This window comes from Arvicanthis niloticus, chromosome 2 (assembly GCF_011762505.2).
Source record: "Arvicanthis niloticus isolate mArvNil1 chromosome 2, mArvNil1.pat.X, whole genome shotgun sequence".
NCBI lineage: Eukaryota > Metazoa > Chordata > Mammalia > Rodentia > Muridae > Arvicanthis > Arvicanthis niloticus.
Genome location: NC_047659.1, coordinates 144296654 through 144529067, shown reverse-complemented (window position 1 = coordinate 144529067; position 232414 = coordinate 144296654). Strand labels below are relative to the sequence as shown.

General features: G+C 47.9%; 1 protein-coding gene across 5 annotated transcripts; it reads right to left on the bottom strand.

The window, feature by feature from the left end:
• Window positions 1-2177: 2177 nt before the first annotated feature.
• Window positions 2178-221359, bottom strand: Phactr3 (phosphatase and actin regulator 3). 5 transcript variants are annotated; one of them, XM_076930348.1, is made up of 13 exons: window positions 221205-221359; window positions 73760-73921; window positions 70184-70261; window positions 61453-61635; window positions 54803-55012; window positions 49732-49906; window positions 48796-49043; window positions 32622-32775; window positions 10218-10273; window positions 6590-6651; window positions 5251-5391; window positions 4135-4211; window positions 2178-2733 (listed from the first exon to the last, which is right to left on the bottom strand). In XM_076930348.1, the coding sequence occupies exons 1-13, from the start codon at window positions 221305-221307 to the stop codon at window positions 2718-2720; spliced, it is 1665 nt and encodes a 554-aa protein (XP_076786463.1). In that variant the 5' UTR covers window positions 221308-221359; the 3' UTR covers window positions 2178-2717. The 5 variants fall into 5 exon arrangements, with proteins under 5 accessions (XP_076786463.1, XP_034352439.1, XP_076786464.1 ...); XM_034496548.2 differs by lacking the exon at window positions 221205-221359 and adding an exon at window positions 191823-192075; XM_076930349.1 differs by lacking the exon at window positions 221205-221359 and adding an exon at window positions 140166-140268.
• Between the last annotated feature and the right edge of the window lie 11055 nt (window positions 221360-232414).

Below are 232414 nucleotides of genomic sequence, written 5' to 3'. Positions count from 1 at the left end.
ACTTGCATTAAGTGATTTTGCTTTATCACATTTTGTGAAAACGTAAGCAAATGATTTGTAAAGTTGACACATATCCTCCTCTGTGCCATTAGGAAGGAAGGCCTCTAAGGCAATGGATATACTTTTCTTAGGCCTCTGGATTTGAAAATCAATTTTTTTTTTTTTTTTGGTTTTTTTTTGGTTTTTCGAGACAGGGTTTCTCTGTGTAGCCCTGGCTGTCCTGGAACTCGCTCTGTAGACCAGGCCGGCCTCAAACTCAGAAATCTGCCTGCCTCTGCCTCCCAAGTGCTGGGATTAAAGGAGTGTGCCACCACTGCTTGGCATTGTTTTCAGGCTCAAAGTGTCATAGGTAATTGCATATGCGTAGCACCATGGCCATATGAGTGGACTGCTCTGTATAGTGTGAACCTCTACTTTGGAAGATGCTTGGGGTTTGTTATACACTTAGTCACTGCAAAGTTAAGTAGTTTGGCTGGTAAACATACTTGATTCACGTTTATCTATCAACCCTCCTAATTCCCATTATGATACTCATAGGAAGATGAAACATAGAAATAGTTATGATCAATAAAACTAAAATGGTAGAAGTTGGGTACTACTGCCAATTCCTTAATTAAAATGAAAATTTCTAACACTTTTAGTTATATTGCAGCCTCTGAGCTTAACCAAACTTAAATCCTTCCTTGGGTCTTATAATTTACCTTAAAATTTTACCAGCCACTACCTATGAGACTTGGCTGGAGCAGAGAAAGGCTCCACTTGGCTCTGCAGAGTTAATCCCCTGTGGCTAAGTGCTATTTCTAGAAAAGCAGCAGATTCCCCCTTTTCCTGTAATAGATATGTGGGTATTTCTGAGAGACTGAAATTTTAGTGTGTGTGTGTGTGTGTGTGTGTGTGTGTGTGTGTGTGTGTGTGTAAAACTTTGGCCCACTCATGTTTTAAACTAAGTAAAATATAAACTTGGAGCTCTCGATATGTGTCTTGAACTAGGAAAATACATGCTTTGATGTTAACTGGCCACAACCAAGGAATCAATAGAAGCTACCATATTCAAATATTCTATATGCTTATGAAATTCAGTTACTGGTTTCCACCTACAAAAAGTTTTAATTCACACACACCATAGAACAGGTAAAGCTAGAATCTTTCTGCTATAATTTCTTACTTAAAAAAAACTAATTCAATTAATAGAATGTTTGCTAGTATCAGAATTGATCACCAGTCTCTTTAACCAGAGCACTACCACAAATGTCAAGCAAATTTCATAGACAACACAGTCTATAAGAAGTCTTTTCAGATCTTGGAGAGCAGTGGGGTATGGTAGATGTGCGAATTTGTTCAGTACACTTGGTTGGTCTCAGTGCTCTCCAGATAACACACTGAGTGTTGAGAATGTGCTTGGTTTGTGCCAGCGTGTTAGTTACGACATATGACAGAAGGGTTGAGATCACCCTAAAGAGCAGGTCATGTGCTTGCAGAGCACGGAGGCCTACATTTGAGTGTAGGTCTGTGAGTCCAAGCCATTGTTTACTGTTGACCAATGTGCTGGGCAGTGGGTAGGAAGGCTTTCTTCAGACACACCAGAAGAGGGCATCGGATCCCATTACAGATGGTTGTGAGCCACCATGAGGTTACTAGGACTTGAACTCAGGACCTCTGGAAGAGCATGACTGCTCTTAACCACTGAGCCATCTCTGGAGCCCCGGAAGGCTTCTTTCTGAAAGTAAACTTAAATGCAAACAAACAAATTGAATAAACAAAAACAAACAAAAAAACCCAAAAAACAAAATTTAGGGGATTTTTATTGCTAGTTAGCTCATTTCTCCCCTTGTACGTTAGTAAACTACACACTCCCAATCTTCTTTCCACCTAAACCTTTTATAGTAGGGTTTGATAATGCAGACAAATGAAAACTTACAACTCTCCTTAAAGAGGGCATAGGATGATTTCCAGTTAAGTTACTTCTAGATTAAATGTACTAAATATTCTTTCATAAATTTTCAATTAACTTGAAAAATGGTAACTAATTTTTCAAAGCACAAGCCTTTATATATTTGACAGAATCTACAGAGAACCAAATTGGCATTTCCTTTCTTGTGTTTAGATTCAAAAGTGTTGACATTTTCAAGTCCCCAGCTATACCTCATCCCAACCCCAAGAAAGTAAAAGCCTTTGTTCATTTCCTGTAATAAGTAATCATTTAATTAAAGAACAAAATTAACAGGAATCAAAATGTTGGAGCTGTATTTTTTTTTGTTAGACATCATATAAAAAAGAGAAAGTATAGTACAGTAAATCACTCTATAACATGAACTTAGTTTTCAAATCATTAGGATAAAAATGTCTTTTCAACAAAATACTGAATGACACTGGGTCACATGTCCCTCATGGCGGAGGCTGGGAGTGTGAGCCTGCACATGCATGTCGCCCATCCTCCATGACGCTGCAGAACTGTAAAACAAGGTTGAAGGCAAACAAGTTTTCTTCTGGGAGAGTTACTCTGGGCCTAACGTGACCCCAACAGTTCACACTCCTCAGACACCAAAGAGGGGAGTGTGTCCTCTGGGTTGCTCCTCTTATAGGTAAGTGATCAGGATTGCGTCTCTGTGATTCTGCTCTTCTCACAAACACAGCAGTTAGTCTTGAGGAAAGTTCCCTGATGAATGTTCAGTGTTGGTATCAAAAATTAAACACAAATTCTTCTCAGAAGAAAATCTCTATGGCCTGTGGAATCTAGAAATGATTTTTAAAAATTAGATATTTATAATAATTATAACTGCCCCAAACAAACAAACAAACCAAAACCCTAAGCCAAAACCAAAAGCAACCACACAAAAATCCCTTCTGCAAACAAATGTACTGCTATTCAGGGTGTCTCAAGCTGATCTATAGAACCTCAAGGAGGGGCCGCTATGGCGGAATGGCCTCAAAGGACTCTATGACTCAAAACAACCCTGTTTGAAAGCTGCCAGTAAGGCTCTAGGACCTGGCCTGGGTGATCAGATTCCTCTTAAAGATAACTGCAGTTTAGTTAACATGTTCATAGCAACACTTAGTACACTCAAGAAAATTAGGCAGGACTGCAATTCTGTGTTGACTTTGTAAAGCTGCTATGAAGTACTAAAATCTGAATTATGTTTAGGTTTGGGGGCCCATACACAGGACTGTCCATTTCTTTAATAATAAAATAAGCATTAAAATGTGTTTTACAAACGAATTTTATTTCCTAAACTCGCATTAAGAATAGTAAGAGCTAAGCGAACTTGTCAAGTAAGACAGAAAACTTTAAAATTTGTTTACATCATTTTCTTCTTTCCATACAACCCTAACACAAGTGTGTAAGGGGTGTAATTAATAGTTATTTTCTGTTCCATAGCCCCAGTCAGCTTGTAAAGCAAATCTTTTAAATAAGAGCAGTAGCCATGCGGGATCCATCACAATAGTTCACAAGGCAATGTACAGAAGCAAGGTTGCTTCTTGTTTTGTATTAGGAACTTGAGAGCATCCTTCAAGGACGAGGACAATGCAGTTGCTCGTACTCTGTGTTCACAATAGTTGAGCGTCACTAGGACTTATAGGCATGTAAGAACTTAGCCAGAGAAAAGGACTTTGAAAATATACATAGCACAAGAAGGAAAGTTTCTTCTCCAACTTCTGTGCAATAGGGTGGGCATAAACTATGCTGTCCAACTTGGTGGGAAGTCAGGCAGAACACCCTGGCTGGCTGCCATCTGCTCCAGGAAGGCAGGAGCTGCTTGTGTATATTTCACTGTCACATCCTCAGCCACGGGATTGCTACACAGTAGAGTCTCAAACGTATGCTGAAGAAATGAATGTGCCTGTGGCTTGGTGAACAATGGCTCGTGTTAGAGATTAATGTCAACATAGATAATGGAAAGTGATTTCACAGCAAACTAGATATAGTGGTAAATTCTATAAGTTATTTTTTATTATTGGAATTAAGTGACTAAGGAAAATTTGAGACCAATTTTCTTAAGCATGACAACTATATACTGTCATACATATCCCCTCTCACCACCAATCCCTACTTAGTAACATTTTTCTGAAGAGGAGCCGAATATAAAGCTTCTTGTGATGAGACTCATCGTGCAGTTCAGGCAACAGAAAGCTCACCTTGTCAAGTGCTTGCTGGATGCGTGTACCTCCATTTCGTTACTTTTATACTCGTTTAATTCTTTACGAATTGCTGCCTGGGATTTAAAAAAGGATAGGGTTTCAAGTCAAATTATTACCTTTACACATTGTCACCCATTATTATGTGCTGACACTGTGGTCAAAAATCAGAAAGAAATGACTTTGTTGTGTTGTAGTGGGGCAAACAACCCTTCCTGCACTGGGCAGGTGAACCTAGCACAGACTTGGGAACCAGTGACTAGCAAGAGCAGTGCTTGGACTCGCTCACTATTGTGCTATCAGAAAACCAGGTCATTGGGATATAGTTTTGTGCTATAGTATATAATTTTGAGCATATAGTTCAGTTTTGTGCTATGGCAGAAGTAGAGTGAGCATGTTTTAGGGCTTCTAGTCTTGCCCTCTTTTAGCTTCTCTAAACATTCTACCATGACAGTCTCTCATGTGAGCCCTTCAAAGTCCAAGAGACAAGAATATATATTGGAGACATAAAAAGCTTTCTATATTCAGATAACACTAGCTTCTGAAGACATTCTTTCCCTTTGATCATCTAAGCATGTCCAACCCCATTAGAACAGCATTTCTCCAGGTTGGTGTATGCTTAGAAACATTCACAGTTATTGTAAGAACAAACAACTAACTGATTGCATAAATTTTCTCTTCCAAGAAAAATATTCTGAAAGCCTCCTTCACACTTCTGGGCTTACGTCCTCCTAGATGATAGCATCTGACCATGGATGGTTACTTACCCCATGGGCTTGGGTCATTTGAGTTTTCCTTATACCATCTGTACCAAATTTTGCAGTTCGCACATCCATGGCATTTGAAAACTGACATTTTTAGGGGGATCTTCATGCACTGTGCAATGTCCACCCATTGGATATGCCAGACACCATTTGCATTGACAACCCCAAATGTCTCATGATACTGCCAAATGTCTTTTAGAACAGAACTGCCCCTTAGCTCAACTTACTCCTAAATTATCTTCATGAAACCAACAGAGTGTAGGGCATAGTTTACCTAGTGGTTCACATTGTCTAAGAGAGCCCAGCCTGATCATAAGATGTAATACCCCAAACCAACACAGAAACAGTGTACCTTATCTGCTGCTGACAGTCTTGTCCAGGGCTTGTCTGCCCTCCTGTCATAGTCCTGTGCTCTTGCTACTTCCACATAGTCACTGAAACGGATCAGAATTTTTCTGTCTCTCAATTCATCAACAGTGGGTCTCTGATTAAGCTAAAATAAAAGATGATTATCGTTAGATATCATACGCCACAGTTGTTTTCTTATAGTAAGCAGTATATAATAATCTACAAACAACTATGCTTGCGAGTTACTGTGGATTTTCTCTTGTATGATTTCAGAATGCATCAAATAATCCTCATATAATCTCTTTCTTCCAACACCCACCTGACCTGACAGAGCACATGGACAAGGAGTGGTTGATGGAGCCACTGACTAAACTACATGTGGTCAGCAGTCTGTTAGGCTAACCTCCACTCTAGTGAAGAGCTGGAAGGTTGCTGTGTTAGTTCTAAGCTCAATAAAGCATGAGCCTTTGTTGAGGGTCAGCCAGACAGTGGAAATGATCGGGAGGAAAGGTAGACTTAGGTGCCTGGATTTACTTCCTAGACTAGCCATTGTAAATATAAACTGCTGTCACACAAACGGAATGGAGACCAACAGACTGCTATTCCACAGAAGCAAGCAGCAGCAACCTGCAGTCTGTATTCAAGGAACAAGATATATTGAAGGCAACTAAGAATGACAAGTCTAAAAGGTATGGTTTTTTAGTGTTAAAAAAAATGCTATTGCCTTCTGGGATTTTAAGTGCTATTTGGGTTTCACTGCCTTCCCAATGGATTGCCATTAGGGCCTCACTACCTTGGATCAGTTAGACACTAAAATATTTACAAAAGGCACTGCGCTTAGAGCAACTAACCCCATGTTATCTGGAAAAGCACACAAAGTCACAGTATGCTTTACACTATCCTTCCAAACTGCTGCAGAAGCTTTGTCTAGTACACACCTATTTACAAAATAAAATGCTTTGGTTGTAATCCTGTGCAGATTAGTTTTGTCAATTTGACATAAGCTAGAATCATCTGGGAAGAGGGAAAGCCAGTTGAGAAATTTCCACCATCTGATTGGCCTGTGAGTAAATCTATGTAGACATTTTCTTGATGAGTGATGGGGGGAGGGCCCAGCCCACTGTAGGTGGTACCACCCCTGAGCAACTGTCCCTGGGTTGTATAAAACAATCCGAGCAAGCCATAAACAGCATTTCTTCATGGTCTCTGCATTAGTTTCTGACTCAGTTTCCCTCACTGATGTACTAGGACTTGGAAGTACAAGCAAATAAACCCTTTCCTCCCCACATTTTCTTTTTGTCATTGTGCTTAACACAGCAACAGAAAGCAGACTAGGGCAGTACCTTCCTTGTTAACCTTTGCTTGATTTCCCTCCTTTCTTCTTGCTCAGTCTGATCATTCCTCTCTGTGAAAGAGACAGAGAAGCAAGTTAAGCATTTCTTGTTGCAGAAGCAAGCTTTACTTTTACTAGCTTTCCTCGGGCCCCTTCACAGACGACACCTTTTGACATATCACTATCTGTGTTTGCAATTACTTTCCCAAAAGCTGCTCAGGGCGTCTGGTCTGAGCTGTCACACGTGACTATCCTTTTCAGGCGGATTCTCCTCTGCCCTATACAGAAGAAGTATGTTTTTGCTGCTGCTTGCCTTTGTGGAACAGTTGTCTATTGGTCTCCATGCCACTCAAATATCTGGTCTGTATGTTTATATCTAGGAAAACATGGAGCATACAGTTCCATTTGCATAATACTCAAGTAGGAGTTGCCATTAGGGCCTCACTACCTTGGATCAGTTGGACACTAGGATATGTATAAAAGGTGCCCTTAGAGCAACTGACCCCATGTTGTCTGGAAAAGCACACGAAGTCGCAGTGTGCTTTACACTACCCTTCCAAACTGCTGCAGAAGCTTTATCTGGTGTACATCTATTTTGTCTTTCTGTTTTACAAGGGTGTAAAATGGAGCTTTTAGACAACTGCCCCCAAACATGAACTACATCTCTTCTAATCATGGGCTATGTAATATCAAATATGGACACACCTACATCCCAGAGGCTTTTCCATTGTTGAAGCATACATATATGCGGCTACCTTCTAAGGGGCCAACAGCCCTCAGAATTGGCTTTGCCTCTTAGGTTGTGTTCCTATTATACTTGGCAGCTAAAGGTAGGCCAGCATGTTGAAATACTGTAGTAATGTAAGCCTGGCTCAGAGATGCAGAGAGAAAAAAGAATACAGTCCTATTTCTGGCATTCTAGGTGCTAAATAAAGCCTCAGGTCCCCAGCCTTAACAGACCTCCTGCCTAAGAAATAGATCTCACCCACCAGCACACAGAACAGCAACACAGTCATTTTTTGGAGAGGGAAACTCCTGCAACCTACACCTAATATAATTCTCTATTTTATGCTTTTATTTAAATGGTGTGTTTCAAACACTAGCGTATTGGGGGGAACTGGGTGTGTGGGTGTTTAATACATCTGAGTATGCTTTCCAATAGTCTTTTTATTTTAAAAGCTATGAGACTAGAGAATTTTAGAGAAAAACACAATAACATTATATGCTTGGTTCTTCAGACATATGTGGTAGCAGAAAATGCATTGTTGTCAGCTATAGTGACAAACTAGTGAAACAACCAGGAAACCCTAAAACTGTCATCAGGCCAGCCCTGAGAAGCTAAGGTATGGCATGGAAGTAGTTCTGATTTCTTACAAAGGTCCTGGACAAACCCCACGTGGAGTCTCCTTGTGAAAAGACGGAGGAAAAAGCAGGATATCCCCACCTAAACCCCCTTTATTGTGAAAATGTCATTATTACCAAGGTATAAAAAACAGTTTGGAGAAGTTAGTCCAGCACCTCGGATAGCTCCATGTGGCTCTTAGATGGGTATCTAGGAAAGTGTGATGGCTTCTGATGTGGTGACTAAGAGTTTGGCAGCCCATAAAGGCAGCCCAATGTTCACATGTTAAGAATGTCACATTTCCTCAGGGCCTGAGCTGCTTCACTAGTAAATTGGGGATAAGAGCACGACTCTCAGATTTGTGGTAAACATTAAGGAACGCACACAGACTGAACCCAGTCAGTCATCATATTCAATTAAACCACAAACACATAGAATTCTGAGTGTATGTCAGAGGCACTGACATTTCATAAATCTCCTACTGAAGGGGTGCAAACACAGAGTTCAGTCACAAGTGCAACTACACGTAGTGTGCTGCTCTGTGCATTCCACGTGTGGGGGCCATTTCCTTGCCACGGGGCGGGGGTTGCAGGGGCAAGGAAACAGAACCATACAAGTCAAGCAATGGGCTCCTCAGATCCTCCCACTCAGAACACCTAACAAGGCTTCTGAGCTAAGGAAAAATCTGGCTTACTGGCAAACACACTGTGTTTATGATGCGTTGCCATGACCATCACAGGGAAATCCACTTTCGTCGGCTTGCTAAAGGTTAGTGTAGTCAGTTCCAGATACTTGCTAGGTCTACTCACACTCACCAAGCAGCCTATTTTTAAGACTTTACTGCTTATTTTAGATAGTAACACAATTAGAATCACAGGTATGGGAACCTGGCTGCCCACATGAAAGAAAAGGAGGAGTGGGAACAGGTTAGTCTGGGCCATGGGGGCTTTTTTCCTGTGCCATAGCACACCAGAGTACATCCTAGATCTGGAACATCCCTTGTTGAAGCACAGAGCACAGTTTTGAATAGTATCAATGACATAAGTTTGAATTTTAAATAAGTAGCTTTATATTTTAATATCTAGACATTTGCTGACTAGAATGACTTGACTGCTATTGACTTGAACAAGTGTAATGCCAGAAACAGTCTATGCAACAGAACAAAACAGTAGCACCACATAAGTTTAAAGAAAGAAATCTTTGTGTGTGTATGTTCTTTCTGTCATTGTTCATTTCCAAGCTTGTTCTGTTTAATTATCGAGACTCTATTGCATGTATAGTAAGTACAGTGGCTTCCAAATGTAGGCTCCCAAAAGAAGCTCTAACTATTTAAAAAAAAAAGAATCCTACCATTTTCTTTAAGAATTCTTAATCTTAGGATTTTACCCAGTAGTTTACACAAGAGGGGGTAGGTAGTGTTAAGGCTAAGGACAGTATTGAGGCTAAGACAGGGGAGGAATAGGTTTGAGTTGCACGTTCAGATCAAGACTCTAGCCTCTCTGATAGAACCAGGTCAATCTTAGTGCTGTTACAACTCTGAAAAAGATGATCACAAACAAAGAACACTCAAGTAGAGTGTGCAACACACAGCAAGAGAAAAGCTTAAGATGCATACTACTGGACTGATCCAAAGATGACAAACACATTTTGTGGAAAACACTTTAAAAACTAGTCTTGTGGACAGGCACTACTCGGGGTTCACCTGAAGGCTGGCTACCTTCCATCATTCAAGACCAGGAAACGTGCATACAGTGGACATTATTGCTGGACACCTGGGCTCAGTACATTACAGTTACATACCTAATTGGGAAAACTAGGCCAGAGGTACAAAAGGTGCTAAAACCCCAGGTTCTGAGCCACAGAAGCTTCCCTGCTCCAGTGAGCTAGCTATTTATTTCTTCCAGGTGGGACAAGTGAGGGGTGCACCCAGAAATCCCTGACTGGGTCTGTAATTTCTAATGTCCATAGGACTCCCACTGCAAACTCCCTGGAAGTTCTGCTTGGCACCCAGCATGCACAGGGTTAATGATTTATTTCCCTTGGGTCAACAGGTCCATCAGTCTGAAGATAAGAGTGTCTTTAATTATACTAGGAAGAGAGCTATTTTCATTTCATTTTAGAAGGAGCTTTCTGAATAGAGCCACTTTAAGGCTTTTCTTTCAGAATCTCTTAACTGCTCTGATTAAAGGAACCCAGCGTGTTCCTGTAGAGCTGGGCTGGGTTGTGAGAGCTCAGATTCCTGCAGCAGCCATAGTACACGTGAGGGAAACCTCCAGGGGAATCGCCTGCTACTCACGTTTCAGGATATTTCTTCTCTCGAGTTCCTCCACGGCGGGTCTCTGGCTCAGCCTTCTGCGGAAAAACACTAAGATTATGTTTTGCACCATGGTGACTGCCTGGAAGTTCTGCCCAGGTCTGTCAAGTGAGAGGTGCCTGGCATACACCCCTGAAGTTCAAGATCACCTTCCAAAGGGTAGAAAAGAGTGGACCACAAGAGCCTCTTGCTGGCAAAATCAAGTCAGACTTCCATATGGGAGGGAAAGCCAGTCCACGGAGCCAGTGCTGAGGAAGTCCTTGCTCCACTCCACACCATCACTTGCTCCCTGCCCGGTGAGTGCACTTCACCCAGCCACATGCATGCTTAAGCAGTGCAGAGATTCATTCAGGAAAAACCTTCTTCCTGCCCACTAGCTTAGGAAGAAGCAGGCAGCACTACTGCCGGGGTTTAGGCTTCTGCTTGCAGCCATGCCCCCAGATCCTTGCTTCCAGGCATCAGCTCCATCCTCCATCCTCAGGACCAGGAGATCAGCCCAAGAATACAGCCAGTTGCCTGCCAGACTGAGAGGAGCCTCCTCTGCCCTGCCCCACCCAGGGGGAGTGTCTAGGACCAGCTGAGGGGCCTTGCCTCCCATCAGTGAGCACACAGCTCTAACACCAATGACAGTTGGGGATCTCCCAGCTAACTGGGAAGGGAGTCACCCACGCAGGCGCGGGCCTCTCTCCTCCCTCCTCCCTCCTCCCTCCTCTCTCCTCTCTCCTCCCTCCAGCAGCTCAGAGTGTGCCAGTGTGCTGTGTGAAGACAAATTACTATTTCCTTTTCAGATGGTCTCTGGCTCAGGGAATTGGAGGACGCAGCACCCCCAAAAACATCAAAACTCCACAAAACATAAACAAAGGGCTTGTCGGGAGAGGGAGGCATAATTAGACAAAATCAATGCCAAGCTCCAATTATTTCTATCTAAAATAATGGCCTTGGGTTGAAGCCAGAAGCCTTCCTACTTCCGGATCCTCAGCCACTATAGAGAGGCATCAGGGCTGAGGCAACGAATACGCAGAGTCAGGGGCTATAACATTTTGCCCCTGTAAAAATGCTGTCTCCAGAAATACGTGTCTATTTATAACCCCTGCCCCAGCACAAAACCCGGGGCGTGGTGTGTCTGCTCCACACCTCCCTCTGCACTGGAGCACAAGTTTGCTTCAGCCTCCCCAGAGCGTTCTCTGCCAGCCCTTTCAGGGAGGGGGTAGCCTCCACCTTACTTCTAATGTTCCCTGAGATTTGAACCTGGATCCTGACAACTTCTGGCTGGCAACCAGAGTCAAGCATTTCCCCATCTATCCTAGGTAATGCCTGCCAAATGTGGCCCCTGCTCCCTAACGCTATGGCCCTAAACCCTCTCAAATGACCATGGACTACCAGCTATGCATCATATACTGTTCTAAGCCCTGCGAACATATTGTTGAGCCTGGAAGGTTTGGGGGAGCTCACTGTCCAAAAGGAAAGGAAGATGAACAAGAAACAAAAATCACCAGACATTTTATAGAATTTACATAGAATAACATAGAATTACATAGAACAGTTGAATCAAGGGGTAAGGGGCCAAGCAAGGCAGAGGAACCTGGGGAAGGTGCAGTTGCACTGAAACCCTGGTAACAAGAAGCCATAGGAGATTACACTCTTTATAGAGACTTTCCTAATTGCTCACTTGCTGGGCTTGAAGACTAAGGGAGGAAAGAGAGACCACATGACAATCTGCTGGAGTTAAGCCCATAAGGTCTTAGAGGATATGCTATGTGAATAGACTATCTTGTGGGAAGTGTGGAGCCAGAGATGTTTCTGGGGCTGGGGGATGACCTGGAATAAGGTGTCCTCCCATTCAGTCTGTTCAAGAAGCACTCCATTGGCAGGGATTGTTTAAGCAGGTAATGGCACAATAGGCAATATGACAGGACAGAAGAAGATGGGCTTTGGAGAAAGGAAGACAAACCCTAGTGATCAGAGCTTGGGACACGTCATTTCCTGGCTGAGTATGTGTAGGCAGGGCACTTGGCTCTCCTAGCCCTACTTCTCACACACGGTGAGGACTAAACAGATCTTCAAGGAGTTGCAGAGACTGAGTCAACGTAAAATGACACTTTGTAACATTTGCTTGGAAACAGAAATCTGTCAAGAATTCACACCACCTCAAGGGTGACCGCGCCCAAGGGCTGTAAGGTCAGGATGACTGACTGACCAAGGGCTTTAAGGTCAATGGCCAAGGCCTTATAAGGTGAGAATGGCTGTGGATGAGGCTTTAAGGTCCTTGTGAAATCAGGATTCAGCTTGTCAATGCATACCTTCTCTGACATTTATAAGTGAATATTTTCTCCAGAAAAACAATCCTAGCAGGACTTTGTTCTCTAATACCTGATGACTTGTGTTACCTGTGTGAAGTGGTCGCCCATGCCAGGTACTTCCTCTTAGCATTCTTTAAGTCTACTACCCAGCAGAAGACAGAGACTATAGAAACCTAATGCATTGGCTTGGGCCTGGAAACAGTCAAACTGCTCAGATTCTCCTCAACCTGTGTCTAGGACCCCATCAATGACTATGAACAGCTGCACCAAGGCAGCTGAATTGCCACAAAGCCCCTTGGCTGGCTATTCTAAGAATCTCATGGGACCAAGCACATATGGCTCTGGTAAGCTACAGGCCCATCTGCCAAGCCAGGAATGAGAGGTCCGAGTCTTCTTCCCACAGTACTGTACTCACGAGATAAAGTGTGGAAAAGTTCACCACTAAGTCGGGTGAACTTAGCAGGTATAAGCAGCCCATTGTTTTTGCTTTGATCATTTGTAGTAATTGTAACCTCTGTTATTAGCTTCTCAATGCTTATGGAATTAGATGGAGGCATTTAAAAAAAATAGCATGTTCTGCCCAGGCCAGGTACAAAACCCTGGAAGGAGATGGTTCATAGAGGCATTTAACCAAGTGAGCTTTAGGGAACAAAGTTAATGAAGTCTACCCCTGCCTCCACCCCAAACCAGGCATCTGAGACTGTGAAACTGGAACAGCATAGGAGCCTGACACCTACCAGGTCTGCATGTGACACACGAGAAACAGCCAAATACCTGGTCTCAACCCAGGCCCCAGGAGCCCCGAGAACAAGAACTAGAACCCACAGCTGGATCCAAAGCAGGGAGAGCTGGGATCATAGCAGATGGGGCAGCAGCTGCAGGAAAGACAAAAAGCCTGACCTTCAGGGCAGATGGGAAGGGTGAGGGTAGAGAGAGCTGTTCCCCATAGTGGAAAGTGAGGCACAGACGCCTTGGCTGTGAGGTAGTGGCCACTCAGGCCATGAGGACATGGTCATTTGTGGGCGGAACCCCAGCCTTGGAAAGGAAGGCTGTGCTGAAGGGGCTCATTGCTCATGGTCCTATCACTCCCTGCGGATGCGCCTGGAGCACCTTGCTGCCAGTGAACCTAGACAAGCAGGTGTTGGTGACGGATGAAAAGAATGCTGCCAGGTCTTCTCTCATTCCCTGGACTAGCATTCAGTCTGGACAGTGCTACTAACTTGCTGCCATCATCTTAAGGACAAGGAGCCAGGAAACAGCAAGAACAACTCTGGAAGCCAAGGAGCACGGGAACACTGAGAGGTGCAGGGAAGGCCCATGGGCCTCACTGTCCTGTGGGATGCATAGCTCTTGGCTTTCATTGCCACTGCCCAGAGCCCATGGTTTGGTGACAGTGACTTACCACCTCGAGCTGACTCCCCACAGTGAGGCTTGAAAGGCTCCAAGGAAAGAACTACCACAACACAGTAGCTTCCAGTCAAAACAGAGGAGAGAGTGTTGGAAGGCTGGAGCCTTTCTGCTCACCTTCAGCTTTAGACCATAGGGTGCATCTGCCAAGAGCCACTGTCCTCTCCCAAGGTACCTTTCCAGTCTCCTGTGAGTTCCCTAGAGCTGGGAGCATGAGGTGACTCCTGACATTGTGGAAAGAGCACGGGGGGGGGGGGGGGGGGGGACGGGGGTCTACCAAGTGATCTGTGCAAGATGGCTTGACACTCCAAGGAAACACATCCAGAGACACCCAAGGGGCAAAAAGACAATTTCATGTTTCTCCTCCTTATCCAAGTCCCCAGGATGCCAACATTAACACACACTTTAAATAACACAAGGGCCACACCATGAGCAGGCTTGCTTGCTTTGTGCACTCCTCTGAGACTCTTCACTCTTCTATAAATGAACTGCCTAGGGTCAGGGATGTTGAGAATGCTCTCAAGATCCCCCAGACCACAAGATGGGATAGTTGCACCACCTAGGGCAAACGGCTCAGTCATTGGCTCAGCTGCCCTAGACTAGAGATTGTCCTGGCTCCAGTTAGCAAAAGCCTCCAGCAAGGGTAGGTCATTTTTGCAGGGTGGAAGTGAGGGCCCCAGCCTGTTTGCACACAATGACTGTGGTCACTGAGTTGTGCAGGACTCAGTGTGTGTGAGCTCCTTGTGGGGGCCTCTGACCCTGTTTAAGGGTTCCACTTGTCAGGTGAACCCTCAGACTAAGCCAGAGAGAAACACTATCACAGGCCTCTCCAGATGGCCTGGCCAGGGTTTCTGTTCACATTTAGTGGGATGCTGGGACCCAAAGCTAAGACCAAGGCTGTCCTAGAAGAAGGTCTTGATGTGGGCCAGACGGCGCTTAACTACACTGGTTGAGGTAGAGCAGGTCAATGCTGGGAGCTGCCAAAGAAGTACAGGCTAGCTTCCACTTCCGGTCCCACAGCAATGCTCTTTTAGACTGATACTGGAGAGATCCTGTGAGGAAGACACTGGGAACAGCACTGCCCATCTTAGTCAAGATGCAGAATCATCTGTGGTATCCTTCGATATGGACGGAGGAAATGTGGACTGCAGAGATGGTTTAGTCAGTGAAGTGCTTGACGCACAACACAAGGACATGCTCTTCAGCAACCAGGTAAAACTCCAGGTGTGGTCAATGCATGCCTATAATCCCAGCCCTGGAGAGGCGGTGACAAGCGGGTACCTAGCATACTTTGCGAAGCAAAGGGGATGAACGTCTCAGAGATGAGTGCACCTCTGAGCATGATACCCGAGGTTGTCCTCTGGCCTGCACATGCGTGAACACACAAACGCACGTTAAAAAGGGAAATTTGAAATACATGTATGCATAATTAAATACTGTTCCACTAGAAAGAAGCCAAAATCCTGTCGTTCCTGGCAACATAGAAGGATCTACAGATCATTGTGTTTAGTTAATAAGGCAGACACAGAAAAACAGATACCCTGATTTCACTCATATGTGCAAACTACATCTTAGTTCACAGAACCAGAGTGTAGACTGGAGTGATTGCTGCCTTGGGACAAAGCCACAGCCATCATGAAAGAACAAACACTGGTCTCCTGCCCCTCAGGATGAGGACAGTGAACAATAGCATTTGTGTATATCATGTGTAATTCAAAATCACTAGGAAAGACAATTCTGGGTGTTCTCTCTCTCTCTCTCTCTCTCTCTCTCTCTCTCTCTCTCTCTCACACACACACACACACACACACACACACACACGCATGCGTGCACATGCACACACATATGTATGCATACAACATCCCAATGTATCACTCTCTCCAAAGCTGTTGTCTGCCCATAAAAACCATCCCAAGACATACATATCACTTATCCAAAAAGCAAGAGATCAGATTTTGTGGACAGAGAAGTCTCAATGCTTTTCTTACTATAACACATTCCATGCTGTTACATGTAAACACTTTTCCACCATGTATGTGAGAATGACAGGAGCCTTTGTATGAAGACAGAGCAAGCCTTGGGGATGGCTCTGTGGCACAGACCCTTCCCACTGTGTGCTCACCCCAGCCATGGCATCCCAGGCTAACCCTAGAGGAGCCCTGCCCTTCTCTGAGCCTCATGGCTCCATATAGAGAGCACTCTGCATGCGTGCCTGCCATCTTTGTCTGCTGCAGCTTCTACTTGTCCCTCCTCCTTACACAGTTCCCCTGTGACACCTTCCCCAGGTCACCATATCCATGCCTTAATCTTCCATGTGATCCTAATGCATATGCCGTGTCCATCTCTAGGCAATGGCCTTCCTTCACCTCAGCTCTAAGCTCTCTGGGTAGCCTCTGCTCACATCAACATGCAGCTTCCATAACTCTCACTCATCCTCCTGTATGAGAAAGACCTTGGTCCGAGGCAGAGACAGGAGTAAATGCATTTGAAAGCTGACTGCAGCCTTGCGATATTGATAAGGTACCTATCCCCTCTGATGTTTGGTTTTTCTTCTGAACAGTGGGCAGATGCTATGGGTTCTACATCAGGACCAACTGAGACAGAAGCACGAGGCAGCACACACGAGGCCCTCGGAAGACAGCAGTCTCTAAGTCCTCCTTGGCACATGGTCTTAGCTACCTGGTGCTTCTGGTCAGATGACTGCAGGTCCACAGGAAATTTTGAGAAGCCGGAGGCAAGGCTCAGTGGGTCTGGCTTAAGAACAGATGCTGAGGGCTGGAGAGATGGCTCAGTCGTTAAAGGCTTAAACCAAAAAATATAAGAAGGGATGCCGAGTTACCACTCCATCAGCTCCATAAGCATCAATTCACACAGCTATCAGTGTCAGTGTCATCCCAACAAGACTCCACTTAGGGTCTCCTTCCAGGTCAACTAAGTGTTGAATCAACATTGAGAGGTTCCTTCTAGAAGAGGCAGACACCTCCTAGAGACAGGCTGCCGCTGGAGAGCAGACAGTGCTGCACCCCCAGAGCCTGCATCTATTTTGGGAGGCAATCCTGCCCCACAGCCAGCCCTGAGTCACTGTGAAACTGGGATTTCCCAGTGAGGGTGTGCCAAACACCACCCTTCAGATCTAGAGCCAGGGAAGTAGAAAGTTCTTTTCACTACTGCCTGCTATCCTCAAAACAGCAGTCTTCTTCCCACATGACAAGAGCAAGCAGCCGAGAGGAGACCAGGACTGAGCACCTCACAGCGGTCCCTGCCAGCTCCAGACCTAGAGAGGAAAGTGTGTGCCCACACCGGGATCACACCCCTCTGACCAGTGGACTCTTCACTTAGCAAAGGCTCACCTAGGGAGATGCCAGCTGCTAACATGTACACATACACCTGCTAACACACACACACACACACACACGCACACGCACATGCACACACACACACACATGCACAGTGATCCTGTCACAGCAGCTATCTGCACCAGCTCCCTGGACACAAGGATGAGTATGGACCCAGCGTCTCCATTCCCACGTCCAAAGCCAGCCACTTTTCATACTTCTGGCTTGTTCAGTGTCCGCTGCCCATTTTAGAATTGGTTCCCACTCAGTAATAATCTGTTTCTAGTTGTATTCACTCCCAGTACCTCAGGTGTCTCCACATCTGTGTGCGTGCCTAGGATCCACCAGATCCAAGCCAGCAGCCTGTCACTTGAACATAGTGACAGCCATCCAGAGTCCCTTTCCCTTCTAGCCCCACCATAAGCTGGCATCTACGAAACCCCATGATGAACTCAATCCAAATGTCCTCTGCAAGGCTGGGCAGTCCACGATGATTCCTTCATCACTTCCTCTTCCTGCACTGTGCCCTTTGCCATGACACAGCTACAGCTTCAGATGGGCTCCTGGGGCTGGGATGCCCAACTCCCAGCCCTCCTAGACCTACATCCCTTTGTGCAGCACACACTGCCACCCAGATTTACCTCCAATCAACCTTCACATTTACTCTAAAGCATAACAGGGGCTAGAGAGAGCTCAGTAGGTAAGGTTCTTGCCGTGGAGGCATGAGGACCCGAGTTCTGATCTCCAGCACCTATGTAAATAAATGGGTCACAGCATCTCATGCCTGTCATACCACCATTGGGGAGGTGGAGACTGGAAGACCTGCTCAAGCTGAGTCAGCGGGCTCTGAATTCAGTGTGAAACCTTATCTCAAAATTAAGGATGGAGAGAGACAGATGAAGACACCATGGACCTCTGTCCTACACACCACACACACACACACGCACTCGTGCATGCACACACGCACACATAAAATCAATGTTATGTCATATTCAGAAATGAAGGGAAAAGGAAAATTAAGTTTCCATAAAATAGCACACGTTCTATGCGGGAACTCAGACACGACCTCATTAGGGGACGGGGTGAGAACTGCATTGCTACACCTACACAGATATCAGGATGACATCAGCTGCTAATGAACCAGGCACAGAGGGATGCTGTCACGTCTGAGTAGATGCTTCTGGAAACACAGGGAAGATTCTTAGTAAGGCTCTGGACAGAACAAGGCTTTTTTCCCTCTGGTTCCAGAGCCTTTGCCTTCCAGGAAGCAGTCTGCACGCTATCTCAACAAGGTGCATGGTGTTTGTCCATATGCCTCAGCCCACATTCTTGGGAGTATTGGGAGACACTTGAAGTCAAGTGTGCATGGGTGAGGAGGAAGGAAAGTCTTCACTGCTCAGAGGCTGGCCCTTAAGCTTCAGGACACTTCCTGGTGCCAGGAAAGAAGCACTGGAGGGGCACCCACCACTGACCCTCCATGATACTATCCCAGAATTCCCAGAGGCTCCAAAGATGGCTGACCTGCCAATGGCTACCACGAATCTCTGCCCCAACTGGTACCTCTCTCCGTTTACAGTGAGGAGTGCTGACGACAGAGTGTAAAGGTTACATGAAGCCAGGTACCGATGATGTCACCTGGGAGACTTCCTAGTTCCTTTGTCTGGCACTGTTCCCACATATCCTATGTGGGAAAATGTTTTCCAGATTTCCAGGCTGCCTTCCCCTTGAGGCAGGAGCCAGAGCTCCTGGGGTACTAGGACTGGGTGGGTCCTGCTGGGTAGATACCTGACAAATAGGCAGAGACCAGTAGCCAAGAGCACCTGCCTCTCTAGATGAGTCCCAGAAGACCTGGGAGGCTTCAGCCTGGCCTTTTCTGCTCTGCTCTCCATTGTGATACAAGTACTCAGAACAGATACAGACCCCAAAGGGGCACTAGAGCATCCTGTATGAGGAGACTCTCAGGCCCCTGAGACAGAAAAAAAGATCTGTGTTGGGGATATGTGGAGAGGAAAGACAGGTTGCCCACCACAGGACCTAATATGTAAGCTTCCTGTGGAAAGATATTTCCTCTCAGAGAAGAAAAGAAAACCATTCTAAGTGTCCTGTCAGGTACTAATTCGGACTGTACTACATGGAGGAGAGTGAGGAGCACATGTGTCAGAAAGTGAGGGCAAGGTAGAGCAAGGATGAGTGTGAGCAGAGCTGGATGCCAAGACAGCGCCATAGCTGGGTGCTGATACAGGCCTAGCCTGTGCACATCATACATCAGTTACTAGAAAGGTGCACGGGTCACACATGGTCCCTCCTGTCCTCACGCAAGGGACAAAACAATGCACAGGCATGCCTAAGCTGGTCAGCAAAGCTTCATGTAACCCTTCACACTCTGTCGTCAACACTCCTCACTGTAAATGGAGAGAGGTACCAATGCAGGCAGAGATGCGTGGTAGCCATTGGCAGATAACAGGCAGAGGGCAAAGGATATCCCACACATGGTTATGTACCTGCTACCCCACTTGGTGCTCTGGTCCCAGACAAGGCAGAGTCTAGCCACAAAGAACCAACACTGGCCCCACAGGAGCCCAGGTCAGGGTTACCACTTTATGACAGAGAGCCTGAAGGAGACCAGGGGGACATGCAGCTGGCTGGCAGAAAGCACTCCGAGGGGCAGTGCTCCAGCTCTACCTGTGCTGCCCTTCCCCACCACCTCCCAGCCCTCTGCTGGCTTCTCCTCTGGTCCTTTTGCTCTTGGTCTGGCTGACCTGCCCACTTACTCTGTCTACCATAACAATAAACCACAACCAGAGAGGCCGGCAAACAGCAGAGATGCACGGCTCACATTTCTGGAGTGTGGGAAGTCTAAGCTTAGGAACCAGTGCATGAGGATGAAGCACATTCACTCTGCTCGTGCGTGGTGGGAAGGGCGGGCTCCCTGGGCCTCTGTGATAGGAAGCTGTGATAGTTCATCTTCATTGTTAGCTTGGCTGGATTTGGAATCACCCAGGAGACACACTGCTCTGTGTGTGTGTGTGTGTGTGTGTGTGTGTGTGTGTGTGTGTGTGTGTGTGTGTGAAGATGTTTCCAGAAACCTTAACTGAGATGGGAAGACATGAGACATGCCCTGAATGGTGGACGGCACCATCCCATGGACTGTGGTCCTTCACTGAATAGAAATGAAAAGATGAGCTTATCACTAGTGTTCTTCTCTCTGCTTCCTGACTGACTACAGTGTGACCAGCTGCCTCACACACCTGCCACCATGGCTTCTCAGCAATGGTGATTTCCCAGCAATGGAGGGCTACGCCTCTACACTGTGACCGAAAGCAAGCCATTCCTTCCTTAAGTTGCTTTTTTTTTTTTTTTTTTTTTTTTTAGGTGTTTTGTTTGTCACAGAAAAAAAAAACTAATGCACACACTGATCACCAAGGAGACCCTAATTATCTTCCCAAAGCTGCACCCCAAACAGCGTCTCACTGGGGGGCATGTGAGTTTGGGGGCAAACACTCAGAAACAGCGCTCACTGAGGTTGCTCCCACCTCAGGGCGTGTGGCACGCCGGTCCCTCTGCCCAGGAAACTGTGACTGCAGACATTCGCAAGGCTCCGAATGAGGAAGCAGAGCAGCCCTGACTACTCCTGAAATCACAGCTGGCTACTGAACGGCCACCAGCAGAAGGCATTCTGTGGGTAACACAAGAGAGGAGCAGATCTGGCCACATAGACGTGCGAGCCTTTGCCAGGGGCAGGGACTCTGTCCCTCACTGTTAATCCTTTCCCCCCTTCTACAGTGCTAGCCCTGTGTAGGGAGGAGTGACCAGGACACTGCCATGTGTATGGTCTCATGCATGTGGAACACAGACAGCATGGACTGTTATTAAGTCCTACAGAGGCGCCTGCAGAGCCCAGTGAATGGTCCTGGCCACATGGAGACATCATTGCATTGCAGAGCAGCAGACAACAGCAAGCTGGGGATGACAAGACTGCCAAGAATTGGGACAGGGGTACCCCAACCACAGCTGCCAAGAGTGGAGATGAGACCTTCTGCTGGCTCTGCTGAAAACATAGCTGTTCCCCTCACATAGGGCAGAGATGGGGACATCCCATCATCACTGCGTGGACCGTAACATGGGCCATGTAGATATATTCTCCTGTGGTCATAATTCTCCACTGTCAAAAGTGACAAATGTGACCAGGCAAGGTGTTACCCACCTATCATCCTAGAACTTAGAGGGCTGAGACAGAAGCATTGAGAGTTCAAGGCCATCCAAGGCTACATAGTGGGATTCTGTCTCCATGAAGCCCACTATATTTATATACACAGTATATATAAATATATACTGTGTATATAAATATAGTATTTATATATATAAATATAGTATTTATATACACACCTCTTCTCACCACCAGACCCAATTCTAAGAATATGTTTTCCAAGTGTCTTAAATAATATCTCACACATCCATATACATTCTACATACACACACACACACACACACACACACACACACACACACACTATAGTGAAAATGTAGTGTCTAAAAAGCTGAAGCCTCTACTTTGGCCCTAGTGTGGAAGGCTTGACAGATAAACTCGAATAAACAAAACAAGACAACGAGTGCCTATAGCAGCTCAAGCCATGCAGAGTAACCTGTCAGGCCTGGGGAGGTGGCTCAGCTGGAGGCACCTGAATACAAGGGCCTGAGTTCACATTCCCCTGAACCCAGCTATGCTGATCTATTTACTATTCAGGTATCTGGAAAAAGATCCCTGGGGCTTGCTGGCCAGCCTAACCTAATTGGTAAACCCCAGCCCAATCAGAGACCCAAAGGAGGTGATCAGATGACATCCCTGAGGGGTGACAACCAAGGTTGGCCTCTGGCTTTACATAAGTGTATACATGTGGACACACTCATACCCCACCCTACCCACACAGCCACAAAGAAACCCAGGCTCTGGTGAACCTTTGCCTCAGTGCTGGCCTCTCCAGGAATTAACTGCGGAGTCCTAGCTGCCCTGGAACTACCTGCCCATCTTGTCCCTCTGATGGTCAGAGTTGAACAAGTCAGAGATCTCAGCCTGGCAAAATGGTCACCATCGCTCTCCCCAGTTACCCAATCAAATGCCCAAAGAATCAAGTGGCAGGGTCCAGTAACCGCAATCTAGCCCAGACCAGCTACCTCAGTGGGAAGCAGACTCTGAGCTTAGTGTGGAACCCCCAGTGGGCCAGACACAAAGAGGCAAAGGCCTCAAGCAGACAGACTCCTGAAGCCGGAGGGAGCCCACCCATGCACACAGCTGCAGATTTGCCGGAGAGGCCAAGCTGTGCTCAGGGTCTGTTCTCTCCCAGGCCCAGACCTGCACACCAACGCCACCTACAATGACCCTGCAGCTCTGTTCTCGCCATCCACAGGTGGCAGCTGCTGTTCCCAGCCCTCGGGTACCAGCTGTGCTTACTGCTGGAATTAGGTAATTCAATTAAGCTTTCTGTACACTGACTGCTTGACTTGTGGTGGGTAATAAAGAAACTTGTCCACTAAAGCCAAATGAAACATTCCAGAGCCAGAGCAGAAAGCTTCCAAAGCTGCTGCGGGTGAGTGTGGGGCTGGACGTGAGGGTGGGATGTTGCAAATGCCCGGGGAGGCTGTGCGGACTGCTCTGGGTGTCCATTCTCTCACACCTATTGTGAAAGATGCATCAAGGCTCTTCCCACCAGAAACTCTCACCTACCATACTTGGAACTCAAGCACTTCTGGGTGTGTGGCTAGACACATCATCTGATGCACGGGCAGGCATGTGTGATTTCATGTCCTAAGAACCCTGTGGTAGAACTCCAGGGCTTGGAGCTGAGGAGTGGGCTCTGAGCTGCAGCCATGTGCAGCACAGAGGGCCACACAAGGGCACTCAGGAAGTCTCTGTGGCCGAACTGAATTGAAGTGGTAATGGGGGAAGGGGTGTCTCAAAAAGGGGAGGAGGCACTACTGGTCCAGTTGCCTGGTGCCCTCAGAGTTTCCTCATCTCTTCCCTCCCCAGCTTCTCCTAGATACCCACATTTTATAAGAAAGCAAGCTGAGCAAGGCAGGGGAAGCAAGTCCATAAGTAACATCCCTCCATGGCCTCTGCATCAGCTCCTGCTTCCTGACCTGCTTGAGTTCCAGTCCTGACTTCCTTTGGTGATGAACAGCAATGTGGAAGTGTAAGCTGAATAAACCCTCTCCTCCCCAACTTGCTTCTTGGTCATGAAGTTTGTGCAGGAATAGAAACCCTGACTAAGACAATACCCATCCATCAGTCAGAGTTTAGCTGGGAGCCTGTTTCTCCAGGCACTGAAGATAAAGCAGAGTCCACCTCACACATGGGAATCATGTAAGCTAGAGGAGAGCTCCACTGAAATCTTAGTCAGAGAACAGGGATGGGCCAGGGCTCGGTGCTGCTCGGAGAAACAGGCAAAGGACCAGGGTCAACTCTTGTCTGTTCCCAGCTGCTGACTGGCTATAAGCAATCCTTCTTGGGTTCTTGTATACAGCCAGAATGATGAGGCCCCATCACTCAGGAACTGAAGGCCACCATGCACATCACATCCTCAGTACAAACCAAGTGCCCTGGCCATATGGGGCTCATGAGAGGAGAAGTTCGTGGTGGCACAGGAAACATCCTCCCTCTCAGAATGTGGAGCCCCTAGCAGATTCTCAAACATAGGGCTCTGACATGGAAGGGGCTGCTTGCAGCTTTGGGGCCACTGTGAACCATTGAAAGCACTCCCTCTGCCTGACCGGAGTGTCTTCTTCCTGCTGATGGTATCCAGCTCTCAAGCTGTTTTTCCAAGGGCTACTTGGGGAATAGTGAGCTCTGTATTCGTCTACTCAGTCACTAATCCTACAGGCAAATTCAAAGTCCAAGTGTGTGGATATACTTCCACATACCAGGAAGTCATGTGTAACCCTCCAAGGAGTGCCTTGCATGCTGAGGTCTATGCTGGGGATGGTATGCCTTTCCTGCTAAAGTCTGAGCAGTAACAAGGACCCTAGGGAACCCTTTGCACATCATCACATCAAGTTTGTGAGCCCCAGGCCTCTGACCTTGAACTCAGTCCATAACCCCACTTCCATCCCAGAAGGACATCTCAGCCACCATCATTCTGTTTATCCAAACAGAAGTACATGTCTCCTCCTCACATGGCAAACCTGAACTCTCTCCTCTCTCAGGAAGAACCCCCAATAGGACCCTGCAGGTTTCCAGGATAAAGAAACATGCATTTCCTGGGGTTCTGTGTTAAAAGGAAGCCATATGCCACAGTTTCCAGGAGAAAGACAGGGTGAGTAACCTGAGCACCTTGGAGCTGGTTCTAGTCCCTGCAGGAGCATAAACAGCTGGCAGTCCATCATCAACATAATGATGTTAGACCAGAGTGAAGATGCTAGGAGTCAGACTGCCAACAATGTGAGGAAATGAGAAATCTAACAAAATGTCAAGATGGCCTGCGGTGCCCTGATCCCTGGCTCAGCTGCCTGAGTGGCTTCACTCTACTTGGACAGAGCTCCCCAAGCTATGGCAAATGCCAGAGCCCCAACACACACCTAAGTTTTATTGTCCCTTATGTAACCTTCCCCAAGCCTCCATCCTTTTCCCTGCATTCTTCTCTGGCACAGGCCGTACTATGGCCCCAGGCTGGGAGATCTTCTCAGTACTGTTTCTAGTCTTCTGAGTTCTCAGTGTGTAGCTATGACCTCTGAACTGAACAGCTCCCTCCCAGAGAGAGGCTCCAAAGTCTTGAGAAGCTTCTAAAACTTAAACCATCCACAAGGCCCCTCCTGAGCATCCCATACCAGCAGTACGATTGCTGAGGATGGAGGGAGGAGGGGAGAGAGACAGAGACAGTGAGACAGGAAACATACAGGGACACACACACACACACTCCTCCCAGTAGCAGGGACTGTTAGAACCCTTTGGGTAACCTGCCATGTTTCTTAGCCCTTTCTTCACAAGGATGCACCATTTTTAAGTACCTACCTAGAATACCAAGTCCTTACCAGGAGACAAAATGAGCAGAGTCCAGCTAACATGCCCAGACTGAGAGTGTTACAGGGAGCTGTGACAAGGTGATGGAGAGAGACAGAGTGGGGGCTGTGTCAACTGGGGGGAGGGACAGTCCAAAGAAGTCTCTCTGGTCAGTGGTGTTGAGCTGACCACACGTATGCACCTGGAGCCTCAGTAAGCTGTCACACATGGAACCCTCTCAGCAGTGCAACTTGAGCAGGGCAAGCACAGGCTTCCATGCCCCCAGGTGACTACAGCTTTACCCTCCTGCCCATCAGTCCATCACTTTACCATAGCCCTTCCTTTTTGTTAAAACTCAGCTTGAGTGTCACACCTGTCCCCAATGCTCACTGCAACTCATTTGGGGATTGATCCTTACCCCTGGGGCCTTCTGAAGGCAGCTGTTCCATCTGGTTTGTTGGATGCAGTGACTTACTGACACTTGTGGGAGCAGCCCCTAGCATCCCTCGTCTGCACACTGCATGAACTTGGACCTTCTGTAGTTGGGTGTATACCAGGACAGACATTCAAATGCAAGGGCATTAGAAACTGTTGGGCAACCCGGGTCCACTCTGCTGCACCTGCACCTTCTCCATTACCGTAAGCGATGGAGAGCAACCTGTAACCTGAAGGCAAGCAGTGCTGTTTTGGTGGCATTCCGAGTCAGCAGAGAAAGGCCCTGTTGCAAGATTGTCACCTGCGACTTGTGCTCATTCCTCCGTGGGAGCCAAAACAACAATGTAACAGGGTGTTGAAACATTATTAAGAACACATGTCTGATGCCCCACCCCATGCTGCTTTGGGAGCAGAGTCCCAGACTTGCAGACACTGGTAGAATAACTAGTGAGCAAGGATATGGTGTTAGCAACCTCATTAACACAGCCTGTATCAGACTATGGGTTTTAGACACAGAACATCATTAGCCATCTGAACACAGATGTGTACAGAGCACCTGAGGCCGCAGCATCCGTGGCTTCTCAGTGGTTAGGAGCTGGGCACTGGGATCAGAGGTCTGAGATGCTGTGAACATGTCCTCTGTTCCTTTCTTCCTCTACAGAGCATGAGAGGTGCTTCCCACACAGGGCTGTGGTCAGAGCTAAAGACCACTGGCACCATACCAGCCTGTAAGAGGATTGCTGTGGACATAGGTTCAGCTACAAAGCACCCGCAGTATCAAGACCCTGTCTGGACACAGATCATCCCCTGCTAGGCCTAGTACAGACAGTGCCTCATGTTACAAATACCTGGGGGAGGCTGTCTCCGGTGTGTTCTGTCCCTGGGTATTAATGGGCACTGAGGCAGAAGCACAGAACCAAGCTGTTACACTGTGTCCTGCTTCTCCAGAGCATAAGGACAATTGTGGGATGTTAGGCCACTTACTTCCCAGTAACATTCTATTCCCATGGGACCTCGAACTGCAAAAGGAACTTTGGAGAGATCAAATGAGAAGCCAGTGTGTGGCTGGGCTGCACATTCTATGCATGTGTAACACCCATGTCAATGCAAGGATGTAACATGGGACCGGGAATGGACTGAATCCACACAGCAGTGAATCCAGAAGACATCAGGACAACTTAATGTGAGGACTCTTCTCTCTTCAAGTCTGGATTTTGAGTCACCATCATCCACACTCACTGCCCCAGCTCAGCTCAGTGCTAAGGGAGTGTCAACCTCATGGGCTTGCTCTGAGACTCCTCCCAGTACCACCTGGTGTTGACCTCTGTACAAGCCAAGAATCCTGAAAAGCTCAGAGACACTCCTGGGCCAGCCCTGTGAATGATAGAGTGGCTACAGCACATGGGGCAAGCTCAAAGTTGCTGATTCTGCTACCAACATCCCTTCATGTTCCTCAGAGACTAAAGATGAATGACTGTGACCATCCTTCCTTCCTGCAGTCTCTCCTGCTTACCCATTCTTAGCTTCTGGGGTGTAGGTGAGTTAACACAAACTGTCCTGACTCTTTGCGCTACGGACAGACAGCCGTGCAGCTCAGTGGTGAGCTAGGAAGGTAGATGACCTGGCTAGGCTGGGTGCTGTTTAATTCCCTATTACAACGTATGTTCACACAGCACTGCCCAATTTACATTTAAGGATCTATTGTGTAAGTGTCTTGTAAACTGGGCAGGAGAATCTCTCTGCCGTTATATAACGTTTAGGTTCGAAGTTATCAGGGTGGACCATCCACACATGCCTTTAGGAAACCTGCCCCTGTCCTCATCCATGAGCTACTGTAGTGTCAATTAGTTCCTACTTGTGTCTGATTCCTTTCATTTTTTTCTTACTTTTTCCTTTTTTTAAAAATACATCTGGGTTTTGTTCTAAATATTTTCAACAGTTAGCATTGCCATTTTAAAACATTTTTATATCTTATACAAATAATTCCTAAAGAGATAAAAATATAAACCTCATGGTTATGTCCCCAGATCATCAGTGTAGCCTTATCTAAACTGTGAGGTCCTCATGCTGTGATCAGAAGCACACTGACACTTCTGTCCAATCTAAAGACACCACAGCATGATTACCAATGGACATCTGGGGCCGGGCTCTAACAGGGAAGCCTTGTTCCAGACGAGACCAGAGGGCAGAATGTTCAGTACACTAACACAGCCTGCATCACAAAGGACCAGGTGTTCCCCACTGAAAATTTTAAATATAGGAAGAGACCTCGAAACTATACACAAACTACTTTCTCAACTATAAAATGAAGCAAAAAGAGCACACATCAGGTGCTTAAACACAGCACACACTTAACACAATGCAACACATTTGTCATGGGCAGCTGTGCACTCTGCTCTGAGCTTCTTGGTGAACAAAGCAATAAAGGTTAACAGATTAATTATAAGGCGTACATTATCCTTAAAATAGCAACAGAAATGTAGATCACTTGGACGCTAAAGCCCAGAGAATTGTCTCCCAGGGGTCTTAAGGAGGCCATAGTAGCATAAAGGATGAAGGACACTGGGGAGGGGGACCCCTCCCCCTTTCTCTCTGTTAGAGAACAGATCCTGGGGAGATGGCTGGATGGTAAAGCACTTGCCCACAGCATGAACCTGAGTTTGGGTCCTCAAAGCCCACACAAAGCTAGACACAGGACACATCAGCAGTCAAGGCACTGCAGTGAGATGGGAGGTTGAGACAAAAGAATCATTGGAAGTTCGTAAGCCAGCTAGCCTGGAGTAAATTTTCTCTCTCCCTCCTCCCTCCTCCCTCCTCCCTCCTCCCTCCTCCCTTTCCTCCCTCCTCCCTCTCCCCCTCCCTCTCCCTCAACCCCTCCCCCTTTCCCTCTCCTTCCTCCCTCTTACTTTCTTCCTCTTCCTCCTCCCTCCCCTCTTCCTTCTCCCCTTCTCTTCTCTCTCTCTCTCTCTCTCTCTCTCTCTCTCTCTCTCTCTCTCTCTGTCTCTCCCAGTCTCAGAAGATGGGAAGAAGGTCTGGAGATCTGCACTCCACATACCTCCCTTGGGAGATATGACACCAGAAAGTATCAGAGGAACAATTACCCACCAATGTTCCCTGCCTTGTAATTCTGGAGACTGCACTGGGATGGCCCTGTGAAGGGATGAGAGGCTGAAGCCCCAGGGGACAACAGAAAGCTGCTGAGCCTCAGAGTAACATTGTTTCACATCTTTCAGGATTGATGGAAGCTGCCACCTTGTGCCTCCAACCCTTTTCTGCACACCACTTGGCCCCATGGGGGCTGGGGGCAGTGTTGAGTTCATGCTTGTTGACACTTCAGCCCTGGCTCTTCACACCACTAACAAGCCACCTGTTTCCATGTGGCTTGGTGCCGTGTTCATTCTCCTTGTGTGAAAACTGAAGCTATTCGGAGTACCCACCCCAGGACACCTGTGCAAACCTTCAAGGGGACCACAAGTGCACAGCACCAAACAAGCCACTGGACTGCAGAAAGGAGTCAAACAACAAACTACAGCTACCTTAAGACCATGGCTGTCTCCAAGGTGATGCCCATGGGACTTAAGATGCCCATGGTGAACTGGGCTCACATCCACTCTTGAGGGGAGAGAGAGAGAGAGAGAGAGAGAGAGAGAGAGAGAGAGAGAGAGAGAGAGAAGCAAAGATCCACTAAAGTTTGTTAGGAGTGTAACCCCTGCCTATGCAGTGAATGTGTATACTCCAGATAGGACCAGCTTTTGAGAAATTAGAAGCAGCAAATAAGAACATGTATTTTCATAGTCCCTCATCCACAAACCCAAGAGTTTGCATAATGTCCAGCCTCCTTTGCAGCATCTGAAGCCTCACATCATCCAGTGAGGTAGCAGTGCTTGGTTTCCACCCCACTCTTAGGAGCATCACGCAACCCCTTTGTTCAACTGCAGAATTCAAGGTGAGCAAGCTGGAGACGTGGCTGTTCTGTTTGGCGGTACAAGTGCGTCTGGCGCTGTTTTCCTTGAGACCCTGTGTTCTCTGCGGCCCAGTGGTGGCGGTCTGTTCCGGATGCATCAGAACACAATGTGCAGAGAGAAGCTGGGGATCACTTAACCGCTGTGCTAATGTGCTAAGTGCCAACCCCTGAAGGATGCTATTGAGCTTTAATCAGCTTCTCACTCAGCCCCAGAACAAAGACCTCCCCTAGGGAGCCCAAACAAGAAGCTGTACAACCCATCACTCCAGAGACGCCTGTCCAGAGACTTGGCCTAGGCAAACCATCAACTAACTGGTCAGGGACAAGGCTGTCATCTGCATCACAGGGGGCTCTAAGGGAACTTGTGTTACTAGTCCCTGTGGCCTGCTTATTCGATCATGTTACCTACTCTTCAGGAGGCCTGCTGGTGGCTTCTATGCCCTGTGTCTATGACAAACAGCCCACGAGGACACCTGGCTATGACAGTAGCAGTTCCTAACCAGTTCCTCCTGCCAGGAATGGGATCTTATTCCTTTAAGTGACCTGGAATCTTTTTTAAAAAGCAACCAGTCCCACTGTCTCCTCTTCACAAAGTAGGAGTGACCCTGGCCACGGCTGTGATGGAGGACTGCTATCTGAACTGACCTTTCTAAGGCCAAGCTCATTCCCGGATATCCTCACTCTAGGTGATCTCCACATCTCTAGACGATGTGGGGGAGAAACTTTTCATTCCTTTAACTGTCCCCCATGGGTGTCGACATCTTTGTACCAAGTATAGTGTTTTGGCCCAGATTCTGAACACACTACATATGACGTTAAAAACCCACAGAAGATAGCCTCAAGCAATGAATTAAAATAAAGAACCCCAGAATTCCCGGCAGGAGGCGCTGTCTGAGAATTGTTACTGTCCAGAACACTTCCCAGAAGGCTGGCTGGGTATTCCCTGACTGATTTCTACGTCCACTTTTCCTCCCACAGCATCCTGGGTAAGACATCTCACCCTCCCCCTAAAGCGTAATAAACCATAGCCAAGTACATCTCTCAGTCACTTTGAGGGGAGCAGATAAACAGCTCATGCTATGTGCTCAGTACTTAGAGGTGACAGCCAGCAGGTCCAGTGGCACACACTTGTGACTCCAGCTGAGGAGACTGAAGCCCATGCTACAGTATGAAATCCTATCAATGGTGTCTTTGTATTTAACGTTCTTGGGGGGAGGGGTGGACAGTGCCAAGGGGGCACACAGTCCTTTGCAGGTTATTCTCAGGACACAGCCCCATGAGAAACCAGGACTGTGCCCACTCACCCACATATATTTGGAGAGCAAGCTTGGCAACCCTGCAGGAAGGGACTGGCAGTATCATACAATTTTACCCCTGCAGAGGGGACCCCAACCTCATTGTGGAACCCAGACCAGACATACAGGGGATGTCATGCGTGGAAGATGGGAATCACTTCTCTCAGAGAAGCCATGGAGCACACAGAAGAGAAAAAAAAAAATAAGATTTGGAAATAGCAAAATAAAATGCTATGGAAACCCCAAACATTCTTGGGAATACTGTAGATGATGTGTTGCCATGGCAACCGGAGGCTGAATTATTCAGCAGTAGAATGTAGATGGTCCTAAGGAGGCACACAGGCAGAGAGCCAATTAGACCATTCCAGTGGGGAAGACACAGAGACACCAGAAACCACCTCTGACCTCCTGGGGAGACTCACAGCCTCCTGCTCTTTGTGTCTAATTCTGGGATCCTTTTCCATTTTCAGATGTAGTGACAAGAAACGGAGAGAATCTGCTATATTACATCCTAGAGTCTAAAATTAGTTCCCAGTTCTGTGAGCGAAGGGGAATCCTGGTCCCACAGCCTTTGTCTTCCATACCTCTTAGACATTCCCAAACCAAGTAGCTCCCGCAGCTTCCAGGCCCGCCCTTTGGAGCTAAGGTGCTTACTGGTGACCCACAGCACCACCCTCTGACGTTCCTGCCACTCCTGTGGGTGCCCTGCAGCCCCACCCTCTGCAGGTGACCCACAGCCCCACCCTCTGACATTCCTGCCACTCCTGTGGGCGCCCTGCAGCCCTGCCCTCTGCAGGTGACCCACAGCCCCACCCTCTAGGACCCAACCTAGCCAGTCCTACATTCTGAATGTGCATTATAGCCCCGCCCCTTGTAGCTCCACCATCTAGAAACGCTCTTTAGTCCTGCCCTCTGAGGTCCAACATGGGGCAGTTTCCCTCTGGCCTGACACGTGGCCCAGACTGCTGAGTGACCATCACCTGGTGGACCCCAGGGAGTCTAGGAATCCACCATTTGTTTCCAGAGGCCACAGCCAGACTTTGAGGCAGGAGGAGAGCCTGGCCCCGCTGTGACTGAGTGTGGAAGGATGCTAGTGTAGCTCTCACCCTGTAGCACGTAACATATGGCGCACATTCTACCCCACAAAGTGTGACAGTGGATGGACACATTCGTGTGAGCATGGATTCTCCCAAAAGACTCAGGCGATCAAGCAAAGTTGGACTTAATTCTTAAAGGGAAATAACTGGATAGAGTTTATGAGGAGCTGTATGTACCAGAACTATCACAGCAAAGACACGTCCACAGTAATTTGGTCCACACCCTCTCTTCTGTGTCTCTCCCTTCTTCATACGTCTCCTTTGGCTTGTGCAGACCACTGGCTCACCAAGGGGTATTTTGGTGATATCTGGAGAACGTTTTGATTGTCCCAGGGAACACAACAGGTAGAGGTCACGGATGCTGCTGAGCTACAGGCACACAAGCAACCCCAAGAGAGAGGTATGTATTCCCATGCAATGCCAAGGGCGAGCAACCTGCTTCAGATCCCACATCCACTTGTGAGCCCAGTGTGACACTGAGGGAGGGGATCCCAGAGGCTAAGACATGTCCACGTGTCTCCTGGCAGAGAGTCCTGGGCATCAGTCTGCACATGCTCACTTACTTGGACAGCTTCATCTCGATCTGCTGTCGGATCTCCTGTCTCTCCTCATCGGTCCTCCTGGGGAAGATGTTCCGGTCCTCCAGCTCCTGCTTGCTCGGCCGGTTCCTCAGTTTCACTGCCAGCAACTCCTTCTTGCATTTCCTCGGCAGTGTTCCTGTGAGAGCCACCAGGATGAGAAACAGGTCTTAGAGAACTGGCTCCCCATCAGTGGATGGGGTCAGGAGTTAGATCAGGGGCCTAGTGCTAAAACTGGATGAGCCATACACGCTGCATTGTGCTGTTTCCAGAGGCTCAGTGGGCAAGGTACGTGATACCACATTAGGCTCCCCGTCACATGCTCCACCACAGTGGGTATCACACATCCCAAGTGTCCAGAAACTAGACACCTGGGTGACCATAGCCCACATCCTCTTTCAAAGCCATCTGAATGAATTAGAGTGACTCTAGCTATTGTGGCTGTGACTCTAGCCCCAGGTAGCAATGACTTCTCTCCAGTGTCTTCCACTTTCTAACCACATACATGTGCTTTCAGTACATACAGCACACCACCCTAGACACTCTCGTGCCTACCCCCTGCCTTGCCGGCATTGCTTATACATGACATCTCTCTGATCAGTAGATGATCAGAGAGACCTGCCGGGTCAGGGTCTCCATCAAGAACTGGCACCCTGTCTTATTTCCCTTGACTGGCAGCTGCTAACCACTTCTCTGTCTCCTCCTCTGAAGATTGGTTCAATGACAGCCACTCTCCCCTGAGAGACATGTGGACACCAGAGTCAGTCATTCAAGACTGTTACAAGTAAATACACAACCAGGTTGGCTCTGGGTCTGACTGACTCGGTTGCATCTTAGCGTTTGGACATATGCATGCAGACCATACGAAAGGATAGAAAATCAACCCCCGAGACAGAGCCTGGCCCCTCTGAACATCAGAAACACAAAACAAGGCAATATACAAAATGTGATCCCTTAAGAGGGATTTGGGAGATAAAACACAAGTCTGCTGAGGTCTGAATGTCTAGTAGGAGTCATTCATCATGTGCCTTACAGGGAAAGAAAAGGTTTTTGTAAGTGGCTCAGGCAGAGACTCCATCCTGAGTCTGCCTTACTGGCTTTGCAAACGATGGCATCCTGGATGTGGTGGCTCATAGTCTGAAGAAGCCATACACACAACAGTTCCAGTTGGTGTTTTCTGAAGGATGTGGTGCCTTAGTGAACTGGGGGCATTTCAAGGATCTAGGGAGGAATTCTTTGTGAATGTTGGGGTTTGTCACCTGGTAAGGGAAAGGCAGCCATTCTCTGGGCACTGTGGCACGCTCAACCATAAGGGTTCACTGACTGTGTGGCACCCTCACAGAAGAGTCTGGAAGACACCATGAATGCCCTCAGGGTCATCATCACAAACCTGATTAAACTCACTCTTAACTGAGAGAGCCTGTCACAGGTACCTCTAGTCAGGAGTGGAAAGTTTCCCTGCGTGAGATCTTTGTGAATTAATTTTCATCTGTGTATTCCAAGTCTCCAGAACTGCCACAGGACACACAGTAGGGCCACAGCAGGAACTTCTGATTTTTCTTCACTGAGGTCTAGTCTGGAGGTTACCAAGGTCTGATACTTAGCATTCAGGGGGCAATAACAAGGAAGGGAAGGCTCCAGAGGAGAGGTGTCTACAGTAAAGACTTCTGACAGGATTGGTCCTGAGGAACATGGGATGCTGGCTTCTTCCTCAGGTACTGGAGTGGTCTACTGACCACAGCACGAGACAGACCACAGCATGGGGCTGCACCTGGCCTTCCACTCTCCATGCATGCTGCAACCCCCATGAGGCTCAACATGCTCCCCAAGTTTCAGTTTCATTAGCCTCCATGATTCACCCCAGAGGAGGGAAGATGGGTAATGGGCAATCTCTGCCTCCACCACTCTGACATCATGCAGGCACAGATACCCTCAGCTGCTACCTGTTCTGTCCTCCCAGGCCACAGAACCAGCCATGTGTCCTCCCAGCTCTGACATGCCTGGCCCTACACACACATACACACACACACTTGTGTGCTCAGGACTCAGACCTTTCCCTGTGTGTCTGCTCAGCTCCTGCGTACCTCCCTCTGCTTCTGGATGCTAAGCTCTAGCTGCTGAGGAGAGCTCATTATCTCCATTGCAGACCCGACTTGCTAACACCCAAGCCGAAGAAATCAGCTCCTATCCCTGTGCCTGTACCTGTACCTGAGTGTAGAAAAGGTATGTCTGCCTTGGTTGGCACAGAAGCAAGCTGCTGGCACCCAGCCAGACCACAGAGACATGAGTGACAGGCCAGAGGGAAACCCAGGGCTGCCCCAGCATCCATGCTTCTCAGCATGACACCCATGAGTCAGGGTGTCATGTACCTGCCTCACTCCTGGTACCTAAAGGCAACAACAAGGACAGAAAGGGATGGGACAAGAGCAGCTGTGGTGGCCTCAAGTGCAGCAGGTGGGCTCTGCTGTGCATCCTTCCTGCAGAGCATTCTGTATGCTCTCTTGTTTAAAGAGCCTGAAGCATACTGACTCAGTGGAGAGAAATGGATCAAGTGAGCCCGGCAGTGGCGAGGACTTTGCTCACTTGTTCTGCTACATTTGAACTTGGACAACGTGTGCAAGGTCATACTGCACAGTGTGTGACAGAAGAACCCTATGGGGATCTGGTCCAGCCTGAGCTACATCATGAATCAAAACTAGCCTGGGCTATAGATGATGCTGCCAACAAAAAAGAGGAAGGAGAAATGAGACCATGAGTGTATCTACTTCTGCCTGGTGTGCATGGACTGGATCCTCTTTTTTCTCCAAGCAAAGTAGGAGTCAAAGTTTAAGTGATTTTCAGATGCTGGAAATGAGCAGAAATGGAAGGAAAGCTAGAGAGAAGGGCATTGAATGAGGGATACCCCAGGAGTCCAGCCGATGCCTTAGGATGGTTGTTGGGTTGCAGGGACCTAAAAAGAGCCTCAGAAACTGAGTTGAAGTTGAGATGGTGAAGCAGAGAAATCCAAGAGGCCCACAGCTGGAATCTGTGGGACAAACAGCTGGAAACCCTGAGCAAGAACCAAGAAACCCAAGGTGTGTACAGTCTGGCATCTGCCTATGAAAGAGGGCCAGGGACCCTGCCTGGGGCCTGAGGACACTGGGAGACCCAGCACTGTGCCCCATGACCATCAGTCAGGCTGGAACATGCTGTGATTGTTCAGACACTGGGATGGGTTCACAGATGGTCCTGGTCTTTGGAACAAACAGAGATAGGCTGGATGGAGCTCAGTTCCACTTCTGTCTATGAAATTGTAAAAACCAGACCAGGATGCGTGAGCTCGTTTCCAAGTAACCAAGCTGCTTCCCAGAATAAACCTCAACGGATTATTTATAGGACTGGAAGAGCATCCGACAACCAAGAAATAGATTCACGATGTGTGTCAGCCAACCGAAACTCCCCACGCCTACAGAGATGCGGGAAGGGCTCGGCCAAGCTCCAACAGCAAAGAAGCTCACGTGGAGCCTGTCGTCACCATGGCTGACAGAGAGAGCACCTCAGTGGCCTTCATAGACAGACAGGCACACTGGGGCACAATGAAGGGACCCACAGTCACCCAGAAGCTACACAATGAGATGACATTCACTGGAAGACCACTTAGGCGATTCACCCTCAACACATGCTAAAAATACCTCTCAGGATGAAGGCAAACACTTTTACAGAAACTAGAATGCAGCAAGAATCAATGGCTATAAGAGATGGCAGAAGAAATCCTTTAGGCGGTAGGGAAAGAGCTGACTTCAGTCGGAATCCTAAAATCTGAACAATGAAAGCGGAGGCACGGGGTGGTGCCTGCAATTTATAGACATATTTGTACTTAATTCTCTTGAAGGAAATCTGTCTTTTAAAAAAATACTTTATTTTTTAATTGTGTGTATTTGTGTGTGGGTCTATGCATGTGTGAGGATAGGCCTCTTTGAAGGCCACAGAGGAAGACATTAGATCCCCTGGAGCTGGAGTTAACAGGCAGTTGTGAGCTTCCCAACATTGCTAAGAACTGAACCTGGTTCCTCTGAAAGAGCAGTGCTCTTAGCTGCTGAGCCGTCCCTCCATACCAGGAAAACCGAGCTATAAATAATAGTAATAATAGTAATAATAATAATAATAATAATAATAATAAGAGCAGCAGTGGAGAGGCAAAGAGCTGTAGTTACTGAAGGTGATTGCCCCAAATGGAAGACAGCATAATCAGGCTTCCAGGTACGGCTCAGTGAGCAGACTGCCTGCCCAGCAAGCATGAGGCCCTCAGTTCAACCCCCAGCACTATGTAAGAGTCAGTCACCGTGGCAACCACCTGCTATCCCAGGACTAGAGAATTGGAGGCAGAGAAGCGGGAGAATCAGGAGTTCAAGGTCATCCTTAGCTACATAGTTAGTTTTGGGTCACCCTAGACTACATGAGTCCCAATCTCAAAAACAAGACTGGAACGATGGCTCAGTATTAAAAACACTGCTGTCTCTGCAGAGGAACTAGTTTTGGTTCAGAGCAGCCACATTGGTGGTTCACAACCCTCTCAACTCGGGTCTAGGAGATCTGATGCCCTCATATGACTCCCTGGGGCTTTTTCATACATGTGGGCACATAAATACACCCAGACATGTACACATATACATAAAATATTGTTAAAACTCCACATACCCACATGTAAATTGAAATGTGAAAAATCAATCATATTCATGTAAGTATTCTGAACACTCTAAATTAAAAAAGTATAGCTGAAAAGCAGGATCAAAGTGCATGCTGCCACTAAGTAACCACTAAGAAAGGGGAGGGAAGGGTGCCCCCATTCTCATCCCAGTCAAAGAAACTTGAAGAAGGCCTATTTATAGACATGAAGAACCTCAGAGCAAACACGTTTGTCAGAGACAGGAAGGGTCACTCCACTGTCATAGAGAAATCACTCCACATGGAAGTCACCAGGAGTCTAAAGCTTCTTTGAAGCTTCTGAATACGTAAATTAAAGCCTAAGAAAAACATGTAGGTTGTAACTGTAGCCGTGAGTCTCAGAGGTCTCTCCTCCATCATTCACAGGAGTTATAGGGCAGACGTGAGCACACCCACCAGCTCCACCAGGCTGACACAGAATTCATGCCCAGAACACCTTCAAAGATCATGTCCTCCTCCAAGTACATGAACCCTCTGTTCCAGGACAGAGCCTGTTCTGGGCCATGAAACAAGTCGATAGATTTCAAAGATCTTAATTCATATAGAACATGTTCTCAGACTAGGGTGGAACAAAATTGGAAATCAATAACGAAAAAGATCTCTTCAAAAATAACCGGACTAAATTAAAATATATATTTAACTTCTGAGAAGCCCAAAGTTCCAAGAAGAACTCGCAACTGAAACAGAGGATTTTGAAGCAAATGGAATATCTCAAAATGATGCTTCGGGGATGCTTAGAGCCTTGAGTGCCCTTACTAAAAAAGAGGAAATAACTCAAACAATTGGCCATCGAGCCTAACTCAATAGTCTAGAGAAGGAATGAAGTAAACCACGGAGATGGACATAAGGCAATGCTGGAGTTCAGAGTGGAAGCCCGCTAAAACAAAAAGTCCATCAGTGAGAAGGTTGGTAAGACTCTAGCACAAGAGAAGGAGAAGCAGAGAGAAAGCAGCCAGCATCAGGAACACAGGAGGTGGTACACGTCACCTGAGTCTGCAGATCTTAAAGAGATAGAACAGGCCATCTCCAATGACATCATGCTAATAGATTGGCGATTTAGATGATATAAACTTATGATAGTTTTTATGTCAGCTTCTCAGTGTCATCTTGGAAAAGGTATTAATTGAGAAATGTTCCTCTTTAGGACTGGCTTGTAGCCAGGTCTATAGAGCATTGTCTTGATGGATGATTGACAAGGGCCAGCCAAGCTCACAGTGGGCAGTGCCACTCCTGGGCTGGTGGTGGTCCTGGATGCTATAAGAAAGCAAGCTGAGCAAGCCATGAGTAGCAAGCCAATAGGCAGTGTTCAGCCATGGTCTCTGTTTCCGTTCCTGCCTCCTAGTTCCTGTCCTGGCTTTCCTGGATGATGGACTCTAGTCTGTAAGATACAAGAAATCTTTTTGTCCCCAAGTTGCTTTTGGTCCAGATGTTTTCTCACAGCAATGGAAAAGTAGCTAAAAACATAATTTCTGAAGCAAAACAGATTACCAAAACTCACTTGAGCAACTGTGACCAGCTCAGGCTATGTATATTTAATACAAACAACTTTTAGTTAATTCTGTGGGCCATGGTGACCCCTGGTGTCTTCCACCTCTCTGCCTCCTACAATTCTTCCTCCTCCTCTTCCTCTTCCCTGAGCTCCAAGGGGAGGAACCTGGTGGAGACCTCTAATCTGGGCTTTCTCTTCACCTAGTGTTCTGTTCCCATCGGCTGCTGCCGGAAGCCTCTCTAATGACAATTAGGCCAGGCATTGACCTATGAATACAGCAGAATATCATTAGGAATTATTTTATTACTGTTTTCCTATCCTAGGTTTATGGGCTATCCAGCATCTGTTTTCTGGTCATCCAGGTAGTGTCAGGGCATGGGCCGTCTCTCCTGGTTTGGGCCTAACATTAGACCAATCATTGGTTGACCACTCTCACAAGTTCTATGCAAACAAGGCTTATAGGGGCTCATAGAGACTGAAGCAGCAGTCACAGAGCCAGCATGAGACTGTTCTAGGTCCTTTGCATATATGCTACGGCTGTTGGCTTTGTTTTTGTGGGACTCCTAAAAGTGTGAGTGGGCGAGGGGTATCTCTGACTCTTTCGCCTGTTCTTAGGACCCTTTTCCTCTTACTTGGAAGACTACCAGCCTCTGGGTATGGACAGTGCATTGGATTCCTATACATGTATCCACACAGGCATACATGCACATGACGGTATGTATGCATTCATGTAGAGGCCAGAGGTCAACCTTAAGTGTCTTCCTTAGTCTCTCCCCATCTTATTTTTTGAGAGATGGTCTCTCACTAAACCTGGAGCTCACTGAATGTTCTAGACTGTCTGTCTAGCCAGACCCAGGGTTCCTCTTGTCTCTGTCTTCCCAAAGATTAAAGGCACACATGCTATCATACCTAGTTTTTTTTTAATGGATGCTGGGATCATAACTCAGATCCTAGAGTGTGAAGGGCAAGCAAGCAGTTTACCCTTTGAGCCATCTTCCCAGCCTTTGTCTGTTTCCTTCAACCATTAAATACCTTTGTACAACCCAGAGATTCTACTCTTTGTATTCCCCCAAAGAAACAAAAGTGTGTACACATGAAGGTTTGCACACAAGTAGCTGCCAGGGCTGGGCCCATGCTAACTGCATACCACCCAAGTGTCCACCGGCAGCTGCTATAGCCACACAAAGACTAGAGACTAACCAAGTATTCAACAATGGAAAGTGGGCTACTGACTCCTCTGCAACCTTTGTGTGCCTCAGAAGAACTGGGAAGAAGCCAGATGGAAGCATACTTTTTCTCTGTGCCAGGAATAATCTAGAACCCCCACCCATCCAAGGGGAAAACCTGGGCAAGCAGACGTGCTTCAGAGAACATGGCTCTCTATACGGCTATTGTCAATTAAGACGGTGCGACAGCCCAAACATGACTAAGTCACCAGCTCTGTCATTAGGAGTCTTGGAGCAAACCGTACATAGAAGGAACCATGATGTAAAAACCCTGGCTACAAAGACCTACAAGATGGGGGTTCCCTCCTGAGTCTACACAGGAAAGCTTGCATTCCAACCTCATGGAATTCACACAAATAATCCAGATACAGCCTGGTTTCTTGTTTTGGTTTTTAAAAGCAAAATACCACAACATTAGAGAAAACAAGAGAATAGCTTTATGACTTGAGAAAACTTTTTTTCAGTTTGTTTTAGGCTAACACAACTCTCTGCTCAGTGTGGCATGTCCGTACTCATGTGTCACGCTATGTCACAAAGCATACATACATGCTTTGTGCTCATCTATGACCCTCCATACATGCATATTGACTTTACACATAAGAGCCACAAGATACAAGCAAGCCCATAGTCACATAAGCTTGACTGAGATTCCTGGGAATGGGGCACAGATGTGCTGGGGAAGCCAGAGTTGAGCAACATTACAGGGGGGTACAGGAAGTGACGGGAAGCCATGCTGTCTCGATTGTGGTAATAATGTATAGATACTGTTTATGTTTTATGTGGCCAAGTACATCTCACTGAAGTTACATAAAAAGTGATTGAAGACATCCTAGCATGTAGTTCTGACAAACTGGCAAAACCATGATTTGGAATGCTTTTGTGTATCTCCTCTCAAAGGTTCAGCCATTACCTTGGATCACCTGTGGTTCCTCTCCCTGGTGCTCCCAGAGCACACACACAGTCTGTACCCAGGAGGGCATCTCAGCCTCTGTACCTTCTCCATTGCCTACTCTTCTATAGAAACTTCCTCTCACTTCCTGGAGTACGTCCAGGTCTGTCTAGTCTTTGTACCAGCTGTTTCTCATGCTCATAATTCTCCCTGCATGACTGGTTCCTTCTTGAAACACCTTAGCTCCTACAGCACCCCCTGGGGGCTACCGTGCTATGTGGAGTGAGTCATTACTCTCAGGCTCATCAACTAGGTGGTATCCATCACAACACATGCCCTGCTTGGTAACTTGTTTGCTATCCTGTGTGTTGTCTGCAGTACTCCTAAGCTATGGGTTCCAAGAGAGAAAGGAATCCTATCTGCCTTTGTCACTTGATCCCAAGGGCCCAAAACAGGGCTGGGCATATAGAAGATGCTCAGATAAATTGGCCAAGAGAGGGTGGGTCTAGACCTGCCCATCTTTCCTAGACCCCTAGTCTGCTCCCAGCTGCACCTAACACCACCACCACCCCCAGCCACCATCATGACCAAACTGGCAGCTTCTGTCTAGAGAGAGAAGAAAAGTATTGGATTAGCTAAACCTGGCAGGAAGGAAAGGCTCTCCCTGCTAGTCCTGTGTGGTGGTGGATATGGGAAGGAGCAAGGAAGGTAGGGGACTGGTCTCACGTGATCTCATTTGCAGGAGGAAAAATCTTACACATGCACCTGAATCTGGATATGCATTGAAGGTGACCTGCTCCTCCATGGTAAGTAAGAACAGGACCCTGGAGAATCCCCTAAGGAGGCAGCTGTACTTGGGAGATGGAATTGGAGGTGGTGCCTTTTAAACTGAAGTGGGGTGGACTTATCACCTGTTCTCACACAAAAGTAGACATGTCATCACATGGCCCCCAGTCTCCTTGTTACCAGGCAACTCTCTTTAAAATCAGGAGTCCCAAGAGAGCCAGACAGGGAGTGATTTGTCTCCACATGGAGCTGCAGCCAGGCCACTCCTAACAGTCGAGAGGGCTTGTTCTAGCCCCTGGAATTAAGGCTGAAAGGAGACCAGGACTTCATTCTTCCCCAGCTAACAAATTAAAAGAGACTGGTGCCAATAAACAACTGTTCTGGGCAGTGGCCATCTGAGAGCAGAGTTGGCCACCTTCTGTCTCAGAGAAGAATGAACTCTGCTTCAGATACAAAATGTCTGTGTACTTGGGTGCTGCAAATGTTTTAAACTGACAGTAGATGGGATAAAAGCCATCTCCTTCCCAACCTGCATCTCAGATCTAGAAGAAACTATAGTCCAGGCTGGCCTGGGTACCACTTTGCGGAAGTGCCGTGCCTGGATGCTTACTCTGGCAAGGACACCCGAATAAGTGGGAATTTAGAAATTATATGTGTTTGTGTATATACCTGAGTGTGCCTGTGTACCACATGCATGCCACGCCCTGGGAGGTCAGAAGGGGTTCCAGATCCCCTGAAATGGAGGTTCTGAGCTGCCTGTCTCAAAACAATAACAACAAAAATGCTGTTTGAGTTGCTAACTTGGAATTTAATTTAAAATAAACAAGGTTGTTTAATGAATTTTGGTTTGGGATTAAGATAGAATTTCCAGTGATTTCTGATATGGCTCTAAATACGTCTGCTATTTTTTCAAACTCAATATTTCAGCAAAGCAGCACTCTTGGCATCGGTGATTGTAAAATCAAAACATCGGTCAGCTCTGAAAGACACTGAAGAGTGCCTGGGACCTGCAGAATCAAACATGCAGCTGAGACTTAGTGGTTCCTGCAAACAGCATCCATCTCACTGGTGTGCAACTGCGCTTCACTCTTGATAAATGGTAAGATGGTGATATATGCACCAAAGAACTGCTCTAATTAAACTTATTTGTGACTTTTAATCAGTGAGCATGCTGTTTGTATACCTATTTTGTAGTTCTATATATCCAGGGTTATATAAAAACTTCTCAGGTGAAAAGGAGTCATGGGTTGGGGATAGGAGGCCTGGACCTAGCAGGAAAAGTGAGGGGTAGGAAGCCTGGGCCTAGCAGCATCTCCCTGCCATAGCTGTCAGCTGTACAGGGGAGTCTCTGTGAGCCCCTTAGCAGCAATGAGAGCTCCACAAGCCCCCATCAGCTGCGTAGAGATGTGTGTAAACGATGACTAACAGCACAAAGACTCCATCATTCAAGTGTGTTCTCACTAGTCAGAACATGTCATGGGGTTGGAGAGATGGCTCAGGGGTTGAGAGCACTGGCTGCTCTAGTAGAGGAGTCAGTTCAATTCCCAGCACCCATGTGGAGGCTCACAACCACCTGTCACCTCAGTTCCATGGAATCTGGGGCCTGCTTCTGCCCCCAGGGGGCACTGCATGTATTTGGTGAGCTTATTCATATACATAAGAGTAAATAAGTCACTAAAAGAAGCAGCCTGAGGGAGGAGAATTTATTTTGGCTTATATTTGGTGGGGGAAAGTCTTAGCACTACCCTGTCTTGGCAGGGAAGACATGACAAAGGGGCTGTGAATGCACCATGAGCCCGAGGCTGCTTTCATGGTGCCTTAGGGAACAGAAGAGGAGGGTGTCCTCTCAGCAGGGTCCTCTGTTCCCTCCTTCCCTGTGTGTTTATTCTTCATAGCCAGTCTATGGGTCCCTCTCCTCAGCTAAACCTCCCTGGAAACACCCGTCTGGGTGTGTCTGTAAGGATGCCTTTTAAGTGATTCTACATCCACTCAAGTTGACAATGATTACCTATTACACCACATAAGCCTGTTAGCTGCAAAGAAAACTCAATAATTACCTATTAACTGTCAGAAAGCACCACACAGACATCTGTCCAAGGCACACACAGGTCAATAAACATGTGTCAGCTTCGTAGAGACCACAATGGATTGAGTTTATTGCAAAGGCAGAACAGTCTAAGCCCTGACAACCTCCCAAACACCTGCTGCTTTCACGACAGCAGACTTCAAATTCTCTTATAAAGTCATTACAATAGGATGGCATCAATTCAAGAAGACAGAGCCCAGATATAGACCCCTGTGAGTCAGCTGACTGCCTGTAAGGTGCCAAGACCACACAATGGAAGAAAGTACATTATCTGTGACAAACAGTGGCCAGGGAAAACAGGACAGAGCTGAGGTATCACATCACTCACGAGCTTCTGTCCCACACCTCTTATCTCACACTATCATGAAGAGCAACATGGGCGAGGGGAAGATGTTAACATCAGACTTGAAACTGCAGAATTATAACAAGAAAACACTGGGGAAATGCTCCAGAAAGACCAAAGATCCAAGTGTAAAAGAAAACAATAACCCGTGTGATAGCATCAAATCAATTCGACAAATCAATGGCAAGGGGCAGAGTAACAAGACCACACCCCCGAGGAGACAGACCACGCCCTCCACTGCAGAAGAAATTCACACCAGTAGCAAGAAGACAAAGAGTCCACTTTTTAAATGCAGGAAAGGACAGATTGGAAATGAACAAATGAGGACTGAGGGTGTGGCTCAGTTGGGAAAGGTCAGTCACACAAGCCTAAGGAATTAAGTTCAGATCCCCAGCACACAGAAAAAGGCAAGGTGTGGCCGGCCTCACATTCCTTTAGCCCCAGCACCAGGGAGGCACAGGGCGGATTTAAGAGGCTGCAGCTCAGCCAGTCTGGCCTGACTGCTGAGCTCCAGGTCAACGAAAAGACTCCAAGGAGGTGGGAGCACCGACACCCAGTCTGCCGAGGCACACACGCATGCATACGCAGAAGACAGACAGACCTCCACACGATGGACACCACCACCCATGAGGAACGTGAGTTACATCACAGGGGATGCCAACCCTCACCTGCCAGCAACAGCTACTAGGGAAAAGGCAGATGGGAGTGAGGGTTGGTCGGGAGAAGGGAAGACCCTTGTGCACTGCTGCTGGGAGTCCTATCAGCACGGGCAGCCCGAGGCTTCTTGGGAATGCACGCTCCGCTATCACAGTGCAGCTGTGTCGTTCTTGAGAATGAATCCAAAGGAATTAAAATCAGTATAGCAGGGGCTTGGTGGTTAAGAGCTTCATGCTCTTCCAGATGACCAAGTCCCTGGCACCCGTGTCCTATAGCTCACCATAGCCTGTGACTCCAACTCGAGGGGACCCAACACCCTCCTCAGGCCTCATAGAGACACATAAATAAAACTAAAAATATTTAAAACTCAGTGTGCCAGAGAGCTATCTGCTCGCCTGTGTTTATAGCAGCTTAGTTTATTAATTATAAGACAGAGGATCAATCTAGGAATGAATGGATAAAGGCAGAGTATAATACCATTTTGCTTTAGCAAAGGAAATTTACTTCACCGGGTACCATCTTGGTGAATGTTGGAGGGCACTATGTTGAGCAAGCCCCTCCAGCACAAAGGGGCAAGCACATGTGTTTTTAGTGATGTGTTTTAAGCTGTCAAACTGATGGAAGTTTGGGGTAAATTGTGGTTATCCGAGGCTGGAGTTTGGTGATGTTGGGGGTGGGACAAGAGATGCCAATGGATGGCAGGGTAAACCTTCAGGTAATCTTGGGTAAAGCATTAGTGGCCTGCGCTGTGCATGCGGCTACGGTAAAACTCCACAGCGTTTCAAAAATGGTAGAAGGAGATTTTTAAATGACAGCTCTTCCTGTTATGACAGGAAGATAATAAGATTAGTTGGCCTGGATTGATCTTTCTGAAATGATCAAATATGGACATGCATAAGAACATCACACGGTGTCAATGCAGGGTCTATACAGTTGTCATTTGTCACTGAAAACAAAGTTAAGGGGTTAGGCCTGGAGAAGCAACTCAGTGGGTAAGGTGTAAGTACAAACATGAGGATCTGAGTTCAAATCCCCAGGGACTGTGTTTAAAGCAAGACTTGCTTATATATATATGCCTGGGCAGTGAGGAGACAGGGGTGAAATGTCACTGGGGCGTGCTGGATGGCTGTCAGCCTGGCTCCAGCTTCAGTGAGACCTGTCTCAGAAAGTACTAAGACTGGGAATATCAGACACACCCATGCACATCTCGCACATACAAAGCCAAACAAATGCATAAAGGCTTTGATTCTCAACTGTGGCTGCACTTCAGGACTGACTGCTAAATTAATCAGTTTTTCCAAAGAAGTGGAAGCAACAGTGTGTTTATTCACACTGCCCACAGAAATACATACACGTGCACATACAGACTCATGAGTCTGCCATCAAACACTCTGCTCATCCAGCTGTGTGTGTGTTGGAGGGTGGGGCAAGTTCAAAACTCAAAACCACCCCATGGAGCCAGGAGCTCAGCAGGGCTAAGGACTGACAGAACTTCTTCCCTGGGGAAACCAGAAATTAGCTCTGAAGGTCTTCAAGCCCTTTATAGTCTTCACACAACACCCACATCCTTGAGGGCACCTCCTCCTGTCAATCACCCAAGGACTTATGCTACCCACACCTACAGCACATTTTCACAGTACCCCATGAGCATCTGATGAAAACCCTTGAAGGACTCTCTAACCAGGGTGACACACAGGTACTAAGAAGGCTGTAAACTACAACGGCTAGGCCCTGGGGCAGCCAACTTATTCCCTCCAGAGAGGGAGCACCTAGGTAAATTCAAATGCAGCGTAAGGACACAGAGATTGCAGTATAGACTTTGATGTTCACATCTCTACTCCAGTCACCTCTCTGGAAGTCCTACCCCATGTTCAGGGCCACTCACAAGCAGGGTTTATGGCCACTAGCCATAAACCACTAGCACCGACTGAGCAGGGCACCTATGAGATGAAAGCCCACAAGCCTACTTTGAACTGCACAGTCGAAGACCTGGATTCAATGAGCCAGCTAGTTCTTTTCCCTCTGCCTCAAAAAGAAGAGACAAAATAGAATCTGCCACATCAGGACACTGTCCTTAGAGGCAACTGATCGTACAAGAACCATGGGAAAGGTAATCGGTAAGAAGCACCAAGTACCAGCTCCAAGACAAAAAACATCAAGGCGGTACTGTTTGTGACTGTGGCTGGACACTGAGTCCCCCTCAGACATCTCTGCTGCTTGGTGTCCAGTGAGGACAGACACAGCCTTGCCTTACCTCATCTTCACCCAAAATGCCCACCAGGTTGTGTGTGTGTGTGTGTGTGTGTGTGAGAGAGAGAGAGAGAGAGAGAGAGAGAGAGAGAGAGAGAGAGAGAGAGAGAGAGAGAGAGAGAGCAGCGCCACCTGCTGGCCACAAAGCATGGATTTCCCAGCCCAGAGCCTGAGCTTGCCAGGAGAGAATTTGATGAGTCCTTAATGCTGTCCTCCCTGCACAGAAAAGGGGATTCACATGACACGCACTTTTCACATGTCCACATAGGACTGTGCATCTGGGAGGGGTCACTTCCCTTTTACATCTGGGCCACGCTTGGACCCCATGAGCAGCTCTGTGTCGCGTCGGCCGTGGTGCCCACTGTCTGCATCTATTTTTCTTAGTTCATCTCTTTGCCCAATGACCTCTGCAACTGGCTTTTTTTTAGGTAGCAGAAATACAGTTGGCTGGTCCTAATCATATCAAGTTAAAAAGATTATATGCCTTCTCTGTATTGTTTTTTTTTTTTTTTGTTACTGTGACAAATGCCTGGCAATAAACAATGTAAGATTTTTATCTCGGCTCAAGGCCTGAGAGGACAATATGCCACAGTGAAAGGAGATGTGGGACTATGGGTCCCATGCATCCACTGTCAGGAAGCAGAGGGAGGTAAAGGCTCGCCCACAGCCTGCTTCTCCCTCTACGTTCTTCATCCTTCAACCTGCCACTAATTGCTAGAAAATTCTCAGAAGGTCCTGCTGCCTCTGACCCTTCAAATCAAGTGTTCGGAGGGCCGACCTAGCTGGGTGTGAGGTTCCCAGGCAACAAAATACACAGACATCTGTCCCTGTGGGGGCTTTGCCTCCTGTGGCTATGAGTCGGGCTCTCACCTCAGCATGACCTAACATGACCTGTAGAAGGCGATGCCTACTTTCATCACGTGAGGACTTCCTGTGGCAAGCTCAAGGGTATGCGAGTACATGTTCTGAAGCTCACTCAGCCAAGTGCTACACTGAGGGGCAGCAAGGGGCAATAACCCTCCAACCGCACCCAAGTGCTGCTGGAGAGAAAGAGTGGAGCTGGCAGCCATGCCTAAAGAGAAGGGTTTCAGACCAAGGAACTTGGGAACATCCTACCTTCTCTTTACATGGCAATGGTCTGCAGAAATAGGGTTTGGAAGTCCTACCTCCCCAACATCAGCAGGAGGGGGAAAGGGGAGGGGAGGGGTGGAGAAGGGGAAGGGAGAGGGAGGAGGGGCTGTAGTCCTCTTTCTCCCTGAGCACAGTGCCTAGGGCAGGAGTCACTCAGACCTGGAGAACACAGACCTGGACTCCGAGACCCTGAGAGAATCCTGTCTTACACAAGTCCACACGTCTGTCCATTCATGTCACTCCTGATACGGCTATTGATGGATACTGGGGATCCATCAATTACTAGGCTTTCATCTCCCCTCCCTATTTCATCTAGTTTAGAATCAAAACGTAAAAGTATGTGGTCATACTTAGGGGTGTCACATCAAGATCACGCACAGGTCCACTTGGCGTGTTGCCAAAATCCATTGGAACCAACATCCAACCTTCCAGACACAAGTTCACCCAATGTCTTTAAAGTCTTTGCTGGGCCTGGCGCCCCCAGGGAAGGGCTCCCCCATCTCTTTAGTGCAGGCCCTCCACTTTGCTCCTGCTTCCATGTGGCTCTGGGTGAGCTAGCACAGGCTGATACCCCTCCCCCAGCTGCTGCCCTCCTCACCGGAGATGATAGAGTCGTTGAGCGCCTCCTCATCCTGATACAGTAGCAAGTCATCCTTGAGCTCGGAGCTCAGTATCAGATTCTCCTTGTTCTCCTCGGAGTCTTTGGCAACAGTCCACTTGTTCTCCGAGGCCCCGTCAAAGCTCCACGCCTCGTCCCTCTCCTTGCCCCGCTCCATGCTGGACGTCCTGGACAGACGCACATCCATCCGCTTCTTTGGAGACCCTCTGCATTCCCGTCCTTGGAAACTAAATGGAAAAGATGGTCCCTGTTACATGTGCCCACTTTTCTAGAAAGCCACAGAAATTGATGTGGGACCTGGTGAACTCTCCAGGGGTGGCCCTGAGTGATTTCTCAGCTTGGTCCTGGGCACCTTGTGTCCAGAGCTTTGAAGAGAATCTGACAGTTTGAGCCTGTAGTACTTGGCTCTGCGCTGTGCCCTGCCGGAAGCAGAGGACATGTGCTAAGTCCTGCGGACATGTATACTTCAACCATTCAGACCATCGCTTTAGAGATCTGAGGAAGACATTGTGTAACCCCAGTAGGCCACCGCACTGGCATGTGTTCGTGTGCTGCCTCTCCTTGGCAAGCACTCTTTCCTTCACACCAGCTGTAAGCCACCAAAATCAAGGAAGCAGTGGGTCAGGGGGTACCTTGTATTCTCATCATTAGACCTGCAGAGATTTCAGAATCATAAACTAATAGCCCCCTCTCCCAACTATTCTCTCTTGGGAAGCCCCAACGCCCATGCGAGAGATCATGCAGGGAGTCTGCTGGTTGGATTCCCATGTGCGCAGCCCCTGTCCTAAGAAAATCAAGATGATTCCAGTGGATCAGGAAACCCAGGCCGGGCCCTGGGTGACTGCACAGATCGGAAGGGTCCTCCCAGGATCCAGTCCTCTTGGGTAGCACACGTGTGCAGGATCAGAGCCTCACCTGTCCTGACGGTGTTTCGTGGCCAGTGCCCTGTGCAGCTCCTCAATCACACGGCTGGGGGGCAGTGGCCGGTGGACAGTGGTGAGATGAGGGGACCCTGTGGGGGTGGCAAGCTGTCCTCTGAGAGCTGGCTCATTGTTCTTCGTGCTGGGGCCTTGGAAGAGCGCAGCTTGACCTGGGGTGGAGCAATAATGTACACAACCATCACCTTCCTCATGGGGACCAAGGCGTTGAAGAAGATGTGAGGGTATACTCTTCACACTCTGCCAGGACACCTGACCTAAACAGAAGTGCCAAGCCAGATTCCATTTCCAGAGAGGAGAGTAGGTTATGACCCTGCCCAAGTCCCTACACCAACAGTACCACTCCATTCAAGAAGAACTCTGCAATATCAAAACCAACGTCATCCTGTGAGGTCTGGTGCAGAGAGCACCTTTCCCTCGTCCTTTGATGAGTTGGCTTTCCAGACAGGTTCGCTGGTCCATGGGGATCATAAATACTTAGAGTTTGCACCATCCCTTCTTCTGCCTCAGCCCTTCTAAAAACATTTGTTCCCGTTCATACTCACCCTGTGCCTCAGCCCTTGGGGCTCCATCTGGAATGTGAGTCCTGCCACATCTTTCTCCCCTTCCTTTTGACATGATTCAGACTCATGCCCCAGACCCGAAGCCCCTTGGGCTACTTGGCTCAGCACCCTGCCTCCCCACTCTCTTCAGGCTACCCATGAACATCCTTCTAGTTCCTGAAGTACCATGCTGCCCCAACTCTGAGCCCTTGAAGGTTCTTCTCCTCTACGGTAATATCCCTTCCACAGTGAGACCTTCCCTGAGTGTCACCCCAGTCTGGAGCCCCAAGTACCAGTCCAGGAGGACCATCCCATCTGCTCCCTCTTAGGAGTGATGGAGGCGGTGGGAATTCTCTTCAAGAGTATTTAGCTGTCACCCAAAAGATGACCAGTGCCCATGTGGGGAGATTATTATCATGGTCATTTGTCAAACATGACTAGTATGACTGGGAAGGTGGTTTCAGTTGGTAAAGTACTTTGTCTTGTGAGCAGAGGAGCCTGAATTCATGGAAGAAGAAGAAGGAGGAGGAGGAGAAGGAGGAGGAGAAGGAGAAGGAGAAGGAGAAGGAGAAGGAGAAGGAGAAGGAGAAGGAGAAGGAGAAGGAGAAGGAGAAGGAGAAGGAGAAGGAGAAGGAGAAGGAGAAGGAGAAGGAGGAGAGGAGGAGGAAAAAGAAGAGGAGGAGGAAGAGGAGAAAGAGGAGGAAGAAGAAGAGGAAGAGGAATATGGAGGAGAAGGAAGATGGAGGAGGAGGAGGAGGAAGAAGAAGAAGAGGGGGAGGAAGAGGAGGAAAAGGAGAGGAGGATGAAGAAGAGGAGGAGGGGAGGGAGAGAAGGAGGAGGAAAGGAAGAGGAGGAAGAGGAGGAAGAAGAAGAGGAGGAGGAGGAAGGAGAAGAAGAAGAAGAAGAAGAAGAAGAAGAAGAAGAAGAAGAAGAAGAAGAAGAAGAAGAAGAAGAAGAAGAAGAAGGTGGTGTATCATAGCTCATCTGCTTATTTGGTAGCTAGGCTATGATGTCACCAAAGATGTCTATACCACATGAGGATCACCACAGCACCACAATACAGAAACAAAGACTAACCCACAGTAGGCATGACAGACTAGCACCCCTTAGCATGTCTGAGGAGCATGCTAACATGAGTGACATGTCTGAGTGGCAGACTATCATGCCTGGCATACCCTCTTACTGTTCTCATGTTACAGTGTGTGCTTATAATATCAGGAGATGGAGATGGGGTATGAGGTGAGGGGGGGATCCCTGTGAGAGATGGGGGTATGAGGTGAGGGGGATCCCTGTGAGAGATGGGGTATGAGGTGAGGAGGGATCCCTGTGAGAGATGGGGTATGAGGTGAGGGGGGATCCCTGTGAGAGATGGGGTTGGGGGGGGGGGGATCCCTGTGACTTGCAGCCAACTAGCCATCCTAGACTAACTGGACAATTCAAGGAAAACAAGAGACCATCTGTCTCTCCTCCTCCATGGTTTCCACGTCTATGCAATCATGTGAACACACAAAGGACACAAATGTGTGGGACCAGAAATCTACCCTACAAATCCAGAAGCAGGCCCTTGCCAAACTTCAAGTGGGCTGGCAGTAGCCCAACCCAGAACTTATGGCCTCTGGGACTGTGAGAGATAAACCTGTTGCTGACAGGTTTCTTTGTCATTGTAACTCAGGTAGATGCAGACTGAGGGTCCTGGTGTCAGGCTAGGATGTACCTCATCTGCCTCCCCAGTACCAAGGGGTTAAGCACAAGATAGGAACTGCCTGCTTCTGCCATCTAGTGGTCACATGTGGAAACAACATGTCCCAGGAAGCAAAGGAAAAGATGGACAACAAACGCAGAGCCACTCAGGTTCCAGGCTGGGGGGACACCTTCCTGCTCAAGCCAATCCACATAGATAAAGTTGAGATGAGTGGTGTGGACAGACCAGCTATGAACAGATCCTGGGAACCCAGAGGGTGTGGATAAAAAAGGCAGACAGTGAGGCAAGTGTTTACACTCTGTGGTGGGAGTCTCTCAAGTGGAAAGGAAAGTCCACAGACTACCAGACCCCATCTGTGCTTTCTATGGGGGGAAGAGAGGCATGTGCTGTTCCACCAAGTGATTCTGAAATGCTTCAGTTGTCGACACTGGGAAAGGGGGAGTTATCACAAACATGGAAACTGAACACTAAAGAGTGTTGTTTTGCCTCAAATTCTTCATTCTGTAGTCACCCTAGGCAGCAACTCACTTCCAGTGATGTAGAGAGTAGAGTTCTGATCCTTCATTCATTCACACCCCATTCCCTTATACAACTGCCTACATGCACTGCATGCCAGACACAATGGCTGGACCTACATCTGATTGTGACGCAGAGACCAAGTGCCTTTGGTGACAGCGCCTGTGGCAATGACCTGGTGGCTTAAAACAATAGGACAGCTCACTCTATTCTGGAGGCCTGAGATCCCTCACTTTCCTTGTGCCAGCAGCTGACACGCCAGCATGTCAAGTACTCTACTGTGTAAACCAGGAGAAGGCAAGTGTATGTGGTGGTTTTCATGAGAATAGCTCCCATAGGTTCAAATATGTGCATGCTCAATCCCTAGTTAGCAGAACTGTCTGGTAAGAATTAGAAGGCGTGGCCTTTGAGGTTTCAAAAGCCCACACCAGTTTCAGCAAGCACAAGGATGTCAGCAAGCTCTCAAGCTGCCTGCTTGCCTGCCATCATGCTTTCTGCCATGATAATCAAGGGCTTACCCTCTGACTCTACAAACAGGCACCCAGCTAAAAGCTTTATTTTATAAGCATTGTGTGTGGCCACGTCACAGCTATTAAGTGACGTCAGTGTAAGACAGTGGGATATGGCTGCTAGCCCTAAGTGGGCCCCGCCATGTTTGTGGGTGACACAAACGAGTTTGAGTCTGTATCAGAGGCAAGACCTGGGATAAGTTAACCTCTCTAAGTCTTAATGTTCTAAACTGGGCACAGGACCCTTGCCCTCCATCCTTAAGGGCCAGCCTAGTGAGGGATGTGTTCATGAGTAGTGAGAATTTATTTTCTTAAAAAACCCAGTTGTGTTATGTGAATATGCTTTTGTTTTAATCCCAGATGTGAGATAAGAGGCTGCTTCACTGTCGGTGACTATGATTTGCCTCATGCACTAGTAGGAATGTGGTTTTGCCAGCTGCAGATAGCTTAATTCTGGGGACTCTGGAGATGGTATAAATGGGAGAGACCGGAGAGAGCCTGTAGTAGCTGCTGTTCTCCCTGACGCTGCCAGTTGCTGTTGCAGTTTGTTAAGTGGTCGAGAGCAAAGAGACAAGAAAAGAAGTTGGAGATATCCTGATGACAAAGACTGGACTTGCCCCCAAGAAACCTAAAGTCCCTAAACATCAGGAAGTAGTCTAAAGAGGTCTAGAAGTCTATACTTCTTTCTCCTCTAACCTATTTTCTCTCCTACTTGGTGTTGGGGGTTGGAAGGGATTAGGGTGGGATAAAGGTTGGAAGGATGGTAGATAGAAGAACACAATAAAGTAGCCCCCAAAAGTACACACACATGTGTGGTGCCTGTCCACAGAACAAGAGGTTTCACTGAGCTGGGCTTTACTCTCTAGTGCCGACTGCTTCCAAGGAAGTATTCAAGAAACTGAGAAGGAGGGTAGCCCCATGTGAAGACCAGCAGTCTCAACTGACCTGGACTCCCAAGATCAATCAGACACTGAGCCACCAACCAGGCAGCATGCAAAAGCTGATATGAGACCCCCGACACATACAGTAGAGGGCTGCCTTGTCTGCCTCAGTGAGAGAGGACGCACCTAACATTTACTCCATTCCAGAGAGCAGCAGAAACAGCACAGACAACCATGTATTAGCAGAGAAAGTTTCACCCCGAGGGCTGGCTGGATGCTCAGGGTTCAAAGTCTAGAAGATTCTCCCTCTGACTGGTACAGGACCATCTCTCCATTGGAGAGTGTTCAAACAGTCTGCAGCCAACAATCATGGCCTTGTGGGAACTTTTTTTGTGGCCTGCAGAGCCAGGGCACTGAGGCAATAGTAAGAGTCAGCCTGGAGCTGGAGTAGGCATGATGGGTGGAAGATATGGATAGACATATGGACGGACAGACGGATGGATAAATGGATGGATGGATGGATGGATGGATGGATGGATGGATGGATGGGTAGATGGATGGATGGATGGATGGGTGATGGATAGATGATGGATGAATGGGTGGATGGATGGATGGATGGACAGACAGATAGATGAGTGGATGGATGATGGATGGGTGGATGATGGGTGGATGGATGGATGGACAGACAGATGGATGAGTGGATGGATGGACAGACAGATGGATGAGTGGATAGATGGATGGATGATGGATGGATGATGGATGGGTGGATGATGGGTGGATGGATGGATGGACAGACAGATGGATGAGTGGATGGATGGACAGACAGATGGATGAGTGGATAGATGGATGGATGATGGATGGATGATGGATGGATAGATGGGAGCATAAGCAGACTCACCTGTGACATTTTTTGTGGTTTTAGAGCTGGCCTTGGGTGGCGGGGTGGGCAGCAATGGAGGGCTGGGGAGATGGCTCGCAGATCTCTCCAGGGTTCTGGGAGGACTGTCCAGGGAGTCAGACCCAGCTAAGGCTTGAGAGGGCTCATCAGTGGTGAGCAGGAGGCTGCCAGCATCTGCTTCTTCCCCACTGGATGCAGATGGCATCTTGGCTGGTTCAAAGGCAAAATGGAGTGTTTAGAGAAGGCTGCTGTAGCACGGTTAAGAGAGAACAAGACCTGGGGACAAGTGTCTCGATGGTGGGAAGGCACTGATCTTCCGTGTGGACTTAATTGCCTGTGCATTCAGTGAGCAAGAGACCACAAGAAACAGGGAGTCAGGAAGTCATTTCAGACACTGGTGACCGTGTCCCTCCTCTCACAGCAGCCTGGGCTCCTCACACTTGTAAGCATGCTGTCTTGATAGATTCTAGAGTCAAAGACATGGACTCTGGCCTGTGTCTTCCCCCACAGACACTGTCTGGTTAGTCACTCCCAAACCTAGTCCTCTGGCTTCAACCTCCATCTCACTGGATGGGTCCTCTGAGATTCTCCCCCTCCCCAGAAGGTCAAACAAGCTGAAGACCACAGATATTCTCACCCAACTCTTTGGTTTTTTTCTGTACAGCAATTGTACCCAGGGCCTTGATAGGCTAACCAAATGGAGGCTTATACCAGATGCCTTTTATTTCTCTGTATATGTTGTGTGCACACACAAATGCATGCACTGGGGGGACGGGGCAGCGGCGGGGCAGAGATTGACAGCATGTCTTCCTCTGTTGCTCCCTGTGTCCCCTTGAAACCGGAGATTGCCATTTCACTGGCCAGTGAAGAGTCTCCAGGATCCTGGGTCTGTCTCCCACAGCCCTGCGTTGCAGACACATGCCACAGTATCTTCCTTGTACATAAGTTCTAGGGATGCAAACTCGGGTCCTGATGCTTGTGGGGCAAGCACCAGACCAACTGAGGCTCCTCCCCAGACTTCTACCATACACACTGAGCCACCTCCCCAGACTCTCACCACACACACTGAGCCACCTCCCAGACTCTCACCACTCACACTGAGGCTCCTCCCCAGACTCTCACCACACACACTGAGCCACCTCCCCAGACTCTCACCACACACACTGAGGCTCCTCCCCAGACTCTCACCACACACACTGAGGCTCCTCCCCAGACTCTCACCACACACACTGAGGCTCCTCCCCAGACTCTCACCACACACACTGAGCCACCTTCCCCAGACTCTCACCACACACACTGAGCCACCTCCCCAGACTCTCACCACTCACACTGAGGCTCCTCCCCAGACTTCCTTTTGCCTTTTTTTTTTTTTTTTTTTTTTTTTTTTTTGGAACAAGACATCACTGTATTGCTTTAACTCAAAATCCTGCTTTAGCCTCACAGTCTCTCTTCCACTCTCTCTCATTGTCCACCACACCCCTGAGCATGAAAAAGATGGATGTGATGTGGAAAGAATGAGGCAGGATTGTATGGGCTGGTGGCAGATGGCTGGTGAGCCATGTGGGACTCGACCTGGGGAAGGCTGGGGCTCTGCCTCTTCCTGTGCTGTGTCAGTTCCAAACCCCTCCTCCTTAGAGATGCCACATGTCCCCACAGAGAGTTACCAGAAGCCTCCAGAGACCTGACTTACCAGGTTTCAGCTAGGCTTTCTTCTAACCTCCAACCCTCCTAAACCCAACCATCCGCTAAGTCAGAGACTAAAAGTTTCTCTGCTGATACCCCAGTAGATGGCCAGATGGCAACTGCTTTCAGCATAGATTATGTGGGCTTTGCCACAATTATAGCCTTTGTTGGAATAGAAAGCTCCAGAAGGTCCAGCCAACCCAAACAACAAAATTTCTTCTGGCTTCACACCAGGATGGACATATGGATACCTCTCACTCACAGCACTGCTCCGTAGAACAGTGCCCCACCCATGGCTTAGCCACAGTCACAGGTAGCCACTGGCAACCAGCAAGTAGCTAATGTCACCGGAGGCCTGAAGCTCAACTGTTTCTGGCTGATTAGTCATGTGACTTAGTAGCATGCACTGAACAGAGAGTTCTAGTGTCCCTGAGGAAGTACCAGAGTCCCAAGGCCACCACTGTAACCAGTGGGAGGTAAGAGGCAGGGGCTAGACTTGGAGAAGGACCAACACCTAATATCATCAGCCCTGATAGGGCACCTGATGGTCACACAGACATAGGCAGAGGGCAGGATCCAAACTGGAGCTTGACAACTGTTTCTCTAGACCTCAGTAACAACCAACATCTAGAATATTCCAGAAGTCAAATAAAGGTTTGTCTTCTTCATGGCTCTAGTTTGGTCTGTAGAATGTTCTGGATAGGATTTAGGAACTCTGTGGTCTAAAAGCAACTGTTGTATCTTGAATATGACAATGTCCCTACCCTCCAGGCTCATTGCTTGAACACTTGGTCTCTAGCTGCTGGTGCTATTTGGTGAGGGAGTGGGAACTTTAAGAGGCGGGACTTAGCTAGAGGAAGTAGATCTCTGAAGGACATCTCTTAAGATTTATAGCCTGGCCCAGCTTACTATCAGTGCCTACTTCTTATACTGCTGCTGAGCTAAGAGGAAGCAGCACACCCAGCATACCACAGAGCTGCCTGCCACCATGCCTTACCCACCATGGTGACAAGCTCACCCTCCACACTCACCATGATGACACGCCCTCATAGCCACTGTGATGGCACACCCCTACCACCCATCATGATGGCATGCCCCTCAAACACACCATGATGACACACACCCACCATGATGATGTATCCCCACACCCACCATGATGACACGCCCCCCTCGCAGTGTCAGCCAAGGTAGCCCCTCCCCCTGGACCTGCTGCTTGTTGAGTCACATGATGAGTAAGCCAGGTGACTTGATCTCTCTGGGCCGCATTCCTCATTTAAAACACAGGATGTTGTAAGGCCACACTGAACACGCAGGGCATACTCACCAATATCCTTCTTTCTAACGAGTGTACTCACAGGAATGCCCAAGCCCAGACCTGAGCAGGACCCTGAACCATCCCATGGAAGTCAAATGCTACTTCCTCCTGGGCTCTTTAGAGGATGGAACTGGGAAACATAACCTCCCTCAAGCATGAGAGCTGGGTCAACATGGACCTCCAACCAAAGAAAGGTTGCAGCCTGCCCTTTTGACAGTGTTCACACCCTGGATGTTGCAGTATTCAGACAGATTTCACTCCTTCTACACACACACACACATACACACACACACACATACAGCACATACAACATACACAGACATACCCACATATACACTGGCATGTATTGCATAGATGTGCATACATACACACAGACAAATTCACACTCACAAGCAGGCATATACACTCACGTGCAACACACGTGCGTACACACACAAAGGTGGGAGCACTTGTGTTTGTGTATGGTGTGTGTATGGGTCTTAGGCCAGGTTAACCTTGAGTGTCATCTCCAGGTTGGTATGGCTTCCCAGCAAGTTCTGAGAATCCTCCTGTTTCCTCACCATCATCCTCGGGGTTATAGCATGTCACACTGTGCCTGGTGTGTTTACATGGGTCCTAGGAATTGAACTTGGGCCCTTGTGCTTGCATGGCTACTTTACCACTGAACCAGCTCCAGACCTAGGAGACTTCTCTTGATTGTGGGGTAACTATGACAGCAGTGACATCTAACTGAGTAGGGGGCTGGTAGACCTGAAGCCACAAGGAGAATGGGGTGTCTGCAGCAGAATCCTGGATCTTCAGGGCAGGATGAGGCCAAGGTGTCACCGAGGCATTAATATATGAACAAGAAAGGAGCCCTGCAAAGCCAGGGCCTATGACAGCTGCATGTGCTTTCCAATGACCTCTCTCCCTGACCTCAGTCAAGCTCAGGAAAAATCTATTTTTTTCTTCAGATAAAGCACCTGACCCTGGCTCTTCTAGGTGTCTGAGCACTAGGAACAACAGTGAGAACCATTGCAGAGCTGTGGGCTCCCAGTGCAGTCTAGAACTCATAAGGGCACCATGGGGAGCTTGCCCAAGGTTGGGGAAGGAGCTGAGGGAGTTAATGTCCACATGATCTGTACACCTGAGAATCTGGATTTCTCTGCTGTCAGGTGACATTTGTTATGAAATTGGCTCAGTACAAAGGGACAGGGCCCAGATGCAGCTGCTCCCTTGGGCACTGAGCAGGACAGACAGTAAGGAGAACTGACAGCTTTGGATCAGCATCTGGTCCCCTCAAGCTCCATGAGAAAGATGAGGACCACAGTAGCCTCAAGCTTCACTTACTAAATATAGAGATCAGATGACAGAACATAGGCTCAGCCCTTCAGCCTCCACAGGAGGAAGCAAAGCTGGGACCCAGTGGGGCTGCGACTAAATGGCTTAAAACGAACAGCATGCCTGGGTGCTGTGGGTGTGTGTGCTCTGAGCCAAGCAACTGCCATCTTGGGAAATTCAGCCACGCAGGGCTTTCTATTTATTAATGGAGAGGTGGGAAGGGTCACAAGAACCTCACCTGATAGCCAGCCACTCCCTACTGCCCACTCTACACTGTACAGCAGGCGGTAGCTAAGGGCACCAGGCTTTGGAGCCCCAGAGCCCACGTAAATGCTGGTGGGTGTGGCTGGTGACTCGCCTGTGATCCCAGCCTTTCGAGGCAAGCCTGCTAGTGAGACTGGTCAGATAGAACAGCTTTGGGTCTGGCTGGGGGACCCTGCTTCAAATTATAATGTGGAAGAGTGACCAGATTATCAAACTGAGACCTCCACATGCACCTGCACACACACACACACACACACACACACACATATATCTCACACAGAAACACATACATAAACACACACTACACATACATACAAACACACATACATGCAAATACATGCCACATACACATGCAAACACACCATACATGCATACAAACACACACATACAGAGACACACCATACACACATATGCAAACATGCCCCATGCACACATGAAAGCACACCCACACACACAAACATACTTCATACATATACACCCCACACACCTCTCACACAAACATACTATACACACACATACAGGCTCAGAGGTCCAGCTTATTATCATCAAGGCGGGAGCATGGCAGCATCCAGGCAGGCATGGTACAGAAGGAGTTGAGAGTTCTACATCTTCATCTGAAGGCTGCTGGCAGAATACTCATTTCCAAGCAGCTAGGATGAGGGTCTTAAAGCCCACACCCACAGTGACACACCTACTCCAACAGGGCCACACCTTCTAATAGTGCCACTCCCTGGGCCAAGCATATACAAACCATCACACCCAGCATAAGACATGATATTCTCAGCAGACCCACTCTGTTGCCAGGAGACTATCCCAAAGCCCTGTACCTGGAAAGCCCCTGAGGTCAGACACAGGCATCGCCCATGGAACTAGTCAGAGCCAAGTAGGGACAAAGAACTGAGAGCCACCAGTAGGAGCTGGGAGCAGAGACCCAGCCATTTGGGGGTGCTTGGAGGTGAAGTCCGGGGCTGGGGAGCAGTAACCACAGAAGGGAGGCTCCACGTGGTCATTAGAACTCTACCAACCATACCTCTCTGAGGGCAGCTGCCTGGGACTCAAGGTGAGACAGCTGGGCAACAGCTGGGGCTCTTCCTCTCTGGCTCCGTAACTCCAGACTCCAAATTCCCACTGTGTTCCCAAGCCAGGTGAGACTGAGAGGAACAGCCATGTAAGAGGCAGAGCACACACCAGGAGCAGCTGCTGACACTGAAGGGAGGCTAGGGACAGACATCTGGTAAAGAGTACCCAGTGGCTCTGGCTTGGAGATGGACAGGCCAGGGAACAGACACCCATGGGATCTGGAGCAGAATCTCAGAGTGTTCACACCACAGCCTGGGTTCCCAAGAACCCTGGAGACATGTGGGGCTTGAGCTCCAGTCCCCACGCTGTACAGCATAGATTTAGGGATAGGACAGAGGAGAGAACAGGCCCCAGGGAGGTCTCTCTCAGAAGGTGACTTAAAAAGCTGCTTGGTCAGGGAGAAGAGTGAGGCTTGCGCTCTGGTGTGCTTAGCTTCATGTCACCAAGTGTCCTGTCTACTCTGTTAAAACAGAAACACCAGCCCAGCCCCGACTCCTCCACACTGACTACTTGACACAGTACCAAGTTTGTACGTGCTCCAGAGAACCCTGATGTTGACTCTATAACTTCTCCCATGGAACAGAGGACCTCAAAGGCCAAGCCACAGAGAAGCTTCCCCCAGACCACAGCACAGCATGGCTCTCCTGCCACACACGCTCCAGCATCTCTCAGGGAAGGAAGCCATCTGCTCCAGGATTAGGGCACTGGCCCAGGACACACCCATTTAGGATTGGCTGAAATGTATCTTCGCTTTTGGCTGACTTCAGGAGGCATGTGGCAGGAGATCGTGCATGCATGGCCATTTCAGATCCTTCACTTCTCCTCCATCCGACTTGGGAGAAGCCAGGAGAAGAATTTCAGGAAACATATAGGTCTACCCGCCATGAGACTGAAGGAGGCAGAACTAAGATACAGCAATCCTGACAGCGGAACAACTGTCCAAGCCCTCAGTTGGGAGTGCTCAGCCCACTGGGTCTCCAGCTGGTACCTGTGTCATCCAGATGAGCATCAGAAGACAGAAGCTCATCCTGGGAGGCCTGATCTGTTCCACTGGCCGAGGGGCTTCCGGGCTGGACACCCTCTGAAGTCAGCGTCTCCTGCTCACCAGTGGACGGCTCACTCTGTGCAGGTTGGGAGCCTTCCTTGGGACTGCATGCCTTACTTTCAGAATCTGCAAAGAAATTCAGCCATTAGCCAGACTGTGCCTCCTTCCACGCCCTTCTTTCATGCAAGAGGCCCTTCCTACAGAGGGTGTCATGGATGGCCTGATGTGGTATCCCACACTCTACTGGAGTCCCTCTATCTAAACTGTATTTCCAAAGGAGCCTGGTACCCTACATGCCCAGGGTCCATTCTCCCCATGTGTCCTGGTACTCTAACACCTGTGGGAGATGGGTAATCTCCCCCACCAACTCCCAACCGCTTTACCACCCACCTTTATGGTAGCCCCACCCAACTCTACATTCTCCTGAGGGAGAATTTGATCCACAGGACCCATGGACCTGGCAAAGAAGTAGCTTCAAAATTCTGTCTGCCCCAACTTGTTCCTTTCTAACACAGACCCCAACAGCTGGACCAGGATTGTCTGACATGTGGCAATAGATGCTCACTGCAGGTACCCCCAAGGTACTAGGGTTGTTACAGAGTGTAGATATAGCCATTCATCTCTGTGCCATCGCAGACTGTCACTTATCAAGAAGCAAATGTCTGTCAATCATCTATATGTCTAGAAGTTATTAAGACAGAGGCTGCCCTTTGCCCCAGATGGCGAGCATTCTGAAGACTTTGAAGATGGCTATGGCAGCAAATGAAACCCAGTAAGGATCAAAGCCAAGAATGGAGGGAAGCTGAGTGAGAATTTACATAGCAGCTTTCCCAGGATGAGGGACATGGAGCATCCCATGAGGGCTTCAGGAAAGTCCATCCCCTTCTCCTGAGGCTCGGATGCTGAGGTATCTGAGGATCTGGTTTTGACTTGACTTGTCACCCTCAAGAGAGCCCAACCTTTTGAGGACCAGAATTGAAACAGGGACCCTAACATAATTAGACCTATAGGATTAAATATTCTTCAGGAAACCCGGCTGGAAGGGGAGTCCACAGCCTGGTAACAGACAGGCTCAGTTTTCAGGGAGGGGAATAACCTTATTCTGCTGGTTTATCTCGCAGGTAAGTCACCTCATGCATGGTTCCTGCCTCCACTTTATCTTTCCTATAAAATTGTGGCACAAATACAGGAATGGCAGAGAACATGAAAAACTCCCTGTTCCCCAGTTTTGACCAAACTATAAGCCTGAAACCTACCTGATGGCTTGCGCTGACCAGCCAGCGAGTGCCAGAGGCCCAGCAGCTTTTGCCTCCCTGTGTTGGGCTCACAGGACTGCCACCACACCTAGGTCTTTTACTTGGGTCCTGGGATTAAAATCAGACCCCTCTGTCGGCATGGCAAATGTTTTACCGACTGAACCATCTCCCACCTAAATAAACCAGTCTCCTTTTGCCAATATCTGTCACCTAATTTCTTCTGGAATACAGAGAAGCTGAGGCAGTAGGTTTCTGAGACCCTCGTGCCGAGAAATCACTACTCCAGTCACACAGCTAGCTCCAGGGAGGCTAATCAGAATGTCCCTTCAAGACACCCAACCCTCTCTGATGGAGGGCACTGACGTGTTCTCCCATGTGAAGCTCCTGGTCCCCAGTTTATGGAGATAGGATAATGTACAGTGTGGACTGCAGAGATTTCTCAGCCCTGGACACACCAGGGTGCTCTCCTGCCTGTGGCCTCCCAGGCTGCTTCTCCACAGGAGTAGAGGATCAATTTATTTCATGGTCAAAACCCCCTTTTGCTGGCCAATCCAGGCACCCACCTACTATACTGGGGTCCCCAAGACTGCTCACCTGATCCCCACCAGGACACAATCCCACCATCTCTCTTAACACATATCCCACCCACTGCCATCTATCAGAACCTTAGTTTTCTTGTCTATGATGTGGGACCAGTGTTACTGCAGGCTCCCTGGAACTGTGGTGAGAAATATACCGTAGTATAAGGTAAGTGAACCGCAGGTGCTGCAGGTGCCTGAGTGAGCCACAGGAACTCCTTGCTGCTGGTGTGGTTTTTGAAGAGAAAGCCAACAGAACTGTCCCCATTTGAGTCAACAGCAGCCTCAGGACAGCAGCACTTTCTCCCTGAGGGTTCTTGCAGGCCCAGGCCCGGGCCCAGACCCGGGCTTCCAGCCTGATCTGCTTCCATCTGTCATCTCTCAGAAGATCTGAAATTGACTTCCTGTTTACCATCTCCCACCAGGGTGCTTCCTCCTCCACAGGGGAAGAACTGGAAAGCCAGTCTCACCAGAGGTCTCAACATCTATGCCTGAGGCAAGCTCCTCTTTAGGCTGCATCCCCGGCCCAGAAGTTCTGGCAAGTCTAGCTGCCTCTTCCAGAGACAGACCCAGTAGCAGAAATCTCAGGGTGACCACACACTGCTGGCTATACAATAATCACACACTGCTGGTCCACACGGTGACCACACACTGCTGGTCTACACAGTGACCATGCACTGCCACCACACAATGATCAAGCACTGCTCACCAGTTGGCCTGCTCTCCCCTGTGGCTTCATCTCACAGAAACCCAGGACCAGAGGGAAGCAGGCTCTGGACCACATTCAGCTTCTGGCTCTCACTGCCAAGCCAGCGCTGGGCCAGAGACAGACCTAGAACAGCCAAGGATATAGGATCAGATGCCACCAAGCTCAAGACTGTGTTTTTAGTCCCCTGTGACTGGCTTGCTTGTTCTTGACACACCTCTGTGACAGTCACTGTTGCCAGGTTCCCTCAGGCAGTGCACAAATGTCATTACCCTGGAGGATCACATGACATACTGCTGATCGGGGCATCATGAGGCTCTCTGGAATCTGAACACTAAGTCCGACTAGTTTCTATGTGGTAACAACAAGGCAGGATGCAGTGTGTGTGCTCCTGTGCGTGTATGTCTGCATATATGTATATACGTGTACAGACACACCCCACGGAGTGCACATGCATGCTCTATGTTCACATGTGTCATCTATGGTAGATGTGCTCACTGCGGCTACTCAGTGATACAGTTGGACAGACAGACAGGAGGGCCAGATCTGCAGTCACTATCCAGTCAGGAATGGAGATTTGAAGGAGACACTCTTGTCCCTCCATTTGGCTGACACTGGTACCTAAGGAATTGGAATTCCCCCAGGAATCTCATATTGGGAGAAGGAGATAAAGCCTGTGCCAGCTACCGGGGAACAGCTTGTTAGACCACCTTGTGGGAGAGACAACTACGGGCCTGTACGGCCACACCCTGATGGCTTTGCTGCGCATCTTTCTGACTTTTGTTTAAACCTAAATCTCACACCAGGACTTGGGGACTCACTGGGCATTTCTGTTCTCCCCCACCAAATAAATCTGGTTTTCTCTTTTAACTCTTTAATTAGCCTAACTGAGGACAGGTTGATGGACCTGGCTTGTTAGAGATTCTATTACCACCACCAGGGTGGATGCTGTGCCAGAGACAGGCAAATGAGAGGTGGGTCCTGCCACTCTGAGCCCCTCACTGCCCTGTGGGGTGGAGATGGGGGTAGCTGTTCACTGCTGAGATGGACTCAGTGAACTGAGAAAGGGCCCATGTCTGCTGTGATTTACACATCGTCACTATAACAAATAGATAGCAGAAGCTGCTGCTGAGAAGCCCAGGGGTCCCCAGTTCCATCTACCACTGCAAGATTGCAATACCTGCATCGGTACCTGCTGCTCAGCAGTCCTGCAGTCCTGTTCCGGGCTGTGCCTAGAGCTCCTGCCCATAATTACACTCAGTAAGAAGCTACAGTTCCCAAAATAGATCTGGTAGCAGGGCCTGTTGCTAAGAAACACTGGGTGGGGCCAGGGCAGTGTGGGGGTGGGGCTCGTACCCCACCCTCTGTCATTGGGTCAGCTGCCTCCTCTGGCCAACCTTTGTCTCCATCATTGCTTGTCTCTTCCCAGAGCTGCAGGGGACACAGAGCTGTGCATGATTTATACGTGAACCTCTATGAAAGGGGCCTGATCCAGACATCCACAGAAACATGCATGTGCATGTTCACGGTGGGGACGCATGTGTGCATGCCAGGGAGTGTGCATTCAAACACACAGAAACCGGGCAGACTTCCCCTGTCCCGCTCCCCTGAGAGCCTCCTGACACCCATGTCAATGATCACAGCACTAATGTAACACATGTCTTATAAAACACCCAGTGCCGGGTTATGAGAGTTCTTAGGCCATTGAAGAAAACAGCAAGTTTTCAATGGGTGAGGGGTAAGGGAAGGAAGTCATTCACAGAGAGTATTGTCTGTACCAGAAACAGGCAGGACCCTGTTCCTAATCAAGGAGGTAGGTTGGAGACAGTCCCAGACATGGGGGAGGCAGAGTGGGAAAAAGGTCACTTCTCCCCATAGCAGCTGTCTGACAGTGCCATAAACAAGGTCCCAGCATACTACTAGCCCATGTGAGGGATACTATACAACCCAGCACACTAGCATCATGGCAGAGACACAAAGAACAAGGGCCAGGGGACTCATGATGTATATCTGTTAATCTTGGGACAGAGTTCACACTCCTGGCTACCTGCAGAGTCTCTCCTACCAGCCCTGTTCTGAGGCCAAGTGATCTATCTGTCTGCCTGACTTTCAGAGGCAAGCTCCAGGGAGTGTGAGGGACACAACTTTCCAAGAAGATTGCAGGTTTCATTTCTAGGCAGCGAGTTCTTGTGTCTACTAAGGCTTCTGGGCATGTCTGGGGACATCCGTGGTCAGGTCTTCTCCCCCTCTCAGTAGCTCTTTTTGCAGCTTCTGAGCTGCCTGGCAATGAAGTCTGGCCTCAGTGTGACAGGTTCCATGAGGCCAGTCGACCACAAGGGGGCACCCATGGCTGCATATTGCTCCCACTTGTCTGGGAGCAGGCAGAGCTGAGCCAGAATCCACAATGGAGCTAGAAGAGCTGTCCCCGCCCCTATCCCCACACCCACAACCATCACAGGGGGTGTGGGGGAGAGGAGGTGCTGTGATCCCTCCAGCAGTAGGTCTCACACTGACCCCTGCTGGGTTCCTGAGCTCCTAACCTGGGAAGGTGCAGCAGTTATCACCTGCCATGGGAATCCTGGGGGACTTGCCATGCCAAGTCCAATCCAGACAGAAAGGCTCCCTGTGCTCCTGGCCCTGAGGAACTTGGCTCCCTTGGAAGGGCTGGCGCTTTACCCAGTGCTCTGCACCAACCTTTCCATATATTTCATGATGCATATTTAAAACAAGGCAACAGACTATGCCCCATGGGAGTCCTGGGGAAAAAGTGTCCTGCCTCCTGAACTAAATCTGTGACCCTTGTCCTTGCAGCCTGAGACACCTGGTTTCCCTGAAGATTCCCAGGCCCTCTCCTGAGACAGCCTGGCCATGTCCCTGTCAGCCAGGCCTGGGGCATGCATATGTGCAAGAGGGAAGAAACGGGCATTTGTATCCAAGCCCCTTATCCTCCTCATTGTTCTCCAGCCCCTTGCCTTCTAGTCCCTTCCCCAAGCCCCTGTACCCTGGGGACTGGTACTCACTGCTCCAGGGGCTGCTAGTGACTCAGTCTCCAGCATTCAGGACCAGGTACTTCCCCATCTTCTCTGTAAAAAGCTAGAGTCCACTGGGGAGGCTTATCAATGTGTGGCCCCTACAGTGCTAAATTTAGGCACTGCTGGTAGTAAAAAACTCCTGAAAGTGCCCAGGTATGGCCCGCTGGGCTCAGAGCGCTAGCCCTGCACACGGAAGTCCTCTCCTGGATTCCACGTTCAGCACAGGACAAAATTAGCTCTCATGTACCCCTGTGCAACTAAATGCAAAACCATCCTGGGCTCCTAACTCACAAGCAACGTCACTTGGACCTCCTGTCACTCAACCCCCATGGCGTGGCGTCCAAGTGCCCTTTCTTACCATCCGTGATTCTGTTGCTGTGATTTGTATTTGTAGGGCCCCCTGGTGCCTGTGTCCCACAGGCTCTGTGTTCAAGGGGACCACGTCAAAGTAGCTGATGTGTCTGTCAACTAATGCAGAACCTGGTACATAGTGGGCACTCCATAATCATTTACGGCATCCCTTAACACCTGAATGTTCAGCTATCTAGGATGGAAACTGCTTTGGGCCACTCCAGTTCCTGGCCCAGTCTCTCTGCAAGACTGAAAGGGTGGTGTGTGGGAGGTAGGCTGGGTCCAAGCCAGCCTTCCACCTGTTTCCATGTCCCTGAACTAAGAATGGAATCTCATATCTTTAAATGGTTGGGAAGGAAACCAAAAGAAAGATAATGGTTCATGATTCATGAAAAAGATTGAAAATTCAAATCTGTACACCCATAAATGAAGCTTCTTGGCACGCAGTCAAGCCTGCTCAGTGTGTGTTCTTCTGTGACTGTTTCTGCCTTGAGCAGAGGTGGGTGACCACAGCAGACTGCGTGCTCCCTGTGATCAACCAGCCTCCACAACACTGGCAGGAATTTAAGTCCCAAAGTCATAGGTTAATGGGATTTAGAAGATAGAAGCTTAACCCAATAGTCAGGTGACTGGGAAGTGGTTGGGGGGTTCTGTGAGGTCATGAGAATAGAGCCTAGGGTTGGAGAGCCCCTGAGACGAGGGCAGAAAGTGCTTATGCACAGTCTCAGTACTTAACTTCAGTTCACAAATGTTGTATGCTGCCTTGGTACTCTGCTGGCAAGAAGGCTGTCTTAGTGGCTTAGAACCACAACCAAATACCCAACAAGAAATTCTTTATGGAGACAGATTATCTGAGTTACCATTCATTATGCTAGGAAAGGCGTGAGTGTGTGCTGGTTACTCTGGGGGGCTTGAGATGGCTTGCTTCTACCTTTGATGGTCAGCAGACAGAGACCTGGCTAGAAACAGAGTTAAGCTATAAACCTCAGGGCCCACAGCTCAGTGACCCACTTTCTAAAATGCCACCTGCTGCGTAAGTCCCTCCCCCCTTAACGCTGTCTTATTCATTGAATCTAACATTTTTAAAGTACACATTTGTTTTTATTTCCTTGACCCAAGATCTAATTGAATAACCTGGGGCTTCAGAGACAGGACAGTCAATAAAGAACCTGCCGTGCCAGCATAAAGACCTGAGCACACATCCCCACAAAAAGATGGGTACAGTGGTGAGTCATGTCACCTTGGCACCAGGGAGGCAGAGATGAGGAGAACAGTGGAGCTCACTGTCTAGCCAGCCCAGCTGAATCCACGAGAGACTTTGTCTCATAAAAGGCCGAGAGTGAGCAAGGCACTGAAAGTCAACCTCTGACATGTAAGCATGTGCATACATGCGAATGTGCATCCTTATGCAGGACACATGCACCACACACACAACTCTGGATACTCTGAGGACCCATTCCAAATTAAAACCACTTCATATTTCTGTTCAGCAGTGACATTCCACTAACTCCAGGAGAGTCAGAATAGAGCTTTCAACATCTTCAGGCCACAGACCACAGACCACAGACCACAGGCCACGGGCCACGGTGCAGGGCTTTCTTTTATGTGGAACACAGCACTGAAGGCATTAGACAATCACCATGGCTGGTTGCCTCCTAAACATAGTATCTTCATAATAATGCATGCCAAAACTCAGGAGGGGAGGTATCGTGAGGAGATGGGGCACAGCTGGGCTGTGGGCCTCAGCCACATCAGAAAAGACTCGTTTGTTTCATGGGTTACCACCTAATTCCTGGTACTCGGGCCAAATCACAGATACCAGAGAAAGGGGAGATGGGAGTTTGATGCGTGTACAAACGCACTGCAGATCTCCTCACTAAGGAGGCAGGAGCTTGTTCCAGCCCAGAGAGGTTTTAGAAGAAGGGGGATTGCAAGCTATCCCCACCAGCAGAGACTTCTAGAGTCAGAGACCCACAAAGTATAGAGAGCAAGGGTCAGGATCAGATGGGACCCCAACATGGCGAGAGATAACCAGACTTAAGTGTGGTGGTCCCCATTACCGTGCTGTGGACATTGACTAACCTGAGCACACAGATATGGTCCTGTAAGCACAGCCTGGATGAAACCTGTCGGGCCAACAACACTGGTTGACCCATGTTTGCTTCTGCTTGCGTGCTACAGCTATGGATGAACCCCACATTCATGTTTGAAAACTGGGGGTGACATCAGCACCCAAAGGCAAGGTATGCGGAATGCCCCGCCCTGCCTGCCGACAGTCAGAAACGTTAGCCATGTGGCCATCATAGGTAAAGTCACCATTTGTTCAAATTGTGGATTGAGTTTAAAGAAAACTTGCTCTTAAATTAAAAGCCCTGGCTGCCTCTTAGAGACAGACAAGATGTTCAAGGAGCTCCTTCCACACATTCCTTGCTGGATGGTCACTAGAAATGGCCATGGAGGAAGGGGGCACTGTGTTGCCTTGGCTCCTGACTGAAGCCATTGGCTCACCCTTGCAGGCTGCCTGGGAGAAGGGTCCCCTGCCTGGATACAGGACATCCTGCCTTCCTCTAATGGATTTCCTGAGTTTGGGAGCCATCAAACTTGACAGGTTCCACCAGGGGCCTCATGCCACATTCCCATGAGCTCCAGTCCATGGGACCCACAACCCAGAGTCTCCTGGGACTCCACTCAGTGCCCTCAATGCCCTTGGAACTGCACTTAGGGCTGCCACCCTCCCAGGGACCCTCTTACCTTGCTCCATCATCTCTAGCAGGCCCTGCTTAATGAGTTCCTCCCGGCCTTGTCTGCCAGCCATTTTCTTCTCCAGCGCTGCAGGACACAGAAGCAGCTAATTAAGTCACGGCCAAAAGTAGTAGGGCCCACAACACCACCGCCGCATGTGCTTGGGTGAACAGGAAGACACAGGGAGACAGCAGATGTCTGAGGCTGGGGACCTGTCCACTGCCAGAGCCTGGGGTGCAACAGTTCTGAGTTTACTACCTAAGCCATCTGGTAAGCAATATCCATAACTCCAGCCACAGGAAAGCGGGTTCAGGGCCATGTTTGAGAGATCACTTCTGCAATGGACTTTCATGATACCTTCCTCGACTCTGCCTTCTAGATCGTGACCCTCCATGACAGATGAGGAAGCGCCCTCACTGCAGCCCAGAGCTCAGGGTATGCTTCTGTTGCTAGTGTCAGCTTTCACTGACTGTCCATCAGTACATCTCTCCTGAGCAAACATCTTCCAGCCAACCCAGGATGCGTACATTCAGAGCATCCACCCCCAGAGGCATTCTGGTTAACCCTCTTCTGACTGTCCCTGGGGTGTTCTCAGAAGGCATGCTAGCACACAGGACATGGCTGCCCTGACTCAGGTCTAACCAATGACCCACAGCCAGAGGGGCCACAACATGAAAGTCCTTCCTTTCTTATTCTGAAATCAACCTTCTTGTGGCCTCCCACCCAAAGGCCAAAGCCACCAGCAATGGAGACTCACCCACCTTCTCCTCTAGACTCCACCTCCCAGGCAGGGTCTCATTCCTACACACACACACACACACACACACACACACACACACACACACCCCTTTCATTTGTCCACAGATGAACCTCAAATACAAAACCAAACATCTGTTTAGGTCTTAATACTTCCTTTGAGAACCCAGAGTAGAGCCTGCTGGTTAGTGGGGTCCCAAAGCCACAGGATGTGTGGGACACTCTGACAGGTACTTAAGAACACAGCTGGCCCACCTGTCAGGGCTCAGAGTGCCCACAAGGGCTGACCATGCAAATGGTGTGTTCTAAAGTATTTACTGAGCATGGATGTCAAGCCATGTTCTGAGTTCTATGCTGGGAGTACCTGGACCTTGGAGAGGCTGGGATGATAAGGCCTTCCACACTCTAAACCCGATCTCACATTGACTGAGCACCTACTGTGTGCACTGTGTATTGGCAGAACTTTGAGCAGGACAGGTCTGGTCTCTACTTGTGACCAGAAGACCTGGGTGGCAGAGAAGACAAATGTGTTGGGTGGAAGTGTGGAACAGAACCAGGGAAGGGAGCCTACTAGGGTCACCTGCATGAAGGACAGACAGATACAGGATGTTTCAGCAACAAGACACTTTCAGCTCAGCTCCTTTCTGTAACCTCAACTTCCAAACCAATTTCCACACTATCACTGGTGTGGAGGAGGGGACAATGAGAGTGGATTGGAGGGCAGGCTGAGGGGGGAGGACAGGCTGGGGGGGGGGAGGACAGGCTGGGGGGGAGGACAGGCTGGGGGTGGGGATGAGGAAGGCAGGCTGTGGGGAGAGAAGGAAAGAGGGTCTGAGGCACTCGGGTTAATCCTCCTTTGATTATCTCTGGGGTTTTCCTACTGGGCAGGCTGGAACATAGGGCATGGCCTGCTCGGCCTCAGGTTTGACTGATGGCCCAGAGTCAGCTAAGGGCAAAAGACCCTTAGCTCTTACAGCTTAAAGGTCTCTTCCTCATCTCATCTCAATGTCAGGACTGGACATGCTGAAATCTGTGGCATCAAAAAGGAGGGGGAGGCAGGCTGAGAGGGGAGGCTGAGAATAAGGCAGTGGGATACCAGTACTGTTAACCAATTTCCAAATGCCTAAGTTAGGAACCCAAGGTGTCACCTTGAAGGTCTTTGAGCCCTCCTAGGGTCCCCAGAGCAGCCTGACAACCCCAGGCAGGACCAGTGCTTCAGAACCTTGAGGCCCGGAGCCACTCACCCAAACTTGTCCACTTTCCAATTCCATGCACCTAAAGGTCACAGAGGTCACCTGCCCCAGCCCTTGGCCTCCTGTACACTGTAGCCCTGTGGCAGGACCAGCTTGCTATCTACTCTCTGCCTGGCATCCTTGAAGTACTTGTAAATTTTTAAACAGTTCATCCTGTTTTCATTCTTGTCAAGAATAATTTGTCAATCAACTTCTTGAGTGATTAAGATAATTTGGTAAGCTGCATACACAAGAGTGAATGCTGAACCCTCTGCGGTTGGCTTCCCTTGCCACTCCCCCAGGCTGGGTGCAGGGAGTGCCTGGGCTTTTGTCTCCACCATCTCCAAGCCCCAGGCACGTGCCTCTTCAGAGCTAAGCAGGAAGCTGGGGCCCCTGGGACCACAGAGGCAATAGCTTGAGACAGGCACTTGCCAGGCATGTCCCTGGGGGCTGGGGCTAACTCCACATGTACAGCAACCTCACTAATTGCTTACAGCTGCAGCTAATAGGCAAGGGGCTCAGAGGGAGGGCCCTGAGGCCCAGGCTTCTTGGCTTCTGGGGTTGGTGGCTCAGGTCCCTGGTTTCACAAAGAGCCCAGGGTTGGTGACCAGCGCTCAAGATCCTACCAGCCCTCCTACCCTGGGTGATTAGCCTCTCGGAGTCATTTTCTCTTTCAAAGGAGTCCTCTGCTCGGCAGCACCTGATGCCGTGGCCTCTCATTTGGTCATTCTATCATGGTCACCGTGCCACGGTGCAGTTTTGGGATGCAGTTCATATGGTTGTTGCTGGGGAAGCATAGGGAATTAGACAACATGGCACAACCCCACTTCCCACCGAGCTGGGACTGGCCAGTGCAGTACAAGTGAGTGGGGAGCCTTCTGGATCCTTGGGTAGGAGGTGGTGGGGTGAGCGTCCCTAGATACTGGTTAGAAGCTGGGGAGCAAGCCTGTCAGAAACTCACAGAAGCTCACAGAAACCGCACCATCGCATGGATCATGACTCTTCGAATGACGCAGGCAGATCCTAGGAGCAGTGAGCACCGTAAGCAGGCCCCTGCTTTGTCTGAATGGGAGGGCCAGGGCCATGGCTCAGTCATCTGTGAGCTGGGGGCTTGTGTAGTGTGTGTTCTGTGAGCAAGAATAGCAGGCCTTGAGGCTGGAGAGATGGTTCAACAGTTAAAAGCACTGCTGTTCTTCCAGAGAACCAGGGATCAGTTTTCAGCACCCAGATGGGAGCTGACAACTGTTTGTAACTCCAGTTACTGGGGATATGATCCATTCTTCTGGCCTCTCCAGGCATCAGGCACATAACAAGTATCTACACACACACACACACACACACACACACACACACCACACACTCAGGCAAAACACTCATACACATAAAAATAAAAGTAAATCTTTAGGAAAAGCCAGCCAGAGGCACGGAGTGAGAACGACCTGTTATGTTAATGAGGCTGTGGCTGACCAAGTGTGTGCACCCGTGATGATCTCACCAGGCAGTCAGTGAAGTACAGTGACCAGAGGGCGGCCAGCAGCGTTGTGTGACATGGAGACCCCTGACTCACGCCATCCTCGTCTCACCGGGGCCTCCTTACCTGATGTCGTCTGCTTCAGCTTCTCGTTTTTCTTTTTCCTCCATTTCCACGGTTTGAAGATCCTGCCCAGGGTGGCCAGCTTGCTGTTCCTCCGCACGGGGGGAGTTCGTATCCCTGAGACCAGAGGCTCGGAGCGTGCTGGGGGAGTTTGGTCCATCTCATCTGCAAAGTGAGAACAGGAAAGGGTCTCATGGGATGATTTCAAGCCCCTGGGGACCATCTCACCTTAAGTGACCTCTTAAAGCATACAGCTCAGTGAATTGTCAAGGGAGTGGACCCTCCCTGGGCCTTCTTCTGACAGAGTGCAGGCAGGAGGCAGAGTAATTCATGAGTGGTGGGATCCTCTTTCCTTCCATGAATACCCTCTCTCAATAGCAGCCAATCATTTGCCCTCCCTGCCTCCTTGCCATGGTGGTCTAAAGGCTGGCTGACTGCATGATGAACTAACTCCCCTCTGCCCCAGGACCTTTGTACATGCTGTGCCTACTGCCCATGCTACATACTTTTCAGATTTTCTCTACCTTAGCCAGGGACGGCCAAACATTGTCATCTACAAATGTGTTGGGTTGTACCTATAGCTATTCTGAGAGGCCTCGTGTAGACTGTAGATTAAATACAAACATTAGATGTAAATGCACTCAGATAAGATCTTCCCCCCAGGAAGTCTTTACTCTGTTCCTATGGAGCCTGGGCTGAGCCCTTGGCATAAGCACTATGTACACAAGCATCAAGGAACCACAGAGACCCCCCAGACTCACCTTCCCCCCAGTCATCAGCTATCCAAGAGCAGAGCATAGACCAGGCCCAGCTGCAGAGCACACACAGGTCTGGCCATCAGATCACCACAGGGAACAGCTGCAGAGCAAGCCTGAGCCATACATGGGTAAAGGGAAGTATCTTTGCCTTGGGTCCCTCCTAGCGGGTGACTTAAGTGCACACAGTGGAGGGTGCACATAGATGTTCCAGGAAATTCCAGGTAATACAGTGTGTCATGCTAGAGACAGGAAGCATCCTGCAGGATAGCCTTTTTCTTGTGGTCAGGGTCTGGATGCTTCCTAGACTCCTGGCCGCCTATTCAAGGACCTGACATAAAGGCCAACTGGTGTTTGCAGAAGTGGCAAGGGACCTTTACTTAAAACAGAGAGGTGTAAGAGAGCAGTGGGTCCCACCAGTCAAGGACCCAACAATATACTGTCTTGGGTTCCTTTTGTGGGCTCAAGAGAAGGAAGGGCCGGTTACTGAGAAGCACATTAATGCCATTCTCTATTCTGACAAATTAAGTCATGCAGTCATTTCTCCACTGTGCATGTCCCTTCCCATAATGCATTGGATTTTTATCGTATGCATGTCTAATTATGCATAGGCATGAGATGATAAATAGGAGGCTTTCTTTATGTCCTCAGACATACTTTGCCTTACTGTGAAGGTACCCTCAGATGAATTCAGGTCGGATCATTCTTTCTGGTCTCATACCCGGACGTAAGAGTATGACACTGTCTTTATGTTTGGTGGCTGTCAAGAGAGGAAAAGCAGCCCTCCTTTAAAGAGGAGTGTATGTGTAGCCCAATACAAGCAGCAGTCTGAGTGGGGGTCGGGGGGCTCAGGTTGCTAGGAACACTACTCATAAAGCGGGGGTGTGGATAGTTCAGGCAGGTGATGGAGCTGGGCTGCCAAATGTGTTACTAGAAGAGGGCCATGTACAGCCCAAATAAATGCCCCCCTCCCAGGTTACTCAATTATTCCAATGCTTGCCTGCCTCAGATCCATGGGGACCTGGCTCCTCCTCTCTCCAGCCAGGGTACAGATATAGTCGAAGATCAAGTGAATTCATGTACACAGAGGAAGACAGACCCAAGGAAAACCACTCAGTCAAAACCACCATGTAAGTGAGCATGGAGATTCACAGAGTCAGAGGCAGGAGGGTTGAAACCAGCCTGGGCTACATTAAGAGTCTCAGGCAAGCCTGGGCTATATTAGGAGTTCCAGGCCAGGGAGACCCTGTCTCAAAAACCTTGTATAAGATATGTGTGCAAAATCATGCCACGCATGCTACTTCTGTGTACAGGACAGTGGGTACAGGCCCAAGCTGATGTGTGCAGGGGCACTGGTAGAACATCAAATGCTGGCTGTGGGGGATGGGCAGGGAGAGCCATACCCCATAGGATGTTTCAGAGCCTCTGACAAATGTGGCTTTGTTAGATGTTTCGTTCAGATGAAAAACAAAACTCAACAAACATGAGAGGACTACTGGAGACAATCGGATCCAGAGCGGGACCACAGCCATCTGCTCACCCTGGATCCCCATGCAATTGTCTGTCACAGCTTGAACAAGAGTCCAAGCACCATCCTGGAGGATCCCTGCCCACCCTGGAGGACCCTCCCCAGGCAGGGATGTTGTCACTTCCAGCAGTGAGAAAGTTCTGAGTCCCATCCACTCTCTTGGATTCAAGCTCCCCCTGTCTCTTGGGAAGAAGTTGCAGGCCTGACTCCAGATACTAGACCTTAGCCAAAAGCTCCTTCATAGCGCCCAAGCCCTGACACCATGTCCATGACCACACTGCCACCCTGATCCTCCCACAGACAGGGTTCCATTCGTAACCAGGGAAGGGCTGAGACTTGGTCTTGGTTTAAACAGACTCCAGAGCCCTCTCAAGGTCTGCAGAGCCCAGCAGAACAGGGCTCGGTGTAAGGACAAGGCTCAGTAGCACCAGGCTCTGGGAGGTGGCCTGGCGGGGCAGGGAGTCAGCCTTCAGAATCCAATGGGTCAAGATTAAAAAAAAAAAAAAAATCTTTCAGTCAAGGCATCTATAGCCTACTGTCCCACCTTCTACCACAGAATGGTTCACTGTGACCCATCTACAAAGCAGGGACTGCAGACCTCAGACAGGAAGGGCCAGCCTGTGGCAGCTCCTGTAGGTGCTGCAACTGTAGACAGTAAGGAGTAGCATGTGGCAGCACCTGGAGGTGCCGTGTCGAAGGCCAGCTTCAACTGAGGAGGGCTGAGTGTGGAGTCGGCAATTGATCCCTCAGCAGACTTTTCTCTGCCTGACAGTGCTGCCTAGGATGGGAAGGGCCAGCACATGGCAGCTCCTGCAGGCTCTCAGAGCAGTGACTTCACATGCCTTTCTCAGGATGAACCTAAGGCTGTACCTCCCTGCCACCACTGACCAATAAGACCAATAATAAGAGGGTCCCAAAAGGTCATTCCCCACTGCAGTGTCACAGGTGGACCAAATACCTGGCAAACAGTGGGGAACAGAACATATCAGGGACAAGGGCAGCTCAAAGTCTTGAACCCTCCTGCCATTGCTTTCCCATGGCCATACAGAGCATGCAGGATGCAGACGGACGGTCTCTCCTTTCCCAAGGCAATTTATCCCATGATCCTCCCCTTTTCCTTTCCTTCCTCCACCCACTGGCGCCAGATGGGTATGGAACTGCCAGTCCGTTGGTCACAGCAATATTCTTGGCACAACAGGACACAGGATGGGAAGAGGCCAAGTTTCCTCCAGCTCACATGATGGAGGTATCAACAAATGCATTTGAAGGCACAGTACCTGCTTCCTCTGTGCCTTGAGCCCTCACCAGGGCACACACTATGGAAGGATAATGGACTCTCAGAGGAAATCTGGAGGAAGGAAGTTTGGGTGGGGATGTCCATCAGGTAGCTAGGAGGCTCCCACAAGAGACACCATGCAGGTTCTGAGGGGAAGGGCATGTGTATGGTTCAAACCTCTTAGCAGCTGGGGCAAAAAACCAGCACACATACATTAAACCGCAAGTCAGTCAAAATACTCCATTAACGACCCAAATCACTAGGACCCTAGCCAATTGGCCAGCATCTCGCCCCAAGATGCCTACACTAGACTTCTACCCATTCTGTGAGCCTTAGACTCACAGACTCTTGACTTCCTGCTCAGCTCCAGTGCCAGTGTTCCCTGGCTGGGGGAAGACAAACCACCAATGTAGTCTGTGCTCTGCCACATCCCTGTATGACCACCGGCCAGTCTTCATGGTACTACACACTCACAGCTGGTGCAACTGCTAAGACCAGGAGGCTAGAGGCAACCCTGGCCTGTGTCCTGGCTCTGCTGCTTACGAGTAGAACAAAGTGCTGGTCATTCTCCTAGCATCCTTGTACCCTCTCTGCTCTATGGTCTGTCATGGTGTGTGGGAAGATCTCTGTCCTTGCTATGACATGTGACTTGCTTCAACATGGGGTGAGGAGGAGTGGGCAGAAGGGCCAGCTCCCTTTCCTTCTCCCTCAGCCTCCTCCTCTCTCTCCTCCTCTACCTCACTCACATCTTCTATCTCCTCCAACGTTCTCATTACCATAATCAATACTGTCACTAGAGGTGGATGGCTCACCCAGCCTCCACCTCTAGCCTGCCCTCCATGGTCAGCATAGATTTAGGGAATCGTATCCTGTGTCTCTGATACACACTCATTCTCAGTGCATAGAGAAAAGCAAGGGACATTCCTCCCTTCACTGAAGAGCCCATTCATTAATTCATTCATTCACCCACTCAACCATTCTGCAAACATGCACAGGCACCAGCTGTGCACCAGGGATCCGTCCTATCAACAGAATACAAAGAGGAAGGGAAGGCACAGAGGACCTGCCTTCCTGGGGTTGTAGTGACAGCGAGTAGAGGCAGTAGGGATGGAGTGTGTTCATCTATAGAAGATGGTCCACCAAATTCTCCATCTATCTTCATTCCATCCATCGCCTCCCGTGAGTGTCACATCATGTGCTTATTCGTGTGTGCTTGCATGATCATGAAGGCCTCCAAGCTTCCCACCCTCATCCCCTCCAGAAGCTCCAGGAGGACAGGGTTCTGATGGGGGAGGTGAGGCCCAGTCCTCAGGGTTCCTGGAACGTAAGCATACTACTACATGCAAGATGGGGACCAGGGAGATGCTGATCCAGAGTCTGGGCTGCATGCTGACCCTGCCAGCAGGATTGGAGAAGTTGTGCAGAGCTGTAAACATCAGAGAAAGTGGGTGTCCCTGCAGAATGGGCTGTGCAGGTCAGAGGGTGTCCCACAGGAGGGCTGGCAGAGGGCGAGAAGCAGGACTCCGTGGAGCACTTGACCCTAATCAACAATTCAGCGGGGAGCTACTGCAGAATCTTTAGCTTAGAAACCCCATAATATGCCATCCAGTGACTCACATAGTACAGAGCAGTAGCTCCTTGTGGCCTCACACCATCAGGGAATTAAAGAGCTTCATAGGAGAGGGGTGAGGCAGGCTTGCAGAGGTCTGAACGCTGTGTGCTTGGGCCCCTTGCCTCTTCTCACCCTGAGTGTCTCAAACCCAGGGCCAGGTGGGAGACCAGGAGCTGAAAGGTCACCATGCATGTCCTTTATGCATGTTTGAAACTGCCATCTCAAGCAGAGGTGGAGTGTATGGGGGGGTGGAGGGAACAGGTGTTCACTGATCAGGAGAGAGAGCCCTGCTACCTGAGCAGGAGCAGCCCAGCAGATGCCCACCTCCACCCACCCTGACTGTGCGATCACATAGGGCATAAGCCATGTTACATCTTGGTAAATACTTAATAAGGACCACACGTGCATCTACAGAAGGAGGGGACAGGTGAACATCCAGTTGTCTTCTTCTGCTGAGATCTCTCTGGGTCCTCTCCCTGGAGTGACAGATACCACCTTCCCCCTGCAAAGAGACTCTAAGAGGTGCAAAGGCCTCATTAGTGGGTCCCATTAGCAGGTCTCTGGGTAACACCGCAGTGCTAACTGCTGGGCTGCCTCTGCCACCTCTGAGGCATTAGCAGCTAATTGCTGTAGCACCAGCTTCCACATTTAGTGGCTGCCTCCCACGTGCCCCTGTGCCCCTGTGGTAACCTTGAGGCTTCCTTCCTGAGGCTCCCAAGAGATAGAAAGGCCATGTTACTCTGAAAACTTGTTCACACACAGGTATACATCTAGCTACTTGAACAACTGGAGCCCCACCTGCCCCACCTCAGGATCAAGGTGGCCCATGCACAGTGCCATGAAGGCAAGCGTCAAAGCAGTTCCAGGCCAACACCTGGCTGGCTTCACTGAACTTCAGAGCTGGCTTCCGTGCCATAGCATGGAGAGCCTGATTCCAACCCCTATTCCTAGCACCCTTGGCCTCTGAGCTCCTGTGCCCTCACCCATTGCCCTGTGAGTCGTTCTGTAACACTCAGGGCTGCTTGAATGAACACTAGCTTAGCCAGAGATCCCAGGATACACAGCTTCAAAGGCTGGAGCCAGGATCATCCCAGTCCACCACTCTGATACCCAAGCACCATGACAATGGGCACTTCTGCTTCTCCCCAGCAACCTATGCTCTTTCCTTCTCCATGAATACAAAGTCTCTTCTAAATTCAGTGGGAAGAGACCCCCACCTCCCTGGGGAATAAAGTCAGACACTTGTGACCCAGTGGCGTCAGGTGGGCAGGGATCATGTACACCAGAGCACAGTGGAAGATGACTTTCTACCTATTACTTCATTCATTCACTCACAGACTCATTAATGGAGGTTCTGAAGAGAGTTACTGTGTGTCAGGACAGCTCAGGCTTCCAGACAGAGCCACGAGTGCCATCGTCCTTCAAGGAGTCTTTTCTTTCTTCTTCTGGGTACACATGTCCGTGAGCAGATGAGAGGTCAGATGAGGACGTCTGTAGTAACTGAGGAACATGACTTAGAACTCTGCATTCTGAGCAGAGGTCTTCCCTATCCCATAATCCAACAGAGAATGCCAAAGGGACATCACAATGATACAAAGTGCAGTGTCAGGTCTGAGGGTTCCGAAGCGGTGCCAGGCACCATCCCTGTGGCAGAGCTTGCTGACCACAAGGAAAACCAGAGGGAGCTAAGACAGGACCCTGCTGCACAAGGGACCCTCAGAAAGTGCTGCTCAAAGGGCATAGGCTTTAAACTCAGGCACTGGAGTCGCAATGAGAAGGGGTGAAGGGTGCAGATTAACAAAGTCTGGCTTTCCTGGGGGTGCAGAGTGGGGACAGAGCCAGGCCAAATGCTGGAGAGCGCAGATGTAGCACAGAGGTACCGTGGCCTATGATGACTATCCACACACAAACAAGCACACACCAAACCATCACCTGTCAGCAGCAGCACCTCACTGACTGAACATAAGCAGGGAATAATCTCTAATTTAAGGAAGTTACACTTGTTAACCATTGGTGCATGAAAAACTGAGTTGCCAGCAGTTGCCACTAGAATTAGAAAGATCAGAAGCTGGAGTTTAGAGAACAGAACAGAAGACCCAGCCAAGAGTGGTACATGGCCCTGACAAGTGTCCTGGAATCAGAGAGCTCTTGTATAAGATAAAAGCTGGGGACTCTGTCGCAGGACACGGCAGCGAACACTGAGTACCTGCTACGTGCTATGCTCTGACCTGCGCTCCTGATATGAACTAGAACCTTCTAGCCCATTCCAACCCCAGCAGGAGGAGTGCTATTTTCATTCTTGTACCAGTGCTGGAAGAAACTAAGATGTTCTGCAGGAATGCATACCCCCTTGTCTGGATATCAGAGTTCTGAGACTAAGGACTCTAAAAAATTATGGTTTCTTCCCCAAAGTCTTATGCTTGGAGGGAGAGGAAAAGGCTGAAGCCTGTAGCCAGCCACAGGAACTTATCTCCAAGGAAAGGATTTCATTCAGTTCTGATGGTTTGTCAAGACCTCCTTACAGAAGATACTGGAGCCCAGACAATGATGGGTCAGTGGTAGGCGGGACCTAAGACAATGACAGGTCAGTGATGGGCAGTACCTGAGATAATTACTTGTCAGTGATGAGCAGGACCTGAGACAATGACTTGTTAATGATTGGCGGGACCACACTTTGACCAGGTCAGATTAGCCATGCAGACCTCTTGCCCTCTATTTAAACCTAAATCTCATATCACCACTCAGAAGATGGAATTGGGGCCAGTGTGGCCACATCATATAAATCTCTTTTCTCTGTTTTTACTTTGTCTTTAATTGTCCTGTTGAAGACAGGTGGCCAAACCTGGCTTGTCAGGGCTATAGGACCCAGGCTCCAACCCTAACAGCTCCAGAAACATGCCCACTGTGTGACTATGTACAACGACTCTCCTGGTCACAAGCAGTGACTATGTATTGAATGGCAGGAGCCAGAACCCTCATGTAACCCCTGTATTCTTCCCCCTCAGCTGATCACAAGCTGCCATCAGAGAGCAAAGGGACCCGGGAGGTGGGTACTTGTGGACTAACCCACCAATTCGACTTGGAACAAAATCTTGGGAAGCATCAGGGGCCAAGTGGCCTATTTCTTGTGGTAGACCAGGAGGCTCAAGGTTTGACAGCCATCTTAAATACCCAGCATGTAAGATATGAACCTACAAAATCAAACTTAAAACCTTTTAAGTCTCCCATGCAGAAGTACCCTCTCTGTGGGCTCCATACCTGGAAAACTGCTGAGTGACTGCAATAGCTGGATGGCGTCACATACACTCAAGAAAGGCTAAACAGGGCCAGGTCAATGCAACCTTCGGAGGGAGGATTAGCGCCCCCTATAGGTCTCTTGTAATCACACTGCTTAGTATAGAGGCAGGAAGTGGCCACTGCCAGGGGTGAGGGTTGGGAGGGAAGCTAGATGTTTATTTAAAAAGTAGAGTATTACTATATGCCTTTCTGTTTCCGGACACTGCAGGAATTTCCCTCCTCTGGGTGAGCTTATCCTACACACACCTAGGGTCCCATCACAGCTCACTTCGACAGAAACCCCTTCATAAGACTTTTTCAGTATGGAACAAACGGGTCTTTCTATAAGAAAATACACCTCCTAAACCCACGCAGCTCTCAACTCTGCACCAGGCCAGAAACAGCAAAATATTAGAACAGAAAGGTAAATGAGAACAAAGGGAAGAGGAAAAGGCTGGGCACACGCTCGGAAGCAGGACAGGACGCTATGGTCTGCTGTGACTCCTGGGCCCTGAATTCCTGAACAACCCAGGCCCCGCCCACATCGATCCATGCCCCGCCCACACCAACTCTAGGCCCCGCCCACACTCTCTCACTGACAGGTGGAGGTGCAAGCACAGGAAAGACAGAGTTTGAATCATCTTAGAAGTGTAATAGCAGTAGTGCACACCTAATACTATGTGTTCTGGGTGCCCAAGGGGAGGCTGCTGAAAGCTTCCGGATCCTTCTGGCTTTAACATCTCTAGGAGGCAGGAAGCCACAGTGCAAAACAGATAACTGACATCTGTGACCGAGCAACTGAACTCAGGCTATCTGACCTAGTTCATCCTCTGACAGTATCAATTAGTACCACCTACGAGCCCATGACACTGCTGTTATCTTCAGGGTTTCCCAGGTGACCCACCGACGGATGCTCTCTGCGTGAAGAAGTAGCTTCTCCTAAGATAACTTCACTGTCTAGACCGCAAAGCCTCTCTTGAAAAGCCACACTGCTCCACACTAGCACAGCAAAGGCGCGGAGAGGTTCTGTAGTAGACAATCCTAGTCTGACTATTTGACCACCCACAGGAACAGCTGCCCAAGATTGCCAAATACAACCAGAGCTGTAAGGCCAGGCTCACCATACTCCTGTTAAGAAATGGTAATGACCATCTCTTATTTTGAAAACAAAAGTCTTCCTACTGTCTGTACTCCAAGATTGTACCAGAGGTTAGTTCTGAAAACCTCTAAGCTATTATATTTCCTTAGCTGCCCAAGGCCCTGTATGCAGAAGTAATATTGAAGTTAAGGCAAGAAAAATGGTCACCATTGACAACCTCTGACACAGGATGTAAAATGGAGACATCACCCAAGAAGCCTTTCCCAGTCAGATGAATTGTGGGAATGACAGAGCACTAACCAGAGTGCCATCTGCTCAGGATCAGCCCCGTGAGTCTGCCAATGGCCGCCAGGCCTCCAAGCAGATGGCCAGTTCCCCAGGCAAAGCTGAGGTGCAGATCTGTGACTCTGGAGGCCCTGGAGATGCTGGGCGGAGCTTGGAGCATGAGCTTAGACAGGAGGCGGTGAGGTCAGGAAGAGGAAGGGAGTTCTTACTGCCAGGACCACTCTTTCTGCCGTCCCAATTTCCTCAGAGCAAACTCTGAGACAAAGGCTCAGGTAAGAAGCCTCCTACATCTTCACAAGGTTATAAAAGCAGCTTCTAGAGACATTTCTAAAAATCATGTCTTTCAGGATAAGTGGGGCTGGGGAGAAAGCATTTAGGGAGACCTCGGGACTCCAGGATGAATCCAAACAAGAGTCTTACTCAAAATCCAAGTGCGTGAACTTTCTAAAACCAAAAAGCAAGGTTTGTTCCTTCCATAATGCCAGTGACAGCTACAGACAGGCAAAGGCTGGTTTTAAAAGAGGGTATCTTGGGGCAAGGGAGGCAGCTCAATGAATGGAGTGCTTGCCATGTAAGAGAAACTGATCCAATCTCCGGTACCCACATAAAAAGTTAGCTGGGGCAGTGCACACCTGCAGCTCTGTGGCTAGTCAGCCTGGCCTAACCAGGGAGCTCCAAGTCCCAGTGAGAGACCCTCTCTCAAAAACATACAGATAGTGCTCAAAGAACGACATCTGAGGGTGACCTCTGGCCTCCACACATGTGTGGGACATGTACCAGCATGTGTACTGTATGCTTGAAAGCACATGTGCCCACATCTGCATATGCAAAACACACGTGTATGCATCTGTATACACAAAAACGGGTATCTTGCTTTGTTTACCACTGGAAGATTCTAAGCCAGAAGATGTTTGTTGTAAAGGCATGCATGCCCTTCTCTCGTTCTGAGGTCAGTAATGGGCAGATGTCTGCTTTACAAGCCAGGCAACAAAGGTCAAGGGCTTTGTTGACTATCTAACTGGGCACTAGTCCCTCAGCCAGGCTGTGGGAGCAGAGACTTGGCCAGAGTTGATCAGCAAATCAATGAATGTGACTGTTTTAATAAAACTTTATTGATAAAAACCTTGGGGACTGGAGAGATGGCTCAGTGGTTAAGAGCACTGACTGCTCTTCCAGAGGTCCTGAGTTCAATTCCCAGCAACCACATGGTGGCTCACAACCATCTGTAATGGGATCTGATGCCCTCTTCTGGTGTGTCTGAAAACAGCTACAGTGTATTCATATAAATAAAATAAATAATATATATTAAAAAAAAAAAACCTGGATTTGGCCCATAGTACAACTGTTGCACGGGGTGGGCCCTTTGGAAATGTCTTAAGGGAAAAACTACTATTGTCTCCTTTTGTAAAGGCAGGAAATAACTGTGTGAAGGCTCCAGTTGGTCTTTTACATCCCCCAGGGCCCAGGCCTGCATTATTCTCCCACACTACTGCAGCCTGTGACTTGGGTCTTTGGCTCTGCCCACACTGAAAGCAGACCCTTAGCTCAGTTTATAATTCACTTTTGAATTATTTTGGTTTATTCGTTTTACACCCATCATGGCTACTTGACCACAAGGATCAAGATTAAATAAAGATTCTAAGACAGAGTCCAACAGGGCCCCACCAGGGCTCAGTAACTAGGTAAGACCCAAATGCAAACAAGCTGGGATTTTTTTCAGCTTTAAATTCACCCATGGAAACCTGTCCAAGTACGCATACATCTCAGAATCTTCTAAGACACAGCGTGTTCCTGAAGGTTTATCAGGTTTTGGCTCTTTCACAAGTTCTATACGTTTGGTGACCACAGGACTCACGGTGCTGAGAAGAGACCTTCCCCGGAGGAGCAAAGGACCCCGAGAAGCACACAGAGGCACGTGTGTGTGTGTGTTCCATCTTCCCAGGAACTGATTTTGCTTCAGGCCCCACCCTGCTGGCCCTGCTTCCTTTGGTGACTGTCACAGAAGCAACAGAGCGAGATGGAGATTTCCAACAGAACTTGAGCGGCCAGCAACGGTAAATGGGGCCTGTCCTCCAGGAACAACCCCTGGTGTCTGTCTGCTGGGTGACCTTGAAGATGACCAGCATTGTGAAGAACGGTCCTTCTATGCCCAGAGAGGCTACTAGGCAAGACGTGGCAGCCCCCTTTCCCCTCTCCCTAGAGCCAGCTCACCCAACTCTCACTGCACTGGGGGCTCCGTTCCATCAGTTTCCACAGAGACCTGGGTGGGCACACAGCACCACTCATCTCTCTCTCCCTTGGTGCCTGACACTGACTCTTGGCAGCTCTGATCCATCTTTTGATAAGACCAACTCTCTGTGTGCAGTCTGGGGGCCGCCAATGGAGATCCCACGAGGATGAAACACCAGACAGGATATTCATGGTATCCACTTTCCTCAAACTGAACTGGTCGCATCAATGCCCACCCTCCACACCTTCTGCACATATCCACATCTGCAGCTCCCTGCCTATGAGACTACATAATACTGCCGTCCTCAAACCCTGGGAATCTTCCCATCTCTCCCATGACCTCACAAATTCCTCAAGCTCCTCCCCAGTATTAGACCTCAGATTGGCAGCCCTACAAGAAGGCTATTCCCGTTACTCCCAAACAACACTTCCTGCTCCTGGGAGGAAGCAAACACTGTTGGTAACTCTAGCAACCCATGCTGGCCATAAACACTGACCCCGGCACCTCATATAGGGACTCAACCCTAAACTACCACTCCACTCCTCAGCGTTCCACACACCATACCACAATTCTGCATGTGTACATGCATGAGCACACACACACACACACACACGCGTGCACGCGCACACACACACCCATGCACATATGCACGCACATGCACATGCCTTCTGGAAGCATGCTATCTCACAGGAGAAACACTGAGGTCGTCTCTGTGGTTAGAAAATGATGGGTCTCCTCACTAGGGAAGGACTTCCCAGAAACCTAAGACGATGGAGAACTGGTAGGCACTAACCGAGTTTGAACAAAGACAATCAAAATGCTACTGTGAGGTCATGCCACATCTGTGCGCCCATGTGACTGTCATTTAGGGAGCTGGCCCCTGTGGCTGCTATGACATTGCCGATGAGCGCTTCTGAACTGTCATCTTCTTCAGAGTTTCTGCCTTCAGGTCTTTCAGGCATCTGAAGTGTTGGAATTGCTGGGTGGTGAGTAATTCTATACTGAACTTTTCCCCCATGGCTTGCTTAGGCTTACTGAGTCACCAGGACAGGTTGGATCATTCTACAATCCAGATCAATCCCCAAACTATGAAAAACCAATCATAAGCCACTGTGAGTGAGAGAGAGTTCATACATAGGTCAGACCACACACAGAGAAAGCATGAGTGGCCACCAGGGGCTGGGAAAACTGAGGGGCTGTATCTTCCTGGGTGCCATGGGGCACTCTAGAGAGACACAGAAAGTGGCCAGATAGCCACACACACGTGCTGAATGTCACAGGCTGTCTGTGTCACTGTGGCATGAACTTGACCTCAACTCCCCAAAGTAAGGAGGTAACTACCAGTTGAGCCTCTGATGCAAGCTGACTTTGTGCTAAGTCCTTTGCACACCTCACAGAGCTTTATCTTCAAACTAACACATGAGTGTGCAGAATCCCCCACGAGCAAGAACTACATTCCTGTCAACTCCACAAGACCTGAGCCTGGAGCAGCTTGCACTGACTCACACACAGGACTTGTGCTCCAGGTAGGAAGTGCAACCTGAGGTGGCCAGTGGGGGATTCATGTTCTCTGCTGAGGAAGGGGATAGCACAGAGCCCCTGAGGTTGGCAGCACAGAGAGGGGCCAGCACAGACGGCTGAAGAGTTCAGGACACCATTGCAAGAATCAAGGCAGGATTAGTGGCTGCCACAGGCCACCCAGATAGTGCAAGGAGAGTCCCTTACTTCCTGTAGTGACAGAAATGATCTGGCCTTGGCCGTGGTGTTACAGTATAGCAAGACCACTTCACTCAATGCCACCAAATTATACCTTTACTTATTTTTATTAAGAATTTGATCAAAGGCTAGGGCAATGATTCAGTGTGTCAAGTACTTGCTTAACAAACATGAGTTTGAATCTCCAAGGCTGAGCACGCCTATGCAAACTTGTAACCCTGGCATTTAGCATCACAGAAAGGTAGCTCTCAAGAGCTCACTGACAAGTCAGCTGTCCTGGCTCAAGGGTGAGACCCTGGCTCGAGGCAATAGGCTGGAGAACTACAAAGGAAGACACCAGATATCTTCTGACTTTGAACTCCATGTGCATGTACATAGACACACACACACACACACACAGACTCAAGTGCATGTAACACACATGCACTGCACACATACAGAAAGATTTAAAAGACACCCTAAACCAAAAAGTCCGAATCCAGTATAAAAAAATTAAACATAATTGCAACATATTCAGTTGACCCACTCTGCTCTCCACGGTATGGAAAGGCATGAAGGTTGAAGAAGTCAAGCATGTATGTTTCCATGTATGTATACATGTATGTATGTATACAGCCCAGAGACAAATAACCCCAGAAAGGCTCTGGATGTACCAGCCTCCACAGGGGCCTGAACACCACAGGCTTCTCCACGGAAGGAACCATCACCAGTCCCTGAAGCTACCCAAAGCAGAGGTGCCCAGACCAGAGTCAAACAAGGCACACACTGGTCAGCCTCTCTGTGCACACAGCAGGGACTGGCTCAGCCACCTCGCCTCCCTCCGACTCCCCACTCTCCAGCTGCTGGTACAATACAAAGGGGCTTTGATCGCAGTTGTAGCCTAGCAGGAAAGCCTGCAAGTGTGTTTACATGTTTCAGCCAAACTGAGCCCCTGGGGACTATGCATTCTCAGCCTTGGAAATAGTTTCTTCCTTCATCCATTAGGCAAATGCAATGAAGGCCAAGAGGGCCAGCCCTTGCTCCATGTTGAAACAAGCCTGGGTAAGGATAGAGGAGAGGACCCCATTCCTGAGCCATTCATCCCTCTGTGGGGACCCCGCTCCTCTGTGGCAACTCCTCTTTTAAGCCCATTCATCCCTCTATAGGGACCCGCTCCTGAGACCATTCATCCCTCTGTGGGGTAACTGACTTTGCCATGGCTAACTTCCTCATTATGGTGACTGTCAGAGACATCCAGGTCAACTGTGAATAAAGATGAAGCAGAGATATGAGGAGCCTCACACATACCTGGGACACGGAATCAGGGTTCAAAAACTGAGGCTGGTAGCTCCCTTAAAGGATGAACAGTTTCCACTTAATAGTCCAACTCCTGAAAACACGATCCACACGAGACTGGCACGGAAATATCCACAGTAGCATGTTCTTAATGGCCATGTGGTGAGACAGCCCAGAAGTTCAGCAGTGAGACCCACAGCGCAGTAAATCTATAGACAGGATGGATTCGGCCATAAGGGGGAGCAGAGTGTCAGCAGACTGCAGCATGGCGGAACCCCAAAAACAGGATGCCAAGCAAAGCACTAAAATCATAAACGAATACACACTGAGCTGAAGAGATGGCTCAGAAGATCAAAGCACCTGCTGGCACGAGGCCCTGAGTTAACATCTCCAGCACCTAAGTAAAAAGCGAGGCATAGCTATGCATGGTTTGTAACCCCAGCACTGTGTAAGGCAGAGAGGCAGGAGGATAGCTAGGACTTACTGGCTGCCAGCTCAGCTCTAGGATGGGGAGAGACCTCATCTCAAGAGAATAAGGCAGACAATGACTGAGCAGGACAACTAATGTCGTCCTCTGGCCTCTACATGGGATGGGCTTCCATACCAGCATACGCAGACAAACATGTGCACACATAAGCATACACACACACACACACACACATACCACACACATACATACACACCACACACAAACACATACACACATGCATATATACCATACGTGTACACATACACAACATACACACACACACACAGACACCACACACATATACATACACATACCACACTTACACACAGGCACACTCACAAACACACCACACACAAATACATACATACATACACCACACGTGTACACACATGTGCAGACACACAAACACACATACACACCACCATACGCCACATGTGTACACACATGTACACACATACCATACACATTCACATACACCACACATACTCACACATACAGATACACGCGCACACACATGCCACACACTCACTCTCTTATTTCGATGAAAGGTCAGAACAGGACAATCCAGAGGCAGAGAGTACATGGGTGCTCACAGGCTGAGGAAGGAAGTGTTGTATGATTCTGTGATAGATGAACGGACACAGGGTTTCCTTTGGGGTGAAGAAAGCATTGTAAAATTCCCCTGTGGTGAAGGCTGCAGTGAGAGCTGCTATAGATGCTACGGAACCCAGCATAGCACATGCGTGCACTTGAGTATGAGCTGTAGTTCCAAGGGGAAACAGAAACTAAACCCCAAGATGGATGGATGTCCACATCCTCCTCTGGCCCATAGCTGAGCCTGATGACAGCCATGTATGTCCCTTCTTTTCTGGAAGGGACCTCCCTGACCTGACTGTATGTAGACCTAGGATCTCCCATCCTTCATTCCATGAGGTCTCAGCCATCCCCAGACACAGGCGCCATGTCAAAGCAAGGCCAACATTTGCCAGTGTCTCTAGACTTTTTGGCTCCTCCCACAGTTGCCTCTACCTGTCAGTCCACTGTCATCTGCAGGACCAGTGGCGGCAAGTGCTACCCCTGCCTCAGCCACATAGGCATCTATTCCTGATCCCCGTGGTCAAAGGCTCAGACCAAGCTCGGTGGTTTTCAGGCATAGCCATCTGGAGGCTCCAGGCACAGAGAAGCCCAATGCCGAGTCCCCTGGAAGGAACAGGTTGTGCTTGACGCTCACTTACCTTGAGCAAGCACTCCAGCCATACTGAGGACTGTGCTCACACCCTGCTTTTCTGCCCCATCATGGCCTCCTCATAGCCTTTGCAATGGCTTTTCTCTGCAACACACCCAACACTACAGAATTGAGGGCTGTCCACCTGAGCCCCCACTGAACAAAGGCACAGCTCCCCCAAACCCCTTCTCTGTGGTGGTTTTCTGACACTGGCCAAGTAGTCGCTTGTACTTTCTGCCCTGGCTATCTGTCTCCTTCCCCCTGGAACAAGACTGTCTTGAGAACAAGGGCTTGATCTGCTCCTCACCTCATGACTTCACGTCCTGGTGAAGTGGGTTTGGGGCCCTTCTCCTGTTAAAGCTCTTCCATTTAGAGGATGGGAAGCTCACAAACCTGGTACCCTTCTCTACTGGTGCTTGTCACCTCTTGCTGTGACAAATGGCTTCTCTCACTTCCGTAGCCTCTTTTTTCTTTGGTGTCTAGAACAAACATTAGATACCCTTTTCCTTGAGAACAATTCTCCCCCACCCCTTGGTCTGGTCCATTCCCATTCCAGGTCATAGTTTAAACTGCTTTGGAGATAAGACTGAAGCCTGTGCACCACAGGGACCCAGAACAGCCGTCATGGCATCCCACAGGGGTTGCAGACCATCAGCAAGTTGGTTGTATTGATGAACTAACTTCCACAGCAGAGCAGAGCCTCTCTCAAAGCCAGTAAGACACCCCACCCCACCCCACCCCCCCACCCCACCCCGGGGGAAAGGGACCTGCAGGCCTGTTTTACATGGTGTGGCCAACCCTCAGTTTGGGGAGCCAGAGTGCACTGGGTTTGAGTTCTGATGCAGTTTTGAGACTTGAAGAAGTTGGCCCCAACCCTCTGAGCTCCTTGTTCCCTGTTGCTGATGAATGAGATAAACCTGTCCCTGTCACACGTGCTGAACGTGAACATCCTCTGGATTATGCATGAGAACAATGAGTCACAGTGCCTGGTGCTCCATCGCTGGTTATGTTGTGAGTGACTGTCTTCTAGGTCAAGCGATTACCATCTTGAGGGTTTCAGCTGAGCTCTCCAGCAAAACCAGTACCCCAGTTAGGCTCCTTGACTATCTCTGTTTGTTACAGAGGGGTGGGGTGGGTGGGGTGGGGCACAGCTACCCTCTATTGCCTGTTGTATGCTGATCTGCCCTAACTGTAGGAGGCCTCTGGGAGGGGCTGGAACACAGGGACCATGGAAGACTGGGAGAGATAGCTTCCTTCTATCTACACAGCCACAGGGAACAAACGCCTCATCCATACTGGGTAAAGATGTTCCAGCTATAGCCTGTTGGGAGCAAGGAAGAGCACCCTGTAGCCTGCTGCTCCCCTGGGCTATGTGAGGAAGCTGTAACCCTATTGGTTGGGGGGTGGGGGGAGGAAGAATGGACTTTCATAGACTGTGCCTTCCCTTGTTGCTGGGACCTTAGGAGGGAAGGAATTTTAGCAACGCTACACCCCCTTCAGCACCAACCTCTCTTTTGTTCTCTATGTCTCTGTCTGTGTCTCTGTCTTTGTCTCTGTCTCTATGTCTGTCTCTCTGTGTTTATCCCTTTGTGTGTATGTCTCTATCTCTGTCTTTGTCAGTCTCCTCTCTCTGTCTCTGTCTTTCTTTTCCTCTCCTTCTCCCTCTCTCCCTCCCCCCCCCCCATCTCTCTCTGTAGGAAACATTGGGTGCTCCCCAGAGGAATGTGACAACACTCTCATTAACATCAGAGACAAGTGAAGAAACCAGAAGAGAGCCTTCCAGGAACCACGGGCCTCTGCAAACTGGTTTTTCTAAACGTTTTTAAGTCCCCTATAGACCAGGCTCAGTGGAAACAGCAGGTTTATTCCAGCCATTTCTGTGTGGAGGTGAACTGAGGGCTGTTACTGCTCCCTGTGAGCTAAAACCCCACCATCCATTCAAAACCCCGCAAAACTGGGCACACTTGAAACTGTCATAAGGAAAAGGTGAACAATAGGAGACCTCCTATAAGAACAAACCACAAATAAGAGAAAGTGACCCTCCAGCCTGCTGTCCATCTGGCCAACAGCCCCTGAGGGACAACTTATTACTAATTTATTCATTTGGTATTGGTGAGGGTTGCAAACTAACTTATTAAGACAAAACAAAACCTCAGGTCACCATGCACTTGGATCCATTAAACTTTCATAAGACCTTGCAGGTCCTTGTGTAGAGGAGGAAGGACTCCAGAGGAGCTGGTGCTTCCTGGGGAAGCAGCAATGCCATCTGGTGACAGTGTGAGGCTGTGTGACCTCGGCCAAATGGCATGTCTAGCAGGGGAGAATCACTTCCATCCACAAAGTCATATTCTGACATCTGCGCGTGCACCATGGCAGGTGTACAGTCACCACCACACCTGCATCATGCATGCACATGCAATAATAATAAACTTTAATTTAAAAAAAAACATATACCTTGTATCAGAGCTGTTTGTTACCCAGGGGATTCTCTTCTTTACAGATCTCTTGGGAAAGGCAAGTCCACACGTCATGACTCAGGGTGGCACAGGAGGTCACTGATGTCCGGTTCCACCACTTAACACCAAGTTAACAATGCCATTGCTTGTCCTTTCTGAGCATGACTGTCCTGACTCTAGACCATGACAGATTATCTTGTGATGAAACCATCTACCCTCCAGATTGGTCATGGGAAGGGCAGGAGACGAGGAACCAGGCTCAGGCCTTAAATATAAGTGAAAAGTTAGCCAGTGTGTATGGCCTTGTGGATTCTATCCATGTCACGGTCCTGTGGGACACATGCAGATTCTGTTGTCAAGGTCCCAAAGGGGCTACTGCCACTCCTGTTAGGCTCTACAGGACACTGAGAAGAGGAGACACAGAACCTTCCAAATCATTCCTCACAGAGGCTTAGTGTCTCCAGACACCTCAGCCAAGACTCCAAATGAAACAAGCTAATTCATGTTCTTTCCATTACTAACATCATCCATCCTTTCCCCAACAGAAGATTCACGAAATAAACACTCTGGGTTCTTTTAATTTTTCATGAAAACAAGAAATAATTGTCTTAAAAGACTGTTGGAGATGGAAGCAAATGAAGACAGGAATAACGTCCAGAAATCATCTCACGGTGACAGTTCTATTTGGCCGCTGTCACCCGCTGAGTGTAACTTGTCTCCAGCCTTTCATTCATTCACGTGTACGTCCTACCAGTGATATACCTGGTGCTGAAGCACCCGGCACTGTACGTGGGACTTACTGGACCAAAGCAGCATCGGTATTAGTCAGAATGCGAGCTTTGGTCATCAAAGCCTTGTGCCCAGAGCATGCAGCCTCCTTGGTAACCAGAATACATAGACCTTGTCTTTAGACCCAAAGCTTGATGGGCCTCATCCCATTTGGTGGAATAGTCCTGAGAAAATGAGAAAATTATCAAACTGTAGTGGGCTGTGTTCCACACTCATAGATTGCAAGGTTGAGTATTTTAAGGATTATATTTTATCTCTAGATTTTAAAATATGAATATGAAACGTATGGATATATACAGGTGGATATTCATAGGTGAGGACAGGTTCTCAGTCCTGGATTGAAGAGCCTCCACGGGCAGGAATGACCAGGGTTGTACTATGGAAAGACACAAAGCTTAGACTGAGCAAGACCAGAAGACGTTGGAGGAGCAGAGAGGAGGCAATCTCATCCAGAAGGCTGTGCAGATGAGTCCCATCAGGGAATAACATTGGAGAAGTAGGAGAAAGGGCAGCTCACAGACCCGAAGCCCTGCAGCATATGTGGGGGAGGGACAGGGAAAGGTCCTGTCTACATACTTCCAACCTGGAAATAGGCCTTAAAGAAAGAAACTTGCTCCCAGGAGAGGCCTCCACATTTGGTGGTGCCAAGTGTGCTATGGAAAAGATGTTTTGTTTTGTTGTTTTGTTTTGTAGTTGTTGAATAAATATACAAAGAAGTCTTTTCTTCTAAGAGAAAATATGTACAGGCCCTTTGGTCTCTACTCTTACCTTTTGTTTTTTTCTTAGTTTGCCATGTTCTGATGCTAATGACTGCTGAATCATCAGCCTGCTTCACGAGGCCAGGCTAGCCCTATGAACCTGCTTCATGAGGCCAGGATAACCCAATAGACCTGCTTCATGAGACCAGGATAACACTATGCTAAAGTCAGAAAAGGGATTCCTGGAAGTGAAATGTCAGGCGGCCTCTCTTGAGACAGAAATAGAAATATTACAGAGAATATTAGTAAATCTGAGACTGGGGAGCACAGGAAAACAGAACCCTGCCAGAGAGTCAGGCTCCTTCCAGAGGAATTCATCCAGTATCTGAAACCATTCTATGAACTGCTGAAAGAAGACACGTCACATAGTCATTTCCAACAAATGCAAAAAAGAGCAGTTGATGAAAACCGGCACCCAGTCATGATTAAAGATGTTCCAACCACAGAGACCTTCCTTAGACTCATAAAATATGTACATAAAGCTGGCCTCAGACTCTGCCGTACAATGAAATATTGAAGCACTCCCTCTGAGGTCAGAAACAAGAATGTCATAACTCAGCATTACACTAGAGGCTTTAAATGGTACAATAAAAAAAAAGGAGAAGAAGAAAAAGAACTACAAAGAAAAAGAAGGAAGGCCGGGCAGTGGTGGCACATGCCTTTGATCCCAGCACTTGGGAGGCAGAGGCAGGCAGATTTCTGAGTTCGAGGCCAGCCTGGTATACAGAGTGAGTTCTAGGACATCCAGGGCTACACAGAGAAACCCTGTCTCGGAAAAAAAAAGAAAAAAAGAAAGAAAGAAAGAAAGAAAGAAAGAAAGAAAGAAAGAAAGAAAAGAAAAGAAAAAGAAGGAAGTTGCCTTTCCCCTTCAGAGAAATGTTTTTAAAAAATACAAAATAATTTCTAAAATTAGGATATTTTTATTACTAAGTTAATTACAAGAAGGTCCAAGAATCGAAGATTTAAGAAATATTTAAATAATGAGACAATCTTACTCTCATTTGAAAAACATGCAATATTTTTAGAATAATTTGGTGAAATATGTTCATTAAACATTGTGCACGAGACATTGCTAAGAGGAAACAAAACAAAACGGCCAAACTATAAGGCAAGCTGCACAAGGCCAATGTGTTCCAGTCAAAACTACAACAGGCTTATGTCAATTAATTCAAAAATTGTACAGAATCACCCAGTAGAGATCTAGAGGATATGGCTAGAATGATCTAGAGGAAAATACAGCAATGGGAGTTGATTTATTTCAGATATCCTGGCATAAGGAACCTATGATGCTAACACTGTATGCAGGTGAGGGCAGACAGACCCACATGCTCTCCTAATTAATTAACTCACTGTCCTGGTAAGATACCTGAAAATAAGTGAGCTTAAGGGAGATCACAGTCCATCAATGTGGGGACGGCACAATGGCCAGGGCCTGAGAGCTGAGGCAGCCGATCACATAGCATGCACAGTCAAGAAACAGATGAACACTACTTCTTGTTTCTACTCCTTATGCAGCCCAGGGAAGGCAACAGAATCCCCTCTAACACACACACACACACACACACACACACACACACACACACACACACACGTCCAGAGGCCTGTCTTTCAAGTGATTAGATCTTATCAAGATGACAGTTAAGATTAACCACCAAAGAAACAGAATATGGGGTCCATAAAGAGACCCTCCCATATACTGTGGTATATCACAATAGAGAAACAAAGCCATGTGGTGGGAAAGGATGGTCCCACCTCCAAATGGTGTGGAATCAGTGAAAGAGCCATAGGAAAAGATGGAGTCTTGATCCCTTCCTCAGACTATACTCAAAGCAATTCTGATCCTCAATTCAAAACAAAACTACTAAAACTCACAGAAGAAGAAAGGAGAAAACCTTCAGGATGTAATGATGAGAAAAAATACAAATAAGATACTAAGTATCTTATTTAATGACTCGTAAAAGTATTAAGATACTTAAGTATCCTTAAATAAGATACTAAGTGAAAATGTTAATAAATTGACCTATATCGATTTTTCTGCGTTGGGGAGATGGCTTGAGCAGGAAAGAATATGTATATACTGTTCTTGAAGAAGAACAGAGTTCTGTTCCCAGCACCCACCTTAGATGGTTCACAATAGCCCGAGGGTATGATGCCCTCTTCTGGTCTCCAGGGACACTGAACTCATATGAGCAAACCCACATACATATACATAATCCTAAAAGAATTATGAATTAATTTTCATGGAATGATTTCATGAAGTGAATCTGAAGAGGCGTCGAGGACCACCAACCAAATGCTGATATTTAAAATGTGCACTCTTTAATTCCTAGCAGTTACTATCTCAGAATTTTGACATGCTGTAAAGGTGCTTTGGGACAGTGCATACAAATGGCCATCGAGAGAAGAAAGAGATATTCTGAGTCACTGGTTTTCAAGGCAAGGCCAAGAGACCCGTGATGAGGTTTTTCCACATGCAGACCACAATGGCTAAAATTTTTTAAAAATTAATGAACACTGACAAGATCAGGAAGAAGGGGGAGACTACACAGCACCCAGAACTTCCAGGAGAGCTGGTACCAAGATAAGTAATTTGGAAAACTCTTTGAGAGCATCCAGATGGGCTGCAGTTCCACACCAGAGACCATCAGACTAAAAACAAACAAGCAATCAAAAAAATAATAATAATAATTGCAAATGCTAAAGATTTCCTAGTGGCATTATTTCATAATAGGCAAATACCCAGGACAAACCAAATGTCCTTAATAGCAGGATGGGTGAATACAGGGTCCGTGTCTCCCAACCCAACAAGGTAGAGAACACCATGAGGGTGAACACAATACGTCCACAGCCTTCAATGGACCAGCCTAAAAAACCAGCAAGGCTGAGCCACAGAGAAGCCAGGTGTGAAATGTTACACCGAACTCTACTGCAAGAAGACTCAAAAACAAGCAAAATTAAGCTTTGAGAGTGCAAGTTCAGGTGGTGATCCTCTTGGGGTGCTGGCATGGTTGAGGGTGACAAGGACGCTTTCAGGCCACTGGCCATGTCCTGCTTTGCAGGCACCTGGGGGATTCCAAGGACTTGTGTGCTGATTGCATGCAGGATCTGGAGCTTGGCATTTTTTATAAGTATCGGTAAGAATCTTTATAAAAAAATTTAGGTTAAAAAAATACCAACTGTCTATTGAAAGACCATCCTGGGCTGGATAACGGCTGGAAAAGAGGAAGCAAAGGCCACACCCAGGGGCTCTTCCAGGTGTGAGACTTTACATAATGACAGATTCTTAGGCCTGAAGGTTCTCTTGGGCTCTTCTTCCTTTTCCAAATGTAAAGGGATGCCCAAGATAGCTCTTGCTCCAGGGACTCTCAGAAGAGCCCAGAAGGTAGATTCTTCCTCCTCCATATCCACTGCTATTCAGAACCAGAACTCAGCTGTGGGCTTTGGAGATAGTCTATAATGAGTGGGGGGGTCTTTGGGGCCTCAAGGTCAACAGCTCCAAAAGAGATACTAAATTCCTGGCCCTGTTTTTTTGTAATCTGTTCCCCTCTGGTGTGTGGTAGAGGCTTTGTGTTGTTTGATGGTAACTCCATTTTGGCTGTTTTTACAGTGTGTGGATGTGCTTTATTAGGAAGTGTCTACAGTAGTCGGTTTGCATAGGATTTGCCCAAAAACTCCTTAGTTAGTATTACTGCTCCTTCCCAGTTTCCCTCTTCTATCATCCCCTCCCCCTCAGCCTATTTGACCCTCCCTGTTCCACTGTTCCCTTTTAACCTTTACCCAAGTCCATTCTACCTCCCTCCCTTGAAAGCCCCTCCCCATGGCCCCTTAGTAATTTTCTGCATAAAACATAAATATATGGAAATTTACAGAACATCCACAGAGGAGAGAAAACATGGGATATTTGTGGCCTGGGTTTGTCACTCAGAATAATTGTATGAAATTCTCAAAGAAGAGAGAGAGCACAAATAAACATGTACACACACACACACACACACACACACACAGACCGACAAGGTTTGAAAGATTTTTTTCCCTGAAGAGGCAGTAATGCCTGAGGGGCTAGATGCCTACTTGTCTCAATTAGGATTTTTACTATGATAAATACCATGACTAAAAGCAACTAGGGAAGGAAGGAAAGGGTTTGTTTTATCTTACAACTATCAGGCTACACGAATCACTGAGGAAAGTCACACAGGAACTCAAGGCAGGAACTGAAGCAGAGACCATAGAGAAAGGTTACTTGGCGACCTGCTCTCCACAGCTTGCTTATCTAGCTTTCTCACACACCTCAGGACAACCAGTCCAAGGGTGGCACCACCCTCAGTGTGCTGAACCCTCTCCTGTCAACCATTAATCAAGAAAACACTCCCAACCAACTTATACACAATCCAATGGATAGAAGCATTTTCTCAGTTAAGCTTCTTCTGCCGGGATAACTCTGGCTTGTGACAGGAAAAAAAACACAATCAGGACAACATTACATAATATACAGGTACTGAAATATCCCACAGGGGCTGGAAAGGTAGCTCAGTGGGCAGAGTGTTTACCTGGCATGCATGAAGCCCTGGGTTCAACCTCCAGCTCAGCATAAAACAGGCATGATTTTTGCATGCCTATATTCCTAGCACTTGGGGGTGGAGGGGGGATTAAAAGTCCAAGGTCATCTTCACCTACATATCAAGGTCAAGACCAACCTGGGGCACATAGGACTTGGTCTCAAACAAACAAACAAGACTCACACAACACCTATAAATAAGGACAATTTTTATGTTTAATATATCAGTTAGTTTTGTTTACGTTTTTGATAACAAATGTGAATGGCCTGATAAAAATAGTCTTTACTGGTATTCTTGATGTCTGGTAATCCCAAATAACACTGTGAGCTAAGTTAGCTTGGGCTGAAGAGACTCAAAACCCTATTGAATACAACATGTATTTGCTTCCAGAATTTAATCAAATCATGCACCAAACTGTCAATTGTCTAAAAATACAAGTCAACCAGAAAATGACCCAAAAGAAATGGAACCTTTAGCATGGAAAAACAAAAAGCCTGTATTTAGTGGATTCTCTAAATGCAGGGAGCTCTAACACAAGACAGAAAGTTCATCATACCTTAGGGCAATGGCAGAGACTCATCAGAAGCCCCTGGGAATATGGGGGTAGGAGGTGGGTTCCTTTAAGAGTGGGCAGGGTGAAAGAGAATACCAAGAGATGCAGTCCAGAGGTCAGGAGCCATTACAGCTGCAGGGCCTTGCTGCAAGCAAGGCTGAGCTCACAGACTCACACTGAAGTGAGCTGGGTGACTGAGGTCAGGAGAGGAGAAGGCAGCATGAAGTAATGGGAAATCACGATTCCTCAACAGCACAAGTAACACCATAATTAGGTATTTGAGGGAAATCACAGCAGAGATTTTTCACACTGACATGGAAGTCAATTCTGGAGCAGGCTGAAAAAATTTGGGAAAAAAATAATTGACTCTAAGTCAAGATGAGCACTTGAAGCTTAAAGGCCAGAGAAGAAATCAAGAACAAAAGGCTCTCCAGCCTTCTGCAGCTCTCTGCAACTCTCCTCCTGCCAGCCTTCTGCAGCTCTCCTCCTGCCAGCCTTCTGCAGCTCTCCTCTTGCCAGCATTCCTTGGCAAAACCAGGGGCACAGAAATCACCAGTCTGACCTATGTCTAGAATTCTGTGCAGGCCTCAGCACATAGTAACTGCAGCTGCTGTGAGATCCTGTGAGAGATAGTCATGCCATGTCACATGTGATCATACTACATGTGTTAACATACAATCACACTACATGTGTTGACATACAATCACACTACATGTGTTGACATACAATCATGCTATATGTGTTGACATACAATCATACTACATGTGTTGACACACAATCACACTACATGTGTTGACATACAATCACACTATATGTGTTGACATACAATCATACTACATGTGTTGACACAATCACACTACATGTGTTGACATACAATAATCATGCTACATGTGTTGACATACAATCATACTACATGTGTTGACATCTCAAGAGTGAAGGAAGATTATATAAGGAACAAACAGGAAACAAGGATCCATAGTCCACATCACTTAAAAAGTTAAAACTTTTATTTCAAAATCCACATAAAACAAAATCAAATGGCAGGCTTTGGAAAACATTCACAATAACAACAGGGGATGAAGTCCTTTGTCTACAATGAGCTACTTAAAAACCAACAAGAAAAAAATGAAAGCTGCCCTCCCTTTGAGGAACGCAAAAGGTTTCAAAAGAAAAGACATAGAGAAGAAACAGCAAACCGCTGTGGAGAGGCACTGCTCCTTCTCCGTGGGCTCAGAGGCGGCGCGCTGAAGGGTGACTTTCCATTTTTTGCCAAACTAGTGATTGATTTTTTAAAAATTAACTCATCACATTTGAGGGATTTGGAAAGATGAGCAAACAGCCCATATGGGAACACTGACTGACACCGCTCCCCAGAACGAGTCGGCAAAGCCTGTGCACAGCTTCAGCCGATTCTGCACTCTGTGCTCACACCTCCACGTAATTAGAGACATAGAAGGATTATTCCTGAAGGTCTCTGATATGTGTGTATATGTGGGTACGTGCACATGCCTGTGCAGGCACACATGCATATGTGTGCTCATGTCTGTGGAGACCAGAGATCAACCTCAGATGTCTTTCCTCAGGAGCCGTCTACATGCTTGTTGGTCTGTTTTTAAGACAAGATCTCTCACTGGTCTAGAACTCATCAAGTATTAAGTACTGGCTGGCTGGCCTGGCTGGCCTGGCTGGCCAGCAAGACCCAGGGATCTGTCTATCTGTGCCTTCTCATTACTCGGGTGGCCATATCCGCCCCCTCCCTGCTTTAAGTAGGTTCAGGAATTGAACCCCACTCTTCATGCTGGCAAGGCAAACGCTCTACCATCTGAGCCATCTCCCCTCTCCCTAAACAAAGTTTTCACAAAGACAATGTAAACAGTTCAGCAGTCAATGGAATATCTACATTATTCTAGAAGAAAGATGGGACAAGATTTTACGCATCTAGTAAAAATCAGGTACCTGAAAAAAAAAAAATGTCACCATATGAAAGAATTCTCAAAGCATGACGGTCAGTTTAAAATCAGGCTGTGTGATGGTCTATGATATCAACGGGATGAAGTGTGTGTCTCTCTCTCTCTCTCTCTCTGTGTGTGTGTGTGTGTGTGTGTGTGTGTGTGTGTGTGTGTGTGTGTCTGTGTACTGAACGATAAGAGAGATGCTGCAAATGTTTGCCGTGAAGACTCTTGGTGTTACAATTCCAGCGACTTTCACTTCATTTATAAACATTGAACAATGAGCATATGCCACTTACACTCAGAAAAAGGCCTCCATTTCTCATCAGCACCCTCACAGTGGGCCTCAAGTGTCAGTGGGACTGAGAGGGAAAGAACCTTGAGACAAAGGAAGCCTAAGGTGCAAAGACAGAAGAGAGGTTGAGGGATTAAAGAGATCGTAGGAAGAGAAATGCAGAAGAAATTGTGGTGTGGTGTGTAGGTGGCAACCCAGAAGGGCTATGGTGCTGGGTGACAGGTCCACCGGGATGAGCAAGAAGAGGTGAGTCATGGAAGTCAGTGATGGGCTGATGCTTAGACTGGCAGCAGAGCAGGCTCCGCATGCAGCTGTCAACCAGAGTTGTTCAAGAATTGGAGACCATGGAGAACTGCAAGGTGTGCAGATCTACCTAAAGGCTGAGTCCAGTGATCCCAAGGCTGGGGGTCCATTCTGTGGGTACAGCAGACTTCAAATCTAACTTTACTTTTGTTGCCCAAAGAACAAACAAGATCCCGGGTATCAGCAGCACAAGGAGAACCATTACCACCCTGTACCTCACAGCTCCGTCCCCGAAATCACTTAGACCCCTGAGTGTCCTTGGTTCCAACTGCACTGAAAGACTTGGATGGGTAAACTCAGGTATGTCTACTTGTCTATTGTGTGCAAGGCCCAAATAAATCAGTCTCTCTTGGCTTGTTTAAAAAAAATAATCAAGAACTGTAGGCGTGAACCAGCAAGGATTTCAAGAAGTATTTTCAAAAACCAATTTGTAATAGCAGAGATAAGAAAAAACTCCAAGCCAGGAGCACCTGGGTAGCAGCTTTGAAATTGTGAGGACTTGAGTTCAAACCCTAAAACCCACGTTTTTTTTTTAAAAAAAAAGAAAGAAAGAAAGATAGAAAAGGTGAAGTGTTCTGATGATCCCAGAGTTCAGGCAGCAGTGATGGGTGGATTCCTGGGATCACTGTTCAGCCAGCATCTCCTACTTAAGTCCTAGGAGAAGAAGAGTGCTTCTCAAAAAAAAAAAAAAAAAAAAAAAAAAAAAAAAGTAGATATTACCTGAGTAATGAGAACAGAGGTTTTCCTGTAGGCCCTACACATATGTAGATAGGTGTGTTTTGTGTGTGTGTGTAAAACATATGCTGCATATGTAGTGTGCACATGTGGTGTGACATATATACTGTGTGTGTGAATGTGAGTATGTGAGTGTGTACGTGTGTGAGTGCACATACATGCTGAGAATGTTAAGCTTCTGCTCTGAGAAGGTCACTCCAGATTGTCCTGAAGACCCTGTCACATGGATGGCAACACAGGTGCCATTTGTTCATGTTGCTACATTTTCCAAAGCCTCTGAAATGCCTAGCCATGTACACTGAGAGCCACACACAGTGAGAGCCACACACAGTGAGAGAGAGCCACACACAGTGAGAGCCACACACAGTGAGAGCCATACACAGTAGGATCCACACACAGTGAGAGCCACACTGTGAGAGCCACACACAGTGAGAGCCACACAGTGAGAGCCACACACAGTGAGAGCCACACAGTGAGAGCCACACACAGTGAGAGCCACACACAGTGAGGATCTACACACAGTGAGAGCCACACAGTGAGAGCCACACACAGTGAGAGCCACACACAGTGAGAGCCACACACAGTGAGAGCCACACACAGTGAGAGCCACACACAGTGAGAGTCACACACAGTGAGAGCCACACAGTGAGAGCCACACACAGTGAGAGCCACACACAGTGAGAGCCACACACAGTGAGAGCCATGCACAGTAGGATCCACACACCGTGAGAGCCACCCACAGTGAGAGCCACACACAATAGGATCCACACACAGTGAGATCCACCCACAGTGAGAGCCACACACAATAGGATCCACACACAGTGAGATCCACACACAGTGAGAGCCACACACAGTGAGAGCCACACAGTGAGAGCCACACACAGTGAGAACCACACAGTGAGAGCCACACACAGTGAGAGTCACACAGTGAGAGTCACACACAGTGAGGATCTACACACAGTGAGAGCCACACACAGTGAGAGCCACACACAGTGAGAGCCACACACAGTGAGAGCCATACACAGTGAGGATCTACACACAGTGAGAGGCACACACAGTGAGAGCCACACACAGTGAGAGCCACACACAGTGAGAGCCACACACAGTGAGAGTCACACACAGTGAGAGCCACACAGTGAGAGCCACACACAGTGAGAGCCACACACCTGTGGGGACCACGAGCAGGAAGAGCCTCAGATGAGCATTGTCCCAAGTGTCATAGTCCTGACGCATCTGTTTCACTTTCCAACCAAAACACTCTGTCCTGGCCTCATTTTCATCCTGAGTAATCAGGTCACACTCTTCTCATTACCAGAGACACACGCCATTCAAAGCCCCCTATCAACACACACACTCTGCAATGTCCACATGCCACAGGCTAACACCTCTATCTTCCCCATGGTTGGGCAGGACCCCAAACACATTCCATATAGAACCCAACAGCCAGGACCCCAACAGGACCCAATTCTCATAAGTTATCTAAGGTCTTGTCATCCTCCTGACACATGACAGGTTTGTGTTTTCCAGAAGCAATGTTTAGTGCCCATCAGGACCCATCATGGTGTGGTTCATGGCTCTACCTCTGGAACTCACAGTCCTTGAGGATAATGGAAAGAAGCCTGTGTGAAGTAAGGGCTGAAGACAGTGTCTACGTCTGGGAAAGCTTCCCAGAAGAGGTGAGTCTGGTTGTACAGTGGAAAGAAAGACAAGAATGAATATAGGGGGAAGCTTGTCCTAGGAAAGAGAAGGGACATTGCTGTTTCAGACCAGGGAGTCCACAAACAGATGCACAGCATAAAGTCCCAGGGGATGAGACCAGGGCAGGAAGTGCTTGTACACTTTGCACAGCCTCTTGCCAACAGCTATGACTAAGCCTTGACTCTAGGGTCACTACCATGTAAGAACACAGATAAGGCCAACAGTTCAATGTTCAGGTATGAAGTGAGTGAGGAGTACAGCTTGTCTGTGGGATAGGGCAAGGGAGGACAGAGATTACTGTTCCAAACCAATGCTGCTAGAGGCATTTCTGCCTTGTTCTGGTGTTGATGATGTGTATTTTAATAGTGTCCTTAGCCAATGTCCACATTACTCCCTATTGACACTGGCATCCTAAACGGTAGAAAGTTTAAGCCACCCAGTATTAAACAAGATTCACTTGGTGTTTCCTATATATGGCTAATCTCTCTACGAGTCCCCTGAAAACTGTGGCCAGCATGCCCATGTCCACTCTTTCTCTCCCTCTCTCTTCTCTGGCCCTGTGTCCACTCATCTTGTCATTGTGGGGCCCAGATGGACAGATGGACAGATGAATGGACGAAGGTTTAGTGAAACTCCTCAATGGCTCCGGCTCATGTAACCTCAGGAGAAGCTTCCCAAGTCAAACATAACATTGATATATGGAAATTTGCCTCAAAATATGTTTTCAAAGTAACAAAACCCATTATACTACACACTTGTCATAAATATATTTTCAAAAGAGAGAAAACTCTACTAAAACTTTAGCAAAGCTTACAATAAGCCAAGGAGCCTGTTTAGCACCCCATGATTAAGATCACATACAGTGGGAGGGGATGTGTCAGAAAAGTCATCAAAACAAGCATGTATGTTCAGCACCATCCAAGGGGCACACACCAAACACTTCAATACATACCCCAATACCCAAGAGCTTCCAGAGGTGGTCCCTGTGCTGAAGGCCAGATGCACATGAGCATGCTTGAGGGACCACCTTGTATGCCTCTACTCCAGTTCTAGCTGGAAAGGGGCTGGTCTCACAGAAGCAGGGCTTTCCCCGAAGCATCAAGACTACATAGAAGCATATTCAAACTCACATCCAGATGACTATTATTTGTCAAATGCAAGGATCTCACAGGATCACAGCAGGCCTGCCTCCAGGAGGCTGTGGGTCCAGAAATACAGACAGACACAGTCAAGCAGGAGGGACCTTGGAAGGATCCAGAAGGCATGCATGGCAGAGATGGAGCCTTGCGTCTTCTAGAGTTCAGGAATCTTCCCCAGGAAGTGGTGTGACAGCAAAGAAGCTAAGAGAAAGAAGCTCTGCCTTGGACACATGAAGGGAAGATGGGAGCAGGGTCAGGAAGGCTGGGTGTAAAGGCCTGAGCTGTACAAAATGCCCAGAGGAGCCAGTGAGGTCAAGATGGCCCCAGTTTGTTGTTGTTTTACAGTATGAGCGATGGAATCCAGAAGCAAGCACACACTGGGTGAGTCCACTGCTTCTGGCCTACAGAGGTATAACCACAAATTGCTTTGACCCAAATGCTGTTCAGCTGATTATGTGGAAACATGGCTACAGAGTGGACGCTCAGTGCACATAGCTCTACTGCAAGCTAACTGGCCAACTTGAAATTCCTGCTTGGTGAGACAGAGCCAGCACTGTCTGCTCACTGGGTCACTGGCCCATATCAACCCCAAGGACCTCCATCTTCCAACAAGGTTGGACACTCTCTTGCCTTTCCATTGTCCAGGCCTGAGACTCATACCCAAGGTCTCCTCTTACTTCCAGGAACGCTGACTGTTCGAATGATCCTTTCCTCTGAGTCCACATTCCACCGGGACAGGGAAGGAGTGAAGGAGCAGAACTACCTTGAGCCAGGACCTCCTCAGCTTGGAGCTATGGAGGCCTCCCGAACACAGCCCAGAGAGCATCTGCCCCTCTCATCACTTGCTGTCTGTGGCCCAGCAGTCCCCCTGCACCCAGAGTGCTAAAAGGGAGCAGCGGGAAGCCCGGCTAAGTTCTGAGAGAGTGTTTAGGATAAATGTTAAATAAGAGGCATTGATCAAACCTTGATACCAAGACTGTGTTTAAGGCAAGTTTCACAAAGTAGATGAGCTTGAATCAATATCGTCCCTACCCAGTTAGCAAAGATCACCCAGGTGACTTAAAAGGGAATGGGAATCCCATTTACAATGAAGAATGCAAAATATTACACGACAAAAATAAAATGTGCAGTAACTTGTTGATGCCTCGGGAGGAAACAATAAAATTTTAAGTCTAGAATTATATTGGTTACAGAGAGCTGTTCTCAAATAATAGGCAGACATTCTTGCTCTTGACTGGGGATGCTTAACTTGGTAAAGGAGGCAGTTCTCCCACATCATTTAAAAATATATATCAAGCAATTTTAACTGTATAACAATGTAAGCTATAATACTCTTCATGAAGAATTTATGAGAGAGGATGGTCTCATATGAAGATATTTAAAACTGCAGTTATAGACGTACAACCTCACACTTGTGCACAGGTGTGTGTATGGGGCAGTGGTCAACCTTGAGTATCAATCCTCAGGAGACATCCACCTTGCTTTTTGAGACAGTATCTCTCACTAGGACTTGGGTCTCCACATAGGCTAGTCTGGCAGCCAGCAATCTGCCCATTTCTTTCTCCCCAGGACTGGATTATAAATTTGCCCCATCACACCTGTGGATGTGGGTGCTAGGGATCAAACCATCTCCCCAGCTCCAAAACTGTAGTTATTACAACATTAACGGAAAAGCAAAGAAGACCCAGATAAATAAGGAGAATAAAAAGCCTAGAAGGGGTTAAGAGGCAGACAGATTGAAATACTCATGCTTCCTCTCTGTGGCACAAAGAAGGTGCTTCCAAGAGCACAGCCCATTGCTGGTCACACAGAACCAGCTGTGGCCAGGTCTCTTGAAATGAATACACACACTAAATATGTCGTGCAGTTACCAACTTGAGAAGATTCAGCATGGTCAAGACTGCCCTGAGCCAATCATTTACCCTGCAAAGTCAGGGCACTGGGTAGGGGCTCCCTGAACAAAGAGCAGAGTAACAGAAAGGAGCTGACAAAGACCCACATATCATGCAGGGCAGTGGTGGCGCACACCTTTAATCCCAGCACCTGGGAGGCAGAGGCAGGCGGATTTCTGAGTTCGAGGCCAGCCTGGTCTACAGAGTGAGTTCCAGGACAGCCAGGACTAAACAGAGAAATCCTGTCTTGAAAAACAAAAACAAAAACAAAAAAAAAAAAAGGACCCACATGTCACATAGAAGACATAGAAGAGGCCCCAGAATGTGACAGAAGTCACTCTTCAAATTGAAGTGTGTTTCCTAGTGGCTGAAAGTTTTCCAGAGAAGGATAATTGTGTAAGCCATTACTAGCCCTTAGATGGGACCGTTAACTACCCAAGTGATGAGCACAGCCCCAGAGAAAGTCCAAGAGATTCATTCTAACAGTTTTTTTACAACTTCTGAACATGAAAACGTCACAGGGTTTTCATGCTGAGAAACAGAGGGGAAACCAGGGTGAGGGTGATCCCAGTTCTGCTTCCCATGAGGGCATCACACACACACACACAAAAATTCACTCACTGGGCTGATGAAATCAAAACTGGTGCATTGTCCCTGGAAAGTTCTTTAATGGAAATAGATGAAAACATTAAGAATGCTCCATGATTCCCACACCTCCAAATATTACTGTGAGGAAAGGGATGAAGGAGTTTGGAAGATTTTCATGTTAAATGTCTTTCCAGTAAAACTTTTCATACAAGTAACATGCCTATGTTCAGAAAATAATGTGTGTTCCACATGGGATATCCATAGATGTGAGAAATTTAAGAAGTGGTCGAGGAGGGGGTGGCTTTCAAGGGACAGGAGATAGAACATGGTGGCACAAAAGATAAAAGGGGAATAATGAAACAGGAAGGGTTAAATTGTAATGGGGATAGGGCAGATGAGAATGCAGAGAGGGTTAACACTATAGAGGGATAACCATTGAAATGATCATATGAAAACCTACTACAACAGGGGCGTGTGTGTGTGTGTGTGTGTGTGTGTGTGTGTGTGTGTGTATAAAAATCCCAGGTACTAGGAACTGGTTATCTCTTTTTGAGTTTTCATTCAATGAGATCACATAGAACACCTCACCCCCAACCATTAGAATCTACCTGTCAATACTCTTGGCTACCCTCTAGAAGTTGAGGGTAAAGACTCATGGCTAAAGACACCACATACTTGAAATATAGAAAATAAAATATCATGCTGCTACTGGCCTGGAAGCTTCTTCTCTAGTGGATAGCTTTAGCAGGGCTGGAAGATGTTGTGCACACTACTGGAGGAGAAAAGTAATCACAGTGTCACTCAGCTGAGAACTCTGTGGGCTACAGTAATGACTGGCCTGACAGCATATGCACATTGATGCAATAGTAGCATCAATGTCACTGCAGTATAAATGGCCACTTTCAAATTAGATCTAAAGCCCAGTCCATGAGATGGAACCCATTCATCCCTGGTACCTTTAACGGGGCAAAGAAGGTGTGGGTAGATGGGTGATCAGGCTCAGGAGAGAATCAACTGCTATTATCCTGGTAGATGAACGTGGTGGCAAAAGGAATCCTAACGATATTACTGTTACACTTATAGGTCATAGCATCCCTCATATGTCACCAGAGAGACTTCTCCTTGCAGGAGATGCCCATGACCACAGAGATTGCCAGTGTGCAGAGAATGAGAACGTGTGGGCTGCTTAGGCCCAGATAGGATGTGAGTATCCCACTGTTGCACACGAGGCTCGTGGGTACTTGCAAAAGGTTATAAAAGCCGGAGGTGATGTATAACATCAAGGTCGGCATTTACAAGACACAACCGAGAAGTTGCACATTGTGCTTGTGACAGCATGTCTAGGACCTGTGCAAGCTCAAGCCACATAAAATCCTAGGACAGAAGAGGGAAAGGGTGGCACGGAATCCCTCCGGCAGATGAGGAGCTATTGGTTGGCATTTGATAGCCACTGGGAGAGAGAGACAGAGTCGGTTTTCATTAATGATGTGATTCCTGGTTGGTAGACCACACACCAGGACAGCCCCTACTCCCAAGACCAATTGGGCAACACAAACTCTGGTGGGAAGAGAGAGGAGAATGGTTATGAAGAGTTCAGGAAGGAGATTAAATGTGCTCAAAACATGCTGTATGACATCTCAAAAGAATTAAGTATTAGTTAAGAAGTGAGGCCATAGTTCCAAAGAACTTATTAATATCTTGTTTACTTTGCATATGTGCACATGTGTATATACATGTGTGGGTGTGTACACTATGTGGTCATATACATAGGTGGGTATACACTGTGTGGCCATGGACATGAACATGTGTGGGTGTGTACACTGTGTGGTCATATACATAGGTGGGTATACACTGTGTGGCCATGGACATGAACATGTGTGGGTGTGTACACTGTGTGGTCATATACATGTACATGTGGGTCTATACACTGTGTAGTCATATATGTGTGTAGATTTGGGTGCGGTTGTGTACATGTACATATTGGGGTATGTATACAGTGTGGTCATGTATGTGTGTGGGTGTATACACTGTGTGGTCATGTACATGGATATGTGTGGGTCTATGAGGAAGCCAGAGGTCAGATGTCTTTCTCAATCTCTCCCACTTTGTTTTCTGAGATACTGTCACTAAAACTGAAACTTAGCAGCTCAGCAGGTTGGCTGGCCAGTAAGCACTGAGGATTCTCCTGTCTACCTTCCTAGTGTTGGGAGTACAGGGACTTGTGCCTGAACAATTGGCCTTTTTAAATTAGCTCTGGGGAATCAATTTCGGATACTAATATTTATATAACAAGTACTTTACAGAGTGAGCCATTTCCCAACCCACAAAGCAAACGTAAGTGGGGAATTGCCGGTGTGAAATGAAAGAAACGTAAAAATCCAACATAGAGTCCTATCCATTCTTTTTCCAATATGTGCCACACATATACTAAGCTTCCTTCACTTAATAGCAGACGCTGAGCCTTGGCAGGGCAGACACTGTCTGTGGAGCAATGAAGAAAACAGGTAGGCCACTGCCCGCGTGCAGCTTCCAGTCTGGCAAGCTGGAAGACCAGACAGGCATGCGTGCACCCCTCAAGGAAAGAGACACTCTTTGAAGTGTTAACGATATTTAGAGCAACTGTGGATAAAAATGATTTTCTTTCTTGCACTTATCTGAAAATATTTCCATCATACACATGGCTTATTTGCATAATTGGAAATGAGACTTTGGTTAAAAATCTCAACACTTCCTACCTAGAAGCCAGCCAGCCCCCACCGTCAGAGGCAAGGACCCTACCAGTGTGCCTGCACCGCTCTATTCTGGGCTGGCTATGCTGCACGTGAGCCCGAACTCCCCCAAAATAACTCCCTTTGTTGAAAGCAAGAAAGTATGTATATGGGCTGAGAGTAAAGAGAACGAGACAAAGACAGTAAACTCCTTTTGAAAAATCCACATGACCTTTTGAAAGACTTAGGCTTAAAATAAATGCATGACTCAGAAGCAGGTGATCCCAGGGACTAATGTCCCCATGAAGATACCTTCAGCCTGTTCCTCACTGCCAATCAGTCACCACACCAGAGAAGAGGCCATCTGTGCTCAGAAAGAAGGGGGACAACATGAAACTTGTGTCACTCAGTGTTAAGATCTGCTTAAAACTAGCATATCTGTGGAGCCTGTCTACACTGGGAGCACAGCGTGGCAGAGTCTGTACAGAGCAATCGCAGGCTGGAGCCCTGGGACGAGCAGGAGCCTTTAAATACAATCTCGTTGGCCACAATTCCTATAACACGGGCACTGAGAACAGTACTTCATTTCCATAGGAAGGAGCCATTCAGTCCACCAGCCAGTGGGTGCATGGAGACCTCAGCTTCCTGAGACAATGCTCACAGCGCTGGGTGTGGTTAGGTCTCTCTTGGGATGAAAGCATGTAGTGCGCACGGATATACAGTTAGCAACTACGAGAGCTTGAGAGAGGCCTGACAAGTATCCACCTTATGGGGATAGGCCAGGGTGGAGCTTCCATCTCAGAGGGAAGGCTTGGCAAGACAGACCTGATGTGAGTCTGTGTGTCATGTGCAAGAAAGATGAGAACCTGGGATAGTAAGGGAGGCCATGGTGGACATGGAGACATAAAAATGATATGAAGGCAGTGGGCATCAAGGAGAAACCCTAGCTACCCTGAAAACATCAAAGGCCTGTACCCCAAATTGTAAAAAGCCAAGATGGCTTTCCATGGATTGATGAAGAAACAAACTGTATATCCAGACAATGGAATATTAGTCGACCATGAAAAGGAACAAGCTGTGGAACTACCAAAAGTCTGCATGGGTGCAGGACTTGGACCGTGCAACTTCTTTTAAACAGCAGTGTCAATGTCAGTGTGATGATGAGGGGAGACTATGGACAGGGGAGCCCAGAGGCTTCTGGAACTGCAAGGGCTACTGTGGCAGCTACTGGACAAGGTGCATTTATCAAAGTCCATACAGCATGTAACACTCACAGTGAGCCCTGAGGAAGACTGCACTTTAGCTGGCCGTGTATCAGTGTTGGCTTCTCAGCTGTCACAGTTGAGCCATACTATGCAGAATGTAAGTGACAGGGGCACTTGAAAGAATGGAGACACTGCACAGTTTTTGTGTACATTTTAAAAAATGCTCTCTAAAAATTAAATCTGTTTTTTAAAAGGCTTGTACAATGCATCTATTTCTGCCTCACTGTTTTCCATACTTCCTAAGCTTGTCTGGCAAAGACTCAGAGTCACTGGAGTCCCAGGGACCTGGACGATAGGTGCTCCCTGGCAGGAGGTCCCTCGTCAAAGGGATGGTTAGTCAGGCAGGGATGTGGTGTCTTTTTGATAGGAGTCTGGCTCCCTGCTTCTGAACCTGTTTTCTCATCTGAGAATCACAAATGAAAGCATTGATGCCCAACCTTGCTGGGACATCATGAGGCATGAACGGGGCCTCACCAGGCACTGGCCTGCTGCCAGCACACAGAGGAGTAGCTAAATGCATCATAACTTACTGTCCAAACTTTTATCATAGGTGAAATTCTCCCAAATCTGGCATGATAATATAGGTTATAGAAAACATATGTGAGCACCCACAAAAATAGAGCCCAGGAAAACAAATGGCTTGTGATGTCATCCAGCACAACCTTCCTGACACCAGGGTGACCCTTTCCTATCCCACACTAACTCCTGAATGGGCATGTGGGCTTGAATTTAAACCAAAAGGGGATTCTTTCTTCAAATCCTTCAAAATGTCTAATCTCTGAGATAGGGGGTTGGAAACAGTGTCCTGATCATGTGTGGTTGTGAGTGGTCACAATGGCACCACTTCCACCAATTTTTGTTGTGGATGGTCATTTGGCCCAGCTGTTGCAGTGACCAGAATACATCTTATAAATAAACTGGGTCCTGAAATGAAAGACACATGGGAAACACAGACACAAAGACATTCACTAAGGGTACTGAAAGATGTTAGGCAATGGTCTCAGTGTCTACCAACAGACACTGGAGAAGAACATTTGGCTACACATCTCCAGGTGAACACTAGGTAGCACCTGAAGAAGAATGAGACATCAGAGAGTGCTGGCATAGGATGACAATGAAGAAATATTGGAAAGAAAGACAAGGCACAGGGGCTGGGGAGATGGTCCAGAGAAGGGAGATAGCACAGTGGGGGAGATGGCACAGTGAGGGAAGACAGAACAGTGAGGGGAGACAGCATAAGGGCTGAGGAGACAGCACAGGGGTTGAGGAGGTAGCACAGTGAGGGGCATAGTGGGGGAGACAGCACAGGGGTTGAGGAGATGAACCAGCAAGCAAGAATGCTTACTCGGCTAACTGCAGTTCTAAGCTGGAATCTTCAGCACCCTGTAAGAACCTAGACTTGGTCTTACCCTTGAGCTTGCAAACCCAGTATTGTCAGAAACAGGAAAAGGATCTCTGACCACTCACCTAGTTTCATGTTCAGTGAGAGATAAGGCAAAGAGTGACAGAGCAGGAAAGTTGGCACTATCCTCTAGCCTTCACATGTGTGGATATGGATATTCATACACATGAACATACACAACACACATGAAAGAAAAGGTCCAATATACCATGCCTAGGTTACCATCGCTAGAGGGAAGATACAGACAGGCACAAAGGATGAGGGACTTGGGTACCTCACCAAGAAACACAAGAAGAATATAAGAGTAGCTTCAGGAAAGGACAACTGGTCTACCAGAAAACAAGCTTATGTGCAAACTATACATATAAAGGTGATGGCAACAGAGCCCATAAGAAGAGCATGGATGTTTCCATGACACCCAGCTTTCTGTCACAAACATGAGCTTTCCATTTTGATACTTTCAGAAATAGCATTAGGGAAGGAAATTCATTTGCTGACCCAAATTGAATACCAGTGTGATGATTTGTATATGCTTGGGCCAGGAAGTGGCACTATTAGAGGGTGTGGCCTTGTTGAAGTAGGTGTGTCACTGTGGGTGTTAATACCCTAGTCCTAGCTGCCTGGAAGTGAGTCTGCCACTAGCAACCTTCAGATGAAGATGTAGAACTCTCAGTTCCTCCTGCACCATGCCTGCTTGGATGCTGCCATGCTCCCACCTTGATGATAATGGACTGAACCTCTGAACCTGTAAGGCAGCTCCAATTAAATGTTGTCCTTTATAAAACTTTCCTTGGTCATGATGTCTGTTCACAGCAGTAAAACCCTAACTAAGACACCCAGCCTCTAAGATTTGAGAAGAATTGTAGCTTGTGGAAGGGTTGAAGTCCATGAAGCTTGAGGCTTTAACATCATAGCAAGGTCTAAGAGTTCTCTTTGAGTTTCAAGGACTGAATGAAAACAGTTGTTGACATCAAGAGTTAATGACTTGTGGCCATAATGAACTTCCTGGGACATGTGGCTTCCTGCAGCTTTGGGGAGTCACACTGGTCTCAGCCAATATTTACAAGTTTAAAAAGTATTTGGGTCTCCATGCAGACTATACGCCTAACTCTAAGCTTTGAGGGCAGAGAAAGGCAGGAGTCACCAGGCTCAATCACCTGACCTTCCTGTGAATGGTTTCTGTGCCCCCAGTAAGGAACAAAAAAACACAGAGTTCCAGGGACGCATGTGGCAGGTATTTACTGGAAGCTTCTTCAAGAGAATGGAACATTATTTCTAGAGTGGCTTAAACTAGGCCTTGACTTTAAAAGAGAAATCCTAAGAGTGGTAGCTTTTCCATTCCCTCCTGAGTAAATCTCTTACAAAATTGCATCTCTCATTTTTTGGAATGATTATAAAATTGGGACATTCTGAATCAAATACATAAAATGGGAGCTGTGAATGTCCTGGTGTTGTGGGTGCTTATGTACACATTTATATACACAATAAGAGGAGGAAGAAGCTGTATAGTAAGTAAGACCTGGAGAAAGAGGCGACCACAATGGTCCAGGCCATTCAGGACATGTAGACATACCAATGGCAGGAGAGCAGTGGGCATCAAGGATGAACCTAACTTCCCTGAAAACATAAAAGGTCTGTACCCCAAATTGCAAGAAGCCAGACAATGGAGTATTAGTCAGCCATGAAAAGGAATGAGCTGTGGAGATACCAAAAGATAGGAAAGAGGCTGGACAGCACATCATTTGTAAAATATCAGCCTGAAAATTCTGCTTTGGGGCAGGACTTGGATTGTGGGGCATTCCAAAGTGAATAGTGTCTGATAAAACAGTGGTTTTCAACCTGTGGGTCACAACCCTTTAATGGTTACATGTCATATAGCCTGCTTATCGTAACATTACATAACAGTCCTTATATAACAATTCATAACTGTTGTGACCCTCCTGGCCTTGGGGATTGACACAGATATATTGGGCCATGGGGTGGGGAGAAAGGCACTGGGGGGAGTGAGATGGGAGGAATGAGGAGATGGAGGGATCAGGGATGGGTGGGGGGTGTTCAAAAGCCCAGTCAGTATGAAAGGTGGTGAAGGCACACTGGGACCAGCTGCAAGGAGGCAGATCAACTTTACTTGGGGCGATTCAAGGCTTATATAATTTGGGGGAATGGGGGAAAGGTAGAAACATCCAGGATGATCAAAGGTCATTGGCTGAAGGCTTAGGTACCAGAATGCCCATTAGCATGGGGAGCATCTCAGGAATCTCAGGTGCTGGCTGGATATATTTTTTTCTGAGAGAAAGAAGGATGAACCTGTAATCTAACCAAAGATAGGTGACATTCTGCAAGTAGAGGTGTGTGTTGGGGGATGGGAATTGAATTTCCCAGACAAGGTCAGAAAAGGAGAAGCCTGGTCAATGAAGGGAGTCTTCCATATAGCGCTGGGACCCAGAAGGCTTTCTGGACAATGGTAGACTTTGACCTTAATTAGCAGAGTTTTCCCACAACAGAAGCAAAATTACAGTTATGAAGTAGCAATGAAATAATTTTATGGTTGGGTAGTTGGGGTTACCACAACATAAGGAATGGTATTAGAGGGTTGCAGCATTAGGAAGGCTGTGGTAAAGGCAGATGCTCTGGATACATCTAACACTTACAGAAGGACGCCTTGCCTGGCCCCAGCCTGTCTATCTCTAAGACTAGTGACTAGCTGATTAACTATATCTCTCTTTCCCTCCCCACCTCCCTCCCTTCCTCCCTCCTTCCCCCATCTCTCATCTCTCTTTCCTCCTCCCCTTCTCTTCTTCTCCCTTCCCTTTGTAGAGTGAAAAATTATAAAGACCATTTTATGAAATATGTAGACTTTTTCTTTGCCCTTAGACCTGGGCAGAAAAATGCAAGTTCCAGAAAGTGGAACTGAATGTAAGATTTTCACTACCCCAGGACACATTCCAGGTGAAGGACATTGCCCCTGAATCAGAGGACACTTGCTGGATTACATTCCTCAAGCCTCAGGCAACAGGCCCACCTGTGGGGGTGGGGGTGGGGAAGCAGGAAGACACATTTCTGACGATAAAAAATACAAGCCATCTAGGTGGGGCTGTGACTGGAGGAAGTGAGAAATATTTTGTAATGACGGTATAGGGGACAGTGACTTGGTAAGACTACATTTTTGAGAAAAATGATTGTACTGAGTAATTTCCATGGCTATTAACCTTTCAGGGTGGGTTTCTCTGGAATGTTTCACTATTCTTATGTTATGTATCCTTGGCAACCCCTCACCCCCTCCCCACTCCCCTGGTTTGTGGTTTTCCTCTTTAAAAGACCCCTTAACCCATCACTGGAGGCCAAACCTTGCTCTTCAGAGAGAGAGCTTGTGGTTTGACCACCAGCCAATTTCCCTAATAAAGCCTCTGCTAATTGCATCCAGGTATGGTTTCTTGTGATCTTTGGGTGGTTGTGATCTCCTGAGACTTGAGGAAGGGTCTCCCGAGTATGGGGGTCTTTACCTTCCTCCTCCTCCTCTCTCCCCAGCACCCTTCATACCCACAGACACAACATGAAAACTGCTATTTGTTGGATGTTTTAGGGTCACAAATCACTGTACATTTGTCCTTCTCCATAGGAATTGAGTTCACCATTCTCCTCTACCCCTTGGAGTCTTGAAGTAAGAGTGTAGCACATCAGCATGAGGCCACAAGTCCTGTTCCTTGATGGCCACTGGGGCATGATGTTTTCACTTCTGCTTGCTGGGCAATATGAATGCTTATTACAAATGCAGGCCTCTCCTTGTCTTAGGCATAGACTGGGGAGCCAGAGCGCTCCCAGCTACAGTCTTGCTGAGTATCACAAGGGCTTCTGCCAGAAGTTGGTACCCATCTACATGGGGACACATGAAAGCTGAGTCCCCATAATGCAAATTATTTTATGTATAGGTATAGGTATGGATATAGGCTTAGGTATAGGTTTAGGTATAGGGGTGTGTGTTTGTGTGTGTGTGTATGTGTGTGTGTGTGTGTGTGTGTGTACACATTGGTCGAGTCCTTGGGTCAGAAATTCTCTGCTTCTTCTTTACTGCCTGTATTTGTCTCTACTCCCAATCATTACATGGAATGAGCCTCACAGGGGAATGAAAGTCCAGGAGGGCTGGACACTTGCCAATGCTTATGGCCAGGAAAGGATGGGACAGGCCAGAGTGAAGCCTTCTGCCACTGCCATGGTCCCAGTAGTGGGCAGGGACAAAGAAATGGATACCAGCACCCTTTCTACTTATTTCATGATGTATCCCATGACACCTCTAAACTCAGGCTTCTTAGAAGCAATTGACAGAATAGGCTGGATCCCAATCCACGCAGACAGGTTCAAAGGGGCACACATGTGGAGTTAACCACAGCCCTGTGCCTTAGTTTTATGACCTGTGAGGTGGGTAGCAAGGTCCAGCTTGAACCCTAATTTCTAAGCCCTTGAGGGCTGGCCAAGCTGTCCACACCATTGTCTTGGCTTCTCCTCAGGCAACTGCCCCAGAGGCCCAGCTGGATGTAGTCACAGCAGGGGCTGCTTCTTAGTATTCCCTGAGTCACCCTGCACCTTCTCAGTGACACTGGCTGGCATACAAATGTCCAGGGTCTGAATGAACTGATTCTGCTGTAGTGTGAGAAGCATCTCAAGAAGGAGGGGTGCAAAAGGGGGAGCTGAGGTAGACTTCACACTCGCTCAGCCCCTTGAAGGAAAGAGGAGAGGTTCCCTGTGAATTAGGTGTACATGCCTCTAGTCTCCACAGTGGCCTCTGTCTCCATGGACTCTGGAGGGCCTGGTTGACACTTACTGCCCACTGCTTGTGCTAAGTGAGGCTGGGGTGAGACTCAGAGGTGCTTCCATCATTTATTTATTCATTAAAATTAATTTGTGTATAAATGTATATGGTGTGTGTAGATATACACATGCCTTGTGGAGGTCAGAGGTCAGCCTTGGGTCCTTGCCAGCCACTTTGTATGAGACAGGGTTTCTCGTGCTGTTCATTCCTGTTTTGCTAGACTGGCTTGATTGTGATTCTCCTTCCTGTTCTCCTCTCTCCCAGTAGGGATATGCTGGGGTTACAGATGCATTTCCTACTGTGTATGGCTCTTTACATGGGCTCTGGGGATCTGACCTTGGATCTTCAGGCTTACGCAAGCGCTTTGCATGAGAAGTATCTCCCCAGACCCATCTGAATCATGTATCACCGGGTCCTGTGGTGCTCAGTATGCCTGCCTTGGTCTGCATCTGATTTTACTCTGTGGTAGCCACAGAGTATGCACAACTGCCTACTGACAGCCCAGCATGGGGAGTTGGGGGTGAGCACCCTTCCCTAGCAGTGTAAATGGGAGAAAGGCCACAGCTGATGCAGAAGCAGACTTCTGTTAACCCCTGCCAGTCCAAGTAAAATAGACTTCTATGAGGTAGAAACCATTATCCCATTTCTGACAGGAACTGGGCACCTTAGGGGCATGCGAAATTCCTCTCGCCCCCCAAATGCTCTAGCTGTGGGAATATGCTTACAGAATAAGCTTATGTTTAAAAGTATGGTGTAGGTGTGACAAATGGTTCAATTGCCGGAGGTTTTGCTTTGTATCCTCTACCCCACCTTCTCCTGCAGTTCTAGAGACTGGAGCTAGAGACTTGTGCATGGTAGGCAGGTGCTCTTCCACTGAGGTATAGCTCCAGCCCTAATTTCGGTTTTATCTATAGAAGTTATATCTGCATATGCCTGAATAAGGAAGCATACTGTAATGAACTCAGCTTAGATGTGAAGTGTTTCAGACATAAAAAGCCTTCAGATCCAGGTGATGGGACACAAATGGACTTCATCTCTGGATGGTGGGTACCAATAGCCTGAACACACTTCACCTCTGGATAGCCGGTATCAACAGCCTTCAGATCTGGGTGGTGGGACATAGATGATGCTTTTCTTGTGCACACTTCCACTGTAAGGGAGATGAAGAGTGTGCAAGTGTGAGCAGGAAGACCAGCAACATCTCAGAGAGCTCAGTCTCAACTTCACCGTCCGAATGAGGCAACTTTACTCATCTCTACGACCAAAGTGTGTGACAGAAACGATCCAAGAGAAGAAAGATTTACTCTGGCTCACAGTTCAGAGGTTCGCAGCCACCAAGGCAAGGAAGCCGAGTGGTGTACACAGTAGCAGAAACCTGTTGCAAAGTAATAAATGTCATACAGGCCTAGGAAGAGGGAAGTGGCCAGTATCAGGGGCCAAGCTTGAACCTTGAAGGTTTACCCCTGCTGACCTACTTCTACCAGCCAGATCCCACCACTTAATGATCCCATAGTCTTCCAAGACAGAACCACCAGGTGGGAAATAAGTATTGAAAACCTGAGCCTACAGGGGAAGTTTCATATTCAAAGCATTAACATTCCACCCTGACTTCAGAGTCTCATGGCCATGCACTGACTTCAGCTTCAAGGGTCAGCAGAGTCCTAGTAGTCCCAACACTGTCAGTCCATTCATCCCTAAGATCCAAGGCAAACTCTTAACAGCAAGTCCTCATCAACACAAAAGCAGTTCCCACACTCTCTATATACATAATAATGCAGGCTACGGATTCCCAATCAGAAAAGGAGGCACAGTGGGATAGAAAGCAAGGACTGGACCAAAGCAGTCAAGACCTAGAAGAAGAAACATTAAAGCTCCATGTCCAACCACTAGGGGATATATCATGATGTGAGTACTGATGACATCAAGCCACCCTGCTTGCATTCCCTGCACCTGCAGCCCCACCCTGCCTGGCTTCCAGGTTTTTGAAAAAAAAAAAAAAAACAACAAACAAACAAACAAACAAACAAACAAAAACCCTACTACAAGCCTCCATGACCCTGTACTTTCTATATCCTGTATGCCTACAATTCCAGCACCACACAGACAATGCCAAGTTTGATTAATAGCTCAAGAAGTAACAGAGCCTTTTTGGCACACAGCTGCCATGGCTTCTGGGAGTCTCTGTAATAAACTGTACCTCTATGGGCCCCTCTCTACTAAAAGGGAAGAATCCTAGTAGCTTTCTCTTTTTATACACTGGAATTCTTCATGGATAGCCCTCTCAGCCTCATTCCCCATATCCCCATCTTCAAAGCATAGGCCTTCTTTTTAGCAGCACTGATCTCTTTAAACTAACCCACATGTCTTCAATTTTAAGAAAGCCCTTTCTGCTCAGACTGCATGAGTTCCAGGCCTTCCCAACACTCACTATATACCTGGCCAAATGTAGCTAGCTATAACCATGCCATACCTTGAACTTCCCCCACCATTAGGCCACACGTGTCAATCCAGCATCACTCATATGTTCCGGATACAAGCCTAACAGCTGAATGTATGTTCACAAATGTATATGACACAAATGGCCTCTAGTCAACTTATCAACAGTTCCTGCTTCCATCTGAAACATCGCAATTCTCACTCAGACCAGAACCACCCACTGCATAAATCCTGTATCTCTAAACCCTCCCCAATCCCTCTGCAAGCCGGTTTTAAAGACCCACGGAAGTCAGCATAGTCACAGCAATGACTCCGATTCTTTGGTACCAATCTTCTGTTACTTTTCTCACTTCTGTGAACAAAATAACTCGTGGAAGCAAGTCAAAGGAGGAAATTTTATTTGAGCTTGATGTTTTAGTCCATCATCATGGGGAGAGCATGGCAGCATTCTTAGCAGTGGGAACAAGTGAAGAAGCTGTCCACAGAGAAGCAGCCAGTTAGCCGAAAGTGGCTGAAACCTGGTGCTGGGTATAACCTGCAAATGCCTGTTCCTTCCAGCTAGACCCCACCCCTATAAAGGCTCACAGCTTCTGCAGATAGTGCTACCAGCCAGGGAACAGATATTTAAAACATGGAAGAGTGGGAGCTGGGGGGTTCACATTCAAGCCCTGTGGAAGTGCAACCAACAGCTGCTCCCAGCCACATCTGGCACACATAAGGCAGTGATACCAAGCCCACTGAATGTTCCCAGCATCCTTCAAGCCTTGCACTGCTTTCTTGGACCAACAGCAGCTTTCTTGTCTTGTCTTTTCTGTCTTCAGATTGACGGCATCTTAATCATCAGCAACTAAAATAACGACAAGAGCCGCCATTGCTATGAGCCCTATTTTACACCTTTGTGTGATATCACCTGGCAAGCAGGAAACTTACTGCTGCTGCGTGCACTCTGTAGAAGAGGTCTGAAGAGCCGGTGTCAGGATCACCTACTGAAGTTTAAACCATTTCCCTCTTCACGAGTTTCTTATCCAGCTGTCCCAAAGCCTTCCCTGGTCTAGGCTTTCTGGATGCTTTACAGGTTTAGCTAGATGCCTGCCTAATTCCCTAACATCCTTCCTTTCTCAAAGACCACTTGCCCAATACCCGTGTCTCAGTTTCAGCTCTATGGCTGTGAAGAGACGCCATGACCAAGGCAACTCTTAAAGAAGAAAGTATTTAATTAGGTGCTTGCTTAGTTTTAGAGGGTTAGTACGTGATCATCGTGGTACCTCGTGGTGGGAAGCAGAGAGGCTTGAGTAGTTGCTAAGAGCTTCACAGTCTGATTTGTAGGCAGAGAAAAAGCCTAGAGTAGGCTTTTGAAAACCCAAGCCCGCCCTCAGTGTACACCTCCTCCAACAAGGCCACACCTTTTAATCCTTCCCAAACAGTTCTGACAACTGAGGACTAAACATTCAAACACAGGAGCCTGTGGTGGCCATTCTCATTCAAACCACTACAGACTCGAAGGACCATCCTGTTGTGGCCTGGCCTCTCTCTCCCGGAGGAATGACAGGTACCTCAGTACAGAAAGAGGAGCAGCTCTGTCTTTGCAAAGCCCACAAAGAGACACTCTTTCAGCAGAGCACTAGCTCTGTGCAGCACACAACAGAGGCGGAGCACCACAGTGTGAGAAGATAACACATGCGGCAGCACCACACTGTGAGAAGAGCTATGCCATAGAGAAGGGAGCACCACCATCCCAGGAATGAAACAAGAGTCCTCCTGAGTCCTCATGAAACCCAGAAGACCTTGCTTCAGGCAGGAGGAGGCTCAGCCAGGGCCGCACACGTGGCACAGATAGGAGCGCAACCCTGCTAAGCCCTTGAACCAAGCCCAAAAGGCACACAGCCATCCAAGATGCAAAGTGATGGCTTCACACACATATTTGGAAACTCAGGCTCCAAAATGCCATGCAGGTCGAGAGAGCCGACTGCCCTCTGAGAATCTCCTATGCTGGGTAGAGCTCTGAACTTTTAGCCTGTGTCTTTTCCTGTAAAGCTCATATCCTATAAACTAAGTACCATGGCTCCATTCCACAGGGGAAGATTTGGGTTTGGGGAACCGTATGTTGTAAAGGTCATGTAGGTGGAGCTGAGAGACTACACAAGGTGCTTGAGTTCCAACTTCCATGCAGCTGCACCAAGGGCAGGAACAGCCCAAGGGATACACAGCAGGTTGTGCATTTCTGCATCAGCTCTCCCAAGCATTCCTGGGACTGCCTGTTTCACTTGTAATGTGGGGATAAGAAGAGCAGCTGCCTCATAAGTCTTATGAGAACTAACTCTGTGCAGTGCATGGTGAGTGCGGACAACAGTGGCGGACAGGGTGTGACAAGATGTCAGCTGCTGACAGCTCCAGCAGCAATCCTGTTGTCCTCATGTTCCTCCACTTCTGAGGTTAAGGGGACCCACAGAAAATCACACCCCAGCTACAAGGGCCCTGGTGAGGGACAACCGAAATCATCACTGGGCAGTTGGCCGGATGCTATTTATAAAGTGATGCAGAATTAGAACAAGTACAGGCAAGGGCTCCTCTAGACTGAGCTGTGTGACCTTCTGGATTACCACCGATTCCAAGCATGTTTCTATAGTCCAGTAGTCCCCTCAGGGGGAGTGACTGTTGGATTCCCGTCTCTCAGGATGGGCCAAAATTGCTTCCTCACTGAGAACCACTCTCAAGGTGTGGTATATTTTCTGTAAGACTTGAGGAGTTAACCCCATAAAAGAATGAAGTGCAAGGGCTAAAATGATGGCTCAGTTGATAAAGGATTTGCCTGCAAACATGAGGACCCAAGTTCAGGCCCCAGAATTACAAGTATAGAATTCCTGGTGTGGTGGCCTAAGCTAGCAATCCCAGTTTGGAGAGGTGGGGACAGGTAGATTCCCCAGTTCAATGGATTCCCCAGGTGGATACTCCCACATGCACTATCCAGGCTAGTGAGAGACCCTTTCAGAAAAATTGGCTGATACTGAGGGGAAGACACCTGAGGGAGACAAAGACAACACACACATACACGCACGCACACACACGTACAAACACAGGAACACACACACATATACACACTGAACTTTTGACTCTAGTCACTTGTACCATCTCTGAATGGGAACAGAAAGCAAATACAGCTGAATCCCTTATCTCAGCTCTGCCCTCTGCACACCACTGAGCAGAAAGGGCCGTTGTGAGCTAGAGGTTAAAATGAAGTCCCAGGATGAGGTCATAGGATGAGGTCACTAGACACGCACAAGGTCAGGTCCTGAGCAACAGCCTGCCTTCAGATGGAAGGCTAGGAGCTGAAGGCTGTGAGTCAGGTGAGGGTGCATGGGGGAGGGGTGGCAGAGGGGAGGTGGAGGTGGGGGCACTGAATCCGTTCCTTTATTAGCCACCTTAAGTATAGCACTATGACAAAATGCTTGTGCGCCACAGAGGAGACAGAAGGCTCTGGAAGGGGAGCATCCTGCTTTCCTTAGAATTCAATGGTTCCCACCTGACCAAAAATCTCATTATGTTATCAAAGAGCTGAAAGAAATATAGCAAATAAGGTAACGCTTGCATTAAAGAGTTAGTAGGCCGGTAAAGGGGAAGGACTGATTTTCAGTTATTAAAACAAATAAATAGGGTGCAATGATTAGAACACAAAAGTTCCAAGAGCAGACAGGTCTCTGTGAGTAAATACAACATGCCCAGTCCTGTGGGGATGGTGAGCATCCGTGAGAGGGGTGACAGGATTGGGGGACTAGTCAATAAATGGACTCAAAACAGTGGCCGACAGTCTACAATGAAAGATGTCTTAGTCACACATGGTCATGAGCACCTGCCATCCTGCTTTAGGGAGGCTGAAGCAGGGTGTCTGGAGTTTGAGGCCAGCCTGTGTTCAATAACCAGGGGCTAGAGTGAGAACTTCCTGGTACAAGCCCCAAGTTTGACCTCTAGTACCAGAGAAATAAAAAGAAGTTTGAACACACTCCTTATATTTCATATCAAAATAAATTCCAGATTGAGCAAAGCTTTAGATATTAAAAAAAAAAAAGGGGGGGGGGGGGGAACAGCCTAAAGAGACAAAAAGAAGACATTTGAAAATGCTCTTAAAGTGTAGAAATCCCTTCAAACTGTGACACAAAAGCCAGACATCACAAAAGAAGAAAGGCCCAGATAAATTTATCCTCATAAAGACAACAATGTCTGTCTGACAAGAATAACTGAGCTTAGCATCAAGCCAAACAAATTGCTCTCCTCTCAGACTGAGGCCGGAATCCCTAACACACAAACCTATCAAGATTGAGAGGAAGAACACAACAAAAGAAGAAGGTGGCAACCAGCCTGTTGAGAGAAAGCCTGAGGTAGCTTCTGTGGGAGGAGACAGGAGCCCCTCCCCCCAGGTCAGAGGAGCTGTAGAGCTTGCATATGACTCCATGATGGTCTAACCTCAGCCACTCTCTTCACTGAGCAAATGTCCCTGCTTGCTGGCAGCTAATGCTAAGCTGGCCCTGACTTTCCCTTGTCAACCTTCTAGAATCCCCCAGCTCCTGCCCAGCCTGTGTCCTGGGATGTCATGCTAGTCCCTTGGGGCTACGTGCCTCACTGAACCTGACAGATGTGTGTCTCCGAAGGGTCTCAGTGGCATGACAGGACCCAGATGTAGCTCAGTATTCATTCTGGGCCTGAGCAGCAGATGCTCTGGGGTCCGAGGCAGGGTCTGGTGGATCAGCTCAAAGTGGCTCCTTTTCCCAGAGAACCAGGAAACAAAGCCACAGACCATGTAATACTTAGTGGGGATATAGATGGTCAGAGAAGGGAGGCAGGAAAACAAAGATACAACCTACTCTGTCCTTGGTCTGTGAGCAGACTCTCCTCAGTGCCAGCCAAGGCTTTGCCCACATGAGATGACCACAGCTGTGGATGAGACATGCTGAGATCTAGGGCTCAGGTCTAAGGAGACCAGAGCTGGGCTGTACAGAACTAACACACAGGATGTGTGTGGGTGGTGGGGGGGGGGGTTACACAGACTCCGTAGAACCACTGACGATGGGGAGTGAGTTCCTGGTGGGATGAGCACAGAGCAAGGACATTGAGAGAAAGCACTGCCAAGCAGAGCTGTGGAGGGCAGCTACCTGGTTGGTAACTCTAGGTACCTGATTACAGCAGATCTCATGGTTACTAGGCTAGAGGACCATGCCACCAGCAGGCTGCAGGAGCTGGGAAGCAGAATTGGTGTGGTTGCAAGAGAGGGCTCTTGTTATTTGAGAGATATTGTTTGTTAGTTTGTTTCTTTTTACACATCCTGGTTAAAGTACTGAAGAACTTCAAACAGGGCGGGAACATGGGCACAAGACAGCATGAGCACCTGGCCCAGTGACACTTCAGACAGGAAGATCACACCAGGCTAGGGAGATTGCTCCACTGTAAACTGTTGGCTTTGAAAGCATAGTGCGTTTGAAAGCATGCAAACTTGACTTCAATTCCTAGGAGCTTCAGTTTTAAAAAAATTCCAGGTTTTGTTTCCTATGCTCACAATCCCATTCCTAAGGAGGTGGAGATGAAACGATCCCTGGGCTCACTGGCCATGGAACCTGGCCCACATGGCAATCCCTAGATCCCAGGTAGAAACCCTATCTCAAAAACAGGGTAAACAACACCTGAGGTATAACACACGAGACTGTTGACCTCTGGCTTCTACATACACATACTTGCACACACACCTGTATCCATGTGTGCATGTGTGCACACTTAAACACATGCATGCACGGAGACTCAATAGGAAGGCCTAACAGAGGAGGGAATGGAGATGCCTCTGCAGCTTTCCAGAGGTCAGTTCTCAACACGGAGGGCAGGGGTGAGAAAATAAATTAAAATGGTTATACTCTAGCAGGACACTGGGAAGCAGGACTTGACAGGAGCCCACTTGTGAACACACAGGGGTTACGTGTCATCTGCCCCCAGGACTCTGGAAAGAGCATTGCAGCTCGCTGGTGCTGCAATGAGTGTACATGACAGAGAAGCTGGCTCTGAAGAGGCGCATTTAAAAATACCAGGAGATGCTGGGGTATATATAGCAAGAATGAAGCCAGGCACCTCGGCCCACACAGGATGCAAATATGAGCTTCGGAGAGTTCTGTGTTGTGTCTTAAATAGAGGCCTGAGATCTGAACACCAGCAAAGAATAGAAATTAATGCTAGGAACAAGTGTGACATCACCCAGCCTGAGCTGGGGAATGGAGCTGGCGTCCCACGATGCTCTTTGCCTCTCCATCCTGACCACGAGCAAAGATCTCACCGTTTGAAGTTTCATCGTTATTTATCTATTCTTCAATGATTCAATGAACACCACAGTGAAAAGGAAGAAAGACTGAAGGGTCACCTACCACTTTTATGAACATGTGATGGGTGAAGCAGCAGAGTCAAGAACAGGGCAGAGAGAAACAACAGAGAAGACATATGATTCAGTGGCCTGTGTATGCCATGGCACAGGTCAGAGTTCTGAGCAAGTGGAGGCTTAGATTAAAGTTGGACACGGAGCCTCCCGCAACGCTGGGACAGGAGTAATGAGCCACACGTTCTCAGGACGCAACACCTAGACTGATCCGGTTTTTCCATCTTTTTCTGTGGTTTATCACACTGCAGGGGGTTATAAGGAAAAAAACTGATCCTACCCAGGGATGAGATGGAACAGCTTATATGGCTCCAAATGACCCCTTCTATACCCTTCCAATGTCACCGGCTGGCCCAGCTACAAGCTAGAGCACTCTGCAAAGGTGTCAAGAATCCTCCTGGCACTGCCTCTGTGGGTTCTGCTCTGTGAATACACTTGGATGCATACACTGTATGATTTATATTTTAATAAGCTTATTTCAGACATAGAAATGAAAGGAAACTTTACATTTTGACTCTGCTAGGAATATCAGAATCAATTTCCAGAAATGTTATGCACACACACACACACACACACACACACACACACACACACCACACAAAAAAGCAACGGACACAAGTCAATGATTTGCTACATTCTGGAAAGGCTCTATGACATCATGGGTCCATGTCTGAGGCTGTTCTCTGATGTTTAGACAAGAAAATATAGCCAGTATTGGGCATCAAAGGTAGTGTCTGCCGTAAGTAAAGCATTCTCCTCTATACGGACACTCTGAGGGCTAAAGAAAGGTATAAGGGGAAACGGCCATGTGACCTGGGGGACTTGGCAGGTTCAAAGCTCAGGATGGGTCACAACTACAGTGGATGCTCCCCACAAGCAAGACCTGGAAGGTTTTGCTAGTAACAACGAAGTGTTTGACTGGGACAAGTGCATATCCTGTACCCCTCAGAGGAATGTGATGATGGTATTTCTTTCCATGTCCAGGAAAGGATCGATATGTAACAGAATGGAAACCCTGAAATGGGCCCTGTGCCATAGAGAAAATGAAAATCACAGCTCCAGAGTCTTCCTCCACACCCTCAAAGGCTCAAGGCGACACTCGGCAGAGCAGTCACTCTGTCAGCCTGCATGGATTCCAGGACCGTGCGTCTCCTACATCCACTTGACATTGCTAATGAAGATGATGGCACTGGCCTGTGTCCCAGCTTTCTATTTAACTCTTTATAATTTTCGTCAAATCTACTTCTGCTCCATAGTTTGAATACGTCTCCCTCATCATCACCACCTCAAACACTGGAACTGTCTGTATCACCATGATAACAATGGTCCCCACCACCAACAGTACCATCATAATACTGCCACCATCATCACAGCCATCACTATCACCATCACCACCATCACCACCATCACCACCATCACTGTCTCTTCCATTGTCATCCTCACCATCAACCCTGTCAACAGTAACACCAGTACCACCACCATCAACTCTACCATCATTTCACCATCACTATCCTATCCTTCAAGGTGATCACTGTCAATGTTACCACCATCATCTCCAGCAGTATCACCATCACCATGACTACCACTGTCAACACAACCACTGTTAGCATTCTGTCTAAACTCTACCCCCACAGCTACCTGGCAACAGCCAGGTAGGCCTGGCCTACTATAAAAGAGGCTGCTTGCTCCCTCCTCTTTCTCTTGATCTCTTGTTCTCTTGTTCTCTTGTTCTCTTGTTCTCTTGTTCTCTTGTTCTCTTGCTTCTCCTTGTCCCCTCACCCCTTCCCTTCCCCCCTCTCCATGTGCTTATGGCCGGCTTCTACTCTTCTCTCTCTCTCTCTCTCTCTCTCTCTCTCTCTCTCTCTCTCTCTCTCTTTCTCTCTCTCTCTCTCTCTCTCTCTGCCTCTACTACCCTCCTGGCTCCCCTCCCCATGCCCTGAATAAACTCTATGCTATACTATACCAGTGTGTGGCTGGTCCCTCAAGGAAGAAGAGATGCCTCTGCATGGGCCCGCCGAGACATCCCCTTCCCCGCATACCTCAGCACACACCCAGAGAACACACTCTCTCTATCTTTTTATAAACACATCAGAAGTATAAGCCTAATAAACCCTTTCCTCCCCAACTTGCTTTTGTCATGGTGTGTTTCCTCACAGCCGTAGTGACCGCAACTAAGACCAGGGTGTTCTTTACTGCTAAGGCGGCTCTCCAGCCCTGAATGGGTTTTATGTGTGAGTTTTACCACCAGGGGTTTATTTCAATCCCCCTGTGGTTGCTGGTTTTCAGTGCCTGATGTGCCATGGCAGATCTAACATCTTTCACTGCACAGCACAGGACTGGCTGCCTTCTTAGCTGCTTTGACTGTGGCATCTCTGGGCCACGGCCAGCCATTGTTGTTTTTTGTGGGGTGCTCTGGGAAGGATAGGATGAGAGCTGGGCATTGTATACTGGAGACAGGAGTTACCATCCACCACACGGATGCTGAGACGTGTGTAGCAAAAGAGGTTTGAATTACTGAGATGCCCGCCCCCCCCCCCCCATTCCTTTGTAGGTTTTTGCCTTGGGGTCAATCCTATGGAGATCCCTAAGCTCCTGGAACTGATGGTGCTGGGACCTCCAAAAAGTGGAATCTATTGATCAGGTTTCTGCTTGGGCCTCTAAAATGTGAGATGTATTGACCAGTTTTCCAGTTCAAGCATCTTAGGGATGCTTGGAAGGTGTTAGATGGAAGGAGAGGAGAATGAGATCTGTCAGAACCAGCTAGCCATGGTCCTGGGCCACTAGCCTGGCTGGTCCTCACAGTCCAGCATCCAGCTACATGCTCACATGGTCCCCTGACCAAAATTAGCCTTTCCATCCTTCCCCAGACCTTCACCTCTAGCCCCTGCTTTACGGAACCTTGAATCTCCCTCTTTATCTCACCCCTCCCCCAGCCCAAGAACCACAGGCTCTTAGTCACTATAAGACACATGGACCCTGGGAGACCATGTAGCTTCCCGAAAGGTTACTGCCTCATGCTCCAGCCTCCCTCTGACTGGTTTTCTGCTTAGCTGCTGTTAGACAATGTCTTTCATCCCCTGTTCCCATCATCCTGTGCAAAAACTCCAGACTCAACCACCCACAGGCTGTGAAATCTAGTCTCAACCCTTATTCCTGGGGAGCACAGGTCACACAGCCTGGAGGTTGAAAGTTGTGCCTGGGAGCTGGGCCATCTGGGTTTGAAACCTGGCTCCACTGTGTGTCAGTTCCCCCACATTCGGCTTCATACTTTCCCAGTCTGCAACAATGACGAGGGCTTCCTCCCTCACAGTTTGTCCTGAGGCTTAGTGAATGTGTGGGTGTTGATGTCTGCAGGGTGTGTGTGGGTGTGGCGCAGGCATTTGTCTCTACACTTACAGCACACTGGCCACTCCTCAGTTTGACAGACTCTCCAGCCTTGGGGCTATTGCTCCTGTTCTCTTTCTAAGAACACCTGACACTTGTTGCTTGGCCAGACTGTTGTTCTTTGATACCTCCTGAGATCAGCCCTCCATAGTCACCCTAAAGAGCCATCTCAACTTCAGTGTTCTCATCACAGCGGTGCCTGCTGGTATGTTGTTTCCTTTGGTGAGAACCTTCCTGACATAAAGACAGCCACACTGCCGATCACCACCTACCTGTTGCCTGGAGCAGAGAGCAGAGCCCTCAGGACAATTTGGTGGCTAAAGGAGGAAGGTCTGAGGTGTGGGGTGTGGTCTTTCCCTGTCCTTACAGGAATTTGTAAAGTGCCAACTTCTAAGGTATAGCTGTCTCTTATGTACTATGCCAAGTGGCAGACCCCCTGCAGGGTGTCCAGTTCTTTGTGTCCAGAATCATGCTTCTTTGTTGGCTAAGAGCAAAATAAGGGAGAGAGGGCAGGGTATGGGCCCATCCAGTTGCCTAGGTGTGGCCTCAGCCTGACCATTTACTAAGCAAGTAACCCTGATAACCATATTTTCGCCCTCGGTGGCGCTCTAGCCTTACCTACACAAGCAGAGTATACGATAGTACATTATCCCAGGGATATGGGGAAGATTAAATGAGTCTGTTACATTTATAGTGCTGGAACCAACCAGAACTTGAACAGCATTTGGTGTACAGTAAGTAGTGTCTGAATATGAGCTGGTGTGAGATTCTCAATGGCAGTGATGGCTGTGGTGGTGATGGCAATGGTAGTAGTGTTATAATGTGAATAATGGTGGTAGTGCATTGGATAGTGCTGCTGCTGGTGGTGGTTGATGTGTTTATAAAAGGGTAAAGAGATAAATAGAGTGTGTTCTGTAGGTGTGTGGAGAGGTATGGGGAAGGGAATGTCTCAGTGGGCCCATGCTGAGGCAACCCTTCCCCCTGAGGGACCAGCCACACACCGGTATAGCACAGAATAGAGTTTATTCAGGGCATGGGGAGGGGAGTCAGGAGAGTAGTAGAGGCAGAGAGAGAGAGAGAGAGAGAGAGAGGAGAGAAGAGAGAGGAGAGAGGGGAGAGGGGAGAGAGGAGAGAGGAGAGAGAGAGGAGAGAGGAGAGAGGAGAGAGGAGAGAGGAGAGAGGAGAGAGGAGAGAGGAGAGAGGAGAGAGGAGAGAGGAGAGAGGAGAGAGGAGAGAGGAGAGAGGAGAGAGAGGAGAGAGGAGAGAGGAGAGAGGAGAGAGGAGAGAGGAGAGAGGAGAGAGGAGAGAGGAGAGAGGAGAGAGGAGAGGAGAAAGAGAGGGAGAGAGGAAGAGAGGGAGAGAGGGAGAGAGGAGAGAGATAGTAGAGAAGCAGAGGAGTAGAGGCCGGCCATGAGCACATGGAGAGAGGGGTAAGGGAAGAGGGAAGGGGCAAAGGGACAGGGAAAAGCAAGAGGCAAGAGATGAACAAGAGATCAAGAGAGAGAGAGGACGGGGCAAGCAGTCCCTTTTATAGTAGGCCAGGCCTACCTGGCTGTTGCCAGGTAACTGTGGGGAGGAGCATACCTACTGTAGCCAGGTAGCTGTGGGGGTGGAGTTTAGACAGAATGCTAACAACTTCCTTATCACTGTTCACCATGGAACAAAGTCAGAACAGGAACTCAAACAGGACAGGAACCAGAAGGCAAGAGCTGTTGCAGAGGCCATGGAGGGGTGCTACTTACTGGCTTGTTCCCTTTGACTTGCTCAGCTTGCTTTCTTATAGAACCCAGGACCAGCAGCCCATGGATGGCAAGTCCACAAAGGGCTAGGCCATTCCTCATCAATCACTAGTTAAGAAAATGCCTTACAGGCTTGCCTGATCTCACGGAGGCTTTTCCTAATTGATGTCCCTCCTTCTCAGATGACTTCAGCTTGTGTCAAATTGACATAAAATTATCCAGCACAACTCATTCTGGTTCTCAGAAACCACATGGATGGTTTATAAACCACATGTAACTACAACCCCAGGGGATCCAATGTTCTTTTCCCTGAGAGTACCTGCACATACTAACACACACACACACACACACACACACACACACACACACAAAATGAATGAATGAATGAATGAATGAATGCAGAAGTCTTTTTCAAGAAGCAGGTTGCTTAACTTCAAAAGACCAAACTCCACTGAGAATGCTCCCAGAGAACAGAAGCCTGCAGGTCACTAACCATCCCAATTGGGCCTTTGTTGCTCCCTGGAAACACCTGAGAAACACCCAGATTTCTCTTTCTCAGATTACCGTCTTCAAAATCTGATGAGAGGAAACCAGCTTGTTAGTAGATACGGTTTGAATGTGAAACCTTACATGCTCATACGCTTAAACGCGCTGTCCCCATCTGGTTCTGTCATTTTGGAAGCTATGAAGCTTCCAGCAGGTAGGGACAACCTGGTAGAAAACAAGGCAGCTGGACGTTGGCCCTGAGCCTGTTCAGAGAGCCTTGCTTTCTGGTCTGGTGGGAGTGCCAGTCACACTTTCCTACCACCATGAGCTCTCCATGCTGGTCAGCATCCTTTCAGACTGTGAGCCCCCAAAAAACCTATCCTCCATTAAGTTGCTTCCAGAGAGCATTTTGTTGCAAAGATGAGAAGGAATGGAACATTCAACAGAGAGTCAAGATGGCCTCCAAGCTTTCTGGTTCCATGCTCCCCAGAGATCAGCTGCTCCAATCTGTGCCTCCTCAAGGGTCAGAAACAGAGAAGATCATAGAGTGACTTGGGGTATCCGTGAACCCGAGCAACATAACAGGCATCAGTGTCTCTTCAGTTCCTTCTAACCGTCTCAGTCCATAATCTGGCGCTTGCCTGTGACATCCTGACACCTGTTAGTGTTGTATTTACAAAGCTCAGAGTCCTCTGGCCTGACACCCTTGGAGGGAGATCATGTCTAGGTAGGAACTAACTAGGTTTTCTTTGTGTATTGGTTTGGTGTGGATGTGCACATGCATGCATGGATGTATGATGTATGAGTGTGCACCTGTGTGTTCGTATGCACAGGTACCTGAATGCAGAGGCCAGTCCTTGTATTTCTTCTTATTGACTCCATCCTGCTGTTTAAGAGGCTCCCTTGGAGATCTTGGAGCTCACTCATGGGCTTGTCTGGCTTTTCCCCTCCCCCATGCCTGGCTTTTTATGTGGGTGCAGGGATCACAGACTCAGTCCCTCAAGTTTATGCAGCAAGCACTTCACCCACTGAGCGTCTCCCCAGCCCCCTGCATGTGGCTTTACAGTCACTGTCTCATTTTACGGCTGCCTTTCATCAAAGACAGTGCTATTAGATTTCTGTTTCCGACAAGAGATTTCCTTTTTAAAAAGATTTTTTTTTTTAAGACTTTGATTAAAAGAAAGCGCTCAGCAAATTGGATGCAGGCAGCAGACACACAAATGAGTCTGGGAAGGAGGACAGCTCAGCATAAGTACCACTGTGGCCTCCTACAAGGGTCCTCCAACCTTGACGGCTCTCCCAACATTAGACCACAGATCCCACTGTCAATCTGTCCTCTCCACAGGGACGTCTAACAGGTGTCTCAAAGTTGTCATAGTGACAATTGTACTTCCATCTATCCCGACTACACTACCATAGCCTCCCTTCCCCCATATCTATCCTTCCATTGTGAAGAACAGAGCTAAGTGCCCGGAGACAGGAGACAGCCACGCCTGCTCCCTTCTCCACTCATTCCTTCACCCAGTCTTGTCACTACCATCTTCTAGACAGGCACCTCACTGTGGCCATCCCCTCACCTGCCTGGATCATGGTGTGGCCTCCAGCCTGGTCACCTCTCTTTCTCACTGCTCTGTCCTCACCCTGGGGGGTTCGAGGACTCTCTTAAATCAGTGGCTGGATTCTACTTTGAATCTCAAACCTCCCAAGGCACCCAGCACGTTCAGACCAAAAGCCAACTGATCTTCATGCTGTCTGCTGTCTCTCTGTGCAGCTTCAGATGCCCTTGGGCTCCTCATCTCAAGCAGGTTCCTGGTGGGGGGTTGGGGCTTCACCCTGGAGCATCTGCTGCTTATGAGGCTTTTGTCTAAACGGAAATCCACACGCTCATTTCCTCACTCCATCCGGGTCCTTACTCAGATGTCACCTCCGTGTTACCACCCACACCCTGTGGTCTGCCACCAACCACACTGTAAGTCTCTTTCCCCTGGCCTATTTTCCCATTCCTTTCCCACAATGCTCGCTGCTCGCATGCAGGACAATGGGTGCAATTCCTGTCTATCCCCTCCTCCTAGCACAGAAATTCAGGGCAGTAGCAAACTTGCTGGTTCCGCCCACAACCCCCTCCACCACCCACAGGCCTCCACACACTCTGACAGGTACCCGGTAACTGTGAGAGGCCTGCTTCCTGTTCATCTGTGCCCCAGGCAGGATTGGGGCCATGAGCTTTGCAAACCTGAGTCCTTGGAGTTCACCCACAATAGCCTCCAATGGGTTCAGCCTCTCACACACTGCTGACTAAGGCACTTGCTACCTGGCTCAGGAGCTCATGGATCAGGGTCATACTGATACGGTTCTCCAGTGGATGGCCACACAGCCAAGAGTACAGGGGCAGCACAAACTGGAGCTGATAGGTTTAGAGAAACAGGGGAGGAGTGCTGTGGGTATGAGAGGAACTGGAGGAGCAGGTGACTATAATCCAAATGCACTGTACAAATTCTCAAAGAACCAATAGAACTATTTTAGATAGAAAGATTAAAACGAGAACTTTAGACAAAAACAAAATTATATTTGTTAGCATTCTGTCTAAGCTCCGCCCCCCCCCCCCCCCCCCCAGTTACCTGGCAAGAGCCAGGTAGGCCTGGCCCACTATGAAAGGGGCTGCTTGCCCCCTCCTCTCTCTCTTGCTCTCTTGATCTCTTGCCTCTTGGGCTCTTCCCTTCCCCTTTCCCTTTCCCCATTCCCTTCCCCTCTCTCCCCGTGCTCATGGCCTGCCTCTACTTCTCTACTCTCTCCCTCTCTCTGCCTCTAGTACCCTCTTAACTCCCCTCCTCATGCTCTGAATAAACCCTATTCTATACTATACTATACTGTGTGTGGCTGGTCCCTCAAGGGGAAGGGATGCCTCGCAATGGGCCCGCTGAGACATTCCCTTCCCCCACACCTCAGCACACACGCATAGAACATATTCTATATCTCTTTATCTTTTTATAAACACATCAATATTGATTTCCTATTTTCTTCCTTGGTGACAAGTGTGTCAAGTCTATGGTCAGTATTGGAGGCTCAGATCCTATGATGGAACCCTGTGGCGCTCCTGCAGAGTCCCACGTTACTGCCACAGTTATCAAAATGCCTTATGAATGTTTCAAACATAAAAACAGGAAACAATCCTGCAGTGAGACTCCATGGACACCTGCTGACTTCCAGGAGTCAACCTCTCCCTGTGTCTTCTGAGTGTCTGAGTGAAGGTGCCTGTGTGGACTTGGGTGTGAAACACTGAGTAGCGGTGAGCATCCCCAGCCCAGGCAGGAAGCGAATGTTTTCTACTGGGTGTACTATGTGTTCCGCCTCCACAGCAGCCATAAGCCACATACAAGTCGATGGCACAAGTTCTCCTCTGGAACTTTTTAAAGCCAGGAAGCAGAATGGAAGACCCTGGGGAAGCAACTTATACTTGACCCACCTTCCCTCTGGGGAGATCTGAGGACATCCATAGACAAAATCCTTCTGGACTAGATTGCTGTCAGGTGGCCAGGAGGGGGAAGGAGCGGGGAGAGGGTAGAGTGTAGAGACTGGGAGAAGGGCAGTGGGGAGAAACAGGGGGTATGGAAACAGAGAGGACAGAAGATGGAGAAAAGTGGAAAGACAGAGGGAGGGGGAGGGGAGGAGAGAGAGGGTGAGAGGGAGGGAGGTATAGGGAGAGGTTGAGAAAGAGGGAGGGGGAGGAAGAAGGAGAGGGAGAGGGAGTGAGGAGGGAGAGGGTGAGATGGAGGGAGGGGTAAAGAAGGAGAGGGAGGGAGGAAGAGGGAGAGGGAGAGAGGGAGAGGGTGAGAGGGAGGGAGAGGGAAGGAAAGGAGGAGAGGGAGAGACAGCGAGCGCGAGAGAGAGAGAGAGAGCGAGAGAGCGCGAGAGGGAAGGAAGGGGAGGGGAGGGGACAGGGACAGAGAAATGAACATGTGTATTCCTGTCCACGCGCGCTCACAGAGGCTCCCAGAGCAGTGTGGCTGAGACAAGCCTGCTGCATTAACTTACACTCTGCCAGCCTTTCAAATCCCACTTTCCTTTTGTTTCTGTTTGCGATGAAGATGCAGCCCAGGGCCTCATGCACTCTGGCAAGAGCTCTGCCATGAGAAGCTCTCCCAAGTCACTAAAGCTTGTCTTGCCTTTTGAATGCTTATCAGATGTCTGGATAGGCAGAGAAGGGTCTCAAGCAACATGACACCCACAGCTCCACCAAATAGCAACACCAGACCCCACACTGTGTGTGCTCACCAGCAACACATGCATTTGCACCTGTATGCACCCGACAATCAAGTACCTCAGGGCCAAGTGCCTGGCTCATACCCTTCTTGATCTTGGACAGTTGAACTTCATTCTCCCGAAATACCAGGATCACATCTCAGTTCAAAGACTCCTTCCTGCCGCCACCCTGTACTCAGCCCCAGTTAGTATGTCTGATTTACATGCTTAGTTCTTCTCCAGTCACATTCGCCTTCGACCAGATGAACAGGATACAACAAAGCAATGTCCCCTGTCCTTCCACCTATTGCTGAAGTAGGCTCTCTACTCCCTAAATCCCTGAGTTCATCCAGGATGACCTAGATCTGGGGCACAGGGCATGCGCCCAACACTATCATCCAGGACTGCTGGAGAACTAACTCATCTTGATGGCCCCAGGTCTGAAGACTCAAAACACCCACAGATGAGCCTTGTATATGATGCAGGTACTCCAAGCTCAGGACCATGGCTCTCTGTCCCCTGGTCCGATGGCAGGATTAACAGTCCTTACCCTTCTGGTCATTGCCAGGCCACCTAACAGAACTAAGATCAAAAGGATAGGTTTCACTATGTGTCTATGTGGTGTGTGTGTGTGTGTGTGTGTGTGTGTGTGTATTCATGTGCATGCAAGTGCACATGTGTGTGCTTCAGTGTGGAGGCTTGAGGTCAATCTTGGGTGTCATGCTTTCTCTTTTTCCTGAACTGTCTCTTATTGGTCTGAACTCACCTGGCTGGCTAGGAAGTCCCAGGGATCCATCTGTCTCTGCTTCTGCAGTTCTGGGATTACAAGGGTACACTACGACATCCAGCTTTTGTATGTGTGTTCTGGGGATCAATCTTAAGCCATCATACTTGTCAAACTAACCTATCTCCCCAGCCCTACTTTGTAGCTTTTAAAAATAATCGATATCATAAATATAATATACAATAAATAAATGTGCTTAGGTGAGGTCTATTTTCGTCCCAGAAAACACAGATTAGAGAGCACGAGAGCACGGTAACTGCCGTGCACAGAAAAGACTCAGCTGTGACATGTCAAATGATGTCAAGATGCATGAAGGAAGGGAACTAAAAATAGCACCACAGGCTCAGCACCAAGAGCTCCAGGGCTCGAAAGCAGCAACCTTGGGACCCAAGAACAACTGGCTTCAGCCACCTCCATAAGGCTGGGTACTTCCTGCTGGCAACTCTACAGGTTCACAATGTGTGATTTCAGGAGAGGCAGGCTTTCCTAGTAATGATATTCTGAGCATACATATTTAAACTATTTCCCCACAAGCAAGGTGACTGCATTATGTAACAACATTGTTCACACACCAGGCAGAGGGGCTGTAACACTGACTGGGGACGCTCCTCCTTGGTAATAAAGGAATTAATATGAACAAATTTTTAGCAAGAAAAAAATGTATACACATGGCCAGCCCACAGAATGGCTAACTACTTAAGCCGCTCGCTTATGGGTGTGGCTCAGGGACAGACCACGGTGTGCATAAAGAGACAGCGAGTTTCCATGAGGGCTTCCTTATCATCTTGTTTTACTTCACCTGTAATGTTGTGAAACTGAATAGTGGTGAATTTGCAGATCGTTCTGGCAATGTTTTCCTCTGCAAGAGTCACACCTAGTTAACAAATGAGTCACACCTAGGTGACAAATGAATGTTACCTTCTAAGTGGCTTCTCTGGACCCTCTGTCCACACAGACAAAGGAGCTTTGATTTTTTTTTTTCTGAATGAACCTCAAGAGTCCATGTGTGTGCATGTGCATCTGTATTTGTGTGTGTCTCTGGTGTGTGGGCATGTGTGCATGCATTGGTATGTGTGTGTATATGTACATGCATAAGTGCATGTGCATGTGTGTGTGGTGTGATGTGCATGTGCGTATGTGTGTAAATGGTGTGTGCATGCATTTGTGTGGGGGTGTACATGTATGTGCATGCATGGGTGCATGTGCATGCATGAGTGCATATGCATGTGTGTGTGGTATGCGTGCCTGTGTGTGCACATGTTTGTGTGCACATGTGCATGCATGTGTGTACATGAACAGGTGTGCACATGTGAGTGTGTGTTTGCATATGCACGCATATGCATGTATGCATATGTGTTTGATGTATTAGTCCTTGAGTTTGTGTTTTTAAAACTAGCTTGCATTTCACCCTTCTGTACCTCATTCACAAAGCACAGCACAAAACCATGCAGCACACCAGTGTGTGAGATGACCTTCTTTCTAGGCCCCCTAAGGAGAAAGCTGGGGGAGGGGTGAGTCTGTCAGCATGCAGAACTCTCCCTTCTTCAGAAGCGCTCAGGACCCAGAATGTACGATTCTCACTGGGTCAAAACATCCTTGCATCCTGGAACATGGCAGGCACCTCAGGCAACCATGAACTTAAAATCATATACCATCCTGACTCAGTTTTCCCCTCTCCTTTCCTGGCTCTAACTTGAGACACCCAACCTTATTTCCAAACCACTGAATGCTTTCACATGAAGAACCAAACAGTAACCTGCATACATCCCCAAGCCAGAAAGCTGGGACAGAGGCCCCAGGGGACAATCACTCCTGACAGGGGCAGGTTTATCTCTAGCCATGTATGGATGCCGAAACTGCCACTGGGGAGGTTCTGCTGCACGCTGAATTTTTAGAAAACACGGCTTTGAGAACAAGACACAGGCAGACCCAAGGAAGCAACCTATTGTTTCCTGGAAATTATCCTGCATTCAGGATGAACAAGCATGCAGATGTCTAGCCTAGAAGCAATAGGTTACAGTGACATTCCACAAAAACAAAAGCTGACCTACCAGCTCTTTCTGGGCTCTAGGACACAGCTCAATGTTGGTCCTGGTTTGACCCATAGGGCCATGCAAATAGGACCTGCCTATGGGAGAGGGTCAGCACCTTCCCCAATCCCAGACTCCCTCCAATCAGACACAGTCCTTTGATTCCAGAAAGATCTTTCCCCAGAACAGCGGCAGCAAGGATTTGCTCAGCCTCTGCCTGTCAAAGGTCTTCCCTAAATAGATGCCCACCCTGGGGGGATTAAACTTGCCTCATAGCCAAGGTCAAGGGGTGGCTCTGGATGGAAGGCTCCATTTTCCCCTGCAGCTCGGTCTCCCTGCAGCTCCTAGATGTTCCCGGGTGCCCTGGGAGGCAGAGGCTGGCAAGGAGCCCCAGGCTGGTTCACTCGCTCATTCAGACTCACTGTAAACCCTCCAGCCTAGCAATTGCAAGGAAGGCTTCCGTCTGCCTTTGGGGGCTGAAGCCCATTATTATCTGTAAACATTCTTAAATATAGACATGCGTGAGCGGGGCAGGGCTGGGGTGAGGAGGGCAGCCCAGGTCCAGAAGAACAGCTCAGGGGACCAAGGGCCTGGACCCTCCCAGCCTCCACTCTGCCCCGTCCCTTCAGGAATACAGCCTGGGCTGGCAGCCCACTAGAGTGAAGCAGAACTCTCCAGACCCAAAGCCCCAAGCCTCATGCACAAACCTCTTTTCCAGCATCTGCTCTCAGACTTGGAAGAGTTCTGAGGATGCAGAGGAGTTTCTTAGGGATTCTGTGACTTTCCCACATCCCTGCCTGAAGTCCTGATGCCTGTACTGTGTCTGGAGCCTGTGGGTCATGGTTCACTACAGCAAGGGGGTTCCGATACTCAACCCATAGACAAAGATGTTGAACCCCAGTCATGTCACAGAGTGCTGGGGAGGCCAGCACCTGAGGCTCACCCGACACCCAACACCCACTCCAGGTCCTGGGTCACTGGCTCAGGCATAGGAACAGAAAGTCAGACTCAAGAGGGCCCAGGGCACAAATGTCCATCCTCAGCCTTGATGACATTCATGGCAAGCCTCCATGAGGTAGGGCTTCAACAGTGTGCCTCACCTCTACCCACTGGATTATCTCAGGAGCCCCCCATTCTACTTCAGTTATAGCCAACGTGCTTGGCACACTTCCCACATCCCCTAAGCGCAGAAGAGCCCCTGAGGTGAGAATCCCTCCGTGGAAGAAAAGTTGCTGTGGGCGGGAATGGTGCTCAGACCCTTTCTTTACAACAAAGAGACAGCCTGGGCCAGAAGCAAACTAGCCAAACTCCAACAGGGGGTTCTGTGACTTCAGCATGGCCCAGGTCCTTCCCCAAGTACAGGTGGGAGAGCTGGACTCTGCTTCTGTCTCAAGAGGGACACTGGGTTCCTTCCTTCTCCGTGTCTGCCTGGATAACAGGTACACCTCTCCAGGGCTGAAACAAAGTTCAGCAGAGTAAAGTCTTGGGGATATGAACTAGGGAGAGGGAGAGAAGGGGAAGAGGAGGGGACAGTAGAGATGAAGGAACCCCAAGAGTGAGCTCCAACCCAGAGCCAGGCCCCCCACAGAAAATTCCTGGGGGAAATTTCACATCTATTGCATGTTTGCTAAGAGCCGTACCTCATTAAGGATTCTGGATAATATAATTCCATAGACACTGATGATACTGACAAGCTGCCTGTGTCCTTTGCAGAGTCCTTGCCCTGCTAATGACACCTTTAAGCCCCATCCTGACTCAGAGGAAGCCAGCCTAGGGCACTCAGCTGGCCTAAGGATACAGAAGGCAGAGGGTTTGAACAAGTCACTATTAGATCCAGGGTCATGGTGGGGACAGCTGTGGAGCTGGGAGACAGCTTCTGGTCCTGCTGAGCTGGCCTCACTCTGGGTTGATCCATGAGCAGACATTTCTATATCTATAAGGAAATGGGCTACTCAAAGTCGACCAGCTGCGGCGAGATCCTACAGTCCACATTATAGCACCCATCACATCAGCACAACAGGGACATCCCAGGCACTGTGCCTCAGGTGGGAGTTTCCAGACTGGTCACAGGAAGCCACTGAAAGGTCGTTTGAGGGTAATGTTTTTGAACTTCTGTGCAACAATAACAAGCCATTATTTAAGAAGGCACAGGGCGAGGAGCCGGAGTCCAGTCAGACTAGCTTAAGCAGAAAGTGGGTTATAGAGAGGGACTTCCAGATTCTCAGTCCTAGACCTCCAGCTAGCCTTTTACATGTGCCTTCTCCATCACTCTGGCCCCTGATCTGCCTGGTGTGCAGGGGACAGACAGCACCTCTCCTTCTCCTTGTCTCTGCTTTAGTCTCTCTGTATATTTCTTGATCTGTCTTTATCTCTTCACTGTTTCTCTGTGTCTGTATTTAGGTCTCCCCCACCCACCCCCCTTTCTCCTCTGTATTGCCATGTAGCTGTTACAAACAGGCATCCCTGAGCCCTGCACCCCACACCCCTCCTTATTCTGCACCCCTCACTGATTCTCTGGGACACTAGATCTAACCTTCTGTCCCTGTGCAGTAGACCAGAGGCCCTGTGGTTTGGCTGGGAACGGGTAGACTCGGGGGATATATGGGTGACCCCTGACTCAGGCACCAGGCCAATGGCATGGCACTTGATACCAAAAGGCATCTTCACAAAGGGTGTTTCTGTGAGGTTAGGGAAGGTTCCACAGAAAGCCTTCTAGTCTACTCTGACACCCAAAACCCAAGTGAGAAAAAGCCAGCTCTAGCCACCCCACTTCCCACCAGGGGTATCCAACAGGTATCAGACCCACAGTCCCTCCTCCTCTACCTCTAGGTCCCTGCATCTAGATTCTTTTTGGATCTTCACATCAAGACCATGCAAACTGTCCTTGGGGGTCTAGGCTCAAAGAGGTTCCACAGTCTGGCTTATAAACCCACTATACATCAGTTTGCCTGCCCACATTAACTATACCCTTTAGTATTCCTGTGACCACTGATGTCCCACAGGGTCTCAGTGGCCTCCTTACAATTCCTAGTACCCCTGGGAAGATGAAATCCCCCATTTGGCTTGACAAGCACTCCACACTCAACACCGAATCAATCAAGTCACCACAACCAGGCCACTAGGATACTCGCTTTAACCCATCTCTACCTCCCCATGAGAACATGACATACCTATGTCTAATCTTGCCCTCTACTAAGATATGGAAGGTACATCAGCCTCCCTCCCCCTCAGTCCCTCCCTCAGCTCCCACAGGGCATTTCTACCCAGTTCAACATGGAGTCCATGGGCAGATTTTCTAACTAGTGCTTGGCTGTCACTGCAATGTCTTGGCCCCACCATCTGTTTTCAATGCCCAAGCGTATAGCTTTTGATCCTGGTACTGTGCTCCAGAACAAGCTGATTTCACTGGAATTCAGAGAGGCACCAATAGTTTCCTTGTCTTTACTCAGCTCAGCCAGTCCTCCACCTGTTCCCCAGGCATTATGGGCTCCACCGAAATCAAACACCTTGGTGTACAGGGGAAGCATCCTGAGCCAGCTTAGCCCTTTGGAGTGGCAACTGCTTATGTTTTATGAAGCTGTGGTAGTTTGAACCGGCTTGGTCCAGGGAGTGGCACTATTTGGAGGTGTAGCCTTGTTAAAGTAGGCATGGCTTTGTTGGTGGAAATGTGTTACTGTGGGTGTGGGCTTTAAGACCCTCCCCCTAACCATGTGGGAGCCATTCTTCTCCTTGCAGCCTTCAGATGAAGATGTAGAACTCTCAGCTCCTCCTGTACCATGCCGGCCTGGATGCTGCCACGCTCCCTCCAAGATGATAATGGACTGAACTTGTAAGCCCATCCCAATTAAATGTTGTCCTTATAAGAATTTTCTTGGTCACTGTATCTGTTCACAGCAGTAAAACCCTAAGACAGAAGCCCAGAACATTTGCCTGCTCAAATTTACATCTCAGAATCTGTCATGAGAAAAATATCATCTATCGCAAATACCATAAATGCTACAGACATGAAGGAGTCCCTGCAATGTTAGTAATCACAGCAAACATTTCAGAGCTCTGAAAAATGCCCCCACACCAGGGGCACAGCTAAGTAAATTTTGCTAAAGTGGGTGTTTCCCTGGGAGACTGCTTGTGCGGTGCCTGCAATTTGGGAAATGAAACTTCAATTTAGACTACTTGAAATAGATGCTTTCACTTGATTACAAAATAAGACAAAACCAGCAAGCCAGGTGCAAAGTAAGCAGGCTGTACCAGGGAGGAGAGAAGTAGATTGTTCATGAGGAAGGGGGAAGGGCAGAGGAGCCTGGAGAGGCCTAATCTCCAACCTCCTGGAGACTGAAAGACAATGAATGGAAGAGGGCTCACACAGAAGCACAGCAGGAGCTGAGTGAAGCAGAGGCATTGTGCTCCAGGTGAGTGTTGAAGGGGAGCCTTGGGCCAGGGTCTGAACACCCTTGCTTCCCTATCTCATCATACCGATTAGCACACAGCCCTGTGGTCTCAGGCCTGGAAGGAGGCAATGAGCCGAATACACCAAAGTGTATGTGTGATGTCTGCAATGAGGGACCCACACCGTGGGCTCAGGGAGAAGGCTGGGGGATGGACTGAGATAAAAAGTCAGGCTGAGATTCAAAGGCAGAGCAGCCAAGTGTGGTCTTGGGAACCCAGGCTGGGTCAGCCCGTGTTTAGAACCATGCCAAGGAAGGAGGGATGCCTGGAGAAGCTTCCGGAAGGACTAGAGGACAAGATCACCAGGAGGCTGAGAGACAGGGCTGCGATCAGAGTAAGGAGCTGTTCAGGTTCATTGAGGAAGAGTCATTCTGCATGGAGCAAGGTCAGGGGCGCAACCAGCTGAGTGAGACCTGCTGAGAGCTGCTGAGGTGAGAGAAGGTGGGGAGCCTTAGTTTTTGATCTCCCTTCAACCTGGAAGTTCTCTATCACATCCACATCCTGTCCTTTTGGGGTGTTTGTCTTTTTGCCCCCTTTGATTTATTCATTTTATACCCATTTATTTACTTACTTATTTACTTATTTATTGTGTGTGTGAGAAAGTATGGGATATGTATATGTGTCTGTGTATATGTGTATGTATGTAAGTGTGTGTGGAATGTTGTGGTATGTGCATTTGTATGTGTATGTGGTATGTGTGTGGCATGTGCACGTGTGTGTGTATATGTGTATGTGGTATGTGTGTATGTGTGTGATGTGTGTGTATGGTATGTACATGTGTGTATGTGTGTGTGGTATGTGCACGTGTGTGTATGTGTGTGCATGTGTGTGTGGTGTGTTGTGTGATATGTGTGTGATGTGTGTGTGTTGTGTTGTGTGATGTGTGCGTGTGTATGTGGTGTGTTGTGTGATATGTGTGTGATGTGTGTGTGTTGTGTTGTGTGATGTGTATGTGTGATGTGTGCGTGTGTATGTGGTGTGTTGTGTGATGTGTGCATGTGTGCGTGATGGTGTGTGTGCATGTGTGTGTGGTGTGTTGTGTGATATGTGTGTGATGTGTGTGTGTTGTGTGATGTGTGTGTGATGTGTGCGTGTGTATGTGGTGTGTTGTGTGATGTGTGCATGTGTGCGTGATGGTGTGTGTGCATGTGTGTGTGGTGTGTTGTGTGATATGTGTGTGATGTGTGTGTGTTGTGTGATGTGTGTGTGATGTGTGCGTGTGTATGTGGTGTGTTGTGTGATGTGTGCATGTGTGTGTGATGGTGTGTGTGCATGTGTATATGGTGTGGTGTGTGATGTGTGCACGTGTGTGTGATGGTGTGTGTGCATGTGTATATGGTGTGGTGTGTGATGTGTTGTGTGATGTGTGCACGTGTGTGTGATGGTGTGTGTGCATGTGTATATGGTGTGGTGTGTGATGTGTTGTGTGATGTGTGCACGTGTGTGTGATGGTGTGTGTGCATGTGCTGCAGCACATGTGTGAGTGTCCAAGGTTGACTTACAGAAGTCGGTTTCTGACTTCTATCATGTGGGCCTCACAGGACTGAACTCAAGTCCTCAGACTACAGCAAGCATTCTTATCCTCAGAACCAACTCAGCCACCCCTCCCCTCCTTATCCCCTTTTGTGAGGAATGCTTCTTATTTCCTTTTCTGTTTTCTACTTTCCCATGTGCTATCATTGCCTGATCTGCTACCCAAAGTGGATCTTTGGGGAAAAAAAGAACTTACGGTGAAATGATTCTTCTCTCTCCTAGTGGTTTAGGGGGAAAGGAGGATCAAAGGAAAAGAGGCACCTATCAATCACTGCGCTCAAGAGGAGGTAGGGAATTCCACACCACTGTGTGATCTCAGGTATCCTTCTGGCCGTGTGTGTTCACGAGGACTCTAAAATCTGAGTCTTACACAGAATGTCCTCATTAAAGTAAAGCCTAAGAGTTGAATAGATGGCTCAGCAGTTAAAGCACTTGATGCTCTCCCAGTAGACCTGAGCTCAGTTCCCAGCACCCACAACAGGCAACTCTCAATCACCTTTAGCCCCAGGGTATCTGATGCCATCTTCTGGCCTTCATGTGCACTGCACTCACATGTATGTGTGCGTGTGCATACACACACACACACACACACACACACACACACACACACGCACGCACAGAGTTGTACATGCATGCATACACACATGTACAGATATACACAGAGTTGTACATACACATGCATGAATTAAATGAATTAAAATAAAATAAAACACTTCAGAGCTGGAGAGCCAGCTCAGCACTCAAGAATACTTGTCCCCCTTGAAAAGATCTTAGTTTGCCCCAAAACCCAGGCAGTGCTCAAGACCATCTCTGACTTCAGTTCCAGAACTCTCAATGCCCTCTTCTGCCTTCTGTGAGCACAAGGTATGCATGTGGCCTACAGACATATGTGAGACAAAGCACTCATATGCATAAAATAAATACATCCCTAAAATTAAAAAACAAAAATATAAACATAAAGCCCCCAAACACAGAGCTGACCCGGTCCCATAAGCACAACCAAACCCTGGACAGTTTGCCTGCAACTCCACTGCTACAATGTTTCATCTTCCGCAGAGAGAAAGCCTAAAGTCCACAGAATCCCAGAGTCCACTCCAAGGCTACACAGCTAGGAGAGGGCAGGTCAGGGCTGGAGGAGACCAAGCCAGTAGTCCCCATAGTCTGCACATATCATCAGTGAGATAGGTCGGCAGCGTTAGGGTATACATCATGTCGTGGAAGGCACAGGACCTTTTGTAAACTGAGTAATTGATGCGTGAGTCAGAACTTCAGTCACTACGTCAGAATGTACCAAAACTCATCCATTAAAAAAAAATTAACATAAGAGTCTCACTAGAGGCTGCCCTGTGACATATAAGTCCAGGAGTCTTTCTGGTCCAGTGGTCCATTGTCCTAATGCTGGTGTCTGTCCTCCAAAGCCACTAGCAACTTCAGTTGGGACTCAGGGGTCTATCCTTCCCTCCCATTGAGGAGCGCTCTCCTTCCTGTCCATCATGGTGTGACATATTACCCTCACAACCATGACAGCTAGGAGAGGACAGCACCTCGCTGCAGCTGCTTACATTGGATACATTGTCACACATCCTAAGAACTCCCCTTCCTCCTTGAGGTGGGCAGAAGACTGTCCCCTGAAGACTCACATCCACCTTGAACTTCAGAGAAGCACCTCACTTAGAAATGGGGTCTTTGCAGGTGTCATTAATTAAGCTAAAATGAAGCCATCCTGGACTATACGGTAGCCATTCTAGTGGCTCTGTCCCCACAGAAGGGATGGGACAGAGAAGAGATACACAGGGAAGGTTGTGAGACACACAGGCAGCGCCTGGAATGCTGCAGACAGCAGGAGCCACCGGATGGTGGAAGGGGCAGAAGGACCCTTCCCAAGAATCTTGAGAGTGTGTGTGGTCCTACTCACACCCTGACTGCAGAATTCTCACCTTCAGAACTGTGCTAGAGCAAACATCTCTCACATCAGTCAAGTTGGAGGTCATTTGTCATGGATGCCTAGGAAACTAATATATACAAATTCTCCCCCCCCCCCACACACACACACACACACGAACCTTCTCTGCCAAATCATAGAAATGTGGCGTCTCGTATGACTGTGGCTTACTTCAGTTCTTGCTACCTCTTCCCAGTCCCAGCCTCGGTTGCCCTCCTATGCCCCCTGCCTGGGTGATGGATGAGGTTTGCCCCCTTTGCCCCCTTGCCCCTCCAGAAGAGGCATATCTCAGGGATTCAGACCCAATCCTGATGCTACCACTCCCACACTTACCTCCTTATCGCTGGGATTGAGGACAAATCCTTGTGTCTCTCCACAGCTGCAGACCCCTCTGTTAGGCCCCTGCCTGCTCTGTCCCTTAGCAAGGGAGTACACACTCCTGATAAATATGGACTCCCTCCCTCTTCTGCCATCCTTTTTCCTTCTTTATCTGAGAAACACTACTCCTTGAAGAGACTCAGAGTGAAGGTTACTTATATATGGAAAACAATTAGGCACCCACTCTGAACCGGGCCAGTCTTGCTGTGTCCCATCATATCCTGATGAAGTAGCTTGCTCAGGGTCTCTCCTTCCCTCCAGACTGCAGCACCCTGAGGGTGGAATGATTTTTATTGGTCAACACCACAGTCCACTGCCCTGAGTGGCACCTGGCATTCAGTAGATTCTGAGATGAGAGAATGTTCGCATAGGTGAAGGGGTGGGGGGTACATGTGGGCATACAGAGTCTCTCAAGCTTGTTTGGAGATGTCTCTGAACTGTTCCCTCTGCAGCTCCACCAGTCCTTCCCATGGGAATCAAGAGAAAGTAGACTGTCACTAGTTGTCACATGGAGGGCAAGAGAAGCCTCCGTCTACCTGCTGGAACCATTCGTGCATACAGATCGAATTTCCATCTGAGTCAACTTCCTGGAACTCCCACAGAGAGGCACGTCTGTCACAACATGGCCAACCTGACATCAGAGTTGCCAAAGCCACAGGCATGTGGGATATAACATGCATCCCCTTGGGTAGCCCAACGAAGGCCAACAATGAATCACACTCTCCGCCACTCACCAGATCTGGGAATGCACAGGACGGGGTGAAGCTCAGCAGAGCCTTCTCCACAGATCTCTTACTTGCCATGAGCCATGGCAGTAGCTGTTGCAGAGCCCCCTGTGTTACCTGTTCGGTTGATAACCTTAGCCACGCAAGTGGCCTTGGGCACTTCAGGAGGACGTTACCCTCACTGTGGACACTCAGGATTTATACGTATCTTAGTTCCTTTTCCACTTTGATAAACTCCTCTGATGAAAAACAACTTCAGGGATAAGGTTTCTTTGGGCTTAGGGTTTCAGAGACAGGGCCCATCATGTCAGGGAAGGCACGGCAGCAAGCAGCCAGAGCAGAAAGCCGGATCACCACATTTTCATCTACACACAGGAAGCAAAAAGAATAAACACGAAATGGGAGGAGCTTATAAACCTCAAAGCCCACCCCCCAAGGATGAAACTCAAAAGAAATGCATGATGGGAAGTCCATATGGGGCATGAGAGAGACCTGGGAACAGTTTCTTCTCTTTGTTTCATGTAAGGCAGTTAACTGTCCTTCAAAGCCCAGAGAGCTCAGAGAAGACTCTGTGGGACACAGGAGCTAGAGCGTCTCCCTGGAACCTCCCATGTCAGCCAGGATGCCAACTGCTTCAAGTGTGTACAAGGTCAGGAAGTTCTTACACAAAGTTCAGAGTGACGTCTGAGGGCCTCAGTGGTGACAAGAGAAATACTAACTCTTCACTCAGGTCACTTCAAATGGCCATGAAGAGAATCAATCACAACTACGAAACACTGCAGACCCAGTTCAACTTTGACGGCATTGACAGAGCTATCAAACTATGATTCAAAGCAGGGGCATGTATGCTGTTATTTGATACAAAAATGTTGAGCATTCAGGACGAAATGGGATTCCTGGAGAAGCAAGAAAATCTGATTTATAATCAAAATAAGGGACCACACACTCTTACATGCACACCCACCTTGCTATTGAAACAATGAGGCAGAAACTTTAAAATGATGACTTTTTTTTTTTTTAAAGAAGGGTGTGTGACAGGTTGAAAATGTGTATCAACTGAGAAAAAAAAATGAAATGGAAACAAGAAGAAATACCCAAGTGGAAATGTCACCATGAAAAATGCAATTTAATAAATGAAAACTTGGAGAGATTGCCTTAGTGGTAGATAACCAGATAACCAGCCAAGGTGGGGATGGCTATAAGATGCCAATGGCTCCACAGCAACAAGTCCCACTGTGGGCCAGCTGGCTTATACTGAGGAATGGAAGGCAGAGACAGCTATGACAGCCCTTCTGGTCAAACCTCAAAGACAGGCCTCAAAAATGACCTGCAAGGGGGCTTAGACTTAATAGGAACCTGCTACAGAGGATTGTAGGCTCCTAGGTACTGTCAAAAAACAGAGCAGTCATCAGGCAATTGTTGGAGGCTAGCATCTTGATGTAGTGTCAACAGAGACAGCTTCCTGGAAAGGTTGAAGGAGGAGACAGAACAGGGAAGCCAAAGAGACTGGATAACCCACCATCTTCTCAGGTGACTATACACACCCCAGTGACTGAAACTCCAACTATGAGTACTGGGAGGAGGAATGAATCCTAAGATGGCCAAGGCATGTCATTAACCCACAAACAAATGAGTGGTGGCAAGCCCACAGTGAGGGAAACCAGTGTCTACAGTCACTGTAATACCTTATCTAAAATGTCCAGTTTTGAGGGAGGAAACATGGGGAATTGCTACTGACACAAGACTAAAGAACATAGCAGAGAATTCATAAGTAAGGCCTAATCGTTTATTAGACTTAGCAGTCATGGCAGATGTATATTCATTCTTTAACAGGCACTAGGAGACAACGTCCAATCAAATAGCAAATTTCAACAAGGCAAGAGATTGTCTGTTAGAATCCAGACTAAAGCCCAGCGTAGAGCAGAATGGTTCACAGGACTGAATTGAAGAGAAAAATGCCACTGAAAGAGGCCAGATGTGGGCGGTCGGAAGTGTGATTGTTTCGACAGTTAGTTCGTTGTGACGACCAGAGAGGGATGGAATGAGGAAAAGCCAAGTTGAAGTGGACATATGCATAGAGGGTCTCCGCCTGAGAGGAGGGCAAAGGAGCAGAAAACATAAAAGAAATAAGATCTAAAGATCTCTCCACAAAAAAAGAAAAGTTTTAAATAACTTAAGCCTCATCTAAGAAGCCCAGCAATCTCCAACAGGAGACTCATACTCGGTCTCGCTGAGATTAAAATATGAACAGACAAAACTAGAAGAGAAACCTTGAAAATAGCAAGAGAAAAGACAGCCCAACAAGAGAAATGGCAACTTGTCTCCTGAAGCCACGAGAGTCAGAAGGGTGGTGGTGCACCTCTCTCAAAATGCTGAAAGTGTGGAATCAGTCACCTGTGAACTGGGAAGTCAGAAAAATTATCGTCCAAAAGCACCTGTAAGTCTAGTGTAGTGACACACAACTTTAATCCTAAAGTGTCTGAATAAGACACAGTATAGAAAGTTCTAGGTCAGCCAGGGATACATAATGACTCTCTCTCTCTCTCTCTCTCTCTCTCTCTCTCTCTCTCTCTCTCTCTTTCTCTCTCCCTCTCTCTCCCTCTCTCTCCCTCAAGTGAATTCTAGGCATTTTCAGTTGAATAGAACAAAGGATATTCTTAGAAGACCTTCTTTTAAGACCTTCTTTTGTAAGAAAAGCGTAGAACATTTGTGCTGGCTAATTTTATGTCAACTTGACACAAGCTAGAGTCATTTTGGAAAAGGAAACCTCGATTGAAAAAAAAATCCCCAACAAATTGGCCTGTGGGTATCCTGTAGTACAGTTAATTGATTATTGATGTGGGAGGTCCCAGATCATGGTGGGCCATGACTCCTGGGCAGGTAGTCCTGGATACTATAAGAAAGGGCTGAGCAAGTCACAGAAAGCAAGCCAGTAAGCACTACCCCTCTATGACTCTGCTTCTGTTCTTGCCTTGAGGTTCTGCCCTGACTTCCCTCAGTGACAGAATGTGACCCAAGAGCAACTGTAAGATACTTCTGGTCATGGTGTTTCTCACAGCAGTATAATCCTGACACAGCATGCGTTAGCCTAAAAGCAAGTATCCAGAAGCTCCATCAAGGGCATTCTGCACAGGTGAAAGTCAGCAGAGGAAGTATTCCTCCTCATCTATTGTCTGACTTAACAAACAACTACATAAATGACCCATCCACATGCATTACTGTGCCTGTAATATAGAAATGTAAGATGTTTAGCAAAAAACAGTTCAGAGGGTGTGGGCGTGGACAAAACCAGGTGGAGACAGGGAAGAATATCAGGAATCAAGAATCTAGAACAAATGAAGAGAAGAAAACCAGAAACAGGAGCTAAAAGGCAGATGCAAAAACAAAACAAAACATCCTTTTCTCTCAAATTCTCTCAGTTTCCTGGGGTGGATTCAGTGATGATTGTGGTGATGTGCTGTGGTACTCATAGTATCTCAGGGGTAGCCCATCTGGCAGCACAGAGAGAGAAGGAACAGTTCTCTATGTAAATGGGGTCTATACCTCCTTAGACTTAAGTTAGTGTGACTTCCCTTTAATCCCAGCACTTGGGACGCAGAGGCAGGTGGATTTCTGAGTTCGAGGCCAGCCTGGTCTACAGAGTGAGTTCCAGGACAGCCAGGGCTACACAGAGAAACCCTGTCTCAGAAAAAAAAAAAAAAAAAAGTTAGTGTGACTTCTGCACATTATCCTGATAATTCAGGTATCGATGGCCATCCCCAGAGTAAGCACTAAGAAAATAACTCTTAACAGTTATTAAAGACATAAAATGTCACACTTAAAGATATTCCATGTGGCAAGGATGCTGGGGCATACCTTTGATTCCAGTGCTCAGGAGGCAGAAGCAGGCAGATCTCTAACAGCATGAGACCAGCCTAGTCTACCTAGTGGGTTCCAGACCCACCAGGGGCACAAAGTGAGACCCCTGTCTCAAAACAAAACAAACAACTCAATGCGAAAACAGCCAAGGAAGAGAAGAAAAGAAGAAGCTGTAGAAAAGGCAAGGGATATAACATAGCAGGCCTAGTTATAAGCATAATTTTATGGTTACACAGTCCAGGAAAAGCAGAAAACCACTCAAGAAAGGATCAGCTCTAGCTACATGCCATCTACAAGAGAGACAAATTAAATGACACCATAAGAGGAAAGTAACAAGTGAGAAAAGATACATTAGGCAAATAGAAACCATTCAAAAGCTAGGGTGAAACTATATACTTACTTTAAAACAAAGTTATTAGAGATCAGAGAAAGGTTTTATGATGATAAAGGTTCAATACATCAACAAGAAATAATAAGAACACACATGCCCACACATGTACACACACTACCCCCCCGCACATAAGCACACATGCCCACACATGTTCACACACTACCCCCCCCGGCACACTCACATATACACACATGTGCATGCACACATATACAATCAAACATCATTTTCAGGGCTGGAGAAATAGCTCAGTAGTTAAGGGCATGTGTTGCTCTTACACATAGGACCCAGGTTTGATTCCCAGCATCTACATAGTGGCTTACAACTGCAGTCACAGAGGATCCGACACCTTTTTCTGACTACTGTATGTGTCAGGCATGCTTGTGGTACACAGACATATGTGTGGGCAAAACATTCATACACATAATACACATAGGATTCATCATAAATCTAAAAAATTAAGAAAAGAATTAGAGCCTCTGGGTAGAAAAAGAGAAATCTGGAGGCTCGATGGCTCAGTGGGTAGACACTTGATCCAGGCATTGTGGCATGAGTTCAATTCTCCTCCTCCTCCTCTTCCTCCTCCTCATCCTCCTCTTCCTCCTCCTCCTCCTCTTCTTCCTCTTCCTCCTCTTCCTCCTCCTCCTCCTCTTCTTCTTCTTCCTCCTCCTCCTCATCCTCTTCTTTTTCCTCCTCCTCCTCCTCCTCTTCCTCTACTTTCTCCTGCTCCTCGTCCTCCCCCTCCTCTACCTCCTCCTCCTCCTGCTTCTGCTTCTCTTCTTCTTCCTCCTCCTTCTCCTCCTTCTCCTCCTTCTCCTCCTTCTCCTCCTTCTCCTCCTTCTTCTTCTGAGACAGAGTCTCATTATGTAGTTCTAGCCATACTGAAACTTACTATGTAGACCAGGCTGGCCTCAGAGCTCCACCTGCCTCATAGAAAGACAGAGTGACTCTTGCAAGCTGTCCCTTTACATCTGTGCTGTGGCTGTTCTCACTCCCCACCCAACATATAGCAAAATAAGTCAATACTAAAAAAGTTTAAGCTTTTTAAAAAACTACCAAATTGATAGAATTACAAGAAACTGAAGAGCCTAAAAATAATAGCCAGAGACGTCAGTAGCCCACTTTTGATCATGAATAGAAAAGTAGGCAGAAGATCACACAGAAAACAAAATTAAATGTCTAATAACAGATTATTAACCCATATGGTGGAAACTGTAGGGCACTTCACCCAGCAAGAGCGGACGACACACTCTTCTCAAATATACAGAGAGCATCATCAGGACAACATACAGGCTAAGATGGAGGCCTAAGCTTAAGCAACTTAAGGAGACTGAAATCATATATATGAAATCATTATACACACACACATACACACACACCCATACACACACCCATACACACATGTACATATACACACATGCACACACACATATACCCATACCCAAACATACACATATATACTCATACACACATACATATACACCCACATACCATACCACACACACATATATACCCATACACACATGCTCACATGTACACACACACACACACACACATATATATACATACACACACACACACACACACGAAAAAGGCCAGGGATTAGAGAAGAGCAGTGGGAAGAAAGTATAAAGGGGGTTGGAGGAAAAAGAAAGTGATGTAATTATATTTTAACAAAAAATTTTAAATAAAAAAAAACATATATTTTACAAAACAGAAATCATGTTAAAACTCGAACCTCTGACCAAAAAAGAATAAAATGAATCAATGACATAACTTGTGTGGTAGCTTATGCTTTTATTCCCAGAGCTCAGGAGGCAGAGGCAGGCAGATCTCTGTGAGTTCAAGGCCAGCCTGGTCCACAATAGAGTATTGGGGTACTATCCATCCCATTCCATGATGGAATGTCAGAGGGTCCAATCCTCAGGGAAGCCCCACCCCATTCTATGATGGAATGTCAGAGGGTCCAATCCTCAGGGAAGCCCCACCCCATTCTATGATGGAATGTCAGAGAGCCCAATCCTGTGCAGGTAAAATACATACCTCCTGAGAGTTCAGGAGTATAACAGACATAATCTGTGATGTTCCATCTCACTGTTACTCTTTGAACTTTGGGGATGTTTAAACTTTACCAAGGTGGGAGACCCACGGTACTAAAATCAGGAGTGTAACGGGATAAGACCACCAAGTTATAGAAGCATCAGGAATCAGGAGAGAGAACTGTGAACTGCATGCCAGAAGCCACCGATGTAGAACCAGACAACTTCCTAGAGGACTGTGAATTAGGGTGACAGTGTTCCACTTCCATAAAGACATTAAAAACCATTAAAATGCATACTTCAAATGCATCGATTTTATGGCATATGATTACATCTCTATAAACCCAGCGCAAAAATAATTTTTAGAAAGTTGTGATGAGATGTCATTTCCACACATACATGAACAGAAAAATTAAAATGGACTTCAGCATCCACTTCAGGAAAGGCTGTGATGCTGGGAACCCATGCTGTGGGGAATTGTGCTCCAGCTGTTTAGGGTGCTAAATATTTGCATGCCTTACACTCTGACAAGTTCACTTCTGCAGTTTACCCAAGAAGTCAAACATCTACAAAAAAGCGCACATAAGAATTCTCATAACCCAAACTTTCTTTTACTTTGGCTACAAACTGGAAACAAATGTCTCTCAACAAAAGAACAGACAAAACACAGTAACACAGTAACATTCTACCCAACATGAGAACACACCCTCAGACATGGATGAGTTCTAAACTAAGGTGTTTGGTAAAAGAACACACATCTGTGCACACACACATACACACACATACACACATATACACACACTCACCTATGCTAAATGGCTGTACTAGTGTGAGATCTGTGGATAGACTTATGTAAAGTAGCTGTCTGTGCTGACTGACTTCAAGCCTCCTGGAAATTCTGTAACTCATTTGAAAGGTGCCCATCTTGCTGACACCTTTGTCTAGCCCCTGTTTCTTAAATGACAGCGGTGAAAGATAACATAGCAAGTTTATATCCAAGTTTTCAGGCAAGTGTCTCTATGGGTGACATGTGTGTCCAGTAGCCTTTTAGAAGTTAACATTAGACTGATCTATATTTGGAGGGTGAAAATCAGACCAGCCACAGGATATACTTGCCTGACCAACTCGTTGTAAAGTCCATCAGTGATATGGCAGAGTATGGACTTGAGCAGTCATTGTAACAGCCCCAAGATATCACAGAGTGATGCTGACATTCATTGACCCTGATTGGCTGGACCAGAGATTTCTTCAGGGTTGGGGAAACTTGTCCTACTTATCTTACTTATTTCTTTCTACATTTATTAATTTAAAAATGTCTATAAAGAAAGCTTTTAGTAGCCAACTATGTATGAATTATACACGTATCAGACAGGTGGATGGATAGATAATAGCAATGATATATTACTTTCTCTCTGTGTGAGTATGTGTGCCTGTTGAAGTTTTTCAAAGAAAATGAGTTTGTTTAGAACACATTCCCTAAATTGATGGGGATTCCCATATAAAAACTAGAGAAAATCTCAGATTTTTATTTATATAGATGACTGAATGGATAGTAGCTAGCTAGCTAGGTGATCGATTAAGTGAATGGGTACATTTATAAGTTTAATAGGCAGAAATGGATTGTAGATGTACTGACAGATCAGTAAATAGGCAGACAGGTAGGCAGATGGACAGCCAGGAAGCTAATACAAACTGGAAATGTGTGGCCAGGGCAGTGGTATTCCATTGTGACCTTAACAGCCTCACTCTCTTCCACAGACAGAAAAGCTCCATTGCTTGCTCATGTCCCCGTTTAACCACGCATCCACTATTTCTGAATGTGCAAGTCATTTCTAACTTCTTTTAATAATGGAAAGTGACAACGTGAATAGCCTGACATATGTACTGTTTTATGGCTTGCCAAGATACTCTGAGACAGAGTCTTAAAAACAGCATTAGTAGTTCAAAGGTGACCCATAAATATAATTTCGCTAAAGATAGTCAAACCTCCTTCTGTAAGGTTTCTCTGGCCAGTTTGCAATGAAAAAAAAAAAAAAGAACATAGTCTTTCAATTTTAAATATTCCCAGTTTATATTTCATATTGAGTAATTGGCACTGGGAGGACAGACCAGTGGCTAATGATGCAGGAGATGGCTCAAAATTTAGTGCAAGCTTCACAGCATGGAGTCCTCTAGCTCCTGATATAAAAATGTTACCTCACTGGGAGTGGAGTCTGAGTGGGCTCGCTTCTGTTGAACAGTTTCAACACACACACACATACACACACACACACACAAAGGGGGGGGGAAATAAATATATATGTTCCTACAGAATTATCAAAGATGACATTTGTCATTGGTGCTTATGGTGAGAGTTCTCTTTGTATCCAAAGAAGCAAAACAATAAAACGAACAAGTGCCTATTTGGAAAGAAAGAAAAAAGGAGGTAGAGAAGGAAGGAGGGATGGAGGTAGGAAGCTAAGAACGCCTTAGAACTGGAATTTATGTGCCAGCAACAAACCTCACAGTCTCTTCAATCTCCACCACCACCCACACCCACACCCCAGCCCCTGCCACCACCCACACCCCCATCCTGCCCCATCCCCTCCCACCGCCACATAAGCGAGACCTTAGGGCTCAGGTGTGGTTCTCTTCCATCATTTCCCAGTTTGCTAGCATGGACAGTTTGTCATGTGCTGTTTTATATTTTCGCTAGTCCGACAAAGCTACAATAAGTGAGCTGGATGCTTCCTGCTGCTCCTGGATAGGATTTTCTCCAGAGCAAAGGCCCGAGGGGCATGAGGAGGTCAGAGCATCTCCAGCTCAAGGAGACGCTTGCTACCACAGCGGCTGAGCCCACTCCCCCCAGGCCCATGGAATGCTCACAGTTGCTGAGTCTGAATTCATCCTTCTGATGTACAGACTCAGCATCTGGTTGGTTGTTTGCATTGAGCGTGGTACTGTTTCAAAGCATGGCTTTCTGACTTTAAGAAGAATACATTTTTGTGGCTTTTTCAAACCCGGCCCCCTTTCCCACAGGACCAGTCGGTGCATACCACAGAAGACAGGGGCCAGCTTTTCATATTTTTCCTCTAGAGTTCGGGGCACTTGAACTGGCAGCTCTTTGTGAAAGCTTGGCATAACAATCCATGCAGCATGTACTGCCCTAATTTTAGAGAAAGACACAGGCAAAAATCACACAGAATTTTTCTTTGGAATTCCCTCTGATTTTTTAAATTGGTGGCTCTGCCACTGCAGAGAGGCTCCTTTCTCCTCTTTTCTGTTTTTTATTTTTCTGTGTTGTGCAGTGAAAGCACAAATTTCTAAGAACCTCTTCTTACAGAACCCTGCCTAGAAATGGTGCCGGATTCCTGCGGGCTTGTGAATAGTATTCTGTGCAAACCCTCGTGTTTCATGGTTTACAGTTTGCTGTGTTTGCCCCTTTGCCAAAGGGAACTCCTTCCCACATCCTGTCACATCTATTTCTATACCTGCAAGAAGAAAATATTTGCACACACCTATAAGTTACTCATCACCTTCTGACAGACACATTTGCCAAATTTACCTTTTGACCTTCAGAGGATACAACTAGGAGAGAGGAGAACGGATAAGAACACAGTGAGGGCTCAGTGTCTGTTTTAGTTTTTATACGTGTTTTTAGAGTGTGTCTGTAGGTGTGTGCAAGGCATGCCCACAGGTGCTCGTGTGTGCACACAGGTGCATGTGTGTGCAGGTTAGAGGCAGTCTGTAGTGTCACTCCTCAGGGGAAGCCTCATCATTTCCTTTTGAGACAGTCTCTCACTGGTTATAAGCTGGCTGATTACTGAGCCCCAGACATCTGTCTGCCTACCTGCCTCTCTGCCACCAGAAAACCATGCACATATCACCTTGGCTTTTCCATGGTAAGAGGGATCATACTCAGACCCTCCCACACTTTAGCCACTGAGACACCTCTCTAGGCCTAGGGCTTGGTTTTTAAGATTTTTTTTTATTTTTAACGATGTATGTAGAAGTGGAATAGGGAGAAGAATACACATATATAAGTGGTTGTAGGGGCCAGAAGAGGGTGTCTGACCCCTGAACATGGAGCTAAAGGCAGTTGTAGGCAGTGCACCATGAGTGCTGGGAGCCAAGCCCTGGTCCTCTGCAGGAACAGCATGCACTCTGAGCCACTGAGCCATGGCTCCAGCGCCAGGGCTTGTCTTCCTATTTGCAAAGACACAAAGCCACATGAGCTGTCCTCTGGGCACCTGTAGCTTTGATGGAAGGCACACTCCCGGATCATCAGTAACACTTGTAGCTACTGAAAAAGACACTGCCAAGCAAGAGTCAAAAGGACTGGAGGAAAAACAGAACATAATCCACATGAACCGTGCTGAGCTGGCATCAGCATTTCTAACTGTAACTCTGATGGAGAGATGCTTCAGACACGTGTTTTGTTTGTTTGTTTGTTTTTGTTTGTTTTTGTTTTTAGGCAAGCAGGGATAAACAGGTTCAGCAACACTCCAAATATCTAGTCAGAATCAGATCCCCAAGTTGTGATTAGGCTCCAAAGGACAACATGACATACAAATGATATTTAAGGGGAAAGCAAGGGGCCCCATTTGTAAGCAGTGGCCAGTCCAGCCTGTGACCAGTGAGAGACTTAAGTATACTTCATTAGGAAACATGAGAGTATCTGAATTTATGTTTCAAAATCCCTTTCAAGAAAGCCACGTTTTTCCTGGGGATAGAATCCAGTGGTAGAGCATCTTCCCAGCATGCACAGGGCTGCAGCTTCAATCCCACTACCACAGAATACAAGGAGAACAAGAAGCAGCATCTCTGTCTGAAGTGAGACTCTCCACAGCATCACGTACTGAACAGAGTTGTTCCGCCCGCCCCACCCTCATCACCTCGCTTAGAACAATTTCATAGTTGGCTTGTCACGCTGGTTGCTTTTCAATATGCTCACTACAAAATCTCACTCTCATAATATATATATATATATATATATATATATATATATATATATATATATATATATATATATTGAAGCCAGAGAGGGAAAATCCAGAAGTTAACTCAAATAAGCAATTACACAGCACATAAACTCCAGGGGGACCATCTTTCTTTCCCTATGCCCATCAGCCAACAGGGCTGAGCTGGGAGCGGAGAAACCTACCTATAACTTCACCATCTACCCTGACAATTCCATCAATTCCATTGAGGGAGGTGCTTCCCTCATGGAAACCCAAAGCCTTGACATGTGCTTTGGTTGGGGACGGCTGCCAAGGCACCACCCCCTCCCACGGATGAGAATGACGTCAGCCACAGCACTGAGGTAGTGTCTCTAAGGACAAGCTTGACCATCGCTCAGTCCTCCCTGAGATCAATGGCATCTACCCAATCACAATATTTACTTCATTAATCCAAACATGACCTCCTTAATTAGCCCCAAAAGGAAGGGACAGTGATGGATATCGGCAAGCTGAGGAAGGATAGACTCACCCATGTTGAACCAAGTATGCCATCAGCCTGTTCCTGGGGTGGGGGCGGGGAGGGGAAGCCATCAGGAGCTTGGTCATACATGGTTAAGTCTTCAGAGTCTCCTCCAGCCTCCCATGGTCAGCCATGGATGGCCAGATTAAGTCACCCTCTTACGTCTGGGAAACTGCTAGAGGTCCTAAAGGACCAGTCTGAGATTTCTAAAATGAATGTTTTCTTCCTATCCCACAACCACCGAGCCCTTCTGAAGTCCTAGCACCCGTTTCCTATGCTTCTCTCAGGACTTAAGGAGGATGACAAGCTTCAGGCCAGCAAGAAACCTTTCCTTGAGTATAGCACTTTTCATAAGTAGTAAGAAAGAATTCTCTTTCCCAGGATTGCTGGCTAGAGCCCGGTGATCATGAGGCTGGGATGGCCTACAGACAGAGTACCACAGAAAACCAGGCTATGAGATAAAGAGGGACACCATGCAAAGATGGAATTAGACCTCCTGTCCAGGAGTCTGAGGCCTTGATGGGAACACCAGACTGTCAGGTTGAAAACTTCTTCAGGGACAGCTCCCAGCCTAGCTCTTCCACAATTAACCCCTGGGCATGCTCTAACATCAACCGTTTCCCCAACATGGAGTCACATATGATGCTTCAACCCTGGGCAGAGTGAGGAAAGAAATGAAATTCTTTGAAACGTGTTGACAGCTCTGAGGCAGGAGCAAGCAAGTGTTCCTTGGGGGTCATGAGGGCATCAATAGTGTCAGGAGACCTGGATCTGAGACTTTAATCCATACTCGTCTCCAGAAACCAGGCTAGGGAGTTGAGTCTGTGGGAACGGGGCTGTAATCTTTTCCTGTTGTTGCTGTTGTTTGAATTTTAATTTTTCATTTTAATCTTTATAGACAACTTTGCATTGGTACTACCAGTGAAAAACAACGAACTTACTGTGGTGACATATTTTTTTTTGTTTGTGTTTTGTTTTTAGTTTTATTTTACATCCCTGACGGCACCTGCCCCCATCCACCTCTGTTTCTCTCCAGACTCAGTGGATAGCAACCAGCCAGCAGCCATGGCATATCAAGTTGCCACAAGACCAGGCACCTCCTCTTCTATTAAGGTTAGATGAGGCAGCCCAGTACTGGGAAAGGATCCCAAAGGCAGGCAACAGAGTCAGAGACACCCCTGCTCTTGCTGTTAGGAGCCCCATGTGAAGACCCTAAAATCCATGCTGAGAAGCAAAGACTCCACCCACCCCTCCATTGAAAGCTTAGGATCTGGTACAGGGGGTAGAGGGGGATGGGGAGCAGGAGAGAGGGAGATAGGGTTGAAGCTACTGACCATCATCTTATGTCAAAGCCAAAGGGCTGAGTCAAGAAAATGAAAATTTAATTTAAATTTCAAAAAAAAAAAATCACTTCAATGTGTAATACATGTCTTAGTTAGGATTTCTATTGCTACCATGAAACATCCTCAAAAAGCAGAAGAAAGGGCTTATTTGGCTTATGCCAAAAGGAAGTTAGGACAAGAACTCACACAGGGCAGAAGCCTGGATCGGGAGTTGAAGCAGAGGCCAGGGAGGGGTGCTACTCGAAGAATTGCTCTTCATGTCTTGTTCAGCCTGCTTTTATTTATTTATTTATTTATTTATCTATCTATTTATTTATTTTTATTTAATACATGTGAGTACACTGTCACTGTGTTCAGACACACCAAAAGAGGGGGTCAGATCCCATTACAGATGATTGTGAGCCACCATGTGGGTGCTGGGAATTGAACTCAGGACCTCTGGAAGAGCAGTCAGTGCTCTTAACCACTGAGCCATCTCTCCAGCCCTCAGCCTGCTTTCTTATCGCACATAGGACCATCACCCCAGGGAAGGCACCACCCATAATAGGCTGGGCCCTTACCCATGAGTTACTAATTTAAAACATGCCCTAGTGTCCTGCCTACTGCCTGAGCTTACACAAGTGTTCTCTCAACTCAGGCTCCTTCCTCTCTCTAGCTCACGTCAAGTTGACACATGACTACCTAGCACAACGAATTTCTCCAGATACACAGAGACCTTGCTCCTGTCCTCTCTTCTCTTGCTGGTGCTGAGTCTGTGAGGCCCGTTATCACTTAGGATGCTGGGATCAGAGATGACTTCATGAAAGATCCTTTGACCCCCTAGATTATAAGATTCCTATTGCTTCATAACTCTTAACAGGTGTTCAATATGCATTTGTAGGCTGGAACTGGGGGTATAGCCCAGTATAGCCCAAAGCCACTTTGCTGAGCATGTACAAGGCCCTGGGTTTCATCTCAGCAGTACAAAAAAAAAAAAAAAAAAAAAAAAAAAAAAAAAACCTAGGAGCTAAGGAGATGGTTCTTTCTGTCAGTTATGTTCTTGACATGCAAGTGTGAGGACTCAAGAGTACAAAACCACACAAAGCTCAATGTGGCATCACATGATTATAATCACAGCACAAGGGAGGTGGAGGCAGGGGATGTCCCTGAAGCTTGCTGGTGAGATAATCTAGCTGAATCAGTGAACTCCAAGTTTAGTAAGAAACTTGATGCTTACTTCTGACCACACACACACACACACACACACACACACACACACACACACACACACAGAGGCAGTGGATGGAGGAAATTCTATGCAAATTTATTTCCAGGAATGCTGGTGCTGGAGAGGGAGCCCTAAGCCCTCTGACCGGCCTCTGTCCTAAACTACAGCCAGGAAATGTGTGCAAGGGTTCACAGCACAAAACTCCATGGGACTGGATCCATGCTGAGTGCCATTGTCTCAGAATACACAGCTGTGAGGATGGAAGATTGGGGAAGGTGGCCTTCAGTGCCCAGCCACAAAGCTGGTGTCAAATATTTTTAGACAAAGTCAGAGAGGATTGTGTCAGGTGCTTCTCTATGCTTCCCCGAACACTCCACACTGAGAGCCTCTTCTCTGCCCCTTCGGGCTTGCATCAAAGTTCTCAGACATTGCCAAGAGAAATTAACTCTCCCGCTGGGATTTTATTTAGATGCGTTTTAACACACAATGTTTGCTTTCCAATTTTAGATCTAATCACCCTGTGAGGATGGAAATAGGATGTTGTCCTCTTACAGCAAGGGCAGAGTTCTGTACAGAATCGCCCCCAAACGAACAAGACCTAGCAAAGACAAAATGAATATTATCGCCTTAAACAACGATGTTAAAATAATGATGAGAATGGAGTTCCTGGCTGCCCCTCGATGATGCACAGTCAATGCACATTTTAAACTGAGAGGAAATCAGGTACAAGGTGGCTCCTGAAGAAAGGACATCGATTCCACAAATAGGGACAGGAAATAGTTTCCTTCGTGGCTGTGTGACATACTTTTTCACCTGACCCTGATCCTGACTCTCCAGAGAAGAAACAAACCCTTTAAGACTGATTGAAGCAGAGAGTTCTTTTTCTGTGGAAGCCCCCAGTGTCATCTGCAGGAAGGCTGCTCCCAACCTTCTATCCTCCGGACTGAGGCTCCTGCTTCTAAGAATTTAGCCCTAGAGGCGGGTTGTACTCACTAACTGCCTCACCTGCACAAGAAGTACAGGAGACCCGCCCTCCCCTGAGGAGCAATCTGGGAGTTCATGGTTGCTAGGGAAAAAAGAACATTTTCTTCAGTGGTGCAGCCAAAGGTAAGTTGCCAACACTCCTGTAAATAACAGCCCCACTCCAGATGCCCTGCCAGTAACCTTAAGGACACCTGCCCAACAACAAAACAAAGACATCAAAATAGAAGCCAGACTAGCTGGGGAGAGGCAGACAATGAACAGGAGTGAAGGAGGGGTGTAACAGAGGGTGAACCTGTCCAACATGCTCTATATATGTATGGAGAAACCTTAGCACATCTGTGCTAATATAAAAAGGGAAGCCAGCTGAGCCGCTCACCAACAGGTATGTTCCAGGAAGTAACATACTGATGTACAGAGAATATAAACAGAAAACCTGTTCTCAATGCGAAGGGGGCAGACAAAGAAGTGGCAGCAAATGCATTTGATTTCTTGAATCCTGAGAAAATCAGGGAAGTGTTTAATGTATTAAATCGATAAGGGATATTGACTTAGGGAGAATAGTACGGTAAAAAAGGAGAAAAAATTACATAGGGAAAACAGTCAATAAACAGGATAACAGCCATCCTGAAGCTGGAAAGTGCAGAGCCTGAACATATTTCTTTCTTGGTTTCGTTCTGTCGTTTATGAGTTATCAACAATGAATACAATTTTCTTTCTAATCAGAATTTACAATTTAAGTGAAAAGTAGGACATAAAAACACCTGTAAGAAAATATCCAACTACTCCAATATTCCTCAAAGTTCCAGGAAGCCAGGGGAAGAGGAACTGAGTGGTGTGGTCCTGTCTAAGCTCTCAGTCATCCTGACTCTCATGCCCAGCAGAAAGGCTCCTGTCAACATCCAGGTAGCATCGTTCCACACCAGTGCCAATCACAGGACACGAAGCCACCAAGATCCATTGTGTTTCAGCAGTTAAAGATGTCTGCCCCATCTGTAGAGTGAGGAGACTCACTCACCATCTCCTCAAGGGTCCTTCGTGACAGAGACCAGATTTCCACAAGGGGAACAAGGCCTACATGAGACTTAAGTGATCTTAAAGGAAGCAGCAGAAGAGCAGTAACAAGGGTCTCAGTGTTACTGCTGCATAAATTACTAATAAGTACCGAGATACTGGGGAGTGCCAGGCTGAAACCAATCTCTGCCCTGAGGCCCAGGACCTCTGCAGGGACGTAGCTATGGACTGTGTGTGCACAGGCACATATATGCACTCACATGACAGCTAATTCCATGTCAACTGGGCTTCAGGGTACTGAGACATTTATCCAAGTGCCATCTGGGGTGCCTATGAGTGTGTCTCCAGACAACAGGAGAAACAGGATCCATAAATGCATAAAGAAGGCGGCCCTCCTCATTGGGATGCCTTAGCCAGCCCGATGTGAAGACATCAGTCCTCAAACAAGGTTAAAATCTGTATTTTTCAGTTTTCTGGTCTCAGCCTTCACTCTGAAACTCCACCACCATCAACCCAGTGCTCAGTTTGTGTCACACCAGTAAACCTCGATAGTGACTGGTAGATAATAGATGGATGGGTGGACAGATAGATAAATAGACACTAGATAGATAGGTATAGGTAATAGATACAGATAGGAGATACATGGTAGATACTATCCTCATCTCTTTTTCTGTTGCTGTCATGAATATGACAAAAGCAACCTAAATAAAAATTGAATCCAGCTCCCACTTCCAGGTGACGGCTCATCATTGTGGAGAAGTCAAGGAGGTGGAACTTGAAGTAGCTTAGTTAGCACATGCACAGTTAAGAGCAGAAAGCAATTGAAGCAGTGCATGATGGTACCTGCCTCTCTCTCTCTACTCCTATGTAAGGAGGATCACCCAGCCAGGGAATGGCGCCATCCACAGAGGGTGGGGCTCCCCACTAACCAAGACAATCCCCTACAAACGTGCCCACAATACAACCAGTTCCACACACTCCCTCACGGAACCTCCTTTCCCAGATGATTTAAAATTGTAACAAATTGAGAATTAAAAACTAAGCCATCACAGATAGATATATATGCTGGGTAGATCTAGTCATTTCTGAGGGGATGAGCAGTCATGTTGATAGATAGATAGATAGATAGATAGATAGATAGATAGATAGATACATACATACATACATACATACATACATACATATTTCTCCATTTCCTGTTGATTACATTTTTCTGGAGAATCTAGGCTAATTTAAGCATATATTTGCATATTATGTCTCTATATAAACATACATATTTATATAACTATTATGTATATATAACTATATATACTATATATAATGATATTATATTATATAACTATATCTGCACATCTGCACACACAGGAAGAAAGAGAGAGACCTACAAACTTGGTCAGGAGACCTTACCCTGCTGATCCACTTAGGTGAAGTTTTAGAATCGAGCACTTAATTTCCAAAGACAAGTTGAAGATGGTTTTACATTGATACGTGCATCTGCTGACATCTTCCTTACAGCCCATCACACCCACCTAACCTCTCCAGTTCTGCCTCCTTCCTCAGAGAGGCAGGCAGCAGTGACACACAGTGATCTCTCCAGAGACTTGGCTCCCGGGATGGCCTTCCCTGCCCCCGGCTGGACATGGTCACCTTGACAGTTTGTATTTGCTGCTCAGTCCTGTCACTTTCCATGTCATTTCTGTTCTTATCTCTGCTGACTACCACACTGAGTCAAGGAACACACTGGCAGGCATCCGGTTTTGAAGAATGCAAACTGAAAGCTGACATTAAAGAGTCAGGCAGCTGCCGATGGAAACTCAGCCCTTCTTATGCCCCTGGGAACCCCAGTGCTGGCAGCCTTGAGTGCTTATATCTGCTGGAGCACAGGTAGTTGGGCCACAGAAGCACTGTATTCATCTCTGGAATTCTCTTTCTATAACTATATATAACATCTATGTACCTATATATGTATATTTACATATACATATAAAGACAGACCTAGCATCTATGCAAATATGTAGTTTAAATTAGACTAGATTCTCCAGAACAGTGTAAGCAACAGGAAATGGAGAAGTCTGTCTGTCTGCCCCTCTCAGCATCCATGTTCTCTATTCATCCTCTAAGCGTAGCCCACATCTAGATGTCTCCTTAGGGAAGCCTCTCACCATCTTACCCCCAGCGCTCTGAGTGCGTGTCCTAACCGTGGAAAAGACAGTAAGCTCCTTGACATTGTACAGCAAGGACAGTCATAGCTTTTGTGGCTGTTTTTCTGCACAGCATCTACAGCAGGTGCCAAGCATTCCCACACATACAGTGCTTGAAACTGCCAAGGCTAAAAATCTTTCCTGAGATTGCCAAACTGATGAGGCATCTCCAGCAGACTGCACTATCCACAGGAACCAAGGACCAGGATGCTTGAACCTCATGAACGCCTCGGCAGCAGAACCACAACCAAGAAGAGAGCATCACGAGAGGCTTTGCCAGTTCAATTCTCTTTCTCATTCTCGTGGAGATTATGGAAGAAGAAAGAAAAATGAATGTAAGGAAATGGAATTCCAGCACAGTCCATCTTTTCCAAGAGTCTCAGCAAAAAGAAAGTATTGTGATGGTTTGTATGTGTTTGGCCCAGGGAGTGGCAATATTTGGAGGCGTGGCCTTGTTGGAGTAGGTGTGTCACTGTGGTTGTGGGCTTAAGACCCTCACTCTAGCTGCCTGGAAGTCAGTCTTTCACTAGCAGCCTTCAGATGAAGATGCAGAACTCTCAGCTTGGCCTGCACCATGCCTGCCTGGATGCTGCCATGTTCCCACCTTGATGATGATGATGGACTGAACCTCTGAACCTGTGAGCCAGCCTTTGTAAGACTTGCCTTGGTCATAATGTTTGTTCACAGCAGCAAAACCCTAACTCAGACAAGTATGAAATGAGAACTGAGTTGAGGAGATGAGACCTGCTAGGCCCTGTTGAGCTTCAGGGACTTCCACACAAACACACTGCCCACTCTGTCCTTAGGAGGACCACAAGATTGGAGTCACAATAAGCAGAGAGAGGCAGTAATTTTTTCAAAGCCACACAGCCAGTTTGTTCTGGAGCTAAGACACGAACTTAAACCTAAAGCTGGCCTTGTGGACACTCTCCGGAGGCCACCCCGAGGAGACCCAGGTAGGGACGGCAATGTTCATGCTGGGAGAGTCAATGGCCAGACACCACTGAGCAGTGACTTATCTCTTAGAATTCCAGTGACAGCACACTAGTGAGGGGTGGGGGGTCTGAGCCAAAGCAAACATGGCTGAACATGTAAAGCTCTTCTGTCAGGAGCTCCTACTTCCCAGAGCTGATACCAATGAAACTGGGGACCCTGTGGGTCATGTCCTTACTCCAGATAGTACAATGATTTTCTCTCAGGCATCTGTCCTTCCAGCCACCTGTCCTCCCAGCAGCTTGGTGGGAGGAAGTTTCTTTATAGATTTGTATAATTAATTCTCCATGCTCATCTCTTTCTCCTTCATCTATCCCTTACCGTTTACATATAATTCTACATTACCCATCTATCCATCCATCAAAGGATCATCCACCCATTAATATATCTAACATATTTATCCACTATCTGCCTACTTACCACCCATCTACCAACCCACCTTCTACTTATCCATCTACACAAACACTTAGGCATCTATGTATCTACTTATTCATGAATCACCCACCTAGAACCAACCCCCTCTGACCCATCCACAGAACCGTTTATTTATATATCCACATATCAGTCTATATCGCCACCTATTCATCCACAGGATTGCCAATCTATATATTCATCTACCTAACTATGATACAACCTATCTATATATTTATCTATTCATTCACCTATCCACCTGTAGAACCACCTATCTAATGTATCTACCTAGGACTACCTATCTATATTTCTACCTAGTCATTCAATACCTACCTATCCCATCAATACATTTACTGAGCCATCAACCATCCCTTATCCATCAACTTGCCCACTTTCCCACTAACCACATACATGTCCATCCACCATTCACCTCTCCATCTACTCTACCCATAATCTTGTTTAGGGGCTCACTGTGTATGAGGCATTTGACTATAAGATAAGCTGGTTACTGTCTCTGTCATCAAAAGGCTTTGGCTGGGTCCATATATCCAATCTCTCACTACTCAGCATCTATATAGTAGTTCAATGACAGTTTGGCGAGTACTGCAGAGGTGCCCCAGAGGTGCTAAAAGCTCAGAGCAGAGATCCCCACCTGATTGGTGGAGTGAAAGTAGACATTAAGAAATCCAGGCAGCAAAACTAGAACACTGAGGCTAAGGCTGCTGCCCTAGAAAAGACCCCATGGATTCAGCTGGGGTTCTAAACTTTGCGACTTTGTTAAGCAGGTCTGAAGCTTCAGGCTCCTCCCAAAGTCTCTGTTTTATTTGTGTTCAAATCCAGTAAGAATACTGAGATCTAGAAGCTGTGCAGAGAACTCACAGAGGAAAGGAATAGATGCCTGGAGGACTGGCAGCCTCAGATAAACACAGTTGGTTCTATCCTTGGCCCATCACTGACTGGCCTTCTACCAACTTCTCCAACTGTGATTAGAATACCAGTAGGGGACTGGCCACGAGGAAACAGCAGCCCCTTACCATACAGTATGTTGGTTTCCACAGTGGCATGCCTATTTTTAAGGATTGTTTTAAATCTGTTCAAGTTGGGTTCAATGGTGGGACAGTCAAGATCAATGACATATTCTGTCTATCTGTCTGTCTGTGTGTCTGTCTGATTCTATACACATGTTCATGTGTGCAGTTTGTGTGCACATGGAGGCCAAAGGTTGAAGTCTGTTCTCATGTCTTCCTCGGTTGCTTTTCCACAGTCGACGGCATCAGCTTCTGCTTTCCCACTTTTTTGAAACAAGGTTTCTCACCTAACCTGCAGCCTGAGATTCAGTGAGGCCAGCTGGCCAGCAAGCACCAGGTGTGTGCTGGTTTCAGTCTCCCTGGTGCTGACTTTCACATAGGTGCTGGGACTGAACTCAGGACCTCAAGTTAGTGCAGCAAATTCTTTACCACTGAGCCATCACCTTGCCCATCATGATGCCATCACCTCTTACTGGTTAAATGTGATTCCTAGAAGAGAGCTGTCCTTCATGAATATGAATTTCCATGGAGAATTTAAGCCACAGTATTTTTATCAGCCAGGAACTTGGAACAAACAATGTCCTGGCCCCAGCAACTGGGTAACCCCAGGGAAGGAGGAAGCACAGGCTGGCATAAAAATCCCTGAGGAACACCCTCACAGGATGATGTCTTCAGCAACAGAAAGGCTGGACTGGGCCGCAAGGAAAGGGCATCATGTGGAACTGTCATCCTGACTGAGCAGGTCAGGCACTGCAGTAAAATGTCATATCTCCAGCCCCAAAGGCCCTGAGTCCTGCTCTGCTGTGACACATGTGTAACTAGCTGGAGAAGAGTGCCCCAAGGCTACTCATGTGTGTGTGTGTGTGTGTGTGTGTGTGTGTGTGTGTGTGTGTGTTGTGTTATTGGCACGGGGCTCTACTGATGTGGGGCTCTCCACATAGGCTAGGATGGCTGGCCACCAAGCACCAAGCATTCTCCTGCCTCTGCCTCCCTGGAGTTAGGATTAGCAATGCATGCCATCTGGCATTTATTATCAAAAAAATCCTCTGGTTTACTCAACAAGCGTTTAATGGACTGAGCCATCTTCCCAGCTATGGAATGGATTTTGAAGCCTATGATACCTTTGCCTGCATCATTCTAAAATGCAATTGGCCACCTCTGGCCAAGTCTACTTATGAAATAATGGCTTTGGCTGCTTCCAGTCCCCTGGGAAGGAACAGTTTCTGTCCTACAATGTTACAAAATGTGGAAAGGTTTCTGTCCTACAATGTTACAGAAAGTGGAAAGGTTTCTGTCCTACAATGTTACAGAAAGTGGAAAGGTTTCTGTCCTACAATGTTACAGAAAGTGGAAAGGTTTCTGTCCTACAATGTTACAGAATGTGGAAATACACACCATCGCCCACTAACAAGATGAATAACAGCTAGCTCTCAGGCTGTAACTGTGTCCCCCACACAATGCATCACCTGTGCTTGCTTTCCACCATCCAGTTAATAATCACTGCTGATAATCCAGACAACAGCCATCATTGATCAAACACTGACCAAGCACAAGGAGCCACACCAGGTCCTATACTCACATTTCCATTTATCTTTAAAACCTTCCCAGAATATTAGTGCCTCGCTCACCTCAGCAGGTAGGAGCTGAGGACTTTGCAGTTTCAGTGGTCACAGACAACTGTATGCCCCCAGCCCCAGCCCCAGCCCCAGCCCCAGCCCCAGCCCCAGGCAGCAATTGGAGCCCTCCTCCTCCACTGTAACTCCAACATCACTGGCCGGAGTATGAACTTCAGGGGCAAATTTATGTTACGGCTCAAATTTGAGAGTCCTCACAGGCTCTTGTATCTGAATACCTCTTCCTCGGCTGGTGGTGCTGTTTGGGGAGGTTGTAGGGTCTTTGGGATCCAGAGCCTGGCTGTGAGGTCTTTAGGGTAGGATTTGAGGGTTATAATCCAGCTCTGCTTCCTGTCCACAGCAAAAGTTCCCACTGCAATGGACCAAGCTGTACTGAACTCCATGCCTTCCCCAGAGTCATAGACTATATCTCTTGAGCCATGAGTCAAAACAAAACTCTTCCTAGAACTTGCTTCTTGGTGGTGTTTTGTCACAGCAGTGAGAGAGGTAACTGATCCGAGAGCCCTGTTCAGATCTAATCTATGCCTGCATATACTGGGAACTTAGAGATCACTCAGGCTCCTCATATACAGGGTCTGAAACACATGGCCCTGTGGGTACTTGTGAGGAGAGAACTAACCTACAGGGTGCATAAAAAGCCTCCTTTAAAAGGCTGCTGGCTGGGCAGATGCCCCAGTCAGTGCTTGCTGTGCTGGTACGAAGACCTGAGTTTGGGACCACCCTCACCCATAGTGGAGGAAGGGAGGGGAATGGGAGAGAGAGGAGGAGAGGAGGGGGAGGTGAGATTTGGAGGGGGAGAGGAGATAGAGGGGTTAGAAGAAGAAAGAATGGGGGAGAAAAGGGGAGAAATAAAAGAAAGGCAAAAGCAAGGAAAGGTCTGAAGAGAGAACTCTGCAAGTTCAGAACATTTGCTGTTCTTCCAAGGGCTGGAGTTTGCTTCCTAGCACCCACACCGGTTGGCTCACAATTGCGTGTAACTCCAGCTCCAAAGGATCTAACACCCCCTTCTGGCCTCTATGAGTTACCTCTGCCATAATTATACCTCACACACATACAAGAAAAATATCACCAAAAAAACTACAATTATTATAAAAACTGAGTGAGGGAGCATGTAATTTGCACCGGGGTCACTCTGTGGTTGTCAGCCTAATACACATTTCCCAGGAGAAAGGAAATAACACTGTGGTTCTCGCTTCGAGAGCACTCAAATGTGGTCTGTGCCACTTGCTCCAATGGGCTTCATACACTCACGGTTCATCTTGTGTGTTTCCCAGGTCATAGACAGAAATCCCAAGAGCACTGAACCGCATAGCTATGGAACACAACGAGTAACTATGTATAAGCCCAGTAAAGAGATCACGATGAGACATTTTTCAGTAACAGTGTGACGAGTGGTTACAGTGAAGAATATACACTGTGAGAGTTCACCATGGTAACGGTATTGGAAAAGTGTCAGTATGTCTGTGACATTTTTGCTTCAGTAAAGACCTCAGTCTGTTCTGAATAATTGATCACACGATCCATTAACCTCCACACAATGACCACCTTAGAAACCACAGTCTAAAGCCACAGGAAGTAATAAATTGTGGGCATGGGTCCTTCATTACTAAAATTAAATGCATGATTAGGAGCTTCCAAGAATATCTTCTTCACTGACTTAAAGAACCCTCTGTGATGCACTAACCTAGGTATCATGAAAGCATCTAAAAGCCTTCTCTGTGTGACCAGAGTTATGACTATGTCATCCAAAGTCAGACAGCCTTTCCTCAGTCCGTAATGGCAGCCTCCACAAGCACCAGCTCCCCTCCACAGGTACCAGCCCCCCCGCCCCTCAGGCACCAGCCCCCTCCACAGGTACCAGCCCCATCAGCATTCACCTTCCTCTATGAATGCTATTAAAAGCCTTTTAGAAGTTTCAACTAGGGAGCACACCAAAAACTAGTGTGAAAGGTGGGGGATATGGAGTCTCACTGGGACTGAGTGTGTGCTTGTGACAGAGGGGTGAGGCATGGCAAAGCAGGTGGCATTTGGAATCTATCCCGAAGGCTTCTATCAGCTCTGTGATCTGGTTCTTTCTATTCCCTTTCTCTAAATGCCTACAGAAGCAGGAAACAAATAGAACCCCAATTCACCAAACGTGAGTATAAAGAAAGGCACAGCCAGGGCACATCTGCTTGGTGAATCACTTAATTCGGAACCCCAAATAATGTGTCAGGAAATGGACCCTAAGTGCCTCCTCACCCAACAAAACCAATGTAAGGGAGAAAGTGTTTCTTTTGGCTCACAGTACAGTCCACTGTGGAGCGGCCAAGGCTGCAGGCCACATCCTCACATCCATGTACATCCATACTTAGAAGCAGGGCATGCTGGGTCCCTTCCTCTACTTATGCAGCCCAGAATCCCACAGGAGTAGTGTCTCCTCCACTGGGGCAGGTCTTCCCACTTTAATGTAATCAAGATAATCCCCCACAGGCATTCCCAGAGGCCAACCTTCCAAGTGAGTCTAGATTCTGTCAAGTTTTCTATTAATACTATCCATTCTCAGGCATGCCTCTCCTGCCCTGGGAAACTAGGCCTCTGTCCCAGTTCAATGACTTCTCTAGAGAGAGAATAACCACCTCCCAAAGGTTCTCTCTAATGCTCTGGAAGGAACTCTCAAAGTCATGTGCCCACCACTCAGAAGCCACATAGTAAAGAGAGCCAGTAGAGGTAGATAGTCAATTCTACACCATAGAGACAGGAGGGGCATTGCCTCACACAACACAGAAACACTGGGGGATAGGGGTTGGCAGGACCTCCTCCAGCTCTGGACATCCCCCATACAATATCCTGTCACTGAGAGAACCCATTGCAAGGTCTGTGGCCTTGCATGATTACAAAGTCTTTATAGAAAAAGTTCAAGAAATGCTGGGCATTCTGGGAAGAGCAGCCTCATGAGTGGCCAAGCACATTGTGGAACGTCTGTACTTGGGAGGCCTAGATAGGAAGGTTGCCAGTCTAGGGTCAGCCATAGCTATGTAGCATGACCCTGTCTCCAAAACAAAATTATAATGCATACATACACAGAGACATATATTCATATATATACAGACATACACACATATCTACATACATATACACATACATACATACACACATGCACACATATACACATACACACATGCATAAATATATATACACACATACATACACCTACACATACATACACACAAACACATATATACACACACATACAAACACACACATATACATACACACATATATATAAATATACATATACACATATACACACAAATACACATACACACATATACAGACACATATATACACATATGTATATACATACACACACATACATACATATACACATACACACACATACACACACACACACACATAATGCCCTGCAGCTAGCTGCACCTCCTCTCCACCTCAGCTTCCCTTAGTCTTCTCGCCATAGCCTTCAGGCTCCACATTTGAAGAAGAGCTGTGGAGAATCTTCCAGAACACATTCATCCATAGGCAGGTCTCAGAGCCTATGAGAAGCCAAGGAAAATGAACTGACCCTCTTGCCCATTTTGTGTGTGTTGGTATCTGTGTTGCTTCTGCCAAGGAGACCACGACTAAGAACAGGGCCGCTTTCTCACACAGCTCCGGCCAGGCCCTGCACGTGGCTGCTCAGAGCCTCGCTCCCAAGCAAAAGCTCCAGTCACATGCTGGCTCTTGGAAGCTCGCTTTTTGTGAAACGCCTAATTTTCAGTTCCCTCCATCGCTTGCTATTCCACAGTGTCCCTGGCCTGCTCAACGGCAAGCCTTGTCCACCAGAAGCACAAAGCTGCCTTTGCGTAAGAGCCAAGAGCAAGGATGAGAAGACTCACAGCTGAGGGAACTCTCTCCTCAGCACTCTGACTGGCCCCATTCTTCCCTTGTGCACCGGGGGTCCCCCTGCCAGGGAGTGCGCACAGCTCGGAACTCCCAAGGGCCTTGTGCCTGGCAAGTAGAGAGGGAAAATAAATCTTGGGGAAAAGGAATAGGAGAGAAACACAGTCTCCAGAGAACAGTGCTCTGAAGTGGTCCCCTGAGCTTCAAACTTCCAAGCTAAAGCCTCAAGAGGTAGGGACTTCCCTGCCACTTGAAGCAAGATGCCAATCAGGTAGGGCGGCTAAAACTAGGATCCTTAAAAGGATGGGTTGATCAGTTGGTAACATACTTGTAGGTGATTCACTGTAGACAGATGATGATAAACAGATGATAGATGAGGACAGATAGATGACAGACAGACAGATAAACAGAGAGATAGATAGATGATAGATCAATAGAAAGAAAGATAGATAAATGATAGACAGATGAAAGACAGAGACAGACAGACAGATGATAAACAGACACTGACAGACAAATGATAGATAGATGATAGACAGATAGGTAAAAAACAGTCAATTGTTATTTGATTGGATCCTGTAAGAATTTATGTATTAGAAACGTGAGCATGAGTTCTCCATGAGCAGACTTAAGAAACAGGAAGAACCTGAGGAATGACTGTGTTCTATTGGCACTGCCCTCACCAAAGATTAGCCTGTTCTTGGCTCCATGGGCCGTCCAGGGGACACCTCTGTTAGAAAGCAAACTTTCTCTGACATCCTGGGCGTGCTGGAGCACAGCAGACAACCCTCACCGGAGGCTGAGCGGCTGCAGCTCCATGTTGCAGACACCCTAGTCTGTCATCACAACCTGTCAGGTATAGTCACAGATGTTGCTCGAATATCCTCTAAATTCCACAGGTCAGAGCATGTTCACAGAAAAAGCCTGCAGGACCCATGGGAGGAGGCGTGCACACCGGAATCTGGGGCAAAGGGGACAGATAAGAAGCCAGAGCCGGGCATCAGTACCATCGTTGTCCACAATCACATAATCTTAGTCATGAGTTCTCATTAACAGCAGCTTTGGGCAACGACTGTAAAGAGAATGTAGAACTGAGGCCAGAGCAGAATTAACCGGGATATTCCAGTTCCTGCAAGGATCTCACAGACAGCATCTCAAATGGGACAAGATTAACACCAGCACCATGGTTGATATCTCTGTGTTCCTCATCTCTGTGAGCCTTTCATGCAGCTGTACCTCCCAAAGCTGGGGGCCATAGCAAACTCTCCAGAATGTAAAAGCCAGGAACCAGCCTCAAGTCAGCCGAGGCCCCCCCAGACAAAGCTGGCTGGTGTCGCATGCTTGGAGTGAGGTGGCATGGCCGAAGAACTCAGAAAGAACACGAAGAGGAGCCTGCTGCACAGCTGGAAGCGCCACAGACAGAGCAGCCGATGAGAGACTAAAAATGAAGCTCAGGGTCAAAGTTCATTCTAAATGGCCCATCTGAAGGGTCATGCAGACTCAGCAAGACGTAGGGTCCCAGCACGGAGACAACTAAATGGCACCCGGAGGGTGACCTGGAGTAGAGAAAGCTCTTCAAGGGCTGAAAGGCCTCTGAGTGCAGTGTGAGCCTCTGCTTGTAGTCACAAGTCAGTCATGTCTGAGAGTGTGGGGGTGGGGTGAGGGACAGAAGGGACACAAAGCAAAAGCTTGAGCTCAGTGTCAGAACAGGAAATCGGTGTGAGATAGAAAGAAGGGGGATTCTCTTCCCTCTCTACAGTATTCCTGTAGATCTAAAACCAATGATAACTTAAAAAGGAAAAAACAAAACCAAACAAAGCCACCACTACTCTGCTATGTTAGGATGAGTCAAAGGCTCCTAAGGCAGCAGCTACAGTGCCCGGGACAGGACCACACTGGAAAGGCAGAACTGTGCCGGGGTAACGATCTGCACCCAAGTTATTGGCAGAGATTGCTGAAGAGCCCTCGGGCCCCACGTGGCACGGCACATATACTGACCCTGTCTAGTCCCTGATGTTGACACAGTTTCCAGCAGGGCTAAAGCCGGGATTGAGTCCTGTCTCAGTGCACCACCTGCCCCTGGGATATCCAAGGTATGTAAGTCTGGGGCAGTGGGAGGAAGAACTGACCGCTTTTTTCAGCCCTTTACACCATGTTTATAAATTCCATAGTCTGGCACACTGCTCTCCTCAGAACACTGACAACCTGAGAGCAAACCCAGGAAGTCCATAGGGCCGGAACCAGTGAAGGAACACTCAGTGCCACATCCTCACATCCAGACCGCACTCTGGATACATAATAACAACAAAGGATAAAAGGGCAGGAGCTGGCTGTAAACAGAAGTTGTGTGTGGAATGTAGGAATGTCATCCTGAGTCACAGTTATAGACAAGATGTCTGGAGCTTGGGGTCTGCCTCTGAAGTGGGGAGGGGGCCCTGTTTGAGGAATCCAGTACTACCTCCAAGTAGGTAAACTGTAGGGCTGGGCAGACAGGCACACAGACGTCAGAGGACTCTGAGTTCAGTTTGCCTCCTCTAAATCTTAACTAGGGAATTAGGGGAAAGACACAAGAAAGTCTGGTTTCTAGGTCTAAGAGGCTTGGAGAGACAGCACCCCATGTGTGCTACAGGGACTGAGTCAACAGCCAGGGAACATCACATGGCTTCTGTTCTTTAGCCCTACCCTGCGATCTCAAGCTTTCTGATAGGAAGCAAGGATAGTGGCACACCACCCCCTGCCCGTCAGATCACAACACTATAGGACATACACTTAGCCAATGGCTCTGTCAACATAAGCCTGGGCTTTCTCAAGACTGGGAATTCTTCTGAGGCCATCCAGGCTAGAGCCAAAGTCACCAGTCTTCATTCTCAGTCAGACCTTGGGAAGAGTCTATGTCCACACTCACTTAGGGATTGGGTCAAACAAAACTCAGCTGCTTATGGCCATGTTCTCAGTCAATAGCCAGCAGAAGCAACAGGACAAGTATCTCTTTCCCCACACAACCACCCCCTCCAATCCATTGTCCCTAGCTCATGCCAGGCTCTAACCTCAGACGCATGAAGAACTTTGTCCCTTTGGAAGGGTCCAGCTGAGGGTAATCACAGTTTCTCATGGTTAAGTGTCTCCATAACATACAGCCTAGGCACAGTGACATCACAGGTGGGGAACTACGCAGCACATAGGTCACTAAGAGTCTCTCCTTCCTTCCTGGCAGAGAAGCATTGTCGATACTCAGTGTGGCCCAGCTGCCACTGTCCCAGATCCACATCCCAGGAGGAGAACCTTATCCAAAATCTAAGACCAAACCCCAAAGCTCACTGAGGCCTAGACAATCACTCCCAGGTCAGAACACCTAGGCTCTTTCTACCCATAAGCCTCTCCTCCTACCATGTCCTAAAGAGACTGCTGCTGCTCCTTACGTGGGATTCATGGAGTGACCCCCATGTTCATGCTGGGCAAAGCCCTTGGCTTCACAATAGCATGGCCAAATGCCACACAGATGCCCCAGGAAGCACACTGGCTTTCCTAAGAAGGTCAGGGTCATAATTTTCTCACATGTCAGAAATTGAGTCAGACATTTTGCCCAGTGAGCTCAAGGCCATACTATCCTTCCTCAGTGGCTACTCTAGAAACCTTTACTAGGGGAAGGTCTTAGAAATACATGCATGGGTCAGAGTCACTCTGTCATGTTCCTCTCTCTGATTTCCCATGCTCTCAATTAGAGGAGACCCTCCCTTCCCCCAAGAAGGCCCTGTGTGGTCAGGTCCTGGCTTCTTTCCTACAACCACACTGTGCATAACTCTTCCACACTCTCCAACTTGATGTTCCAGTTGTTCAGACACCCCAAGCTCTCTCCCCCAACAGGGGTTTTGTAAGAGATCTTCTCTTGGCCCAATATGTTTCTTCCCTTCCCTCCAACCTGCCTCTTGCTTTCGTTTAAGTGATCTTCTCAAACCTCAGAACCTCCTGCAGCTTGCAGAGCATGCTGGCCCTGGCTAGCCCTGTGCCTTTCTTACATGGCAGCAGGGTAGCCCTCCCCCAACTTGATGGTACAGCCAGCCACCTGTGCCAAGCCCACCCAAGCCCACCCCCACTAGACCACTCGTTGCAGGAGGGTGGGGCTATGGGTTTGCTCACTGAACATGCCCCGTGCCTGCAGCATGCTGGGTACTGTAATTGGCTCACAGTGTGCCAGAAGGGAGGGAAAAGGACAGGGACCACACCTGCTGTGAGCCAAGCAACACTGATGCTGTCTATATCTGTCTCTCTCTTCCTCCCCGACTCTCAACGCTGAGAAGAGCAACTGAGTCCTATCTCTAAGAAGCGCTGGCACCTGAAATGTCACCCGTGAAATGTCAGCAGAGCCCATGGAAGCTGAAGGAAACAAGCGCTCGTCCTCCTGTCAAGGGTCACTGATTGAGATGAGGCCTCCAGCTCAAGCCCACAGCCAGGAGAGCAGCAGAGGGAAAGAAAAAACGGTCAGAAGGAAGTACACATACTCCCCAGGAGAACAGCTGCTCTGTGCACATCCTGCTGGAATAAACTGGGATCTGCTCGTTTTAAAAGCCACACAGAGACTAATTATCCACAAATGTGCAGGCCTGTTTTAGCAATGCATGTGAGCCTTAGGCTGAGCTCTGAGCCCCTCTGCCAGTTTTTGCCAGCTCCAGGGATTTCCATCAGAGCTATACCATTTAACCTCAGGTCATCACGAGGTTGGTGGCTTAACCTTCCAGATTTTCTTTTCCTTCACCCCTTTTGCTTTTCTTTGTCACCCTCAAACAGATAAGATTTGGCCACAGGACAAAAAAGGCCCTGGCTGCACATTCAGTGGGGGCGCTGAGTATTGAGCAAGACAAGGTGCTCGGGAGGTGGCTTAAGATGGAGCTTAGAGCGCTCCAAACCCTTAGCTAAAGGATGCTAGAATATGATAGAAAGTGTGAAAGAACAAGGAAAATGTTAGAGACAATTGGATCTGAACATCCACACTACTTGGAACAATTATCTAAGGACCAGATTAGTTACCGTAGGTTGACAAAGAGGACAGTGGCCTTTCCCATCCACCAAAGAGCTTGTCAGGCCAGGCCAGACAATCTGAAATGTGGGATAGCATGTGTAGACAGCCCTGTGATATGTCAGTAAACGTTCCAAACTACTGCCCTCCCCATGGAGACCAAGGAGAGGAAGCAGAAATTCTCCCCAAAGCTTCCACTTTGTCCGAAAAACAGATCAGCTGTTGCCGGGACTCTGGCAAAGTGGGCCAGCGGAGCCCAAGAGGCCCTGCACACACACACACACCAGAGCCCACATCAACCTTAGAACCTAAGGGGCTCCTGGTGTATGGGGTCAGTCTCAGCCTAGAGCCCCAGCTGTCCTCTGAATCATCCTCTGACCTTAGTGTTCTGGTCCCCCTAGGGGATGCCTTGAAAAAGGGATCCCCTGTGCACCCTACTGGCTCCAGGCTGTGCAAAACAGAGTTGAACGTTTCTTGGGGGGAGGCTAGATTTTCCTTGGCAGCAGTGAGCCATCCCAGAAACCAATAGGGCATCTGGAAGCTGTGGACAAGCAGCAGATCACAGGTTTCCTCTGTCACACACTGAGGTACACAAGGCAACTCCATGTCTTCAGTGGAAGCTCTCCCCTGGAGACAAGAGAAGCTGAAGATGGCTCACAGGGGCTGGGCTTTTCCTGGGTTCCAGGTACTATGCTCAATAAACAAACTGCCCTTCTAAGTAGTCCCTACTCTAAGAATCCCTCACTGTGCACATAGAGAAACCAAGACTCAGAGACGTCAGATGGACCTGACAAAGTCACACTGTGACCACAGTGGGCTGATAGGAAACCCAGAAATTCCGACCCTAGAGTTCACTTTCCTGCCGGTTTTCCTTCAGGGCCTGGCCAGTTGACTGCATAACATCAAGATGTTGTAAATCAGAAATGGCAGGAGACCATGAGATGAACCTAACTCCAAGAGACCACAGAGTGGGGACCTGCTGGGGGGCCTGTGGCAGCACTGACCAGACTTGAGACTATGTCCCCATGACCATGAAAGGAGCACAGTGGAAAATCTTCCCTTGGCCTGAAGCCGGTTCACGTGTCAACTCCAATAGATTCTGCAGAAGCAAATGTTGACCCTGAAAGGCCTGTGTGTTTATTTATACCCCTTCCCAAGACAGCAATACCTGGGCTGGACCACAGGCTTGAGATACATAAGAGACACACAGAGAACAGCCACTGCTGAGTCCAACAGAGATCACCAGCCAACCAGCTTGCAGACACCCCAGGATAGAAGTGTGTTGCTACAGGCCAGGAAGGTGTGGAGAACCAGGGTACTTCTGCAAGCCTGTAGCACTCCAGAGAAGGAATAGAAACAATGTGTCTAGCATGTACCACATACATAGCTCGGATTTCGTCTATGGATACTCCAGTCAGACAGAGAAGCTCTATAGGCTGTGAGGTCCTCTTCATATCATCCCACCCACCCTCCACACATATCACAATGTGTAAATATCAGCTGATAGAGAAATAACCATCAAAGGACTACAGACCAGTGTGATAACTGATGGCAGAGACTGAATCATGCTGGTGCCTCCATCACCTTGTACCTCAGGCAAGACCTTCAGGATTTTTCTATATTTTAATTATTGGCCACTATGGCATTAGGAATATCTTAAGCCCATCTTCCTTTCTCACTGTAACATATCTGTTCTAAAAATTATCCAGTCCTACCTGGGTATCCACGAGGATTGATCTAGGACCATAATCCAGTGGGATCCAAGTCCCTGACAACAAATGACTGTTGGCCTGCCTAGAGTCCATCTGCCTTCCTGGGTGCGGTAAGTCATCTCCAGACGACTTAGGGTGCCCAAACACACTGGAAATACTGTTAGTTGTTGCTGACCAGGTTGCTGAGAGAATAGTGACAATTTTAAAAGTTTGTGAAGGGACAGGGAAGATGACTCAGCAAAAAAAGACAGAAGAGCCTGACCACCTGGGCTGGATCTCCGTGTCCCACAGATAGAAGAGAGCCAATACCATGGAGTTTTCCTCAGGCACCAACATGATGCGCGCACGCACACACACACACACACACACGATACATAAACAAAGATGGCTCCATTGCAATATTGAGCAAGTATGAGAACTGGAGTTCAGATCCACCCACATAAACACATTGAGCACAGCCATCTACCTGCAGTCCTGGTGCTGAGGAAGAGAAGGGATCCCTGCAGCTCACCAGACCCAATAATCCATAAGTGCCAGGTTCAGTGACTGACCCCTGCTCCAAAGGATATGAAGAGAAACAGCTCAGAAAGGCATCCCATGTTGACCTCTGGCCTCCACACACAAATATGCACAACACACACACCAAAACCAGCCTGTGAGAACTAGAAAAATCACTGTTTGTAGAGTGATTGCCGGACATGTACAAGATCCTGGGTTTCACCCCCAACAGTGGGAAAGAAAAGGTTACACTTGATCAGTATGGATGACATTGTTCTGACATTTCCAGTCAGTGCTGGTTGAATCCACAGGCGCAGAAACTGCAGACCTGGTTAGGAGACTAGTCTACAGAGAAACCATATCCCTGTTCATACAGGAAGCATAAGAGAATAATAAAGGCTGCAGGCAGGACAGGCAGACTCTCAGAGCAGGAGCAGAGACAGTCCTGGGGCTGAAGGAAGGCCAGCATCTCTCGTAATCTAAGAAACAAATTAATCCCAGGAAAGCACCACCCAAGCCCGGGCTCTCCTCCAAAGAAAAGCAAGAAGATGACTTCTGGGCTCTCTTCTGACTTTAGTTAAATTCTCAGGATGATTTTTATCTTCGTGCGGTTACAGACATTCAAGAAAGAACACAAAGGAAGAGGAATGATGATGATGATGATGATGATGGTGATTATGAATAGTTAACAGACACATGGTTCATTAGTAAAAACATTGAGACAGGTAAGTGTTTGGACAACATTTGAAAAGTGTTCTATTCAAATCAACTTCATAATGCAATGAGTATGTTTGTCAGGTGGTACAGACTCGGCTCCTACCCTCCCCTCACATCCTGTCAGAGACATTATACATCTGCTAACTAACCACTGACCGTGCTGATTGATGAGCCCATGAGGTGACAAGAACACGAGGCACAGCCATCCGAGCAGGGAGCTTCCACAGTTCTGCACGTGGCTGACTGGTTCTCTGCCATCAACTATTTTGACTTTCAGTGACAACAACTCTTGTCTTAGTGGCCATTCTGGTTAAATGAGGCCCAGTGGCCATTCTAGTTAAATGTGGTGGGAAATAGGAAGAGTCAGGCACCCTGTATTTAAGAATTATAGATGGGTGTGCTCTGTGCCACAGATGGGTGTGCCCTTGTGCAAACTGCTCCATACGAAGGAGCTGGCTTCTCAATGAGGTGCAGGAGCTGGAATACGGCAGAGCAAGTGAAGTGCTTGTGCGGTGCTTGTGCTCAAGCACAAGGACCCAAGTTTCAGCCCCAGAGACCAGGCGTGGATGTGCACACTTCTTATTCCAGTGCTGGGGAGGGGGAGACAGGAGGACCCCTGGTCCTTACTGGCCACTTTAAAGCTCCAGGTCAATAATAAACCTTATTTCTTAAAAAAAAAAAAATAATCAAATAAAAAACATGAGAAATGCCTTCAGAGAGGGATATCTGACCTTTGACTTATACATCCACACACATGCACTCAACACACACGCCTGCACATGCAATATGCACACATTCATGCACACACAGAGAAAGGGAAGGGAGGGAGAAGGAGATTCAATGGGTCAGGCATGGTGGGTGCCACATCAAGATCATGGAATCAGCCCCTTTAAACCACCTCTTTAAGCCAGTCCCACCTGGTTTAACAAAGGAACCACATTCTGAGAAATGAGTAGACAGCCTTTTTAATGCACACATATCCAAGAGTTTATCTGCACACGCTAATAAGACTTCAGTCTCCTTGGAAACACAATCTTATGAGACCACGGCCACGTATGTGAGTGACCACTGCCTACAGTTGTCTCATCGTACCTGAGCATGTATGTGGTGACCATTGGTGGGTTAGCCCCTGGCTCTTTGAGGGAAAACTGAAGGGAGTTTGGTTGCCCCTTGTGCCACAAGAAACAACAACAAACTCATTCCCCTTCAGTGATTGGTCACTTAAGACTAGACTCTGGCAGAGACAGTGACTTCCTCTGTCTTATTTCCTGGATAAATACCACTCAGTGAATTTTGGAAGTCCATGATGTTCCGGTCTGGGTCATGCAGTCTGGCCTAAGCTTATTTCTTAGGAATAAGAAACATAAAACAGAAGGATGGTGTCAGCCTCTCATGTGAGCCACAAACCCCAGGCCAGTAACCAATGTGGTTTGGTTTGGTCACACGATATACTATTTTTAAGCTGATGTGGCAGTGACCATGACTGCGTGGTTAAGTGCCCCAGCAACAGCCCCACTGACTATGCACCTGCTCCCCTTTTTCTTTACAGTGCTGGGAATCAGACCTAGGTCCTCACAACTCCTAGGCAGGTGCTCTACCACTGAGCCACATTCTCAGCCTTGCTCACCTGTTAGGAGGAGCATCACTGTACTATACTCCTACCAAACTAAAAAAACTACACTTCCCAGCATCCCTTGCACCTGGGATTGGCCATTCAATGCCTTTCTGGCCAAGCTGGTATACAAGGATGGATGTCCCTAGCAGGACTCCAAGAAAGCCAAGTCATGCCTAGCATGTAGACACCCTGTGCCTTTCACTGTAGGTGAAGGAGTCATGTTGTATCCAGGGTACAGTAAGAATGTCACAGAGCCATTTTCCTGCCCCATGGAAGACCCTGATCTGATTTATTTAAACCACCATGTCAAAGTAAGTCCCAACTGGCTAAAAATGTAGATTACCACCAAGACAACTCCTGGAAGAGACTGTCTATTGGGCCACTACCCTACTAGGGACCACCTTTGTGCATGGCTTGTGCCATGACTCTGAAGCCCTATAGACACTGCAGTTGGGCCCTTGAATAAAATGAGTTGTAGGGTATGGGATGAAAAAATTTTCAAAGTTAGGAATAATGGGTCTCAAATTCTCTCACACACTTGATTAGAGGCAAGCTGCCTTGATTCATGTGGTATTTCCACCTACTCTGCCTTTCCTAGGATACCCCACCCTGCACACACCCACCGGCTCTAATGCTGAAACCTTTAGTCTGCTCTGACAGCTTCCTTCATCTCCCAAGCAGACCCTTCCCTAGGAATCAGGGTCACTGGCAAAGATAACAAACTCATCACAACAAGACAATGGCAAAGACACATCTAAACCCACTCACCGAAGACCAGCGCATAACTATTAGGACAGAAGATAAAGTGGAGATTCAGTGCAGGTCCTGGCTATAAGCTTGGATGCAGAAGCAAGCAAGTAGTCTCCGCATCACAGAGCCAGGGGCAGAGGAATGGCGAGCAAGGGAAAGAGGTGCTGGAGTCAATGTCTGGGGGTCAGCTGCCCACACATCATGTGGCTTTGATATGTGGAGGACCAGAATACAGAAAGGAATCTGGGTCCTCCCCCACCACCCTGTCATCAGTAACTGAGGTAAGTCCTTGGCCCTGAGGGACATTGTTCCCAACACCCTGACAGAGCCAGGCACCAGGAGACTGGAGTAGCCAGTCCATCAAATCAAAGAAGGGAGGTGGGGCTGTGAGATGTCCATCAAATCAAAGGAGGAAAGTGGGGCTGTGTGGTCAAGAAGACAGAAAGGGAGCTATGCTCTGACATATTTGCATCCAATATGTTCATCACTAACCAGCCATGGCCAGTACCTAAAACACTGCTCATGGCTACTGGCTTCTATGTGGAAGACAGAGAACAGGAATTCTAGAAGTATCCAATCATGTTCTGTGTGGACAGCCCATACTTCCATAAACAGTAGGAAACACTGCGAGTTTTCAGACTCTGTTTTTGTAAAGCATGTAGTTTTTATTTTTAATAACCCTGAAAAAACTGACAAGGTAATTACTGCATAGTTCTAGTGCTAATTAAAACATGTAGCTGCTCTGCAAGGGGCCACAGGGAGACCGCAGAACTTGGAACTCCAGAGGAAGAGAACATTCGAGGAATACAAATAGAAAGAACCGTGACCCGGGCGGCCTATACTGTCCTGTGCTCCTCACTCCCCCCAAGCAGAGTGCCCCACTGAGGGTCAGAGATGAAGGAGTGCCCAGAACCAATCGCACATCAGACTCAGTCTTCTGTAGAGTGAGTGAGAGAAAGAAAGAGAAGGAGACAAAAGTCAAGCTTGAGGCAGTCTCCAGGGTGGGAAGGGAGACAAGGCCTGGATTGGAAAGTCACAGGGCAAGTGAAAGTTTCTGGGAGGCCAGAGGCAGCTGGATACAAACCTGTAGGAGAAGGTGTCAAGACCTGCTGTCTCATGATGAAACTGTAGTGAGAACACTACAATCAGCTGGAGCTTCTGCCCAGCTACAGGAGGAATGGGCCATGGAGGTAAAGCAGACATCCTCACCCAGAATCTACAGGGCTGTGTCTCTACATCAGACTGCAGCTCTGAGGAAAGAGAAGGGTATTCCTTCTTCTCTGTGCCACAAGGTGGAGGTGACCTGCCTCTGTAGAAGATAGCTGTAAGCTCCTCCAGGCTCACTCCTACCTGGCCCATCCCAAACCTCATCAGTTGATAAAGGATAAAGATCATGGGGTCATTCTATACCCTAAAATGCACAGGATAGCCCTGCCACACAGAGAGACTCTAACCACCAAGGACAAGATCACTGAGCAGAGAAGGCTTGGTTGGAGATACTGCCTTGTTATATAATGGTCCCTTTGAGGCAAAGTCTGAATGAAGGTCCATCTGAGGCCACATGAGAACACTTCAAAAGTCATTACATTACATTAGTGTCTGTGGGCCGGTCTGTAGCCCTGGCATCTGGAGCCCAAGGAGATGAGCTGAGAGAGGACAAGGGGAAGACAGAGTAGCATGAGAGCACACCTAGAAGAAGAAAGATCTAGACGAGAGGAGGCCGGAGAGGGAAGTATGAAGACACGATGGGGTACAGAGGGGTGACTAGGAACCTGACAGCTCAAGGAGAGAAAGCTGAATCCCAGGGGACTCTGAGCTCCTTGGAAGGAGAAAGAAGCTTGAAAGAACACTCCATGGCTTGTTGCAAGTTTCATTCTGGAAGAAAACCTCACCTCGATTTAGGGGCCAAGTACAATTCACAAAGAGAACCCTGCAAGGTGCAGACAGAGCCACGAGTGGAGCTGAGACATTGGCACACGGGGAGGACCTACTCAGAAGTAACCAGCCCTGCAAGCTGGTCCATGCCATAGGTGCGGATGCTGAGAAACTATACAAGAGGAAGCCACAAGAACGCGCTCAGTGCAACTGAGGAATTGCAAGTTATTGCAAGACCCCATTTGTCACCCTTCGTGCTAAGGAACACATGTATTCATGACCTGGGGCGTTGCCAAGATTTGGGGCAGAGGGTAGTGTCAGAGTGTGCAAGCAACTCCCGTAAAGTGTGAAACAGTATGTACTGAGCAGAAAAGGCAATGTCACTAAGGTAACAAATGTGGACTCCTGTGACGTGGAGACGCCATGAGCTGGCATCCAGCTATCACACGAGCACCAGTCAGTCTGTGCTCAGGCCACCAGAACCGTGTTGCTCACCATGGGTAAACACCGGACACAACACAACTCTTCATAGCAAAACTAGAAAGCACATTCCGCAGACTATCACTGAATGACTGCTTAAAGGGAGGAGGCGGCTGGAAAACTCTGTTGAGCACAACAGCAATCATCTCTATCCCATCCACTGGGACTATCTGCAAAGACCCCTGAGGTCAGGCGCACTGACTGCAGAGGTTCTCTTACAGAGGAGGGGTTAGAGGGCTACTGAACTTCTACATGAGATCCCAGCCCCTCCTTCCCTCATCTTCTTGCTAATCGTATGTCATTCTGCTCTACATCCTTAATGACACGTGACCTTGTGGCCTTGGGCAGTGCTAGAGTGTATGAGACCGTGGGAGGCAGGTGAGGAACTCCATTCATACCACCCTGAACAGCTGTTATCCATGCTGGGGTTAGATCCCCTGATAGTGTAGCTGTTTTGAAGTCACTCACATTCCTGTAAGTAGCCACTCATCCCTGTTCTGCAAGGAAGCCCTTGCAATAAACTCCTTGCAATAAACTCCTGGGTTTTTCCACATTAGATTCTGATAGAGTTGTATGTAGATCAGTCATTGGTTCTCTCGAGCAGAGAAGGACTAGACGTTCAGTTATGTCTCCCCAGAGCAAGAGTTCTCTAACAGACACAGACACAGTGGCATGGTAAGCTCCCATGGCCAAAGCAATTAGATCACACACTGAAGACTTGCCCACATGGTGCGTGCACACATACACACACACACACACACACAAACACACACACACACACACACACACACACATACACACACACACACACACACCGTGGCTGTTTTCTACCCATCTGGTCCTATATCAGGGAGTGAAGAGGAAATATCAGAGCAGGGGACTACAGGATAGTACTGATGGGGAGGAGAAAGAGTGGACAAAGCACCCTGAACTTACTTTTCCAGGAATGTTTTTGAAATTTGACTAAGAGAATATTGTTAAATTCAAAATGCCTTGGGGAAGGGTAAAAGCAATTTAGAAGTGTTTTATAAAAATAAAGACTCTAGTCAGAGGTGGCCCATTCTTCTTTGAACCTGAATCTGACCATTGTGAAGCTACTGGCTGGATTCAGCAGGTACCTAGAGGGAAGAGAGCCTACATGGAGGGACAGATGAAGGGCTATGCCAAGAACTGATTAGAACTCAGACTCTCTGGAAGCCCCAAGTCATGTGCAGTATGGGTGATCGTACCAGGGTGGATGGGAGGCAGGACCTATCAAGATACTTTAAAAAAAAAAAAAAAAAAGAATTCTAAAAGGCACATCCCAGACAATCAAGCAGTGCATCACAATTTAGCTAGTCTCCCACCAACAGGAGTAAGCAAGCACCTTCCACACCCTTCCTGTTTCAGGCTTGCAGATCTCAGTCAACGCGAAGATTCTCTTTTTGGCCAGAACTCCACTGCTGAACACAATTCGAAGATGTTCAGTACCTGGCCTTACCATTCATGGAACTTTAGACCGTTCACCCCCCCACCCCCCCGTACACCCCATAGCTGCTCGCTTGGTTCCAGTTTGACCATTCTAACCCGTCGACAGCCCCAGCATACATCCTCCCATGCTAGACTTCATCGTGGGCATCAGAGCCCTCCTCCCTGCTCCCTCGTGGACAGATAGCAGCCCACCTGACAAACCCGCCACTGCCACCCACGGATGCATCAGCTCGCAGACAGCCAAAAAGCTAAATCCTGCATAATTTCCATTTCAAGTTTGCCTCTTTTTACTGTCAAAGAGACAAAGGAGTGGAAGTGGTTGTCTGGTAAGGACCTTCACCTTCCACAATATCTCTGAGAGCTAGGAAAGCTACCCACCATGCGTGTTACACACGACTAAGGGAAGACCTCAGTAGTGACTTAAGGGCCTGCTTGCTGCAGCCTGCCCTGGAAACGATGGAAATCAACTAGAGTCAGGGACTCCCTCTCCTGAAACACTGACATAAGCAGGTATGACTGTGTCAAAGTCCTAACAAAGACATCTTATAAGACTTGGGTGGGCCAGGCAGTGGTGGCGCACACCTTTAATCCCAGCACTTGGGAGGCAGAGGCAGGCAGATTTCTGAGTTTGAGGCCAGCCTGGTCTACAAAGTGAGTTCCAGTACAGTGAGGGCTACACAGAGAAGCTCTGTCTCAAAAAAAAAAAAAAAAAAAAAAACAAAAAACTTGGGTGGGTTTATGGCTTAAAATTTCCATAACAGGTCCTGGTACCCAAAGAGCTACTTTATTTATTTATGGATTTATTTATTTATGGATTTATTTACACTTTAAATGTTGTCCCCCTTCCCAGTTTCCCCTCCACAACCCCCCCATCCTATCCTACCTCCCCTTTGCCTCTTTGAGGGTGCTCCCCAACCCAGCCACCCCCATTCCTACCTCACCACTCTAGCATCCCCTTATGCTGGGGTATTGAGCCTCCACAGGACCAAGGGCCTTCCCTGCCATTGATGCCAACCCTCTGCTACATATGTATCTGGAGCCATGGGTCCTTCCATGGGTACTCTTTGGTTGGTGGTTTAGTCCCTGGGAGCTTGGGGGGGGGGAGGAGGTCCAGTTCGTTGATATTGCTGTTCTTCCTATGGGGTTGCCATCCCCTTCAGCTCCTTCAGTCCTTCCCCTAACTCTTCCCTTGGGGTCCCTCAGAGCTACTTTTTAAAGTGGGGGTGTTTCTGGGCAGTTCGCATAGCTCTTGTGGAATCTCTCTTCACAAAGCCAGTCTCTGCTGGCCCCTGGGATTTAATGCCATCATTTAACAATCATTTAACACCATTCAGTCCCCATTGAGGGGTCCTCGAATTTAAAGAGAAGTGTACAAAGGAAGGCGAGGCAAGGAATTATCAAACAGCAACTATAGGGTATTGCACCTCATGAAGACACAGAACTGAGCCCCTCCACTTGACACAACACACCAGCTTTGATTTTTTTTTTTTTTTTTTTTTTTTTGAAAGATCCGTTTCAGAAGCTCTTACTTCTCCCCAGAAGTGAAAATTGCCTTCTGGTGGAGAAAGGTTTTAATGATCACTTTGCTTCCTGCGTCTCCATGGTGACAGAGAGCACACAGCCCACCCCCTCCTGCTTCATTAGGCCTTTCTTGGTCCCAGGAAAGTCATCAATCAAGCCGCATAGATGCCTCTGTGACCTGTTTATCACCTAAACAATCCACATTGCCTTGAGTGTGGAGGAGTGGACAAGCCCACAGAGCGGAGAGAAACCCGACTCTGCTGGGCGGGCTCACACCTTCATTTCCCCACAGCAGCTCTGTCCAGTACACCTGTCCCGGGAGGCGGGTGCGGCCAGGTGCGCCAGACCTGGCTGGAGTCCTGGTGCCCAGTGACAGCCTTGGGCGCGATGGCCACAGGACCGTACTGCTGCCCTGATCCTTCGGGTGGGGACCACAGGACCATAGGAGGGCCTGGACAGAGGGCAGAGTAGGCACCAACCCTGGGCGGAGGTGGCCCGCGGACCCTTCCCCTGGTCAGTTAGCTGCACACCGTGGCACTCCCTACTGGGGATGCAATGAGCAGCAGCCAACCAACGGGGCACACTGCAGAGCACCCAGCTCTACCAGCAAAGAGGTTGGTTCCTCTCCGGACAAAGGGCTCCGAGGCAGCCCTGTGTGCTGGGGACAGGAACCACGGGCCCTGGTGGTGCCTGAATCCGGCCACCGTCCCCCCAGTGAAGGCGGGGGGAGCTGTGGCGCGTGGGGACGTGGTCCCCATGCCACCTGCCTCGTGTCTCCCCCACCCCGCCTGGCCGCCCCCGCCAGGCCCAGTACCTGGGTTCTCCCCGGCGTCCGTAGAGGTGGCTGAGGAGTCGCTGAGGAAGCTGGGGTCACTCTGCGAGCGGCCCCGCGACACAAGGCAGCTGCTGCCGTCCTCGGATGCGGCCATGGGAAAGGCGACGCGGGGCAAGTTGGAGGGAGATGCAGAATCAGAGCATCCTAGGCGGCCAAGGTCACCGGCGAGGGGGCTGGAGAGGGCGTCTTTTTAAAAAGGAAAAGCAAAAGGGACCAGGAAAGAAAAAGAACGGAGGAGGACGCCAGGCTGGCTTCAGGGTGGGGAGACAAAAGCCTTGCAGGCTGCAGCCAGGCGCATCCCGGCTCACGCGGCCTCGCTTTGTTATTTATTCGTATTTATTCCCATTCTTCAGTTTGTATTCCAAGGGAAAAAAAAAAGTTGAACCAGGAAATAAAAACTTTTTCTTGTCAGTGTTTATGGCGTGCTTGGGGCTGGGGGAGATGTCCAGGAATGTCTGGGGGTGCTCCCTCCCCCCACCCCACCCCCCCACCCCCCCGAAAAAAAGGGAAAAAAGAGAATCTTTGCTCTTGCAATTGCTTTAATCTGAAAGCTGTTCTTGGAGCATCTGTTGGAAAACATTAGGATTCTCCCATCATGCCACGGGAGGAGCATGACGTCATGGAGCTGGGAGTGAGAACGAGTGAGTGGTGATGGGGAGGGGTCTCAAATATCTAGACTGTCTGAGGCCAGGGAGACATAGGGGCTGGGTTAAGATCCGCCCACCACCACACCTGGTGCTCTAGGACAGAAAGTGGCCATGTGCCCTCCTTCCTCCCCCCACCCCCACCAACATGAGAGGTGGAGCCCTGAGGCGAGGGCGGTCCCTCCCTTGAAGGCATTCTCTTGGGAATGGTAATGCCTTGGTCTTTCCTACCCTCACCTATCCCAGTGAAAAGGGAGCACAAGGAGTGCCTGGCCAGGACCTGTGCGGCACTACTCTCTTCCCCTCTACGTATTCCTCAGCCCATGGAGAGGGCGTAGGTGCCATCCAGGGAGTTTCCCTTAGACACCTTTAAGGAAACTGAGGGGACCAGGAACTAGAGGGAACAGCAGGGAGGTTCCCTTCCCCCTTGCCTTTCTCACTTTCCAAGGCGGAGCTTAAGAGGTGAGTTGGCAACTCCTCTCCCCTGCAGTGGAAAAAGCTAGGAAGGTAAAGTCCTGCAAGGGCCAAGAATAGGGTCAGGGACCTTGCTGTGTCACCTCACTGGGTTGGAAGATGCCCAGAGGACACTGCAAGAAGTAGGAAAAGTGTTTACACTTCAGTCCAGGGCAGGTGATGGCTCAAGTTCCAAAATAAAGTTCTAAAATTCAAAACAGCTTAGCAAGCTCCACCCTTGCTGATCACCTGATCACTGGGCACACGGCAGGCAGGAGAGCCTTGAACTTCCGAATAGGTTATTCTCAGACTCTGGCTGGCACACACACTGTAAGGATGTGGCTTCTTGGTTGGGGTGCAGAGATCCCTGTCCAAGGAGTTCCCATCCTCACTAACCCGGAGTGGGAGGGATAGTAAAAACCTCAGACTCCTCCCACTCCTCTTCCTCTTCTTCTTCTCCATAAACTCCATGAAATGACTGAACAGGACACCACTCTTCATGATGGTCCAAACACACAAACCGTGGTCCGTCAGCTGATAAATGTCATATGGTGGCTCCTCCCTGTAATCCCCACATTCCAGAGAGAGGGGCGGAACTGCATGGGTTTGGAGCCACCCTGGGCTACACAGTGAAGTCCTGTCTCCAAGCAAAACAGTGAGATGCTATGGTTACTGTGTGACAGGCCACGAGATACAAGCACACATGAGAAAAGACAGTCGTGAAATGCTGGCTCTCCCCTGGCCCCATTGCAAAGAAGCATCGTAGAATAAAAGTGAAGCTTTGGGGGTGCCTAGGACAGGGCAGGAAACAGAACAGGAGACTATAGCCAAATGAGTGCATGGTTTCTTTGAGATAACCCCAGATTCTCAGGATGATCTAAAATTGGCCTGTGGGGACAGTTTTCCTGACTGTACATTTGCTAAAAATCCACAGAACTCTACATGCTACAGAGGTGAGCTTTGTAGCACACCAATTATTTTAGAAAAGTTTTCTCTTTTCCTTTAAAATGTGCATAGAGGTGTCAGGCTAAACTTGGGTCTGAAAAGCACCTGGGTGTCCCCTCTCATCTCTAAGGCTCTCACCTGGCAACCTACCTGGCCTCTCTCAGAATCAAGTGGATACCCATTAAATGAATGCCAGCAATATCCCAGGTTAGAAAGACTAAAGCTGTTTCCCCCAACTCGGGGCAGCCCTGAGGACCAATGTGGCTGCCCTGGGGCAGCTGGAAACACACACACACACACAGTGTGTGTGCGTGCACAGAGAAGAGATAAGGAAAAGCCCACAGGAGGACCAATTCAATCCCACAGTGTCCGAGCAGGCTGCATTCTTACAGAGAGTGCAGCTTCATTGATGTGTCTGCCTGTCCATCAAAGATTTCCTGGGCACCTACTGTGTGCCCACACCTGTGATTTCCCAGAGAAGCATAGTGAACAGATAAGTCCTGGCCTTGGTTTGGTAGTTCTCCATAGATAACTCACAGACAAGCAATGAGGCCAGGAGGCCTCCCTGGATGAGAGGTGGGCCTGGTGAAAAGACATGATGTTCAGGGAACACAGGCATGAGAAAAGCAGCCAATCAAGACCATGGGAGGTGTCTCCAGGTATAGGGAAGCTCCGGGGCAAGGCTCATGAGAGGGACAGCATAGATTGCTACCATCCTTACAGAGAGGTAGGGCCTAGCCCAGTGTCCTGTGTCCCCTTTGCGGGGCCCACCTTAGTGTCCTGTGCCCTCTTTGCAGGGTCTAGCCTGGTGTTCTGTGAGCCCCCATCACCCCTTGTCTTCTTTAGAGTTTGCCTTTCTTTCAAGGTAGAGTAAAGCAACTGTTGGCAGAGGTGTGTCTCCAAAGGATCCTTCAGTGGCTGTTGTGAGGTACTGGCTGATGGAAAAGGGGGCATGGAGGTGGGAAGGGGGAATGGAGGTGGAATAGAAGGCTGTCAGACCTGCTGGCAGGAGATGGTAGAGGCTGGGCCTGAGGGAGTCAGAGGCGGTAGGCAGGCTGTTGCAGATAAGAGATGTGGATGAGAAGGATAGAAGCCAGATTTGATGGTTTGATAATGAGCGATACTGTGGGGGATCAAGGGAACCTCGAGTCTAACAGTGGCAGGTGGTCGGGAGGACCAGAGAAGGGGGGACTGGGTAGCACAGGGGTGTTTGCTCCATCAGGCTTGGTGGTGAGAAGAGCACAAGCCACAGCAAGACAGACCTGTCCTGCTCCAACATTCTCAAGCCCGAGGGACCCTCTCAGAGCCTGCATTTTCACAGCTGTAGACTGAACACACTTACACCCTCTGCTGGCCAGTGGAGGGACTCAAGGTGCAATGGTGAGTGCTAGCCCAGTGCTGGGTCATATGACCTACTCTGTCCTGACATCTTCTGCAGGCAGGCCTGTCCTCCAAGAGCCAGGCTGTGAACTATAGGGTGTGTGACATTCTGAGTGAACTGCTGTTGACAAGGGCACAGCCATGTCAAAGACCACAGAGCCTCAGACTCTTCTTCCCTCCTGGAGCAAGGCTCGGATGCATGTCAGGCCTTCCTCTAGTGCAATTGTGGATGCTGACAGTGTGTGCAGAAAATGTTCACCATAGCTTTCACCACACCCTGGTGCTCCCACATTTGTAGCCTGAAGGCTGCTCCCCAACAGGGCCTGTTCCTACCAAGATGAGCTAAACCCACCTGCTTGATCCAGTTGCATAGATCCTGCCTCCTTCTCCAGCTACATACAGTAACCATCTCTATATCCAACTCTATACAATAAACATGCTGAGCTTCTGTGGTTTCTCCAGACGAGAATCCAGACCACCAGATCCCAGCTCTCTGGCTGGCGGTCTTTGCCTTGTCTCCATTTTCTCTCTGCCTCAGTCGGGTCCATCCCTGGAACCATGATAGCTACTGCAGTGAGCTCCGGTCACTCAAAGGCTTGCCACCAGGCGGGCACACGGATGGTCACTGGGATCTGCATCTCCTTCACACAAGTGCCTATCAGCTCCTTGTTCCCCAGAACTAGGTATCTGGACATCCTCGAGAGATGATGGACCGAGCCATCCCCTGAGGTGGGGCAATAGTGTTGGCTACACAGAGGTTTCTGTCAGGTTTGTTTGTCCGCTGTTATCTGTCATCCAGGCACTAGCATCCAGGGAGCAGCACTATCAGCAGACAAGAAAAGGAATACATATGGGGATGTCTGGCCACACAGGCCCTGGCCTGGAAGTGCGGACTCCAGCTCCATGTTACGTCAGAGTTCCAGTCCCATTTGGTGCAAAAGACAACACGTTGATACACACCAGGACACCAGCAATTTCTCTTTACCCTTAATGTTTTGAAAACACAGAACCAGCAGACTTCAGATACTTAAAAAGAACTTCTCAAGCGATGTCTTTGGCTGAATCTCAGGAGGCAGCTTAAGAGGCACAAAGGACATTACACCCAGAACTTGGAAATTTCAGCCTTGAGTCAAGTACCACTTCAACAGCAGCTCTGCCCTCTGCTGGCCATTAGGAGAAACTGCGCCCAAAGCTTGCCAGACAGCTTTGAACTTGTCTCATTTTTCCCTGTATCTCTCCAGACCCTGTGCTCTGCTCATGAGACTGCAGAGCAAGATCCTCTGGCTGGAGGAATTGTTCAGTGGGTTCTACCTTGGGGACGGGAAGTTCTGATCCCCAAACCCCCTGCATGTTGGGCAATCTGTATTCTCAGCACAAAGGAGGATGAGATGACAGCCACTGAGCAAGCTGGCTAGATGGACTCGTCAAGTCAGTGAGCTCTGGGTTCAAGTGCGAGACCCTGCTTCAAGACAGAAGGTGGAAATGGACCAAGACAGACACCAGATGTCAACCTTAGGCCTCCACACACAGGGTCCCCCTCATAACACACACGCACACGCACACGCACACGCACACGCACAGGCACACGCACGCACAGGCACACGCACACGCACGCGCGGCAGTAGACAGAACAGGCATGTCCATATATCTCCTCCTCAAGCCAAAAGTTGGAGAGTGGCTTGATGGTTAAGAAGAGCTGGGCATGGTGGCTCAAGCTTTAATCCCAGGGCTTGCACACAGGCAGGCAGATCTCTGAGTTCAAGGCCAGCCTCATCTACAGAGTATAACAAAGGAAGAGGAGAAAATGAATTAAATGGTTTGCTAAAGAAAAAGAAGAAGAAGAAGAAGAAGAAGAAGAAGAAGAAGAAGAAGAAGAAGAGGAGGAGGAGGAGGAGGAGGGGGAGGAGGAAGAGGAGGAGGAAGAAGAAGAGGAGGAGGAGCAAGAGGAGGAGGAAGAAGACGATTCTACAAGAACAACAAGAACAGCAGCTGATCGTGAAGAGGAGAGGGTCCAGTTTCCAGCACCCACATAGGTGGCTCACAACCATCTGCAACTTCAGTTCTAGGAGATCTGATCCCCAATTCTAAATTCCCCAATTCTAAATTCCATAGGCTGCACACATGTAGTGCATGTGGTACGTTTCTATACTCATAGACACAACATAACAAAGAAAAAAATTATGTGTTTTTTATATCCTTAAGCAGTGAGAGATAGCACACACCTGTAATCCTAGCATCTGGGAAGTCAAGGCAGGGGAGTTGTGAATTCTACGTAAGCCTGCATCTGCACTTCCTAGTGAGTTTCATGCCAGGCTGGGCTGTAAAGGGGAAATCTTGTCTCAAAAAAGACCAGCAGTGGTGGCACAGACCTTTAGTCCTAGACTCAGAAGGCAGAGCTGGGCCGTTCTCTAAATGCAAAGCCAGACTATTTTACAGATGGAATACCTGAGCAGCTGATGCTACACAGAGAAATCTTGGCTGGGGCGGGGGCGGGGCAGGGACAGGGGATGGGAGTGGGGATGGGGGGGAGAGTGGGGGGTGCATAAAGAAGGGAGAGGAAAGGAAGGGTCAAAGGGGTGGGTGGAAGTGTGGAAATCTAAAGCAGTGTCCCTCCCTTTGCCGATCACCAGCTCACCTCTGAGATGTGTCATAGGCTTCTCATGGCTTCCTGCAGATGCCCCTTTAGGGTCCCGCCCATTTTCAGTCTGTCTATTAAATCCTGTAAGTCAGGATTGAAGATCTGAGCACAGATGGGGCTCTGGCATCTTTCACCTGTGTAGCCTTAGGCTAGCCCCCACACCCGCTCTCCGACCCCAGTATGTGGATGAGGGGAGGAGGCTCCTTACCAGCACCTGTGCCTTTGGCATGACTCATTGACACCATTCTGCATGTTCAGGGTGGTACCACTCCTGCCTTTTCTGTCCCTGACATACATCAATCAATATGCTCTTTTCTGTCCCTGACATACATCAATTGCAGGGACAGAGGCATCTGTGACAACATTAGTAAAAGACAGAAGACTAACAGGTTAGCCGGGTGGGGGAGAAGACCCCAAGAATACAGACGGAAAGTAGCCACCATTCACGTGTTTGTGTCATGGAACACGTGACCATTCTCTGCACCTTCCTCACAGAGCTGTGAACCTGCTGCGAATCTTTCATCAGCCGCAGGTGAGAGTTGCCAACAAAAGAGGACTAGGCATTGGAGGGGATGAATGAAGAGTGTCCCATGAAGAACACACAGCATGTGTTCCCTGTGGCCCTGGCTACCTCCTGTTTCCTGCCTTTAATGGCCTGCAGGGCCTGAAGCAGCAGCCCTGTGATCTCAGTGATACAGGGGGACAGAAGTCCACAGCTGAGGAGAAACTGGGCCGTGTTCTTGGGTATCTTGTAATGGAGTCGATGTCCTGATGTTGCAGCCCGCAAGCCTGCGCTCTCAGCAGTTGGTTATTCAGATCATGTTGCATTGCTGAAAGTGACCAAGGTTTACAGTTACTGGCATCTCTGATGCCACAGCTCACAAAATTCACAGGACTCTGATGCTCCCTTGTGTAAGGAGGAAAAATTAGGGAGCCAGCAACAAGTGCCTGGCCTGGTGACGATTGGAGCCCAAGTCCTGGCTCTATCACTGGGCTCCTTACCTCAACCTGACACAGACCTTTCTGGGTTTCTCAGATTCTCTAAGAGCCTCAGACTTGAAGAAAATAGAGCATAAACTGGCGAGACAACGTAACAGCGTTACGCAGAAGTGTGTCACTTTCTTGTGCGACTGGAAGCAATTTGGGGGTTGGAATACTGATGGTTTTCCAAACAGCAAGAGTTGAGGTTTGGTGAGAACTTGTCGCTTACTGACAGCCCCATATCTCATGAGATTGCAAGAGATCTCTTGCCTTCCGCTGCTAGCCCATCCCTGGTACTGGCCCACTTCACAAAGTTCTCTGTCATATCCCTGCCTCACATCACAGACATCCACTCAACAAACAGCTATCAAACACCAGCTCTGCGTGTCCTGCTACATGCTAGTCACAGGATGATGTGGGCCAGCCTGCATGAAAGAGTAGAGTGGAGGCAGCGGAAACTGGCAGAGTAGCTGGCCAGGCTGGGAGGGGTCAAGAAATGTATTGGTTACCTTGCTTCACTGCAGTGACAGAATGTCTGGGAAAAGCAACAGAAGGAAGGAAGAGAAGGGAGGGATAAAGAAGTGGGGAAGGGGGAAGGAAAAAAAGAAGGCAGGTAAGCAAGAAGGGAGGGAAAGAAAGGAAGGAAAAAAGAAAGGCAGGAAGGAAGGGGAAGGAAGAAAAAAGGAAGGAAGGAGGGAAAGAAAGAAGAAAGGAAGGGGAAGGAATGGGAAGGAAGGAGAGAAGGAAGGGAGGAAGGAAGGAGAGGGATAAGGAAGGAAGGAGAGAAGGAAGAAGGAAGGAGGGGAGGAAGGAAGGAAGAGGAAGGGAAGGTGTATTTTGGCTCACAGTCCAAGGGTCCAGTCCGTCCTGGTGGAAGGGCATGCTGGCAGGAGCCGAGGCAGCTGTTCATATCATAGCTGCAGTTGGGAAGCAGATGAATGCTCACTCTCAGTCTTTGCTTCTCTTTTTTGTTTACCCCACTCCATTGGATAGGTGTTCCTGCCTCGTCCCATCCATTGGATAGGTGCTCCTGCCTCGTCCCATCCATTGGATAGGTGCTCCTGCCTCATCCCAGTGTAGAAGCTCTTCACTGGCACACACAGAGGTTTGCCTCTTAGGTGAGTCTAGATCTCACGAAGTTGACAGTCAAGATTTACTCTCACGGGGAAGGTGCTGGCTGAAGTTATGTCAGCGAAGCATAAGCTGGAGTCCTCTGAGAAGAGGGAATAATAATTGAGGAAACGCCTCCATCAGATTGACCTGTGGGGCATTTTCTTGATTGATGGCTGGTAGAAAAGGGTCCAGCTTACTGCGGTTAAAAACATCCCTGGCTGGGAAGTCCTGGGTGTTCACACAGCAAACAGAGTGAGCCATGGGGATCAAGCTACTGAGCAGCCTTCCTCCGCAGCCTCCATATCAGTTCTACCTCCAGCTTCCTTCCTTGTGATGGACTGTAAGCTTTAGGAGGAAACAAACCCTTCCTTCCCCAGGCTGTTCTTGGTCACAGTATTTACTAAGCAAACTAAGATAGAGAGGTTCATAGGATGAAGTGGAGTTTGTAACCATATAGGTGTGAGATGGGCCACACACAGGTGGGTTAGTGTGTGTCACGGCTTGAATGTGAAATGTTCCCTGTAGGCTCACGTCTTTAAATAATTGGTCCCCAGCACCACATTCTGTGGAACCTTCCAGACATGGGACCTCCCTGAATGATGTAGAGCCATGGAAGCAGACCTTGAAGATTGTAGGTTGGGTCTACTTCCAATCTAGCTCTTGCTTGCTTATCTGTCCATATATTTAATGAGTCCTGTCATGAGTTTCCGCCACCACAGAGCAAAACCCAGCTGCCATGTACTCCCACCATGGTGGAAAGTTCTTCACTAACCTGAGAGCAAAGGGAGACCTTCCTCCTGTCAAGGTTTGGTCAGAATGGTGAGAAAACTAACTCCATAGGAATCATGGGACTGAATAAAGACTTGGTCTTGTCTGTTGCCACCTACAGGAAGATCAAGGCAGTGGCATCACCAGGGGTGTGAGGGTTCATTCTCTGAGGACAGTGAGAGTCCTTGGTCTTATGACCAGGAGCTGAGGTAGCTCCTATCACCAAGGACTCAGAGGTAAGGAGTCATACAACTGTCACCTGCAGGCCTCAGCTCCCACTTGAACCTGAACATCTCAGATTCATGACTCTGGAGGAGGTCAGTGGGGTGTGGACAATGGCACTGTGTGGAGGCCAGGATCAGAAGCAGCACTCAGAAGGCAGAGAAGCCCTGAGTGTTCTAGGAGGTATGGTGGTGTATGAATAGGACTCTTCCAGAAGGTACCAGGAGGACAAACCCCCAGGCCTCCTGACTCAGCACAGGAGAAGGGTGAGGCCTTCAGATGGGACTGCAAGCATCTGACCACGCAGGGCCCGCCACAAAGGAGCCTCTCAGACCCAGCTGTGTTCTTGTTCTGGTCACATGGGTGTGTCCATCTCACACCGGTCTCTCACCATTCACAGTTTGTGTTTCAGTAGTGGTCTTTGCCACCCACACACTGTCCCCTTTCTATTCAGTGTGTGCTTCAGTGTGATTGCCAGATTCACATGCTTGGGGAATCTAGAGCTCAGCCTAGTGTTTACCACGACACAGATTTACACCCAGCCCTCCATGACAGATACCAGCTGAGCATTCTACCGAGTTCCAGCTCACACAGCCTCAAGTGAGCCTATAAATTATTGCCCCTGCCCTCTCTTTCTCCTCCTAGAGCACTCAGTTTACGGGTGGTGTACTTTAAAAGCACATCACACATTCTGTGGTGACAAAGATGTGAATTCCAGGACTCAACCCATTACCACCTGTGTTAGCAGCCATGCCCATTACCACCTGTGTTAGCAGCCATGCCCATTACCACCTGTGTTAGCAGCCATGCCCATTACCACCTGTGTTAGCAGCCATGCTCATTACCACCTGTGTTAGCAGCCATGCTCATTACCACCTGTGTTAGCAGCCATGCTCATTACCACCTGTGTTAGCAGCCATGCTCATTACCACCTGTGTTAGCAGCCATGCTTATTACCACCTGTGTTAGCAGCCATGCTCATTACCACCTGTGTTAGCAGCCATGCTCATTACCACCTGTGTTAGCAGCCATGCTTATTACCACCTGTGTTAGCAGCCATGCTTATTACCACCTGTGTTAGCAGCCATGCTCATTACCACCTGTGTTAGCAGCCATGCTTGTTCACCAGGAGTTCAATAATCACCAGCTTCAAAGCCTGTTGTGACTCTGCACACGGGTGCCCAGCACCCAGCGCTCCAGTTAGGAGCATCTGCCAACATCCACTCTGGCATAAGAACAGCTACCAGGGCCTTTGGCAGTCCCAAGGAATGACACTCACTGGGCACTAACCATTGTCCCTCTAGTCCAGTAACTTAGGGTCCAACAGAAATTCTCCACAAGCCTCTTGGGTCTTTGCCATTGCTACTGGAGGGATACGAGTGTACATGCGGCCACCCAAAAGACAGCTGTAGATCTCAGAACACCAGGCCTTTGGTTTATCAGCAGAATGTCAGAGTGTGCTGGGCTCCACTCCCTTCAGATCCTGCGATGACAGAAAAGGTAATGGGTAGCTCTGTCATCCAAGCATCGAGGACCTGAACCACATGGCCCCGAGCTCACAGGATGACCCATTTGGGTTGTTCGCTTTGTCATTCATCGGTATCTGTGCCCACTTACTCAGGGAGTGTTCACAGAGAACATGCCATGTGTCCAGCAGAGGGGCTTGGAATGAGAGAGTTCTGACAAGATGGCAGCCTAGCTTGGGGCAATGGCACTGGGTTATGTAAACAGCTGGGAAGGTATACGATGGGGGTGGGGGACTATGGTACTACAATAAGTGGCAGTAGGGGGAAGGGCAGGACCCCAAGAGTTCAAAGGACCACAGCACCCTCACATAGAGAGCTACCTGAGAAAATCTCCAGCAAGGGCAACATGGGATATCCATTTTCTCCCTAAAGCATTCTTAAGCTGCAGAGTGCCCAAGAGGCAGCCAGAAGACAGGTGCAGACCAGGTAGACAGTGGTGAATGGGTGGTGGATGAGATGTACCAGAGATGCAGCTAAGTATGGCCAGCTCTCCCTGTGCAGGCTCTGAGCTAGACAGAAAGCCTACAGACAGATTGTTCTCTGCTGCTGTGTGGCCTCTGTGGGGGGTGGGGGGTGGGGGGGGGATGCGCTGTTTGCTTTAGTGTTGGCTTCTCTGTGTGGCCTCTGTGTGGGGGTGGGGTGGGGGGGGATGCGCTGTTTGCTTTAGTGTTGGCTTCTCCAGGCCAACACCAAATGATGAGATTGGCAGCTCAATCCTCTTGCACATAGCGTGAACAGGAGAATTCCACAAACCCCTCTCCTCACCTGAGATTCTGGATTTCTCATCATCATTAAACTAGTCACTCTTGAGACAGGCGGAATCAAGGTCATAATCACAGAACTGATCTGGATGGTCTCATAGGCTCCATCACAGGCACCAAATGGAAGAGAGGGCTGAGGCCAGAAGACGGAAGAGGAATCTGAAGGATGTGGCTGGCTGCCACTATAGGTTTGAAGGGAGTATGACCTCAGAGTATGTGGCCTTTGAAAGTAGCCATAGCGAGAAGAAAAACAGGGCCTTTCTCTCGCCAGGATTAGCTGAATCGTGACAGCCAACAGGAGAGGCAGGTGGTGCCTCTCTCAGAACCTCCAAGGGAGGGGGAGAGCCCAGACCCATACCTTGTGTTCTTCACCTTGATGTCAGCATGAGGCCTAGAGAGAGCCAGCAGAGACACCTGGACTTCAGGCCCCCGATGTGTGATGCAAATGGCTGGTGTCCCAGGCTACCAGGTCTGTGATCACTGGTTTGTCTATAATAGAAAGCCGTGTGCCAAAGCCTCCTGCCCTCTGATAACAACTCCCACAGAGGGAGAAATGAGGTTGGTGGATGCTGTATTAAAGTCATACGAGGACCCCGAAGGTCCTTCTCTCCCTTTTACAAAAATATTTATTTTTATTGTGTTTAACTAAGTATATTGTGTGTACGCATGTGTGTGCAGGTGCGCGTGAAAGCCTGTGGTGTCAGAGATGGAGTTAAAGGCAGTTGTAATCTGTCCAGCATGAATGCTAAGAACTGCACTCTGGTCCTCTGTGAGAAGAATGTACCTTCAATCACTGTGCTTTCTCCCCAGCCTCCCCTCCCTGCTCCCTGCTCCTCTCTCCCAGTACAGATGGTCCTGGGAAGAGGGCTGCAATTATGTCTGATATCAATTTATGAGTCAAAGGAAATAAGCCACAGATAAATATTCACAAGGAGAGTGACCAGGGCCTCCTAGTGTAGGACACGTGATGTCCCATCTGAGTAGAGCTGTGTCTCTCTGTGGGACTTTTACCACCAGTCTACTTATTTCTGTGGGCTTCAAGGGAATAGGCAGAATTAGAAAACCTTTTAGGGCTCCTTGAACTAGGCACTAAGGCACAATATTGACCTGCTACTGAACCCTTCTCAGGAAAAGAAAAAAGAAAAACCAAGGTAGAAAAATGTAAATTAAGAGTGGGGGTGGATGGAGACAAGATGGTACAGTGGGAAGCGGTGCCTGTTGCCAAGGCGGATCACCTGAGCTCAGCCTCTGAAAAGCATTTGTGGAAGTAGGGAAATGACCCCTGAAAGTTGTTCTCTGACTTCCACAAGCCCATCCATGTACAAAAGCATGTGTGTGATGTGAATGTGTGCGTGCGCGCACATACACAGACGTGCACACACACACACACACACACACACACAGAGGAGAGAGAGAGAGAGAAAGAGAGAGAGAGAGAGAGAGAGAGAGAGAGAGAGAGAGAGAGAGAGAGAGAAGGGAGTTAGGCAAGATAACAAAATGACCAAGAATCCAGAGCCAGCCAAGGTAAATTGCCCAAAGAAGGTCATTCAGTCCTTTTAAATCCCAGGTTCTTACATTGGTCCAGTGGGTCCTGCCGTAGAGAAGCACATAGCCACCTATTCGAGCAGGGCTTCAGATAGAGCTGGCACTCACTTGGCACAGGCTGGCATGGTTATGACAGTCCTGAGAGGACAGCTTCTCCTGAACCCAGCAGTGTGGTGACTCCCACGCAGCCTGAGTGCCTGTTCACCAGTGCCCACAACATCCCAAGTTGGAAATCACTCTAATCTGTAAGTGGTAAGTTCTCTTTCCTTATTTCTTTATGGTCCTAATGTTTAAAATCTGGAGCTAATTTATCATAATTTCTTGAGGAATATAGAGGGGAAAGGACGGCAAAGCCATTAAAGTAAAAACAGAACTGGAAATACACAGCAAACCTGGGCCATAACAGGCACATTATGTGCGTTAGGAAGAATTAGTGAGGAGAAGAGATTCAGTCACGCAAGAGGGAGACTGTTTGGTTAACACAGCTGTCTTGCACACTCAGAAGCAGAGAAATGCAGTCCTTAACTTAATCAGAAACCTCATCTGGCGTAGAGGAAATATTTTTAATTTTCCCACTGGGTAAGTGGCTATGATCCTTCTGTCTAAACATGTACTGTGTGCTAGCAATGCAGCAGACCGCCCGCTCTGCCTGCCAGGGTCCTTCTCTGATGGTGGAAGGCAGAACCCAAGCGGAAACTCACAACAGCGTGGAGTAAGGCTCCCAGTAAGGCTTGTAGGGGGGAAATAAGCAATGTACACCTACAATCTCAGCGTTCTGGAGGCAGATGCAGGAGGATCACACAAATTAAAGGTTAGTCTGATCTACCTAGTAGTTTCAGGCTAGCCAGGGCTACACAGTGAGACCTTGACTCAAAGAAAAATTAATTGGAGAAATGGTCCGAACCCAAGCTGGCTGGATATATACATTTCCAGTTCTGCAAATATACATGGTGTACAATGCCCTCTGTGCTTGCAGAAAAACCTGGGGCCTCCTCAAACAGGAGAGCCGTCTCCCACCAGAGACTACCAAGAGTGTAACCCAGTTCCTGCAACTGGAAAGCCGCAGAGCTGCTGAATAGTAAGATCTTTCTGGAAACTATGAAGAGTTCTCCACTAGGAGACCCAAGGCTCCATGTCAGTATGAATACAACCTGTGAAGCACAGGGACCACTCTCTCTGCGAGTGAGGGAAGAGGAGCTCTCCCTGACGCATTGTCCCCTCACCGTGGTCCTCTCATACTCTTGCTCCAGCTGGAGAGTCCACAGGCAGCTGCTCTGCGCTAGGCACTAGGCTGCAGACCATGTGCTTGGAAGTGAGCAAGTCACTGTGCTAAGCTTGCTCAGAGGGGAGAATGTCAGTGAACAGAGTGGCCGATGTGTGGGGGTGGGGGTCCCACAAACACTCCAGGCACCATGACCAGCAAATGGAAGGAACCAGACTCAGGGCTGCTTCAAGATGTGTTCCAAGGATGAGAGGCACAGTCTACATAAAAGTGCTGGGGTTGGAGCTTGGGAGCCCAAGATTCTGGTATAAGAGTCTGTTGGTGGAACCACTGTGGACACGTGAGATCCCTCTAGTGACACACTCACTGTGATGGACCGTGTGATAGCGAGTGTGCCCCAGGCTTTCTGTCAGAGATGGCACAAAGCCAGATTCCAGGAGGGTAGCAGATGTTATACAGAGACCCTGCTACCAGTGAGAGCAGGCAGAGGAAGATGTCTCCCCCACCAGGGATAGGGAATCTCTGACATACAGGTTCTCAACCCTGACTGAGGGACAAGCCAACCAGTGGGCTAAGAAGCATTCTGACACCTCCTCCAGCTGCTTAAGATGTGGAGGCTGCCACCCAGGAACCCCTTATCCCATCTCCCCTCCTTGTGCTTCTATGAGGGTGTGATTTTCCAGTTTCTATGATGCTGTCTCCATTAACATAAACTGCCTCCTAAATTTCTAAATCCTTCCATTTGTGTTATTAAATCTCCTAATTTTCTTTTTTTTTTCTTTCTTTTTTTCCTTTTTTTTCCTCTTTTTAAAAAATTGGGTATTATATTTACATTTCAGGTTTTACCCCCTTACCCCACTTCCTCCCTCCACCCAGAAACCTCCTATCCCATCCCCCTCCTCATGCTTCTATGAGCCTGTGCCCGCACCTACTACCCCCCGCGCCCACGACCCCCACCCCACCCACGCAATCCCCCCTACTCTGTGTTCGTGTTCGTTTTTCATGGGACCAAGAATCTCCTCTCCCACCTATGCCCAACAAGGCCATCCTCCGCTACATATATGGTTGGAGTCATGGGTCCCTCCCTATGTGCTCCCAGGCTGGTGGTTTAGACCCTGGGGGGCTCTGGGAGTTAGGTATTATTGCTTTCCTCCTGGGGTCACAAACCCTTTCTGCTTCTTCAGTCTTCTCTCTAAGTTCTCCATTGGGAAACCCTTGATCATATCAGTGGTTAACTGTGAGCATCATCCTCTGAATGTGTTAGTCTGGCAGACCTCTAAGGAGACAGCTATATCATGTTCTTGACAGCATGCACTTCCAGCCATCCACATCAGTGTCTAGCTTAGGTGACTGTACATGGGATGGATACCCAGGTGGAATGGTCTCCTGATGTCTCCTCCTTCAGTTTCTGTCCCATGTGGTGGAGGGAATGGGATAAGGGGATAAAATTTGAAATGTAAATATTATAACCAATTTTTAAAAAGGAAAAAAAAAGAAAAGTTGTTAGAGCCAACATCTTTTAAAAAAATGTCAGCCCTCTAGGAAAAAAAAATATCTTGATACTAAAACTTGTTCTGAGAATTGTATATTGCAGAATACACAGCCTTGGTGTATCTACTCATCAAGCAAACTGAGCAGACCTGCTCAAACCTCCGATGTCCTGGAATTCCATCTGGATGCAGTGAAGACACAGCATCAGAGGCTTATCAATTTACTCTTCCCCCCACCCCTCTTCTAATATCTCAACGCCCGTAATCAGCTTGAAGAAGTTAAAGAAGAGTCAGCGCCCCTATTCCCTGGGCTTGGGGACTAAGGTGGTTAATATTGGGCTGTCTTTCTAGGGAAAAGTAGTGGTTTTGTTGGAACAGGGAGGATTAGCTAGGACTTATTGCATAGCCATAACCTATTGGTAGAAATATGTATAATTAATATCAAGATGAAGTTATAATTTCTTAAATGGCACAAAATTTACTTTGATTTCAAATTTAAGGTTTTCGTTGGTACGAGCTTCTTATTGATATAAAAGGGAGATGAATATTGATACTCTCATGGGCATTGTGCCTGTATAACACATTTAGGAATACAAGGCCTAGACCCAGTCCTTCTTTAACTTTTTTAACTGATTTGAGATGGTTAGCCTGTGACTTAAGGGACTATAGCAAATTCATGGCTTTGAGTTTATTGTTAGGGTGTTTTCTATATTTTCTTTAGAAATAGCTGAGAGGAGTTAACAGACAACAGTCCAGGTTACCTTACATGGATAGTTGGTTTTCAAAACATCAGAAGTCCACAGAATTGATATTACAAACATTTCTGTATTAATGTTCATTTTGATTAGAGATGTGTCTGCTCCTGACAGCTTCCTGTCTTGGATTCTAAGAAGAAATTGAGCATTTTTGAAGTTACTCCAGTTGTGATGAGACAGTCAGTAGGCAAGAATTGCCTCTTTCCATCTACAGACAAATTACTGTCCAGAAAAGGACACACATGCAGAATAGTTGACTGATTATATCTGCCTAGACAGAGTAATCAGTCCTTAATAATCCTGCATCACTAAGGTCTGTCAGATGATTCTGGGCCAGAAGGCTGAAGATTTGATGCTCCAATGTTTGGTAGTATAGGGACTGTCCAGGTGTTCAGCGGTCTCTATAAATTGGCTAAGTTTTAGAAGCTATGCTTAGTGGTTCCCATAATTTCACTTAACTCAGTCATTCTGGATTTCTGATGGGGTTGAAGACCTATAGTCTCATAGCCAATCCTGGCTATTTACTTTGAGAGAAAAGATCTGAGTGGATGGTTTTCAGCTGACATTCATTCTAAAGCCAAGAAAAAAGCCAGGTTCAGAACTAAGTGTTTTAGTTAGGAGAGATGACAGAGGTTCTGGTTAGTCAACAAAAGGATGGACTGGGTATTAGGACTATCTTGTACCTCACTGGTACAAATAGGCATAATTATGCTCTAATTGTATTTTGAGAGAAAAGTTTATTTTAACAGGAAGGGTGATATGTAGGAGGAGCTAAGGGGGAAGGAGTACTGAGAGGAAGAGATGGAGTAAGGAGAGGAGAAGCTAGGTGATGAGAGAGAGAAAGAGAGAGAAAGGGGGGGGCATGAAGGCAGATGTTCAGGTGTCTCCACCAGTCAAAGATAGTTTATATATCTAGGTTGGGTATTGGGTTACACTTCTGATTGAGCATTACGAAACTTATAAAGCCTTTGATTAACATTTTTAAAAAAATTGTATAAAAGCAAAAAGGAAAGGGGGGCATGGGATAGGGATTTTCTAGGGAGGGGAAATGGGGAAAGGAGATGGTATCTGAAATGTAAATAAAATATCCAAGAAGAAAAAAAAAGATGTGGAGGCTGCAAGGTGCAGCAGGGGGTTGGCTGAGCACTAGTGAAGCAGCGAAAAGCTACGCTGGCATAGCAGAGTATTTCCTGGGACAGCATCCGCGTGCGCTCAGCCCCCTGCCTCAGAGGGAAGTGTCTGCAGCCCCCAGGGCTGAGACTATGGCAGAAGTGATGGACTGTGAAGTTCAAGGCTCAGTCATGGACAATGACAGGAGCTGGGCCCATTTCTCTTGGGAAGCTTGCTTCTCAAACCCAAGCCACCCTGCAGAAGGCCTGGTGCAGGATCCAAGGCGAGCTCTCAACCCCTGCACTGGAATGAGGAAGTCCTAAGCCTTAGGAGCTTCACATGTGACCTTATATGGAGAGACAGGGTCTTTAAAAAGGTGACGCATACTTACATGATGTGATCCAGATACAATCATGTAATCCCAGTGCTCGGGAGGCACGGCAGGGGTATCTCTGTGAATTCAGGGTCAGCCTGATCTACATAGTGAATTACAGACTAGCCTGGGCTACAGAGTGACATGTTTTCTCAAAACAAAACCACAACAGGTGAGCACAGCACTGGTAGAGCATCTCAGTTTGTAACATGCTTGCCACAGCAACAATGAGAGTCTGATGCCCAGAACTCACTGGATGGACATACAGAATTCATTGGACATACAGACCACACTATGCTCAGTGGGAGATGGCCAGCACAGAAGAAACACAATAGCATTTTGGGGGGTTCCTTATCTCATGTTTTGTTTTGGCATTATTTTTAGTTTTTATTTTTTATCTTTTTATTTACAGACATTTTGAATATATATTATGGTTCTCCTGTGGTTTTTGGGATTTCCATATGTATGGACACATGTGTCTCCATATCTATATGTATGAATATGTGTCTTCACATCTACATGTATGAACATGTCTCACTGTATCTATATGTATGAACACATGTGCTCCATCTATATGTGTTAACACATCTGTCTCTGCATCTACATGTGTAAACATGTATGTCTTCACATCTATATGTGTTAACACATGTGTCTCTGCATCTATATGTATGAACACATGTGTCTCCGCATCTACATGTGTGAACACGTATGTGTCTGTATCTATGTGTGTGAACACATGTGTCTTCACATCTGCATGTGTGAACATGTATGTCTCTGCATCTACATGTGTGAACATGTATGTCTCTGCATATATATGTGCTTCTTATGCTTTTTGCTTCTTCTGTTGTTTGTTTGCTTTGTTCTGTTCTGGTTTGTTTTTTATCTTTTTTTAGATGCCTATTTGTATTCTAATGAGAGACAAGAAGAAGGGTATATGGATTTTGGTGGGTGGGGAGTTGGCAAAGAACTGAGGGAGAAAAACCATAATCAGAATATTGTATGAAAAAATATATTTTCAATAAAAATAAAGCACTGAGCCCATGAAAAGACAGGAAAATATATTTTTTTAAAGGCCTGTCCCTGTAATCCCAGTGCTGGGGGCCAGAGACACATGGACCCCTGGTGCTAACATGACAGCCAACCTAACCTATTTGGCAAGCTCCAGGCCAGTGAGAGACCCTGCCTTAAAGACCAAGGTGGATCACTCCAGAGGAACAACAGCTGAGGTTGCCCTCTGGCCTCTACACTCCTGTCTGCCCACCTGTATCTGCACATGCTCAAAGAGGTGAGTGTGTTACATGAGGCCCTTGGTGTAGACATTTTGACAGGTGTCTATATCTATAAAGAAGAGACCTGGAGATACCAGGTGCACACAAGCATTTAAAGGCCAGGTGAGTTGGTGGCCAGCCAGCTATAAGCCAAGGACAGGCAACTGCTCATGACCTTCTGGTCTCAGAATTCCGGGAAGCCAAGTCTGCCTGGCTGACTAGACAGGAGCCATGCCAAATCGCACCTTGAAAGGCAACACCTCATGAAGCAGATAGGCCATCCTGCCTGGACTGTACTACGGATACCCAGTGAGATGGCGACTGGGGCTTGAGGCCCCTAAGCTGCTGGGGAGGACAAATAATTGACACAGGCCTCTCTGAGTAGGTGACGCTAAGGCTGAGTGAGGTTTGAGAGATGGAAGGGAAAGGGCCAGGCTGATTGCTCCCTGAGCTTTGGGTATCAGCAAAGGGGAAATACTACCAGCAGACAGTATCAGCTAGTTCTGCTGCAGTAACAAGCATTCTAAATGCCTCCACAGCTCAGGGAGAAGAAGCGCCCTTCCTCTTGCCCTATGGCTGTGTCACTTGCAGTCCAGACCCAGGAAGGACAGGTTTTCTTGGCAGCAGCTACAGCTTACAGATCCTCCGTCCTGCCCTGCATCTTATATATTGGAGTTAAGTGCTGAAATACAGGTTCTGTGGCTCAGGGATACCACCACCACCACCACCACCACCACCACCACGGCGTCACTTAGAAGACACTTGTGATGGAAAAAAAATGTAACTTTCTAATGTATAGGGGGGGGACTAGAAATGCTGCGAAAACACAGGTGTGATTTCAGAAACATACCTCAAATCTGGGATGTCCTGGGCCACACAGTACAGAATGAGAGTTGCAACTGTTTAACGTATATTTGGACGTCCCTGAAAATGTATGACACCCCCCCACACACACACACACTTGAACACAAAGAAGCTGGCACAGAGAAAACCAGAACCAGACCTCAGAGACAAGGCAGCCTCGGGAGTCCCATGAGCCACACTGAGTCATGAACCTGAGAGGCCATGTGACTGAGACCCCTGTCCCCAGGGCAGCAGTTGGCTCCTGTCCTAACACCATCCCTATGCTGTTCACTTTGCTATGGCATCCAGGCCATTGTGGAGTCAGGCTTTCTGCAATGTCCCCTTGCTTCCTACCCTGTCGTTCCTAGACACCTGGCTAGTCTGCTAGGCTAGGCACCTCAGCATCAGGTGAATTAGGAGGGAATGGTAGGTGCTCAGGGTCCAGGGAGCCCACCAGGGAGTCATAACCCCTCTCTGAATGTACAAGAAAGTATAAACAGGAAATGTAGAAGGGGTCACTGAGTGGATGGACACAACTTAGCAAGTACCAGAGGCTGGGACTGAAGCCTTGTATGAACATGGAGAAGGCTCCCTCTCATACATGTCCACACACCATGTCTTCCTTCCCCACTGAATGCTGGTGACTGACATAGCTGATACCTGCCAGGGTGGAAGTCCTACTTTGGACCCCTGAAGAATATCCCTGCCCGTTCTGCATGGGAAGCTCAGAAGGATTCAGCCTTTTCAGACAAGGCCCAGGAAGTGTACACCTGCTGGCTCATAGCTGATACTTTTTCAGATAGGGCTAACTGTTCCTCTAGCACCTCCAAAGTGACTAGGCTGATGTCCAAATAACTGCTTCTCCATCCTACCTGCTGCAGTGTCCTGCTCAGACAGACCCAAGGTACCTAGGTCCACCATGTGCCTTGACACCATATCCCATGCAGTATCCATCCATCCATCCATCCATCCATCCATCCATCCATCCATCCATCCATTCATCTATCCATCCATCCAGGCAAGAAGTCTGGTATAAGCAGTGTATGCCACTGGTTGTGGTAGTGTGTGTGTGTGTGTGTATGTGTGTGTGTGTGTGAGCTAGAGATCAACATCAGTTTTTTTTTTTTTTCAATTGCTCTTCACTATATTTTTGGAAAACACGATCTCTTATTGAACCTGGAGTTCACTGGGATGGATAGGCAGGCAGATAGAGAACCTCCTCTCTCCGCCTCCCCAAAACTTAGAGATCCACACTACAATGCCAGCTTGGGGGTCTGGACTCAGGTCCTCATAATTGACTGTCGAGCATGCTACTGACTGAATTATCTCCCCAACCCCTGTGGTTCCTTAAAACTCCTCTCCGTGCATTCTGAGCCTTTGTCCCAAATATGACAGATTTTGAGTAAAGAAGTTCACAGAGGCAGGCTAAGATCAGAACAAGGCCTCCAGATTCTCTGCACTGGGGCACAAGGCAGCTTCTCTCCTGGGTCCAGCCTTGGAGAACAGCCAGGGCTACGAGAAGTAGCCTGTCCCTAGGAGGCCTCTTGTCAATCAGTAGCAGAGGCTCATGAAGGCGTGGCCATTAAAGAACATCACACTGATGAAGCTACATCTACCATCCACTCTGAAATCCGATTCTGGTCACAGCCTCGATGAGTGTTGTCACGAGACCAAATGTCCACCCCAAGGTCAGCTCCCTTGGCACATGCATAGCTCTCTCGGGATCTCCATTAAACATCTATGGATTGTCTCGTCGTGTTCACAATGGGAGGTCTCCATGGACAGTGGTGAGTGGGACAGAGCAGTGCACGCAGAAGGAGGAGCGAGCAAAAGTCTCTGCAGTCAACGTAGGAAGCATGGATGGACACTGATGCTTCTGAGCTAAAGACTATAAACAGAAGATGAGCCAGAGACACTGTGATAGCCTCCACTGTGATAGCCTCCACTGTGATAGCCTCCACTGTGATAGCCTCTATTGTGATAGCCTCCACTGTGATAGCCTCCCACTGTGATAGCCTCCCACTGTGATAGCCTCCACTGTGATAGCCTCTATTGTGATAGCCTCCCACTGTGATAGCCTCCCACTGTGATAGCCTCCACTGTGATAGCCTCCCACTGTGATAGCCTCCACTGTGATAGCCTCCCACTGTGATAGCCTCCACTGTGATAGCCCTCCACTGTGATAGCCCTCCACTATGATAGCCTCTACTGTCATAGCCTCCACTGTCATAGCCTCCACTGTCATAGCCTCCCACTGTCATAGCCCTCCACTGTGATAGCTTCCACTGTGATAGCTTCTACTGTGATAGCCTCCCACTGTGATAGCCTCCCACTGTGATAGCCTCCCACTGTGATAGCCTCCCACTGTGATAGCCTCCCACTGTGATAGCCTCCACTGTGATAGCCCTCCACTGTGATAGCCTCCCACTGTGATAGCCTCCCACTGTGATAGCCTCCCACTGTGATAGCCTCCCACTGTGATAGCCCTCCACTGTCATAGCCTCCACTGTGGTAGCCTCCACTGTGATAGCCTCCACTGTGATAGCCCTCCACTGTGATAGCCTCCCACTGTGATAGCCTCCCACTGTGATAGCCTCCCACTGTGATAGCCTCCCACTGTGATAGCCCTCCACTGTCATAGCCTCCACTGTGGTAGCCTCCACTGTGATAGCTTCCACTGTGATAGCCTCCACTGTGATAGCCTCCCACTGTCATAGCCTCCACTGTGGTAGCCTCCACTGTGATAGCTTCCACTGTGATAGCCTCCACTGTGATAGCCTCCCACTGTGATAGCCTCCCACTGTGATAGCCCTCCACTGTCATAGCCTCCACTGTGGTAGCCTCCACTGTGATAGCTTCCACTGTGATAGCCTCCACTGTGATAGCCTCCCACTGTGATAGCCTCCCACTGTGATAGCCTCCCACTGTGATAGCCTCCACTGTGATAGCCCTCCACTGTGATAGCCTCCCACTGTGATAGCCTCCCACTGTGATAGCCTCCACTGTGATAGTCTCCCACTGTGATAGCCCTCCACTGTGATAGCCTCCCACTGTGATAGTCTCCCACTGTGATAGCCTCCACTGTCATAGCCTCTACTGTGATAGCCTCCCACTGTGATAGCCTCCACTGTGATAGCCTCCCACTGTGATAGCCCTCCACTGTCATAGCCTCCACTGTGATAGCCCTCCACTGTGATAGCTTCCACTGTGATAGCCTCCCACTGTGATAGCCTCCACTGTCATAGACTCCCACTGTCGTAGCCCTCCACTGTGATAGCCTCCACTGTCATAGCCTCCCACTGTGATAGCCTCCACTGTGGTAGCCTCCACTGTGATAGCTTCCACTGTGATAGCCTCCACTGTGATAGCCTCCCACTGTGATAGCCTCCCACTGTGATAGCCTCCCACTGTGATAGCCTCCACTGTGATAGTCTCCCACTGTGATAGCCCTCCACTGTGATAGCCTCCCACTGTGATAGCCTCCCACTGTGATAGCCTCCACTGTCATAGCCTCTACTGTGATAGCCTCCCACTGTGATAGCCTCCACTGTGATAGCCTCCCACTGTGATAGCCTCTACTGTGATAGCCTCCCACTGTGATAGCCTCCACTGTGATAGCCTCCCACTGTGATAGCCTCTACTGTGATAGCCTCCACTGTGATAGCCTCCACTGTCATAGCCTCCCACTGTCATAGCCCTCCACTGTGATAGCCTCCACTGTGATAGCCTCCACTGTGATAGCCTCCACTGTGATAGCCTCTACTGTGATAGCCTCCACTGTGATAGCCTCCACTGTCATAGCCTCCCACTGTCATAGCCTCCACTGTCATAGCCTCCCACTGTGATAGCCTCCACTGTGATAGCCTCCACTGTGATAGCCTCCACTGTGATAGCTTCCACTGTGATAGCTTCTACTGTGATAGCCTCCCACTGTGATAGCCCTCCACTGTCATAGCCTCCACTGTGATAGCCTCCACTGTCATAGCCTCCCACTGTGATAGCCTCCACTGTGATAGCCTCCACTGTGATAGCCCTCCACTGTGATAGCCTCCCACTGTGATAGCCTCCTACTGTGATAGCCTCCTCTGTGATAGCCTCCACTGTGATAGCCTCCACTGTGATAGCCTCCACTGTGATAGCCCTCCACTGTGATAGCTTCCACTGTGATAGCCTCCCACTGTGATAGCCTCCACTGTGATAGCCTCCCACTGTGATAGCCTCCACTGTGATAGCCTCCACTGTCATAGCCTCCACTGTCATAGCCTCCCACTGTGATAGCCCTCCACTGTGATAGCCTCCACTGTGATAGCCTCCACTGTGATAGCCTCCCACTGTGATAGCCTCCACTGTGATAGCCTCCACTGTGATAGCCTCCACTGTGATAGCCCTCCACTGTGATAGCCCTCCACTGTGATAGCTTCCACTGTGATAGCCTCCCACTGTGATAGCCTCCACTGTGATAGCCTCCCACTGTGATAGCCTCCACTGTCATAGCCTCCACTGTCATAGCCTCCACTGTCATAGCCTCCCACTGTGATAGCCCTCCACTGTGATAGCCTCCACTGTGAGATAGCCTCCACTGTGATAGCCTCCCACTGTGATAGCCTCCCACTGTGATAGCCTCCACTGTGATAGCCTCCACTGTGATAGCCTGCACTGTGATAGCCTCCACTGTGATAGCCTCCACTGTGATAGCCTGCACTGTGATAGCCTCCACTGTGATAGCCTCCACTGTGATAGCCACATGAAGGCTAGATTTGAATCCAGAGCTAATAATTCATTTTATGAACCAATTAGGGAAAGATTAACGAAACAATTAGGGAAAGAAATGGTCAATTAACAAATGAAAAGCTCTCTCCAGCAATCCAGGAATGCTAATGCCAATGCCAGCAACAAAATCTGCTTTTCTTCTGGAGGACAGGAAAAATCTCCAAATACAATGAACAGAACTGGACCAGGATTCTGCAGCAGGGCAGGGCCCTGTGGGAACACTGAGGCATTAGGGTGCGTAACATTCTATAATGCTATAATGCCCTCACCTGCGGAGGGCACACCTCAAGGAGACAGAGAAGTCTGCTCACACTCAGACCATGACCTCTGGCAACCTCAGCATGAAGATGACAGAACCTGGAATATTCTGAAGCAATTAGACGGAATCTGTTAACCCAGATAAAAGTCCGAGGCACACGGCCGAGTGAAGCCATGGTTTCAGAACAAGGTGTGCTGGACCATGTTCATTCTTTATGAGGCTTCCAGGCAGCCATTGGGGCATGTTTTCCAGTGACACCTTCAAGTTTGGGGCAAGGGAACCCGGCAGATTAGACGGACCCTAGCTGCAGCTGCCTCCGGGAGACAGTGAGGGGCAGGAGGAGGTTTGAAGCATTGATGCTTTCCTTTTTCATCTGGAGACTGCACAGGTAACACACATGCACATCCCTGTATCGACACGAAGTCCTCCGACTTGTCCTTACCCCTTAGTGCAACAGGGCTGGGGAGATGGCTCCGCGCAAGCTTGAGGTTGTGAGTTTGAATCTCTAGGAACCAAAACCAGATGATACAGTACTCACACCTGTCATCCTGGGGAGTGGGGCAGGGGACAGGGCCAGCGGAAGCCCCAAAAGCTCACAGATCAGCTTGAACACAGCAAGAAACTAGGTGGAAAGTGATGATGACACCTGAAGTTATCCTCTGACCGCCACACTTGAGCCATGGCATGCGTGTGCTCGCATTCACACACATGACTGTGTGTGCACACACGCACACACACACACACACACACACAGATGAAAGAATGGAAACAAAGGAGGGGGGATCAACTTAGTCACAGGACAGGTTGACAAGCTGGCAGTGTTCCCTAAGGAAGAGAGGAAGAAGAGGTGCCTGTTCATGCAAGGCTGGAGTAGGAAGATGTAAAGAGCCTGTAAGTCCCTGGCTTGGGAGGTATCTGTGTGCCCTGAGCTCCTCAGCAAGTAATCAGGAGGGACAAGAAGACCTTGGGTCACACTCAACGACTTTGCTGGATAATTCTCTGACACCATGACTCTCTTCTGCCTCAGGCACACAAGTGTACAACTCTGCTATGCTAAGGAGTGGCTAGAAAGCTGGTGGAGTTGAAGGAGGCTGGGGCTAGCCTTCCACTTCCTTGACATTGCCTGACTCCCCTGTGGTCAACGTCCTAGGCATGGCTACCATGAAGAGGACACAGGTGCCATCCCTGGCCTGGGGAAGGCCTGCGAGCTGGGTTTCAATGAGCTATCTCTTCCTACTTTTTGGCTATGGCAGATTGGTTCAGGAGCCAGTGATGTGTCCCAGCCTGGCACAGGCACAGAGATACAGGCTCCCCAGGCTCGGGGCTTCCAGCTTCCTGCACTGACTGGTGACCCTTTGCTTCCTGGAGTCTCTTCCATGTTACTCCACCAGAAAAGCCTGCTGTGTCCAGCTGGTTGTCATTAAAATTTCAAAAGAACTGGGCAGCCCAGACCCTCTGTGGATCCTCTGAGCTACTGCCTTTGGGGAACCCTGTTCAGCCCTAAGTTGAGCAGAGCCAGCCAAACAAAGCATTAGGTTTCAATGCTTTCCACGGCCCCTCAGGCCACCACTTTTAATGAGCCTTGGCTGGGACCCATCCTGATACCATCAATCATGCCTTTCCTTCAAAAAAAAAGTACTAAACTCAGTTGGTACAGAAATAGTGCTAGGCAAGTCAGCGCTTCCTCGTCAGACATGGAAAGCTGCAGAACCCAGTGCTAACATGCTCCTCTGAGAGGGACTCAGAGTGCCTCTAAAACAGGTCATTTTCCCTTAAAGACTAGAGTCACCGTTCACCCAGAGCCAGCTCCAGAAAGCAGTGCATGAAGCACGGGAGAGAGCCTCCATGGTTTCTGGGCTCTTTTGCCTGGGTCTAGAAGAAAGAGGTCAAGAGACATTCTCCAGGTCTGGCCATCGAAGTTTCTGAAGAGCTACAGGACACAGCCTGGTCTCTGGAGCTTATTCTAAAGCTGGACTTGGGACTCAGACTCTGGGCCCCTCAGCCACAGATAGCAATGCAATACTGAAACCCAGAAAGCATCACCCTCCCTGCCTCAGGCCCTCCCAAGTGACCTCTTTGAATGGCCAGATCCATCTGCTGAGTCTCAGTCTGGAGCCTCCAGATCCAGCTCTGTCCCCATCCCCAGGATTCCTCAGAAGGCTCTCTGAATGCTAGCCCCTTCGTGCAGGGCTTTCTTCTTCCCTTACAGCACCCCCCCCCCATCCTCCCTACTCCCTGCCAAGCCTTCGTCCACTCCCTGAAGGGCACTGCTGATCACTGAGGCTCAGGCACAGAATTACAGAACATTCTGGACTTGTGGCAACCAGAACAACAGCCCATCAGCTGCTACAATGAAGATGTTTCCGAGTGCCCCATCTTCCAGAATCTTGAAGACACCCCAAGAGGGTGCTGCCATATGCCAGCTGGGGTGGACATGCTCTCCTTGGCCTCCCTGCCAGCTGCCTGAGACTGCACAGAGAAGGTACAGGTGACTTAGAGAACCCAAAGCCACTCTCCCCAACTCAACTTTCTCCACTCTTCTCAGTCTCTAGGACCCTCCCTTGTTCCCCCAGCAGGCTGGACCTCCACACACAATGAGCCCTCTGTCCTCTATAGCACCCCACATCTGGATCTGCATTTACAGTGCTTTTGGGACTATGATGTCTGCCGACCCACTGACTCAACACGTCCTCTCTGTTTGCCAAAAGTGGGTCAGCGGTGGCTGAGCCCTGCCAGGGCCAAAGCCTGGGTGGAGGCCATAGAACTATTTTTAAAATGTGGCCACTGAAAGGCACATGTGGAACAGGTGAAATGTTGCATAAGGAAGCAGGTAGCTCACACACCGATGCTCTGAGCACACTGCCGTGCAGAAATGTTGCAAGAGGCCAGGCCTCAAATCCAACCTGACACACCGTGCTGAGCATCTGATGTGTGGCTGCAGCAAAACAGGGACAGGGAGCCTCTAGACTCAGGGAACACATACTCTGTACAAGTGGGAAGGAAGGAGAAGGCTTCCTCCAGCTAGAGGGCATTACCCCAAAGAGGCTATCCCAGAGGAAGCACTCTTTCTGACCAGCATATCTGAACTCGTCCAAGCCCCACTAGACATGGGCAGAGTAGCTGGTGCCCAATATTTAAGAGAAATGGAGTCACCAATGGGATGCCTCTGTCCTCTGCTGGGGCACCCAGATCTCCACTCACTCACTGAACAAAGGTACCCAAAAGCTGGGCCATGAGTAGAGGTCTTGTCAATTGTTCAATGTCCAGCATCCCAGAGTACTTGGCTTGTCTTCCCAGCATGGCTTGTGACTCTGTGAATCCCAAGGTTTCTCAACCTGAACATCCTGAACCAGCCATCTTTCAGGATGAGGGAGAGGGAGGGATGCCAGGCTGAGCAGGCTGTGGGAGGCCTCAGCAACATACCTGTTGTAGATGCTGAATCCCTCACACCAGGTGAGGGCAGAACTGCTCTTCCTAGTCTAAACCAGTTTCTGAACTAATCTGACCCAAGATCACCTGAGGCGATGCTTGAACATCCAGGTTCTAGGTGAGTGGGGCACCTGGCCTGGAGTGAGGCCCCGGGGGAATGCTGGGGAAAACCAGCTAGGAAGCCCTGGCCTGAGTCTCCTCTCCTCTTCTCTGACAGCACAGCCCACCCACCACCCCATCCTGAGCCAAGGCCACTGAGGACAGGCTTAACCCTGGTCTTGTCACCAGGGACCCGAGTTCCTTCTCTAGACAGATGGGCCTCTGACTATTCTGGTTTCCTCAAGTTCTCCTCTCCCCCACCCCCACTTCCTCACTCAGTCCAGTCTTTCAACTGCAGCTGAACTGGCTCTGGGATTCCAGAACCAGGTGTCTGCCCTGCAGGGGGCGAGGGCTCTGTGAGCCACCTTTGGAGAAAGGCCAGCACTCATGGAGCGCTTACCGGATAGTTAGCACTGTACCCCTGATATCGCGGCTCAAAGATGAATCGCCCCCATTTTGCAGAGATAGAAACCGAGGCATGGGGAGGTCACGTGTCTGCCAGGTACACTGGGGCACTTATGCCATCGGAGGGGAGGTTTCAAATCCGAGATGAGCTCACAGGACCCTAACGCCAGTTCTTCTGACCACAGTACCCACAGCCCTTGTTTAGGGACAACTGAGACTACTGCAGAAGGAAGCAGGACGCGCCGGCGCTGTGGCTGGGGCGCAGCCGGCATCCTAGCTGTGAGCGGCAGTCAAGGGCAGTACCAGGGGGGCTCTGGACCGGTCGCCCAGCCCCGCGAGCGCCGGGGACCCTTCGCACTTACCTTGCTCCAAGCCTCGGGTGGTGGTGTCCTGGGGCCCTAAGGCACGCAGCAGTGAGCGCAGAGGCGCGGGCCAGCGGGCGTGCCCCCTGCCTTGGCCACGCATCTCCCTGAAGGCCAGACCCGTGCGACTCCGGGCTGGGCTGCGTCCGCCCCTCGGAGCACGGGTGCAGAGCCGGCCCCGGGAGGTGCTGGAGGGGCGGGGCGGGACTGGAGCGGGGGCGGCGCCGCCTTGAAAGGCTCGGCCTCTTCTCAGGGCGGAGGCGCAGAGGGGCTCAGAAGTGACCTTGACCCGCTGGACATTGCTCAGAGCGATGGTGGGACCCTTGACACAGAGAGTCTGGGACAACCCTGCATCGCCAGGGACCAGTCTAGTCAGGAGAAGAACACCGGGGGCTTAATTACGTAGTAAGGAGGCTGCGGAGTTAAAGCATCTGTGGGATCCTGGACTAGTCGCTTGACCTCTCTGGGTCTTGGAGTTCTTGTGCCCAAAGAGGATTTAGGAAGGTGAAATGAGACACCAAGCAGAATCGAGATCTGCAGATGGTGCATCCTGGTAGTGGAGACCCTTCGACTCCCCACCAGCTAGCTGTATGACCACTGTAAGATGCAGGGGCCATCACTGCACTCTAGCAAATCCCATATACGCGGTAATAAAATGAAGCTGTTATTTTTCTCTCAAGTACTTTATGGGCAAACCCTTGTCTCCAATGGCCAGCTCCAAACTAGAGTCCCTCTTAGCATCACAATCCCAAGCCCTCCCTTTACCACAGTCCCTGGGGTGGAAGTCCGCAGAGACCCCAGCAGTCTCTGCTAAGTTCAGGATTCAAAACCCAGTCTTGCCTGAGAGGGACCCTGGGCACCCAGAGAGACCCAGGTAGCTCTCATTCTGAGCCACTCGGGTAACACACAAGGGTCCCCAGATCCTGTCTTCGGGAGCTTTCAAGTGCGTCTCTGTGGCCCTGAAGTCTATTCATCTCCAGCGAGGCAGGAGCAGGGAGGCTCCTGTGTGCAGGTAGCAGAAGCACTGAGCCAGGTATCCCGCCCACCTGCCCCTTCTAAGGAAGCCTGGGCCCAATCTGCTGGGATGCCACAGCCTTCACCAGAACTTTTAACTACGGAACAGTTCTTAGCTGCCACTAGATGGCGCGCCACGAATCGGCCTTCATGTGGATGGAGAGCTGATTGTTGTGTCAAGTTGTACAGCTGTGAAAATGCAACTGAATATTCCCTTGCCTCTCCCTGTTTCTTTCTGCGTTCTCTCCCCTCGGCTCTGTTGAGGAGACGCTGAAGCCCAGGACAGTGAAGTCGCTTTCTCTAGAGGCCAGGAGTGGGGACAGCCAGGATTCCAAACCTGGCTGATGTCTAGGTGATTGTAATCAGGACTTGTTCTTTACTCAGCACAGTGGTGTGGTCTGGTGAACCCCTCACCAGAGGTGTTTGGGTTTCCCTCTCCCAAGCCTCTCTGTCCCTGTGCACAGTGTTGTCACTTGTCAACACATCCGGGTTTTAAAGAACAGCCTTAGGCTATAGCTCTGGCCACTCAGTGGCCGTTTGCTGTGCATACCCTCTGTGTTTGCTGGTAGCAGTGGTTCGACTGTTCCCTGGGCAGCCCCTCTGTCCAACTATTATGGCTTGGATAGGATGTCCCCACCATGGGCTCATGTGTTTAAACACCTGGTCCCAAGCTGGTACGATTGTTTTGAGACCTCGTGAAACTTTGAAGGGGTAGATCCTAGCAGGCAGAAGTGGATCCATGGCACAGCTCGTGACACTATCCTCTTCCTGTCCCATCTGCTTTGGGTCTGAGGGGATGTGAGCAAGCAACCCCACAGTCCTGCTGCCATGCCTTATCTGCCATGATGGACTACAACCCGGAGCTCAAATGAACCCTTCCTCACAGACTTTGTTTCTTGGTTCTTCCTGGTGACTGTATAACCATTCTGGCAGAACTAAGTCCACTCCTCAGGCCTCTGGGTGGGCTTACGGTACAGGGTAATCGGTCTGAAGTAACCACCCACCTACATTCATAGGTGAGTTGGTTCACAGGGGAGCGCACATCCACAGCATTGCTAGATAGAGAAAAAGGAAACTTGCCTCAGTTACTTTTCAGTTACTGTGACAAAACACCATGATCATGGCAACTTAAAGAGGAAAATAGTTATTGGGGCTTACAGTTCCAGGGGGTTAGAGCATATGACCATCATGGTGCATTGCATAGCGTCAGGAAGGCAAGCATGCTGCTGGATCCGTAGCTGAGAGCTTACAGCCTGGTTCACAATTTAGGAGGGAGACAGAGCTAACTGGAATGGCTGAGCTTTTGAAACCTCTAAGCTCATCCCAGTGACTCGCCTCATCCAACAAGACCACACCTCCTAGTCCTTTCTAAACTGCCCACCAATTGAGGACCAAACAATCAATGAGGTCTTCTCATTCAAACCACTACAACCTTTTTATCCACTGGGGTGGGAGTGACTCCATCCAGACTTCTAGAAGCTTCCCTGTGCCTCAGAATGAGAACACTGGAATTGAGAGGAGCCTGAGGAGGGAGTATTCTGAGAGAGCTGACAGCCATCTCTGTGAGCATGTGTCTCCAGCTGTGCCTGAGCGCGTAGATTTTGGAAGGCTGGAATTTTCTGTCAGCCTCCCTGCAGAAAAGAGGTCATCAGACTCTCACTCCTGCTCTCTGTCTCCCCCTAGAGGTCAGTGTTTTCATTGCCCTCCACCTCTTTGAATGCAGATGTAATGGTAACCTGCAAACAGACTACATAGCTTTCTGTGTCCTTCTTGTTAATGAAAAAGGGGTAGCAGGCACCAGTTTCCTAGTAGCCATGGCCCAAGGCCAGCGTCCCTGGACACTTTGAGCCTAAGCAGGGTCTCTGAGGAAAGAGCTGGGAAAAGGAAATCAGAACAACTCCTTTGTTGACTTCTCCTACAGGTCAGGCTCTGCACTAACTTTATCCATCGGTGGTCTTCACAGTCACAGGCAGGCGTTATTAATCATTCCTTTCAACATGAGAAGGGAAATTTAGAGTTCTTCCTAGCGCTGCAGCTGGGACAGGGCAAAGGCAAACCCAACCAGGAGCCCCATCCTCTCTAAACGGTTCTAAGAAGAAGAGACTCTGGTGAGGCCCAACCATTCCCAAGGCCCAGCAGAAGTCCTGGAGTTCAGACTTCTGTGCGTACCCCTCCCCATGAGAGCAGATGGTGATGCAGATAGACTCAGGCTGGAGCAGGCTTGCAGCCAAGCCCACACTCCTCGTATAGGGAGGACAGATGCCTGAAGCCAGTGGGTAGAGTGGCAGTGGCCAAAGTACTGTAGAAAGACGGATCTAGGTCATGGGCAGTGGGGCTGCAAGTCTGGTGCTACCAGACCCCCAACAGATTATGAAGCAAGACATGGCAAGGTGTCAGCACATGTACATGTACACATGTGCACACATACCCTCCAAGCCCATCGCCTCAGTCTGTGCTGGTAGTTTCTTCAGCTTCTTCCTGTATCACAGGCGTCAGCTGGGATAAGGGCCATGAGTCCACTTGGAGATATACAGTGGACACTGGAGTAGTTGTTGATCTAGGTTAAGGGCAAATCAGGCTTGGTACATGGAAACATCTGCATTGGTGTCTAACGTGTATATGTCATAGCCTGGCCATCCACAGTTCTCTTTCTCCACTGTTGGCAGTGGCCTCTGAAGTCAGCAGGGCCACTGGGCTGTCTCAAGTGTCGGTAACAATGTGCTATGATTGATTAACATCTGACAGAAGCATGGCCAAACAGGATGTGCCTCATACATACCAGCCCAGCTGCTCTCTGAAAGGCGATTAGGATGTGGTCAAGGTGCTGAGCCACCAAAAAGTTAAAACAGGAGTCAAGATTGAAGATCCCTGAAGGAAGCCTATGTGTATTAGTTGTCAGCTCTGGGCCTGGAGACATGTTCCAGCAGTTGAGAGCACTGGCTGCTCCTCTAGAGAACTGGGTTCAGTTCCCAGCATCCACATGGCAGTTCACAACCAGCCGGAACTCCAGGTCCAGGGGATGTAATGCCATTTTCTGTGGGTACTACATGTGTGTACATGGTACACACACACACACACACACACACACACACAGAGAGAGAGAGAGAGAGATCCCTGAGTCCAGGATCCAGGATAAGACAGAAGCTGCCTCAAATAACACAATAAGGATGAATTAAGAGTAGGGTTCACCCAAACAGAGCAAGATGGTCAGGGCATCAGAAATCTCAGAGGGAGACAAAGAATGTCTCAGCAGAGAATGTGCTTGCCATGTAAGCAAGGGGAGTTCAGATACCAGAACTCAGGTAAATATCATGTGAGCATGGCAGCTCACCTGTGTGTAATGTAGAGACTGAATGCCAGGAAAAAGCTGATGAGCCAAACCAGCTGCATCGAGGAGCTCTGAGATCGATTGAGAGGCCTTGCTTCAGAATAAGGTGGAAGAGTGAGCAAAGATCCTTACATTAACCTCAGGTTTTCATATACACACACTGCACACACACCATGCACACACACACCATACCACACATGCTCATACACTATACACACATGCACACCACACATACATATACACAACACACACACCATACACACATTCTATATACACATACCACACACACCACAACACAGACACATGCCCAGTACACACACACATATCATACCACACACACAACATACATATATGCACTACACACACCACACATAGACACACACACCATGCACACACACACACACACCATACCACTCACACTATACATACATGCATACCACACATACATATACATACCACATACACCATACACACACTATACACACACCACACACATAGACACACACCCAGTACACACACACACACACACATTATACCACACATATACACCATACACACATACCATGCACACACACACCATACCACACACACATAATATACACACACGGACACCACACATACACATACATACCACACACACCATACACACACACTATACACACACCACACACAGAGACACAAACCCAATACACACACATCATACCACATACACAAACATATACACCATATACACACACACACACCACATACACAATACACGTACATACAACACACATACCACACACACACACTATACACACATATACCACACACACATACCCCCCACACACCATACACAAATATTTTACACACGCACCCCATATATACATACCACACACATATAACACACATACATATCACATACATTTCATATACACACAGCACACATAAACACACTACTACACACACCACAAACATAGTACACACACACACATACACATGAACACACACCACTCACACATGTGAACCTACACGTATGTGAATAAAAACACACATGCATGCATACACACATACAAGCAGGCACAAATACACAAATACAATGGAAAGAAGAAAGAAATCATAAAGCTGAGACAGAGCAGCTGCAAAGAAAAGAGAAACAGAAAAGATGACACAGGGAGAAGCCAAGCCACACAGAACACACTACTTGTGGGAGAGGAGCCAGATGCACCATCCAAAAGGTAAAAACCAGGTGGCCATGGTAAAGCTTGACTTGTGGTCCTAGCCTCAGAACAAACCTGTGGTTCTCCCAAGCCTGGAACCCACAAATGGGGATAGGTGAGACAATCTCATGTGACAGTGCCTGGCCCGAGGGAATTCGAGAAGACCCTAGGGAAGGGGGCGAAAGAAGACATAAAGAAGCACCTGTCTGAATGTCTGATTCAATAAACTTTATTGTTCGAGTTGCCGTTATAAAGGCAAGCAGGCAGGAGGGTCAGAATCCAGGACCATCTGGTAATTGTTAAATTTGCAAGCATTCCTTAGCCCAAACCACTTATTTCAAACTTTCTCATGAGCAAGAGGGTAATAAAATATTTTTTAGGCTCAAGTTGCTAATTTTCTCTCCCAGGCAGGAAGACGATAAGGTCTTCCTTAACTCAGGCTTTCTACTTAACTGACATTTGCTCTCAGGAAGAAGGAAGTCTTGGCTCCTGGCATGACAGGTCATCCATGAAGAGGAATACCATCTGGTCACTCACAAGTTTCTGGAGACCTTGGCTGGGTACCACCCTGAGCAGGAACCTATTGCTTAAGAACAAGCCAAAGGACAAGAGACCATCACAATCACATGGCCTGGAGTTAGCCTGCCACAGCCACAGGGCAGGAGCCAGATGCAGGAGGAGGCCTGGATGTAGGCACGCTAAGTAGTTCAGGTGTAGAGAGGCTCAGCTCTGGCACTGAAGAGCACAGGGTACACTAGGTACTACCATACCCTCGGGGTTGAGGAGAAGAACATGCAGTAGAGTCAAAGCACTGCAGTGTAAAACAATCTGAAGAGCTCTTAGAGACAGTGAGCACACCATCAGAGTGATCACATCAGACAGCACGGCATAAACCCTATATCTAGGACAATGCAGAATAGTGCACCTGCCAATCGAGATTACTACACCCAGCAAAGTTATTTTATTAATTGACAGAGAAACAGGCATTTGAAGACAAACACTGAGGGCTAAAAATTTGGCTCCAGCTGCTCTTCTAGAGGACCCACGTTTGGTTCCTAACACTCAGATATCTACTCACAACCATCTGAAACTCCAGTCTCAGGAAATCCTATACCCTTTTCTGGACTCCATAGGCATGACATACATATGATGTACAGATGGACAGATAGACAGAGCAACCGACCAACAGAACACCCACACATAAAATAAAAATAAAAAGTTTTAAAATCCAAAAGCACTCAATCCCTCAGGCTTGTTCCTAGTGCTGCAACAGAAGAGTAGCTTCAGTCTCCCTTCCCTCATCTCCATGCCTCCTGTGGGTCCTGCAACCCATCCTCTCTAATCCCTCCTCCATTTATTGCTGTGGTCCAGTTCCCAACACAGGTAGACACACCCTGCTCCACCACAGGCCATGACGACCAGAAGACCATGTAGGCTCCCCACAGGCCATTCCAGCTCTCTCTATTCCCCCACTAGACCCAATACCTCAGGCTTGTCCCAGCTGCAGCCTCTCTTCCTCCCTGTCCACACTTCCTATGGATCCCTCAGACCAGCCCTTCCTGAGCTCCCGGAAATCAGCACTTAAAACTGTAGTCACCCCAAACCCGGATGCCTACATGGTAAACATAAAAGCACATTCAATAACAGGCAGGGCAGTAGTATGTCTCCAATACAGCCTACCTATTCTACCAGAGCAGACCCTGAATATTTGAACATAGATCAAGCATAAGAAAATATCTTAAAACAGCCTACATAAAGATGAGAGAGGTCCTTAAAGAGGGAATGAATAAGTCTCTGAAGAAAGACAAGAAAAGAAACAAGCAGTTAAAGGAAATGAATAAAATCATTCAAGACCTAAAAATAGAAGTAGAAGCAGTAAAGAAAATACAAATGGAGAGATTTCTGGAAATAAAAAAAATTGAGGATTGTGAACAGGAACTACAGAGGTGAGCTCCACCAACAGGACACGGGAGATGGAAGAGAGAGTCTCAGACAGTGAAGATACAACAGCAACAACAAACCTTGACATATCTGTCAAAGAAAATGCTAAATATATTAAAAAAAAAAATCCTGACACAAACATCCAGGAAATCTGGGGCACTATGAAAAGACCTGGCCTAAGAATAAAAGGAATAAAGAAAGGAATCCCAGCTAAAAGAAAATATTTTTAACAAAATCATAAAAGAAAATATGCCTAGCCTAACAAAGGAGATGCCTATAAATGTACAAGAAGCTTACAGAATACCAAATAGATTGGACCAGAAAAGGAAGTCACCTCGCCACATCATAATCAAAACACTAAACATAGAGAAGAAAGAATATCAAAACTTGCAAGATAAAAAGAGCAAGTAACATATTAAGGCCGATCCATTAGAATTACACTTGACTTCTCAATGCTGATTTTAAAAGCCAGAAAAGCCCAGCCAGATGTCTTGCAGACCCTAAGAGACCACAGATGCTAGGACCAGATTCTATACCCAGCAAAACTATCAGCATAGCTGGAGAAAACAAGATCTTCTACGTTAAGGCCAAATTTAAGCAATATCTGTGCACAAAACCAGCCCTACAAAAGGTGTTGGAAGGAAAACTCCAGCCCAAGGAGGTGAACTATACCTATAAAAACACAGGATATAAGTAATCTCACACCAGCAAAATCAAAAGAAGGAAGGACACCAGCAACAGCAACAGCAACAGCAGCAGCAGCAGCAGCAGCAGCAGCACCACCACCCCACCAGCAACAACAACAGAAACAGGAATTGACAATCACTAGTCATTGGTATCTCTCAATATGAATTGGTCTCAATCCCCCAATTAAAAAATAAAAAAATAAAAATAAAAATAAAAAAAGAGAGAGAGAAAAGAAAAAGAAAAAAAGAACTCCCTGCATCCTATTACACCACCATGGATTAAAGCTGGGTATCAACAACAACAGAAAGCTTACAAGCTCGTGGAACTTGAACAACTGTCTACTGAATGGAAACTAGGCCAAGACAGAAATAAGGAAATAAATTAAAGACTTTCTAGAATTCAATGAAAATGAATACACTATATACCCAAATTTATGGGCCACAATTAAAGTTTCCTCTTTCTAAAAGGAAAGTTCATAGCACCAAGAGCCTACATTTAAAAAAGAATGAAGTGATTTCATTCTAGCAACTTAACAACACACCTGACAGCTGTAGAACAAAAAGAAGAAAACACACCCAAGAGGAGTAGATGGCAAGCGATAATCACACTGAAGGCTGAAATCAATAAAATAGAAACAAAAAGAACAATACAGAGAATCAATGAAACAGATAGTTGGGTTCTTTGGGAAAATCACCGAAACACACAAACCCTCATTGAAAACAAAGTAAAAGATGGGGAGAGAGAGAGAGTATCCAAATTAACAAAATAAGAAATGAAAAGGGGGCGGGACATAGCAACAGAAATCCAAAGAATCATTAGGTCACACTTTAAAAACCTTAAAATCTACAAAATTGGAAAATCTAAAAGAAATGGATAATTTTCTTGACAGATACCACTAACCAAAATTAAATCAAGTTCAGGTGAACAATTTAAATCTATAACTCCTAAGTAAACAGAAGCTGTCATTTGCATCAGAAACAACAACAACAACAGCCTAGGGCCAGGCAGTTTTAGGGAAGAAATCTTTAGGACTCCCAAAGAAGAGTTAACATCAATACTTTTAAAATTATTCCACAAGATATAAAAAGGAAAATTGCCAAACTTATTTTATAAGGCCACAGTCACCCTGATATCCAAACCATGCAAAGACTCAACAAAGAAAGAGAATTACACACAAATTTCCCACCTGAATATTGCTGAAGAAATACTCAAAAAATACCTGAAAACCAAATATAAGAACACATCAAAGACATCATCTTCTATGATCAATTAGGCTTCACCCAAGAGTTGCATGAATGGTTCCACATACAAATATCAGTTAATGTAATTCACCATGTAAACAAACTGAAAGAAAGAAAAAGACATGGTCTTCTCATCAGATGCTGAAAGGGCCGTTGACTAAATCAAATACTCCAACATGATAAAAAAAAAATCCTGTTGAGACTAGGGATAAAAGGAAAATATGTAAACATAATAAAGGGAATTTAGAGAAAGCTACAGCCAACATCAAATTCAATAGAGAGAAACTCAAGGCAACTCCATTAAACTCAAGAAAAAGACAAGGCTGTCCACTCTCTTTGTATCTATTCAATACAGTATTTGAAGTTCTAGCTGAAGCAATAAGACAACTGAAGGAGATCAAGGGGCTACAAATAGGAAAGAAAGAAATCAAAGTATTGTTATTTGCAGATGATATGATAGTATACATGAGTGACTAGAAAAACTCCACTGGGGAACTCCTACAGCTGATCAACATGTTCTGGACCTGATATAAGACTATGGTCATCTTATATCACCTTATATGTCCAGTGTGTGGCTGGACACAAGACTAACTCAAAAATCAGTAGCCCTACTACATAAAGTGTCAAACTGTCAAATGGACAGAGGAAAAAAATTAGGGAAAGAACACTGTTCACAATAGCCACGAATACTATAACATATCTTTGAGTAACTCTAAGCAAGTGAAAGACCTCTGTGACAAAAACTTCAAATCTTTGCAGAAGGAAACTGAAGAAGATATCAGAAGATGGAAAGATCTTCCATACTCATGGATCAGTAGTTTTAACATTATAAAAATGGCCATCCTACCAAACACAATCTACAGATTCTATGCAATCTCTATAAGAATTCCAACAGAATTCTTTACAGACCTTGAAAGGGCAATGTTCAACTTCATATGGAAAGACAAAAACCCCAGAATAGCTAAAACTATCCTGTGCAATAATAGAAGTTCCAGAGATATCACCATCCCCAATTTCAAGCTGTACTACAAGAGCTATAATAATAAAAAATACATGGTATTGGCATAAAAACAAACACATTGATCAATAAAATAGAATCAAATAACCAGACACACACATATATGGACACCTGATTTTTTTTTATAAAGAAGTAAAAAATACATACTGGAAAAAAAGCATCTTCAACAAATGGTGCTGGTCTAATTGCATGTTTGCATGTAGAAATATGAAAATAGATACATACTTATCACCCTGCAAAAAACGCAAGCCCAAGTGGATTAAAGACCACAATCTAAAACCAAACATACTGCCAAGCAGTGGTGGTTCACACCTTTAATCCCAGCACTAAGGAGGCAGAGGCAGGCAGATCTCAGAGTTCAAGACCAGCCTTGGAATATCCTATTTCAAGAAAACAAACAAACAAACAAACAAACAAAACAAAACAAAACTAGATACATTGACCCTGATGGAAGAGAAGGTAGGGAATAACCTTGAACCCGATGGCACAGGAAAAGATTTTCTGAACAGAAGAATGATATCACAAACACTAAGACCAACAATCAATAAATGGGACCTCATAAAACTGAAAAGCAAGTTTCTGTAGGGCAAAGTACACCATCTATCTGACAAAGTGGCTGCCTACAGAATGGAAAAAGATTTTTACCAACTCCTCATCTAATAGAGGACTAATTATATTATAATATAATTATAATTTGGATATATATAATATATCCAAAATATATTAAGAAACTCAAGAAATTAGACATCAAACAACCAAATAATCCAATTTAAAAATGTGGT

What these genes read in the sequence shown, in the direction of transcription:
- Phactr3 (XM_034496548.2), bottom strand. Translation starts at nt 191,937, where the DNA reads ATGGCCGCATCCGAGGACGGCAGCAGCTGCCTTGTGTCGCGGGGCCGC. An exon ending in GGACGCCGGGGAGAACCCAG is followed by an intron (nt 73,922 to 191,822) that starts GTACTGGGCCTG and finishes CTCACTTTGCAG; the next exon opens with ATGAGATGGACCAAACTCCC. An exon ending in AGCAAAGGTTAACAAGGAAG is followed by an intron (nt 5,392 to 6,589) that starts GTACTGCCCTAG and finishes CTTTTATTTTAG; the next exon opens with CTTAATCAGAGACCCACTGT.